The sequence below is a fragment of the Scyliorhinus torazame genome, chromosome 5, assembly GCF_047496885.1.
Source record: "Scyliorhinus torazame isolate Kashiwa2021f chromosome 5, sScyTor2.1, whole genome shotgun sequence".
Taxonomy (NCBI): Eukaryota; Metazoa; Chordata; class Chondrichthyes; order Carcharhiniformes; family Scyliorhinidae; genus Scyliorhinus; species Scyliorhinus torazame.
The window spans coordinates 67924086-68212443 of NC_092711.1; the positions used below are offsets into that span (position 1 = coordinate 67924086).

Genomic DNA, 288358 nt, shown 5'->3' on the forward strand with positions numbered 1-288358 from the left:
CTCCCTTCTCACTCACCGTACACCGAGTTGCGTCGCCCAAAAATTTCCCGTTGGGGCTCTTAAAAGAGCCCGAAGGTCCGTCGGAGCTGGAGCCGCCGAAACGTGCGGCTAGCAAGGCATCACCGCAACCGGCGTGCTGATTCATGTTGATTGACAGATCCAAGCTCAGCTCACAGCTTCCTTTTTTTTAATAAATAATATTTTATTGAAAATTTTTGGTCAACCAACACAGTACATTGTGCATCCTTTACACAACATTGTAACAATACAGATAATAATGACCTTTTTTAATTTAAACAAAAACAACAACAAATAAATAAATATTAAATAACAAAAAATAAAAACTAGCCCTAATTGGCAACTGCCTTGTCTCAGGCCACACCCCCCCCCCCCCATCCCTCCCCCCCCCCCCCCCCCCCCCCCCCCCATCCCTCCCCCCCCCCCCATCCCTCCCCCCCCCCCCCCCCCCCCCCCCCCCATCCCTCCCCCCCCCCCCCATCCCTCCCCCCCCCCCCCCCCCCCCCCCCCCCCCCCCCATCCCTCCCCCCCCCCCCCCCCCCCCCCCCCCCCCCCCCCCCCCCCATCCCTCCCCCCCCCCCCCCCCCCCCAAGTCCTGGGCCGCTGCTGCTGCCTTCTTTGTTCTCCCCCATCTATCTTTCCGCAAGATATTCGACGAACGGTTGCCACCGCCTAGTAAACCCTTGAGCCGACCCCCTTAGGACGAACTTAATCCGCTCTAACTTTATGAACCCCGCCATATCATTTATCCAGGTCTCCACCCCCGGGGCTTGGCTTCTTTCCACATTAGTAATATTCTGCGCCGGGCTACTAGGGACGCAAAGGCCAAAACATCGGCCTCTTTCGCCTCCTGCACTCCCGGCTCTTGTGCAACCCCAAATATAGCCAACCCCCAGCTTGGTTCGACCCGGACTCCTACTACTTTCGAAAGCACCTTTGTCACCCCCATCCAAAACCTCTGTAGTGCCGGGCATGACCAAAACATATGGGTATGATTCGCTGGGCTTCTCGAGCACCTCGCACACCTATCCTCCACCCCAAAAAATTTACTGAGCCGTGTTCCAGTCATATGTGCCCTGTGTAATACCTTAAACTGAATCAGGCTTAGCCTGGCGCACGAGGACGACGAGTTTACCCTGTTTAGGGCATCTGCCCACATCCCCTCCTCAATCTCCTCCCCTAGCTCTTCTTCCCATTTCCCTTTTAGTTCGTCCATCATAGTCTCCCCTTCGTCTCTCATTTCCCTATATATATCCGACACCTTACCGTCCCCCACCCATTTCTTTGAGATGACTCTGTCCTGCACCTCTTGTGTCGGGAGCTGCGGGAATTCCCTCACCTGTTGCCTCGCAAAAGCCCTCAATTGCATGTACCTGAATGCATTCCCTTGGGGCAACCCATATTTCTCGGTCAGCGCTCCCAGACTCGCAAACTTCCCATCCACAAATAGATCTTTCAATTGCGCTATACCTGCTCTTTGCCACATTCCATATCCCCCATCCATTCCCCCCGGGGCAAACCTATGGTTGTTTCTTATCGGGTCCCCCCCAGTGCTCCGGTCTTTCCCCTATGTCGTCTCCACTGTCCCCAAATCTTCAGTGTAGCTACCACCACCGGACTCGTGGTATAGTTCCTTGGTGAGAACGGCAATGGGGCTGTCACCATAGCCTGCAGGCTGGTCCCCCTACAGGACGCCCTCTCTAATCTCTTCCACGCCGCTCCTTCCTCCTCTCCCATCCACTTACTCACCATTGAAATATTAGCGGCCCAATAATACTCACTTAGGCTCGGTAGTGCCAGCCCCCCCTATCCCTACTACGCTGTAAGAATCCCTTCCTCACTCTCGGAGTCTTCCCGGCCCAAACAAAACCCATGATACTCTTTTCTATCCTTTTAAAAAAAGCCTTCGTGATCACCACCGGGAGGCACTGAAACACAAAGAGGAATCTCGGGAGGACCACCATCTTAACCGCCTGCACCCTCCCTGCCATTGACAGTGCTACCATATCCCATCTCTTGAAATCTTCCTCCATCTGTTCCACCAATCGCGTCAAATTTAGCCTGTGCAATGTGCCCCAATTCTTAGCTATCTGGATCCCTAGGTAACGAAAGTCTCTTGTTACCTTCCTCAACGGTAGGTCTTCTATTTCTCTACTCTGCTCCCCTGGATGCACCACAAACAGCTCACTCTTCCCCATGTTCAATTTATACCCTGAAAAATCCCCAAACTCCCCAAGTATCCGCATTATTTCTGGCATCCCCTCCGCTGGATCCGCCACATATAGTAGCAGATCATCCGCATATAAAGATACCCGGTGTTCTTCTCCTCCCCTAAGTATTCCCCTCCATCTCTTGGAACCTCTCAGCGCTATCGCCAGGGGCTCAATCGCCAGTGCAAACAGTAATGGGGACAGAGGACATCCCTGCCTTGTCCCTCTATGGAGCCGAAAATATGCCGATCCCCGTCCATTCGTGACCACACTCGCCACTGGGGCCCTATACAACAGCTGCACCCATCTAACATACCCCTCTCCGAACCCAAATCTCCTCAACACCTCCCACAGATAATCCCACTCCACTCTATCAAATGCTTTCTCGGCATCCATTGCCACTACTATCTCCGTTTCACCCTCTGGTGGGGCCATCATCATTACCCCTAACAACCTCCGTATGTTCGTGTTCAGCTGTCTCCCCTTCACAAATCCAGTTTGGTCCTCATGAACCACCCCCGGGACACATTCCTCTATTCTCATTGCCATTACCTTGGCCAGGACCTTGGCATCTACATTGAGGAGGGAGATTGGTCTGTAGGACCCGCATTGTAGCGGATCCTTTTCCTTCTTTAAAAGAAGCGATATCGTTGCTTCTGACATAGTCGGGGGCAGTTGTCCCCTTTCCTTTGCCTCGTTAAAGGTCCTCGTCAGTAGCGGGGCGAGCAAGTCCGAATATTTTCTGTAAAATTCAACTGGGAATCCGTCCGGTCCAGGGGCCTTTCCCGTCTGCATGTTCCTAATTCCTTTCACCACTTCTTCTACCGTGATCTGTGCTCCCAATCCCATCCTTTCCTGCTCTTCCACCTTGGGAATTTCCAGCCGATCCAAAAACTCCCTGCGCCTTCCTCCATTGTGCCTCTGCAGTGCCTGTAGTCAGCAAGTCAAATTCCACATGCAGCCTTTGCCTTTCCCTATACAGTCCCTCCTCCAGTGCTTCCGCATACTGTCTGTCCACCCTCAAAAGTTCTTGCAGCAACCGCTCCCGTTCCTTACTCTCCTGCTTCCCTTTATGTGTCCTTATTGATATCAGCTCCCCCCTAACCACCGCCTTCAACGCCTCCCAGACCACTCCCACCTGAACCTCCCCATTGTCATTGAGTTCCAAGTACTTTTCAATGCATCCCCTCACCCTTAAGCACACCCGCTCATCCGCCATTAGTCCCATGTCCATTCTCCAGGGTGGACGCCCTCTTGTTTCCTCCCCTATCTCCAAGTCTACCCAGTGTGGGGCATGATCCGAAATGGCGAGAGCCGTATATTCCGTTCCCCTCACCCTCGGGATCAATGCCCTACCCAACACAAAAAAGTCTATGCGTGAATAGACTTTATGGACATAGGAGAAAAACGAGAACTCCTTACTCCTAGGTCTACTGAATCTCCACGGGTCCACCCCTCCCATCTGCTCCATAAAATCCTTAAGCACCTTGGCTGCTGCCGGCCTCCTACCAGTCCTGGACTTCGACCTATCCAGCCTTGGTTCCAACACCGTGTTAAAGTCTCCCCCATTATCAGCTTTCCGGTCTCTAGGTCTGGGATGCGTCCTAGCATTCGCCTCATAAAATTGGCATCGTCCCAATTCGGGGCATACACGTTTACCAACACCACCATCTCTCCCTGTAATTTGCCACTCACCATCACGTATCTGCCCCCGTTATCCGCCACTATAGTCTTTGCCTCGAACATTACCCGCTTCCCCACTAATATAGCCACCCCCCTGTTTTTCGCATCCAGCCCCGAATGGAACACCTGCCCTACCCATCCTTTGCGCAACCTAACCTGATCTATCAGTTTCAGGTGCGTTTCCTGTAACATGACCACATCTGCTTTAAGTTTCTTAAGGTGTGCGAGTACTCGTGCCCTCTTTATCGGCCCGTTAAGCCCCCTCACGTTCCACGTGATCAGCCGAGTTGGGGGGCTTCCCACCACCCCCCCCTTGCCGGTTAGCCATCATCTTTTTCCAGCTTCTCGCCCAGTTCCCACGCAGCTGTATTTCTCCCAGACGGTGCCCCCCCGCCCATCCTTTCCCGTACCCACTCCCCCCTTTCCCCAGCAGCAGCAACCCAGTAATTCCCCCCTCCCCCCCCCCCCCCGCTAGACCCCCCGCTAGCGTAATTACTCCCCCCATGTTGCTCCCAGAAGTCAGCAAACTCTGGCTGACCTCGGCTTCCCCCCGTGATCACGGCTCGCCCCGTGCGGCGCCCCCTCCTTCCTGCTTCTCTATTCCCGCCATAATTATCATAGCGCGGGAACCAAGCCCGCGCCTCTCCCTCGGCCCCGCCTCCCATGGCCAACGCCCCATCTCCTCTCCCTCCCCACCTCCCCCCATCACCACCTGTGGGAGAAAGAAAAGGTACCATACCGCAGGATTAATCATACAATCCCTCTTCGCCCCCCCCCCACTCGTCCCACCACTTTGTCCAAACGTTCATTTTCGTAGTCCAATCATTCCAATTTTTCTTCTACAATAAAAGTCCACGCTTCATCCGCCGTCTCAAAGTAGTGGTGCCTCCCTTGATATGTGACCCACAGTCTTGCCGGTTGCAGCATTCCAAATTTTATCTTTTTTTTGTGAAGTACCGCTTTGGCCCGATTAAAGCTCGCCCTCCTTCTCGCCACCTCCGCACTCCAATCTTGATAGACGCGGATCACCGCGTTCTCCCATTTACTACACCGAGTTTTCTTCGCCCATCTAAGGACCATTTTTCTATCCTTAAAACGGAGAAATCTCACCACTATGGCTCTGGGAGCTTCTCCTGCTCTCGATCCTCGCACCATAACTCGGTATGCTCCCTCCACCTCCAACGGACCCGTCGGGGCCTCCACTCCCATTAACGAGTGCAGCATCGTGCTCACATATGCCCCGACGTCCGCCCCCTCCACACCTTCAGGAAGGCCAAGAATCCTCAAGTTGTTCCTCCTTGCGTTGTTTTCCAGTGCCTCCAACCTCTCCACAGATCGTTTCTGGTGTGCCTCCTGCATCTCCGACTTCACCACCAGGCCCTGTATATCGTTTTCATTCTCTGCTGCTTTCGCCTTCACGACCCGAAGCTCCTGCTCCTGGGTCTTTTGTTCCTCTTTCAGCCCTTCAATCGCCTTTAATATCGGGGCCAACAACTCTTTCTTCATTTCCTTTTTTATCTCCTCCACGCAGCGTTTCAAAAACTCTTGTTGTTCAGGGCCCCATATGAAACTGCCACCTTCCGACGCCATCTTGGTTTTTAGCTCACTGCTTCCTGACCAGGACACAGAGATTAGAATGGGAGCAAGGGTAGGCCATTCGGCCCACCGAGTCTGCTCCACTATTCAATGCGATCCTTGGTCACTCTACTTCAGCACATTTTCCCACATGATCCCCATATCTCTTAATATCTTCAATATCTAGAAACATATCAATATTTGTCTTGAACATACCTGATGACTGAGGCTCCACATTTCTCTGAGGTAGAGAATTCCAAAGCTTCACCACATCCTCGAATGAAGAAATCCCTCCTCATCTCAGCTTCCTCTCTATTTTCCTACCTGTTCCCCATAACCCTTAACTCCATTGTCAATAAAATATCGGTCAAACTTGTGCTTCAATATATTCAATGACCCCCAGATACAACTGGTCCCTGTGGAAGAGAAATCCAAAGACTCACAACCCTTTGAGGAAGAGATGACTGGAAATCCATAACGTAGCTACAGTCTTTTATTACAAGACGAGAAATAATAATACATTTACTTTATTACAGAACGGTAAATAATATATCTAATCTGTACCACGTAACAACACTAGACATTTCTCTGTCCATTATTAATTTAATTGCCCTGAAATGTCAGCCATCTCCTGGGGAACCCACCCCTTTAATTGTGAACATTAGGAAAGAGACAAGCCGTTTTTGAAATAAATTTAGAGCAACCAATTGTTTTTTTTGTAATTAAGGTGCAATTTAGCGTGGCCAATCCACCTACCTTGCACATCTTTGGGTGGCGGAGGTGACACCCACGCAGACACGGGAGAATGTGCAAACTCCACATGGACAGTGACCTGGGGCCGGGATCGAACCCGGGTCCTTAGCGCCACGAGGCAGCAGTGCTAACCACTGTGCCATAGAACATAGAACATAGAAAATACAGCACAGAACAGGCCCTTCGGCCCACGATGTTGTGCCGAACCTTTGTCCTAGATTAATCATAGATTATCATTGAATTTACAGTGCAGAAGGAGGCCATTCGGCCCTTTGAGTCTGCACCAGCTCTCGGAAAGAGCACCCTACCCAAACTCAACACCTCCACCCAACACTAAGGGCAATTTTGGACATTAAGGGCAATTTATCATTGGCCAATTCACCTAACCCGCACATCTTTGGACTGTGGGAGGAAACCGGAGCACCCGGAGGAAACCCACGCAGACACGGGGAGGACGTGCAGACTCCGCACAGACAATGACCCTTTTAGTCAGTCAAATAAATGCATAAACCTGTTAAGGAGATCGGTGGGAGTAGTTGGAAACACTTTGTGGAGCCGCGAATCATGTAATTTTTTTTCCCCCAATAAAGGGGCAATTTAGCGTGGTTCCAGGCTGGGCTCAAATCATCAATGAGAACTCTGATCTCTGGCACGGAAGGAAACCCTGGCAGGTGGGCGGGGAGAATTCACAAACACCCACTGGAGGCCCCAAACCCCCAATAAGACCCATTGGTTTTATTGTCAGTCTGCAGACAGGAGCTGGAGAACTGAACCCAGGCAGAGGGAGCGAGAAAACTGGGAGCGGAGGAAAGAAATGGTGCAGATGGTGAGATGGGTTTGGATTTCAGCCCAGGGAGGAGGTAGAGTGTGTGGGACAGGGATTTACAGCTTTGGGGGAACAAGAGAGGGAAAAATGTTCCAGAAAAACGAGAATTGTCTGTTCTAAATTTCTATCCTCGACTGACAGTGATGACTTTTGTTTGTTTTAATTACAAAAAAAATAAATTTAAAGTACTCAATTCTTTTTTTCCAATTAAAGAGTAATTTTAGCGTGGCCAATTCACCTACCCGGCACATCTTTTTGGATCGTGGGGGCCAGATCCACGCAGACACGGGGAGAAGGTGCAAATTACATTTGGACAGTGACCCGGGGCCGGGATCAAACCCGAGTCCTCGGCTAACGACTGAGCCACCATACCTGCCCCTAGTGAAGACTTTTGTAAACTCCTTTTACAGGATATTACAAGGGGAGGATTTACAGACGGAAAATCAAATCAAATTTCACATCAAGATTTCACAGAGTCACTCTATTCAGGACCTGAATATCAGTGGCCTGTGAATGTGGAAGAAGAAATGTTTGTCTGTTCTCTCTGTCGGAAAAGATTTTGAAGATCAGTGTGACTGAAAAACCCTGATACACACACAGTCGACTCGAGTGAGAGTGTTCCAGTGAACTGACTGTGGAAAGAGCTTTAACCAGTTACACAGTCTGAAAAAACATCACCCAATTCAGAGCGGGGACAGACTGTACACATGCTCTCTGTGGGGACAAGACATAAACTGATCGTCAACGTGGAGGGACAAGGAAATGAAATGAAAATCGCTTATTGTCACAAGTAGGCTTCAATGAAGTTACTGTGAAAAGCCCCTAGTCGCCACATTGCGGCGCCTGTTCGGGGAGACTGTTACGGGAATTGAACCGTGCTGCTGGCCTGCCTTGGTCTGCTTTCAAAGCCAGCGATTTAGCCCTGTGCTAAACAGTCCCAGGACACCTACAGCATGCTGTAACTGTGGAATTGAGGGGACTGTGGGAAGGGATTCAAGTCCCTATGTGAGCTGGGAACTCATCGCCGCAGTCACACCAGCGACAGACCATTCACCTGTTCTGAGTGTGGGAAGGGACTCACTCAGTTATCCAAATGAGGATGTGGGAGCTGAGCTGGCGAGGAAGCGAGCGGCCTTTAATCAGGTGCAGGATGTTCTGTGTAAGAAAGGAGTTTGATTCGGGGGGTATGCCCGGCAAAGCTGCGGCACACATATGAGTCCAAAGACTTCCATTTCGAGACTATGGAGGAGGTGAATATTGTAAAGCATGGACTGGGGTCCAGATATCTGTATTGGACAAGATCTATGTTTCCTGTGGGGTGGGATGGGTGTTGTGAATTTTTAGAAAATCTGTTTTCTGTGTGGAGATGAAGGAAGCGCAAGGTAGAGATATGGGGGAGTCAGCTGGTGAATAGGAGTGAGATGGGGGAGTGGGGGGGTGAAGCTGCAGCCGGTGAACCAGTTTTGGCTGGTTCAACAAGCTTAGCTTCTGGGCTGGAGCCTGGGGGATGGGTTTGGATCTTGGGTTTGGTTTCAATTTGTGTGTCTCGGTGGGGCGTTGGTGGGAAATGGGGGGGAGACGTGTTAGCTCGCTGATGATGATTATGGAACTGTATTTGTTTCACTCCGAGGGTGTGTGTGTGGCGGCCATCTTGGGTGGACCCTATGCCTGTACTTTTTCAAGATTTGCTGGATAGTCCCTCACAGTGGAAATGGCTGTTCCGTGATGGAGAGTGAGGGGGGGCAGGGGTGGGGGGGGGGGGGGGGGGTCGGACCCCTGATTCGGGGCTGGTAACCTGGAACATAAGGGGATTGGGTGGGCCAGTGAAGGTCGAGGGCTTTCGCTCATCTGAAGATCCTAAATGCTGGTGTGGTGTTTTTGCTGGAGATTCACTTGCGGATTAGAGATCAGGCCAGACTGCGGAGGGGTGAGCCAAGTGTTTCACTCAGGCTTTGACAGAAGGGCTCGATGTGCTGCAATTCTAATCAATAAGCAGGTCCTTCTTTCGGTCGCTCGGATCATTGCGGACACTAATGGGAAATACGTGGTGGTCAGTGGGTCATTGGCGGGTAGATTAGTGGAGCTGGTGAATGTCTATGCCCCTAACTGGGACGATGTGGCACATGTAGAAAAATTGTTAGGATCCATCCCAGACCTGGATACACATCAATTGATTCTTGGAGAAAACTTCAATTATGTACTGGATCCTAAAATGGACTGGTCTAAGCTGATTCAACCACGACAAAAAGAAAAATAGAGTGAAATCTGGACAGACTACCCGGCAATGACCCAGGCACCGGAAACGACAACAGCAAACCCGGCAACAGATAAAGAAATTTGTTCCCATCTGCAGATGATAAATCTGATTTAAGATTGTGAGCAAGATCTACAGGGGAGATATAAGGAAGAAATTTTACACAGTGAGTGGTAATGATCTGAACTCAATGCTTACACACAAATCTTGATAATCTCCAGATCCTGATAGAACATACAGTGCAGGAGGAGGCCATTTGGCCCATCGAGTCTGCACCGACCCACTTAAGCCCTTATTTCCACCCTATCCCCGTAACCCAATAACCCCTCCTAATCTTTCTGGTCACTGAGGGCAATTTATCATGGCCAATCCACCTAACCTGCACGTCTTTGGACTGTGGGAGGAAACCTGAGCACCAGGAGGAAACGCAAGCAGACACGGGTAGAACGTGCAGACTCCGCATAGACAGTGGCCCAACGGGGAATTGAACCTGGGACCCTGGCGCTGTGAAGCCACAATGCTATCCACTTGTTCTACAGTGCTGCCTGATAACCCGACTGGAGCTGTCAGAATCTGATGTGAGGATTGGTTGTGAGTTTCCTGCCTGCGAAACCCTTTCTAAACTCCTGTGAAAGAAGTTTATAAAGGCATCACTGTCAGTCCAGAAATAAAATTCAGGAAAGATAACCATTTCTCCTGGTTTAAATTTGCTGTGTGTAAATCCTCCCCTACTAATCCCCTGTAAAAGGAGTTTCCAAAATTAATCACTGTCAGACCAGAATAGAAATCAACGACATTCTCCCCTCCTGCTCCCTGGTCGAGGATGACCACTCACACCCCCGCTGCACATTGACCCTCATCGACATCAGCAGTCCCCTGATTTGAGGGTGATGTTGACTCAGGATTGCAAGTTTCTGCCCTGGGTCTTCATGTGACTGAACAGAGCCGCAGATCTTTGTACACATGGGGCAGGGCGTCCAATGAGACAGTGAAATCTGGAAAGCAGGTTTTCTTCCTTTTCTTTCCATCTCTGCCACCGCTTTGCATCATCTATAAGACATTGGGACTCTAAGAGTAATCCAGTTTGATGGACAAGTTGTCTCCATTCTGAACAATGGGGAACAAGCTCCTCCCACTGATTGAAACATCGCCCCGACAAAGATGACAAACGCGCATGCGCGCTGATGCACATCCAATAAAGATGGCGGCCGGTATTCCGAGCCAAACATGAGGAGCTGCAGCTCCGCTCGGTACAAACTGGGTCCCGTAAACTTTTCCGAGGTTTGCGATTGCAACAACTTTACACAACATGTCTGCCCACTGCCAAGATCTCTCGCTCCTTCCATATTGTTGAACGCCTCTTACCAATTTCGGATGTGAAGACACAGCCCTTCTCGATTGCCATTACCCACACTGCGCATGCTTGAAACACAGTGGACCCGCCCCTCATTCACTCCGATTGGTGGGAGGACCAGCCGCCTTCATTCGGTCATCCAGGCCCGCCCCCTCTCCCCATTGGTCCAGAGCTGCCGCCAATCAATCCCCGGGAATTGTAGTTTGGAGCATGCGCGGTACAACTGCTGTAGTTGGACACCTGTGCGCAGGCGCAGGGATGGAGTTTGGAGCATGCGCAGTTCCAGTGTTGTCCTCGAGGAGAGAGTCCTTTGTCCTGGAGAAGCGGAGTCAGCGTCAGGCGGTGAGAGGGAGGATTTGGAAATACTTTGTGGATCCGCAAACCCTTCACAATTGGTAGCTCCCTAGTTTGCAGCTGCGTGGCTTCTCCCCCCAGGTTAACGGGCACCATCCTGCTTCAGACACTGGAGGATGGTTCACAGCAGAGGATGGGGGAGGGGGACAAGAAATAAGAGCTTACACTTTGCACTCAAATCAATGAGGACTCTTATCTCTGGCAAGGAAGGAAACCCTGGCAGGTGGGTGGGGAGGATTCACAAACACCCGCTGGAGGCCCCAAATCCTCAATAAGACCCATTGGTTTTATTGTCAGTCTGCAGATAGGAGCTGGAGAACCCAGGCAGAGGAGAGGGAGGGAGAAAACTGGGAGTGGAGGAAAGAAATGGTGCAGATGGTGAGATGGGTTTGGATTTCAGCCCAGGGAGGAGGGAGACTGTGTGGGACGGGGATTTACAGCTTTGGGGGAACAAGAGAGGAAAAAATGTTCCAGAGAAACGAGAATTGTCTCTTCAAAATTTCTACCCTATGCTGGACTGACAGTGATGACTTTTGTAAATTCCTTTTATAGATTGAGCGAGGAAACTAAAACGAAACAATCTCTGAAAGAGATTCCATCAGGACCTGAATATCATCAGCTTTTCAATGTGGAATGAGAGAATTGTTCTATCTGAAAAAAATATTTAAAACATCAATGTGGCAGGAAAAGCATTGAGACGCGCACACACGTGAGTGAGAGTGTTCCAGTGAACATATTGTGAAAAGAGCTTTAACCAGTTACACAGCCTGACAAAACATCACACCATTCACAGTGAGGAGAAACCATACACGTGTTGTGTGTGTGGATGGGACAACTGATCATCCAACCTGGACAGACACAAGGACACCTGCACCATGGAGAAACCGTGGAAATGTCGGGACTGTGGGACGGGATTCAAATGCCCATCCACGCTAGAAGCTCACCGACGCAGTCACACTGGGGAGAGACCATTCACCTGCTCTGTGTGTTGCAAAGGATTCACGGAGTTATCCAGTCTCCAGTCACACCAGCTCATTCACACTCAGGAGAAGCCATTCAGCTGCACTTTCTGTGGGAAGAGCTTCAGGCAAGGAAGGCACCCTCATTACACACCGCCGGGTTCACACAGGGGAGAGGCCGTTCACCTGCTCCTTGTGTGGGAAGGGATTCACAAAATCATCCAACTTGCTAACGCACAAGCAAATTCACACTGGGGAGAGGCCGTTCGCCTGCTGTGTGTGTAAGAAGGGATTCAGTCGACTTCCGGGTGCGGCGATGACCAGCTGAGTCGCACGTTTCGGCAGCTCCCGGTGTAACGGACTTTTGGACTCTTAATAAGAGCCCCAACGGCAATTTTAACGGCTAAAAGTACTGTGCGGTGAACCAGAACGGAATCCCCCCTGGATACAGATGAAAAAGGAGAGGAAGGTGGCCGGATTGCGGTGGATCCTTTAGAGCAGCGGCAAGGAAGGCAAGCAAAAACCAAGATGGCGTCGGAAGGTGGCAGTTTAATATGGGGCCCTGAACAACACGAGTTTTTGAAACGCTGCGTGGAAGAACTCAAAAAGGAAATGAAGAAGGAGCTGTTGGCCCCGATATTACAGGCGATCGAAGGGCTAAAGGAGGAGCAAAAGACCCAGGAGCGGGAGCTTCGGGTCGTGAAGGCAAAGGCTGCCGAGAATGAGGACGACATACAGGGCCTGGTGGTGAAGACGGAGATGCACGAGGCACACCATAAACGATGTGTGGAAAGGCTGGAGGCGCTGGAGAACAACGCGAGGAGGAACAACCTAAGGATTCTTGGCCTTCCTGAAGGTGCGGAGGGAGCGGACGTCGGGGCATATGTGAGCACGATGCTGCACTCGTTAATGGGAGTGGAGGCCCCGGCGGGTCCGCTGGAGGTGGAGGGAGCATACCGAGTGATGGCGCGAGGACCGAGAGCAGGAGAAATTCCTAGAGCCATAGTTGTGAGATTCCTCCGTTTTAAGGACAGAGAGATGGTCCTTAGATGGGCAAAGAAAACTCTGAGCAGTAAGTGGGAGAACGCGGTGATCCGCGTATACCAAGACTGGAGTGCGGAGGTGGCGAGAAGGAGGGCGAGCTTTAATCGGGCCAAGGCGGTGCTTCACAAAAAGAAGATAAAATTCGGAATGCTGCAACCAGCAAGACTGTGGGTCACATATCAAGTGAGGCACCACTACTTTGAGACGGCGGATGAGGCGTGGACTTTTATCGTGGAAGAAAAATTGGAATGAGCGGGTTATTAAAAAAAGAACGTTTGAAACAAAGTGGTGGGGCGAGTATGAGGGGCGAAGAAGGGGGGAAAGAGGAGTTTTATGTTATTAATCCTGCGATGTGGTAACTTTTCTCTCTTCCACAGGAGGTGGTGGGGGGAGGAAAGGAGGTGGAAGAGATGGGGCGTTGGCCATTGGGGGCGGGGCCAAGGGGGAAGCGCTGGCTCGGTTCCCGCGCTATGATAATCATGGCGGGAATAGGGAAGCAGGAAGGAGGGGGCGTCGCACGGTGCGAGCCGAGGTCACGGGGGGAAGCCGAGGTCGGCCAGAGTTTGCTGACTTCTGGGAGCAACATGGGTGGTGTAACTACGCGAGTGGGGGATCTAGCGGGGGGGGGGGTGGGAGGGGGGAATTATTGGGCTGCTGCTGCTGGGGAGAGCTGGTATGGGGTGGGATGGGCGGGGGGGCACCGCCTGGGGGGGACACAGCTGCGTGGGAACCGGGTGAGGAGCTGGAAAAAGGAGATGGCTAATCGACAGGGGGGGGTAAAAAGCCCCCCAACCCGGCTGATCACGTGGAACGTGAGAGGGCTGAACGGGCCGATAAAGAGGGCACGGGTACTCGCACACCTTAAGAAACTTAAGGCAGACGTGGTTATGTTACAGGAAACGCACTTGAAACTGATAGACCAGGTTAGACTACGCAAAGGTTGGGTGGGGCAGGTGTTCCATTCGGGGTGAGATGCGAAAAACAGGGGGGTGGCTATATTAGTGGGGAAGCGGGTAATGTTTGAGGCAAAGACTATAGTGGCGGATAGCGGGGGCAGATACGTGATGGTGAGTGGCAAACTACAGGGGGAGACGGTGGTTTTGGTAAACGTATATGCCCCGAACTGGGATGATGCCAATTTTATGAGGCGTATGCTAGGACGCATCCCGGACCTAGAGGTGGGAAAGTTGGTAATGGGGGGAGATTTCAATACGGTGTTGGAACCAGGGCTGGACAGGTCGAGGTCCAGGACTGGAAGGAGGCCGGCAGCAGCCAAGGTGCTTAAAGATTTTATGGAGCAGATGGGAGGAGTAGACCCGTGGAGATTTAGCAGACCGAGGAGTAAGGAGTTTTCGTTTTTCTCCTATGTCCACAAAGTCTATTCGCGAATAGACTTTTTTGTTTTGGGAAGGGCGTTGATCCCGAAGGTGAGGGGAACGGAGTATACGGCTATAGCCATTTCGGATCACGCTCCACATTGGGTGGACTTAGAGATAGGGGAGGAAACAGAACAGAAGGGCGCCCACCCTGGAGAATGGACATGGGACTAATGGCAGATGAGGGGGGGTGTCTAAGGGTGAGGGGGTGCATTGAAAAGTACTTGGAACTCAATGACAATGGGGAGGTCCACGTGGGAGTGGTCTGGGAGGCGCTGAAGGCAGTGGTTAGAGGGGAGCTGATATCAATAAGGGCACATAAAGGAAATCAGGAGAGAAGGGAACGGGAGCGGTTGCTGCAAGAACTTCTGAGGGTGGACAGGCAATATGCGGAGGCACCGGAGGAGGGACTGTACAGGGAAAGGCAAAGGCTACACGTAGAATTTGACTTGCTGACAACGGGTTCTGCAGAGGCAAAGTGGAGGAAGGCACAGGGTGTACAGTACGAATATGGGGAGAAGGCGAGCAGGTTGCTGGCCCACTAATTGAGGAAAAGGGGAGCAGCGAGGGAAATAGGGGGAGTGAGGGATGAGGAAGGAGAGATGGAGCGGGGAGCGGAGAGAGTGAATGGCATGTTCAAGGCATTTTATAAAAAATTATACGAAGCTCAACCCCCGGATGGGAGGGAGAGAATGATGGGCTTTCTGGACCGGCTGGAATTTCCCAAGGTGGAGGAGCAGGAAAGGGTGGGACTGGGAGCACAGATTGAAATAGAGGAAGTAGTGAAAGGAATTAGGAGCATGCAGGCGGGGAAGGCTCCGGGACCGGATGGATTCCCAGTTGAATTTTACACGAAATATGTGGACTTGCTCGCCCCGCTACTGATGAGGACCTTTAATGAGGCAAAGGAAAGGGGACAGCTGCCCCCGACTATGTCTGAGGCAACGATATCGCTTCTCCTAAAGAAGGAAAAGGACCCGCTGCAATGCGGGTCCTATAGACCTATTTCCCTCCTAAATGTAGACGCTAAGATTCTGGCCAAGGTAATGGCAATGAGGATAGAGGATTGTGTCCCGAGGGTGGTCCACAAGGACCAAACTGGGTTTGTGAAGGGGAGACAGCTGAATACGAATATACGGAGGCTGCTAGGGGTAATGATGATGCCCCCACCAGAGGGGGAAGCGGAGATAGTGGTGATGATGGATGCTGAGAAAGCATTTGATAGAGTGGAGTGGGATTATTTGTGGGAGGTGCTGAGGAGATTTGGTTTTGGAGATGAGTATGTTGGATGGGTGCAGCTGTTGTATAGGGCCCCAGTGGCGAATGTGGTCACGAATGGACGGGGATCTGCATACTTTCTGCTCCATAGAGGGACAAGGCAGGGATGCCCTCTGTCCCCATTACTGTTTGCACTGGCGATTGAGCCCCTGGCAATAGCATTGAGGGGTTCCAAGAAGTGGAGGGGAGTACTTGGAGGAGGAGAAGAACACCGGGTATCTCTGTATGCGGATGATTTGTTATATGTAGCGGACCCGGCGGAGGGGATGCCAGAGATAATGCGGACACTTCGGGAGTTTGGAGAATTCTCAGGATATAAACTGAACATGGGGAAAAGTGAGTTGTTTGTGGTGCATCCAGGGGAGCAGAGCAGAGAAATAGAGGACTTTCCGCTGAGGAAGGTAACAAGAGACTTTCGTTACTTGGGGATCCAGATAGCCAAGAATTGGGGTACATTGCATAGGTTAAATTTAACGCGATTGGTGGAACAAATGGAGGAGGACTTCAAGAGATGGGACATGGTATCCCTGTCACTGGCAGGGAGGGTGCAGGCAGTTAAAATGGTAGTCCTCCCGAGATTCCTCTTTGTGTTTCAGTGCCTCCCGGTGGTGATCACGAAGGCTTTTTTCAAAAGGATCGAAAAGAGTATCATGAGTTTTGTGTGGGCCGGGAAGACCCCGAGAGTGAGGAAGGGATTCTTACAGCGTAGTAGGGATAGGGGGGGGGCTGGCACTACCGAGCCTAAGTGAGTACTACTGGGCCGCCAATATCTCAATGGTGAGTAAGTGGATGGGGGAAGAGGAGGGAGCGGCGTGGAAGAGATGGAGATGGCGTCCTGTAGGGGGACTAGCCTACAAGCTATGGTGACGGCCCCATTGCCGTTCTCACCGAAGAAATACACCACAAGCCCGGTGGTGGTGGCGACTTTGAAAATTTGGGGACAGTGGAGACGGCATCGGGGAAAGACGGGAGCCTTGGTGGGGTCCCTGATAAGAAACAACCATAGGTTTGCCCCGGGGAGAATGGATGGGGGATTTGGAATATGGCAAAGAGCAGGAGTAACGCAACTGAAAGATCTGTTTGTGGATGGGAAGTTCGCAAGTCTGGGAGCGCTGACCGAGAAATATGGGTTGCCCCAAGGGAATGCATTCCGGTATATGCAACTGAGGGCTTTTGCGAGGCAGCAGGTGAGGGAATTCCCGCAGCTCCCGACGCATGAGGTGCAGGACAGAGTAATCTCAAAGACATGGGTGGGGGACGGTAAGGTGTCAGATATATATAGGGAAATGAGGGACGAGGGGGAGATTATGGTAGATGAGCTGAAAGGGAAATGGGAAGAAGAGCTGGGGGAGGAGATTGAGGAGGGGCTGTGGGCTGATGCCCTAAGTAGGGTAAACTCATCGTCCTCGTGTGCCAGGCTAAGCCTGATTCAATTTAAGGTGTTACACAGGGCGCATATGACTGGAGCATGGCTCAGTAAATTTTTTGGGGTAGAGGATAGGTGTGCGAGATGCTCGAGAAGCCCAGCGAATCACACCCACATGTTCTGGTCATGTCCGGCACTACAGGGGTTCAGGGTGGGGGTGACAAAGGTGCTTTCGAAAGTAGTGGGGGTCCAGGTCGAACCAAGCTGGGGGTTGGCTATATTTGGGGTTGCACAAGAGCCGGGAGTGCAGGAGGCAAGAGAGGCTGATGTTTTGGCCTTTGCGTCCCTAGTAGCCCGGCGCAGGATACTGTTGATGTGGAAGGAAGCCAAGCCCCCGGGGGTGGAGACCTGGATAAATGACATGGCAGGGTTTATAAAGCTGGAACGGATTAAGTTCGTCCTAAGGGGATCGGCTCAAGGGTTCACCAGGCGGTGGCAACCGTTCGTCGAATACCTCACAGAAAGATAGAGGGAATGGAAAAGAAGGCGGCAGCAGCAGCAGCCCAGGGGGGTGGGGGAGGAACCAAAAGGAGTCTCAGGGTTATTAATATATATGTATAATATGTATAGGTCGTTACTATAAATAATTGTATATTGGATTGTTAAACCATATTTTTGGAGAGTGTTTATCTGAGACAAGGCAGTTGCCATTTAGTTTTAGTTTTCGTTTTTGTTATATATTATTTATTCTTTGTTTATAAAACAGGTCATTGTTATTTATACTGTTATATTATTGTGTAAAGGATACACAATGTACTGTGATGGTTGACCAAAAATTTTCAATAAAATATTCTTAAAAAAAAAAAGGGATTCAGTCGGCCATCCCACCTGCTGATACACCAGCGGGTTCACACTGGGGAGAAACCATTCACCTGCTCCGCGTGTGGAAAAGGATTTACTGATTCATCCTGCCTCCTGTCACACCAACGAACTCACACGGAGGAGACCATTCAGCTGCACATACTGTGGAAAGAGGTTCAGGAGTTCATCACACCAACGTGTTCATACCGGAGAGAGGCCGTTCTCCTGTCCTGAGTGTGGGAAGGGATTCACAAAGTCATCTAACCAGCTGACACACCAGCGAATTCACACTGGAGAGAGACCATTCACCTGCTCCGAGTGTGGGAAGAGTTTCATTAATTCGTCCAACCTTTTGGCGCACCAACGAATTCACAAGTGTTTGCAGAGATTGGATTCTTCTCTTAATCACATCCAGCACTGAAACATGCCCATTCTGACAGTTCATGTTTGTTTCTGCTGTTTTGATGCTCCCAGTAACTGGGCTGGTTGTGTTCCTGGGGCTGCAGTTCCGCTGTCTGACCTTCCCTATAATTCAGGAACATTCATCAGAAATGAGTTTAGATGAACTTTTACTTCATTTGTAAAATTGATCTTTGATACATTTGTACTCCAATATCTGGAAGATTATACTGATGACCATCTCCAATTAGAAAGTGCTGATTGATCATTGCTGACAATTCTTACTGGTTTGTACATTACACACAGCGACACCTCCATTATCCAGCAGGAAGAAGGAGAATAGGAACTGGTGGAGAATCGAGAGTCTCCAAATGTTACCCCTGCCGCCTGGTACAGAAACCCCCGAGGACAGGAATGGAGACACGTTCAATTCAAGTACTGGACTGTAAGAAATCACCATCTAATAATCTTATAAAATTTTCAGAACGTTATTGAATATTATTGAAATAGCTCTCTCTCTCTCTCACTCTCCAGAAGAGCTTGTCATTTGAGGAGTGGTTGAGGACTCTGGCTGTGTACTCATTGAAGTTTAGAAGGATGAAGCGGGCTCCTATTGAAACTTACAGGATACTGAGAGGCCGCGGTAGAGTGGAGGGGGAGAGGATGTTTCCTCTAGTAGGAAAACCTAGAACCCGAGGGCACAGCCTCAGACTGAAGGGATGATCCTTAGAGATGAGGAAGACTTCCTTCAGCCAGAGGGTGGTGAATCTGTGGAACTCTTTGTCACAAAAGGCTGTGGAGGCCAAATCCCTTAGTCTCTTTAAGACAGAGATTGCTAGTTTCATGGTTAATAAGGGGATCAGGGGTTATGGGGAGAAGGCAGGAGAATGGGGCAGACTCGACAGGCCAAATGGCCTAATTCTGCTCCGATGTCTTATGGTCTTATGAAGACAGATTCCATAGTAGCTTGCTGGCCGACAAACACAGGATAGGTCTGTATTCTAAGGACATGTCTCTCGCACAGGCCCTGAAAAAGTCATTTCTAACCTGAATACAATTGGATCTCATGACTCATAGTAAACCAACTATCTGTGGTTTGACTGTAAAGAATCAAACTGGCTTTCGCAAGGAAAAATACCACTTTGCCAGGAAGATGAGCTTCAGCCCAACACCAACACATTGGCTTCTGCCAGTTAAAAATTCAGAGGAGACGGCCGCCACCAGCTACAGAGACCAGCTCTCACTCTGCAGCATCTGTCCGTCTGTCCTCTGGGACTGGTAAACCATTCTCACTCCCTGAGCTTCAACTCTCTTTCTGAAAGGGCTCCAGCCATGAGTCTGTAGCATGTTGAGCATTTATAACATTATGACGATGCCCTGGAATGAGTTGCTTCACCATTCCCACAAAGGCAGCCATCAGCAATTAATATTAGTCTACTCTAACTCCCCCACCACCGTCATCTACGATCCTCACCCTGACCCCATGAAGGGTGAGCTCCAGGTTTTCCCAGGCTTTGCAGCAGAGTGTGAACCAGTCACCTCTGATGATCCTGAGCTCCAGGTTTTCCCAAGCTTTGCAGCAGAGTGTGAACCAGTCACCGCTGATGATCCTGAGCTCCAGGTTTTCCCAGGCTTTGCAGCAGAGTGTGGACCAATCACCTCTGATGATCCTGAGTTCCAGGTTTTCCCAGGCTTTGCAGCAGAGTGTGGACCAATCACCTCTGATGATCCTGAGGTCCAAGTTTTACCAGGCTTTGCAGCAGAGTGTGGACCAGTCACCTCTGATGATCCTGAGGTCCCGGCAGTTCTCGAGTCTGTGCCGGGTGTATTCACAATCCATAAACATGGTTATGGAGACATGTCCAAACTCAAAGATATAAGCGGACCGACACAGTGTCCCATGAAACAGTACCCTCTCCCTGCTGAGAGTACGACAGACACTCAAAACACCGTCCGGTCATTGTTAAAGAATGGTGTTGTACATAAACAGCAAAAATTCAAAAATAAATTGGTTTGAGGAAGAAGTTTGGAAACAATTGTTATTTAATCTAAAATGTTGCCAGCTTCTGTACTAATAAAAATTAAACAGTAAAATTACAACTGAGAAAAGGATTATGTTTGATTCCCAAAGGATAAGCTTTGTCCGGCAGAAATCCTGTTTGAATTTGGAATCATTTTGAAATGATAAAACATCAGGAGCTTTTACAATGGGTTAAAGTGAAAAATAAACAAACAAAATATATTAATGCCTGGAATCAATGGGAATGTTGGATCTCTGATCTCAAGGTTTTCTGAGCATATTGTTGTGGACAGGAATGTTTATCCAGAGCTCATCAATGAGAGAGGATGCTAATTAATGAGATGTCTCAGATTGAGAAGAAGTGAGGGAGGATAGGGGAAGAGACAGGAAATCACAGCAGCAAATGAACGTAATTCAATGTAACATCTCAATCCGGTATTAATGTACGTTCTAGTGAAAGGAAAGTGTGAATGAGATGAATAAATTGACAGCATTCTTTTGAAGAAGTTTGTATCTTTGTCAATGATCATTTTTAAAAGGAAACTACATTTGTTATATTACAATCCCAGACCAGACCCCAGCAGTCGCTAGTGTACTGGACCAAAACCCCAATATTTTAGTTTATTTTGTAAGGCTGTGCAAAAAGAATACTTTGCACCAGGAGTGATTGCACAAAGAAATAGGAATTTGGTGTTTTAAAACAAAACTTTATTATTAACACAACATTAAACACTTTAACATCACACCCGAAAATAGCTTCCAATGACCCCGTAAACAACATTACTCAACACAATAAATACCCTTAATTACTATCTCTATTCCCAAGTAAATAACAAGAAAGGAAAACCCTACAGCTCTCAATCCACCCCACATCCCAATGGCACAGAGTAATATTAGTTTTCCAGAACAGATTTGACTCCTGTTAGAACCCCTGCAGACTCTCTTATATAATCCCCACAGTACAGAAAGAGGCCATTCAGCCCAATGAGTCTGCACCAACCCTCTGAAAGAGCACCCTACCTAGCCACACTTGCCCGCCCTATCCCTGTAACCCCACCTGGCCTGAACATCTCTGGACACCAAGGGACAATTTTTGCGTGGCCATTCCACTGAACCTGCATATCTTTGGACTGTGGGAGGAAACTGTAGCACCCGGTGGAAGCCCACACAGACACGGGGAGAAAGTGAAAACTCCACACGGACAGTCACCCAAGGTCAGAATTGAACCCGGGTCCCTGGCGCTGTGAGACAGCTGTGCTAGCCACCTTGTCAGCCTGGCTGGATGTCTTCTGGCAGGAATTCATCAAAAAGCTGTTTCAAATGGTTTGTTTTCCCTTGTCCTCATACAATTCTGCTCTGCATTAAATACTATTACTCTCCTTTAACTATCTTACAGTGAGAGCAAAATACCTTTCTTGTGGTCCAAATGGTAGCCAGATCCGACCTGAACTCAAAATGCTTTCGCAAAATGTCTGAATACCGTAGCTCCACCCAGCAATGACATCATATCCCAAGCTAAAAACAAATTAACTCCCCAAGCTGAAAACACATTAACTCCCCAGGGATTCCCCCTCGTCAAACAGCATTGCATTACCCCAGGCTGAAAACACATTAACTCCCCAGGGCTTCTCCCGAGTCAAACAACATTGCATTACCCCAGACTGAAAACACATTCCACTGGTTAATTTCACCTCCGGCTCCTAAAACTTTCTGGTCTTGCAAAACAAGATTCTTTTTATAAACATGACTACAGCAGTCAGACACACTGTAACCCTAGCTGTTAACCCTTAAATTGCCAAATACTGAAAATCTAATATATCTAAAATCCTGCATTTGTTACAGTGAGCCTGGCCACTGCCCAAGAGACTGGGACCATTCAGAGGGAGATAGAATATAGGAATTAGGAGCAGAGGCAGGCAATTCAGCACTTTGAGCCTGCTCCACCATTCAGTCAATCATGGCTGATTTCTTCCTGGTTTCAAATCCACCTGTCGACATGTTCCTCATATCCCTCTAACCGTTAAGATAAACAAAGATCTCGAGACAGACACCACCTTGAACTTTTGAGAAGATCACCTGAAAGTCTATGAATGGGTTGTAATCATAGGGAACGTGTGCATGATAATGGGATACCAGTGTGAGTGGACAGATTTCTTTATTAGGCGTGGATTAACTAACATGCGGATGTGCATAGTGAGTCTGGGCTGAAGAACAGGTCTCAAGACTTGCTCAGCGAATTGGACACTAGAACATCTCTAATGGTTCCTTCTCTTCCCCAGTGATGAGAAACAATATCTCCAAGCACCCCGTCAAGCACCTTCCCTGTAATCGAGGTCACACTGATGAACCTATCATTCCCTGGCTCTGATTTGGAAAACGGGAACGACGTGAGCTATATTCCAATCTCGGAACAATCCCTGACTCTATTGAGCTTTTGACGATATGGGCAACGCTCACAGAGTCAGACAAGGGAGAACTAGAGAGAGTTTTAACCTGTGGGCTAGTGGAAGGGAGGAAAGCAGCAGAGGCAGCTGATCAGATTGTCAGTAAGAGTGAGACAAAGATGCTCCATGAGCTCCTCACACTTGTTGTTGGAGGTCAGGGTGGAGGAGACTGGGGAGAGGGAGAGACCTTTAAGGAATGACCGTAGTGTGCATTCAACACAAGTCCAATTTATTTCACATTTATATAGAATATTAACTCGGCTGAAGTTTGTTAACACAGAACATACAGTGCAGAAGGAGGCCATTCGGCCCATTGAGTCTGCACCGACCCACTTAAACCCTCACTTCCACCCTATCCCTGTCACCCAATAATCCCTCCTAACCTTTTTTGGTCACTGAGGGCAATTTATCATGGCCAATCTACCTAACCTGTACTTCTTTGGGCTGTGGGAGGAAACCGGAGCATCTGGAGGAAACCCATGCAGACATTGGGAGAAAGTGCAAACTCCACACAGTGACCCAGCAGGGAATCTAACCTGGGACCCAGGTGCTGTGAAGCCACAGTGCTAATCACTTGTGCTACTGTGCTTCCATCAGCAGATATTACCGTGCTGCCATCAGCAGATATTACCGTGCTAACATCAGCAGATATTACCGTGCTGCCATCAGCAGATATTACCGTGCTGCCATCAGCAGATATTACCGTGCTAACATCAGCAGAAACAGAGCACAATGAACATGGTTCATTTCTGGATGTAACTGACAGCAAAATCCAATTACTGTCGTCATTTGTGAATTCGCTGGTGTGCCCGCAGGTTGGATGAATGACTGAATCCCTTCCCACAATCGGAGCAGGTGAACGGTCTCTCTCCCGTGTGAGTGCGCTGGTGTACGGTGAGATGAGCTGATTCTCTGAACCTAGTCCCACAGTGAGAGCACCTGAACGGTCTCTCGTCAGTGTGAACACGGTGATGGGACATCAGATTGGTGGAACTTCTGAAGCACTTCCCACAGTCTGAGCATTTAAAAGGTCTTTCCTCAGTGTGCGCATGTTGATGGCGTATCAGTTCACTGGAACTTTTGTAGCATTTCTCACAGTCCTGGCATTTAAAAGGTTTCTCCTCACTGTGAGTGCGCTGGTGTGCAGTGAGGGTAGACGATGTCTTGAACCTATTCCCACAGTGAGGGCAACTGAATGGTCTCTCGTCAGTGTGAACACGTTGATGGCGCATCAGTTCCGCAGAACTTTTGTAGCATTTCCCACAGTCTGGACATTTAAATGGTCTCTCAGTGGTGTGAGCTTGCTGGTGTCTCAGCAGGATGGATGACTGATTGAATCCCTTCCCACACTGGGTGCAGATGAAAGGTCTCTCATTAGTGTGAACTCGCTGGTGTCTCAGCACACTAGAAGAGTGAGAGAACCACTTCCCACAGTGGGAGCAGGTGAATGGCCTCTCCCCAGTGTGAGTGCGCTGGTGTACAGCAAGGTCACTCGATTGCCTGAACGCTGTCCCACAGTGAGAACACTTGAACGGTCTCTCATCAGTGTGAGTGCGCTGATGTTTGGTGAGGGCGAAAGATGTCTTGAACCCACTCTCACAGTGAGAGCACCTGAACGGTCTCTCGTCAGTGTGGACACGTTGATGGGACATCAGTTCCCCAGAACTTTTATAGCACTTGCCGCAATCTGGACATTTAAAGGGTCTGTCGTCGGTGTGAACCCGCTGGTGTGCCAGCAGGTTAGATGACCTTGAGAATCCCTTCCCACACTCTGAGCAGGTGAATGGCTTCTTCCCAGAGTAAACTCGCTGGTGTCTCAGCAGGTTGGATGAGTGAGGGATTCTGTTCCCAGACTCAGAGCAGGTGAATGGCCTCTCCGCAGTGTGAACTCGCTGGTGTCTCAGCATGTTGGATGACTGAGTGAATCCTTTCCCACAGTCGGAGCAGGTGAATGGTTTCTTCCCCGTGTGAATGTGGCAATGCTTTTCAAGATGAGAGGGAGATTGGAATCCCTTCCTACACACTCCACATTTCCACAGTTTCTTCCCAGTGTGACTGCGCTTGTGTATCAACAGGTCAGATGATTGTCTGAATCCTCGTCCACACACGGAACACGTGTACAGTTCTTCTCCACTGGGAATGATTCCTTTATCTCCCATGTTCAAAATCCAATAATATTCCGGTCCCTATAAAATGGGCAACTGTCTAACCCTGATGTGATGTTTGGGTTCAGTTTCCCAACTGCAAATCTCCTCTTCTAATATCCTGTGGAATTGATATAAAACAGAAAAAGGGAGTGAGAGAACCCACAAAAACACAAGGGCAGGTTGTAAAATTGAGCTGAATGAATCTGGTCATTTGTGGGGCTGACACTGGGAAAAAGTGACCATGAAAACTGGATTATCATAAAAAACCCAACTGGTTCACTAATGTCTTTCAGGGAAGAAAATCTGCCACACAGTTTTGGCCCACACAGGATTCTGGCCAATATGTGGGAGAAGAGGACAAGAGAGAGAAGGGGCAGTGTGTAAGAACCAATGGGCAAAAGAGAGGGATTTTATTTAGCTCTTGAGAGAATTTTGACAAACCCTCAATCTAACCACCCAGAGGATCAGGGTATCAGGTGTATGTGGAAACCATCACCTCTAGTTTTTCTCCAACTCACACACCATCCTGATTCTGTGATATCCAGTACTGGATGAGCAGACATTTCCTCCAAATAAATATTGGGAAGTCCAAAGCCATTGTCATCAGACCCATCTACAAAGTCCATACCCTCACCAATGACTCCATTTCGCTCCCTGGTAACTGAGTCTGAACCAGACTGTTCAGTCATGGCAAAATATTTCAACCCAAACTGAGCTACCAGCCACATATCTACATTATCACTATTTTCATCTCCGTAACATCGCTCAACTCTATCTGAATCTCAGCTCATTTGCTGCTGAGATTGTCACCCATTCTTCTGATACCTCGGGACTGAACTCTCCTCATGACTCATAGTCGTCTCCCACTACGGCTGTCAGTCAAGCAGAGAAATTCACAATATTTCCTCTGGCTGTCTGGTCCAGGATGACTGCTCATACTCCCTGTTGCACATTTCCCGTAGTCATCAGCAGTCTCTCGATTTGAGGATGATGTCTACTCAGGGTCTGTGTTTTTGCCATGGGTCTTCATGTGACTGCACAGACCTGCATTTTTTTGGACACATGGGACAGGACATCCGAAGAGGGAGTGGGAGTCACAGAGCAGGATTTGCTTCATGCTAAATTGACCCTTAGTACCCAAAGGTAACGTGGGCCTTGGTAGAGTGGTCTTTCAGATAGTCGGTGCAGACTCGATGGGCCGAATAGCCTCCTTCTGCACTGTAGGGACTCTATGATGTGATTACAATGATCTCACTTTCGCGCGATATGATTACCTCCCCATTCATTGAAAACATTGCCCCGTACAAAGATGGTGACTGCACATGCGTCCTCCTGCAGATTGCCCCGATTAAAGATGGCGGTCTTTAAAACGGGCAGGTGAGGACCAGCTCGGTTCAAATGGGAGACTGGGAAGACTTTTTCCGAAGTTTCTGCTTGCACAACATGTATACAAAAATACTCCACACACCTGGCAGATCAATCGGTGACTGCTTTCCGCAATTTTCTGTTTACCGGTCGCGGACCGAAGAAAAAACCGTCAACATTACCACATCACCATAACCAGAACTGCACCTGCGTCACTCACAGCCCGGCTCCGCCCCCTCATTCAATCCGATTGGTTGGAGGACCAGCCTCTCCCGCTCGGTCCTCCAGACCCGCCCCCTCTTTCTATTGGCCCAAAGCTTTATCAACCACACCCCTGGCATTGTAATGTGGAGCATGCGCAGTGAGGCGCATGTCCAGGGACAGACTCTTCTTTGTCTCATCTTCAGGCGGATAAGCGGAGGCAGCGTTAGGGGCAGTGGGTGGGAGGGGAGGCTTCACAAACACCCAGTGGAGGCCTCAACACCCCCATTAACAAACTGGCGGCACCGCCTCAACACCCAACACAACGGCAGCTGCCGCTTTCTCCCGGTGCCAGGCCCCAGTGGACAAATGTGGCTTCAGGAAGGAAATGCAGCAATGGATTTGTTCAGGAGAAATTATCTTTAACTCACTTTACTGATCCTGGAGCAGGAGGAGAGAATGGGGGCAATTTCTATCCTGCACTCACACTGATGTAACGTAGATGGTCGAATTTAAATTCAGCGAATAATCTGAAATTCAAAACTCCATTCCGTATTAATGACCTTGAAACCATTGTGGTGAGTTTGTGGGAAAGGGGAAACTGTGGGACTGGGATTTGCAGCTTTGGGAAATGAGAGAAACAATTACTCCCCAGGGACGAGAATTATCTGTTCTGAATTTCTGACATGTGTAAACTGATTTTACAGGGTTACAAGGAATGGATTGACAGACTGGAAGCTCAAATCAATCATCACATCAAGATCTGACAATCACTCAATTGATCAGGATCTGAATGTCATCAACTTTTGAATGTGGAAGGATAAATGTTTGTTCTGTCTGTGGGAAAATATTTCAACCATCAGTGTGACTGGAAAAGCACAAAGACACACACACCCGAGTGAGAGTGTTCCAGTGAACTGACTGTGGAAAGAGCTTTAACCAGTTACTCAGCCTGAAAAACATCACACCCTGACAGTGAGGATAAACTGTACACGTGTCCTGTGTGGAAGAAGCTTCAACTGATCGTCCAAAATGGAGAGACACGAGGACGCCAGCACCATTGAGAAACTGGAAATGTGGGGTTTGTGGGAAGGGATTCAGTTACCCTTCTGAACTGGAAACTCATCACCGCAGTCACACTGGGGAGAGACCATTCACCTGTTCCGAGTGTGGAAAGGGATTCACTCGACTAACACATCTAACTGCACACCAACTTGTTCACTCTGACATGAGACCTTTCAAATGTTCCGATTGTGAGAAGAGCTTTAAAAACAAATTTAATCTTCTGACACACCAGCGAGTTCACACTGGGGAGAGGCCGTTCACTTGCTCCGAGTGTGGGAAGGAATTTGCTCAGTTATCCAGCCTTCTGATACACCAGAGAATGCACACTGGAGAGAAACCATTCACCTGTCCTGAGTGTGGGGTGACATTCGCTCAGTTATGCAAACTGTTGGATCATTAGCGGGTTCACACTGGGGAGAGACCATTCACCTGCTGTGTGTGTGGCAAGGGATTCGCTCAGTCATCCACCCTGCTGAGATTTCACTTTCTCAACACTGACACTTTAGATCAAATCCCAATTGTTCTCTTCTCTTGTAGCTGGTGTGTGGAGAAGATCATGTTCACTGTAGATCTGTCAGCACAGAAATTGCACTGTGCGTCTGGATACACTCAGTCTGCACGTCGATGAATCTTTTAAACATGACTTTAGTGAAGGTCTTCTCAGCATTGTTAAGGAGTGAGATGGCCCTGCAGATGTTGCAGTCTCCACTGTCACTGCTGTTTTTGAAAATGTGATGATTTTTGCGTCACACATTTTCTATGAAATGGATTCTACCTCCCAAGGGACGGCTGTGGTAAGGAAGGTGTGATATTCTATGGAACTTTCTGTGTGTGAGCAGTTCAGCTGGAATTCCAACTTTGCCGGGTGCCTTTCTGCTTGCTCCGTAACTAAGGGCCTTTTCCAGCTCAAGTGATGAGGGTTCCTTGTCCAACTCAACCAGGACAGGAAGCTGCAAGAGAGTCAAACAGAGACTGGGAGGTGTCCGTCTCACAGGAGTACAGCTCACAGTCATGTTCAACCCAACGGGACATCTGTTTACTTCTGGCAGTGAGAACTTCACCATCTGCTGATTTCAGGTGGGCAACCTTGGTGAAAGCAGAAACAAGTGATGTCTTGATCCCATCAAACACAGTAGATTTCAGAGGCAATTCACATTTTGTGATGTAGACTGATCCAGCGATTATTTCACACATTCTCCCTGTCTTTTACAGAACTAACTTGGCTACTTTCACGAGATGGTGTTCTAGCTCAGGCATTTTCGTGACCCGCGGGTGGGGGAGTCACGGAGCCGTCCGTCGCGGCACTCCCGATTGTGCAAATTTGTGGGCAACAGCCGCAGCAGCCGGCTTTCAACAATGCCAGCTGCGAGCGGCCTTCAGAAAGGCCACGACCATATAAAAAAAGAGACCACACTGCCCATGCGTCACTGCCCATGCGTCCCCGCTCATCGGTACGCAAGCGGAGAAGTTTGCTCACGCGCACCGATAAGCAGGCACACATATGCAGTGCGCCTGCATTTTTAAAAATATGGTCACGGCCTTTTTGAAGGCCGCTCACAGCCAACATTGTTAAAAGCCGGCTGCTGCGGCTTTTGCCCATGCATTTGTGCAATCGGAGTCACAGAAGATTTAAAAAAAAAAATTCTATGTAATCTTCCTGCCTGAAGGGAGGTAGAGAGCAGGTCACGCCCCCCGAATGCCGACCTCATGTGCTTTGGGCCCGGTTGAGAGTCCTCCATTTTGTCAGCAGCAAACAGGGTAAGAGAAAATGGTGGGTCGCGAAGGTCGGCCGGCGTGGGTCCCTAAGGTTGGCCGGTTGGTAAAAATGGGTCCCTGGAAAAAAAGTTTGAAAAACACTGTTCTGGCTGTTAGGTTTAAGTTGTACATCAGGTCAGCGTTACTTTTTGCTTCAATGACAGGTCATCTCTGTTAAGTGGCTCTCAAACCAGTCTGTATTGAAAGTCAGAGAGATCTAGGTGTACAGGTCCACAGGACACTGAAAGGGGCAACACGGGTGGAGAAGGTAGTCAAGAAGGCATACGGCATGCTTGCCTTCATTGGCCGGGGCATTGAGTATAAAAATTGGCAAGTCATGTTGCAGCTGTATAGAACCTTAGTTAGGCCACACTTGGGAGTATAGTGTTCAATTCTGGTCACCACACTACCAGAAGGATGTGGAGACTTTAGAGAGGGTGCAGAAGAGATTTACCAGAATGTTGCCTGGTATGGAGGGCGTTAGCTATGAGGAGCGGTTGAATAAACTTGGTTTGTTCTCACTGGAACGACGGGGGTTGAGGGGCGACCTGATAGAGGTTTACAAAATTATGAGGGGCACAGACAGAGTGGATAGTCAGAGGCTTTTCCCCAGGGTAGAGGGGTCAATTACTAGGGGGCATAGGTTTAAGGTGCGAGGAGCAAGGTTTAGAGTAGATGTACGAGGCAAGTTTTTTTACACAGAGGGTAGGGGATGCCTGGAACTCGCTACCGGAGGAGGTGGTGGAAGCAGCGACGATAGTGACATTTAAGGGCATCTTGACAAATACATGAATAGGATGGGAATAGAGGGATACGGACCCAGGAAGTGTAGAAGATTGTAGTTTAGTCGGGCAGCATGGTCGGCACAGGCTTGGAGGGCCAAAGGGCCTGTTCCTGTGCTGTACTTTTCTTTGTTCTTTGTTCCACCATTACCAAATGTTGCTGCTGCTGTGTCAGAAATGATTCAACTCCGTGACTTCCAAACTTCATCAATAACAATGTTGCTGTTCAGTGATTATGTACATTTCTACAGTGCCTGTAAAATATTTAACTGTTTTGTTTTGTTTCCTTCACAATTTAATTTCCTAATGGACATAACACTGAAGAAGTCAGTAAGAATTGTCAGGAAAGATTAACCTGCTGATTGGAGATGTTGATCAGTGGAACCGTTCAGACACGGATTTGCATCAAAGATCAATTTAGGATTGAAGTACAAGTTCATAATTTTACTGTAAAAGGTGCTCCTGTTGAGAGTTCTTGAATTAAGGAGAAAAATCACAGGCGCTGCTTTTAAAAAGGGGCATTTTTAAAATCAGTGACATCTCCAGAATATTAAACTGCAGCCAGTTGAAGAGATTGTTAACATCAGCAGAATCAAACCAGATATTGTCAGACTATCAATCCTGGATGTGATGAGCAGCAGCAAAACAGCAGATTCCAGTCCCTGCACTCACTTGTGAACTCGCTGGTGTCTCAGCAGGCGTTGGGACTGAGTGAATCTCCTCTCACACACAGAACAGATGGCCTTTCCCCAGTGTGAATGCGTCAATGGATTTCCAGCCGGGATGAAGAACTGAATCCTTTACCCCAGTCCTCACATTTCCACGGTTTCTCCATGGCGCCTGTTTCCTCGTATCTCTCCAGTTTGGACAATCAGTTGAAGCTTTGTACACACACACAGCACGAGTACGCTTCTTTCCCTTTGCAAATCGTGCGATGATTTTAACAGGCGGTTTAACTGTTTAAAGCTCTTTGTACAGTCAGTGTACTGGAACACTCACTCCAGTGTGTGTCTTGATGCTTTTCCAGTCACAGATGTTATAAATGGTGTCGCACTGACAGAACACACAAACATGTCTCCTTCGGAATTCAATTTCTGATATTGAGGCCGTGGTGACTCAGTGACTTTGTCAGACCATGCAGTTCGAGCTTCCTGTTTGTAAATCCACCAAATCTATTACCCTGGAAAAGGAGTTTACAAAACTTTGGAGAAATATTGAACATATAATTCTATTTTCCATGAAAGATATTTTCTTCATTTGTACCTGTAAAGCAGTAAATCCTAATCCCATGCACTCTCTCACCTCCCTTGCTGGATGCAAATCCCAGTGATTAACAGTCCCATATTTTACTGAATGTATTTGTGTCCACTGTCCCAGGCTGCATGCTGCCTGGATGTTGTCTGTCATATAAATTGGACCTTTCTCAATGCACAGACCCATGTTCCTTACTGTTTCTGTGTTCCAACAGCTCTGGCAGACACTTACCCCAGGCGGCCTGGTCCCAGCTCTGGCAGAACGCCAGCCTTTCAGTGCAGGCTGTGCCATAATTTTCACCATGAGAGTTGGTCAGCCCGGCAAACCCTGCACACCACCTTCACAATTCTTTTCCTTACAGCTCACCCCCTCCCTCCCCTCTGGCTGGGTTCAGTTCTCAAACCCCTCTGTGCAAAGTGAGAATAAAATCATTTTTCCTCCTGGTCACTGGGACCCTGAAGCCCCGCCCACTCTATGTCCCTTTACCAAGATGGCTGCACTTGAAGCCACCAATCCCCCGGACCTGGAAATCCAGGGGCGGCAGGTTCTTATTGGAGGTTTGGGGCCTCCAGCGGGTGTTTGTGAATCCTACCTGCCCACCTGCAAGGGTTCCCTTCCTTGCCAGAGATCAGAGTCCTCATTGATTTGAGTGCAAAGTGTAAGCTCTTATTTCTTGCCCCCCTTCCTCCATCCTCTGATGTGAACCATCCTCCAGTGTCTAAAGCAGGATGGTGCCCGTTAACCTGGGCCTGTTCCCGGGAGGGAGGGAGAAGCCCCGCAGCTGCAAACCAGGGAGCTGACAATGATTGTGAAGAGTATGCGGATCCACAAAGTGTTTCCAAATCCTCCCACCCACCGCCTGACGCTGACTCCGCTTCTCCGGGACAAACAAGTGGCGAAATCCATGTCCAGCAGCCGCACTGCGCGTGCTCCGGATCACAATGCCCGGGGGTGATTGAGGGCGACTCCAGACCAATAGAACAGGGGGCGGGACTGGAGGACCGAGCGCGAGCGGCTGATCCTCCAGCCAATCAGAGTGAATGTGGGGCGGGGCTGATCTGGATCTCCCTCATTGGCTGAGACTCTGCATCTTTTGAGTTCTTCCCATTGGCCACGTGGGCGCGGGTTCCAAAATCTCATTTCCTGCCTGAGATGTGTTGACCAATGGGAAGGATTGGAGGACCGGATGGACTCTGGTCCTCCAGCCAATCACACTGCGGGCTTTGTGTGAATGAAGTTTGAGTTTCACATAGACTTAAACTGACTTGCTGGCAGCATTTTGTGCTTGGGACCCGGGTTCAATTCAATGTGGAGTTTGCACATTCTCCCTGTGTCTGCGTGGGTTCCCTCCGTTGTGTTCCAGTTTTCACCCACCATCCAAAGATGTACAGGTTAGGTGGATTGGCTATGCTAAATTGCCCCTTAGTGTCCAAAAAAAGGTTGGGTGGAGTTACTGGGATAGGGTGGAGGCATGGACTTAAGTAGGGTGCTCTTTCCGAGGGTGGTGCAGGCTTGATGGGCCGAATTGCATCCTTCTGCACTGTAAATTCCATGATTGTGTTGGACTTTCGCTCTCTGTCTGATCCGATGGGTCTGTCTGGGGGTATTTCCCTGGTACAGTCTATGTGTTTGGGTATTTTAGGGAACAGGTAGAACTTCCTTGTTTGTACCTGTTGTTTTTGGTTAATGTTTCTGGAGTCTTTGAGTTCTTCCGGTCCATCTCCAATTCTACTTCCTGTCTCAGGTATATGGGTCTATGTCGCTTGGTGTTGTGATTTGTATTCTCTGTCTGTCTCCAGCAGGTATTGTTGTCTCTCGATAATGACTGTGCTGCTACCCTTGTCTTCTGGTCTTATGAACATATCCGTGTTGGATCCAAGCTCCCGGATTGTCTGCCTTTCTCTCCGGGTAAGATTCTGTTTGTCTCTTGTATTTCACTGTGACAGGGCACAGACCTGATTGAAGTGATTCAAACATGGGAATTCTGGGAAAGATGGACAAGGATTTGGGAGATGACAAAATGTTGAAAGGTTTGAAGAAGAGAGGGAGGTTGAAGTTGGGGCAGTAATTTGTAAGGATGGCAGGGTCAAGGGTTTGTTTTATTGAGGGGGTGATGATGGCAGATTTGAAGGACAGAGGGACAGTACCTGAAGAGTGAGAAATGTTGACAACATCCATGGACACAGGGTAGTTGGCTGATCAGTAGCTCAGTGGGAATAGGGTCGATGGAGCAGGAGCTGGGTCTCATGGACAAGATGAGCTCTGAGAGGGCATGAGAGGAGATGAGAGAGAAACTAGAGAAAGATGTGGGTTCAGGGCTCGGGAAAGGATGAAATTTAGAGACAGTTTGGTCCGGTGGGCTCGTGGAAGGGAGGGAAGCAGCAGAGGCAGCTGATCGGATTTACTCAATCTCAGTCACAAAGAAGCTCCAAAAGCTCCTCACACTTCTTGTTGGAGGAGAGGATGGAAGAGACGGGGGAGAGCGAGAGTACTTCAAAAGGAATAACTTGTGTCAGAGATACTAAAAAGTTTCAACACTGCGTATTTAACGCAAATCTAATTTATTTGACTTTTAGCCAGAATATTAGCCCCTGTAAATGGGCTGGAGTTTGTTATCAGGAGAAAGAGACCCAAATGAACATGGTTCAGTCCTGAATGTGAGGAACAGCAAAATCCAATCACTGTGGTTACTTGTGGCCTTGTTGGTGTCTCTGCAGGTGGGATGAAGTGGTGAATCCGTTCACACACTCGGAGCAGGTGAATGGCCTCTCCCGTGTGAATTCGCTGGTGACTCAGCAGGTTGGATAATTGAGTGAATCTCTTCCCACAATCAGAGCAGGTGAACGGCCTCTCCCCAGTGTGAATTCGCTGATGTACAGTGAGGTGAGAGGATTGTCTGAACCCAGTCCCGCAGTGAGAGCACCTGAACGGTCTTTCATCAGTGTGAACTGGGTGGTGTCTCTGCAAGTCAGATGACTGAGTGAATCTCTTCCCACACTTGGAGCAGGCGAATGGTCTCTCCCCAGCGTGAATTCGCTGATGTACAGTGAGGTGAGATGATTGTCTGAACCGAGTCCCGCAGTGAGAGCACCTAAACAGTCTCTCATCAGTGTGAATACGTTGATGGCGCATCAGTTCTCCAGAACTTTTATAGCACTTCCCGCAGTCTGGACATTGAAATGGTCTCTCATCAGTGTGAACTCGCTGGTGACTCAGCAAGTGGCCTGAAATAGTAAATCCCTTCCCACACTCGGAGCAGGTGAATGGTCTCTCCCCAGTGTGACTGCATCGATGAGTTTCCAGCTTGGATGGGGAAATTAATTCTTTCCCACAGTCCCCACATTTCCACGGTTTCTCCTCAGTGTAACTGCATTTGTGTCTTGTGAGGCCTGATGATTGACTGAATCCTCGTCCACACACACAACACATGTACGGTTTCTCCCAACTGTGAACGATGCTTTTTCCTTCCATGTTCAAAGTACGATGATATTCAGGATATGATAAAGTGAGGACTCTGTCAGATCCTGATGTGATGCTTGGTTTGTGTTTCTGGACTTTAAGCCTCCCCTTCGAACACCCTGTGAAACTGATTTAAAACAGAAAATAGGGAGTGAGAGAGAACTCACAAAAACACACAGTCAGGTTGTGAAATTGAGCTGAATGAATCTGGTCATTTGTGGGGCCGGCACTGGGAAAAAGTGACCATAAAAACCGCTGGATTGTTATAAAATCCCAACTGGCCCCTTTGGGAGGAGAGAGAAAGAGGTGAAGAGGGATTTTGTATATCTACAAGACATATTAAGAGAGTAATTGGCAAAGCAAATTCGGTCTTGAGCTTCATGAACAGTAATATTGATACCAAAACTATGCTTCCGGTGGCACAGTGATTAGCACTACTGCCTCACAGCTCCAGGGACCCGGGTTCAATTACGGCCTTGGTGATGGTCTGTGTGGAGTTTGCACTTTCTCCCAGTGTCTGCGTGGGTTTCCACCCAGTGCTCAGGTTTCCTCCAACAGTCTAAAGAAGGACAACTTCAGTGGATTGGCCTTGATAAATTGCCCCTTAGTGTCCAGGGATGTACAGGTTAGGTGGGGCTACCGGGTTACAGGGAGAGGGTAGGTGTGTGGGCCTAGGCAGGGTGTCCTTTCGATTGGATTGGATTTGTTTGTCACGTGTACCGAGGTACAGTGAAAAGTATTTTTCTGCGAGCAGCTCAACAGATCATTAGGTACATGGGAAGAAAAGGGAATAAAAGAAAATACATAATAGGGCAACACAACATATACAATGTAACTACATAAGCACTGGCATCGGATGAAGCATACAGGGTGTAGTGTTAATGATGTCAGTCCATAAGAGGGTCATTTAGGAGTCGGGTGACAGTGGGGAAGAAGCTGTTTTTGAGTCTGTTCGCTCGTGTTCTCAGACTTCTGTATCTCCTGCTCGATGGAAGAAGTTGGAAGAGTGAGTAAGCCGGGTGGGAGGGGTCTTTGATTATGCTGCCCGCTTTCCCCAGGCAGCGGGAGGTGTAGATGGAGTCAATGGATGGGAGGCAGGTTTGTGTGATGGACTGGGTGGTGTTCACGACTCTCTGAAGTTTCTTGCGGTCCTGGGCCGAGCAGTTGCCATACCAGGTTGTGATGCAGCCAGATAGGATGCTTTCTATGGTGCATCTGTAAAAGTTGGTAAGGGTTAATGTGGACATGCCGAATTTCCTTAGTTTCCTGAGGAAATATAGGCGCTGTTGTGCTTTCTTGGTGGTCGTCGACGTGGAAGTGGTAGCACGACCTTTCAGAGAATAGGTGCAGACTTGATGGGCTGAATGGCCTCCTTCTGCTCTGCAGGAATTCTATGGTTCTAATTCTATTCTATGAATCTTTATAAAGCTCTGGTCACCACTCTTCAGGAAGAATGTGAAGGTTCTTGGAGAAGGTGCAGAGGAGATTTCCCAGAATGGTTCCAGCAAAGGAGGTTGAGGGAAGATTTGATTCAGGGACACAGGATTATGCCGGGTTTCCATCGGGTGGACAAAGAAACTCTATTTCCATTCACTGATCGTACAAGCAGTCGGGACACAGATTTAAAGGTTTGGGTAAAGCCTGGATTGAATTATAGAAGATCCTGAGGGGTCTTGACAGGGTGGATGTGGAGAAGAGTTTTCCTCTTGTGGGAGAATCTAGAACGAGGGCATCACTGTTGCAAAATAAGGAGTCACCCATTTAAGATGGAGATGAGGATTTTTATTCTCGAGAGTTGGAAAACTTTGGAACGCCTGCAGGAAAAGACAGTGGAAGCAGAGTCCTTGAATATTTTTGAGGCAGAGCTGGATAGATTCTTGATGAGCAAGGGGGTGAAAGGTCATCAGGCGTAGGCAGGAATGTGGAGTTGAGGTTAGAATGAGATGAGCCGCAATTGTATTGAATGCTGAGCAGGTTCGAGGGGCCGAGTGGCCTGTTCCTAGTTTGTATGTAAAAGGTACAGGAGATAGAACATAGAAAAATACAGCACAGAACAGGTCCTTCGGCCCACGATGTTGTGCCGAACCTTTGTCCTAGATTAATCATAGATTATCATAGAATTTACAGTGCAGAAGGAGGCCATTCGGCCCAGAGTCTGCACCAGCTCTTGGAAAGAGCACCCTACCCAAGGTCAACACCTCCACCCAACACAAAGGGCAATTTTGGACACTAAGGGCAATTTATCATGGCCAATCCACCTAACCTGCACATCTTTGGACTGTGGGAGGAAACCGGAGCACCCGGAGGAAACCCACGCAGACACGGGGAGGATGTGCAGACTCCGCACAGACAGTGACCCAAGCCGGAATCGAACCTGGGACCCTGGAGCTGTGAAGCAATTGTGCTATCCACAATGCTACCGTGCTGCCCTTAAGAACAAATAAATCTACACTATATCATTTTACCGTAATCCATGTACCTATCCAACAGCTGCTTGAAGGTCCCTAATGTTTCCGACTCAACTACTTCCACAGGCAGTGCATTCCATGCCCCCACTACTCTCTGGGTAAAGAACCTACCTCTGACATTCCCCCCTATATCTTCCACCATTCACCTCAAATTTATGTCCCCTTGTAATGGTTTGTTCCACCCGGGGAAAAAGTCTCTGACTGTCTCCTCTATCTGTTCCCCTGATCATCTTATAAACCTCTATCAAGTCGTCCCTCAACCTTCTCCGTTCTAATGAGAAAAGGCCTAGCACCCTCAACCTTTCCTCGTAAGATCTACTCTCCATTCCAGGCAACATCCTGGTAAATCTCCTTTGCACCTTTTCCAAAGCTTCCACATCCTTCCTAAAATGAGGCGACCAGAACTGTACACAGTACTCCAAATGTGGCCTTACCAAAGTTTTGCACAGCTGCATCATCACCTCACGGCTCTTAAATTCAATCCCTCTGTTAATGAACGCGAGCACACCATAGGCCTTCTTCACAGCTCCAGGTTTGGTCTAACCAGGGTTTGTGAATCTCGGGGCTTTTCCAGTCACACAGACCTGAAATCTTCCCTCACAGACAGAACAGACAAACCTTTTATCTTCGACACCCAGATGCTGCTGAAATTTAGTTTCCAATGAACTGAGTGACTCGGTCAGATCGCGATGTGACATTTGGTTTGCGTTTCCCGTCTGTTCAACCTCCACTTCCAGTATCCTGTAAATTTACAGAAACCTCACTGTCAGTTGAGGAGGCCAAATCACTGTCCTTATTTTTTTTAATTTTAAAATAAATTCAGAGTACCCAATTCAATTTTTCCAATTAAGGTGCAATTTAGCATGGCCAATCCACCTACCCTGCACATCTTTGGGTTGTGGGGGCGAAACCCACACAAACATGGGGAGAACCCCACACGGACAGTGACCTCGAGCCGGGATTGAACCTGGGACCATGGCGCCGTGAGGCAGCAACGCTAACCACTACTCCACCGTGCTCCTCAAATCACTGTGTTTTTAAGACCGAGATAGATAGGTTCTTGATTAATAACATGATCCGGTGTATGGGGAGAAGACATATCAGCCATGATTGAATAGTAAAACAGACTCGATGGGCCGAATGGCCTAATTCTGCTCCTATGTCTTTATGGTCTTACAAGTCAAAGGCTGGTTGAAGTCCATGTAAACTACATCTATACTCGTCACCTGCTCACAAAATTCAATCAAATTTGTTAGGCATGACCTCCCTCTAACAAAGCCATGCTGGCTATTTCTGATCAAATCTTGCCTGGAGAGGCAAGTAGATTCTCTCCTTCAGAATTCTCTCCAATATTTTCCCTGCCACTGATGTGAGACTCACTGGTCTGCAGTTCCCTGGCTTATCTCTACAGCCTTTCTTAAACAGTAGGAGCACATTAGCTGATCTCCATTCCTCTGGCAATTCCCCCGTAGCCAGAGAGGAATTAAAAATTTGGGTCAGAGCCCCTGCAATATCCTCCCTCGCCTCCCACAGCAGTCTAGGGCACAACTCATCCGGTCCAGTTTTAAACCTGCCAGCACCTCCAATACCATGTCACTCCCTATGTCAATTTGCTCAGGATCTTCAGTCTCTCTGCCCGAGTTCCATATCTACCTCCTCATTCTCTTGGGTGAATGTAGAAGCCAGGTATTTCTAATACAACTAGTATAGGTAAAAGATATCTGTTTTAGCATAAATATTTAGCCCCAGTTTTAAATACCCATTTAAAAATGAGAATTTCAGCACTCATAACCTCAGGTCATCTCAAAACATACAGCTTCAATAGATACATGAAACAGCATAATTCCATCATAGATTAAAACAGCACAGTTGCAAGACAGTTTGACATTATGCTTGTGCTGCTGTCAAGGACAAGGGCTGAATTCCATGGCAACGAGGTGACAAGAGGCCAGTAACTAAAGCTCTATTGTTCTCTTTTCAGGCCATTAGTGATTACAGCGTGAACCACATTCCATAGCTTATAAGGCCGAAACATTTTAATAGACAAAACATTGAATCAAATATCACATTCCATAACATACAGACATGAAACAATTAAAAGCTAATGTTGCACATTGAAGATGGACGGCTTGCCGTCAAATCAAATGTGTTTGAGTCTAACCCAAACCAATTAGGATTATGTTGGGGTGTGATTAGATGACTTTGGACAGATATGAAAGGGTATAACTGAAAGATTTCCCCCCCGCCATGTTTAGTCTGTCAGTCTGTTAGTCGGTCTGTGTCAGTCTGTCTGTCTGTCAGTCTGTCTGTTTAGCCAGCCTGTCTGTTTAGTCAGCCTGTCTGTTTAGTCAGCCTGTCTGTTTCGTCAGCCTGTCTGTTTCGTCAGTCTGTCTGTTTCGTCAGTCTGTCTGTTTCGTCAGTCTGTCTGTTTCGTCAGTCTGTCTGTTTCGTCAGTCTGTCTGTTTCGTCAGTCTGTCTGTTTCGTCAGTCTGTCTGTTTCGTCAGTCTGTCTGTTTCGTCAGTCTGTCTGTTTCGTCAGTCTGTCTGTTTCGTCAGTCTGTCTGTTTCGTCAGTCTGTCTGTTTCGTCAGTCTGTCTGTTTCGTCAGTCTGTCTGTTTCGTCAGTCTGTCTGTTTCGTCAGTCTGTCTGTTTCGTCAGTCTGTCTGTTTCGTCAGTCTGTCTGTTTCGTCAGTCTGTCTTTGTAGTGATGTAGTGTTTTTGACTTTGAGTTTGAGTTTAGCTGAAGATTAGCTCTCTCTCTCTCTTCATATTTCATTTTCAGACTTTGACCTTTTAAAAGTTACTTTCGAGCTGTCTGCCTAAGCAAAAGGATAATGTCTGTAATTCTCTGAAAGCTTCAAATTGTCTACGAATTGCCTTTTTAATGACTTTCAAATTGTAATCAATAGAAGAAAAATAAAATAATTCCTTTTGGCACCTTAGACGTTTTAACTGCAAATTTCTGCTGAGTTCCAGTAATCGCAAAGTGCTACTGGTAACCGAATAGCAGAAATAATATAAATTCCTTCAACTTTACAGAGTCAAATAATAGTAGGAATCTAACAACTTGGCGCAGTCCAATAATATTAAAAGATTCCTTCAGTGAAGACAGATGTAAAGTGTTCATTCAACACCCGACCAATATCCTCTGGCTCCAATCACAGATTTCCCCCTTGATCTCAAATGGAAACACTATTCTTGATCTGATGAATGATCATGCTGACCTGAAACATTAACTCTGTTTCTCTCCACAGATGCTGTTCGAAATCCTGCAGATTTCCAGCATTTGCATTCTTGTTTAAAATCACAGCAGTCCAGGTGGTGTCTAACCCGGATTTTATATATCTCAGTGCTTCTCCAGTCACACAGATTCCGGAAATCTTTACCAACAAACAGGCCAGAAGAAATAGGAACAGGAGTCACTCATCCTGCCCTTTGAGCTGCTCCACCATTTAGTGAGATCACAGCTGGGCAGCACAGTAGCACAATGGTTAGCACTGTGGCTTCACAGCGCCAGCGTCTCAGGCTCCATTCCCTGCTGCGTCACTGTCTGTGCAGAGTCTGCACGTTCTCCCCATGTCTGCGTGGGTTTTCTCTGGGTGCTCCGGTTTCCTCCCACAGTCCAAAGCCTTGCAGTTTAGGTGGATTGGCCATTCTAAATTGCCCTTAGTGTCCAAAAAGGTTAGGAGGGGTTATTGGGCTAGGGGGATAGGGTGGAAGTGAGGGCTTAAGTGGGTCAGTGCAGACGCGATGGGCCGAATGGCCTCCTTCTGCTCTGTATGTTCTATGATCTAACACTCACTAAGTCCACTTTCCTACCTTATCTGTGTTACCCTTAATTCCCCTACTGATTAAAAACATATCAATCTCAGCCTTGCAACTGATCAAGGACTCGGCCTCCACATTTCCTGGGGTAAAATAAATTCTTTCCTCATTTGGCAGTCCCTCCATACCCAGAAGCATCCCAGTAAGCCTCCTCTGTACTGCCTCCAATGATAACATATCTTTTGTTAAATAACAGGAGCAAGACTGTACACAATGTTCTAAATGTGGCCTCACTGGTAGCTTGTAGTTACAGCAACACCTCTTCACTTTTATACTTCAGCCCCCTTGAAATAAAACATGCAGAACTAGGCTCAAACTATGGCCTCTCCTTCTAGAATGTCCAACAAGGCAAAACATCCGCTCTACGTCTGCCCCATCAATCCCCTTTAGCATCTTATGTACCTCAGTTACATCTCCTCTCATTCTTCTAAACACCAGTGAGTACTGGCCTAAACTGCTCAAATCTCTCTCCACTTGACCGCCTCTGAACCGCCACAAATACATTTATGTCATTGTCCAAGGGACCAAAACTGTAGTATTCCAGATGTGGTCTCACCAACGCGCGACACAGTTACAACAGCACTGCCCTACTTTATACTCTATTCCATGACTGGGGCTGTTTCGCACAGGGCTAAATCGCTGGCTTTGAAAGCAGACCAAGGCAGGCCAGCAGCACGGTTCAATTCCCGGAACAGCCTCCCCGAACAGGCGCTGGAATGTGGCGACTCGGGACTTTTTACAGTAACTTCATTTGAAGCCTACTTGTGACAATAAGCGATTTTCATTTCATTAGCAATCAAAGCCAAAATTCCATTTGCCTTCCTTATTACCTGCTGCACCTGCAGACTGTCTGTGGTTCGTGCACAAGGGCACCCAGATCCCGCTGTACAAAAGCATTATGAAGTTTCTCTCCATTTAGATAAGAAGTTGCCTTTTTATTCCTCTGACCAAAATGAATAACCTCCCACTTATGCACGTTAAATTCCATCTGCCACATTTTGGCCCACTCACCTAATCATTTGTATATTTCTTATTTCCTCATTGCAACTTGCTTTCCCACCCATTTCAGTGTTAGCTGCAAATTTGGCTCTCGTACATTCGATCTGTCCCATAGTCATTAACTTGGATTGTAAATAGTTGGGGCCTGAGGACCGAACCCTGTGGCACACCACTAGTTACAGCCTGCCAACCAGAAAAAGACAGATCAGCATAATCCAAGTCCCCTCACACCTGCTATTCTCTCTTCCAACCTCTTCCATCGCGCAGAAGATATAAAAGTCTGAGAACACGCACGAACAGATTCAAAAACAGCTTCTTCCATGTTGTTACCAGACTCCTGAACCACCCAGTTATGGACTGAACTGATCTCTCCACATATCTTCTGTACTGAAGATGTAGTACTACCCTCCAGATGCTTCATCCAATGTCTATGCATTTACATTGTGTATTTATCGTTATGTCCTATGTCTTTCATGTATGGAACTGTACACAGAACAATTCTTTTCACTATACCGGAGTACGTGTCAATAAATCTAATATGATATAATGCCCTTTCTGCTGTCTGTTGTTTAGCCAATCCTCAATCCAAACTAATATATTACCTCTCAACACCGTGGGATCTTACCTTGTTTATTATCTTTTATATGACATCTTATCAAATGTATTCTGGAAGTCCAAATACATCTACAGGACCTCCATTATCCACTTGGCTTGTTACATCTTCCAAGAACTCACAACAAATTTGTCAAACACGATTTACCCTTCACAAAACCACTGATGGATTGCGGTTTGACTTTCCAAATGTCCAGTTACTACTTCCTCAATAATGGATTCCAACAGTTTCCCAACAACAGGCTTTAAACTAACTAGTTTCCTACTTTCTGCCGTTTTGAACAAGAGGGGTTACATTAGACTTTTCCTCTAATGCAGTGACATTGTCACTGGGTCAGTGTCTCCCCCCTGGTCTCTGTGAGGTTGTTTGTGGAGAGAAGCCGGAAGCGGCGGATACTGAGAGTGGAGAATGTTCATTGTTTCACATTCAGCTCTGGGGCCCCACCAGGCCAATGGGAGGAGAGGGGGCGGGACCGAGCAGGAGCGGCTGGTCCTCCAACCAATCGGAGCGAATGAGGAGGCGGGACTGGTCTGAGTGAAGCATGCGCAGTGTCATTAATGGCGACGTGAAGAAGGTTCTTTCTCGGATTCGCAATCAGTAAAGGTGGGAATGGCGGGACGGAGGGATCAGCCGGGTCGTTAGACACGGTTCGAAAACATGTTATAGAAACAGGAAACCAGAAAAAAAAAACCTACCGGTACCCGGTGACCTGAGCGGTGGCTGCAGCTTTGTCACAGACAGAACCAAGCGGCCGCCATCTTGTTTGCGTATTCCCAGAAATCCGCATGCGCACAAGCCTTTTTAATTGGTTACTCGCAGCAGTCAAATGATAAAAGGCCAGTAATGGTAGAGAGGTTAAAATATGGAATGCTATAGTGGCTGGAATTAAATGAGTGCAGAGATCTCAAAGGGGTGTGGAGGAGATTACAGAGATCAGGATGACCACAACTAGAGGAAAAGAAGAATGGGAAATTTCAACTTTCGGTGCTTCTTAAAAGGAATCGTTTGTAGATCAGTGAGCACAGGGGATGGATAAACAAGACTTGTTGTGAGTAAGCACATGGGTAGCAGAGTTTTGGATGGGATGGAGGGGTTGTTGGAGGCCGGCTGGGAGTGTGTTAGAATAATTTGGCCGAGAGATACCAAAGGAATGAATGATAATTTCTGCAGCAGATAAGAATACACTAAGGCGGAGTCAGGCTGTGTTACTGAGGTGGAAATAGGTGATCTTGGTGGTGATGTGGATATGTGTTTGGAACCTCATCAGGTGTCACATATTTCACCAGCGTTGTGAACAGACTGCTTCAGCCGTACACATTTGACAGGGATGGAGTTGGTGGCAAGGGAGTGGAGTTTGTCGAGGGGATGAAGAGAATGGGTTTAGTCTTCTCAATATTTAAATAGTGGAAATTTCTGCTCCTCCAGTACTGGATGTCAGACAAGTTCGGATGGTGTGTGTCTTGGAGTGAAACTTGCAGGTGATGGTTTTCTCATACATCTGCTGTCCTGGTCCATCCAGGTGGTGCAGGTTAAGGGTTTAGGAGATTTTGTCAAATTGTGATTCAGTCGTTGGTTGAGAAAATGTCTCTCCATTGCTCCTGTCACTCCCACTCCCTTCTCTCTCTCTCTCTCTCATCATTTCTGTCTCTCCCTCTCTGTCTCTCCACCACGACTCACTCTCTTTTTCTCTCCCTTTCTGTCTTTCTTGTCACATGGAATTCCCTCGCCCAGAGGATTGTGGATGATCCACCATTGAATATATTTAAGGTTAAGATGGTGAGATTTTTGGTCTCTCAGGAAGTCAAGGAGATGGGGAGCTGGCGGGAAAGGGGAAGGAAGACCAAGATCAGCCACAATCGTGTTCAATGGCAGAACAGGTTTGACGGGCCGAATGGTCTACTGCTGCTCCTGTTTCTTGTATTCTTGCAGAGGCCCAAGTCTTGTGTGGGCTCAGACTGGGTGGCAGGTTGCCTTCCCTGAAATACATTAGTGAACCAGTTGGGTTTTATAACAATCCAGCAGTTTTCATGGTCACTTTTTCCCAGTGCCGGCCCCACAAATGACCAGATTCATGCAGCTCAATTTCACAACCTGCCTTTGTGTTTTTGTGGGTTGTCTCTCACTTCCATATTTCTGTTTTAAATCAATTTGACAGAGTGTTACAAGGGGAAGATTTGCATTCAGGAAACTCAAGCCAACCATCACATCAGGATCTGAGAATCGCTCAATTTGTTGTAACGTGAATATCGGTGAATTTTGAACATGGAAGGCAAAAGCTCCGTTAACAGTGAGGAGAAACCATGGGAATGTGAGGAGGGATTCAGATCCACATCTCAACTGGAAATTCATCATCCAAGACACTCTGTGGAGAGGCCATTCACTTGCTCTGATTGTGGGAAGAGATTCTCTCGATCAACCAGCCTGCTGCAACACCAGCGAGTGCACACCGGGGAGAAACCATTCAACTGCTCCCTCTGTGGGAAGGGATTCACTCAGTCGTCCAACCTGCTGAGACACCAGCTAGTTCACACTGGGAAGAGACCATTCATCTGCTCAGAGTGTGGGAAGGGATTCAGTCGGTCATCTGACTTGATGACGCACCAGCGGGTTCACATGGACGAGAGACCATTTAAATGTCCAGACTGTGGGAAGTGCTATAAAAGTTCCCGGGACCTGATACTCCATCAACGTGCTCACACCAACGAGCGACCGTTCAGATGCTCTCACTGTGGGACTGGGTTCAAGCAGTCATCTCAACTCCGTGAACACCAACGCACTCACACTGGGGAGAGACCTTTCACCTGCTCCGCGTGCGGCAGTGGGTTCAGTAGGTCATCAAACCTGCGGACACACCAGCGCACTCACACTGGGGAGAGACCTTACACCTGCTCTGAGTGTGGGAAGGGATTCACTCAGTTATCCACTCTGCTGAATCACCAGAGTGTTCACAATGAGAAGAGACCATTTAAATGCCCAGACTGCAGGAAGTGCTACAAAAGTTCCCGGGAACTGCTCCACCATCAACGTGTTCACACTGATGAGAAACCTTTTAAATGCCAAGACTGTGAGAAGTGCTTTAAAAGTTCCGGGGAACTGATGCGTCATCAACGTATTCACACTGACGAGAAACCTTTCAGGTGCTCTTACTGCGGAACTGGGTTCAAGACATCATCTGACCTCACTGTACACCAGCGAACTCACACTGGGGAAAGACCATTCACCTGCTCCCAGTGTAGGAAGACATTCACTCAGTCATCCAGCCTGCTGGCACATCAGCGAGTTCACACTAGGGAGAGGCCATACACCTGCCCCAAGTGTATGAAGAGATTCACACAGTCATCAAACCTGATGAGACACCAGCGAATTCACAAGTAATTACAGTGAGTGGACAATCTGATCAGCTGCTCTGCTGCTTCCCTCCCTTCCACTAGCTCCACTGGGCCAAACTGTCTCTAAAAATCCCCCTTGTCTGAGTGTGAACTCGGATCTATCTCCGGTTTCTCTCCGATCTCCTGTCATGTCCTGTTCAATCTCATCTTGATTACGAGACCTGCCTTCTGCTCCCTTGACCCAATTCTCACTAAACCGCTGACCATCCAACTTCCCCACATTAACTGATATCGTTAACAGTTCTCTCTCTCTTCTGGCTTTGGCCCTCTCACTTTTAAATACACTATCTTCACCTTTCCTGAGAAAACAACCTTTGACCCTAACTTCCTGCAAAGTACCACCCCATCTCCAAACTCCCTTTCCTCTCCAACATGGTGTCCCCCAAGGATCTATCCTTGGCCCCTCCTATTTCCCATCGACATGATGGCACTAGAATCCATAGAATCCCTAAAGTGCAGAAGGAGGCCATTCGGCCGCTCAGGATTGCACTATACGCCTGAAAGAGCGCGCTAGCTAGGCCCATAACCTCACCCTATCCCCATAACACCACCTAACCTGCACATCTTTGGACTGTGGCAGCACCCGGAGGAAACCCACACAGATTTGGGGAGAATGCGCAAACTCCATACTGACAGTCATCCAAGGCCAGATTCAAACCTGGTCCCTGGTGCTGTGAGGCAGCAATGCTATCCACTGTCCCACCGTCCAAAAGTACCATGTTAGTTTTCACATGGACACTGACAACACCAAGCCCTACCTCACCACCACCCCTCTCCATTCCTCCACTGATACTAAATTATCAAACTGTTTATCCCACATCCACTGGATGAGCAGAAATTTCCTCCAATTAAAATTTGGGAAGATCAAAGCCGTTATCTCCAGTCACCATTTGAAATTACGTTCCCGAACTCCCGGGCCCATCCCTCTCCCTGGGAACTGTCTGAGGCTGAACCAATCCGACGAGTTTCTGATTACATATCTACACCATCGGAAACACCACGGAATTCCACCTCTGTAACGTTACCTGTCTCCAGCCTGCCCCAGCTTGTCTGCTGCTGGAATCCTCATTCAAACCCACGTCAACTTGAGGTTTGACTATTCCAATGCATTCCTGACCAGCCTCTCTCATTGATCCTGCTTCCCAGCACCTGGAAAGCTGAAATCATCCAAAACTCTTGCTGCTCATATGCTTTCCCACCCCAAATCTATTTCATTTTTATTAATTTTTCCACTTAAGGGGCTATTTAGCATGGCCAATCCACCTATCCCGCACATCTTTTTTGTTGTTGGGGTGAGACCCACACAGACACGGGGCGAATGTGCAAACTCCAATGTACAGTGACCCGGGATCAAACCCGTCCCCAGCACTGTGAGGCAGCAGTGCTAATAACTGCGCCACCATGCTGCCCTTTTCTCACCCCAAGTTGAGGGGAGAATATGGTGTAGTGGTCATGTCATCTGGACTAGTTATACAGAGGCTCAGGCGAATGATCTGGGGGCACGGGTTCAAATCTCAGCATGTTGACAGGATGTGGGAGTGGGTAGAACATATTCCAGAGCTTTGTGTCGAGGCAACTGAAGGGGCAGGGCCACCAATGGTGCACAATTGAAATGGGGGGCAAGAGGGGCCACAATTAGAGGAGGGGGGGGGTTGTGTAAATAGATGGCTGTCTGCAAGTTGAGACATTGGTCTGCAGAATTTTGAATGACCTCAATTTTATAGATGGGAGAATGTGGCAGAGCCTTCAGGAGTACATTAGAATTGTCAACTCTGGAGGTAATCCACAGTATGTACTATGTTTTCATGTATGGAACGATCTGTCTGGACTGTACACAGAACAATACTTTTCACTGTACCTCGGTACCCGTGACAATAAATCCAAATCCAAGAATCATAACAGAATGCAGCAACCTGCACACAGGGGAACTTGGACAGCCAGCACGGGGATCAACCCTGTAACCCTGGCATTATTAGCACCACACTCTAATCATTCTCGATTCACTGAATCGTCGACCCTGCAGAATGGCCACCATCAGTGTTAGAAATCTTTCTATATTCCCAATTGCCATTTCATTTTGCCTTGCATCCCTTTCACCATTTAATCTCTCCTGCATTTCATAGACCTCTCAGAGCCTACTTGTGACAATAATAATAATTATTATTATTACACAATCGAGTTCAGGTCAGATTCCTGACTCAGGAGCATTAAAAGGCCCCTGGATAGAAAGAACCACTGGCTTATGCACAATAATAATAATAATCTTTATTATTGTCACAAGTAGCCTTACACTACACTGCAATGAAGTAACTGTGGCACCTGTTCGGGTACATGGAGGAAGAATTCAGAATATCCAAATTATCTAAAGGAAAGGTTCACTTAGGTAGGTGTATAATTTGATTCTTAATTTTATTGATTCCCGTCCCAGCGTACCCATTCGCCACATGATATCAAAACAATTCACTGTTCACTGGTTTTAACATTCAATGGCAGTGTTTATACCCAGTATCCCCCGCGGTGGGGAATGTCCTCCATTCACACCACAGGAGAGTAGTGCGCAAACGCAGTACCGCCCGGTGTCTGGAGCATGTGCAGTGATAGCGATGGCAAGTCTCTTGTCTGTCATATCGCCAAATTGGTGAAGATGTGGAATGCGGAGGGAGCAATGGAGCTGGTGGGTGGACGTGGAGGGTTTCTAAACACCTGGTGAATGCCTCAAACCCCGAATATGAACCTGCGGGTCCCTCATTTGCAGCTTCGGGCTTTATCCCCCCAAAAGCCCAAGGTTAACTGTTGATTTAACGGGGAGAGAGCATTTGCGCCGGGTTTTGGAGATGTAAAATATGGTGGGCGGGGCTTCAGCACATGTTCCCACCCGGGTCCTAGCGCCTGACAAAAACATCAATTTAATTATTTTCTCACTCGTGTTTCCATAGCGAGCAATTCCTGGAACTGGTCACTAGTCTGATACCAAGGGTTTATAACTTGAGAGGCTCACACGCAACATGTGGCTGACCAGGACTCTCTCCCACTCTTGCCGTCAGACATTGGTGTGCTGAGAAGCATTTGCAGGTTGACACACTCAACCTGTTTGACCGGGTTATGAACATACTTTCCTTGGCCATCATGTCCTGGGGTAGAACTCAAATCCGGAGATTCCAGCTCAGAGGCAACCACACTGCTCCACAAGACCCCCCCCCCCCCCCCCACCTTGCCAGGCTATTTAATAATAATGATCTTTGTTGTCACAAGTAGGCTTACATTAACATTGTAATGAAGTTACTGTGAAAAGCCCCCAATCACCACACTCCGGCACCTGTTCGGGGACACAGAGGGAGAATTCAGAATGTTCAAATTACCTAACAGCACATCTTTTGGGACCAAAATTAACCAAATATTGAGGAGCAGTCCCTTCAGGTAACTATACAGGGGCTGCAACCTTTGAACAAATACTTGGCCCATGGACTCATCAAGGCTAAAAACATCACTTGCAGCCTAATGAACGGTCGCACAGTTGTTAGCACTGTTGCTTCACAAGGTCCTGGGTTCAATTTCCGGCTTGGATCACTGTCTATGCGGAGTCTGCACGTTCTCCCCATGTATGCGTCGGTTTCTTCGGGTACTAATGTTTCCTCCCATAAGTCCCAAAAGACGTGCTTGTTAGGTGAATTGGATGGGAATAGAGGGATACGGACCCAGGAAGTGTAGAAGATTTTAGTTTAGATGGGTAGCATGGTGGGCACGGGCTTGGAGGGCCGAAGGGCCTGTTCCTGTGCTGTACTTTTCTTTGTTCTTTGTTCTATTCTGAAGTCTCCCTCTGTGACCCGAACAGGCGCCGGAATGTGGCGACTAGGGGCTTTTCATAGTAACTTCATTGCATTGTTAATATACGCCTACTTGTGACAGTAAAGATTATTTTTTAAAAATAAAATTTCCCTACTAGAGCTGATGAATGGTGGCCATTGTTCCCACAATCCCCCGCGGCCCAGAAACCGCTCGATCCAACTGACTCATTGCGCAGGTGCTGAGTGCGCATGCTCCAGGCCCAGCCAGCCGCGGGGCATTCTGGATGGCTCCTCTGTTCCGAGTCGGAGAGGACCGGGAAGCGGTGGTGCAGATGGGCTGCAGTAAACTGGTTAGGATATGGAATCCAGGGGGAGTGATGGAGCCAGCTCTGGACGGAGAGAGTTTCTCAACTCCTCAGTGAACGCCGTAAACCCAAAATAAGACGCTGCCGGAGCGAGTTTGTGGCTCCGGTTCCTGAGCCTGGGATCAGGGCCAGGTGAACGGCCGCCATGATGGCTCTGAGAAAGGAAGAGCGCATGCGATGGTCTCTGGGTGACGTAGGAGAGAATGGGCAGAACCTTCAGGGTCTCTTTTCCAACTGGGTCCTAGTGCCCGGAAAAATTCAGTATAGTTTAAAGTTGTTAATTGGAACTGCCTCACAGCGACTGAGACCCGGATTTGAATCCGAACTTGGGTGGCTGTCGTTGTGAAGTTTGCACATTCTCCCCGTTTCTGCCTGGGTTTCTTCCGGTGCTCTGCTGTCCTCCCACAACCCAAAGATCTGCAGGTTAGGTGGGGTTATGGGGATAGGGTGGGGGAGTGGGCTTAGGCAGGATGTTCTTTTGGAAGGTCAGCTTTGCTGCACAGAGGGGTCTGGGCCAGTCGGAGCGGAAGAAGATCTGCTCCTGATCTGTTTAAAACACCAATTTGTAGATCCAGATTGGAGCCCTATGGGGGGAGAATGTAGAGCTTCCTCTGGCTGCTCGCCTCTCTTCCGTGGTCTTGTCCATGTTCAGGTGGCCCTGGAACGGAAACATGAGGTGTCCTCCAGTACACTTGACACCTTCCACAATGGTTGGTACCTCAGGGTGCAGAGTGCTTCTGAGACACTGAAAACAACATTCTGGTTTAGTTAAAAAGTTTTCCTTGTTTTTGTTGTGATTTTGCCTTCTTTTACTTTGATTGGGCAACATATTTGGGGAAATAAGAGAGAGAAGAATATTCCATTGAAATTAGAATTATTTGTTCTGAATTTCTATCTTGGGCAGACAGTGATACTGACACAGTGAACTCCTTTTACAGGGGATTGGAAGGAGAGGATGTCACACATTCACGATGAGTTGAAGATCACCAGCCGTTGATGTAGGAAAGGATCTGAAACATCAGTGTGACTGGAAAAGCACCGAGACCCACACCGACACACACCCGAGTGAGAGGAACTATTACACAACCTGAAAAACCATCACATCATTCACAGCGGGGAGACACTGTACAATTATTCTTTGTGTCAACGAGGCTTTAACTGATTATCCAATCCAGTGACACCATGGTGAAACCGTGGAAATGTGGGGACTGTGGGAAGGGTTTCAGCTCCCCATCTGCAGTGGAAACTCATAAACACAGTCACACTGGAGATAAGTTGTTCACTTGCTCCAACTGTGGAAAGGAATTCACTCAGTCATCCAGCCTAATGACACACCAGCGAGTTCACACTGGAAAGAAACCATACGATTGCTCTCAGTGTGGGAAGAGCTTCCGGTGTTCATCCCACCTCACTGAACATCTACGGGTTCACACTGGGGAGAGACCATTCCACTGCTCTGAGTGCGGGCAGAGATTCACTTGTTCTTCCCACCTCATTCTACACAAGCGTGTCCACACTGGTGAGAGGCCATATGTCTGCTCTGTGTGTGGGAAAGGATTTATTAGATCATCACATCTTCTTAGACACCAGCGTGTTCACACTGAAGAGAAGGCATTCACCTGCACTGAGTGTGGGAAGAGTTTCACTAATTTACCTAATTTTCAGAATCACCAGCGAATTCACAATGGACAGAAACCCTTTACCTGTGCTGAGTGTGGGAAGGGATTCGCTGCAAAATCGCAGCTTAGGACACATACACTTGTTCACACTGATGAGAGACCATTTCAATGTTCTGACTGTGAGAAGAGCTTTAAAAGCAGAAGGGAGTTGATGAACCACCAGCGAATCCATTCGGGGGAGAAGCCGTTCACTTGCCCCGTGTGTGGCAGAGGATTCACTCAGCCATCCGCTCGTCTGAGTCACCAGAGAGTTCACATGTGATTACAGGGATTGGATTCCTACACCCAGGAATGAACCATGTTCATTCTGACAGTTCAGATTTATTTCCATTGATGTTAAACTCCAGCCCAGTTAATGGGATTATCAGAATGGACATGAATTGCATTAAACACAGTGTGGGAGTCCTTGATTTCTCTAAGATAAGAGAAGACTGATTGATGTCCTGTTACCGACTGTTCCATTGTTGGGTCTTTTCTCCTTTGTTAATGGAACACTTGGATTTATGTAGCACCGCTCAAAACTTCCAGGATGTCCCAAAGTGCTTTACAGACACTGAGGTTCTTTTGAAGTATAGTCACTGTTGTAATGTGGGAAATGCAGCAGCCAGATTGTGTACAACAGGCTCCTACAATCACAAATAAGAATGCTGGAAATACTCAGCAGGTCAGGCAGCATCTGTGAAGCAAGAAAGTGAGTTCAAAACAGAACTATGATTATGACCAGATTATCTGTTCAGTGCTCATCACCGAGGGCTTTATATTGAGCAGTTCACCCGAGAGAACTTCCTTCGAAATATCATCAAGGGAACTTTTACATCTAGCTGCAAGAGCAGATGGGGTTATAGTGGAAGGTTTCCTCTGAAAGACAGTGCAGTATTCCCTCAGTACAGTGCTGTATTCCCTCTGTACAGTGCTGTATTCCCTCAGTACTGTGCTGTATTCCCTCAGTACAGTGCTGTATTCCCTCAGTACAGTGCTGTATTCCCTCAGTACTGTGCTGTATTCCCTCAGTACAGCATCGGAATACCAGCCGGATTTTATGGTCAGGTTTCTGGAGCTGAAATTGAACCCACATCATCCTGACTCAGATGGGAACATAACCACTGAACAATAACACCTCATCGTTAACTCGAGATTATTTCCACTCTCTCATCCTTGGTTGCTCTCCTGAACACATTAATCCATTGGGCTCTCGGACAAATCCAAGTGGATTCAACAGGTTTCCAGGGTTTGTGCTGATGCTACAGCAAGAGATCGAGAAGGTTTTTATTTCTGAATTCAAGAACTGGCATCAAATATCACAACATGGTGACAATTTGAACTCAAGGCTTTGCCTTTCAGAGACTTTGTCCTTAACCATTCAGGCCATTTGCTACTTTCTGAGAGAAAGAGCTTGAGATGGGAGAGATGGAACTTGCCTCCAAACCAATTGCCAAGACTCCTGATTCTGATGTAAAAATACCATTTAAAACCAGCAAGTCAGAGTAATTGTTGCCAAAATTGATAAAGTAAAATTGTAGCTTTGCTATTTCAAACTTCTAAATGGAAATTTACCTGAAGCTGAGTGGGATTATCAAATATTCAGAACAAAACCTGATGACAAACAGTCTGGGTGGTTCCCGGGAATCGGAAAAGAAGGTTTCCTTTTGGGAAATAAATTGAAGATTAAGAAAACCCGCCAGCCCCACAATACTGGAAATTGAATTTGAACTAATTTTGAAAATAAAAACATTTAAACTGTTGATACCTGGAATCAAATTGGAAAGTCTGATTCCTGTTTTAAAGGTAGTAGGAGTACTGGACAGTAATGTTTCTCTCAGCCTCATGAATGAGATATCTAATGGGATATGTAAAATTGTATAAGAGGAAGTGATTGAGCACAGAATAAAGTTAAGGAAAATTAACTCCACTAAATGGGAATTGGAATACCTCACTGTGGGTGTAGTTCAGTGGAATATATCAATGTGGGATTGATGTATATTTTAATGAAAGGAAAGTGTAGATGAGACTAATAAATTGATGGCTCTCTTGGAGATGTTTGCATCGTTGTGGATAAACGTTCAAAGAGAATTGCATTTGATAAACTGGCCACTGCCGAGACATTGAAGCATTCAGGGGGAGATGAGCAAAGATATTTACAGACACATATAAGTGGGAGTAGGCAGTAAGTTTCAGTAGAAATGATTCATTTTCAGGTGAGGTACATTTTATGTTTACTGAAGTAAGCTAATAAGATCAAGGAAGCCATTTTGAAACTAACATTTAAATGAAAAGGGCATTTTGTATTCAGCAATTGATCTATTGTATTAGTCAATGATGTGTATTAATTATTCACTAGTCAGAAACAAATTATTAATTAAGTAGTGTGCCTCAGTTGATTTTAATTGAAGATTTAATAATCTGGAAGTGGTTGTGTTAAAAGACTTGGTTGTACCTAAAACTGTAAGCCTGTTTTAAATTCTATATGACAGCTTCTGTGAGAAGGAATGTATGATCTGATATGATGGTTAGCAACAAGTCTTCATACCCTTGGTAACCTTATTTGTAACTGGAAGGTCACACAATGATGGGAGGGATACATTAAACATTCCCATTGTATCCTGATCTGCGACATTTACCAAAATGGTTAAAAAAACAATCAAACCGATTCAGGTATGAAATTGACCAACCATTGAGTTCTAATCAGTTTATTCAAACTGAGGTAAGAGCGACTGAGGGATTTAATACCCGAGGAGAAGGTCTGTTGCCAGCCAAGTACTGGAATCCCCAAAGCAAGATTCCCATCAAGAGCTGTTGTCAAAGAAGGGGTACAAGAGGGATTATGTTTTTACAGCCTGATCAACCAAGAGAAATGGTAAAAGTCTGTTTTGTATCGATCAGTTTACCCTTTTCCTTCTGTATCGCTATGTATCTTTATTTTAAATAAATTAATTTCAATTTTCCATCTGAAATTCCTGTCCTTCCTAATCGTTCAGTCTTGTTCAAACTAAAACAATCGAGTGAACTATTTACAAACACTGGTGGATTGGTTGATTGCAATTAGACTTACATAATTCTATATTTTAATATGAGATCACCTGAAAGTCTATGAATTGTCTGCATTGGATGGAGCCCTTGTAGCCTCATGTGAGGATATTGGTGTGAGTGTGCAGCTGTGATTTGTCAAATGTAAAATAACTTATTCAGAAATGCTTTGTGAAATTCACTGAAGAATGAATCCCAGACATGCTCAAACTGTGTCTGAGGCCAAACTAGTTTCAGCTGATGCTTCATCAATGACCGTACTCCCATGATAAGGTCAGAAGTGGGGATGCTCGCTAATGACTGCACAATGTTCACCATTTGCGACTCCTCAGTTACTGAAGCGTCCATGGCCAAATGCAGCGAGATAATATCTAGGTTTATACAGACAAGTGGTAAGTTGCATTTGTGCCACACAAGTGCCAGACTATGATCATCTCCAACAAGAGAGGATCTAACAATTGCCCCTTGACATTCAATAGCATTACCATCATTGAATCCCTCGCTGTCAACATCCTGGGGGTTACCATTGACCAGAAACCAAACTGGACTAGCCATAAATGGTGTCTACAAGAGCAGATCAAAGGCAAGAATCCTGCGGCGAGTAACTCACCTCCTGACTCCCTAAAACCTGTGCACTATCTAAAAGACACAAATCAGGAATGTAATGGAATACTCCCCACTTGTCTGGATGGGTGCAGATCCAACAACACTCAAGAAGGACAAAGTAACCCACTTGATTGGCAACCTATCCACAAACATTCACTCCCTTTACCACATATGAAAAATGGCAGGTGTGTGTACTTTCTACAAGATGCACTGCAGTAACTCACCAAGGCTCCCTAGGCAGCACCTTCTAAACTCAGGATCACCACCATCTAGAAGCAGAATGGCAGCAGATACCTGGGAACACTGCCACCTCCAGGTTCCCCTCCAAATCACTAACCATTAGTGATTAGTTAGACCAGAAGGGCTTGCGGTTCATAAGGAGGAGGTGTTAACAATTCTGGAAAGGGTGAAAATAGATAGGTCCCCTGGGCCGGATGGGATTTATCCTAGGATTCTCTGGGAAGCTAGGGAGGAGATTGCTGAGCCTTTGGCTTTGATCTTTAAGTCATCTTTGTCAACAGGAATAGTGCCAGAAGACTGGAGGATAGCAAATGTCCCCTTGTTCAAGAAGGGGAGTAGAGACAAACCCCGGTAACTATAGACCAGTGAGCCTTACTTCTGTTGTGGGCAAAATCTTGGAAAGGTTTATAAGACATAGGATGTATAATCATCTGGAAAGGAATAATTTGATTAGACATAGTCTCAGAGCTTATAAAAAGCTGGATTAGCCAAAATTCACTGTGAGAAATGTTGGGGAATGCAGGATTTAGTGAGAGGAAGGAACTGAAGGAGATCAATATTAGTAGAAAAATAGTGTTGGGGAAAATGATGGGATTGAAGGCTGATAAATCCCCAGGGCCTAATAATCTGCATCGCCAAGTAATTAAGGAGGTGGCTCTAGAAATAGTGGATGTATTGGTGGTCATCTTCCAGGATTCTATAGTCTCTGGAACAGTTCCTGCGGATTGGAGGGTGGCTGATGTAACTCCACTATTTAAAAAGAGAGCTAGAGAGAAAACGGAATTATAGACCAGTAAGCCTGACATCGGTAGTGGGGAAAATTCTAGAATCCATTATCAAGATTTTATAGCTCAGCGCTTAGAAAGCAGTGTCAGGATCGGACAGAGTCAGCATGGATTTATGAAGGGAAAATCATGCTTGACAAATCTACTGGAATTTTGAGGATGTAACTGGTGGAGTTGACGAGGGAGAGCCAGTGGATGTGGTGCATTTGGACTTTCAGGTGGCTTTTGGCAAAGTCCTCCTTAGGAAATTAGCTTTTATAATTGAAGCACATGGAATTAGGAGTAGTGTATTGGTATGGATAGAAAACTGGTTGGCAGACAGGAAACAGAATGGGAATTAACAGGTCTTTTTCAAATTGGTAGGCAGTGACTACCACAGGGATTGCTGATCAAACCCCAGCTATTTACAATATCTATAAATGATTTAGATGAGGGAACAAAATGTAATATCTGCAAAATTACAGATGACATCAAGTTGTGTGGGAGGGTGAGCTGTGAGGAGGGTGCAGAGATCCTTCAGTGTGATTTGGACAAGTTGAGTGAGTGGGCAAATGAATGGCAGATGTAATTATACAGGGCCTTGGTGAGGCAACAACTGGAATATTGTGTGCAGTTTTGGTCTCCTTATCTTTATTCTTCCTCGAGGGGGAGTGCAGCGAAGGTTTACCAGACCAAATCCCGGGATGGCAGGACTGATGTATGAGGAGAGATTGAATCAATTAAGATTTTATTCTCTGAAGTTAGAAGAATGAGAGGGGATCGCATAGAAACCTATAAAATTCTAACAGGATTGGACAGGGTAGTTGCAGGAAGGATGTTCCGATGGTGGGTGTGTCCACAACCAGGGGTCACAGTCTGAGGATATGAGGGTAGCCCATTTAGGACAGAGATGAGGAGAAATATCTTCATCCAGAGAGTGGTGAGCCTGTGGAATTCGTTGGCACAGAAAGTAGTTGAGGCCAATTATGTAGAATGTATGTTTATGTAGAATGTATGTTTTCAAGAAGCAGTTAGAAACAGCACTAAGGGCGAAGGGGATCAAAGAATATTGGGGGGAGGCAGGATCAAGCGATTGAGTTGGATGATCAGCCATGATCATAATGAATGGTGGAGCAGGCTCAAAAGGGCCGAATGGCCTCCTCCTGCTATTTTCTGTGTGAGAAGTCAATACGGATGTTTTCTATTCATAATAATAGTGAGATCTGCAAGAAAGTTGTTGTATAATCTAAAATAGTTTAAAAATAATTAATATTATTGAAATCTTATGAAGAAATATCTCACTGCAGCTTGCTGGTGAAAAACATAGGACATGCTTGTTACTTTAAAATCACTCGTTAGCTGGGCAGCACGGTGGCATAGTGGTTAGCACTGCTGCCTCACGGCGCCGAGGTCCCAGGTTCGATCCCGGCTCTGGGTCACTGTCCGTGTGCAGTTTGCACATTCTCCCCGTGTTTGCGTGGGTTTCACCCCCACAACCCAAAGATGTGTCAGGTAGGTGGATTGGCCACGCTAAATTGCCCCTTAATTGGAAAAAATGAATTGGGCACTCTAAATTTATTTAAAAGATAAAAATAAATAAAATCATTTGTCAGCTTGCTCTAACCCCATTCCCCCACTCCACTTTGTGGGTAATCTGAGAATCCCAAATTCGAAATTAAGAGTCCCAGCTTGCCATACCCTCCATACTGTCTCTCCGAGCTTTTGCATCCAGGGATTGTTTTGCTAACCTGCCTGTGTATCTGCAACTGGCAGTGTTTGATGATAGAGGATAACTGGGGATTTGCTCTGTATCTAACCCTGTGCCGTACCTGGCCTGGGAGTGTTTTTTAAAATAAATTTAGAATACCCAATCCATTTCTGGCGTGCCTTAATTCCACTAGTCAGAGACTGTGACTGCCAGGCCATTACGGCCACTGAACATTCGAACTTCCTTATGCAGGATGCTTTTGTTACGGGGATTGGGTCGGACCTCATATGCCAGCGACCTTTAGAGGGGGCCACCTCGATCTCGCAGAGACAAAGAAACTAGCGCTATCCATGACGGTCACCTCGCACAATATTCATACCTACACCCCCAGCCGCGCGGCCCACCCCTCCTACACATCGTGGACCCCACAGACGGCTGCCCCAGTGGGGGCCTTACCCAGCCAATACGCCTGCGCTGCGTGCCAGCCAGCCAACTCCAGGGGTCCCTGATGTTACCTTTGCGGCCAACAAAAACACCCCCGCCAACCCTGCCCGGCCCGTGCTGCCCTTTGTAAGGCCTGCGGTAAGAAGGGGCACTTCGCCGCAGTGTGCCAGGCCCACGCAGTCGCCGCTATCGCCCCGACCCCCCCTCATTTATGCACAATGGGCACCGCCATCTACACCTCCCTGGACCACGCGCGGCCAGTGGGCGCCGCCATCTTCTCCTCCTCAGACCACGTGCGGCCAGTGGGCGCCGCCATCATCCCCTCCGTGGAACACGTGTGGCCCATGGGCGCCACCATATTTTTCAACCCCCGCCACGTGCGGCCAGTGGGTGCCACCATTTTGTCCACCCCAAGATCTCCAGGCGCCGCTATCTTGTCTTCCCCACGGCACATGGACACCACCATCGTTCCAGGACCCGGGCACCCCATCGTCCGACACCAGCCACGACCAGCCACGACTCGCCTCGGTCACCATCGACCAGTCTCGCCCGCACAACCTGGCCACCGCATTGACCAGTGTTAAGATCGATGGGCACGTGACCTCTTGCCGACTGGACTCCGTGAGCACTGAAAGCTTCATCCACCCAGATACGCTAAGGAGCTGCTCCCTCGCGGTACACCCCACCAATCAAAGAAACTCCCTTGCCTCTGGGTCCCACTCCGTGGCGATCCGTGGGTACTGTATAGTCACGCTCACGGTCCAGGATGTAGAACTCAGCGGCTTCCGCCTCTGCGTCCTCCCCAATCTCTGCGCTGCCCTGCTACTCAGCCTGGACTTCCAATGTAACCTCCAGAGCCTAACCTTGAAATTCGGCGGGCCACCTTCCCTTTTCGCAAATCTAACCCCGGATTGCAAACCCGTCGCCACCAGGAGCAGATGGTACAGCACCCAGGACAGGACCTTCATCAGGTCAGAGGTCCAGCCGCTGCTTCGGGAAGGCATCATCGAGGCCAGCAACAGCCCCTGGAGAGCCCAAGTGGTAGTGGTTAAAACTGGGGAGAAACACAGAATGGACGTCGACTACAGACAGACCATTAACAGGTACATGCAGCTCGACGCGTACCCCCTCCCACGCATATCTGATATGGTCAATCAGATTGCACAGTACCGGGTCTTCTCAACTGTAGACCTCAAATCCGCCTACCACCAGCTCACCATCCGTAAGGCGGACTGTCCATTCACTGCCTTCGAGGCAGATGGTCACCTCTATCACTTCCTCAGGGTTCCCTTCGACGTCACCAACGGGGTCTCGGTCTTCCAAAGGGAGATGGACCGAATGGTCGGCCGGTACGGATTGCGGGCCACCTTCCCGTACCTAGACAATGTCACCATCTGCGGCCACGATCAGCAGGACCACGAAGCCAACCTTGCAAAATTCCTCCACACCGCCACTCTCCTAAACCTCACCTATAACAAGGAGAAGTGCGTGTTCAGCACAAACCGCTTAACCATCCTCGGCTATGTGGACCAGAACGGTGTTCTGGGGCCTGATCCCAACCGCATGCGCCCCCTCATGGAGCTCCCCCTCCTCCACTGCCCCAAGGCCCTCAAACACTGCCTGGGGTTCTTTTCATACTACGCCCAGTGGGTCCCAAACAATGCGGACAAAGCCCGCCCACTCATCCAGTCCACCCATTTACCCCTGACAGCCGAGGCTCTACATTCCTTCGACCGTATCAGAGCCGATATCACCAAGGCCGCGATGGACGCAGTAGATGAGACGCTGCCCTTTCAAGTGGAGAGCGACGCATGCGACATCGCCCTAGCGGCCACCCTCAAACAGGCAGGCAGGCGGGTGGCATTCTTTTCCCGCACCCTTCATGCCTCCTCAATTCGGCACTCCTCCGTCGGAAAAGAGGCCCAAGCTATCGTTGAAGCTGTGCGGCATTGGAGGCATTTCCTGGCCGGCAGGAGATTCACGCTCCTCGCTGACCAACGGTCGGTAGCCTTCATGTTTAATAACACACAGCGGGGCAAGATCAAAAATGATAAAATCTTGAGGTGGAGGATCGAGGTCTCCACATACAACTTCGAGATTATGTATCGCCCCGGCAAGCTCAACAAGCCCCCAGATGCCCTATCCCGAGGTACATGTGCCAGCGCACAGGTAGACTGACTCCGGACCCTGCACGACAGCCTTTGTCACCCAGGAGTCACACGGTTGTACCATTTCATAAAGGCCCGCAATCTGCCCTACTCCGTCGAGGAAGTGCAGACAAATACCAGGGACTGCCAGATCTGTGCAGAGTGCAAACCGCACTTCCACCAGCCGGACTGCGCACGCCTGGTGAAGGCCTCCCGCCTCTTTGAACACTTCAGCATGGATTTCAAAGGGCCCCTCCCCTCCACCGACCGTAACACGTATTTCCTCAGTGTGGTCGATGAGTACTCCAGATTCCCCTTCGCCATCCCATGCCCCGACATGACATCTGTCACCGTCATCAAAGCCCTCAACACAATCTTCGCTCTGTTCGGTTTCCCCGCCTACATCCACAGTGACAGGGGGTCCTCATTCATGAGTGATGAGCTGCGTCAGGACTTGCTCAGCATAGGTATCGCCTCCAGCAGGACGACCAGCTATAACCCCCGGGGAAATGGGCAGGTAGAGAGGGAGAACGGGACGGTCTGGAGGGCCGTCCAACTGGCCCTATGGTCCAGGAATCTCCCGGACTCCCGCTGGCAGGAGGTCCTCCCCGATGCACTGCATTCCATTCGGTCACTACTATGCACCGCCACTAACGACACACCCCATGAACGTCTCTTTGCCTTCCCAAGGAAGTCTACATCTGGGGTGTCACTCCCGACTTGGCTCGCAGCTCCAGGACCCGTACTCCTCCGACTCCACAAGCCGGACCCTTTGGCAGAAAGGGTGCAGTTGCTCCCTTCGTGAACCCCCAGTATGCCTACGTAGCATACCCCAACGGCTGCCAGGATACTGTCTTCCTCAGGGACCTAGCACCAGCAGGTTCCACACACACACACACACACACACACACCTCTGACCTGGCTCCACCCCACCATCTCCCAGCGCTCCCAGAAGCAACCACTCCAGGACAATCCGTCCTTCCCCTGCCCACGCCCGAGGATGAAGAGGATTTTGGCATGCTCCCAGAGTCACCGAGGACCAGACCGACATCAGAATTATCGCCGCCACCACTGTGTCACTCCAAGCGGTACATCAAGGCCACGGACCGACTAAATCTATAACTGGTTCGGGACTGCCTAACCACTGGACTTCAACATTTATTTTGCAATGCTGTACATTAAACTCAAACTTTCTGTATATAGTTCTCCAGCACCCCCGCCGGACTCAATTTTTACAGGGGGTGAATGTGGTAAATCACTGTTGTACATATATTAGGATATGTCTGGTAAGACCCTGTACTACAGGTACAGCGGTAGTCCCTGCCTGCTGGCTCCGCCCAGTAGGCGGAGTATAAATATGTATGTCCTCCATACAGCAGCCATTTTGCCAGCTGCTGTGGGAGGCCACACATCTTAGAGTAATAAAGCCTCATTTGTATTCAACTCTCAACTTTGTCCAATTGATCGTGCATCCATAGTTTAGGGAGAATGAGAAACTCAAGCAGGTGCTTCAGTGCAGACAGGTCACCGTGGAAATGTTGATAAGACATTCCTTCACTGCAGACAGGTCATCGTGGAAACGCTGATAAGACATTCCATTCCACAGAATCGACTCATTGGAAACTCTAATCGGATCGGGGAGACGACAGAGTTTGTCTGTTATTAACCTCAACATAAACTTAAACCAGAGTGAATAATGGAACAGATTAAATTCTAATCTGTGATGTTTATAGCTACAGTAATGGAATTATCAGAATAATAGAATCAACAGGCAGGGTAGTTTAGGGAAAATGAAGAAATTACAGAAGAAACGTAATTGTTGGGAACCGGAGAATGTGTCCTTGTAAATCACAGATGAGAGAAATTCCTGCTGTCTTTTCCTCACTTGCTGCATGAACTGTGTCCCATACTGGGCCCCAAACCTCAGGAAATATATATTGCATTTGGCAACAGTCCAGTTCAGATTGACCATGAAGAAGTTAGGCTGGTGATCTGAGTGAATCCCTTCCCACACACGGAGAACATTAACGGTAACTTCTCAGTGTGAACAGGCCGATTAATTTCCAGGTCTGATTAAATCTATTCCACAATCCCCAGATTTCCAAAGCTTCTCCCCAGCGTGACTACATACCGTTCGAAAGGTCAGATCATCGGCTAAAACACCATCTACATTCAGAACAGATGAACTGTTTCTCCCAACATTAAACTGGGCTTTTTGCTTCCATGGTTAAAGGCTGATAATGTTCATGACCATGGAGGGATTTGACAACCTGAATACAAATTTTATAATGGAGGCTTTGCTTAATCAGAGCTTGAGTAGGTCAATGAGCACAGTGGTGATGGTGAACAGGACTTTGAATGATCTCATATTTCCGTGTGCGGGTGCGGTGAATGAGAGAGGCTGGACAGGAATGTATTGGAATCAAGTCTGAAGGTAAAAAAGGGAGGACACAATCTCAGACTCAAGGAACAATCCTTTAAAACAGAGATGAGGAGGAATTTGTTCAGCCAGAGGGTGGTGAATCTGTGAACTCTTTGCTGCAGAAGGCTGTGGAGCCAAATCACTGAGTATCTTTAAGACCGAGATAGATAGGTTCTTGATTAATAAGGGGACCAGGGGTTATGGGGAGAAGGCAGGAGAATGGGGATGAGAAAATATCAGCCATGATTGAATGGCGGAGCAGACTTGATGGGCCGAGTGGCCTAATTCTGCTTCTATGTCTTATGGTCTTATGGTAACAGGGGCACGGATGAGCGTTTCAGCAGCAGATGAGCTGGGGAGTGGTGGACACAGGCGACATTGGTATCAGTGATGGTGTGGAAATGTGTTCAGAAACTCATCTTGGGGTCAGATCTAACACGGAGATTGTGCAGAGTGTGGTTCAGCCTCAGACAGTTCCCAGGGAGAGGGATGGACTCAGGAGTTAGGGAACGGAATTTCTAATGGTGACTGAAGACAATGGCTTTGGTCTTTCCAATTTTTAATTGGAGGAAATTTCTGCCCATCCGGTGGATGTGAGATAAGCAGTTTGATAATTTAGTAACAGAGGAAGAATGGAGAGGGATGGTGGTGAGGTAGAGCTGGGTGTTGTCAGTGACATGTGAAAACTAGCACGGTGTTTTTGGATGATGTCACCTCGTGGCAGCTTGTAGATGGGAAATAGGAGGGGCCGAGGACAGATCCTTGGGGAACACAGAGTACAGGGACTTGGAGAGGAAAGGGAGGTTTTGATGTGGTAGTTTGCAATGATGGTGGGGTAAAATATTGTTTTAGGAAGGGTGCGTTTAAAGATGAGCGACAGGACCAAGAGACAGAACTATGAACAAAATCACACAACATGGAGATCTTGAATGGTCAGCAGTGTTGTGAGAATGTGGTTAAATAATAATAATCAAACAATCTTTGTCACAAGTAGGCTTACATTAACACTGCAATGAAGTTACTGTGTAAATCCCGTAGTCGCCACACTCCGGCGCCTGTTCGGGTGCACAGAGGGAGAATTCAGAATGTTCAATTCACCCAATAAACACGGCTTTCGGGAATTGTGGGAGGAAACTGGAGCACCTGGAAGAAACCCACGCAGACATGGGGAGAACGTGCAGACTTGACACAGACAGTGACCCAAGGCGGGAATCGAACCCAGGACCCTGGCGCAGGTGGCAGGTCTAATGGACAACATGAGCTCTGAGGAAGATGGAGGGTAGGAGAGAAACTGGGGAAAGAGGAGTTCAGAGCTCAGACCAGGTGGAATTTTAGAGACAGGTTGGCCCAGTGGTAGAGAGGAAAGCAGCAGAGGCAGCTGATCAGATTGTCTCAATCTCAGTGAGAAAGACGTTTATGAACTCCACACACTTGAGGTGAGGATGGAGGCGACAGGGGAGAGGGAGAGACCTTGAAACAGAACAAACTTGTGATGGGATGTTAAAAGATTCAACAAACTTGTGTTAAATAATTGACTTTTATCCAGAATATTATCCCTTATAACTGGGTTAGCGTTTATAAATATGAGTCAAACCCGAGTCCAATGAACATGGTTCAGTCCTGGATGTGATTAACAGCAAAATCCAATCACATCAGTTACTTGTGAACCCGCTGGTGTCTCAGCAGGTTGCCTGAATGAATGAATCCCTTTCCACACTGGGAGCAGGTGAATGGTCTCTCCCCAGTGTGAATCCGCTGGTGTAGAGTGAGTTGAGATGATCGTCTGAACCCAGTCCCACAGTCGGAGCACCTGAATGGTTTCTCGTCAGTGTGAACATGTTGATGGGATACCAGTTCCCCGGAACTTTTAAAGCACTTCTCACAGTCTAGGCATTTAAACGGTCTCTCGTCAGTGTGAACTCTTTGATGGGACACCTGGAGCGAAATTCTCCATCCCGCCCCGCCACATTTCTGCCCCGACCCGCCGGCGGGATGCTCCGTTACACCAGCCGGTCAATGGGGTTTCCCATTGTGGGGCAGCCCCACGCCGTCGGGAAGCCCCCGGGCGCCGGCAAAACGGAGACTCCCGCCGGCGGAGAATGACGACCCAGATCCCGAGAACTTATAAAGCACTTCCCACATTTTCTGCATTTAAAAGGTCTCTCATCATTGTGAATCTGCGGGTGTGTCAGCAGTTGGGATGAAGAGTGAATCCACACCCACACGCAGGGCAGGTGAAAGGCCTTTCCCCAGTGTGAACTCGCTGGTGCATCAACAAGCTGTATGACTGAGTGAATCCACGCCCACACTCGGGGCAGGTGAAAGGCTTCTCCCCAGTGCGAATGTGTCGATGGGTTGCCAGGTCAGATGGGTAATTGAACGCCTTGCCACAATCCCCACATTTCCATGATTTCTCCCTGCTGTGACTGCGCTTGTGTTTTGACAGGCCAGATGATCGGCTGAAGCTCCGTCCACATACAGAACACGTGTACGGTTTCTCCCCACTGTGAACTTCCTTTTCCTTCCATGTTCAAAATCTGATGATATTCAGGTTCCAATCAGTTACACGACTGTCAGATTTTGATGTGGTGTTTGGTTGGACAATTGCACATCCTTCCCTGCTGATACCCTGTGAAATTGAGTTAAAACAGTAAAAAGGGAGTGAGAGAGATCCCACAAAACACAAAGGCAGGTTGTGAAATTGAGCTAAATGAATCTGGTAACTTGTGGGGTCGGCACTGGGAAAAAGTGACCACGAAAACTGTTGAACCTTTTGTGAAAAGTGAACCAGTTTGTTAATGGCCTTCAGGGAAGGGAACCTGCCCCCCGGCCTGAGCCCACACAAGGCTCGGGCCTCTGCAAGAACACAAGAAATAGGAGCAGAAGTAGAGCATTCGGCCCATCGAACCTGCTCTGCCATTGAACACGATTGTGGCTGACCTCCATCTTCAATTCCACTTGCCCGTGAGCTCTCTGCGTCCTTTGACTTCCTGAGAGACCAAAAATCTCACCATCTCAGCCTTCAATATGTTCAGTGATGGTCACAGTAACTTCATTGCAATGTTAATGTAAGCCTACTTGTGACAATAATGATTATTATTATCCACAACCCTCTGGGCTAGAGAATTTTATGTGAGAAACAGAGATGAGAGAGAGAAAGAGAGTGAGTAGTGGGGGAGAGAGAGAATCAAAAAGATTGATGGAAAGGGAGAGAGAGTGAGAATGGAGTGAGGGTAACAGGAAGCAATGGACCAACAACTGAATCACAATTTGACAAAATCTCCTGAACCCTTAATCCCCACCACCTGGATGGACAGGACAGCAGATGTACGTGAACATCACCACCTGCAAGTTCCTTTCCAAGAAATGAAAATGAAATGAAAATTGTTTATTGTCACAAGTAGGCTTCAAATGAAGTTACTGTGAAAAGCCCCTAGTCGCCACATTCCGGCGCCTGTATGGGGAGGCTGGAACAGGAATTGGACACACTGTCCGATCTTGTCTGACATCCAGTGCTGGATGAGCAGAACTTTCCTCCATTTAAATATTGACAAGACTGAACCCATTCCCTTTCATCCGCTCTACAAACTCCATTCCCTCGTCACCAATTTCATCCCTATCAAATGTCTGAGGCTGAAGCAGACTGTTCACAACCCTGGTGAAATATTTCACCCCTAGATGAGCTCTTGACCACAGATCCACACCATCACCAAGATTGCCGATTTCCACCTCAGGAACACAGCTCGACTCCACCTTCGTCTCTGTTCATCTGCTGCAGAAACCATCATCCATTCTTCTGTTACCTCTCAACCAGATTATTCCAATGTTCTCGCAGCCAGACTCCAACATTAAACAACCCCCTCCAAAGCTCTGCTACCCAAGTGCTTACTCACACCAGCCCCTGTGCCCACAATTCTACAAATGCTTCCTTTTTAAAAGGCACAAAAAGTTTAAATTTCTCATTGCTTTACTCCATGGTAATGATCACCCTGATCTCTGTAATCTCCTCCACACACACCCCTTTCAGATTTCTGCACTCATTTAATTCCAGCATTCCTGATTTTAATCTGTCCACCATTACTGAGTTGCCAAGGCCTCAATTTCTGGAATTTCCTCCTTAAAACTCTCCGACTCTCTTTCCTCCTTTAAGATTGTCCTTAAAATCTAATATCTCGTCATGTGGCTCAGTGTCAATTGTTATTTTGTCACGTTTCTCTGAAAGTCGAAAAAGTTTTATTCTGTTCAAGTCATAATATAAATTCGAATTATTGTAACAGTCCTCGGCATATATTCTGCCCCCTAAATAGGAATTTGTAACTGAGTGAAATAGTTGGATGGACATTCTGTCATGAAGACACATTTCAAAAACGTTGCCCCCAACAATGATGGCGACTGAGCCTGCGCTCTGATGCTTGTGCCCCAATAAAGACGGTGGGTGCGCGTGCGCAGTGAGCTGCCAGTGATCCAAATAAGGATGCCGAGGGCGCATGTGCACTGCTGCGAGGAACCCAATTTGAGACGGCGCATGCGCACCGCTGCCAGTACCAAATAAAGAACAAGAACAAAGAACAAAGAAATGTACAGCATAGGAACAGGCCCTTCGGTCCTCCAAGCCCGTGCCGACCATGCTGCCCGACTAAACTACAATCTTCTACACTTCCTGGGTCCGTATCCCTCTATTCCCATCCTATTCATGTATTTGTCAAGATGCCCTTTAAATGTCACTATCGTCCCTGCTTCCAGCACCTCCTCCGGTAGCGAGTTCCAGGCACCCACTACCCTCTGTGTAAAAAACTTGCCTCGTACATCTAATCTAAACCTTGCCCCTCTCACCTTAAACCTATGCCCCCTAGTAATTGACCCCTCTACCCCGGGGAAAAGCCTCTGACTATCCACTCTGTCTATGCCCCTCATAATTTTGTATACCTCTATCAGGTCTCCCCTCAACCTTCTTCGTTCCAGTGAGAACAAACCGAGTTTATTCAAGCGCTCCTCATAGCTAATGCCCTCCATACCAGGCAACATTCTGGTAAATCTCTTCTGCACCCTCTCTAAAGCCTCCACATCCTTCTGGTAGTGTGGCGACCAGAATTGAACACTATACTCCAAGTGTGCACTATACTCCAAAGATGGCGGCCGCATAGTCCTGTCTGTGAGAAAGCTCCAGGCCCCGCTCAGATCCACAGGTACCGGTGGATTATTTTTCCGGATTTTTGCTTTATTTAACATGTTTACGAAGCGTGCCTAACGACCCGCATGATCCAGCTCTCCCTCCGTCCCGCTATTCCCACGTTCACGAGTTGTGCATCTGAGAAAGAACCTTTTCTGCTTCGCCATTAATCACACTGCGCATGCTTCACTCGGCCCAGTCCTGCCCAGATTCACTCCGATTGGCTGGAGGACCAGTCACTCCCGCCCGGTCCCCCGAACCCGCCCACTCTTCTCCTAATGATGTGGAGATGCCGGCGTTGGACTGGGGTGAGCACAGTAAGAAGTCTGATAACACCAAGTTAAAGTCCAACAGGTTTGTTTCGATGTCACTAGCTTTCGGAGTGCTGCTCCTTCCTCACTGATGGTCACAGTAACTTCATTGCAATGTTAATGTAAGCCTACTTGTGACAATAATGGTTATTATTATCCACAACCCTCTGGGCTAGAGAATTTTATGTGAGAAACAGAGTGAGAGAGAGAAAGAGAGTGAGTAGTGGGGGAGAGAGAGAGAATCAAAAAGATTGATGGAAAGGGAGAGAGAGTGAGAATGGAGTGAGGGTAACAGGAAGCAAGGTGAGGAAGGAGCAGCGCTCCGAAAGCTAGTGACATCGAAACAAACCTGTTGGACTTTAACCTGGTGTTGTAAGACTTCGTACTCTTCTCCTATTGGTCGTGCGATGCCGTCAACCATTGTGAGGTGTCAGGTGAGAGGTCAGTGTTGGGGGGCGGGGTTTACAAACCCCAGTGGGGCCCTGGAGCCGAATGTGAAACAATGAACATTCCCCACTCTCACTATCTGCCGCTTCCGGCTTCTCTCCACAAACAACCTCGGGGGGGGGGGGGGGGGGGGGGGACACTGACCCAGTGATAATGTCACTGCATTAGTCACCTAGTGAGACAGGAAAATGTTCTGGGGACATGGGCTCCAATCCATTAAATTAATAAAATCTGGAATTTAAAGTTGGTCTCAGTGATGGTGACTGAGGCTCCACTGAGAAAATCTCCAATGTCACTGGATTAGGTCAAAAAGGCAGAAAGTAGGAAATTAGTTAGTTTAAAGCCTGTTGTTGGGAAACTGTTGGAATCCATGATTGAGAAAGTAGCAACCGGACATTTGGAAAGTCAAACTGCAATCCATCAGAGTCAGCATGGTTTTGTGAAGGGTAAATCGTGTTTGACTCATTTCTTAGGAGTTCTTGGAAGATGTAACAAGCCAAGTGGATAATGGGGTCCTGTAGATGTATTTGGACTCCCAGAATACATTTGATTAGGTGTCACACAAAAGGTAATAATCAAGGTAAAATCCCACGGGGTTGAGAGATAATATATTAGTTTGGATAGAGGATTGGCTAACCAGCAGAGAGTGGGGATTAGATTTATTGACACACGTACTGAAGAAAAATGTTTTTACCCAGAGGGTGGTGACGGTCTGGAATGCCCCGAACAGGCGCCGGAATGTGGCATCTAGGGGCTTTTCACAGTAACTTCATTGAAGCCGACTTGTGACAAGCGATTTTCATTCATATTCATTTCATGCACTGCCGAGGAGGGTGGTAGAGACGGTTGTCTCACATCCTATAAAAAAGTACCTGGATGAAGACAGGCACATCATAACATTGAAGGCTATGAGCCAAGTGCTGATAAATGGGATTAGGTAGGTGGGTCAGGTTTATCATGTGTCGATGCAAACTCGATGGACCGAAGGGCCTCTTCTGCACTGTTGCTGATGAAAGTTTGGTGGCATCGTAGACAGCATACATGATAGCATTAAATTGCAAGAAGATATTGACGAACTAGGTGAATGGGCAAGATTGTGGCAATGTAAACAAGTGTGAGGTTATCTGTTTTGAACCAAAAAAGGATATAACTGAGTACTTTCTAAATGGAAAGAGGTTAAGTACAGTGGGTGTCCAAAGAGATGTGGGGTTCATAGAATCTACAGCACGGAGACAGGCCCTTCGGCCCAAACTGGTCCATGCCAACCAAAAAGCTCATCTAAGTGAACCCCATTTGCCTGTGTTTGGCCCATATCCCTCTGAACCTTTCCTATCCATGTATCTCTCCAAATACCTTTTCAATGTTGTCACTGTCCCTGCCTCAACCACTTCCTCCGACAGTTCATACGTACCTTCCTCTGTGTAAAACCGTTGCTCCTTAGGTTCCCATTAATTATTTTCCCTCTGAACTTAAACCTATGCCCTCTAGTTCTCGATTTCCCAACCCTGAGAAAAAGACTGAGTGCATTCACCCTATCCATGCCTCTCATGATCTTATACACCTTGATAAGATCACTCCTCAGTCTCTTACACTCCAAAGAAAAATATCCTGGCCTGTCCAATCTCTCCCTGTAACTCAGTCCCTTGAGTCCGGGCAACATCCTTGTAAATCTCTTCTGCACTCTCTCCAGTTTAATAACATCTTTCCTATGGCAAAGCAGCCAAAACTGAACACAATACTCCAGGTGTGACTTCACCAACGTCCTGTACAACTGCAATATAACTTCCCAACTTGAATACACAATGCCCTGACTGATGAAGGACAGCATGCCAAAAGCCTTCTTCAGAGAATTTACAGTGCAGAAGGAGGCTATTCGGCCCATCGAGCCTGCACCAGCCCTTACAAAGAGCACCCTAGTCAAGCCTACTTATCTACCCTACTCCCGTAACCCAGTAACCCCCACTCAACCTTTTTTTGGACACTAAGGACAATTTAGCATGGCCAGTCCACCTAACCCGCACATCTTTAGACTGTGGGAGGAAACCAGAGAACACACGCAGACACGGGGAGAACATGCATACTCCGCACAGACAGTGCCCCAGCTGGGAATCGTACCTGGGTCCCTGGAACTGTGAAGCAACTGTGCTAACCACTATGCTGCCGTGCTGCCCTATCTACCTGTGACTCCACCTTTAGAGAACCGTGCACCTGAACTCCAAGATCCCTCTGTTCCATGATACACCCCAAGACCCTACCATTCACTGTGAAAATCCTACCTTGATTTGACTTTCCGAAATGCAACTCCTCGCACATATCTGTACTGAACTCCATTTCTTGGCCCACTTCCCCAGCTGATCGAGAGCCTGCTGCAATTTTTGATAACCTTTCTCAATGTCGACAATACCACCTATTTTAGTGTCATCTGCAACCTTACTGATCATGCCTTGTACATTCTCATCCAAATCGTTGATATAGATACAAACAGCAATCTCCTAGTTACTGATCTCCTCGTTACTCCCCGACTTAATTAATTACTCCAGTTTCTCACATTTAGTACAGATTCCCAACCACCAATCAGCTTTATTCAGAGTTAAGTTATTTATACTTACTGTTCCGAAGCTGCTCCTCCCCGGATTCGGGCCAAATCCGCTCCCTGCTGTCTAGGCCATAAATCCCCACGGTAAGTTATTTATATTTACTGTTCCAAAGCTCCTCCTCCCTGGATTCGCACCAACTCCGCTCCCTGCATTGGTGAGATTCATACCTGGGTGCCGGAAAATCGTTAGGACAGTAACTGTCCTGTAAGGGAATGAGTCATTTTGCTTCCCAATTGGCCGAGGAAGGCAGTGTGTCACAAGGATGGATGTGTTGACCGATTAATGGCTGGAGGATGGGGGCAGGTCATGTGATCAAACCTCCAGGAATATATTTAATCAAAGTTGGCGAGGAGAGAATGTTGTGAATTTCTATCCTAAACTGACAGTGAGGTTTCTGTAAATTTCCAAGATAATGGAAGTGGAGGTTTAACAGACGGGAAACGCAAACCAAACGTCACATCGCGATCTGACAGAATCACTCGATTCACCAGAACCTGAATTTCAGCAGCATCTGGGTGTGGAAGGTAAAAGGTTTGTCTGTTCTGTCTGTGAGGGAAGAGTTAAGGTCTCAGTGTGACTGGAAAAGCCCCGAGATTCACAAACCCTGGTTAGACCAAACCTGGAGAACTGTGTTCAGTTCTGGGCAACAAACCTGAGGAAGGATAGAATGGCCTCGGAGGGAGTGTAGCTCAGATTTATCTGAGTGATATCTGAACCCCTCCGGGGTTAAATTACAAAACTAGCCTGCACAAAAGAGTCAGAGGCATGATGGCGCAGAGAATGGCAATCGGCCCATTGAGTCCATGCTAGCTCTCTGGGGCAATCCAGTCAGTGCCATTCTCCTGCTCTATCCCTGTATCCTCGCAGGTTTATTTCCCTCCAATTTCCTTTTGAAATCAAATCATTCATTGTGTCTATTTTCAAACTCCCTCATAGGCAGCAAGTTTCAGGTCATTGCCGCTCGCTGTGTAAAAACATACATCTCATATCACCTCATATCTCCTGTACCTTTTACATACAAACTCGGAACAGGCCACTCGGCCCCTCGAGCCTGCTCAGCATTCAATAAGATTGTGGCTGAACTCATTCTAACCCCAACTCCACCTTCCTGCCTACCCCGATGACCTTTCACCTCCTTACTCATCAAGAATCTATCCAGCTCTGCCTTAAAAATATTCAAGTCGGGCAGCACGGTGGCGCAGTGGGTTAGCACTGCGCCCTCACGGCGCCGAGGTCCCAGCTTCGATCCCGGCTCTGGGTCACTGTCCATGTGGGGTTTGCACATTCTCCCCGTGTTTGTGTGGGTTTCAGCCCCACAACCTAAAAATGTGCAAGCTAGGTGGATTGGCCATGCTAAACTGCCCCTTAATTGGAAAAAATGTATTGGGTACTCTAAATTTTAAAAAAATATTCAAGGTCTCTGCATCCGCTGCCTTTTAAGGGCGTGAGTTCCAAAGTCTTACAACCCTCAAGAGAATAAAAAATCCTCATCTCCATCTGAAATGGGTGACCCCTTATTTTGCAACAGTAACCCCCTTGTTCCAGATCCTCCCACGAGAGGAAACATCCTCTCCACATCCACCCTGTCAAGACCGCTCAGGATCTTGTACAGTTCAATCCAGGCTTTACCCAAAACTTTCAATCTGTGTCCCGACTGCTTGTACGATCAGTGAATGGAAACAGAGTTTCTTTGTCCACCTGATGGAAATCTGGCATGATCTTGTGTCCCTGAATCAAATCTCCCCTCAAACCCCATTGCTGGGCAATCTCCTCTGCACCTTCTCCAAGAACCTTCACATCCTTCCTGAAGGGTGGTAACCAGAGCTTTATAAAGATTCATGGAATAGAATTAGAATCATAGAATTCCTACAGTGCAGAGGGAGGCCATTTGGCCCAACGGGTCTGCACTGGCCCTTGGAAAAAGCACCCTACTTAAGCTTAAGCCCATGCCTCCACCCTGTCCCTGTAAACCAGTGCCCCTAACTCACCGTTGGACACTAAGGGCAATTTATCATGGCCAATCCACCTCACCTGCACATCTTCGCACTGTGGGAGGAAACCGGAGCACCCAGAGGAAACCCACGCAGACACGGGGAGAATGTGCAAACTCCACACACAGTCACCTGTGACGGGAATTGAACCTGGGACCCTGAGGCAGTAGTGCTAACCACTGTGCCACCAGAAGTATAGTTTCAGTATCATATTTCTATTTATGAAACTCAAGGTCAAAAATCCTTTGCCAACTACTCTCTTAATATGTCTTGCAGATATACACAATCCAGCAGTTTTCATGGTCACTTTTTCCCAGAGCCGGCACCACAAATGACCAGATTCATTCAGCTCAATTTCACAACCTGCCTTTGTGTTTTTGTGGGTTCTCTCTCACTCCCTATTTTCTGTTTTTATTCAGTTTCACAGGGTGTTCGAAATGGAGGATTCAAATTCCGGAAACTCAAACCAAGCATCACATCAGGATCTGACAGAGTCCTCAATTTATCATATCCTGAAGATTGGCGGATTTTGAACATGGAAGGAAAAATAGTCCACAGTGGGGAGAAACCGTACATGTGTTGTGTGTGTGGACGAGGATTCACTCGATCATCGGACCTCACAAGCCACAAATGGAGTCACACGGAGGAGAAACCGTGGAAATGTGCGGACTGTGGGAAAGGATTCACTTCCCCATCCAAGCTGGAAATTCATCGACGCAGTCACACTGGGGAGAGACCATTCACCTGCTCCAAATGTGGGAAGGGATTCACTCACTCATCCAACCTGCAGATACACCAGCGAGTTCACACTGGGGAGAGACCATTCACCTGCTCCAAGTGTGGGAAGGGATTCACTCAGTCATCCCACCTGCTGAGACACCAGCGTGTTCACACTGGAGAGAGACCATTCCAATGTCCAGACTGCGGAAAGCGCTATAAAGGTTCTTGGGAACTGATGTTCCATCAACGTGTTCACACTGACGAGAAACCGTTCAGGTGCTCTGACTGCGGGACTGCGTTCAGACAATCATCTCACCTCACTGAACATCAGCGAGTTCACACTGGGGAGAGACCATTCGCCTGCTCCAAGTGTGGGAAGGGATTCACTCGATCATCCAACCTGCAGACACACCAGCGGGTTCACACTGGGCAGAGACCATTCATCTGCTCAGGTGGGAAGGGATTCACCACTTCATCCCACCTGCTGAGACACCAACGAGGCCACAAGTAACGACTGCGACTGGGTTTTGCTGTTTGTCACATTCAGGACTGAACCATGTTCATTTGGGTCTCTTTCTGCTGATAACAATTCCAGCCCATTTACAGCGGCTAATATTCTGGCTAAAAGTAAAATAAATTAGATTTGTGTGAAATATGCAATGTGCTGAAACTTTTTCATATCTCTGGCACAAGTTAGTTCCTTTTGAAGTACTCTCGCTCTCCCCTGTCTCTTCCATCCTCACCTCCAACAAGAAGTGTGAGGAGCTTGCTGAGCTTCTTTGTGACTGACATTGAGTAAATCCGATCAGCTGCCTCTGCTGATTCCCTCCCTTCCTTGAGCCCACCAGACCAAATTGTCTCTAAATTTCATCCTTTCCCGAGCCGTGAACCCACATCTTTCTCTAGTTTCTCTCCCCTCTCCCCTCATGCCCTCTCAGAGCTCATCTTGTCCATGAGACCCAGCTCCTGCTCCATCGACCCTATTACCACTAAGCTACTGATCAGCCAACTACCCTGTGTCCATGAATATTGTCAACATTTCTCTTTCTCTTCAGGTACTGTCCCTCTGTCCTTCAAATCAGCCATCATCACTATCTCCTCAATAAAACAAACCCTTGACCCTGCCATCCTTACAAATTAGTGCCCCACCTTCAACCGCCCTCTCCTCTTTAAATTCTTTGAACATGTTGTCACCTCCCAAATCCTTGCTCATCTTTACCAGAACTCCCATGTTTGAATCCCTTCAATCAGGTCTCTGCCCAGTCAGAGTAGTGAAATACAAGACCCAAACAGACTCTTACCCAGAGTGAAAGACAGACAATCCGGGAGCTTGGATCCAACACGGACATATTCATAAGACCAGAAGACAAGGGTAGGAGCATAGTCATTATTAAGAGACAACAATACCTGCTGGAGACAGACAGACAACTGAACAACACAAATCACAACACCAAGCTACCTGGACCCCTATACCCGAGACAGGAAGGAGAATTGGAGACAGACTGGAAGAACTCAGACTCCAGATACATTAATCAAAAACAGATGGAATATCTGAGGGGACAACAGGTCGAACCAAGGAAGTTTGACCTGTTCCCTAAAATACACAAACACATAATCTTTATTATTGTCACAAGTAGGCTTACATTAACACTGCAATGAAGTTACTGTGAAAAGCCCCTAGTCGCCACACTCCGGTGCCTGTTTGGGTACACAGAGGGATAATTCAGAATGTCCAAATTACCTAACAGCACGTCTTTCGGGACTTATGGAAGGAAACCGGAGCACCCGGAGGAAACCACGCAGACACGGGGAGAACGTGCAGAATCAGCACAGACAGTGACCCAAGCCAGGAATCGAACCTGGGACCCTGGTGCTGTGAAGCAACAGTGCTAACCACTGAGCTACCCTCCAGTTGCTGGGTAGATGCCGGTGTTCTAGCTTTATTAGAACAGCTTTGCTAGGAATATGGCACAAGTCTTCAAAACTAATGCCGGAAAAATGTCTTTGCAGTATTCACTGCCTTCAGCCATTTCTTGATATCACGTGTTGTGAATGAAATTGGCTGAAGACTGGCATCTGTGATGTTGGAGATCTCTGGAGGAGATCAAGCTGGATCATCCACCCGGCACTTTTGGCTGAAGATTACTGCGAATGCTTCAGCCTTGTCTTTTGCATAAATGTGCTGAGCTCCTCCATCATTGAGGATGGGGATATTTGTGGATCCTCCTCCTTCAGTGAGTTGTTTAATTTTTTTATTTTTTTTAAATAATATTTTATTGAAAATTTTTGGTCAACCAACACAGTACACTGTGCATCCTTTACACAACATTATAACAATACAGATAATAATGACCTTTTTTATTTAAACAAGAACAAAAGAAAACAACAACAAATAAATAAATATTAAATAACAAAAATAAAAATAAAAACTAGCCCTAATTGGCAACTGCCTTGTCTCAGGCCACACACACCCCCCCCCCCCCACCCCCCCCCCCCCCCACCCCCACCCCCAAGTCCTGGGCTGCTGCTGCTGCCTTCTTTTTTCCCCCATCTATCTTTCCGCAAGATATTCGACGAACGGTTGCCACCGCCTGGTAAACCCTTGAGCCGACCCCCTTAGGACGAACTTAATCCGCTCTAACTTTATGAACCCCGCCATATCATTTATCCAGGTCTCCACCCCCGGGGGCTTGGCTTCTTTCCACATTAGCAATATCCTGCGCCGGGCTACTAGGGACGCAAAGGCCAAAACATCGGCCTCTCTCGCCTCCTGCACTCCCGGCTCTTGTGCAACCCCAAATATAGCCAACCCCCAGCTTGGTTCGACCCGGACTCCTACTACTTTCGAAAGCACCTTTGTCACCCCCATCCAAAACCCCTGTAGTGCCAGGCATGACCAAAACATATGGGTATGATTCGCTGGGCTTCTCGAGCACCTCGCACACCTATCCTCCACCCCCAAAAATTTACTGAGCCGTGTTCCAGTCATATGTGCCCTGTGTAATACCTTAAACTGAATCAGGCTTAGCCTGGCGCAAGAGGACGACGAGTTTACCCTGTTTAGGGCATCTGCCCACAGCCCCTCCTCGATCTCCTCCCCTAGCTCTTCTTCCCATTTCCCTTTTAGTTCGTCCACCATAGTCTCCCCTTCATCCCTCATTTCCCTATATATATCCGACACCTTACCGTCCCCCACCCATTTCTTCGAGATGACTCTGTCCTGCACCTCTTGCGTCGGGAGCTGCGGGAATTCCCTCACCTGTTGCCTCGCAAAAGCCCTCAATTGCATGTACCTGAATGCATTCCCTTGGGGCAACCCATATTTCTCAGTCAGCGCTCCCAGACTCGCGAACTTCCCATCCACAAATAGATCTTTCAATTGCGTTATACCTGCTCTTTGCCACATTCCATATCCCCCATCCATTCCCCCCGGGGCAAACCTATGGTTGTTTCTTATCGGGGACCCCCCCCAATGCTCCGGTCTTTCCCCTATGTCGTCTCCACTGTCCCCAAATCTTCAGTGTAGCTACCACCACCGGACTCGTGGTATAGTTCCTTGGTGAGAACGGCAATGGGGCTGTCACCATAGCCTGCAGGCTGGTCCCCCTACAGGACGCCCTCTCTAATCTCTTCCACGCCGCTCCTTCCTCCTCTCCCATCCACTTACTCACCATTGAAATATTAGCGGCCCAATAATACTCACTTAGGCTCGGTAGTGCCAGCCCCCCCCCTATCCCTACTACGCTGTAAGAATCCCTTCCTCACTCTCGGAGTCTTCCCGGCCCAAACAAAACCCATGATACTCTTTTCTATCCTTTTGAAAAAAGCCTTCGTGATCACCACCGGGAGGCACTGAAACACAAAGAGGAATCTCGGGAGGACCACCATCTTAACCGCCTGCACCCTCCCTGCCATTGACAATGCTACCATATCCCATCTCTTGAAATCTTCCTCCATCTGTTCCACCAACCGCGTCAAATTTAGCCTGTGCAATGTGCCCCAATTCTTAGCTATCTGGATCCCCAGGTAACGAAAGTCTCTTGTTACCTTCCTCAACGGTAGGTCTTCTATTTCTCTACTCTGCTCCCCTGGATGCACCACAAACAGCTCACTCTTCCCCATGTTCAATTTATACCCTGAAAAATCCCCAAACTCCCCAAGTATCCGCATTATTTCTGGCATCCCCTCCGCTGGATCCGCCACATATAGTAGCAGATCATCCGCATATAAAGATACCCGGTGTTCTTCTCCTCCCCTAAGTATTCCCCTCCATCTCTTGGAACCTCTCAGCGCTATCGCCAGGGGCTCAATCGCCAGTGCAAACAGTAATGGGGACAGAGGACATCCCTGCCTTGTCCCTCTATGGAGCCGAAAATATGCCGATCCCCGTCCATTCGTGACCACACTCGCCACTGGGGCCCTATACAACAGCTGCACCCATCTAACATACCCCTCTCCAAACCCAAATCTCCTCAACACCTCCCACAGATAATCCCATTCCACTCTATCAAATGCTTTCTCGGCATCCCTCGCCACTACTATCTCCGTTTCACCCTCTGGTGGGGCCATCATCATTACCCCTAACAGCCTCCGTATATTCGTGTTCAGCTGTCTCCCCTTCACAAACCCAGTTTGGTCCTCATGAACCACCCCCGGGACACATTCCTCTATTCTCATTGCCATTACCTTGGCCAGGACCTTGGCATCCACATTGAGGAGGGAAATTGGTCTGTAGGACCCGCATTGTAGCGGATCCTTTTCCTTCTTTAAGAGAAGCGATATCGTTGCTTCTGACATAGTCGGGGGCAGTTGTCCCCTTTCCTTTGCCTCGTTAAAGGTCCTCGTCAGTAGCGGGGCGAGCAAGTCCAAATATTTTCTGTAAAATTCAACTGGGAATCCGTCCGGTCCCGGGGCCTTTCCCGTCTGCATGTTCCTAATTCCTTTCACCACTTCTTCTACCGTGATCTGTGCTCCCAGTCCCACCCTTTCCTGCTCTTCCACCTTGGGAATTTCCAGCCGATCCAAAAAATCCATCATTCTCTCCCTCCCATCCGGGGGTTGAGCTTCATACAATTTTTTATAAAATGTCTTGAACACTTCGTTCACTCTCTCCGCTCCCCGCTCCGTCTCTCCTTCCTCGTCCCTCACCCCCCCTATTTCCCTCGCTGCTCCCCTTTTCCTCAATTGGTGTGCCAGCAATCTGCTCGCCTTCTCTCCATATTCATACTGTACACCCTGCGCCTTCCTCCATTGTGCCTCTGCAGTGCCTGTAGTCAGCAAGTCAAATTCCACATGCAGCCTTTGCCTTTCCCTGTACAGTCCCTCCTCCGGTGCTTCCGCATATTGTCTATCCACCCTCAAAAGTTCTTGCAGCAACCGCTCCCGTTCCTTACTCTCCTGCTTCCCTTTATGTGTCCTTATTGATATCAGCTCCCCCCTAACCACCGCCTTCAACGCCTCCCAGACCACTCCCACCTGAACCTCCCCATTGTCATTGAGTTCCAAGTACTTTTCAATGCATCCCCTCACCCTTAGGCACACCCCCTCATCCGCCATTAGTCCCATGTCCATTCTCCAGGGTGGGCGCCCTCTTGTTTCCTCCCCTATCTCCAAGTCTACCCAGTGTGGGGCATGATCCGAAATGGCTATAGCCGTATATTCCGTTCCCCTCACCCTCGGGATCAATGCCCTACCCAACACAAAAAAGTCTATGCGTGAATAGACTTTATGGACATAGGAGAAAAACGAGAACTCCTTACTCCTAGGTCTACTGAATCTCCACGGGTCCACCCCTCCCATCTGCTCCATAAAATCCTTAAGCACCTTGGCTGCTGCCGGCCTCCTACCAGTCCTGGACTTCGACCTATCCAGCCTTGGTTCCAACACCGTGTTAAAGTCTCCCCCCATTATCAGCTTTCCGGTCTCTAGGTCTGGGATGCGTCCTAGCATTCGCCTCATAAAGTTGGCATCGTCCCAGTTCGGGGCATACACGTTTACCAAAACCACCATCTCTCCCTGTAATTTGCCACTCACCATCACGTATCTGCCCCCGTTATCCGCCACTATAGTCTTCGCCTCGAACATTACCCGCTTCCCCACTAATATAGCCACCCCCCTGTTTTTCGCATCCAGCCCCGAATGGAACACCTGCCCCACCCATCCTTTGCGCAACCTAACCTGGTCTATCAGTTTCAGGTGCGTTTCCTGTAGCATAACCACATCTGCTTTAAGTTTCTTAAGGTGTGCGAGTACTCGTGCCCTCTTTATCGGTCCGTTAAGCCCCCTCACGTTCCACGTGATCAGCCGAGTTGAGGGGCTTCCCACCCACCCCCCCTTGCCGGTTAGCCATCATCTTTTTCCAGCTTCTCACCCAGTTCCCACGCAGCTGTATCTCTCCCAGACGGTGCCCCCCCGCCCATCCTTTCCCGTACCCACTCCCCCCTTTCCCCAGCAGCAGCAACCCAGTAATTCCCCCCTCCCCCCCTCCTGCTAGACCCCCCGCTAGCGTAATTACTCCCCCCATGTTGCTCCCAGAAGTCAGCAAACTCTGGCTGACCTCGGCTTCCCCCCGTGATCACGGCTCGCACCGTGCGACGCCCCCTCCTTCCTGCTTCTCTATTCCCACCATAATTATCATAGCGCGGGAACCAAGCCCGCGCCTCTCCCTCGGCCCCGCCTCCCATGGCCAACACCCCATCTCCTCTCCCTCCCCACCTCCCCCCATCACTACCTGTGGGAGAAAGAAAAGTTACCATACCGCAGGATTAAAACATAAAACCCCTCTTCGCCCCCCCCCATTCGCCCCACCACTTTGTCCAAACGTTCATTTTCATAATCCAATCATTCCAATTTTTCTTCTACAATAAAAGTCCACGCTTCATCCGCCGTTTCAAAGTAGTGGTGCCTCCCTTGATATGTGACCCACAGTCTTGCCGGTTGCAGCATTCCAAATTTTATCTTCTTTTTGTGAAGTACCGCTTTGGCCCGATTAAAGCTCGCCCTCCTTCTCGCCACCTCCGCACTCCAATCTTGATAAACGCGGATCACCGCGTTCTCCCATTTACTACACCGAGTTTTCTTCGCCCATCTAAGGACCATTTCTCTATCCTTAAAACGGAGGAATCTCACCACTATGGCTCTGGGAGTTTCTCCTGCTCTCGATCCTCGCACCATAACTCGGTATGCTCCCTCCACCTCCAACGGACCCGTCGGGGCCTCCGCTCCCATTAACGAGTGCAGCATCGTGCTCACATATGCCCCGACGTCCGCCCCCTCCACACCTTCAGGAAGGCCAAGAATCCTCAAGTTGTTCCTCATTGCGTTGTTTTCCAGTGCCTCCAACCTCTCCACAGATCGTTTCTGGTGTGCCTCCTGTATCTCCGACTTCACCACCAGGCCCTGTATATCGTTCTCATTCTCTGCTGCTTTCGCCTTCACGACCCGAAGCTCCTGCTCCTGGGTCTTTTGTTCCTCTTTCAGCCCTTCAATCGCCTGTAATATCGGGGCCAACAACTCTTTCTTCATTTCCTTTTTTATCTCCTCCACGCAGCGTTTCAAGAACTCTTGTTGTTCAGGGCCCCATATGAAACTGCCACCTTCCGACGCCATCTTGGTTTCTGCTTGCCTTCCTTGCCGTTGTTCCAAAGGATCCGCTGCAATCCGGCCACTTTCCTCTCCTTTTTCCATCCGTGTCCAGGGGGAACACCCTTCTGGTTTACCGCATGGTGTTTTTAGCCGTTAAAATTGCCGTTGGGGCTCCTATCAAGAGCCCAAAAGTCCGTTCCACCGGGAGCTGCCGAAACGTGCGACTCAGCTGGTCATCGCCGCACCCGGAAGTCCCGTGAGTTGTTTAATTGCACCACAATTCACGATTGGATGTGGCAGGACTGTAGATCTTCGATCTGAAACGTTGGAAGACCTTCTCCATTCACCTTTTGCCCTGATGAAGGAGCTGCACTCCGAGAGCTAGTGACTCCAAACAAAACTGTTGGACTTTAACCTGGTGTTGTAAAACTTCTTATTGTGCCCACTCCAGTCCAACGTCGGCACCTCCACATCTGATATATCAGATAGATATTGTTCTGACAGTGCCGCCTGGTGTGTGTAATTAATTGGATTGAATGTCCAAAGAGCCAGCACAGGGATGAAGAGCCGCATGATTTACACCTATAATGGAATGAACAGTCAATGTAAGGAAATAGAGAGAAAAGAGAGGGAAAGCAATGATTCCGGGACAGAACCCAGTCCAAATAGAATCAGGGGAGGTGAAAGGGAGGTCGGAAACGTTTAAAAATCTCTCCTTATTCCCATAAATGAAATATAAGAGAGGACTGGGACGGAACGGTGGTGCAGTAGTTAGCACTGGTTCCGAGAACCTGTGTTCAATCCCGGCCCCGGGTCACATCCGTGTCTGCATGGGTTTCACCCCCACATCCCAAGAAAATGTGTATGGTCGGTGGATTGGACACGTTAAATTGCCCCTTAATTAGAAAAATTCAAAAATATATATAGAAGCAAGCACCTACTCACAAAAATTTGTCTGAATTTTTTGAAAAGCAATTCATCTCAATTGAGTAACAAATTTATTTTCTCTGCAGTTTCACCGTTCAGTGGCGGTGCAATTACCCAGCATTTCCTGTGTATGTGCAAGTGCCCTATTCACACCACAGGAGCCAACCGCGCAGGCGCAATGCTGGGCTATATGTAGAGCATGCGCAGTGTCATTTTGCTTGAGGCCTTGTGTGTGCGGGAGATGCTTTACTGAACGGGTGAGAGTCGGTGGGCCGGAGGGGGGAATGGAGCTGGAGTGGGGGTGGGGAGGGAGCGGAGGCTTCATAAAAACCCAGTGCAGGTCTCACAACCTCAATAAGAACCTGGAGGCCCCGGGTTTGGAACACCGAGGCTTTTCCCCATGAACAGGCCCAGGTGACTGGCACCACCTTGGATCAGTGGGGAGTGAAGCGCATGCGCCGTTATGTGACGCAATAGTGTGGGCGGGGCCTCGGTCCCGGTGACCAGGGGAGTGTCTCCTTTGGGACCTTTCTGTTCTCAGAGCTGGATTCATGTGGACGCAGAGGCGACACTGGTTCAGGTGGTGATGGACATCCTGGTGCATCCTCAGCCACCAAGAGTAATTATGCAACATGTCGAGGATTTGAAAGAGAGAAACATGCTTTAATTTGATCCATTTTTTTTTCTCTAAGCCATCCAGGTTTCGCCCAATTGACACTGAGCCACTCAGGGAGATATCAGGGCAGATGGCCAAAAGCTTGTTTCCAAGGTAGGTTTTAAGGAGGGTCTTAATATAAGAAAGTGAAGGAGTGAGCAGGAGAGGTTTAAGGAAGAATTTCCAGAGCTTGGCTATCAGGCAACTGAAAGAACAGCCACCAGTCATAGAGTGATTAATATTGCAAATGCTCATGACCATAAGATGTAAGATGCAGAGCAGAAGTCGGCCATTCGGCTCATCGAGTCTGCCCTGCCATTCCATGAAATCGTGGCTGATCTGATATCCTGAACTCCACTTTCCTGTCTTATCCCCTTAACCTTGATTCCCTTCCTGATTAACAATTGTCTATCTCAGTATGAGTCCTGAATTAGATGAAAGTAAATATCTCGGTGGCTGGATGAGATGACAAGAGATAGGGAGATACAACCCTGGAGGAAAAGGTGCTTCTTAAACGAGAGATTTTATAAGTCAGTGGGCACAGGGAAGGTGGGTGACCACGTCTTTGTGTGAGTAAGCAGAGTTTTGGATGAACTCAATATTACAGGGAGGTTGAATGTGAGCGCTCATCCCAGGGTGCATTAGGATAGTTGGGTCCAGAGGAAATAAAAGAATAGATGAGAGTTTCAGAAGCAAATGAGCTAAGAAAAGGCTGGAGGCTGGCAATGTTACTGAGCTGAAAATATGCAGTCTTGATTCTTTTTAAATGAATACAAGAGATTTGGGCATTGCTGGCTAGGAAATTCATTGCCCATCCCTAATTGCCTTTGAGAAGGTGGTAGTGAGCTACTTTCTTGAATCGCTGCAGTCCATGTTGGGTAGGTACACCCAGAGTGCTGTTAAAGAGGGAATTCAATGATTTTTACCCAAAGAACTTGAAGGAACAGTGATATATTTCCAAGTCAGAATCTGTCAAAGTTCTGGTTGAGAAATACCCAATCTCTCTGCTTCATTGCCTGCCTCTCTCCCTCCCTTCTCTCTCCCCTCTCTCTTTTCTCTTAGGGGGGACCTATACCGTTGGGATGGTCTCCACCTGAACCGAGCTGGGACCAGTGTTCTGGCGAAAAGAGTAAATAGGGTGGTCAATAGGACTTTAAACTAAAGATTGGGGGGGGAAGGGAAAGTCAGGGAACCAAGAGGTGAAGTAATCAGTGGGAAGCGTAGCTGCTTAGGAATGCAAAAAAGCACGAAAAGACAGAACTCAGGAGAGGTTACAATAGTCCCCATCCCACAAAATATGACACACTGTATGGAAAGGCTCAGTAAACCAAGGTCCACCACACTAAGAAAACAAAAAGGGACGGTCAATATAAAGGTGCTATATTTAAATGCGCGCAGTGTACGGAACAAGGTAGATGAGCTTGTGGCCCAGATTGTGACTGGCAGGTATGATGTGGTAGGCATCACAGAGACATGGTTGCAGGGGGTTCAGGACTGGCATTTAAACATCCAGGGATTCACAACCTATCGAAAAGACAGAGAGGTGGGCAGAGGGGGTCGGGTTGCCTTGTTAATTAGGAATGAAATTAAATCAATAGCACTAAACGACATAGGGTCGGATGATGTGGAGTCTGTGTGGGTAGAGTTGAGGAACCATAATGGGAGTTATGTACAGGCCTCCTAACAGTGGTCAGGACCAGGGGCACAAGATGCACCACGAAATAGAAAGTGCATGTCAGAAAGGCAAGGTGACAGTGATCATGGGGGACTTTAATATGCAGGTGGACTTGGTAAATAATACTGCCAGTGGACCCAAGGAAAGGGAATTCATTGAATGTTTACAGGAGGGCTTTTTGGAACAGCTTGTGATGGAGCCCACGAGGGAACAGGCCATTCTGGACTTAGTGTTATGTAATGAGCCAGACTTGATTAAAGGTCTTAAAGTGAGGGAGCACTTAGGAGGCAGTGATCATAATATGGTCGAATTCAATCTTCAATTTGAAAGAAAGGTAGAATCAGATGTAAAGGTGTTTCAGTTAAATAAAGGAAACTACAGGGGCATGAGGGAGGAACTGACGAAAATTGACTGGGAGCAGAGCCTAGTGGGAAAGACAGTAGAACAGCAATGGCAGGAGTTTCTGGGAGTAATTGAGGACACAGTACAGAGGTTCATCCCAAAGAAAAGAAAGGTTATCAGAGGGGGGATTAGGCAGCCATGGCTGACAAAGGAAGTTAGGGAATGCATCAAAGCAAAAGAGAAAGCCTATAATGTGGCAAATAGTGGGAAGTCAGAAGATTGGGAAGGCTACAAAAACAAACAGGATAACAAAGAGAGAGATAAGGAAAGAGAGGATCAAATTTGAAGGTAGGCTAGCCAGTAACATTAGGAATGATGGTAAAAGTTTCTCTAAATACATTAAAAACAAACGGGAGGCAAAAGTTGACATTGGGCCGCTCCAAAATGACGCTGGTAATTTTGTGATGGGAGACAAGGAAATAGCCGAGGAACTGAATAAGTACTTTAGGAGACAGAGTTGAATATGGTAGCCATCACAAAGGAGAAAGTTGTAGAGAAACGAAGAGGTCTAAAAATTGATAAATCTCCGGGCCCAGATGGGCTACATCCTACAGTTCTAAAGGAGATAGCTGAAGAAATAGTGGAGGCGTTGGTGATGATGTTTCAAAAGTCACTGGAGTCAGGGAAAGTACCAGAGGATTGGAAAATCGCTGTTGTAACCCCCCTGTTCAAGAAGGGAACAAGGAAAAAGATGGAAAATTATAGGCCAATTAGCCTAACCTCGGTTGTTGGCAAGATTCTAGAATCCATTGTTAAGGATGAGATTTCTAAATTCTTGGAAGTGCAGGGTCGGATTAGGACAAGTCAGCATGGATTTCGTAAGGGGAGGTCGTGCCTGTCAAACCTGTTAGAGTTCTTTGAAGAGATAATAAATAGGTTAGACCAAGGAGAGCCAATGGATGTTATCTATCTAGACTTCCAAAAGGCCTTTGATAAGGTGCCTCACGGGAGATTGCTGAGTAAAATAAGGGCCCATGGTATTCGAGGCAAGGTACTAACATGGATTGACGATTGGCTGTCAGGCAGAAGGCAGAGAGTTGGGATAAAAGGTTCTTTTTCGGAATGGCAACCGGTGACGAGTGGTGTCCCGCAGGGTTCAGTGTTGGGGCCACAGCTGTTCTCTTTATATATTAACGATCTAGATGACGGGACTGAGGGCATTCTGGCTAGGTTTGCCGATGATACAAAGATAGGTGGAGGGGCAGGTAGTATGGAGGAGGTGGGGAGGCTTCAGAAAGATTTAGACAGTTTAGGAGAGTAGTCCAAGAAATGGCTGATGAAATTCAACGTGGGTAAGTGCGAGGTCTTGCACTTTGGAAAAAAGAATAGAGGCGTGGACTATTTTCTAAACGGTGACAAAATTCATAATGCTGAAGTGCAAAGGGACTTGGGAGTCCTAGTCCAGGATTCTCTAAAGGTAAACTTGCAGGTTGAGTCTGTAATTAAGAAAGCAAATGCAACTTCCGGGTGCGGCTATGCAGAGCTAGGTCGCATATTCGGCAGCTCCTGCTTGGAACGGACTTTTGGGCTCTTTTACAGGGCCCCCACGGCATTTGTTTGACATTTCCCGGTGTGGGAAGAAGGCGGCAATATTCCCCCGACAGTGTCCCCCAGGAAGGGTATGTCTCTTGGTTGCCAGACACACGCAGAAACAGTGAAAGATTTGGCTGCAACTACAGGATAAACAGGGCCTCTTCCAGCATGCAGGCGGGGGAAGGGCAAGCTTAAAGCTGCAAGCTGACCTGAGGGCCTGTATCAAAGGTGAATTCTAGCAGCAGAGGGAACAACTGTGAAAAGACCTCATCAAGGCCACTGAAGGGACTTCCGGTTGCGGTGATGCCTAGCTAGCCGCACGCTTCGGCGGCTCCAGCTCCGACGGACCTTCGGGCTCTTTTAAGAGCCTCAACGGGGAATTTTTCGACGACGCAACCCGGTGTGGGGCGTGTGAGAAGGGAGTCCCCCCCAAACGAAGGAGGAAAAAACCGGCGGCGGCGGCTGCAGCGCGAGGAATCGTCGACCAAAGGGTCAGAAAGAGTGAAGTACAAGATGGCGGCGGAGAAAGCGCAGGCGACATGGGGGCCTGAGCATGAAATTGTGAGACGGTGCGTGGAGCTGCTGAAGAGGGAGGTGCTGACCCCGTTGCTACAGGCAATTGAGGGGCTCAAGGAGACATTAAAGACCCAGGAGACAGAGCTCCGTGTGGTGGAGCAGAAGGTGACAGATATTGAGGACGAGATCCTGGGCCTGGCGGTTAAGACACAGACGCACGAGGCACTTCATAAAAAGTGTACTGAAAGGATCGAAGCCCTAGAAAATGGAGCGCGAAGGAAGAACCTTCGGATACTGGGTCTCCCTGAGGGTGTGGAAGGAGTGGACTGTGGAGCGTACGCAAGTACGATGCTGAGCTCACTGATGGGTGCTGAGGCCCCTACGGGCCCCTTGGAGGTGGAGTGGGCAAATCGGATTCCGGCGAGAAGACCAAAAGCGGGAGAACCACCCAGGGCGATAATCGTGCGATTTTACCGCCTTAAGGATAGAGAAGAGGTCCTGAGATGGGCTAAAAAGGTGCGGAGTAGCAGATGGGAGAATGCAGTGGTACGGGTATACCAGGATTGGAGTGCGGAGGTGGCGAGAAGGAGGGCGAGCTTCAACCGAGCCAAAGAGGTGTTGCATAAAAGGAAGGTGAAGTTCGGGATGCTGCAGCCGGCAAGACTATGGGTCACGTATCAGGAGAGACACCATTATTTCGAGACGGCGGAGGAAGCATGGACCTTCATCAAAGAAGAGAAATTGGATCGGAACTGAGGGACTGATGCTGCAGGAAATGTTATTGTTAATGTTACGGTGGAAGTTAATTGAGAAGTAAACAGGGAAGGGGGGAGACATTGGGGAAATGTGGGCGCCGGTGAGGGGGGAAAGACGGGACATAGTTGGAGAATGGGGAAGGGGAGAGGGAGGGGAAAGGGAGCTGCGCCATAAGAGGCGGGTCAGGTAAAGGGATGTTCCCGCACCAGAAAGAATAAGGCGGGAAGACAGGCGCAAGGCGGATGGGAGTTCCCCACATGGGGGGGGTCGAGGAGTGAGCAGGAGTAGCCGGGGTCAGTTGAAGTCAGCTGACTTACGGAAGTAATATGGGGGGAGCAATCAAGCTAGAAAGAGATCTAGCGGGGAGGGGAGGAGGGAGGGAGAAGGGGGGGGGGGGGACAACTGGGTTGCTGCTGCGGAAATCCAAAAGGAAATGGCTAAAGAGTGGGTGGGCGGGGATGGTGTGCGACGCTGGGGGAGCGAGCGGGAGCGTGGAGGCGGGATATGGGACTGGCCTAGAGAAGGTAATGGCTAGTCGACACGGGAGGGGGGCAGGTAGCCCCCTAGTGAGGCTGATCACGTGGAACGTGAGAGGCCTGAACGGACCGATACAAAGGGCCCGAGTGCTCGCGCATTTGAAAGGACTAAGGGCAGACGTGGTTATGCTCCAAGAGACGCACCTAAAGGTGGCGGACCAAGTTAGGCTAAGGAAAGGATGGGTGGGACAGGTGTTCCACTCAGGACTGGACGCAAAGAATAGAGGGGTGGCCATTTTGGTGGGGAAACAGGTCGCATTTGAAGCAAAGAACATCGTAGCAGATAGCGGAGGTAGATATGTAATGGTGAGTGGCAGGCTGGAGGGAATGGAGGTCGTGTTGGTTAACGTGTATGCCCCAAACTGGGACGATGCGGGATTTATGAGACGGATGCTGGGGCGTATACCGGACCTGGAGGTAGGAAACTTGATTTTAGGAGGGGACTTTAATACGGTGCTGGACCCGGGGCTAGATAGATCCAGCTCAAGGACCGGAAGAAGGCCGGCAGCGGCCAAGGTACTTAAGGGGTTTATGGACCAAATGGGGGGAGTGGATCCATGGCGATTTCTTAGACCTAGGGCTAGGGAGTATTCCTTCTTCTCCCATGTCCATAAAGTGTACTCCCGGATAGATTTTTTTGTTTTGGGAAGGTCGTTGATCTCTAGGGTGGAAGAAGCTGAGTACTCAGCCATAGCGGTTTCGGATCATGCCCCACATTGGGTGGACCTGGAATTAGGAGAGGAAAGGGAGCAGAGAACACTCTGGCGATTAGATGTGGGACTGATGGCGGATGGGGGAGTGTGTGCAAGAGTGCGGGGGTGTATTGAGAGATACCTGGAGGTCAATGACGACGGCGAGGTCCCTGTGGGAGTGGTATGGGAAGCACTAAAAGCGGTGGTCAGAGGAGAGCTGATCTCCATTGGGGCCCACAAAAGGAAAACAGAGGCCAAGGAAAGGGAAAGATTACTGGGGGAGATTTTAAGGGTGGATAGGGAATTTGCAGAGACCCCGGAGGAGGAATTGTACAGGGAGAGGAGACGACTCCAGACGGAATTTGACCTTCTGACCACCAGAAAGGCGGAGGTACTGTGGAGGAAGGCACAGGGGAGGAGGTATGAATATGGGGAAAAGGCGAGTCGCCTGTTGGCTCATCAATTGCGAAAGAGGGCAGCAGCGAGGGAAATAGGAGGAATTAGAGACGAAAGGGGAGACACGGTGCGAAGGGCAGGAAAGATAAATGAGGTGTTCAAGACCTTCTATGAGGAACTGTATAGGTCTCAACCCCCAGAGGGAGAGGAGGGGATGCGGCAGTTCCTGGACCAATTGAGGTTCCCGAAAGTGGAGGAGCGGGGGGTGGTAGGCCTGGGGGCACCGATTGGGGTGGACGAGGTTATTAAGGGACTGGGAAGCATGCAAGCAGGGAAGGCCCCAGGACCAGACGGGTTCCCGGTGGAGTATTACAGAAAATATGTGGACTTGTTGGCCCCGTTGATGGTGAGGACGTTCAATGAGGCCAGGAAAGGGGGGACTCTACCCCCGACGATGTCGGAGGCGACGATATCGTTAATTTTGAAGAGGGATAAAGATCCGTTGCAGTGCGGGTCCTATAGACCCATTTCATTGTTGAACGTGGACGCCAAATTGTTGGCAAAGGTACTGGCATCGAGGATAGAGGACTGTGTCCCGGGGGTGGTGCACGAAGACCAGACAGGGTTCGTAAAAGGGAGACAACTGAATGTTAACGTGCGACGACTATTAGGGGTGATAATGATGCCCCCAGTGGAGGGGGAGGCAGAGATAGTGGCGGCAATGGACGCAGAGAAGGCATTTGATAGGGTGGAGTGGGAGTATTTATGGGAAGTGTTAAGGAGGTTTGGGTTTGGGAACGGGTTTATTAGCTGGGTTAGACTTCTTTATGGGGCTCCAACGGCAAGCGTAGTTACAGGTCGACATAGATCGGAGTATTTCCGACTATATAGGGGAACAAGACAGGGATGCCCGCTGTCTCCATTGTTGTTCGCGTTGGCAATTGAACCTCTGGCCATGGCGTTGAGAGACTCCAGGAAATGGAGAGGGGTGATTAGAGGGGGAGAAGAACACCGAGTCTCGTTATATGCGGATGACCTATTGTTATACGTGTCGGACCCAGCGGGGGGAATGATAGAGGTTATGCGAATTTTGAGGGGGTTCGGGGATTTCTCAGGGTATAGGCTAAACATGGGGAAGAGTGAATTATTTGTGATACATCCAGGGGACCAGAGTAGAGAGATAGAAGGCTTGCCTCTAAGGAAAGTGGAAAGAAACTTCCGATACCTGGGGATTCAGATCGCTAGGAGCTGGGGAACCTTGCACAGACTTAATCTGACACGGTTGGTAGAACAAATGGAGGAGGACTTCAAGAGGTGGGACATGCAGCCTCTATCGCTGGCGGGCAGGGTGCAAGCAATTAAGATGATGGTCCTCCCGAGGTTCTTATTTGTATTTCAATGTCTCCCTATACTAATCACTAAGACCTTTTTTAATAAAATAGACAGGAGCATCACGAGCTTCGTGTGGGCAGGGAAAGTTCCGAGAGTAAGGAGGGGGTTCCTTCAGCGTAGTAGGGACAGAGGAGGATTGGCACTACCGAACTTGGGCGATTACTATTGGGCTGCCAATGTGGCAATGATACGTAAATGGATGATGGAGGGTGAGGGAGCGGCGTGGGAAAGACTGGAGAGAAAGTCCTGTAAAGGGACGAGTTTAGAGGCGCTGGTGACGGCGCCGCTACCGATCTCACCTAAAAAGTTTACCACGAACCCGGTGGTGGCGGCAACATTGAATATCTGGGGACAGTGGAGGCGACAGAGAGGGGTGCGGGGAGCCCTGGTGGGGTCCCCAATCAGGAACAACCATAGGTTCGCCCCAGGAAGAATGGATGGAGGATTTCAGAGCTGGTTCCAGTTGGGAATTAGGAGGGTGGGAGATTTATTTATAGATGGGACTTTTGCGAGCTTGGGAGCATTGGAGGAAAAGTATAAGTTGCCCCGGGGAAATTTCTTGAGATATATGCAGGTGAGGGCATTTACTAGACAACAGGTGAGGGAATTTCCATTGCTCCCGACACAGGGGATACAGGACAGGGTGCTTTCAGGGGTGTGGGTCGGTGAGGGCAAGGTGTCAGAGATTTACCGAGAGATGAGGGAAGAGGGGGAGGAGTCGGTGGGCGAACTAAAAGGAAAGTGGGAAGAAGAACTAGGGGAGGAGATAGAGGAGGGTATGTGGGCTGATGCCCTAAGCAGGGTAAATTCCTCTTCCTCATGCGCCAGGCTTAGCCTGATTCAATTTAAGGTGCTACATAGAGCACACATAACGGGAGCAAGATTGAGCAGGTTCTTTGGAGTGGAGGACAAATGTGGGAGGTGTGGCGGGAGCCCGGCAAACCACGCACATATGTTTTGGGCATGCCCGGCACTGGAAGGGTATTGGAAGGGAGTGACGGGAGTGATTTCGCGGGTGGTGAGGGCCCGGGTCAAACCAGGCTGGGGGTTAGCTCTATTTGGAGTTGCGGAAGAGTCGGGAGTGCAGGAGGCGAAAGAGGCCGACGTTGTGGCCTTTGCGTCCCTAGTAGCCCGGCGCAGGATCCTACTCATGTGGAAGGAGGCGAAACCCCCCGGACTGGAGGCCTGGGTAAATGATATGGCGGGGTTCATTAAACTGGAGCAGATAAAGTTTGCCCTGAGAGGATCGGCTCAAGGGTTCACCAGGCGGTGGCAGCCATTTCTCGACTACCTAGGGGAACGTTAGAGGGAAGACAGATGACCAGCAGCAGCAACCCAGGGGGAGGGGGGGGGGGGGGAGGGGGGGTTTAGTTTAGGTCAAAGATAAAGGGGTTTTGTTACTTGTGTATTGTTTAAAATTTCTGTATTGTTGTTGCGTTTGCTTTGTAAGAGGGGAAAAATTGTTGTTTGGGAAAAAATTTTCAATAAAACATTTATAAAAAAAAAAAAAAAAGAAAGCAAATGCAATGTTGTCATTCATCTCAAGAGGCTTGGAATATAAAAGCAGGGATGTACTTCTGAAGCTTTATAAAGCATTTGTTCGGCCCCATTTAGAATACTGTGAGCCATTTTGGGCCCCACACCTCAGGAAGGACATACTGGCACTGGAGCGGGTCCAGCGGAGATTCACACAGATGATCCCAGGAATGGTAGGCCTAACATACGATGAACGTCTGAGGATCCTGGGATTATATTCATTGGAGTTTAGGAGGTTGAGGGGAGATCTAATAGAAACTTACAAGATAATGAATGGCTTAGATAGGGTGGATGTAGGGAAGTTGTTTCCATTAGCAGGGGAGACTAGGACCCAGGGGCACAGCCTTAGAATAAAAGGCAGTCACTTTAGAACAGAGATGAGGAGAAATTTCTTCAGCCAGAGAGTGGTGGGTCTGTGGAATTCATTGCCACAGAGGGCGGTGGAGGCCGGGACGTTGAATGTCTTTAAGACAGAAGTTGATAAATTCTTGATTTCTCGAGGAATTAAGGGCTATGCAGAGAGAGTGGGTAAATGGAGTTGAAATCAGACATGATTGAATGGTGGAGTGGACTCGATGGGCCGAATGGCCTTACTTCCACTCCAATGTCTTATGGTCTTACTCCCCTCTTTCCTCTTCACATCGAGGCCACAGCCTTCCGTAGGCCTAGGAATGCTGGGTGGTTCCTTTTCCTGAAGGAGATTAATGAACCAGTTGGGTTTTTATGACAATCCAGCAGTTCTCATGGTCATTTTTCCCAGTGCCGGCCCCACAAATGACCAGATTCATTCAGCTCAATTTCACAACCTGCCTTTGTGTATTTGTGGGTTCTCTCTCACTCTCTTTTGTCTGTTTTAAATCAATTTCACAGGGTATTAGAGCGAATTTGCAGTTGGGAAACTCAAACTGAACATTACATCAGATCTGACAGAATCCCCAATTTAACCTGAACATCATTGGATTTTGAACATGGAAGGAAAAAGCACCGTTCACAGTGGGGAGAAACCATACATGTGTTGTGTGTGTGGACAAGACTTCAACCAGTCATCTTACCTCTCACAACATAAATGCAGTCACAACGGGGAGACACCGTGGAAATGTGGGGACTGTGGGAAGGGATTCAATTACCAGTCGAAGCTTGAAACTCATCAACGCATTCACACTGGGGAGAGGCCATTCACCTGCTCCGTGTGTGGGAAAGGATTCACTCAGTCATCCACTCTACTGACACACCAACGAGTTCACACTGGGGAGAGGCCGTTCACCTGCTCACAGTGTGGGAAGGGTTTCATTAATTCAACCAATCTGCTGACACACCAGCGAATTCACACTGGGGAGAGGGCATTCACTTGCTCCAAATGTGGGAAGGGATTCACTCGGTCATCCGACCTACTGACACACCAGAGAGTTCACACTGGGGAGAGGCCATTCACCTGCTCCGAGTGTGGGAAGGGATTCACTCTGTCGTCTGATCTGCTGACACACCAGCGAATTCACACGGGGGAGAGACCATTCACCTGCTCCATGTGTGGAAAGGGATTCACTCGGTCATCCCATCTGCAGAGACACAAGCAAGTTCACACTGATGAGAGACCTTTTAAATGCCCGGATTGTGGGCAGTGCTTTAAATGTTCCTGGGACTTGGTGTCCCATCAACGTGCTCACACTGATGAGAGGCCGTTCACGTGCGCTGACTGTGGGACTGGGTTCAGGCGATCATCTGACCTCATTACACACCAGCGGGTTCACACTGGGGAGAGGCCGTTCACCTGCTCCAAGTGTGGGAAAACATTCACCCAGTCATCCAACCTGCTGAGACACCAGCGAGCTCACAGTGTGAAGAGACCATTCACCTTATCTGTGTTTGGGAAGGGATTAATTCAGACAGCCACCCTTCTAACACAACAGCGAGGTCTCCCTGAGGAGATACCGTTCACCTGACCCGAATGACAGGATGGATTCACTTAGTCATCGTTTCTGCTGAAACAACAGTGGGTTCCCAGTGTGAAGAGATGTTTTAAATCATGTATAATCAAGGTGTTCCCAGTGATGAGAGACTGTTCAGGTCTCCCTTTAAGACTGGGTTTTGGAAATTAAAGTTAAATGGAAAATAAATCAGCTCTGTATTAACTACCAAAATATCTCTAACACAAGTCTTTTTTTTGAAGCAGTCTCCCTGTCTCCTCCATCCTCACCTTCAACACCAAGTGTGAGGAGCTCATGGAGTTTCTTTGTCACTAAGTCTGAGACAATCTGATCAGTTATCTCTGTCCCTTCCCTCCTTCCACTAGCTCACTGGGCCAAACTGTCTCTAAAGTTTCCCCTTTCCTGAGCCCTCCCTGAACCCACATTTTTCTCTTGTTTCACTCCCATCTCCCCTCATGCCCTATCAGGATTCATCTTATCCATTAGACCCATTCCTGTTCCAATGGCCCTATTCCCATTAAAGTACTGACAATCCAAACTCCCCAAGTTCACTGACTTTGTTCACAGTTCTCTCTCTTCAGGGACTGAACCTCTTTCCTTCAAATCTGCCATCATCACCTCTCCTCAATGAAAACAACTTTTCACCCCACTGTCCTTGCAAACAACCGCTCCATCTCTATGCACCATTTCCGCTCCAGATTCTGTCTTAACTCCAAAATCCATACCCATCTTTCCCGAACTCAATGTTTGAATCCCTCCAATAAGATTTCTGTCTCCCATAGAAGCCAGACTCTTGTGCAGGCACAGACCGGGTGGCAGATTCCCTTCCCTGGAGGTAATTAGTGACCAGTGGGTTTTTATAACAATCCAGCAGTTTTCATGGTCACTTTTTCCCAGTACTGGCCCCACAAATGACCAGATTCATTCAGCTCAATTTCACAACCTGCTTTTGTGTTTTGGTGGGCTCTCTTTAAATGTCCCTTGTTTGTACAAATAGTTTTACTGGGTTTTAGAAGGATTTACACTCGGGGAAAGTCAAACCAAACATCACATGAAAATCTGCCAGAGTTGCCCTGTTCATCAGGACCCGGATATCATCGACCTTTACGCATGGCAGCAAAAAACCCTGTTAATACCAGGGAAAATGTGGGACTGTGGAAAGGGATTCAGATCCCCGTCTGAGCTGGAAACACATTGATGCAGCCACACTGGGACAGGCCGTTCACCTGATTCCTGTGTGGAACAGATTCACTCTCTCATCCCACCTGCTGACACACCAGCAAGTTCACACCGTCAAGAGAGAGTTTAAATGCTCCGACTGTGAGAAGAGCTTTAAAACCCACTGAGGGAGCACCAGCGCATTCACACCGGGTACGCACCATTCAGCTGCTCACAGTGTGGGGAGAGGTTCAGGACATCACCCCACCTACTGACACACCAACGAATTCACACTGACGAGAGACCTTTTAAATGTCCAGACTGGGAAATGCTTCAAAGGTTCTGTAGATCTGCAATACCATCGACGTGTTCACAGTGATGAGAGACCGTTCAGGTGCTCTCACTGCAGGACTGGGTTCAGACGATCATCTCATCTCACTGCACACCAGCGCGCTCACACTGGGGAGAGGCCGTTCACCTGCTCCAAGTGTGGCAAGGGATTCATAAGAACATAAGAACTAGGAGCAGGAGTAGGCCATCTGGCCCCTCGAGCCTGCTCCACCATTCAATGAGATCATGGCTGATCTTTTGTGGACTCAGCTCCACTTTCCGGCCCGAACACCATAACCCTTAATCCCTTTATTCTTCAAAAAACTATCTTTAACTCAGTCATTCAATCTGCTGATACACCGACAAATTCACACGGCGGGGAAACTGTTCACTTGCTGTGGGTGTCGAAATGGATTCATTCACTGGTCCCACCTGGAGACACCAGCGAGTTCACAAATGATTTTGCAGGAATTGCTGCTGTTAATCACATCCTAGACTGAATCATGTTTATTCTGACATTTGGGGTTGATCTCTAATGTCAGTTAGACTGAGCAGGGACCCCATCACATCACATCATGTGTGGATAAAGCATTATGTCTGCAAACCCTATTAAATGCAAATTAGTCAGAGACTGCGCTGAACCGAAGATGAGCAGTAAACAGATCAGTCCAGTCCTGCAGCTCTCCATTGACAGGAGCAGAATCTGTTCTGTAACTCGAGATTGCGGCTGTGTGAGCTCTGAGTATTTATAATCACAAGTAGGCTCGAGCTATTTGGTAGATGGGCTGTTCAAAGCTATTAGCTTCTCAGATATTGAAGGAATTACTCTGAAAGTAAACTCACCGATTTCTCAGACTCTGGTCCATTAGTGCTGATATACAGTGAATCACTGGATGTTACTTGTTCTGTGAAATATCTCTCTCGATTGTTGCTGAACTGTTGGATAACTGATTACATTCAGACATGTCTGGAAAGGACTATGTGCCCAGGTTTAACTGTAATTTGTAACGAATAGACCATAAGACATAGAAGCAGAATTAGGCCATTCGGCCCATCGAGTCTGCTGCCATTCAATCATGGGTGACATGTTTCTCATCCCCATTCTCCTACTTTTGCCCCATAATCTCGGACCCTTTATTAATCAAGAACCTATCTATATCTGTCTTAAAGACACTCAGTGATTTGGCCTCCACAGCTTTCTGCGGCAAAGAGTTCCACAGATTCACCACCCTCTGAAGAAATATCTCCTCATCTGTGCTTTAAAGGATTGTCCCTTTAGTCTGAGATTGTGCCCTCTGGTTCTAGTTTTCCCTACTTGTGGTAACATCCTCTCCATGTCCACTCTATCTTGGCCTCGCAGTATCCTGTAAGTCTCAATAAGATCCCCGCTCTTCCTTCTAAACTCCAAAGAGTACAGACCCAGAGTCCTCAAACTTGGAGGAGTGGATATCGGGATTTGTGAACTAACATGCAACATCCAGATGTAATGACTTTATTCAACATACTGCACTTGATATAACCTTAGTTAAAATACATATCAGCGCATTTTTGTTCTCATCAGGTCTTACTGTACATAGATCTTTTTTAATAATTCTGTGTATAACACTTTGAATACCTAAGCTCTATCCAGACTAAATGCGATGATAGAAATGTCAATTTCTTGAATGGTTCCTTATGTTAAATCCACTTCAAAAGATAAAACATATCTGCCTGCAGAAGTTCTCAAAGTCAAACTCATCAGTGGCATCACTAGTTGTTTTATAAATGTACATTACGTTGCGTTTAATATTCTTGAGCTTCAGATATATCCTACACTGAGTTATAAAAATATATTCTTGTCTCAAATCCAGAATTGAGAACTGGCATTCCAATTCTAACTATTGCATTGTCCACCCATTGATGTTAGTTGTATTTTGGTGATCCCACACTATAACTAATTCCTTTTGCAAGAACATGTGCTACAAAAAAGTGTTGTTTTCAAGCCCATAATGCAATATGAATTAATGTATGTTAAATACAAAATGGTTATAGTGTGCGAATGCTCAGACTAACAACATTCAATTTTATAAGGCAGCAGCATTATTTAAAAGATCAATTTACTAATGGTAGACTATTGACGCCAGTTAGAAAAACCTATATGGCACTGTGATCTGGGATGTACTTCTGAGGCTGTGGTCAGACCCCATTTGGAGTATTGTGAGCAGTTTTGGGCCCCATATCTAAGGAAGATGTGCTAGCCTTGGAAAGGGTCCAGAGGTTCACAAGAATGATCCCTGGACTGAAGAACTTGTCGTATGAGGAACGTTTGAAGACTCTGGGTCTGTACTCGTTGGAGTTTAGAAGGATGAGTGGGGATCTTATGGAAACGTACAAGATACTGCGAGGCCTGGATAGAGTGGAAGTGGAGAGGATGTTTCCATTGTAGGAAAAACTAGAACCAGAGGACACCATCTCAGATTAAAGGAACGATCCTTTAAAACAGAGATGAGGAGGAATTTTTTCAGCCAGAGGGTGGTGAATCTGCGGAACTCTTTGCCGCAGAAGACTGTGGAGGCCAAATCACTGAGTGTCTTTAAGACAGAGATAGATAGGTTCTTGATTAATAAGGGGATCAGGGGTTATGGAGAGAAGGCAGGAGAATGGGGATGAGAAAAATATCAGCCACGATTGAATGGCGGAGCGGACTCGATGGGCCAAGTGGCCTAATTCTGCTCCTATGTCTTAAGGTGAACATACAAGGACTCCTAAAGTCCACTCAGAATTAGATGCTGAACTGAAATGATAATATTAACGATGATCAAAAACTTGGTTTAAGTGCCAGGCAATGACCATCTCCTACTAGACAGAACCTAACCATCTCCACTCAATAATGGCCAAGTCAACTCAATTTCTCCTCATGGGACAATCCCCTCACTCCAGGAACCAGTCCAGTGAACCGATCCTTAACAACCCCTCAGAAAGTATGTCCTTCCCTGGGTAAGGAGACAAAACCTGTGCACAGTACTCCAGCTGAGGCCTCAGCACTGCCATGTTTAACTGTAGTGGACTCTTATACTCCAATGCCTTTTTAACGAAGCTAACACACTGGGTCTGAGCGTGTTGCAGTCTATGAGATCTTGCTGTGCACGAATTAGCTGCTGTATTTCCTACATTACAACATTAACTGCACTTCAAGGGAATTAAATTGGCTGTAAAATGCCAGGACATCTTGAGTTCATGAAAGGCTCGACAAAAATACAAATCTTTCTTTGACAAAGGAGATATGACCCAGAAGTGGAACAGTTGAGAACGGGATTTCAATTAGTCTCTTTTTACCTTGGAGGAAACAAATACTCGACACAGTGTGAGTTTGACACCAAACTGATTTACTTCACATTTAATATTAATATCTAGAATATTAAACTCCAGCCCCATTATAGGGGTCACTAACGTCAACAGAAATCAGCTCCAAGAGTCCAAGAGTGGTGTCAGGGAACCTGATACTGGATGGATTCCAGGTTTGAACCCTGCAACTGAACGGCATCATTCTCGTGACACCAGGTTAAATGTAAATTGTCAATGATTCAGCAAAAGCTGAGCTCACCTCCAACACCAAATGCAGGCAGCAGCCATTTTGGGGACTGCTGTTTTGCCGAGGGAAGCAGGCAGCTCATGAAAGGACCAGGTGAATAAAGAGCGCACTATGCGACCATAGACATCAAATCTAGGTGCAGCACTCAGATCTGTGCTAGTTTATCCCTCAAATCTCACAGAAAATCACATGAAAACAAACCATGTTTTGACCCACGGTGACTGACAGCAGTGCACTAACATGCACCACACTGTCTAACTTCATGCAAAAAACAGATTGACAATCCCATTTTGTTCCAGACAGGCTCCATAAGAAGTTCATCGATGAGCTTAAATTGCTATTTATTGGAATGAGCAGGTTTCTCGTTCCCTCCTCTCTTCCAGCCTTTTGAAAATTACAAACGGTCTCAGAGGCTGCAGATCCTGTGTCACTGACCAGGAAAGTAATTTTCACATCACATCAGCGCCCGTTCCCACCTCCGCTGGTAACTAAAAACCAACCCAACTATCAGAATGAACATGGTTCAGTTCTGGACGACATAAACAGCAGCAGCAACAATCCAACCCCTGTAGTCATAAGTGAAACTGCTGGTGTCTATGCAGGTTGGATGAAAAAGTGAATGCCTTCCCACACACAGAGCAGATGAAAGGTGTCTTCACAGTGTGAACCCGCTGGTGCCTGAGAAGGTTAGATGCCTGACTGAATCCTTTCCCACACACGGAGCAGATAAATGGTCTCTCCCCTGTATGAATGTGTTGGTGTTTCAACAGATTTGTTGAGCTTTTAAAGCTCTTTTCACAGTCAGAACATTTAAACAGTCTCTGATCACTGTGAACAAGTTGGTGTGTCAGCAGAACTGGTGACTGAGAGAATCCTTTCCCACAAATAGAGCAGGTGAATGGTCTCTCCCCAGTGTGAACCCGTTGGTGGGTCCCAAGGTTGGATGAACTGATGAAGCCCTTCCCGCACACGGAGCAGGTGAAAGGCCTCTCGCCAGTGTGAATGCGCTGGTGTATCAGAAGGTTTGATAATTGAGTAACCCCCTTCCCACATTCAGAGCAGGTGAATGGCCTCTCTCCGGTGTGAATTCGCCGATGAATTTCCAGCAGGGATGGAGAAATGAATCCCTTCCCACAATCGCCACATTTCCATGGTTTCTCCTTGGTGACGGTGTTCTTGGGTCTCTCCAGGTTGGATGATCAATTGCAGCCTCGTCCACACACAGAACACGTGTACAGTTTCTCCCCACTGTGAATGGTTCTTTCAGAATGTGTAACTGGTTAAAACTCTTTCTATAGTTAGTTCACTGGAACACTTTCACTCGAGAATGTGTGTGTTTCAAAATTGTTCCAGACACACTGATGTTTTAAATCTTTATCCACAGACCGAACAGACAAACTCTCATTCCACATTCAAAGGTGGATAATATTCAGGTCCTGATGACTCGAGTGACTGTCAGATCTTGATGTAATGTTTGATTCAAGTGAACCATCCGCAAGTCTAACCCCCTGTAAAATGAGTTTACAAAATCATTACTTTAAATGCAGAATAGAAATTCTGAACAGACAATTCTAGTTTCTCTGAAACATTTTTCATCTCTTATTCCCCCAAATCTGTAAATCCCCGTCCCACACACTCTCCCTCATCCCTGGGCTGAAATCCAAATAAAGTTGGATAATTCTTTCAGGATCCTTTAAGAAATTCTACAACTCAAGCTCATGTTTTACAAGGAGGATCGAGAGTCCCTTTGGCTGTGTTGCCTTCCCGGTGCCAGGGTTCGGGACATCTACATGGGCACATAGGATTAAGGAGCAGTAGTAGGCAATTCAGCTATTCGAGCCTGCTCCTCCATTCAATAAGATCATGGCTGATCTCTTCTTGGCTTCAAATCCAGCTCCCTTTCTGTTCTCCATATCCTTTTAACCATTTTTTAAAAATCAGAAATGTACCTATCTCCCTGTAGAAGCCAGGTATTTCAAATACAACTAGTATAGGTAAAAGATAGCTGTTTTAGTACTCATTTTTAAAAATGAGAATTTTAGCACACATAAATTCAGGACTTCAATATGATACATGAAACAGCATAAAATTCCATTATAAGATTATAGCAGCACAGTTGCAAGACAAATCGACACTGCTTGTGCTAATTGTCAAGGCCAAGGACTGAGTTCCATGGCAACTAGGTGGCAAGAGTCCAATGCAGTTTGTAAGAGCATTGAATCATATATATATTCTCGATATGAAGTCTCAATTGTTACATTAGCCAAGCCAGCTAAAAGATTAGCAAAATATCACATTCCATAACATGTAGACATGAAACAATTAAAAAGCTGATGTTGCACATTGAAGATGGACGGCTTGCCATCAAATCAAATGTGTTTGAGTCTAACCCAAACCAATTAGGATTATATTGGGGTGTGATTAGATGACTTAAGACTGATAAAAAAGTGTATAACTGAAAAGTTTCCCCCCGCCATTTTAGTTTTGTCTTTGGGGGTTCTGTCAGTCTAACAGTCTGTGTCAGTGATGTTAGTCCACTTTTGACTTTGAGTTTGAGTTTAGCTGAAGATTAGCTTTCTCTCTCTCTCTTCATGTTTCATTGCCAGACTTTGACCTTTTAAAAGTTACTTTCGAGCTGTCTGCCTAAGCAAAGAAAGATAATGTCTGTAATTCTCTGAAAGCTTCGAATTGTCTACGAATTGCCTTTTATTTTTTTTTTATTTTTTTTTTATAAATGTTTTATTGAAAATTTTTTCCCAAACAACAATTTTTCCCCTCTTACAAAGCAAACGCAACAATAACAATACAGAAATTTTAAACAATACACAAGTACCAAAACCCCTTTATCTTTGACCTAAACTAAACCCCCCCTCCCCCCCCCCCCCTCCCCCTGGGTTGCTGCTGCTGGTCATCTGTCTTCCCTCTAACGTTCCCCTAGGTAGTCGAGAAATGGCTGCCACCGCCTGGTGAACCCTTGAGCCGATCCTCTCAGGGCAAACTTTATCTGCTCCAGTTTAATGAACCCCGCCATATCATTTACCCAGGCCTCCAGTCCGGGGGGTTTCGCCTCCTTCCACATGAGTAGGATCCTGCGCCGGGCTACTAGGGACGCAAAGGCCACAACGTCGGCCTCTTTCGCCTCCTGCACTCCCGACTCTTCCGCAACTCCAAATAGAGCTAACCCCCAGCCTGGTTTGACCCGGGCCTTCACCACCCGCGAAATCACTCCCGTCACTCCCTTCCAATACCCTTCCAGTGCCGGGCATGCCCAAAACATATGTGCGTGGTTTGCCGGGCTCCCGCCACACCTCCCACATTTGTCCTCCACTCCAAAGAACCTGCTCAATCTTGCTCCCGTTATGTGTGCTCGATGTAGCACCTTAAATTGAATCAGGCTAAGCCTGGCGCATGAGGAAGAGGAATTTACCCTGCTTAGGGCATCAGCCCACATACCCTCCTCTATCTCCTCCCCTAGTTCTTCTTCCCACTTTCCTTTTAGTTCGCCCACCGACTCCTCCCCCTCTTCCCTCATCTCTCGGTAAATCTCTGACACCTTGCCCTCTCCGACCCACACCCCTGAAAGCACCCTGTCCTGTATCCCCTGTGTCGGGAGCAATGGAAATTCCCTCACCTGTTGTCTAGTAAATGCCCTCACCTGCATATATCTCAAGAAATTTCCCCGGGGCAACTTATACTTTTCCTCCAATGCTCCCAAGCTCGCAAAAGTCCCATCTATAAATAAATCTCCCACCCTCCTAATTCCCAACTGGAACCAGCTCTGAAATCCTCCATCCATTCTTCCTGGGGCGAACCTATGGTTGTTCCTGATTGGGGACCCCACCAGGGCTCCCCGCACCCCTCTCTGTCGCCTCCACTGTCCCCAGATATTCAATGTTGCCGCCACCACCGGGTTCGTGGTAAACGTTTTAGGTGAGATCGGTAGCGGCGAATTGCCTTTTAAATGACTTTCAAATTGTAATCAAGCGACTACAAATAAAACAATTCTTTTTTGGCACCTGAGAAGTTTATACTACAAATGTCTGCTGAGTTCCAGTATTCGCAAAGTGCTACTGATAACCGAATAGCAGAGATGATATAAATTCCTTCAACTATACACAGTCGAATAATACAAGGAATCGAACAACTTGACATAGTCTACAAATATTACAAATATTACAACTTGTCGTATTGCGCCAGGACTTGATTCATCAACTAAGCTTCCCCCAAACTTGGCGTAGTTCGACAGGTTAAGATCCCATAAATTAAAATTGAAACCATTTAATGACTCAGACTCCACCGCACTGCAAATTCACCACCCACTGCGAGAAGTATTTCCTCCTCATCTCAGTTTTAAATTTACCGCCTCTCAACCTATATCTGTGACCTCTCGTTCTAGATTGCCCCACATGGGGGAACATTTGGCCTACGTTTATCAATCCCTCTTAATATTTTCCATAACTTTATCAAATCCCCGCTCTCCCATGCACGTTTTGAATGTTTTCCATCATCTATCCCACACTCTTGATTGTTCGCCATTGCTGATCCTAATAAGCACACTTTTCTTCTTATCTGTATCTCTATCTCCTTCGTCAGATATTCCTTTACTCTGATTGAACTCTTCTTTATCGGCAGCCCATTGCTCAGTTACAGTTTCCCCTGCCACCTTTTGACTCCAATTTACCAGGGTCAGGTCCATTCTTACACCACTAATGTTGGTTTTCCCCAGTTAATTATAGCTTCTACAATCAAAGGCTGAAGATATTCAGGTCCTGATGAATGAGTGACTTGACTCAACTGAGTGATGTTTGGTTTGAGTTTCCCATCTGTCAATATGCTGCATCTAAAAATATGTAAAATAATTTTAACAAAATCCATCATTGTCAGTCCAGGAGAGAAATTGAGAAAAAACAAACATTTCACCTAGTTTGAGTTTGCTGTGTATAAATCCTCCCCTTCCAATCCCGATAAAAGATATTTCCAAAATCCATCATGGTCAGTCCAGGATAGAAATTCATAACATTCTCTCCTCCTGCTTACATGTGTGATCAATGTAAGAAATTGGTATATATATTGTATTTTATATCTGGTGCAGTAAGGTTTTTAAAAGCCTGGGTTTTTACTTGTTGCAGTAATATTATTAAATGACCTTGGTTAAGGTCCAGACTGTGTGTCTGCTAAAGCTGCAATTAAGAAGTTGTGAAGTCATTATTCATTCTAACCATTTACGTGTTTTCATAGAGATGCCTAATGTAACATTGTTATGATTTCTAGAGATTCCCTGGAGTGCCGATAATATATTGGGGTGTGTTTTTTGTCCATGCTAGACAAGGTCATGGAACATAGTCGGATACAGATAATGCAATTAATGGGAGGAGCCAGGTGTGTCTGTAGTTATGCAGTTTCAGAACAGTTGCAGTCTGCTCGGAATTTTAAGTTGAACAGCAGTTTTGCCAGATGCTGTAAAGATGAGCAGGAGCTTCTGACAAGACAGAAGTATTTGATATTGGTGTTGCTTACTTGGAGTTAGTGAAGGTGTAAGGCTTAAGTTTAGGTTTTTCCTTCTGTTTTAAGAACTTTTATTTAAATTTGGAGTACCCAATTATTTTTTTCTACTCGCTCTGATACCGACCCTCTCCCCACCACCCACTTCCTAATCATGACTATATTCGTCGTCCAATAATTACTAAAGTTCGGCAGCGCCAGCCCACCCCCGCTCCAGCATCCCCTTTTTTACTCGCAGGGTCTTACCCGCCCATACAAAGCCTGTGATCACCTTATTGACCAGTTTAAAGAAGGACCGCGGAATAAAGATGGGGAGACACTGAAACACAAACTGGAATCTCGGAAGACCGTCATTTTTTAAGGGGCAATTTAGTGCGGCCAATTCACATACCCTGCACATCTGTGGGTTGTGGGGGTGAGACCCATGCAGAATGTACAAACTTCACACGTACAGGGGCCAGGATCAAACCCGGGTCCTCAGCGCCGTAAGGCAGCAGTGCTAACCACTGTGCCAATGTGCCGCCTGTAAGAACTGTTTAACTGATAATTGGAAAGCTATTTTCTTTCATGTTAAGTGTGGTTAGTTCTGTGTTTAAATTAAAGTTTGTTATAACATAAAATATACTGTCATGATATCCACATCAGCATATCATGGTGCAATCACACACACACTGATGGACAGGTAGTTGGACCAACCAGCACACACATAACATCGCAGCCAATCACCAGTGAGAGCACACGCACTATAAAACAGGGAACACCACAGTTCCCGCTCATTCTACCAGGAGATAGCACAGAGCTCACAGCGTGCCACTCAGACATAGACCATGTGCTGAGTGCCTCACTAAGATATTGATAGGGCTGGGTCCACAGGTTAGCTGGTGAAGCACATACCCAAACCAGCAGTTAGTAGTTGTCATTGTTTAAGACAATAAAACAGAGTTGTACCATCTACAGCCGTGTTGGATCATTTGTGGATCGGAACACCCAACACGACATGATACCAGTAGTGGAAGCTAACCAGCGACTGTGAGACCTACCTGCACCCTTTCAGAAATCCGCCATCCTGCTCCATGGAAAACATCAGCCCGCTGCAGCCGCTCCGAATCGCTGGAAATCTTGGCGTCAACTGGAAGCTGTTTAAACAGCGCTTCCAGCTCTTCCTAGAAGCCATAGACAGGGAGAATGCATCGGACACCAGGAAGATCGTCCTCCTCCTCTCCATGGCGGGGCAACACGCCATCCACATCTACAACTCCCTGGCATTCGCAGAAGGCGAGGACAAGACAAAATATAAGACGGTACTTCTGAAGTTCGAGGAACACTTCAGCGTGGAAGTCAATGAGAGCTCCGAGAGGTACCTCTTCCAGCAGCAGCCTTTCCAATCTTACTTGACACACCTCCGTATCCTCGCGCAGTCCTGCAGCTATGAGGCCACCTCCGACTCCATGATACGGGATCAGATAGTTTTTGGGGTCATCTCGGACACCCTACGCCAGCAGCGCCTTAAAATAAAGCGCCTCACCCTAGCGACTGCCATCGAGACCTGTGACCGCCATGAGATCGCGACCAGCCGGTACTCCCAAATCCAGGCGGCCGAAACGGCCCGGCACCGGTCCTACGAGGTGGAGCAGGTCCAGTCGATCGAGTTCCACCCGGCCCGCGGCCCCGACGAGGGCAGCCATTTCGCACGCTTTCCGAGGCCTCCCGCGCTTGTATGTGCCAAAAGAGGGGACATGACGCAGAGGGACGTGATGTGCAGGTGCTCTCTATGCAGGACCGCACCGTGCATGCGCAGTGACGCAATGAACGCCATGATGTCACAACGTGCGGCAACTGTGGCTCCGCCCACTTAAAGTGGCAATGTCTGGCCAAAGCGCGACAATGCCTCTGCTGTGGCAGGATGGGCCACTACGCTGCCTGCTGTCGAGCAGCTCAACCTGCCAACTCCCAACAATTCCGCCAGCCTTGCAGGGACGTGCGGATGATTCAGCCCCCCTACACTGAGTCATATCCTGATAGTATGCAGACCAGCGATACCGAAGACAGGGGGCCCTTCCGCGTTGCGGTAATCCACAAGAACCGGATGTCCCCAAGTCGGAACCACCAGCCGCTGCCAGTGCACAGCATTGATCCGGGCAATGAGTGGTGTGCCACCCTAACAGTCAACCGATCACACATCACATTTCACCTGGACACTGGTGCCTCCGCTAAACTCCCCGCGTGGTCAGCCTTCCAGACCCTGAAGGTCAAACCACCGATTCTGCCATTCCACTGTCAGCTGGTTGACTACAATGGAAACGTCATCCCGGCCACGGGGTCCTGCCAGCTCGAGGTTACACACAACTCACACAAAGCCACATTATCATTTGAAATCGTTGGATCCTCGAAGGACTCTGCATCAGGCACACAGGCGTGCAAGATCCTGCACCTTGTTCAGCGGGTACACACTCTGTCTCCAGAAGGCACATCTGATTTCCCGGATGCAGACTTTAGGGCGCAGCTCCACCCACTCCTCGCGCACAACCATGAGGTTTTCGAGGGCATGGGCACACTGCCCTACACGTACAGAATACGGCTCAAACCGCACGCCACCCCGGTCATTCACACACTTCGGAGGTGCCCAGCACCACTCAAGGACCGCCTCAAGCAGCAGCTGTAGGACCTGCAGGACCAAGGAGTGCTTTCCCGGGTCACGGAGCCAACGCCATGGGTCAGCTCCATGGTGTGCGTCAAGAAGCCCTCCGGCGAGCTCCGGATCTGTATCGAACCAAAAGATTTGAATAACAACATTATGAGGGAACACTACCCCATACCCAAACGAGAAGAAATCACGAGTGAAATGGCTCGGGCAAAAATATTCACCAAACTTGATGCCTCAAAGGGTTTTTGGCAGATTCAATTGGATCAGTCCAGCAGGAAGCTGTGCACTTTCAACACTCCATTTGGCAGATACTGCTACAATAGGATGCCGTAACGGCATCATCTCGGCCTCCGAGGTGTTCCACCGCATTATGGAACAGATGATGGAGGGCATCGAAGGGGTTCGCGTCTACGTAGACAACGTTATCATCTGGTCCACCACACCACAGGAGCACATCAGCCGTCTCCAGCGTGTCTTTGCACGGATACGAGATCAGGGCCTGCGCCTCAACCGAGCCAAGTGCTCTTTTGGCCAGACTGAGCTAAAATTTTTGGGGGACCACATCTCCCGGTCGGGTGTGCAGCCAGATGCCGACAAAGTGGCAGCCATCGCAGCAGCCGTCAGACAAGAAGGCAGTGCTGCGCTTTCTCGGGATGGTCAACTTCCTGGGGAAGTTCATTCCTAACCTTGCTTTGCACACGACTGCTCTTCGCCACCTGGTCAAAAAGACAACGGAATTCCAGTGGCTGCCCGCACACCAGAATGAATGGGAGGAGCTCAAGGTCCAGCTCACCACCGCCCCCGGTACTGGCGTTTTTCGATACCACACGGGAAACAAAGATCTCAACTGACGCCAGCCAGTCTGGCATTGGGGCGGTACTCCTGCAACGGGATACTACACCATGGGCCCCGGTCGCCTATGCGTTGCGGGCCATGACCCCCACAGAACAGCGCCATGCGCAGATTGAGAAGGAGTGCCTAGGCCTGTTGACTGGCATCAACAAATTTCACGATTATGTATATGGTCTTCCGCATTTCACTGTGGAGACCGACCATCGCCCCCTGGTCGGCATCATTCAGAGGGACCTCAATGATATGACCTCTCACCTCCAGCGCATTCTGCTCAAGCTCTGGGGGTACGACATCCAACTTGTATACACCACTGGGAAGGATCTCATCATCGCAGATGCTCTGTCCAGGGCGGTTAACACACCACCCGACTCGGAGGGGTTCGTTTGTCAGGTCGACGCACAAGTAGCCTTCACATCGGCCAATCTGCCGGCCACTGACACACGTCTGGCCCACATGCGCCGTGAGACTGTGGCTGACCCCCTTCTACAGCGTGTAATTCGCCACATGACGGAAGGGTGGCTCAAGGGGCAGTGCCCACAATTTTACAATGTCCGGGACGACTTGGCCGTTATTGATGGTGTCCTCTTGAAGTTGGACCCGATCATGATCCCACACAGCATGCACCGGCTTGTCCTCGAACAACTGCCGAAGGCCATCTCGGAGTTGAAAAGTGCAGGCGGAGGGCCCGAAAGGCTGTGTACTGGCCGGGCATCAGCGACGACATCGCCAACATGGTGCTCAACTGCCCCACATGCCAAAGGTTTCAGCCGGCGCAACCCCCTGAGACACTTCAGCCCCATGAGTTGGTCACGTCTCCCTGGGCGAAGGTGGGCTCGGCAGGGACTACATTATTCTGATTGACGACTTCTCAAGTTATCCGGAGGTCATACGCATGCACGACATGACATCATCAGCTGTCATCCGGGCATGCAAAGAAAACTTTGCTCGCCATGGAATTCCCCTCACCGTCATGTCTGACAACGGGCCTTGCTTTGCGAGCCAAGAATGGTCTTCCTTTGCCACTTCATACAACTTCACACACGTGACGTCCAGTCCCTTGCATCCTCAGTCGAATGGCAAGGCGGAAAAGGGCGTCCACATTGTGAAGCAGCTCCTCTGCAAGGCTGCTGATGCCGGATCTGACTTCTGTTTAGCCCTGCTGGCCTATCGCTTGGCCCCATTGTCCACGGGCCTCTCGCCAGACCAGCTGTTGATGGGTCGCACCCTCAGGACCACTGTGCCATCCATTCATGTTCCTGACCCCGAACATGCTCCAGTACTGCGAAGGACGCAACAACAGCGTGCTCAGCAGAAGGTGGCACATGCCGCTCGGGCGACTGATCTTCCTGCCCTGGCGCCTGGAGACAACGTACGCATACACCTACCGGAGGGTGGCTGGTCGACAACCGCTGAGGTTCTCCACCACGTGGCTTCCCGCTCCTTCCTGGTTCGCATGCCTGATGGCTCCATTCGCCGCCGTAATCGGTGGGCCCTTCGTCTGGTTCCGCGCTCGCTACGAGATCATGCACCGGTGCCACGCCCTCCTGTTGTCCCTGATGTCGACTTTGTGGAGCTTCCTGCCACTCTGCCTCTTCCTCTTTCGCCTGTGGCCAGGCCCATTCCTCAGCCGGTGGATCCTGACCCACCCTTGAGGCTGTCAAACCAAATTTGTCGCCCACCTGAGAGACTTGACTTATGAGCCTGTTAGCACATTGGACTCACTGAATTGTTTTACAGTACTGTTAATGCGTTTCTTTTCTTGTCGTTCATTGTTCAAGAAGTTTTCTCTCGTCGTTTGCTGATTGCATTTGTTCTGTTATTGGTACAACCTCGTTGCTTTGTTGCACCTGACACCTTCCTCTGTATACAGTTTAGCCTCATGTACATGTTGTAAATATTGCACACACATACTCAGATGCACTCAGTACACATTTCTATTTATTAGCATGTAGGCACATGTCCTTGTGAAAGGGGGGAATGTCATGATATCCACATCAGCATATCATGGTGCAATCACACACACACTGATGGACAGGTAGTTGGACCAACCAGCACACACATAACATCGCAGCCAATCACCAGTGAGAGCACACGCACTATAAAACAGGGAACACCACAGTTCCCGCTCATTCTACCAGGAGATAGCTCAGAGCACAGAACTCACAGCGTGCCACTCAGACATAGACCATGTGCTGAGTGCCTCACTAAGATATTGATAGGGCTGGGTCCACAGGTTAGCTGGTGAAGCTCATACCCAAACCAGCAGTTAGTAGTTGTCGTTGTTTAAGACAATAAAACAGAGTTGTACCATCTACAGCCGTGTTGGATCATTTATGCATCGGAACACCCAACACGACAGATACTAACTGGGCAGTCATCACTCCTGGGGTAAAGTATCCTTTCCTCGCAGTTTTACAAATTGTAAGAGTATTTGGGTTTCTTGTCTGGTGCCCTGACAAATGTTGGGCATTGGTCCAGGATTCTGACACAGGTATGACCGCGCATGCGCCGTGTTACACACTGCCCCCTATAAAATGGCGGCCGCTAACTCGGTCCCGTCTCCATGGGGAGGCCCCGGGCCGCAGTTACCACCGCCTCATTACTGCATCCACGGCATCAGAAGCTTCTTATTTCCGGTTTCAGGCCTCTTCTGGACGTTTATGAAGCCTCGCCTCCCAGTCTGCCGCCTCTCTTCCTCTCCACTCACCGGCTCCATTTACTCTCCCGCACTCGACATTTTTCAGCACCTTCCAACAGCACGAGGAACAGAGCGTACTGCGCATGCTCCCGTTAGAAACCGCATTGCGCATGTTCCCGTAACACAATGTAGCGCCTGCGCGGGATGCTCGTGCATTGAGGAGAGAGCACGTTCTACTGCCCAGTGAATGCTGGGACACCTGCAATTAATTGTGGGACAATTTAGTAGAATCAAAAATTATGTTTCCTTGGAGCTAGGGGGTCAAGATATGAAATTATTAAGTCAATTAACATGACAATGTAAGTGCAGTCGCCATAGTTCTGCTCTGGTGTAATTAACAACAGAATAAACACTGACAGATCTGAACTCACAGGAGTGTATGTAGGTGTTGCAAACAATGTTTTTTCTTCCCATACACAGAACAATTAAACCCCATCTTGTCAGTAAAATGTAGCAATTAAGAAGGTGAACGATCTTCTCATGGTGCGATTTTACCCATGAGTTTCCAACTCACATTGGGATCTCAGACCCTTGTTACAGGCAGGAGGGTAATTCGTTTAAATGGTCTTGATTTATCCTCTCACTACCCATCTGTAAACTTGATGTGGAGATGCCGGCGTTGGACTGGGGTGAGCACAGTACGAAGTCTTACAACACCAGGTTAAAGTCCAACAGGTTTGTTTCGATGTCACTAGCTTTCGGAGCGCTGCTCCTTCCTCAGGTGAATGAAGAGGTCTGTTCCAGAAACACATATATAGACAAATTCAAAGATGCCAAACAATGCTTGGAATGCGAGCATTAGCAGGTGATTAAATCTTTACAGATCCAGAGATGGGGTAACCCCAGGTTAAAGAGGTGTGAATTGTATCAAGCCAGGACAGTTGGTAGGATTTCGCAGGCCAGATGGTGGGGGATGAATGTAATGTGACATGAATCCCAGGTCCCGGTTGAGGCCGCACTCATGTGTGCAGAACTTGGCTATAAGTTTCTGCTCGGCGATTCTGCGTTGTCGCGGGTCCTGAAGGCCGCCTTGGAGAACGCTTACCCGGAGATCAGAGGCTGAATGCCCTTGACTGCTGAAGTGTTCCCCGACTGGAAGGGAACATTCCTGCCTGGTGATTGTTGCGCGATGTCCGTTCATTCGTTGTCGCAGCGTCTGCATGGTCTCGCCAATGTACCACGCTTCGGGACATCCTTTCCTGCAGCGTATGAGGTAGACAACGTTGGCCGAGTCGCATGAGTATGTACCGCGTACCTGGTGGGTGGTGTTCTCACGTGTAATAGTGGTATCCATGTCGATGATCTGGCACGTCTTGCAGAGATTGCCATGACAGGGTTGTGTGGTGTCGTGGTCGCTGTTCTGAAGACTGGGTAGTTTGCTGCAAACAATGGTTCGTTTGAGGTTGCATCTGTAAACTGTAAGACGATTTTGATTTTTGATTCCCCTCTTTATAAGTAGTGGTATATTTTCCCTAACACTTAATTTTGGAGTGTTCCAATTCTCTATGAATAACGTAGAGCAGAGAAGGCTGAGGTGGGACCTGTTGAGATGTACAAAAGTATGAAGGACATAGATACGATAGAGAGAAAGAAGTTTTTCCACTGAGTGGAGGAGATACAGATTTAAGGAAATCGGCAGGAGGTTTAGAGGGTATTTGAGGAAAAGATTTTCATGCCGAGGGTGGTGAGAATCTGGAACATGCTGCCTGAAAGGTTGGTAGGAGTGGGAACATTCACAACTTTAAGAATCATTTAGATGATGACTTGGAAAATGGGATTAGAATAGATAGGTGCTTGATGGCTGCTGCAGAAATGATGGGCCGAAGGGCCTCTTTCTGTGCTGCAAAACTCTATGACTATGACTCTAACTCACACAGCAAAAACAAGATAAAATAAAATTAAATGGTTATTTTATTTCAGACACACAAAATACAGGAAAGGGGTTTCGCAATATCTGTCCCTTTTGCTCTCATGCAATAAAAGAGAGATAAAGGGAAAAAAGAGCAAGATCACAATAAAAACATGTTTTTACGTAGGTTCTCAGTCCAGATTAAAAATTTGATGTCATATTTCTTCAGAGGGTAGTTGGCTGACTGAGCCGCCTTTCCAGAAGTGAAGACTTCCATGATGGGAGAAGATACATAGAGTTAAATTAATCTTGAATCTGCAAGTTCGAATGTTCCAGTAGTTCACAGTGTAGATGAGGGGCAGGCTATTACCAACTTGGGCATGGGCTCATTCTGCTGCTACACGTACGATGGAAAATAGTAGATAGAAACAAGTGGCTGCCTGGAATCTTGGTTCTTGTTGGAGTTCAAATTGTTGGTGAATTGGACATTTTTAATTCTCGCTCAATGTACCCGAACAGGCAACGTAGTGTGGTGACTCGGGGCTTTTCACACTAACTTCATTGCAGTGTGAATCTAAGCCTACCTGTGACTCTAATAAAGATTATTGTTATTATTAAGACTGACAAAAGATCCAAAAGCTGTATAATTAAAGGAATTCAGACAGCTCAATCCTCGGTCATGTGACAGGTTGTTTCTCATTGAATGATTCGGCGAATAAGGCCCCTGATTGAAGCTATTGTGCTTTGGAGAAGGTAGTGATCGGACCATAAACCCCAGATTGGTGAATAGCAGTCACAAATATCTGACTGTCATAGCTGGCTGAGGCAGGCATCTGGTTTGTTGAACCGTTATGTTGACTTGGCTGGAACATTTATACGATGCCAACAGTGTTACATTCCAGGAGGTGTGAGCTGTTAGCCTTTGTTTGATTTTAAGCAGTTCAGAAATTTCCATAAGTCAGCAATTTTATCAGACCAGCAATTGTCAATCTTGAAAACTAGAGAAAATTAATAATTTTACAAAGTAGCTGATGGGAATATATACTGTCTTTGTCCTTTCTACTGACCAGGAAACTCTTCTGATAAGTTCTATACGATCAAACATCCACAGTTAGAGAAAAAAAAGTGTTGTTAATCTGAAATGAGAACAGAAAACTCTGGAATTTCACCAGATCTGGTAGTGTCTGTGGCATGAGAAACATTGTGTCTGTGCAGAACCCAACGTAGTTCAGGATTCAGGACTATGACTTTCCATCAGACCTGCACTGCATCAGTGCACAGACCGTCGTACTTAACTCTGTTGCTCAATTGAAAGATGCTCCCAAATGTCCTTAGTATTTCTGGCATTTTCTACTTTTATCTCTGGTTATCCCTGAGTCAGGACTCGTTGGTCCGACAAATCAAACTACAGGCCTATTGCAAGATTTGCAACACTTTTTTAAATTAATCTTTATTGTCACAAGTAGGCTTACATTAACACTGCAATTAAGTTACTGTGAAAATCCCCTAGTCACCACATTCCGGCGCCTGTTCGGGTACACAGAGGGAGAATTCAGAATGACAAAATTACCTAACAGCACGCAAAAGAGAAAATGCTGGAAAATCTCAGCAGGTCTGGCATCATCTATAAGGAGAGAAAATAGCTAATGTTTCAAGTCCGATAACTCTTTGTCAAAGCGAACAGACAAAGAGATAGTGGGAAATATTTATACTGTGGAGTAAGAATGAAAAATGAGTCATAGGCACAGAAACCCAGGGAAACCGGGTGCTAATGGCCACAGAAACCAAGGGGAAAGAGTGCTAATGGAAAGGATTTACGAAATCATCCACACTGCTGACACGCCAGCGCACTCACACAGGAGAGAGTCCATTCACCTGCTCCAATTGTGGAAAGGGATTCACTCAGTCGTCCAACCTGTTGACACATCGGCGCAGTCACACTGGGGAGACCATTCACCTGCTCTGTGTGTGGAAAGGGATTCACTCAGTCATCCGATCTGCTGACACATCGGCGCAGTCACACTGGGGAGAGACTATTCACCTGATCCGTGTGTGGGAAGGGTTTCATTTTTTCAGCCAACCTGATGACACACCAGCAGGTTCACACTGATGACAAACGTTTCAAATGTCCAGACTGTGGGAAGTGTTTTAAAACTTCCCAGGAACTTATGTACCATCAACGTATTCACACCGAGGAGAGACCATTCAGGTGCTCACACTGTGGGACAGGCTTTAGACGATTCTCGCATCTCACTGCACACCAGCGTACGCACAGTGGAGAGAAACCATTCACCTATTCAGAGTGTGGAGAGGGATTCACGCAGTCATCCACCCTGCAGAGACACCAGCGACTTCACACTGTGGAGAGGCTGTTCATCTGCTCTCAGTGCGGAGAGGGAATCATTAAGTTTGCCAACCTACTGACCACCCACAAGTTCACAATTAACTCCAGAGGTTGTGTGGGTTTCCTCCGGGTGCTCCAGTTTTGTTCCACCGTCCAAAGATGTGCAGGTCAGGTGGATTGACCACGCTAAATTGTCCCTTTATAATATAATAATGTTTATTGTCACAAGCAGGCATACATTAACACTGCAATGAAGTTACTGTGAAAAGCCCCTAGTCGCCACATCAAATAGCTGTAGTGTGTGGAACTTTAAGAAATGGGTGTTTATCAAATAGCTGCAGTGATATCAGAGTGTGGATGGAGCTGGGCTGTCTGTCGTCACTGCAGCTATTTGATAAACACCCAGTTCTTAAAGGTAGATCCACTACAGCTATTTGATAAACACCCAGTTCTTAAAGGTACTCTCACATGACAATTCTGAATTCTCCCTCTGTGTACCTGAACAGGCTCCGGAATGTGCTGACCAGGGACTTTTCACAGGAACTTCATTGCATTGTTAATGTAAGACTACTTGTGACAATAAAAATTAGGATTATAAAAACAAATATTCCGGCAAATTTCCAACCCGCCCGCGATGATTCTCACGGCCGGAAATATGACGCCAACAAATGGGATGAAGCCAAATCTTTAAAAGTCCAAGTCTTTATTTCAAATTGTTGCCGTGCTGTCAGGGGAAAGGGTTAACTTCTCTGCTTGTTTACAAAAGGGAAGAGGAAACATTCACCAAAGGTTCCCACAGCTTGTGAGCTCCGAAACATAACTTCAAGGCTGAAGTTTATCTTCAGTGAATGAAACATTTTGGTGCCTTTTCCAATTGTACCAGTAAATTGTGATTCACACTGAAAGGTTTACTTTCACTCAGTAATTAGAACATTTCACTTTCTCAGCACTGACACTTTAGATCAAATCCCAATTGTTCTCGTCTCTTGTAGCTGGTGAGTGGAGAAGATCATGTTCACTGTAGATCTGTCAGCACAGAAACCGCACTGTGCTTCTGGATACACTCAGTCTGCAAGTAGATGAATCTTTTAAACATGACCCAAGTGATGGTCTTCCCCTGACTCGAAGGAGTGAGATGTCCCTGTAGTTGGTGCTGTCTCCTCTGTCACTGCTGTTTTTATTGCATCACACATGTTCCGTGGACCAGTCTCACAGCCCAAAAGGGGCGGGCAGGAAGGTGTGACAGTCGATGGGGCTTTCTGTGTGTGAGCCGTTCAGCTGGAATTCCATCCTTGCCGGGCACCTTTCTGCTTGCTCAGCAATCAATGGCCTTTTCCAGCTCAAATGATGAGAGTTCTTTGTCCAACTCAACCATGACAGGAAGCTGCAGGAGAGTCAAACAGAGACTGGGAGATGCCCTTCTCATAGGGGTACAGCTCACTGTTGTGTTCAACCCAGCTCCTCCTCACTCTCTCACCATGACTGACACTGAGCATGCTCAGAGCACACACCCACACTGCCCCTGCGCACTGGCCTCGTACACTCACTGATCGGGGACTTTCTGCAGCGCGGGGGATTCTGGGTAATGCAGCTGCCATAGAGCAATTAGTAAACAGGAAGATTCTTTTTCCCAGTTAGTAAAACAGAAGATCCACAGTTAGGCAAGATGCTGGGCATGAAGCACAATGAGAGGTTTGGATATTTTATTTAATACCGAAGCACATTATTCTGATATCACTGAGACATGGGCAGTAAGCAGGCTGATCTACAGTATGTACAGTATTTACAACACCTGGGACACGGTAAATCATCTCATCAAACCAGTGATAGGTTTGTTTACTGTTCATAATTGTGACTGGGTCACACTCACGATTCATGCAAAATGCAAGTCCCCAGGTTCAGTGACCCACTCCTTCCAGACCTGTTTTCACGCCAAGGGTCTTGACATCTGCCTTAGTTTTTATCCAGCCATGTATGTTCAGCTCACACTGCCCAACAACCAGCCTCTCCTGCACTGGGCCACAGGGTTTCCATCACCAAAAATCTGTCCTGGTCCACGCACATCGACGCCACCACCAAGAAAGCACAACAGTGCCTATACTTCTTCAGGAAACTAAGGAAATTTGGCATGTCCACACTGACAACTTTTACAGATGCACCATAGAAAGCATCCTATCGGGCTGCATCACAGCCTGGTATGGCAACTGCTCGGCCCAAGACCACAAGAAACTTCAGAGAGTACTGAACACAGCCCAGTCCATCACACAAACCTCCCTCCCATCCATTCACTCTGTCCACACCTCCCGCTACCTTGGGAAAGCGGGCAGCATAATCAAAGACTCCTCCCACCCAGCTTACTCACTCTTCCAACTTCTTCCATTGGGCAGGAGATATAAAAGTCTGAGAACACGCACAAACAGATTCAAAACAGCTTCTTCCCCGCTATTACCAGACTCCTAAACAACCCTCTTATGGACTGACCTGATTAATACTACACTCCTGTATGCTGCACTCTATGCCTTTATCTATATATTTACATTGTGTACCTTGTGTTGCCCTATTATGTATTTTCTTTTAGTTTACTTTCTTTTCATGTACAAAATGATCTGTTTGAGCTGCTCGCAGAATAATACTTTTCACTGTACTTCGGTGCACGTGACAATAAAATCCAATCCAATCCATATCGAGGGAGCAATCTGCCTCTCTTGCATTGGTGCACTGCATGTCCCTCATAACACAGTGGCATAGAAAGATGACAGCACAAAACAAAGGCACTCAACAAATTGTATCTGTGCCAACTTTCTGCAACAGTCACAATCCCCTGTCATTGGCCCTGAACTCTGCAGATATTTTTCTCCTCAAAGGATATGAACAGATGAGAAAGGAGCTGGAGTTGGCTATTCAGCCCAGTCTGCTCCACCATTTAATAAGGTCATGGCTGATCTGACAGTCACAGATAGTTGTCCAATTATTTTCAAAGCATCAATTGAATCTGCCTCCACCACATTTTCGAGCAGTGCATTCATGATCCCACATGCAGCACAGCACATCATAAATCATAGGAACAGAATTAGGCCACTCGGCCAATCAAATCTGCTCCACCATTCAATCATGGCTGATATTTTTCTCATCTCCATTCCCCTGCCTTCTCCCCATAACCGCTGATCCACTTATTAATCAAGAACCTATCTATCTCTATCTTAAAGACACTCAGTGATTTGGCCTCCACGGCATTCTGTGGCAAAGAGTTCCCCAGATTCACCACCCTCTGGCTGAAGAAATTCCTCCTCATCTGTTTTAATTCTTCATCATCACCTGAGGAAGGAACTGTGCCCCTAAAGCTGGTGAGTCGAAACAAACCTGTTGGACTTTAACTTGGTGTTGTAAGACTTCTTACTCTGTTCTGAAGGATCGCCCTTTAGTCTGGGATTGTGTCCACTGCTTCTACTTTTTCCAACAAGTGGAAACATCTTCTCCATGTCCACTCTACCCAGGCCTCGCAGTATCTTGTAAGTTTTAATAAGATCCCCCCATATCCTTCTAAACTCCCAACGAGTACAGACCCAGTGTCCTCAACCGTTCCTCATACGACAAGCTGTTCATTCCAGGGATTATTCTTGTAAACCTCCTCTGGACGCTTTCCAAGGCCAACACATCCTTCCTTAGATACGGGGCCCAAAACTGCTCATAATACTCCAAATGGGGTCTGATCAGAGCCTTATACAGCCTCAGAATTACATCCCTGGTCTTGTATTCTAGCCCTCTCGACATGAATACATTGCATTTGCCTTCCTAACTGCCGACTGAACCTGCACGTTAACCTGAAGAGAATCTTGAACAAGGACGCCTAAGTCCCTTCGTGCTTGTGATTTCCTCAGCATTTCCCCATTTAGAAAATAGTCTATGCCTCCTTTGAAAGTCCATAACCTCACACTTTTCCACTTTGTATTCCATCTGCCACTTCTTTGCGCACTCTCCAAGCCTTGCTCAGCATTGCTTCTTTTTCTGATCACTTTAAATGAATGCCCTGTTTCTAATCTTGCCCTAAATGTGACTTGCTGGATCAAACGTCTATTGCAGATCCTTAGTTGTAATGTGGTCAAGTGCCTTTCCATTTGAGAACTGTTCAATAAAGTTATTAGAATTATTTGTAGCTAGGGCAGCACGTGGAGCAGTGGTTAGCACTGGGACTGCAGCACTGAGGACCCGGGTTTGAATCCCGGCCTTGGGTCACTGTCCGTGTGGAGTTTGCACATTCTCCACGTGTCTGCATGGGTTTCACCCCCACAACCCAAAGATGTGCAGGTTAGGTGGATTGGCCAGGCTAAATTGCCCTTAATTGGGAAAAAAAATAAGAATAATTGGGTACTCTGAATTTTATTTTTTTTAAAAGGATTATTTGCAGCTTCCCCAACAATCAGTTTTTTCCATTATCCTGAAGTGACCTTATTTTTATCGGGAGTTAACTGAAGTGCGTTCCTCACCTCTCATTATCTAAATTTCCAGTCACCATTTTTCTGTCCACCTGACCCAGTCCATGGCTTTCTCTCTCATTGTCTAAAACACATCAGCAACTTTTGTGTAATCCTGGTGCATACATTTAAGTCTAAATCATTGATATATACCGGAAACTGTGGAGCCCCACTGGAAAAAGACGTCCAGGCATCATTCAGTCCTGGATGTGACTAACAGCAGCAACAACAGCTGAATCCACACCCTGCTGTTGCCTGTGAACTTGCTGATGTCTGTTCAGGCTGTTTGACTGAGTGAATCTCCTCCCACGCACGGAGCAGTTGAACAACCTCTCCCAAGTACCGGTCCCACATGTGGGTGACACAGTAGCACAGTGGTTAGCACTGTTGTTTCACAGCTCCAGCAACCCAGGTTTTGATTCACAGGTTGGGTCACAGTCTGCGTGGAGTCTGCGTTTTGTCGTAGTGGCTGCTTGGGTTTCCTCAGGGTGCTCCCGTTTCCCCCCACAGTCCAAAAATGTGCAGGTTAGATGGATTGGCCATGCTAAATTGTCCTAAGTGTCCAAAAGGGTGACGTGGGGTTATGGGTTAGGTTGGAGTTATCGGCTTATTTAAGGTGCTCTTTGCAAGGGCCGGTGCACTCGATGGGCCGAATGCCCTCCTTCTGCACTGTAAATTCTATGATTCTGTTTCAGTGTCAACTCGCTGGTGTTTCAGTAGATTTTGTTTACTTTTAAATCTCTTTTCACAATCAGAACATTTGAAAGGTTTCTGATCAATGTGAACAAGTTGGTGTAAAGTCAGGTAGGATGCCCGAGTGAATTTCTTCTCACACACGGGGCAAGTGTGTGGTCTCTCCCCAGTGTGAACTCGCTGGTGTCTCAGAAGCTGGGATGAACATGTGAATCCCTTCCCACACACGGAGCAGGTGAACGGCTTCTCCCCAGCGTGAGTATGTTGACGTGACAGTAAATTCTTTTTACTTTTAAAGCTCTTCTCACAGTCAGCACATTTAAAAGGTCTCTGATCAGTGTGAACAAATTGGTGTATTAGAAGGTCGGATGAACATGTGAATCTCTTCTCACACACGGAACAGGTGAATGGCCTCTCCCCAGTGTGAGTGCGTTGATGTGACAGTAAATTCTTTTTACTTTTAAAGTTCTTCTCACAGTCAGCACATTTAAAAGGTCTCTGATCAGTATGAACAAGTTGGTGTCTCACGAGTAGTGTTGACTGAGTGAATCCCGTCCCACACAAGGAGCATGTGAATGGCCTCTCCCCAGTGTGAGTGCGTTGATGTATCAGTAAATTCTTTCTGCTTTTATACTCTTCTCACAGTCAGCACATTTAAACGGTCTCTGGTCAGCGTGAACCTGATGGTGAGCCCGGAGGTTTGACAAATCATTAAATCCCTTCCCACATTCCAGACAGGTGAATGGCCTCTCCCCAGTGTGAGTGCGTTGGTGTAACAGTAAATTATTTCTGCTTTTAAAGCTCTTCTCACAGTCAGCACATTTAAAAGGTCTTTGATCAGTATGAACAAGTTGGTGTGTCAGGAGGTGGGATGACAGAGTGAATCCCTTCGCACACACGGAGCAGGTGAATGGTCTCTCCCCAGTGTGAATACGTCGATGAGTTTGCATTTCAGACAGGTAATTGAATCCCATCCCACAGTCACCACATTTTCATGGTTTCTCCATGGTTATTAACAAGTTATCAGGTGTAGGTGGGATGCAGATTTGAGGTCATTGTCAGATGAGCTATGATGTTATTAAATGGTGGAACGGGCTCATGGGGCTGAATGTCCAATTGCTGCTTCTTGATTCTTTTGGTGCGAATGTCCTTATGTCTCTCCAACTTGAATCATCTGTTGAAGCCTGAGTACGGTGTCTCCCTGATGTAAATGCTGCAATTTAATTTCGTGCTGTGTGATTGGTTAAAGCTCAGTTCCAGATAACTGTGGAAAATTACTTAGATGTCGGTGTCTCGGTGCTTTTCCAATCACAGTGATTTTTGAATGGTTTTTCCCAAAGACAAAACAGACAAACATTTCTCCTTCCACGTTGAAAGGCCGGTCCTGATGAATCAAGTAACTCTGTCAGATCTTGACATAATGTTTGCATCTGCAAATATTCTGTAAAAGGAGATTACATTGAATTACTGTGAATATATAAGACACAAACAGGCCATTCTGTCACAGATTCTGCTGCTGTCCATACTCGGCACACATCTTCGACTGTCACACCTATCAAGTCTCAGCCTTTCAGCTGACTTTCGATTCCGTTTTCTCTCATGTGCTTGCCCCATTTCCTTTTGAAAACATCTCAGCACTTTCCTCAACTCCTTTCCATGGTAATGAGTTGCACATTCTGAACCTGTGATAAATAAATTTGTCCAAATTGCCCCCTTGGATTTATTTGTAACTATCTTGTATTTATGACTTGTTGTTTATTGATGGTCATTGATGGACTCTCACATCGCCCCTCTCAAAACTAATGATAATTTTAAAGATTTCTATCAGGCCACTGCTTAATTTGTTGTTTTCGATAGAAAAAAGGCCCCTCTCCATTTAATCTTTCCTGAGATTGACTCATGTTACAAAAGTCATCACTGTCAATGCAGGATAGAAATCACAAAGAGACAAACCTTTCTGTTGGATTGAGTTTATGATGTGTAACTTCTCCAATTCTAACCCCCTGTAAAAGGAGTTTACAATAGCCATCACTGTCAGTCCAGGATAGAAATTCTGAACAGGCAATTCTAGTTTCTCTGGAACATTTTTTTCTCTCTTGTTCCCCCAAAGCTGTAAATCCCCGTCCCACACACTCTCCCTCCTCCCTGGGCTGAAATCCAAACCCACCTCACCATTTCTTTCCTCCACTGCCAGTTTTCTCCCTCCCTCTCCTCTGCTTGGGTTCAGTTCTCCAGCTCCTGTCTGCAGACTGACAATAAAATCAATGGGTCTTATTGGAGGTTTGGGGCCTCCAGCGGGTGTTTGTGAATCCTCCCCGCCCACCTGCCAGGGTTTCCTTCCTTCCCAGAGATCAGAGTCCTCGTTGATTTGAGTGCAAAGTGTAAGCTCTTATTTCTTGTCCCCCTCCCCCATCCTCTGATGTGAACCATCCTCCAGTGTCTGAAGCAGGATGGTGCCCGTTAACCTGGGCCTGTTCCCGGGAGGGAGAAGCCCCGCAGCTGCAAACCAGGGAGCTGACAATGATTGTGAAGGGTTTGCTCCAGCCTCCAATGCCCAGGGATTGATTGACGGCGGGTTCGGACCAATAGGAAGAGAAGGTGGAACTGGAAGACCGAACAAGAGCGGCTGGTCCTCCAGCCAATCAGACTGAATGGGAGGCGGAGCAAAGCCGCGACTCTCGCTACCTCCGCCTGCGCGCAGCCGCACACTTCGTCCACTCGGGCCTGTCTCGGGGAAAACCCCGAGCAGCTTTCGCCGGTTGATTTGTATTCGGGGCTTCGGGCTACACGGAGTGTTTATGAAGCCTCCCGACCCATCCCGCCGGCTCCATCCCTCCCTCAGGACTCACCCGACCGAATTTGACCGGCTGAGGATTTCCACCCGACCGCCTGAATCACGAGTTGTCATCGGTGCTGCGCATGCTCCAGCACACGTGGGAGACCGGGCTCAGCCCCGCCCCTCATTCACTCCGACTGGTCGGAGGAACCGCTGCTCCCACCGGTCCTTCAGGCCCACCCCTCTCTTCCTATTGGACGTCAATCGTCCCTGGGCCTTGTGAGCCGGAGCATGCGCAGTGCCGATGCTGGACGCGGCCGGGAGGTTTGACCGATATCCGGTGGAGGCTGCAAACCCCAATCGGGGCGAAATTCTCCCCCAACGGCGGGATGTCCCGCCAACCGGCGCATCCCGATTCCCGCCCCCGCCCAATCTCCGGTACCGGAGACTTCGGCGGGGGCGGGATTCACGGCGGCCAACGGCCATTCTCCGACCCGGCGGGGGGTCGGAGAATGACGCCCAAGAAGTTTCCGGGCCCGGGTTTGCATCGAGCGGGGGGACAGCTGCGGCCTGCTCCCGGTGACAGGCCTGAGTTAACGGCCGCCGTCTTTATAGAGGCTGCAAACCCGCAGGGGGCAAAACATCAGAGATAGAGTTTGTTGTGAAACCAATGGGATGTAAAACAGGAGGTCAGGGTTACAGTCAACAACAACAACTTCTATTTATATAACACCTTTAACATCATAAATCCCAGTCTACTTCACAGGAACATTATAAAACAAAGTGAGACACCCAGACACAAAAGGAGATATTAGGGCAGGTGACCAAAAACTTGGTCAAAGAGGTGAGTTTCAAAGAGAATCTTAAAGGAGGTAAGTGAGGTGGAGACGGGGATGTTTAGGGAGGGAATTCAGTGTTTGGGGCTGAGGGAACTGAAAACCATGGCGGAGTAATTAGAATCGGGGGTGTACAAGAGTCCAGGATCAGAGCTGTGCAGATATCTCAGGGGGTTGTGGAGCTGGAGGAGATGACAGACACAGGGAGAGATGAGGCCATGGAGGGATTTGAAAACAAGGGTGAGAATTGACTGGGAGTGAATGCATGTCTCGGAGCACAGGGATCATTGGGGAAAGGAACTTGCTGTGAATTAAGACACGGGTAGCAGACTTTTGGATGGCTTTAAGTTTACAGAGGTAGAATGTGGGGGAGCAGCCAGGTGTGTAATGGAATTGTCGAATCGGGAGGTGACGATGGTAAATTGCCTTTGTATCTAAAAAGGTTAGGGGTGTGTTATGGGGATAGATGGAGGTGTGGGCTTAGCTAGGGTGCTCCTTCCAAGGGCTGGTGCAGACTCGATGGGCCAAATGGCCTCCTTCTGCACTGTAAATTCTATGAGGTCAGAAGCTCATATTGGATCAAGTATGAAACGAAGTTTACAAAGAGACTGGCTAAGTCTCAGACTGTTGCCAGGGAGAGGGATGGAGTTGGTATGCCAGGAATGGAGATTGGAGCAGGGACCGAACAGTGGATTCAGTCTTCTCCATATTTGATTGAAGTTATTTAGTCAGCAGGAAGAGAACCAGAATGGACCCCGAGTCTGATATCCGGTATAACTTAGTTCGAGAGGGAGAGGAAGAACAAAGGAAACCCTGGAAGATTTGGAGAAACTACCTTCACGATTGCTCATCAAATCTCCACACAGTCAGTTCTGGACACAAGGTTCACCTCTGTTATTCTAATTGGTCAGTCAGGGTCATTCAGATTAATGTCTGTCACAAGTAATGAATGAAGTGACTTATAAAGCATATTCTTACCTCTAATTATATAACTTTGGTAAAAGGATACAGAAATAATGATCGAATACTTTATTTGGATTTCAGCCCAGGGAGGAGGGAGAGTGTGTGGGACGGAGATTTACAGCTTTGGGGACAGAAGAGAGAAAGGAAAAATCCGCAGAAACTGGAATTAACTGTTCTGAATTTCTATCTTGTACTGATAGTGTGGCCTTTGTAAACTCCTTTTACAGGGCATTAGGAGAGGATTTTCAGACAGGAAACACAAACCAAATATCACATTAAGATCTGACAGTGTTCTGTGTGAGGACCAAGCTTCACTTGATTGTCTAAAGAGGAAACGGACAAAGACACTGACTCCACGGAGATACCGTTAAAACCGTGGCGTATGATTTTCGCTTAGGGGGTTTCCATAATGCGAGAGGTTCCGGGCTCATATCCCGGACAAGCCCTGCAAAGCGCTTGACTGGGGAGGTGATGGTGTAGTGGCATTGTCACTGGATGAGTAATCCTGAGACCCAGCACAATTCTCTGAGAATGCAGGTTCAAACCCCACCACGGCAGATGCTTCATCGTGGCTTGTATTTGAACTTGAATCCAATAAATCAGGGGCAGCATGGTAGCAGATGTTAGCACAGTTGCTTCACAGCTTCACTGTCCCAGGTTTGTTTCCCGCTTGGGTCACTGTCTGTGCGAGTCTGCACATTCTCCTCGTGTCTGCGTGGGTTTACTCCGGGTGCTCTGGTTTTCCCCCAGTCCGAGGATGTGCAGGTTTGGTGGAGTGGCCATGCTAAATTGCTCTTAGTATCCAAAAGGGTTAAGTGGGGTTACTGGGCTATGGGGAGAGGGTGGAGGTGTGGGCTTGAGAAGGGTGCTCTTTCCAAGGGCCAGTGCAGACTCGATTGCCGAATGGCCTGTTCTACACTGTAAATTATATGATTGTGGAAGTTGGATGTTAAACAGTTTAGTGAGAATTGGGTCATAGGAGCAAAGGGTAAGTCTCACAGAGAAGATGAGCGCTGAGAGAGCATGATGGGAGACAGCAGGAAAAGAGGAGAAAGATGTGAGTTCAGAATTTGGACAAGAAAGGTCTTCGAGGCAGTTTTACTGAGTGGTTTCGTGGAAGAGGAGCAGCAGAATCAGCTGATCGGATTGTTTCAATGGGTGGGGTTTGCCAGTCCTTCCTGCTGGCTGGATCTTCAAGTCCAACAGATCTCTCAGTCTGCTGTTCCGGTTCACTGGTTGTCTCATTGGGTTCGCTGTAGGTCCTTGGGGTCTGTGAAATAACTCCCGGAGCCTCATTTGCCTTCAACACGTTATCGATGAAGACGAACATCTTGCCAAGGTCATCAACACTGCTTGCCTCCAAACAACCCCGCAACCTCAAACAGACCATTGATTGCAGCAAATTACCCAGAATTCAGGAGAACAGCAATCATGACACCACACAACCCTGCCATGGCAACCTCTGCAAGACGTGCCAGATCATCAACATGGGTACCACCATTACATGTGAGAACATGTGTAATGGTGCGACTCGGCCAAGGTTATCTACTTCATACGCTGCAGCAAAGGATGTCCCGAGGCGTGGTACATTGGTGAGAGCATGCAGACGCTGCGACAACGGACAAACGGAGATCGCGCAACAATTGCCAGGCAGGAATGTTCCCTTCCAGTCGGGGAACACTTCAGCAGTCAAGGACATTCAACCTCTGATCTTCGGGTAAGCGTTCGGCCTTCAGGACGCGCGACAACGCAGAATGGCAAAGCAGAAACTGATAGCCAGGTTCCGCACATGAGTATGGCCTCAACTGGGACCCTGGATTCATGTTACATTACATGTGCTTGCGAAATTCGACCAACTGTCCTGGCTTGAGACAATTCACACCTCTTAACCTGTGATTATCCCTCTCTCCAGCCGCACCGTATGGACCTGTAAAGACTTAATTACCTGCAAAGACTCACATTCAAAGTACCATTTTGCATCATTGAATTTTTCTACATACGTGTTTGTGGAACCCACATCTTCATTCACCTGAGGATGGAGCTGCACTCCGAAAGCGAGTGATTCTGAACAAACCTGTTGGTCTTTAACCTGGTGTTGTAAGACTTCTTGCTGTCCCCATCCCAGACCAATGCCAGCATCTCCACATCATAAATGAGAAGCATTAAACGCTGCTGCCAGTTTTGAACCAGGCATCTTTTGCGCATTAGGTGAATGTGATAACCTCCATGCTACAGAAACAGCTGGAAGACCAGTACCAATGGACCTGTGCAACGTTCAACTGCACAGTCTTGTGGCAGCTTTCAATGGTTTGGCTGGGAGGCCAGGTTACTTACTACATGAAGCCAGCTGTTCCTTTAAAACAGATGTCTCAACTTGTAAGACCATAAGATATAGAACTTATATTGAACTTTAGCATTTGTTCAGGAAATATCTAAAGGAATAATGCTCTCTGTTCAATCATTAATGCATCATTCTTATCTTCCTACAGAAGATTTCCACCAATTTTACTCAATATTTGTTTCATTATTCAATATTGAACATCAGTATATTTACTTAAGAACGTAAGAACATACGAACTAGAAGCAGGAGTAGGCCATCTGGCCCCTCGAGCCTGCTCCACCATTCAATGAGATCATGGCTGATCTTTTGTGGACTCAGCTCCACTTTCCGGCCCGAACACCATAACCCTTAATCCCTTTATTCTTCAATAAACTATCTATCTTTATCTTAAAAACATTTAATGAAGGAGCCTCTACTGCTTCATTGGGCAAGGAATTCCATAGAGTCACAACCCTTTGGGTGAAGAAGTTCCTCCTAAACTTAGTCCTAAATCTACTTCCCCTTATTTTGAGGCTATGCCCCCTAGTTCTGCTTTCACCCGCCAGTGGAAACAACCTGCCTGCATCTATCCTATCTATTCCCTTCATAATCTTATATGTTTCTCTAAGATCCCCCCCCCCTCATCCTTCTAAATTCCGAGTACAGTCCCAGTCTACTCAACCTCTCCTCGTAATCCAACCCCTTCAGCTCTGGGATTAACCTAGTGAATCTCCTCTGCACACCCTCCAGTGCTAGTACGTCCTTTCTCAAGTAAGGAGACCAAAACTGAACACAATACTCCAGGTGTGGCCTCACTAACACCTTATACAATTGCAGCAGAACCTCCCTCGTCTTAAACGCCATCCCTCTAGCAATGAAGGACAAATTTTGCCTTCTTAATCACCTGTTGCACCTGTAAACTAACTTTTTGCGACTCATGCACTAGCACACCCAGGTCTCTCTGCACAGCAGCATGTTTTAATATTTTATCATTTAAATAAAAATCCTTTTTGCTGTTATTCGTACCAAAATGGATAACCTCACATTTGTCAACATTGTATTCCATCTGCCAGACCCTAGCCCATTCACTTAGCCTATCCAAATCCCTCTGCAGACTTCCAGTATCCTCTGCACTTTTTGCTTTACCACTTATCTTAGTGTCGTCTGCAAACTTGGACACATTGCCCTTGGTCCCCAAGTCCAAATCATCTATGTAAATTGTGAACAGTTGTGGGCCCAACACTGACCCCTGAGGGACACCACTAGCTACTGATTGCCAACCAGAGAAACACCCATTAATCCCCACTCTTTGCGTTCTATTAATTAACCAATCCTCTATCCATGCTACTACTTTCCCCTTAATGCCATGCATCTTTATCTTATGCAGCAACCTTTTGTGTGGCACCTTGTCAAAGGCTTTCTGGAAATCCAGATATACCACATCCATTGGCTCCCCATTATCTACCGCACTGTTAATGTCCTCAAAAAATTCCACTAAATTAGTTAGGCACGACCTGCCCTTTATGAACCCATGCTGCGTCTGCCCAATGGGACAGTTTCCATCCAGATGCCTTGCTATTTCTTCCTTGATGATAGAATCCAGCATCTTCCCCACTACCGAAGTTAAGCTCACTGGCCTATAATTACCCGCTTACTGCCTACCTCCTTTTTTAAACAGTGGTGTCACGTTTGCTAATTTCCAATCCGCCGGGACCACCCCAGAGTCTAGTGAATTTTGGTACATTATCACGAGTGCATTTGCAATTTCTCTAGCCATCTCTTTTAGCACTCTGGGATGCATTCCATCAGGTCCAGGAGACTTGTCTACCTTTAGCCCCATTAGCTTGCCCATCACCACCTCCTTGGTGATAACAATCCTCTCAAGGTCCTCACCTGTCATAGACTCATTAACATCAGTCACTGGCATGTTATTTGTGTCTTCCACTGTGAAGACCGACCCAAAAAACCTGTTCAGTTCCTCAGCCATTTCCTCATCTCCCATTATTAAATCTCCCTTCTCATCCTCTAAAGGACCAATATTTACCTTAGCCACTCTTTTTTGTTTTATATATTTGTAGAAACTTTTACTATCTGTTTACTATTTGTTATATGACTTCATTTTGAATTGAATAGATCTCGAGTCTTCATCCTAAATAACTCTGAAATATACACCATTGAATTGCAAACATGACTGACCAAGAAAAGAAAGTGTTTCACTGGGTAACAGAAATTCCATGAATCTTTGTTCAGTTTGACCAGTCAGCTTTTAAACAAAGTCAAATATAGTTAAATGGAAGTGAATTGAGAATTATGTGTTGCTTATATTTGACCCCTGTGTTTTGGTGTGAAACATTCTGCAGCCTAAATACCGTTCATGTATAAGAGAGGAGGGGTGACAGCAAATCCGCACTGATCCTGGATTTCCTCATCTCCTTGCGTGGCTTTTCCTGTTTCTCCATCATTAAGGCCGAATCTTTCAAAAATGTGGTTCAGTTAAATCTCTAACATTTCCTCTAATTCAGTTACAGTATCGTTTGTGTCTGTCTATATAAGCTGTCTAGCTACGTTTCGGAGGGTGATTAAAATCTTAATCTACGTCTACAAAGCCATTAAATTCTTTTGTGAACTGAGCAAACTGCCAAGATCCGCACTTTGTTTTTTCATGTATGGAACAATCTGTCTGGACTGTTCGCAGAACAATACTTTTTACTGTACCTCGGGACACGTGACAATAAATCAAATCCAATCAAAGAGACAGTTTCTTACTCGTCTTCAAATTGAAAAGAGTCTTCGTAAAAATTATTCATTCATGGGAGGTGGGCGTCACTGGCTGGGCCAGCATTTATTGCTCATTCCAATTGCCCTTGAACTGTGTGTCTTGTGAGACTATTTCAGAGGGCACTTACAAATCAACTACAACATTGCTGTGGATCTGGAGTCACATGTAGGCCAGGCCATGTAAGGAGAGCAGATTTCTTGAAGGACATTAGTGACCCAGACGGGTTTTTACAACAATCAAGAGTGTTATCATCAGACATTTAATTCAAGACTTTTATTCAATTTCAGCATCTGTCAAAGGCAGATTCGATCCCAGGTCCCCAGAGCATTAACCTGGGTCTCTGGATTAGTCGCCCAGTAACAATACCATTACTCCAATGCCTAGCCCACATATTTTTGGCAGAATATGGTGTCTCGTGTTGTGTTCTGTGATCTTGTCTTGCAATGATTCTACAGAACTGCTGGTGAATTAACCAGAACAATGATTTATTAATGTACACGTGGTAAGGATGCTAAGTTATCACAGAATTACATTAAACACTCTTGGAACTACCCTTATGTGCGACTGGCCTCCTGTATGCCTGACAACCTTCTGCTGGTAGCAGAATGTCACCTGACTGATGCCTGACGCCAACTACTGGTGGGAGGTCACACTGCTGAGTACATGTAATATATACAGGCTTATCACCACATCTCGTAACTTCTTGGAATTATCGAGAAATTAATTTTTTCAAACAAATTCTGATCGCTCTGCAGTTTCTGGAAACATTTTGGTTGATCGTGTTATTTTTAAAAATAAAGATCTAGTCTTTGCAATATAATTACCTAATACACCAATTCACTAATCATAATCAATGTTCACTGCTGAATAAACTTCAATTTAATTATTGTTTTTTGCAATGAAATCAATACATAGTTAATATAGAAAAGGTACAGAAGGTGAAATGGCTGCAGAAAGGCACATGTTAGAGGTATAAAAGGGCTTCCTTGACCTTATTACTAAGGCCAGTGAATACACTTTGAAAATAACAATTTACGGGCAGCAAGGTGGCGCAACGGTTAGCACTGCTGCCTCACGCGCCGAGGTCCTGGGTTCGATCCCCACTCTGGGTCACTGCCGTGTGGAGTTTGCATTCTTCCAGTGGTTTTGTTGGCCTCATCCCCACAACCCAAAGATGTGCATGTGTGGATTGGTCACGCTAAATTGTTCCTTAATTGGGAAAGCTTAATTGGGTACTCTAAATGGTTTATTTATTTTATAATGAAAATAACAATTTTAAAACCAAATGTGATTACACATGTGTACTTACAGCTTCCTACATTACAACAGTGAATATGTTTCAAAAGTACTCCATTGGCTTTAAAATACTTTAGAAGGTCCAGTGGCAGTGAGAGGTTTTATAGAAATGTACATTTGTTCTAATTGTCTGCAAACTAAGATATATTACACTCGGTGTCCTAACCAATTTATTGAGAAAGGTTGAGTCTTAATGTTGTGTAACAACCATGTCATTGACACCATTTTGAATACTCTGTGAAATTCCAGACACACCATATGTACAATTATTTGTTGTAAAACACAGCGAGCTGTTGTGATTTGGAATGCACGGTCCCTAAATGGTGCCAGAATCTCATTGGACTGTAACTTCCAAAAGGAAATTTGATGCATTCTGAAAAAGAAAACAAATTAGTTGAACTCTGGGATTAAATGGGTCGCTGTACAAAGAGCTGGCACGGGGAAAATGGGCCAAATAGACTCCCCTGTGCTCCAGCAGCCTTGTGTACATGTAAAGCGAGTGGTAACAACCTGGAACCTACTGCCTATGAGGGTAGGAGATGCAGAGATGACGGAGGGATTGCAATAGGAAATTGGACAGGCGCTGAGAGAAATAAACCCACAGGGATTAGGGGATAGAACGGGGCAATGGACAGACTGGCTTCCTCCACAGGGAGCCGACACGGTCCCAAAGGGCTGAATGGCCCCATTCCCCACCCTCCAGATGCTGTGATCTCAGGAGAGAAATTCAGCTGCTCCAGTCTCCAACTAACTGGAGTCCCTCATCCCTGGTGCCATTCTTGTAAATGTCCTCTACACCGTCTCTAAGAACTTCACATCTTTCCTAAAGTGTGGAGCCCATATATAGGGTTCCATTCCAGAGGGAGAGAATTGAAAAGTACGGAGGAAATGTTCAACTTGTTTAAAACGATGGTTCGCATACACTGGGAGCTCTGTCAACATTAATGATCTCCATTTCGAAAAAGGAAGTAGAGGCACTGGATAAGGTGCAACGAAGATTCATGATATACATGAGTCCCTCAACTCATAAGAGCATTTAACACTAAGGAAAGGCAGGGACTGCTTTTTTCTGGAAAAGAGCAGACTGATGGGTGACCTGATGGAAGTCTTTCAGATTATGAAGGGATTCAATAATCCAATAGGAATTTCAATAGAAACCTCTTTACCCAGAGAGTGGTGAGAATGTGGAACGCACGACCACAGCGAGTGGTTGAGGTGAACAGCATGAATCCACTGAACGTAAAGCTAGACACATACACGAGGGAGAAAGGAATAGAAGGAGATGCTGATTGGGGGTGGGGGGTGGGGAGATATGGAGGAGTGGGTGGAGGATCATGTGGAGCATAAATACTGACCCAGACCATGGCTAACCTGAGCCGGTATGGGAATTTAACCTGCGCTGTTGTGTTACCGAGCACAAACCAGCCACCCAGCCAACTGAGCTAACCGATCCGTATGTAAATCTTTAATAATTCCTTAAACATTAGTGATTGCCTGTCTCCCGCCACACTATTTAATGTAGTTTCCCAGTGCACTTCAGACAACTTGCCCCTCGTACCCTAATAATTTGTGGGCAGCACGGTAGCATAGTGGTTAGCACAATTGCTCCACAGCTCCAGGATCGATTCGTGGCTTGGGTCACTGTGTGTGCAGAGTCTGCACGTTCTCCCCGTGTGTGTGTGGGTTTTCCTCCGGGTGCTCCGGTTTCCTCCCACAGTCCAAAGATGTGCAGGTTAGGTGGATTAAGGGCCATGTTAAATTGCCCTTAGTGTCCAAAACTGCCCTTAGTGTTGAGTGGGGTTACTGGGTTATGGGGATAGGGTGGGTCTGTGGCTTGGGTAGAATGCTCTTTCAAAAGAGCCAGTACAGACTTGATGGACCAAATGGCCTCCTTCTGCACTGTAAATTCTATGATAATTCCATGAATTTTCATCTGTGAGAAGCACCAAGATAAATGAAACAAAAGAACCATGTAACCACCACAGCCCATCTTCATGGCAATGTGGCATGATTTTGGGGGTTTCCAAACAGAAATGGTAATGAAACATCTTCTAACCTCCAAACACCCTTTCACTCTTTGATCCTTGTGAAATGTGAAACCAGATATTCGCAAGAAGGCTTAGCGAGAATCAGGCCATTGGAGACGAAGCCGTGAGACTGGCCAGTCCAGCAGAAAGAAACCCTCTGACCAACCCCATTGACCAACAGAATGAACAAAATGCAGTCCTGGATGCAATTGAGAACAGAAACAATAACAGCAGAATCCAATTCCTGCAATCAGTTGTGAACTTGTTGGTGTCTCAGGAAGTGTGATGAATTACAAACTCCCTTCGCACATTGAGAGCAGGTGAACGGCCTCGCACCAGTATGAACTCCCTGGTGTGACTGCAAATGGCATAACCAATTGAATCGCGCAAATAGAGGTAAACATCTGTGTGTTATGGGGCTGACACCCACGCAGACACTTGGAGAACGTGACTCCACACGGACAGTGACCTGGGGCCAGGATTGAACACTGGTCCCCAGCTCTGTGAGACCGCAGTGCTACCCACTGCGTCACCTAACAATATAGATGAGGGAACAGAATGGAATATCGCCAAATTTGCAGATGACACAAGTTGATTGGGAGGGTGAGCTGCGAGGAGGTTGCACAGATCCATCAGCGTAATTTGGACAAGTTGAGTGAGTGGGCAAACAAATGGCAGATACAGTATAATTTGGAGAAATGCGAGGTTATCCAGTTTGGTAGCAAAAAGGAGAAGGCAGACTTAGCTGAATGGTCATAAATTAGGAGAGGGCAATGTGCAACGAGACCTAGGTGTCCTCGTACACCAGTCGCTAAAGGTAAGCATGCAGCTACAGCAGGCGGTAAAGGAGGCAAATGATATGCTAACCTTCATTGTGAGCGGATCCGAGTACAGAAGCGGGGATATCCTACTGCAATTATACAGGGTCTTGGTGAGAATATTGTGTGCAGTTTTGGTCTCTGAACCTGAGGAAGGATGTTCTTGCTCAAGGGGGAGTGCAGCGCAGGTTTTCCAAGCTGATTCCTTGCATGGTGGGACTGACGTATGAGAGACTGAATCAGTTGGGATTGTATTCGCTGACGTTCAGAAGAATGGGGGATCTCATTGAAACCTATAATATTCTAACAGGACTTGACAGGGTAGATGCAGGAAAGATTTTCCTGATGGTGGGAGTGTACAGAACCAGAGGTCGCAGTCTGAGGATACGGGCTAGACCATTTAGGACAAAGATTTTTTTTTAAATTTAGAGTACCCAATTAATTTTTTCCAATTAAGGGGCAATTTAGCGTGGCCAATCCACCTAACCTGCACATCCTTTTGGGTTGTGGGGACGAAACCCATGCAAACACGGGAAGAATGTGCAAACTCCACACGGACAATGACCCAGAGCCGGAACCGAACCTGGGACCTCGGCGCCGTGAGGCAACAGGGATAGCCCACTGAGCCACCGTGCTGCAGCAATTGAGGACAGAGATTTGGAGAAATTTCTTCACCAAGAGAGTGGTGAGCCTGCGGAATTTGTTACCACAGGAAATAGTTGAGGCCAATACATTGTATGTTTTCAAGAAGCAGTTAGATATAGCACTGAGAGCGAAGGGGATCCAAGGATATGGAGAGGAAAGCGGGATTGGGCTATTGAGTTGGATGATAAGCCATGATCATAACGAATGGCAGAGCAGGCGCGAAGGGCAAAATTTCTATGGAATCCCTTCCCACACTAAGAGCAGGTGACTGGCCTCTCCCCGGTGTGTATTCGCTGGTGTGTCTGCAGGTTGGATAACTGTGTGAATCCATTCCCACAGAGGGAGCAGGTGAATGGCTTCTCCCCAGGGTGAACTCGCTGGTGTTTCCGCAGGATGGATAAATCACTGAATCTCTCCCCACTCAGAGCAGCTGAATGACGTTTCCTCAGTGTACTCGCTGATGGTTCCGCAGGCTGGATAGCCAAGTGAATCCCTTCCCACACTGAGAGCAGGTGAACGGCCTTTCCCCAGTGTGAACTCGCTGATGGCTCCGCAGGTTGGATAACCAAGTGAATCCCTTCCCACACTGAGAGCAGGTGAATGGCTTTTCCCCAGTGTGCACTCGCTGGTGTGTCTGCAGACTGGATAACCGAGTGAATCCATTCCCACAGACGGAGCAGGTGAATTGCCTCTCCCCAGTGTGAATTTGCTGGTGTGTCTGCAGGCTGGATAACTGTGTGAATCCATTCCCACAGACGGAGCAGGTGAATTGCCTCTCCCCAGTGTGAACTCGCTGATGTCTCCGTAGGGTAGATGAATCAACAAATCCCTTCCCACACTGGGAGCAGGTGAATGGTCTCTCCCCAGTGTGAACTCGCTGATGTTTCTGCAGGGTAGATAAATCAATAAATCCCTTCCCACATTGAGGGCAGGTGAATGGTCTCTCCCCAGTGTGAACTCGCTCGTGTTTCCGCAGGGTGGATAAATCAATAAACCCCTTTCCACACTGAGAGCAGGTGAACGGCCTCTCCCCAGTGTGATTGCGTCGATGAATCTCCAGCTCAGATGGGACTCTGAATCCCTTCCCACAGTCCCCACATTTCCATGGTTTCTCCATGTTTTGGGTCTCCTCGTGTCTCTCCAGATTGGACAATCAGTGGAAGCCTTGTCGACACACAGAACATGTGCACTGTCTCTCCTCACTGTGAATGGTGTGATGATTTTACAGGTTGTGTATCTGGTTGAAGCTCTTTCCACAGTCAGTTCACTGGAACACTCTCACTCGGGCGTGTGTTGTGTGGGTCTCGGTGCTTTTCCTGTCACATTCACGTTTAAAATCTTTCGAAGCCAACAGATTGGACAAACATTTCTCCTTCTCGCCGATGATATTCAGAGCCCAATGATATTCAGATCAGAAGGAATCGAGTGAGTTTGTCACATCGAGACGTGATGTTTGAGATTTCTGTCTGTAATTCCTCCTCTTCCAATATCCTTCAAAAAGAATTTACAAAAGTCATCATTGTTAGTACAGGATAGAAATTCACCGTAACTTCACTGCAATGTAAGCCTACTTGTGACAATCAAGATTATTATTATTAAAATTCAGAACAGACAATTCTAGTTCCTATGGAACATCATTTTCTCTCGTTCTCCAAAATCTCCATCCCACACAATCTCCCTCCATTCTCACTCTGCTGAATCTAATATTCACCCTCCCAATTCTCCTGAAGGTGCTGATTCATGTTGATTGACAGATCCAAGCTCAGTTCACTGCTTCCTGACTGGGACACAGAGATTAAAATAGGAGCAAGAGTAGGCCAATTGGCTCACCGAGGCTGCTCAACCATTCAATGAGATCCTTGGCCGATCTACCTCAGCACCATTTTCCCCACACAATCCCCATATCCCTCGATATCTTCAATATCTAGAAGCCTATCAATATTTGTCTTGAACATACCTGATGACTGAGGCTCCACATTCCTCTGGGGTACAGAATTCCAAAGCTTCACCACATCCTCGAGTGAAGAGATCCCCCCTCATCTCAGCTTTCTCTCTATTTCCTACTTGTTCGCCATAACCCTGAACTCCATTATCAATAAAATATCTGTCAACCTTGTGCTTCAATACATTCAATGACCCCCAGATACAACTGGTCCCTGTGGAAGAGAAATCCAAAGACTAACAACCATCTGAGGGAAGAGATGACTGGAAATCTATAACGTAGCTACAGTCTGATATTACAAGACAAGAAATAATAATATATTTACTTTATTACAAAACGGTAAATAATATATCTAATCTGTACAATGTAACAACACTAGCCATATCTATGTCCATTATTAATTGAATTGCCCTGAAATGTCAGCCATCTCCTGGGGAACCCACCCCATTAATTGTGAACATTAGGAAAGAGACAATTTTTCGGAAATAAATTTTGAGTAACCAATTAATTTTTTCCAATTAAGGTGCAATTTAGCGTGGCCAATCCACCTACCCTGCACACCTTTGTGTTGTGGAGGTGTTACGCACGCAGACACGGGGAGAATGTCCACACGGACATTGACCGGGCCGGGATCGAACACGGGTCCTTGGCACCGTGAGGCAGCTAACCATGGTGCGACCAGAGACCATTCTTTTAGGGAAGGAAGGAAACCCTGGCAGGTGGGCTGGAAGATTCACAAACACCCGCTGGAGGCCCCAAACCCCCCAGTAAGACCCATTGATTTTATTGTCAGTCTGCAGACAGGAGCTGGAGAACTGAACCCAGGCAGAGGAGAGGGAGGGAGAAAACTGGGAGTGGAGGAAAGAAATGGTGCAGATGGTGAGATGGGTTTGGATTTCAGCCCAGGGAGGATGGAGTGTGTGTGGGACGGGGATTTACAGCTTTGGGGGAACAAGAGAGGGAAAATTGTTCCAGAGAAACTAGAATTGTGTGTTCAGAATTTCTATCCTAGACTGTCGGTAATGGGGATTTTGTAAAATTTGTTTTTAAAATTTTGGCTTTTGTTTATTTATTTATTTATTTTAAAATGTTTTTATTCTCCATTTTCACATTTTCCTTCAAAGTTTACACCCCACCCACAGACAGTAAACGGTAACAAATACAAAATCAATCCCCTTAATAATAACAACGATCCCATCCACCACCCCAAACAATGGCCCACCTGTCAATATATGCATCCAATAAAACAAATCCTCCCACGGTGGAAACAAAAAACAAAGGAGAAAAAGGAGTCCGGGACCGCCCATGGTCACCATTAACCTATAGAGTCCACTCCCCCCCATCCAACCTCTGAAAGAGTACCGTACATGATACCAAAGAGTTGTAAACACCTCCCCTCCCCCCTCTCCAACTCCTCCCATCCACTGCCTCCTGTAAAACTCCTCCCCCCAACCTCGGTTCCTTCCCCCCAACTTTCCACCCCGGCTAGACCACTCGGACCCTGTTCTGCCAGGCTCCGATGGCCGCAGCTCCTCCCCCGTTCACTGACCGGCTTAAACCGGCCAGCGTGGAGGCCCCCACCCGGGTCCATTTCCCCCTTGCCCGGCCCGAGGAAAGCCCAGAAATCCCCTTTTAGCACACAAACCCCGCATACACACCCACTCCCCAAAGAACCTCATTTCGAGTGAAAGTCCCATGCAGTGAAACAAAAAAGAAGAAAATACAGTCGTAAGGTTACATTTGCACATGACCATTTCTCAATTTCTCAGTTCTGCCAGTCCTTCTGCCTTCACAAATTCCTCCGCTGCCAAAATAAAAGTCCTTGAGTTTGTAAGTCACCCTCAGCTTCACTGGATATACAATGCCGCACTGCACCTTGCTAATGTACAGTGCCCTCTTCACCCGGTTGAAGGCAGCCCGCCTCCTCGTCAGCTCCACCGTAAAGTCCTGGTATACAAGTATATCAGCTCCAGCTCACTGCACCACCCGCTTCTGCCTGGTCCAGCACAGGACCTTCTCCTTCACACTGTACCTACAGAAGCACAGAGTCACTGCCCTTGGCGGCTCACTCGCCTTTGGTACAGGACTCCACGACTGATGAGCCTGATCCAGTTCATATTGGGAGGGTCCTCCCCCTCCCCCAATAGTTTCGCCAGCATCGTGGCAAAATACTCAGTCGGCCTCGGTCCTTCAACTCATTCGGGCAGCCCCACGATCCTCAAATTCTGTCGCCTGGATCTACATAGAACATAGAATACAGCGCAGTAGAGGCCCTTCGGCCCACGATGTTGCACCGAAACAAAAGCCATCTAACCTACACTATACCATTATCATCCATATGTTTATCCAATAAACTTTTAAATGCCCTCAATGTAGGCGAGTTCACTACTGTAGCAGGTAGGGCATTCCACGGCCTCACTACTCTTTGCGTAAAGAACCTACCCCTGACCTCTGTCCTATATCTATACCCCTCAGTTTAAGGCTATGTCCCCTCGTGCTAGCCATTTCCATCCGCGGGAGAAGGCTCTCACTGTCCACCCTATCTAACCCTCTGATCATTTTGTATGCCTCTATTAAGTCTCCTCTTAACCTTCTTCTCTCTAACGAAAACAACCTCAAGTCCATCAGCCTTTCCTCATAAGATTTTCCCTCCATACCAGGCAACATCCTGGTAAATCTCCTCTGCACCCGTTCCAAAGCCTCCACGTCCTTCCTATAATGCGGTGACCAGAACTGTACGCAATACTCCAAATGCGGCCGTACCAGAGTTCTGTACAGCTGCAACATGACCTCCTGACTCCGGAACTCAATCCCTCTACCAATAAAGGCCAACACTCCATAGGCCTTCTTCACCTCCTATCAACCTGGGTGGCAACTTTCAGGGATCTATGTACATGGACACCTAGATCCCTCTGCTCATCCACACTTTCAAGAACTTTTCCATTAGCCAAATATTCCACATTCCTGTTTTTCCTTCCAAAGTGAATCACCTCACACTTCTCTACATTAAACTCCATTTGCCACCTCTCAGCCCAGCACTGCAGCTTATCTATATCCCTCTGTAACCTGCTACTTCCTTCCACACTATCGACAACACCACCGACTTTAGTATCGTCTGCAAATTTACTCACCCACCCTTCTGCGCCTTCCTCTAGGTCATTGATAAAAATGACAAACAGCAACGGCCCCAGAACAGATCCTTGTGGTACTCCACTTGTGACAGAACTCCATTCTGAACATTTCCCATCAACCACCACCCTCTGTCTTCTTTCAGCTAGCCAATTTCTGATCCACATCTCTAAATCACCCTCAATCCCCAGCCTCCGTATTTTCTGCAATAGCCTACCATGGGGAACCTTATCAAACGCTTTGCAGAAATCCATATACACCACATCAACTGCTCTACCCTCGTCTACCTGTTCAGTCACCTTCTCAAAGAACTCGATAAGGTTTGTGAGGCATGACCTACCCTTCACAAAGCCATGCTGACTATCCCTGATCATATTATTCCTATCTAGATGATTATAAATCTTGTCTCTTATAATCCCCTCCAAGACTTTACCCACTACAGACGTGAGGCTCACCGGTCTATAGTTGCCGGGGTTGTCTCTGCTCCCCTTTTTGAACAAAGGGACCACATTTGCTATCCTCCAGTCCTCTGGCACTATTCCTGTATCCAATGATGACATAAAAATCAAAGCCAATGGTCCAGCAATCTCTTCCCTGGCCTCCCAGAGAATCCTAGGATAAATCCCATCAGGTCCCGGGGACTTATCTATTTTCAGCCTGTCCAGAATTGCCAACACCTCTTCCCTACATACCTCAATGCCATCTAATCTATTTACCTGGAGCTCAGCATTCTCCTCCACAACATTATCTTTTTCCTGAGTGAATACTGACGAAAAATATTCATTTAGTATCTCGCCTATCTCTTCAGACTCTACACACAACTTCCCATCCCTGTCCTTGACTGGTCCTACTCTGTCCCTAGTCATTCGCTTATTCCTGACATACCTATAGAAAGCTTTTGGGTTTTCCTTGATCCTTCCTGCCAAATACTTCTCATGTCCCCTCCTTGCTCGTCTTAGCTCTCTCTTTAGATCCTTCCTCGCTACCTTGTAACTATCCATCGCCCCAACTGAAACTTCACACCTCATCTTCACATAGGCCTCCTTCTTCCTCTTAACAAGAGATTCCACTTCTTTGGTAAACCACGGTTCCCTCGCTCGGCACCTTCCTCCCTGCCTGACCGGTACATACTTATCAAGAACACGCAGTAGCTGATCCTTGAACAAGCTCCACTTATCCAGTGTGTCCAACACTTGCAGCCTACTTCTCCACCTTATCCCCCCCAAGTCACGTCTAATGGCATCATAATTTCCCTTCCCCCAGCTATAACTCTTGCCCTGCGGTGTATACTTATCCCTTTCCATCCTTAACGTAAACGTCACCGAATTGTGGTCACTGTCCCCAAAGTGCTCACCTACCTCCAAATCCAACACCTGGCCTGGTTCATTACCCAAAACCAAATCCAATGTGGCCTCGCCTCTTGTTGGCCTGTCAACAAACTGTGTCAGGAAACCCTCCTGCACACACTGTACAAAAAACGACCCATCTAATGTACTCGAACTATATCTTTTCCAGTCAATATTTGGAAAGTTAAAGTCTCCCATAATAACTACCCAATTACTTTCGCTCTTATCCAGGATCATCCTCGCCATCCTTTCCTCTACATCCCTAGAACTATTTGGAGGCCTAGAGAAAACTCCCAACAGGGTGACCTCTCCTTTCCTGTTTCTAACCTCAGCCCATACTACCTCGGAAGATGAGTCCCCATCTAGCATCCTCTCCGCCACCGTAATACTGCTCTTGACTAGCAGCGTCACACCTCCCCCTCTTTTGCCTCCTTCTCTGAGCTTACTAAAACACCTAAACCCCGGAACCTGCAACATCCATTCCTGTCCCTGCTCTATCCATGTCTCCGAAATGGCCACAACATCGAAGTCCCAGGTACCAACCCATGCTGCCAGTTCCCCTACCTTATTTCGTATACTCCTGGCATTGAAGTAGACACACTTCAAACCACCTACCTGAACACTGGCCCCCTCCTGCGACGTCAAATCTGAGCTCCTGACCTCTATACTCTCATTCTCCCTTACCCTAAAACTACAATCCAGGTTCCCATGCCCCTGCTGCATTAGTTTAAACCCCCCCAAAGAGCACTAACAAATCTCCCCCCCAGGATATTTGTGCCCCGCAGGTTCAGATGTAGACCATCCTGTCTGTAGAGGTCCCACCTTCCCCAGAAAGAGCCCCAGTTATCCAGAAATCTGAATCCCTCCCGCCTGCACCATCCCTGTAGCCACGTGTTTAATTGCTCTCTCTCCCTATTCCTCATCTCACTATCACGTGGCACGGGCAACAACCCAGAGATAACAACTCTGTTTGTTCTAGTTCTGAGCTTCCATCCTAGCTCCCTGAAAGCCTGCCTGACATCCTTATCCCCTTTCCTACCTATGTCGTTAGTGCCAATGTGGACCACGACTTGGGGCTGCTCCCCCTCCCCCTTAAGGACCCGGAAAACACGATCCGAGAAATCACGTACCCTTGCACCTGGGAGGCAACATACCAAACGTGAGTCTCTCACGCTCCCACAAAATCTCCTATCTGTGCCCCTGACTATAGAGTCCCCAATTACTAATGCTCTGCTCCTCTCCCCCCTTCCCTTCTGAGCAACAGGGACAGACTCTGTGCCAGAGGCCCGCTGTTTTTTCCCCGTCCCTCTTACAGTTACCCATCTATCTCCAATCTTTGGTGTAACTAATTCCCTGAAGCTGCTATCTATGACCCCCTCTGCCTCCCGAATGATCCGAAGTTCTTCCAACTCCAGCTCCAGTTCCCTAACTCAGTCTTGGAGGAGCTGGAGATGGCAGCACTTCCTGCAGGTAAAATCAGCAGGGACACTAACGGCATCCCTCACCTCAAACATCCTGCAGGAGGAACATTGCACTCCCTTCCCTGCCATTCCTCTAACTTTCTACCAAGATCTGGCTAACAACTAAATTAATTTTTTTTTATATATAAAAAAAATAAAATTATTAATAACAATAATAAAATATGGTACTTACCTCACACCAAAGGGTTTTATTGTTACGTTAGAGGAGGAGGGCGGGTGGGAGACACTACACGTGTAGTGTCTCGGGTTTCCTCTCCACCAGAATTTATTGGTGAGGATCTTCCCAGAAGTCCGCAGGTCGACTTCCTGTTCCCACCTTAAACACTAGAATTTTAAAAAAAATTTAAAGGAGAAACTTACCTCCCAGAAATCACTTCCGCACTGCCCCCGCTGAAATGGACTAGCCTGCTCCGCTCCTGCTGAAATCTACTTGGCCTGCAAGGTAAGTAAGTTGTTAATCTGTACTCACCTCACCACAGACAGCGACCTTTTAAATGGTCCCCTCTGCCTCGCAGCCCCCGCGCTTTTTCAAAATTCCCGCGCTGATTCTAAGGTCCCAGCTCTCACTCCCGAACTCAACAGCTGACCTGCAAGGTAAGCAAGTTAATCTGTATCTGTTTTCCAGGTCTTCCATTTTTCCTCGCAGATCCTCGTTAATCTCCATCACCTTCCGCATCTCCTTCCCCATCGAGCTAAGTTCATCATCGTGCTGCAATAATGTCTCCTCCACTTCCTTCAGCGCCTCACCCTGCTCCCGCACCTCCGCCACTGCGCTCGCCACCACCGTCCTCACCGGGGTAATCGCCTCCTCCACCAGCACACTCAAAACCTCCCTCATCTCCTTCCTCATTGTCTCCATGTGTTGTGTAAACTGCCTTGCGAATTCCGCAGCCATCACATTAGTCATTTCTTCAGCTGTATACAATGCGGCCTCCCCTGGTGCTCCAGCATCCATTTTCCTTGGTGACCCCACAGTGACCTTTTTTACGGCCGTTTTTTTGCTCACCCTCGACATTTTCCTTCACTGTGCCTCCTCCCTGCTTTTGCCGCCTCCATGGCCCCTGGGACCGTGCTTAAAGTCCCGAAAATGCCGTTCCAGAATGGGAGCCCTCCAATGTGCGGCTGCCTCCTGCCCGCCATCACCGGAAGTCTGGCTTTTGTTTATTTTTGATTTTAAATTTTTTAAAATTACCCAATTGTTTTTCTCCTAATTGAGGCGTAATTTTAGCGTGGCCAATTCACCGACTCTGCACATCTTTTTGGATTGTGGGGGTGAATCCCACACAGACACGGGGAGAATGCACAAACTCCATACGGACAGTGACCCAGGGCCAGGATATAACCCGGGTCATCGGCTAACAACTGAGCCACCCTGCCTGTCCCCAGTGATTTCTTTTATAAACTTCTCTATCAGGATATTACAAGGGGAGAATTTACAAATGGAAACTCCAATCAAACTTCACATCAAGATTTAACAGAGTCACCTCATTCATCAGGACCTGAATATCATTAGCCTGTGAATGTGGAAGAAGAAATGTTTGTCTGTTCCGTCTGAAGGAAAAGATTTTCTTTTTAAAAAATAAATTGAGAGTACCCAATTATTTTTTTTCCAATTAAGGGGCCATTTTAGCGTGGCACATCCACCTATCCTGAGCATCTTTGGGTTGTGGAGGAGACCCACGCACACACGGGAAGAATTGGCAAACTCCACACAGACAGTGACCCGGGGCCGGCATCGATACCAGATCCTCAGCGCCATAGGCAACAGTGCTAATCACTGCACCACCCTGCCACCCCTAGGGTTGCGAGTTTCTGATGTGTCTCCGTGTGACTGAACAGAGCCGCACATGGGGTCAGATAGCCATTGAGTTAGTGGGATCCATGGAGCAAAATTTGCTTGTTTCTTTACTTCTCTGTTGCTACTCTGATCAGCAATTAGATAAATGGGTCTGTGCAAACCGGGGTAATGGGAGGTCAAGTAACCAAGACAAAGGGTAATGCAGTTTGCTGGCCAGGTTGTCTCCATTCTGAGCAGTGTGGAATATCTCCCAATAATTGAAAATATTGCCCCCAACAAACATGGCGGCCGCACATGCGCTCTACTGCTCACTGGCTCGAGTAAAGATGGCGGTCGTTATTCTGAACCGATCACTGGACCCTCTCAGTCCCGCTCCGTGAAACAGGGAAACTAGGAAGTAGTTTTTCCGGGTATGGGCTTGCACGACATGTTTAAAAAAACTTTTTACACCCACCAGCCAGACCTATCGCTCCCGCGTTGCACAATATTCCTCTTATCCTTTGTTGATCCGAGATATAAGCTCGCCATCGCCATTACCCGCACTGCGCATGCTTCAGTCGAAGTCCCACCCACCTTCACTCACTCCGATTGGTTGGAGGACCATCCACTCCCGCTCGGTCCTCTAACCCCGCCCCTCCTCCTATTGGGCCGGAGCTGCCGTCAATCACTCCCCGGGCATTGTGATGTGGGGCATGCGCAGTGAGACTCATGTCCAGGGACAGACGCTAGTTTGTCTCATCTTCAGGCGGGAAGGAGGCAGCGGTCGGGGCAGTGGGTGGGAGGGGAGGCTTCACAAACACCCAGTGGAGGCCTCAACACCCCCATTAACAAACTGGCGGCACCGCCTCAACACCCAACACAACGGCAGCTGCCGCTTTCTCCCGGTGCCGGGCCCCAGTGGACAAATGTGGCTTCCGGAAGGAAATGCAGCAATGGATTTGTTCAGGAGAAATTATCTTTAACTCACTTTACTGATCCTGGAGCAGGAACAGGGAATGTGGGGAATTTCTATCCTGCAATCACACTGACGGATTTTGAAAACTCCTTTTACAGTGGGTTTAAAGGGGAGGATTCACAGAGGGGAAAGTCAAACGAAACATCACTAACAGCAGATCCGATTCATCAGGACCTGGATATTATCGGCCTTTGAGTTTAAGCATTGAGTTGTTACCACTGTGCAAAAAAAATTCTTCTCCACATTCCCTTATATCTCTTCGCACAATCTCCAATCCATGTCCCATAAACCTTTTGTGGGAACAGCTTTTTGAAAATCTATCTCATCTAATCTATTAGAAACTTGTGTACACCTCAATCAAATCTCCCCACAATGTACTTCATCAGAAGAGAACAACCCTAGTTTCTCCAACCTAACATTGCAACTATAATCCCTCATTCCTGGAATCATTCTGGTAAACTCCTCTCCACCCTCTCCAGGACCCTCCCATCCTGCATACTGTGTGGTTAACACTGGTTTGCATAGATCCAGATGTTCTGTCTTCCTGTCCATGATGTCATCAAGCACCAACAACTGCGCAGTGACATCACCCCCACGCCCCGGTACTTCCTCAACTGGGAGATTTTTCTCTGACTCCAGAGCTTCTGATATCTTTCCAGCTGCGGGCTCCAGCAGGAGAGTTTAAAATTTGAAACAGTGAAATTGTTCTTATGGTGAGCATTTTCGTCCATTCCTCTACAATTTAGAGTCTTTGGTGTTGTGCCCTGGTCTCTGTCAGAGGTTTCATGGTTCTGGGGCTGGTGTGACCTTTAACAAGAATCTGAATCCATGTTCATCAGTTGCTCAGATTCACCTCTGCCCTCCCTGACCAGCTCTCTGTCATTGTCTAACTCCACTATCTCTAATAACTCTGTCTCTAATAATGAGTGTATTTTAGCTGTGTTCAGTATTTTCCTGTTACTTTTCCCAACTGTGTCTAAGTTTGGTGTCCACCGCTGTCTGTCCCTTGACCATATGCTGCTGATTTACCAGCTTTATCCCCACTATCTTTCACAGTTAATAATTGTTTTCCCTGTGCTAATATCCATTTCTATTCCACTTATGAGTTTATATTGACCATCACATTTTGCACCGCTTTTATTCCCTGTAATTCATTCTGTACATTCTGAATTGTTAACTCTTTCTCCACAGTTATTGCTTGGCCTGTGTAATATTTCTAGAATGTCCTCGTTTTATTTCAGATTTCAAGCAGCTGCAGTATTTTGTTTTTATTAAAGTCAGGACCGTGTGTGACTTTATGGGGAACTTTGAGCAGTTGTATGTGATGGTGTTCACATACAGCTGCTACCCGGGTGTTTCGAGGTATGGAGGTTGAGTGTTTGGGCATTAACATTTTGGTTGAGTTTTAGATACATGAAATCCCTCTCCTTCATCCCTCTGCACCCACAGTGTCCAGAGCTTTTGGCCCAGACCAGTTGGCAGGTTCCTTTTCCCTGAAGGACATTAATAGTAATAATCTTTATTGTCATAAGTAGGCTTACATTAACACTACAATGAACCTACTGTGAAAAGCCCCAAGTCGCCACATTCCAGCATCTGTTCGGGTACACAGAGGGAGAATTCAGAATGTCCAAAGTACCTAACAGCACAACCTTCGGGACATTGGGGGAACCAGTTGGGTTTTATGACAATCCAGCAGTTTTCATGCTTAGTTTTTCCCAGAGCCGGCCCCACAAATGACCAGATTCATTCAGCTCAATTCACAACCTGCCTTTATGTTCTTGTGGGTTCTCTCTCACTCACTTTTTTTTTTGTCTAAACACAATTTCACAGGTTATCAGAAGAGGAACTCTCCAGTCTTGAAACCCAAACCAAACATCACATCAGGATGTGACAGAGGCGCCTAATATATCATTGTATTTTGGACATGGAAGGAAAAAGCACCGTTCACAGTGAGCAGAAACTGTTTCTGTGTTATGTGTGTGGAAGAGAAGTCAGCCGACTATCTGACCTGTCGAGACATAAATACTGTCACACCAGGAAGAATCTACAGATATTTGGGGGCTGTGTGGAAGGATTCAGTTACCTGTCAGAGCTGGAGGTTCATCAGGGCAGTCACATTGGACACTTCACCTGCTTTAAGTGTGGGAAGGGATTCACTACCTCATCCCACCTACTGACCCACCAGTGAGTTCACACTGGGAAGAGACCGTTCAGCTGCTCCAAATGTGGGAGGGGATTTGCTCACTCGTCCAACCTGCTGACACACTGATGTGAGATGTTTTAAACGTGCAGATTGTGGAAAGTGCTTTAAAAGTTCCCAGGAACTGATGTCCCATCAACATGTTCACACTGACGAGAGACCGTTCAGGTGCTTGCCTTATGGGACTGGATTCAGGCAATCATCTGACCTGATTAAACACCAGCAAGTTCACACTGGGGAGAGGCTGTTCACTTGCTCCGAGTGTGAGAAGGGGTTTACTTGTTTATCCCACCTGCTGACACACCAACAAGTTCACACTGGAGAAAGATATTCACCTGCTCCAAGTGTGGGAAGGGATTTTGTCACACATTCAATCTAACAAGACACCAACAGGTTCACACTGACGAGAGACCTTTACAATGTTCAGACTGTAGGAAGTTCTATAAAAGTTCCCAAGACCTGATGCACTCATCAATGTGTTCACACTGATGAGAGACCGTTCAGATGCTTGAACTGTGGGACTGGATTCAGGTGATCATCTGATCTCACAGCACATCAGCACAGTCACACTGGAGAGAGACTATCCATCTGCTCCGAGTGTGGGAAAGAACAAAGAACAATACAGCACAGGAACAGGCCCTTCGGCCCTCCAAGCCTGCGCCGATCACATGTCCTATCTAGACCAACCACCTGTATTCTTCTATACCCCGTCTGTTCATGTGCCTATCCAGATGTCTTAAAAGCCCCAGATGTTCGGGGCAGCACGGTAGCATTGTGGATATCACAATTGCTTCACAGCTCCAGGGTCCCAGGTTCGATTCCCGGCTTGGGCCACTGTCTGTGCGGAGTCTGCACATTCTCGCCGTGTGTGCATGGGTTTCCTCCCACAGTCCAAAGATGTGCGGGTTAGGTGGATTGGCCATGCTAAATTGCCCATAGTGTCCAAAATTGCCCTTAGTGTTGGGTGGGTTTACTGGGTTATGGGGGTAAGGTGGAGGCGTGGACCTTGGGTAGGGTGCTCTTTCCAAGAGCCAGTGCAGACCTGATGGGCTGAATGGCCTCCTTCTGCACTGTAAATTCTATGAAAAGTTGCTAACGTATCTGCCTCAACCATCTCACTTGGCAGCGCATTCCAGGCCACCACCACCCTTTGTGTAAAAAACTTCCCCCGCACATCTCCGCTGAACCCACCCCCTCTCATCTTGAACTTATGCCCCCTTGTAATTTTCAATTCCGCCATGGGAAAAAGTGTGCAATTGTTTAAACAATAAAATTGTTTAATTTTATAAACTTTTATCAGGTCGCCCCTCAGCCTCCGTCTCTCTAGGGAGAACAATCCCAGTTTATTCAATCTCTCTCATAGCTCGTACCCTCCACACCAGGCAACATCCCAGTAAACCTTTTCTGAACTCTCTCCAAAGCCTCCACGTCCTTCTGGTAGTGCGGTGACCAGAATTGGACACAGTATTCCAAATGTGGCCCACACAATGTTCTATGTAACTGGATCATAATTTTTGAGCTTTTATATTCGATACCTGGTCCTATGAAGGCAAGCATGCCATATGCTTTCTTCACCACCATTTCCATCTGTGCTGCCACTTTTAAGGATCTGTGGGCCTGCACACCCAGATCTCTCTGTGTCTCTATGCTCCTGATGGTTCTGCAATTTATGTTACAGCTTCCACCTGAATTGGATCTCCCAAAACGCATCACCTCACATTTTATCGTAGAATTTACAGTGCAGAAGGAGGCAATTCGGCCAATAGAGTCTGCATCGGCTCTTGGAAAGAGCACCCTACCCAAGGTCAACACCTGCACCCAACACTAAGGGCAATTTTGGACACTAAGGGCAATTTATCATGGCCAATCCACCTAACCTGCACATCTTTGGACTGTGGGAGGAAACTGGAGCACCCGGAGGAAACCCACGCATACACTGGGAGGATGTGCAGACTCTGCACAGACAGTGATCTAAGCCGGAATCGAACCTGGGACCCTGGAGCTGTGAAGCAGTTGTGCTTTCCAATTTGTCCGAGTTAAATTCCACTTGCCATTTCTCCACCCAATTTTGCTGCCTACCTATATCCTGTTGTATTCTATGACAATTTTCATCACTATCTGCAATCTTCGTATCATCCGCAAACTTGCTAATCAGACCTGCTACATTTTCTTCCAAATCATTTATATACATTACAAACAGCAGAGGTCCCTGTACTGATCCCTGTGGAACACCATGAGTTACAGCTCCATTCACTACTTCATCCGATCTGCAGACACACCAGTGCATCCACACTGTGCTGTGGGAACTGTGGCAAAGACCGCTCAAAGTCACACACCGTCCTGACTTCAATAAAATCAAAATACTGCAGCTTCTGGAAATCTGAAATAAACTGAGAACATTCTGAAAATATTCCACAGACAAAGCAGTAACTGTGGAGAAAGAGTTAACATTTCCGGATGTACAGAATGAATTACAGGGAATAAAAGCTCAGAAGTGGAATATAAATGGATATTAGCACAGGGAAAACAATTGCTGACTGTGAAAGATACTGTGGGGATGAAGCTGGTAAATCAGTGGCACATGGTCAGGGGACAGAAAGCGGTGGACAACTCATTTAGACCCAGTTGGGAAAAGTAACAGTAAAATACTGAACACAGCTAAATTACACTCATTATTAGAGACCAAGGAAGTTGGACAATGACAGAGAGCTGATGAGGGAGGGCAGAGGTGAATCTGAGCAATTGATGAACATGGATTCAGATACACAGTAAAGGAGTCACACCAGCCCCAGAGCTATGAAAACTCACAGAGAACAGGGCACAGCACTAAACGTTCTAAATTGTAGAGGAATGGACAAAAATACTCACCATTAGAACAATGTCACTGTTTTCAGTTTTAAACTCGTGCTGGAGCCTGCAGCTGGAAAGATATCAGAAGCTCTGGAGTCAGAGAAAAATCTCCCAGTTGAGGAAGTACCGGGGCGTGGGGGTGATGTCACTGCGCAGTTGTTGGTGCTTGATGACATCATGGACAGGAAGACAGAACATCTGGATCTATGCAAACCAGTGTTAACCACACAGTATGCAGGATGGGAGGGTCCTGGAGAGGGTGCAGAGGAGATTTACCAGAATGATTCCAGGAATGAGGGATTATAGTTGCAATGTTGGAGAAACTAGAGTTCTCTTCGGTTGAAGTACATTGAGGGGAGATTTGATTGAGGTGTACGCGTTTCTAATAGATTAGATGAGATAGATAAAGAAAAGCTGTTCCCACAAAAGGTTTATGGGACATGGATTTGAGATTTTGCGAAGAGATACAAGGGAATGTGAGGAAGAACTTTTCTTTTTACACAGTGGTGACAACTCAATGCTTAAACTCAAAGGTCGATAATATCCAGGTCCTGATAAATCGGATCTGCTCTTAATGATGTTTCGTTTGACTTTCCCCTCTGTGAATCCTCCCCTTTTAACCCACTGTAAAAGGAGTTTTCAAAATCCGTCAGTGTGGGTGCAGGATAGAAATTCCCCACATTCCCTGTTCCTGCTCCAGGATCAGTAAAGTGAGTTAAAGATAATTTCTCCTGAACAAATCCATTGCTGCATTTCCTTCCTGAAGCCACATTTGTCCACTGGGGCCCGGCACCGGGAGAAAGCGGCAGCTGCCGTTATGTTGGGTGTTGAGGCGGTGCCGCCAGTTTGTTATTGGGGGTGTTGAGGCCTCCACTGGGTGTTTGTGAAGCCTCCCCTCCCACCCACTGCCCCAAACGCTGCCTCCGCTTATCCGCCTCCTTCCCCCTGAAGATGAGACAAACAAACGTCTGTCCCTGGAGATGATCCGCACTGCGCATGCTCCAGATTACAATGCCTGGTAGTGATTGACGGCAGCTCCGGACCAATAGAAAGATTGGAGGACCGAGCGGCTCTGGATGGTCCTCCAACCATTCGGAGTGAGTGAGGATGGGTGGGACCTCGACTGAAGCATGCGCAGTGCGGGCAATGGCGACGGAGGACGCTTTTATCTCGGATCCACAAAGGGTAAGAGGAATATTGTGGAACGCGGGAACGCTGGATCTGGCTGGTGGGTGGAAACATTTTCTAAACATGTTGTGCAAGCCCATACCCGGAAAAAATACTGCATTACCCTTTGTCCTGGGGACTTGACCTCCCATTACCCCGGTTTGCACAGACCCAGATATCTAATTGCTGATCAGAGGAGCAACAGAGAAGTAAAGAAACAAACAAATTCTGCTCTCTAGATCCCACTAACTCAATGGATATCAACCCATGTGCGGCTCTGTTCAGTCACACGGAGACCCATGTCAGAAACACAACCCTAGGGGCGGCACAGTGGCGTAGTGTTTAGCACTATTGCCTGTGATGCTGAGGATCTGGTATCTATGCCGGCCCTGGGTCACTGTGTGGAGTTTGCACATTCTCCCCGTGTCTGTGGGTCTCACCTCCACAACCCAAAGATGTTCAGGGTAGGTGGATTAGTCACGCTAAATTGCCCCTGAATGGGAAAAACAAAATTGGGTACTCTAAATAATTTTTTTCAAAAGAAAATCTTTTCCTTCACACAGAACAGACAAACATTTCTTCTTCCACATTCACAAGCCAATGGTATTCAGGTCCTGATGAATGGAGTGAGTCTGTTAAATCTTAATGTGAAGTTTGATTTGAGTTTCCATCTGTAAATCCTCCCCTTGTAATATCCTGTAAAAGAAGTTTATAAAAGTCATCACTAGGGGCAGGCAGGATGGCTCAGTGGTCAGCCAAGGATCTGGGTTTGATCCTGGCCCCGGGTCACTGTCCATATGGAGTTTGCACATTCTCCCCATGTCTGTTTGGGACTCGCCCTGCATTCCAAAAAGATGTGCAGGGTCGGTGAATTGGCCTCGCTAAAATTACGCCTCAATTGGGAGAAAGAAAATTGGGTAAACCTAAATTTTTTAAATTAAAAATAAACAAAAGCCATCATTGTCAATCCAGGGTAGAAATTCTGAACAGACAATCCTAGTTTCTCCGGAACATTTTTCCCCCTCCCACACACTCTCCCTCCTCCCTGGGCTGAAATCCAAACCCATCTCACCATCTGCACCATTTCTTTCCTCCACTTCCAGTTTTCTCCCTCCCTCTCCTCTGCCTGGGTTCAGTTCTCCAGCTCCTGTCTGCAGACTGACAATAAAATCAATGGGTCTTATTGGGGGTTTGGGGCCTCCAGCGGGTGTTTGTGAATCCTCGCCGCCCACCTGCCAGGGTTTCCTTCCTTGCCAGAGATCAGAGTCCTTATTGATGATTTGAGCCATTGCTGGAACTACACTAATTGGGAAAAAAATATTTTCATGCAGGTTAGGGGCTCCACAAAGTGTTTCCAACTCCTCCTACCCATCTCCTTAACAGGTTGACACATTTATTTGTCTGACTCAAAGAATGGTCTCTGATCGCACCATGGTTAGCACTGCTGCCTCACGGCGCCTAGGACCCGTGTTCGATCCCGGCCCTGGATCACTGTCCATGTGGAGTTTGCACATTCTCCCCGTGTCTGCGTGTGTCTCAACTCCACAACCCAAAGATGTTCAGGGTAGGTGGATTGGTCATGCTAAATTGCATTTTAATTGGAAAAAAATAATTGGTCACTTGAAATTTATTTTAATAAAGGATGGTCTCTTTCCTAATGTTCACAATTAAAGGGGTGGGTTCCCCAGGAGATGGCTGACATTTCAGGGGACAGTAAATTAATAATGGACATAAATATGGCTAGTGTTGTTATATGTTACAGATTAGATATATTATTTATCGTTCTGTAATAAAGTACATAATTTTTTTTTCTCGCCTTGTAATAGAAGACTGCAGCTACGTTATAGATTTCCAGTCATCTCTTCCCTCAGAGGGTTGTTAGTCTTTGGATTTCTCTTCCACAGGGACCAGTTGTATCTGGGGGTCATTGAATATATTGAAGCACAAGTTTGACAGATATTTTATTGACAATGGAGTTAAGGGTAATGGAGAACAGGTAGAAAATAGAGAGAAAGCTGAGATGAGGAGGGATTTCGTCACTCGAGGATGTGGTGAAGCTTTGGAATTCTCTACCCCAGAGGAATGTGGAGCCTCTGCCATCAAGTATGTTCAAGACAAATATTGATAGGTTTCTAGATATTGAAGAGATAGAGGGATATGAATTGTGTGGGAAATGGTGTTGAGGTAGATCGGCCAAGGTTGAATGGTTGAGCAGACTCGGTGGGCCGAATGGCCTACTCTTGCTCCTATTCTAATCTCTGTGTCCTGGTCAGGAAGCAGTGAGCTGAGCTTGGATCTGTCAATCAACATGAATCAGCACCTTCAGGAGAATTGGGAGGGTGAGTATTAGATACAGCAGAGTGAGAATGGAGGGAGAGTGTGTGGGGTGGAGATTTACAGACTTTGGCGAACAAGATGTTAGGAATGGACTTTGCAATTCAATACTAATTTGATGTCAATTATCCAATAGAAGTCACTGATACATAAAGGGGTTACAGGTGCACTATTTGTTCCTGGAGATTTGTGTGTGAAGTTTATTCTGCAGCAACGGGCATCACGGTAGCACAGTGGTTAGCACTGTGGCTTCACAGTGCCAGGGTCCCAGGTTCGATTCGCCACTGGGTCACTATCTGTGCGGAGTCTGCACATTCTCCCCGTGTCTGCGTGGGTTTCCTCCGGGTGCTCCGGTTTCGTCCCACAGTCCAAACATGCAGGTCAGGTGGATTGGCCAAGCTAAATTGCCCTTTATGTCCAAAAGGATTGGGTGGGGTTATGGGGATAGGGTGGGAGTGTGGGCTTAGGTGGGGTGCTCTTTCCAAAAGGGCCGGCGCAGACTCAATGGGCTGAATGGGCTCCTTCTGCACTGTAAATTCTATGTTCTATAATTGTTGTAAAAACCCATCTGGTTCACTAATGTCCTTTAGGAAATCTGCTCTCCTTACGTGGCTTGGCCTACACGTGATTCCAGATCCACAGCAATGTTGTGGTTTATTTGTAAGTGCCCTCTGAAAGAGCCTCGCAAGACATGCGGTTCAAGGGCAATTGGAATGAGCAGTAAATGCTGGACCAGTCAGTGACACCCACTTCCCATGAATGAATAAGGTTGGGCAGCACGGTGGCACAGTGGCTTAGCCCTAATGCCTCACGTGCCGAGTTCCCAGGTTCGATCCAGGCTCTGGGTCACTGTCTTTGTGGAGTTTGCACATTCTCCCCGTGCTTGTGTGGGTTTCGCCCCCACAATGCAAAGATGTGCAGGGTAGGTGGATTGGCTACACTAAATTGCCCCTTAATTGGAAAAAATGAATTGGGGACTCTAAATTTATTCATTTTAAAAAATAAATGAATGAATAGGTTTAAGAAGGCTCACTGTTCAATTTGAAGACTAGTACAAAACTGTCTCTTTGGTTTGATTTATTGTCACGAGTACCAAGAAACAGTGAAAAGTATTGTTCTGCATACAGTCCAGATAGATTGTTCCATACATGAAAAAACAAAGTGCGGATCTTGGCAGTTTGCTCAGTTTACAAAATAATTGAATGGCTTTGTAGACGTAGATTAATATTTTAATCACTACAAAACATATCTACTTGTAATGTATGCTCATATTGTCATGTGAGAGTACCTTTAAGAAATGGATGTTTAAGCAATGTACCTTTAAGAAAACAGTGATGTCAGAGAGTGGGTGGAGTTGAGCTCAGTTCAGCCACTCTGAAGTTTCAATTTGAAAAAGAGCTTGGGTGTGTGTCTATGTTTTGCAGTGAGCTGGATCTGCTGTGATCTCTGCCATGAAAGACTATCTCTGGATCATTTGGGTGATTTAAACTCATAATAGTAAAGCCTTTAACCTGATGTGTTTCTGTTTTAAGGTATTAAGTCTCATGGATGTTGAAAGGGATAACTGAAGGATTATTTAGTGTAATATTTTTGGGGTTATCTTTGAAGTATGGGATGTTAAGAGATCCAATGTTTATTTAAGAGGTTAAGTTGAGTTCATGGAATAAACATTTGTTTTGTGTTAAAAACTACGTGTCCATAATTGTAATATCACACCTGGAGAACAGGCCGTGTGCTCGGAAAAGCAACAAACACATTAAAGGGGGAGGTTGGTTGAACTCCATGATACATTTTGGGGTTCTGAAAACACCTCACCCATAACAATAGACAGACACAAACGATACTGTAACTGAATTAGAGGAAATGGCAGGGATTTAACAACCACATTTTTGAAAGATGCGACCTTAATGATGGAGAAACAGGAAAAGCCAGTCGGGTAGATGAGGAAATCCAGGCTCAGTGCGGATTTGCTGTCACCCCTCCTTTCTTATACATGAACGGTATTTAGGCTGCAGAACGTTTCACACCAAAACACAGAGGGGTCAAATATAAGCAACACATAATTTGGAATTATCTTCCATATAACGATATTTGACTTTATTCAAAAGCTGTCTGCGATGAATCTCAACAAAGTAAGAAGTCTTACAACATCAGGTTAAAGTCCAACAGGTTTGTTAAGAATCACTAGCTTTCAGAGCACTGCTCCTTCCTCCTTTAACCTGGTGTTGTAAGACTTCTTACTGTGCTCACCCCAGTCCAATGCCGGCATCTCCATATCCGAACTTATGACTGTACACAGAATACTTTTCACTGTATTTCAGGACATGTGACAATAAAACAAATACAATACAAACAAGTCTTGTTTACCCATCCCCTGTGTTCACTTTCCTTTTAAGAAGTACCAAAAGTTGAAATTTCCCATTCTTCGTTTCCTATAGTTGTGATCATCCTGATCTCTGTAGTCTCCTCACACACCCTTCAAGATCTCTGCACTAATTTAATTCTGCCACTACAGCATTCCTGATTTATTCGGTCCACCATTACTGGCCTTTTGTCATTTGACTGGGCCACAAGCTCTGGAATTTCCTCCTTCAAACTCTCCGACTCTCTCACTCACTTTCCTCCATCATGAAATGAAAAATGAAAATCGCTTATTGTCACAAGTAGGCTTCAAATGAAGTTACTGTGAAAAGCCCCTAGTCGCCACATTCCGGCGCCTGTTCGGGGAGGCTGGTACGGGAAGATTCTCCTTAAGATTCTCCTTTAAAGCTAATATCTCCCCATGTTGCTCAGTGTCAATTGTTATTTTATAACGTTTCTCTGAGATGTGTTAAATTGCTTGATTTTGTCAAGGCACAATAAATACGAATTATTGTCACTGCCCTGGACATGTATCATTGTTCTGCCTCATAAATGAGAATTTGTAACTCAGAGTGAAACAGTGTGTCATGGTGAAACATTCCAAAAATATTGCCCTCAACAATGATGGCGACTGAGCATGCGCTCCGCTGCTGCCCTCAATAAAGATGGTGGCTTGCGGTTCGCTACTCCTGCCCCCAATAGAGATGTTGGATGCGCGCGCGCGCATTCATACTAGTGCTCCAAGAACGTTGACGATTGCGCATGCGCAGCCCCGCTAGTGCGCGCTAGAGAGATGGCCGCTATTTAGTCTCGTCTGTGAGAAAGCTGCAGGCCCCGCTCAGGTCCCCCCCGATACCGGTTGGTTATTTTTCAGGATTTTCGGCTTATATAACATGTTTAAGAAGTGTGTCCAACGACGCGCCTAATTGAGCTCTCCCTCGGTCCGGCCATTCCCACCTTTACGGATTATGGATCCGAGAAAGAACGCCGCCATTAATCGCACTGCGCATGCTTCACTCGGCCCAGTCTCGCCTCCTCGTTCACTCCGATTGGCTGGAGGACCAGACAATTCTGACCGGCCTTTCGAATCCACCCCTTCACCCTATTGGTCAGGAGCTGCCGTCAATCATTGCCCTGGCATTGTGAGGTGTTGGGAGGCGGGGTTTACAAATCCTCAGTGCTGCCCGAGAGCCGAATGTGAAACAATGAATGAAAATCGCTTATTGTCACAAGTAGGCTTCAAATGAAGTTACTGTGAAAAGCCCCTAGTCGCCACATTCCGGCGCCTGTTCGGGGAGGCTGGTACGGGAATTGAACCGTGCTGCTGGCCTGCCTTGGTCTGCTTTAAAAGCCAGCGATTTAGCCCAGTGTGCTAAACCAGCCCCTATGGACTTTCTCCACTCTCACTATCCGCCGCTTCCGGCTCCTCTCCGCAAACAACCTCATCGAGATCAGGGGGGGAGACACTGACCCAGTGACAATGTCACTGCATTAGTGAAAAAGTCTAATGTAACCCCTCCTGTTCAAAAAGTAGGAAACTAGTTAGTTGATGCCTGTTGTTGGGAGACTGTTGGAATCCATTATTGAGGAAGTAGTAATTGGACTTTTGGAAAGCCAAACCGCAATCCATCAGAGTCAGTGTGGTTTTGTAAAGGGTACATCGTGTTTGACTCATTTGTTGGAGTTCTTGGAAGATGTAACAAGCCAGGCGGAGAATGGGGGTACTGTAGATGTGTTTGGACTTCCAGAATACATTTGATGAGATGGAATTTAACATGCATAAGTGTGAGGTTATCCATTTTGGTCAGAGGAATAAAAAGGCAATTTATTATCTAAATGGAGAGAAACTTTAGAGGACATTGGTTGGGTGTTGAATAACTATTTCACATCTGTCTCCAGCCAAGAGAATGAGGAGGTAGACATGGAACTCAGGGAGAGAGACTGAGAGGTTCTTGAACGAATCGACAGAGGGAGTGACAAGGCATTGGAAGTGTTGGCAGGCTTAAAAGTGGACAAATCTCCAGGTCTGGATGAATTGTGTCCCAGGATGCTGTGGGAGGTGAGATTGCAGGGGCCCTGACCCAAATTTTTAATTGCTCTTTGGCGACGAGGTAGGTGCTAGAGGACTGCAGATCAGCTAATATGATCCCACTATTTAAGAAAGGTTGTAGAGATAAGCCAGGGAACTAAGTACCAGTGAGTCTCGCGTCAGTGGTAGGGAACCTATCGGAGAAAATTCAGGAGAGAATCTATCTCCACTTGGAGAGGCAAGGTTTGATCAGGAATAGTCAGCATGGCTTTGTCAGCGGGAGGTCATGCCTGACAAATTTTGATTGATTGATTGGCACCAGGTATGTCCATGGTGGTAGTGATGTAGTTTACATAGATTTCAGCGGACTTCCGGTTGCAGCGATGCACTGCTAAGCCGCACGTTTCAGCAGCTCCCGTTCTAACGGACTTTTGGGCTCTTTTCGGGAGCCCCAACGGAAATTTTTTCAGACCAAACCCAGTGTGGGGTGACGAAGGAAGGTGTCCCCCCGGGTGTGTATGGAAAGGACCAGTGGCAGTGGCCAGATTGCGAAGGATCCTCTGGAGCAGCGGCCGAGAAGAGTAGGAAGAAGCAAGATGGCGGCGGATGGAGCCCAGACGACATGGGGCACGGACCAGCAGGAATTCCTCCGACGGTGTGTGGAGGAACTAAAGAAGGAGGTGCAGGCACCGATGTTATTGGCAATCGATGGGCTAAAAGAAACACAAAAGGCCCAGGCGATAGAGCTCCGTGGGGTGAAGGCAAAGGCAGCCGAAAACGAGGATGAGCTACAGGGCCTTGTGGTAAAAATGGAGACGCATGAGGCGCTACATAAGAGGTGTATCGAAAGGCTCGAAGTCCTGGAGAACAGCTCGAGGAGGAAGAACCTCCGGATTCTAGGTCTCCCCGAAGGAATGGAGGGAGCTGACGTTGTGGCTTATGTGAGCACGATGCTCCATACACTAATGGGAGCTGAGGCCCCCTCGGGCCCCCTGGAGGTGGAAGGGGCTCACCGGGTCCTTGTGAGAAGACCAAAGGCTGGAGAACTACCAAGGCCGATAGTGGTGAGATTTCACCACTTCACGGACAGGAGTAGCAGGTGGGCGAATGCGGTGAGACGAGTGTATCAGGACTGGAGCGCGGAGGTGGCGAGAAGGAGGGCGAGCTTTAATAGGGCCAAGGCGGTGCTTCAGTGGAAGAAAATAAAATTTGGGATGCTGCAGCCGGCGCGATTGTGGGTCACGCACCAGGGCAAGCACTACTACTTTGAAACGTCGGATGAGGCATGGACCTTCATCCAAGAAGAGAAACTGGACTAGAACTGAGGGACTGAGGTTGGGGGGGAGACAACGAGGTTGATGTACAGAAGTGTAAATTGGTGAATAGGAGGTTTATAGTATCGAGACGATAGACGGGCAATTTTTCTCCTCTTGATGGGGGGAACACTGAGAAATGTGGGCGCCGGTGGAAAAAGGGACTGAGAGGGGGGATGGGGAATGGGGGCGCTGCGCCATGGGGGGCGGGGCCGATCCAGGAAAGCGCAGGGTTTTTCCCACGCTATGGAGATGATGGCGGGAAGATAGGCGCAGGAAGGAAGAGAGTTCCACGCACGGGGGTCAAGGAGAGAACGGGGGAAGCCGGGGTCAGTTAGAGTTAGCTGACTTTCGGAAGCATCATGGGGGGAGAAAGATGGGGATTTAAAGGGGCGGGGTGGATCAACTGGGTTGCTGCTGCTGAGAGCGAAGGGGAGCTGGCAAGAGAAGAGGTGGTCGGGACGGGAAGGCGCCGCCTGGGGGACGGGTGGGTGCACGGGACCCGGACGGGGGGCTGGCCTAGAACAGGGGATGGCTAGTCGGGGGGGGGGGGGGCATCCGGCTGATCACGTGGAATGTGAGAGGCCTAAATGGGCCGATTAAGAGGGCCCGAGTGTTCGCGCACTTAAAAAGAATGAAGGCAGATGTGGTCATGCTTCAGGAGACGCATCTGAAGGTGGCGGATCAGGTTAGGTTAAGGAAAGGATGAGTGGGACAGGTGTTCCACTCCGGGTTGGATGCAAAAAATAGGGGGGTGGCGATATTGGTGGGGAAACTGGTGTCGTTTGAGGCTAGGAATATAGTGGTGGATAACGGGGGTAGATACGTGATGGTGAGTGGTAGATTGCAGGGAAAGGAGGTCGTGCTGGTAAATGTATATGTCCCGAACTGGGATGACGTGAGATTTATGAAGCGGATGCTGGGACGTATCCCGGACCTGGAGGTGGGAAGCCTGGTAATGGGGGGGGATTTCAATACTGTGCTGGAATCAGGGCTAGACCGGTCTAGATCCAGTACCGGAAGAAGGCCGGCAGCGGCCAAGGTGCTTAGGGGGTTCATGGAGCAAATGGGGGGAGTGGATCCGTGGAGATTTGCTAGGCCACTGGCCAAAGAGTTCTCCTTTTTCTCCCATGTCCACAAGGTATACTCCCGAATAGATTTCTTTGTTTTGAGCAGGGCACTGATCTCGAAGGTGGCAGGAACGGAGTACTCGGCCATAGCCGTATCAGACCATGCCCCGCACTGGGTGGAGCTGGAATTAGGGGAGGAGAGGGAGCAGTGCCCACTCTGGCGACTGGATGTGGGATTATTGGCGGATGAGGCGGTCTGTGGAAGGGTGCGGGGATGTATTGAGAGGTACCTGGAGGCCAATGATGATGGTGAGATCCAGGTGGGGGTAGTATGGGAAGCACTGAAGGCGGTGGTTAGGGGAGAGTTGATCTCCATTAGGGCTTACAAGGAGAAACAAGAGGGCAAAGAAAGGGAGAGATTAGTGGGGGAGATTTTGAGGGTGGATAAAAGATATGCGGAGGCCCCGGACGAAGGACTATATAGAGAGAGGCGAAGACTTCAGACGGTGTTTGAACTGCTGACCACAGGAAAGGCAGAGGCACCGTGGAGGAAGGCACGGAATGAGATACGAGTATGGGGAAAAGGCGAGCCGGCTGCTGGCCCACCAACTTCGCAAGAGGATAGCGTCGAGGGAAATTGGGGGAGTTAGGGATGAAACGGGAACTACGGAGCGGAGAGCAGGGAAGGTAAATGAGGTGTTTAAGACCTTTTATGAGAGGCTATATAAGTCCCAACCCCCGGAGGGAAAAGAGGGAATGCAACAGTTTCTAGACCAACTAAGGTTCCCGAGGGTGGAGGAGCAGGAGGTGGCAGGTCTGGGGGTGCCAATTGAGGTGGATGAGGTGACTAAAGGGCTGGGGAACATGCAGGCAGGGAAGGCCCCGGGACCAGACGGGTTCCCGGTGGAATTTTACAGGAAATATGCGGACTTGTTGGCCCCGCTGCGGGCGAGAACCTTTAACGAGGCCAGAGAAGGGGGGACTCTACCCCCGACAATGTCGGAGGTGACGATATCACTAATCCTGAAGCGGGATAAAGATCCGCTGCAATGCGGGTCATCTAGGCCTATCTCACTCCTGAATGTAGACGCCAAGCTGCTGGCAAAAGTGCTGGCGACGAGGATCGAGGATTGTGTCCCGGGGGTGGTGCATGAAGACCAGACAGAGTTTGTAAAGGGGAGACAACTGAATGTCTACGTGCGACGGCTGTTGGGGGTGATAATGATGCCCCCAGCGGAGGGGGAGGCAGAGATAATGGTGGCGATGGATGCTGAGAAGGCATTCGATAGGGTAGAGTGCGAGTATCTATGGGAGGTGTTGAGGAGGTTTGGGTTCGGGGAGGGGTTTGTCAGTTGGGTCAGACTCCTATATGGGGCCCCAGTGGCAAGTGTAGTCACAAACCGGCAAAGATCGGAGTATTTTCGGTTACATAGGGGAACAAGGCAGAGGTGCCCCCTGTCCCCATTACTGTTCGCGTTGGCAATTGAACCACTGGCCATAGCGTCGGGCAGGCGGCGGCCGCGGAGGGACGGCGGGGAGGCACAGGTGGGCGGCTGGGGGCCCAGGAAGCGGAGGCGGTGGCGCTGGCGGACGATCCAGAGCAGGCGGCAGTCGCAGGCCAGCGGGTTGAGGCCGAGGCCCAGGCTCTGGAGGGAGGCCAGCGAGCGGAAGGCAGCAGCCGGCAAGCTGGCCAACTGATTGGCCGTGACGTCCAGCAGCCGGAAGTAGACGAGGCCGCGGAAGGCGGCGTCATGGATGACGCGCAGACGGCCGCCTACCAATCGCAGCTCCTCCAGGCGGGTCACATGCTGCTGCAGCGCTCCGCGGATGGCACCGATGGGATTGTGGGAGAGGTTGAGGAAGCGCAGGTAGGCCTGAGCCCTCAGGCTGGCAGAGGGGACAGCGCTGAGGTTGCAACGGGTGACCAAGAGCCAGACCAAATTGAGGCCCAGGAGGCAATCGGGGCCTAGTTGAGCCAGCGAGGCCCAGGAGTCGATTTCCAGCAGACGGAGGCGGGAGAGGTCCTGGAAGGGGCGGCCGGGCAGGGCGGCGGCCTTGGGGAAGGCCAGCAGGCGGAGGGCGGTCAGGTTGAGGAGGGGGGGAGAGGGCAGGACCGGGTGGCCAGGTCAGCGCGGCACCGCGGACGGTGAGTTGGTTGAGGCCGGCCCAGGCCAGCTCGGAGGAGCCCAGGCTGAGGGTGCGCAGGGCGGCCAAGCCGCGGAAGGTGTGGTCGCCGAGCAGCAGCAGCGGGTTGCCAGCCAGCTCCAGGCTGCGCAGGGCGGCCAGGCCGCGGAGGGTTCCGGGCTCCAGGTAGCGCAGGAGGTTGTGGCCGAGGCCCAGGCGCTGCAGCCGCTCCAGGCCGCCCAGGGCGCCGGCCTCCAGCTCCCGCAGCCGGTTGTGGCCCAATTCCAGCTCCTCCAGCCGGCGGCTCAGGCCCCGTCCCGGGCCCCAGTCCAGCCACTCCAGCCGGTTGTCGCTCAGGTCCAGCGCCCGCGTGCCAGCCGGGATCCCCCGCGGCAGCGACTCCAGCCCCCGGGACGAGCAGCTCACCGTCCGGTTCGGGCTCCAGCAGAGGCAGTCGGAGTGGCAGCCGAGCCCCGGGCCCAGAGGGAGGAGCAGGGGGAGGAGAGGAGGTCTCACCGCCAGCAACAGCGTCCTGCCCCACGGCCTGTAAAACAAACACAACAGGGGGTTAGTGAGGTGAGCTGGACCCCCAGACACGCACCCACACACAGGACACCTCCCCCACACACAGGACACCTCCCACACACACAGGACACCTCCCCCACACACAGGACACCTCCCCCACACACAGGACACCTCCCCCACACACAGGACACCTCCCCCACACACAGGACACCTCTCCCACACACAGGACACCTCTCCCACACACAGGACACCTCTCCCACACACAGGACACCTCCCCCAGACACCCTCCCCCAGACACACACCCACACACAGGACACCTCCCTATACACAGGACACCTCCCCATACACAGGACACCTCCCCACACACAGGACACCTCCCCAGACACACACCCACACACAGGACACTTCCCCCACACACAGGACACTTCCCCCACACACAGGACACCTCCCCACACACAGGACTCCTCCCCCAGACACGCACCCACACACAGGACACCTCCTCCAGACACACACCCCACACAGGACATTGCCCCCAGACACACACCCACACACTGGACACCCCCGCAGACACACACCCACACACAGGACACCTCCCCCTCACACAGGACACCCCACCCCACACACACACACACAGGACACCTCCCCCCAGACACACACCCACAGGACATCTCTTCCCCCCCTCCCTGCCCCCACACACAGGACAGGACCCTCCACACACACAGATACAGGATGCTCCTCCTCCCCTCAGATACACAGGCCTGTGGACACAGGAACCCCTTTCCCCAGACACCCTCAGGAACCCCCTCACACACAGGATCCCCGGTGTCCCAAACACCACCAACACCTCGCCTTTGGACCACTTATTCAACAGTCTCTCCATCCCAGGTTGTCTTCCCCACCCCCTCTCCAAAGATGTGCAGGATGGGTGGGAGTGGGCCTAGATTCGGGTTCTCTTTCACAGGGTCGGTGCAGAACCAATAGGCTGAATGGCCTCTCTCTGCACTGTAGGGATTCTGCGGATCGACTCTTTTCCCCCAGACCCCATCATGCTGGGGGGGCGGGGGGGATCTCAGTAACTTCCTCTCGTAGAAGGATGTGTGAGTAAATTTGCAGATGACACTAAAGTCGGTGGAGTTGTGGACAGTGCGGAAGGATGTTACAAGTTACAGAGGGACATAGATATGCTGCAGCGCTGGGCTGAGAGGTGGCAAATGCAGTTTAATGCAGAAAAGTGTAAGGTGATTCATTTTAGAAGGAATAACAGGAAGACAGAGTACTGGGCTAATGGTAAGATTCTTGGCAGTGTGGATGAGCAGTGAGATCTCGGTGTCCATGTACATAGATCCCTGAAAGTTGCCACCCAGGTTGAGAGGGTTGTTAAGAAGGCGTACGGTGTGTTAGCTTTTATTGGTCGAGGGATTGAGTTTCGGAGCCATGAGGTCATGTTGCAGCTGTACAAATCTCTGGTGCGGCCGCATTTGGAGTATTGCGTGCAGTTCTGGTCGCCGCATTATAGGAAGGATGTGGAAGCATTGGAAAGGGTGTAGAGGAGATTTACCAGGATGTTGCCTGGTATGGAGGGAAGATCTTACGAGGGAAGGCTGAGGGACTGAGGTTGTTTTCGTTAGAGAGAAGAAGGTTAAGAGGTGACTTAATTGAGGCATATAAGATGATCAGAGGATTGGATAGGGTGGACAGTGAGAGCCTTTTTCCTCGGATGGTGATGTCTAGCACGAGGGGACATAGCTTTAAATTGAGGGGAGATAGATATAGGACAGATGTCTGAGGTAGGTTCTTTACGCAGAGAGTAGTAAGGGCGTGGAATGCCCTGCCTGCAACAGTAGTGGACTCGCCAACACTAAGGGCATTCAAATGGTCATTGGATAGACATATGGACGATAAGGGAATAGTGTAGATGGGCTTTAGAGTGGTTTCACAGGTTGGCGCAACATCGAGGGCCAAAGAGCCTGTACTGCGCTGTAATGTTCTATATTCCCCGAGGCCTCTAGGACCCCCCTCCTCCTCTGAAATGGATCCTCTCCGGAATCCTCCCCCTCCCCCCCCCCCCCCCCCCCCCACAGCCGTCCCCATCACACAGCCTTGTCCACCTTCCCAGTCAGATCCTCTCCACTACCCTCCACAACCCCCCCCCTCCACATCATCATCCCCTCTTGTTGCTTCACCTCGCTCCCACAAACGCCTTTGTGTCCTTCCCAAATTTCTATGCAAGGTCGGGCTTTGGGGTACAGAGAGAGATGGGAGGGGTTAAATATATTTGACTGAAAATCGTGATTACCTCATTAGCTTCATATTTATGGCGAAGAGCTTGAGGGTCTTTTTCGGTCCTGTTTCTGCTGACAGTCCGGGAGCAGCTTTCACTATACAAGGAGCTACTGTCGGTTGTCAGCTTGTTTTAATGCTGCTGGGATCTGGTTACAGGTTACACACCAGCTGTAGCCTGTGGCTCAGGTTCCGGACGAGGGGCTTGATCGGGTTTCAACATAAACATTGTTCCTCCTGAATATTTAAACATTTGACATGGATAACACAGGTGCAGAAAGAGAAAACACCGGTTCAAAGTGTGAAAAGCTGGAGTGTGACCCACATTGATCTACACAGAGCAACGTGTTAGACAGGGAGTAAAGCTCCATCCTTCTACACTGTCCCCATCAAACACTCCCAGGACAGGTACAGCACGGGGTTAGATACAGAGTAAAGCTCCCTCTACACTGTCCCCATCAAACACTCCCAGGACAGGTACAGCACGGGGTTAGATACAGAGTAAAGCTCCCTCTACATGACGAATGTGATATAAAATAGTTACTTTAGAGATATTAGTTAATGTAATGTAGAGGTAGGCCAGTCTAATTCTGGTGAGTTCACAGAAAAAGGATTTCAGACCGCATGGCAAAGCAGGAAGAGGTGTGTCCACCAAAGGAGGAGAAAAGGATGCTGGGTAATAGGGGCCAGAGGAAGGGATTGGAAGTGAGCCAATCAGAATATATCAACAGGGATATAGGATGACCTTTGGGCATCGTGTATGTGAAACTTGATGCCAATTGAATGTATCAGTACAGACTCCATTTGTTCTACATCCTCACTTGATTCCAGAAGTCTACGAAGCAGGATGTGCTTCGTGCTCCTGAGAATTGAGGAAAGCTTGCAAGCTAAATAAAAAAACTAATGCTGTACCTGCAAATCCATCTCGACTTTTATTGAGGCCAGACTGACGGGTAAAGAAACTTGGGATTTGACATACACTCTCCCCATCAAACACTGCCAGGACAGGTACAGCACGGGGTTAGATACAGAGTAAAGCTCCCTCTAAACTGTCCCCATCAAACACCCCCAGTACAGGTACAGCACAGGGTTAGATACAGAGTAAAGCTCCCTCTGCACTGTCCCCATCAAACACTCCCAGGACAGGTACAGCACGGGGTTAGATACAGAGTAAAGCTCCCTCTACACTCTCCCCATCAAACACTGCCAGGACAGGTACAGCACGGGGTTAGATACAGAGTAAAGCTCCCTCTACACTCTCCCCATCAAACACTCCCAGGACAGGTACAGCACGGGGTTAGATACAGAGTAAAGCTCCCTCTACACTCTCCCCATCAAACACTGCCAGGACAGGTACAGCACGGGGTTAGATACAGAGTAAAGCTCCCTCTACACTCTCCCCATCAAACACTGCCAGGACAGGTACAGCACGGGGTTAGATACAGAGTAAAGCTCCCTCCCTCCACACTGTCCCCATCAAACACTCCCAGGACAGGTACAGCACGGGGTTAGATACAGAGTAAAGCTCCCTCTACACTGTCCCCAGCAAACACTCCCAGGACAGGTACAGCACGGGGTTAGATACAGAATAAAGCTCCCTCCCTCCACACTGTCCCCATCAAACACTCCCAGGACAGGTACAGCACGGGGTTAGATACAGAGTAAAGCTCCCTCCACACTGTCCCCATCAAACACTCCCAGGACAGGTACAGCACGGGGTTAGATACAGAATAAAGCTCCCTCCCTCCACACTGTCCCCATCAAACACTCCCAGGACAGGTACAGCACGGGGTTAGATACAGAGTAAAGCTCCCTCTACACTGTCCCCAGCAAACACTCCCAGGACAGGTACAGCACGGGGTTAGATACAGAGTAAATCTCCCTCTACACTGTCCCCATCAAACACTCCCAGGACGGGTACAGCACGGGGTTAGATACAGAGTAAAGCCCCCTCTACACTCTCCCCATCAAACACTCCCAGGACAGGTACAGCACAGGGTTAGATACAGAGTAAAGCTCCCTCCCTCCACACTGTCCCCATCAAACACTCCCAGGACAGGTACAGCACGGGGTTAGATACAGAGTAAAGCCCCCTCTACACTCTCCCCATCAAACACTCCCAGGACAGGTACAGCACGGGGTTAGATACAGAGTAAAGCCCCCTCTACACTGTCCTCAACACTCCCAGGACAGGTACATAGGAAAGGGGCAGGCCATTCAGCCCATTGAGCATGCTCTGCTCTACAATATCATGGCTGATCAACCACTTCCATGGAAAAATAATTCCAAGTGAAAATGGTTCTCTGAAAATTAACTCGGTTCACTGGTTAATGATTTTCCGCACACAGAGCCACTGGTTAATGATTTGCCGCACACACAGCCACTGGTTAATGATTTGCCGCACACAGAGCCACTGGTTAATGATTTGCCGCACACACAGCCACTGGTTAATGATTTCCCACACCCAGAGCCACTGGTTAATGATTTCCCACACACACAGCCACTGGTTAATGATTTGCCGCACACAGAGCCACTGGTTAATGATTTCCCACACACACAGCCACTGGCTAATGATTTGCCGCACACACAGCCAATGGTTAATGATTTGCCGCACACACAGCCACTGGTTAATGATTTCCCACACACACAGCCACTGGCTAATGATTTGCCGCACACACAGCCAATGGTTAATGATTTGCCGCACACACAGCCACTGGTTAATGATTTGCCACACACACAGCCACTGGCTAATGATTTCCCACACACAGCCACTGGTTAATGATTTCCCACACACACAGCCACTGGTTAATGATTTCCCACACACACAGCCACTGGTTAATGATTTGCCGCACACACAGAGCCACTGGTTAATGATTTGCCGCACACACAGAGCCACTGGTTAATGATTTGCCGCACACACAGCCACTGGTTAATGATTTCCCACACACACAGCCACTGGTTAATGATTTGCCGCACACACAGAGCCACTGGTTAATGATTTCCCACACACACAGCCACTGGCTAATGATTTGCCGCACACACAGCCAATGGTTAATGATTTGCCGCACACACAGCCACTGGTTAATGATTTGCCACACACACAGCCACTGGCTAATGATTTGCCGCACACACAGCCACTGGCTAATGATTTGCCGCACACACAGCCACTGGTTAATGATTTCCCACACACACAGCCACTGGTTAATGATTTGCCGCACACAGAGCCACTGGTTAATGATTTCCCACACACACAGCCACTGGCTAATGATTTGCCGCACACACAGCCAATGGTTAATGATTTGCCGCACACACAGCCACTGGTTAATGATTTGCCACACACACAGCCACTGGCTAATGATTTGCCGCACACACAGCCACTGGCTAATGATTTGCCGCACACACAGCCACTGGTTAATGATTTGCCGCACACACAGCCAATGGTTAATGATTTGCCGCACACAGAGCCACTGGTTAATGATTTGCCGCACACACAGCCACTGGCTAATGATTTGCCGCACACACAGCCACTGGTTATTGATTTGCCGCACACACAGCCAATGGCTAATGATTTGCCGCACACACAGCCACTGGTTAATGATTTGCCGCACACGCAGCCACTGGTTAATGATTTCCCACACACACAGCCACTGGTTAATGATTTGCCGCACACACAGAGCCACTGGTTAATGATTTCCCACACACACAGCCACTGGCTAATGATTTGCCGCACACACAGCCAATGGTTAATGATTTGCCGCACACACAGCCACTGGTTAATGATTTGCCACACACACTGCCACTGGCTAATGATTTGCCGCACACACAGCCACTGGCTAATGATTTGCCGCACACACAGCCACTGGTTAATGATTTGCCGCACACTCAGCCAATGGTTAATGATTTGCCGCACACACAGCCAATGGTTAATGATTTCCCACACACAGAGCCACTGGCTAATGATTTGCCGCGCACACAGCCACTGGTTAATGATTTGCCGCACACAGAGCCACTGGTTAATGATTTGCCGCACACACAGCCACTGGCTAATGATTTGCCGCACACCGAACCACTGGTTAATGATTTGCCGCACACACAGCCACTGGTTAATGATTTGCCGCACACAGAGCCACTGGTTAATGATTTCCCGCACAGAGCCACTGGTTAATGATTTCCCGCACACAGAGCCACTGGTTAATGATTTGCCGCACACAGAGCCACTGGTTAATGATTTGCCGCACACACAGCCACTGGTTAATGATTTGCCGCACACAGAGCCACTGGTTAATGATTTCCCGCACAGAGCCACTGGTTAATGATTTCCCGCACACACAGCCACTGGTTAATGATTTCCCGCACACAGAGCCACTGGTTAATGATTTCCCGCACAGAGCCACTGGTTAATGATTTCCCACTCCGATTTCCGGCTGAGATTGGTGTTATTGAGTGGAGACGAGCTTAATATACCTCCCCACGGGCCGATTTGAAAGGCAGGCCGGCTTTGGGGGCTTCCTTGATGTGTGGTTTGCGGCGAGGTCCCCATCGGTTCTGGTCCCCGAGGGAAAGGCAGATGGCTGGTCCCAAGGGTGCTCCTTTCCCGGGGACACGGTTCAGATTCACTCCCTTACTCTCTGGTGGGCGCCTTAGTTTCCTGTGGAATATATGAAGAACATCAAAAGCTCATCATTTAAGTATTTCACTGAGCACCAGAACTATGTAAGGAATGACTAGGCCTGTATTATTGCAGAGCTGTTAAGAAAGTCAGTAAAAGACAATCTGTTGCTGGGAGTTTGATTCTCTGGTGTCTGAAACCACAAGATTCAATGTTTAGAGGCAACAAGATGAACAAGGAAACACATCAAGGCCCAAAACTCCAGCTGGATATTCACAGGAGAAAGTCTGTTATCAAACACCTTGAATGGACAGAACAGAGAAAGATCCCAACTGTAAGAAACTCTCGAATCATTTGTAAATATCTTTCAAATGCTGACAGGTTGCAGCTGTCAGTTTCCATCACATTGAAGGTTAGAGAATGGGTATTCTCGAACTAAAAAACATGAGTTAGATCACAGCTAGAGCACTGAGTACAGTTCTGGTCACCACATTCCAGTACAATCACATTCTTCCTGGAGAGAGTACGGAAGAGGTTTTTCTGGATGTTTCCAGAATTAGGGAATTTTAACAAGAGGAACGATTGGATCGATTGTTTTCTGTGGAACAGAGGAGGCTGAGTGGACATTTAATTGAGGTGTGTAACATTATGAGGGTCCCAGATATAGTGGATCAGACGGCAGAAGGACCTATTACATTAACAGACAGGTCAGTAACCCGGGGGCAGAGATTTAAGTATCTCTTGGAAGGATTAGAGGGGAATTGAGGATTTTCTTCACCCGGGGTGGTGGGGATCTGGAACTCTGTCTGAAAGGGAGGTAGAGACAGAAACCCTCATCGTATTAAAGACACCCCGATGTGGAGTTTGTGTGATCTGCAGGTTACAGACCAAGAGGTGGAAAGTGGGATTAGACTGGATAAGGAATTTTCAGCCAACACAGACACAATGGGCTGAATGGCCTCCTCTGTGCTGTAAATGTCTAGGATTCTGTGATGACAAGTGGTCCTCGAGTTTTTATCCAGGACAGACCTCAGCGCAGTCAGTTCCGCCAAGTGTTGATGTGATGGATCAAGAGGTGTCAGGTGCCAGGAGCAGTGATTCAAATGGAAATATCAGTAAATCCTTATATAGTTTATTTGTATGTGGTTCCATTTTAATAACTTCTCCTGAATGTGACCCTCACCCAGGTTTCATAGATTATCATAGAATTTACAGTGCAGAAGGAGGCCATTCGGTCCATCGAGTCTGCACCGGCTCTTGGCTTACAAACATGCATTTCAGGCTCTGAGCCTGCCTGAGTCTTGGCTTGTCCATTTTACCCGCTAGGCTGTGCGAGTTTTCCTGTAACTAGTTGGAAGTGGCCATCCCAGATGGCTACTAATCCCAGCTGGGCTCCCACATTAAACCTCCCTATGAACCTGAGATCATAAACATTATTGCTAAATCACACCAAGTTTCATTCATCCATCACACCTGTGGTCACAGCCCTTGAAAGGCTCCCAGTTAAGAAGCAGATACATTTAAAAATACTTGTTTTCAAATTTCTCAGTCCCTTCTCTATCTCTCTGTAATCTCCTTCATGCTCTTGTCTCTCTCTCTCTCTCGCTCTGTAATCTTGCCGGCTCGTTGGTCTCGGGGTAAGATTCTCGCTTCGGGGTCTGTGATACATGAAAATGTGAGAGGTCGCGCGTTCAAATCCCGTACAACCCCTTTGATGTTATGAGGCTGTTTAGCACAGGGCTAAATCGCTGGCTTTGAAGGCAGAACCAGGCAGGCCAGCAGCACGGTTCAATTCCCGTAACAGACTCCCCAAACAGGCGCCGGAATGTGGCGACTAGGGGCTTTTCACAGTAACTTCATTGAAGTCTACTTGTGACAATAAGTGATTTTCATTTCATTTCCTCCATGCTCTTATCTCTCCCAATCTGCTCCAGCCTCATAACCACCAAGGTCTCTGTACTCCTCTCCTTCTGGCTTCCTGGGCATTCCAGATTTTAATCACTCCATGTTTGGCATCCATGCCTCGAGCTAAGGTCACAAACTCTGGAACTTCCTCCCCAAACCTCGTGACCTCTCTATCTTCCTGTCCTCTTTTCAGCTACTCGCTAAATCCTACCTCTGACCATCTGCCCTGCCCTCTTATCTCCTTGCATGACTGTTTCAAATATTGCTTTTTAACCCACCTATGGAGCACCTCAAAATGGTCCATTACATGAAGGGCGCTATATAAATACGCAGTGTTATTGATTTTAACATGTATCACTGTTCATTCATCATCACTGGGTGAATAACCTGTAACTCCAGCATTGTGGGAGCACCTTCACCACACAGACTGCAGCGGTTCAAGAAGGTCAAACATCATCTTCTCCACAGGTAACTGGGGATGGGGAATATTTGCTGCTGGTCTTGTTGGTGAAAGGACAGGGGAGTGGGAGGAGCTGATTTGCTCTGGCAGAGAGAGCCAGCACAGAGAGCATGGGCTGAATGGCCTCAGTCTGTCTTGTAACCATTCAATGATTCACTGATAAAGAAGCAATGCTGGAGACCAGGGAACAACCTCTGGAACCAATGGCCAACCTGATACAAAGCAGCTCTTCATTGATCCGAGAGCTGCGGCCCCGCTCGGTGTAAACGGGAGGAGGGGGGGGAATCCGCTGTTTATTCCCGGGGTTTCCAGAGCCTCTCCGTCCACCCTCCCCCTTTACCCATAGTGGACCTGTCTGCCTATCACCCGCACTGCGCATGCTTCACTCACAGTGCAGCCCTACCCCTCACTCACTACCATTGGCTGGAAGACCAGCTGTTCCCGTCTGGTCTTCCAGACCCATCCCCTCTATTCCTATTGGTCCGGAGCTGCCGCCAATCACTCCCCGAGCATTGTGACGGTTCGGGCTGTGACCGGCGCATCCGCAGTTCAGGTTGTCACTGATGGTGCGTGGGGCGGGAAAGAAACAATCAAGCAACTTTCAGGACTGGAGCCGGTGGGTGGCCGGGGAGCAATAGAAGCTGCGGAGTGAGCCGGGAGGCTTCATAAATACCCCGTGGAGGCTTCAACTCCCGAGGAAAATGTTAACGGTCCCGTCTTAAACTGCACCAAACAGAGTGAGAGCTGAGCGGTGACAGGCCCGGAATACCGGCCGCCATCTTTATAGAGGACAAGGAGCCGCAGGGCGCATGCGCTGCGAGCCTGGACCGGATGCCAACTCTCCCGGATTGACTGACTGGAGTCTCCAGCATTTCATTTTAATCATTTGTGGGAGTCACTGGCTGGGCCAACATTTATTGCCCATCCCTAATTTCCCTCAAACCGAGTGGCTTGCTCGGCCATCTCGGAGGACATTTAAAGAATCAACCACATAGCTGTGGTTTGGAATCGTGTCGGCCAGACCAGGTAAGGATGGCAGATTTTCTTTTCTGTTCATTCACGGGATGTGGGTGTCGCTGGCTGGGCCAGCATTCACTGACCATCCCTAATCGCCCTTGAACTGAGGGCATCTCAAAGAGCATTTTAAGAGTCAGCCAGCTGACTGTAGATCTGGAGTCACATGTAGGCCAGACCAGGTAAGGATAGAAGATTTCCTTCACTGAAGGACATGAGTGAACCAGATGGGTCTTTTCAACAATCGACAGTGGTTTCATGGTTATCAGTATACTTTCAATGAATTCAAATGTTACCTTCTGTCTTGGTGAGATTGATGCCCGGGTCTCTGTATATTCATGAGGGCAGTAAAAAAGATTTTTGAGTCACTGAAAAAATTATGCGCCCCCTCGTGCCTGCACCTTACACACAAACTAGGAGTCGGCCCCTCGAGCCTACACACAATCTAGGAGTCGGCCCCTCGTGCCTGCACCTTACACACAATCTAGGAGTCGGCCCCTCGTGCCTGCACCTTACACACAAACTAGGAGTCGGCCCCTCGAGCCTGCTCCTTACACACAAACTAGGAGTCGGCCCCTCGAGCCTGCTCCTTACACACAATCTAGGAGTCGGCCCCTCGTGCCTGCACCTTACACACAAACTAGGAGTCGGCCCCTCGAGCCTGCACCTTACATACCAACTGGGAGTCGCCGCCTGGGGTCTGCTCCAGTATTCAATAAGTTTAGGGCTGATCTAATTTTTAAAAAAAAATGTAGAGTACCCAATTCTTTTCTTTTCCCAATTAAAATGCAATTTTACTGGCTAATCTACCTACCCGGCACATCTTTGGGTTGTGAGGGTGAGACCCACGCAGGCATGGGGGAATGTGCAAACTCTGCTGGACAGTGACTCAGGGCTGGGATCAGACCCGGGTCCTCGGTGCCATGAGTCAGCAGTGCTAACCACTGCGCCACCGTGCTGCCCCATTGGCTGATCTCATTTTAACCTCAACTCCACATTCCGGCCAACACCGATAACCTTTCACCCCCTTGCTTATCAAGAATCTATCCAGCTCTGCCTTAAAAATATCCAAGGACACTGCTTCCACTGCCTTTTAAAGATGTGTTCCAAAGTCATAGAATCTCTACAGTGCAGACTGACCCCATTCAGCCCATCGAGTCCACATCGACCCTCCGAAAAAGCTCCCCACCCCACCCTCATAATCCCTCCCAACTTGCACATTGTTGGAGACTAAGGCCCATTTAAGCATGGCCAATCCACCGAACTTGCAGACCTTTGAATTGTGGGAGGAAATCGGATCACCCGGAGGAAACCCACACAGACACAGGGCAGCACGGTAGCATTGTGGATAGCACAATTGCTTCACAGTGCCAGGGTCCCAGGTTCGATTCCGGCTTGGGTCACTGTCTGCGCGGAGTCTGCACATCCTCCCCGTGTGTGCGTGGGTTTCCTCCGGGTGCTCCGGTTTCCTCCCACAGTCCAAAGATGTGCAGGTTAGGTGGATTGGCCATGATAAATTGCCCTTAGTGTCCAAAATTGCCCTTAGTGTTGGGTGGGGTTACTGGGTTATGGGGATAGGGTGGAGGTGTTGATCTTGGGTAGGGTGCTCTTTCCAAGAGCTGGTGCAGACTCAATGGGCCGAATGGCCTCCTGCACTGTAAATTCTATGAATGTGTAAACTCCACACAGTCACCCAGGGTTGGAATTGAACCCAGGACCAAAGAGAAAATGCAGGAAAATCTCAGCAGGTCTGGCAGCATCAGTGGGGAGAGAAAGGAGATCACATTTTGACCCTTTGTCAAAGCTAAAAATCATAGCAAGTGGGAGATATGATATTTATACTGTAGGTGAGGGAATGAAAGATGAGACATAGACTGGGTCCCTGGTGCTGTGAGGCAGCAGTGCTAACCACTGTGCCACTCCCTGTCCTATCCTCAAGAGAAAAAATATCCTTATCCCCAGCTGAAATGGGTGACCCTTTATTTTGCAACAGCGACCCCCTTGTTCCAAATTCTCCCACAAGAGGAAACACCCTCTCCACATCCACCCTGTCAAAACCCCTCAGCATCTTATATAGTTCAATCCAGGTTTTACCCTAAACTTTAAATCTGTGTCCCGACTGCTTGTACGATCAGTGAATAGAAACAGAGTATATTTGTCCACCCGATGGAAACCTGACATAATCTTGTGCGTGAATCAAATCAGCCCTCAACCTCCTTTGCTGGAACCATTCTGGTAAATCTCCTCTGCACCTTCTCCAAGAATTTTCACATCCTTCCTGAAGAGTGGTGACCAGAGCTTTATAAAGATTTATAGAATAGAATTAGAACCATAGAATTCCCACAGTGCAGAAGGGGGTCATTCGGCCCACAAGTCTGCTGTGGGAGACTGTGGGAGGAAACCTGAGCACCGGGTGGAAACCCATGCAGACACTGGGAGAAAGTGCAAGCTCCACACACACAGTTGCCAAGGCTGGAATTGAACCCGGGTCCCTGGCACTGTGAGGCAGCAGTGCTAATCACTGTGTCACCGGAAGCCTGGCTTCCCTGTTTCGGAATCAATATTACTGTTTATGAAGCTCAATATCGAATTTGCTTTGCCATTTATTCTCTTCAATATGTCTTGTAGATATACAAAATCCCTCTTCACCTCTTTCTCTTTCCTCCCAAAGGGGCCAGTTGGGTTTTTGTGACAATCCAGCAGTTTTCATGGTCACTTTTTCCCAGTGCCGGCCCCACAAATGACCAGATTCATTCAGTTCAATTTCACAACCTGCCTTTGTGTTTTGTGGGTTCTGTCTCACTCCCTATTTTCTGTTTTCAATCAGTTTCACAGGGTGTTCGAAGGGGAGGATTCAAAGTCCGGAAATTCAAACCAAGCATCACATCAGGACCTGACAGTCCTCAATTTATCATATCCTGAATATCATCGTACTTTGAACATGGAAGAAAAAAGCATCGTTCACAGTGCGGAGAAACCGTACACGTGTTGTGTGTGTGGACGAAGATTCAGTCAATCGTCAGGCCTCACAAGCCACAAATGCAGTCAGACTGAGGAGAAACCGTGGCAATGTGCAGACTGTGGGAAAGGATTCCCTTCCCCATCCCAGCTGGAAACTCATCGACGCAGTCACACTGGGGAGAGACCATTCACCTGCTCCAAGTGTGGGAAGGGATTCATTCAGTCATCCCACCTGCAGACACACCAGAGAGTTCACACTGGGGTGAGGTCATTCACCTGCTCTAAGTGTGGGAAGGGATTCACTCGGTTATCCACCCTGCTGAGTCACCAGCGAGTTCACACCGATGAGAGACCGTTCCAATGCCCAGATTGCGGGAAGTGCTATAAAAGTTCTGGGGAACTGATGCGCCATCAACGTGTTCACACTGACAAGAGACTGTTTAGATGCTCTCACTGCGGGACTGAGTTCAGACGATCATCTCACCTCACTGTCCATCAGCAAACTCACACTGGGGAGAGGGCATTCACCTGCTCCAAGTGTGGGAAGGGATTCACTCGGTCATCCGACCTGCTGAGTCACCAGCGAATTCACACGGATGAGAGACCGTTTCAATGTCCAGACTGTGGGAAGTGCTATAAAAGTTCTGGGGAACTGATGCGCCATCAACGTGTTCACACTGACGAGAGACCGTTCAGGTGCTCTCACTGCGGGACTGGGTTCAGAGACTCATTTTACCTCAATGTACATCAGCGAGTTCACACTGGGGAGAGGCCATTCACCTGCACCCAGTGTGGGAAGGGATTCACTCGTGCATCTACTCTGTCCATACACCAGCGAGTTCACACCGATGAGAGACCGTTCCAATGTCCAGACTGCGGGAAATGCTATAAAAGTTCTGGGGAACTGATGCGCCATCAACGTGTTCACACTGACAAGAGACCGTTCGCCTGCTCCAAGTGGGGGAAGGGATTCACCGCTTCATCCCTCCTGCTGAGACACCAACGAGGCCACAAGTGACGACTGCAATTGAATTTTGCTGTTCCTCACATTCAGGACTGAACCATGTTCATTTGGGTTTCTTTCTGCTGATCACAAACTCCAGCCCATTTACAGGGGCTAAGATTCTGGCTAAAAGTCAAATAAATTAGATTTGCATGAAATACGCAGTGTGTTGAAACTATTTAATATCTCATCCACAAGTTAGTTCCTTTTGAAGTACTCTCGCTTTTCCCTGTCTCTTCCATCCTCACCTCCAACAAGAAGTGTGAGGAGCTTGTGGAGCTTCTTTGTGACTGAGATTGAGTAAATCCGATCAGCTGCCTCTGCTGCTTCCCTCCCACGAGCCCACCGGACCAAAGTGTCTCTAAATTTCATCCTTTCCCAAGCCCTGAACCCACATCTTTCTCTAGTTTCTCTCCCATCTCCCCTCATGCCCTCTCAGAGCTCATCTTGTCCATGAGACCCAACTTCAGCTCCATTGATGCGATTCATACTGAGCTACCGATCAGCCAACTGCCCTGTGTCCATGGATATTGTCAACATTTCTCTCTCTTCAGGTACTGTCCCTCTGTCCTTCAAATCTGCCATCATCACCCCCTCCTCAATAAAACAAACCCTTGACCCGGCCATCCTTATAAATTACTGCCCCATCTTCAACCTCCGTCTCCTCTCCAAACTCTTTGAACATGTTGTCACCTCCCAAATCCTTGCCCATCTTTCCCAGAACTCCCATGTTTGAATCCCTTCAATCAGGTCTCTGCCTTGTTACAGTAGTGAAATACAAGAGACAAACAGAATCTCACCAAGAGAGAAGACTGACAATCCGGGAGCTTGGCTGCAAGGGTAGCACAGTGGGTAACCCTGTTGATTCACAGCACCAGGGACCCGGGTTCGATTCCCGACTTGGGTCACTGTCTGTGTGGAGTCTGCAAGTTCTCCCCGTATCTGCGCAAATTTCCTCCGGGTGCTCTGCTTTCCTCCCACATCCAAAAATGTGCAGGTTAGGTGGACTGATTATGCTAAATTGCCCTTTGTGTCCAAAAAGGTTAGGTGGGGTTACTGGGTTACGGGATAGGATGGAGGTGTGGGCTTAAGTAGGATGCTCTTTCCAAGGGCTGGTACAGACTCGATAGGCCGAATGGCCTCCTGCACTGTAAATTCTCTGATTCTATGATGTGAGATTGGCCTTTCTGAGCTCCAGCCAGGTGATGTTAAACACTCAGGCTGGAAAGACAAAAATCTACAACGTGTTTAAAACAGCTGATTTATTTCACCAATATCGAGAATGTTAAACTCCAGTCCCTTAGAGGTTATTACCATCAGAAACAAACTCCAACTATCAGAGTAAAAACCTGAAAGTTCTGGTCCAGGGAGAGGCCATTTGGCCCATTGTGTGAGTGCTGGCTGAAGTGGAGCTATTCAGCTTAATCCCATTTTGCAGATCTCAGTCGATTGCCCTGTATCCCTCAATTGGATATCCAAGACTTTTATTTTAAAGTGATCCGGATTTCTGCTTCTATGACCCTATAAGACAGCGAATTCTAGACTCCCACCACTGAAATGATGACCTCCTAGAAGGCTTAGCTTTTGGACTTCCGGTTGCGGCTATGCGGAGCTAAGTCGCACGTTCGGCAGCTCCCGACAGAAACTGACTTTTGCACTCTTTTTAGGGCCCCCAGCGGCATTTGTTCGACGGTTCCCAGTGTGGGAAGGTGATAGTAACATTTCCCCGGCACTGTGTGGATTGGACCAGGAGTGGAGCGGTGAAAAAAGTAGTTTTGGAGTAGCGAAAAGTGCGAGGGAGGAAATTCAAAATGGCGGGGGGTGGAGACCAGGCAGCGTGGTCGCAGGAACAGCAGGAGTTTCTCCAGCGCTGCTTCACGGAATTGAAGGCAGAGCTGTTGGAGCCGATGAAGATTTCGATAGACAAGCTGCTCGAGACCCAGAAGGCCCAAGGGTCGGCGATCCGGGAGGTGCAGCAAAAGGCTCGGAGAACGAGGACGAGATCTTGGGCCTGATGGTGAAGGTGGAGGCGCACGAGGCGATGCATAAGAAATGGCAGGAGAAGTTCGAGGACATGGAGAACCGGTCGAGGAGGAAGAACCTGTGGATTCTGGGTCTCCCGGAGGGAGTGGAGGGGTCGGATGTTGGAGCATACGTGGTCACAATGCTGAACACGTTGATGGGTGCGTGGGCCTTCCCGGGGCCCCTGGAGCTGGAGGCGGCCCACCGAGTCCTGGCCAGGAGGCCCAAGCCCAACTAGCCACCGCGGGGGGTGCTGGTGCGGTTCCACCGCTTCGTGGACAGGGAGTGCGTCCTAATGTGGGCAAAGAAGGAGCGGAGCAGCAGGTGGGAGAATGCAGAGGTCCGGATATACCAGGACTGGAGCGAGGAGGTGGTCAAGAAGAGGGCCGGGTACAATCGGGCTAAGGTGGCTCTGCATCGGAAGGGGGTGAAATTTGGAATGTTGCAGCCGGTGCGACTGTGGGTCACTTTCAAGGACCGCCACCACTACTTTGAGACGCCGGAGGAGGCGTGGACCTTTATCCAGGCCGAAAAGTTGGACTCGGATTGAGGGTCGGTTGCGAGGGGATGTTGGGAGGGGATTGATGTGAGTGTTGTGTTTTGGGGGGATGTTTTGTTCTGTTTGGTCCTGTTTTTTTTTTTTGGTGCTGGGTGGGGTAGGGTGAAATGGTTTGTAGTGGGGGTTTGGTGAGAGTGTGGACGTCGGTGGTTGGAAGAGGGGGCCCCATTGGGCGGGAGGCGAGAGGGTAGGCCCAAGGTGGGGGAGCTGGGATCAGGCTGCGAAAAGGAGCTGCGCCAGAGGTGGCGGGGCCGGCTTGGTGGAAAGCGCGGGCTTTTTCCCGCGCTAGGGAAGGAAGGGGGCGGGGTGGGAGTGGGGGAGGGGTGGTGCTGGAGAGGAGCGCCCGCTGATGGACAGGAGGGGGGGGGAGATTCTCACACAGGGGGGTCGATGGAGTGACGGAGCGGCTGGAGTCAGCAGGTGTCAGCTGACTTACGGGAGTGCTATGGGGGAGCAACGTAGCTCAGGGGGGATCTAGCTTGGGGAGTGGGGGGGGGGGAGAAACTGGGTTGCTGCTGCATTGGCCAAAGGGGAACTGGAGACTGAAGAGCGAGTCGGGGCAGGGGTCTGCCGCTGGGGGGAACGGAGAGTGCGGGAGGCGCGGGCACGTGGCTGGCCTAGAAAGCGAGATGGCTAATCGGTAGGGGGGGGGTGCAGCCCCCTGATCCGGCTGATAACTTGGAATGTGAGAGGCCTGAATGGCCATTCAAGAGGGCCCGTGTGTTCGCGCACCTGAAGCGACTGAAGGCAGATGTGGTCATGCTCCAGGAGTCGCATTTGAGGGTGGCAGACCAGGTTAGGCTGAGAAAGGGGCGGGTAGGACAGGTTTTCCATTTGGGGTTGGATGCAAAGAATCTAGGGGTGGTGATATTGGTGGGGAAGCGGGTGTCGTTTGAGGCGCCGAGCATCGTGGCAGACAATGGAGGTAGGTACGTGATGGTGAGTGGTAAGTTCCAGGGGGTGCGGGTGGTCTTGGTGAATGTGTATGTCCCGAATTGGGACGATGCCGGATTTATGCGGCACATGTTGGGCCGGATTCCGGACCTGGAGGCAGGGAGCTTGATAATGGGGGGGGGGGGGGGGGATTTTAATACAGTATTGGATCCAGCATTGGACCGCTCTAGGTCCAGGACGGGTAAGAGGCCGGCGGCGGCCAAGGTGTTGAGGGGGTTTATGGACCAGATGGGAGGAGTGGACCCATGGAGGTTTGTTAGGCCTGGGGCCAGGGAATTCTCTTTCTTTTCCCACGTCCATAAAGCCTACTCCTGGATTGACTACTTCGTTTTGAGCAGGGCGCTGATCCTGAGGGTGGAGGACATGGAGTATTCGGCCATAGCCACCTCAGACCATGCCCCGCACTGGGTGGAGCTCGAGCTAGGGGAGGAGAGGGACCAGCGCCCGCTGTGGCGCCTGGAGGTGGGTTTGCTGGCGGATGAGGAGATGAGCGGGCGGATCTGGGGGTGCATTGAAAGATACCTAGAGGTTAACAATATTGGTGAGTTGCAGGTAGGGGTGGTCTGGGAGGTGCTGAAGGCGGTGATTAGGGGAGAGCTAATCTCCACTCGGGCCCACAAGGAGGGGAAGGAGATGAGGGAGAGGTTGGTGGGGGAGATTTTAAGGGTAGATGGGAGGTATGCAGAGGTCCCCGAGGAGGGACTACTCCAGCAGCGACGAAGCCTCCAGGCCGAGTTCGACCTGTTGACTACCAAGAAGGCGGAGGTGCAGTGGAGGAAGGCGCAAGGGGCGGTGTATGAATACGGGGAGAAGGCTAGCCGGATGTTGGCACACCAGCTTCGGAAGCGGGTGGCAGCGAGGGAGATTGGGGGAGTTAGGGATAAAGGGGGGAACACGATGCGGAGTGCGGTGGGAATAAATGGGGTATTTAGAGACTTTAATGAGGGGCTGTATAGGTCTGAGCCCCCGACGGAGGAGGGGGGGATGCGTCGTTTTCTGGACCGGCTGAGGTTCCCGAGGGTAGAGGGGGGGCAGGTGGCGGGGCTTGGGGCAGCGGTGGGGTTGGAGGAGCTGACTAGGGCTGGGGAGTATGCAGGCGGGGAAGGCACCGGGGCCAGATGGGTTCCCGGTGAAATTTTACAGGAAGTATATGGACCTGTTGGGCCCACTACTAGTGAGGACTTTAAATGAGGTGGGGGGGGGGGTCGGGGTCCTACCCCCGAAGATGTCCAGGGCGCTGATCTTGAAGCGGGACAGGGACCCTTTACAGTGTGGGTCGTATAGGCCAATCTCGCTCCTCAACGTGGATGCGAAGGTGTTGGCTACCAGATTTGAGGACTGTGTCCCGGAGGTGATCCAGGAGGACCAGACGGGTTTCGTGAAGGGAAGGCAGCTAAACACCAATTGAGCCTTTGGCGATAGCTCTGAGGGAGTCCAGGAACTGGAGGGGGCTGGTGTGGAGGGAAGGGGGAGGGGGGTGGGGGGGGGGGGGGGCGGGGAACACCGGGTATCCCTGTATGCAGACCTGTTACTGTATGTGGAGGACCTGGTGGGGGTGATGCCGGAGGTGATGCGGATCCTCAGGGAGTTTGGGGACTTTTCCAGGTATAAGCTCAACATGGGGAAGAGTGAGCTATTCGTGATATACCCAGGGGACCAGGGAAGGGGGATAGACGAGCTTCCACTGAAGAGGGCGGAAAGGAGTTTTCGGTACCTAGGGATCCAGGTGGCTAGGAGCTGGGAGGTCCTACACAAGCTCAACTTGACGAGGCTGGTGGGGCACATGGAGGAGGAGTTTGAAAGGTGGGATATGCTGCCACTCTCTCTGGCGGGTAGGGTACAGTCGGTGAAGATGACGGTGCTCCCGTGGTTCCTTTTTATATTCCAGTGCCTCCCCATCCTGATCCCTAAGGCCATTTTTAAGCGGGTCAGCAGGAGCATCATGGGATTCGTGGGCGAAAAAGACCCCGCGGGTGAGAAGGATGTTTCTGGAACGGAGCAGGGACAGAGGAGGACTAGCGTTTCCTAATCTGTGTGGGTACTACTGGGCTGCCAATGTGGCGATGATTCGCAAGTGGGTAATGGAGGGGGAGGGGGCGGCGTGGAAGAGGCTGGAGATGGCGTCCTGTGTGGGCACGAGCCTGAGAGCGCTGGTGACGGCACCGCTGCCGCTCCCGCCGACAAGGTACACCACGAGCCTACTGGTGGCGGCGACCCTCAAAATTTGGGGGCAGTGGAGACGCCACAGGGGGGAGGCAGAGGCTTTGGTGTGGTCCCCGATCCGAGAGAACCATCGGTTTGTCCCGGGGAGGATGGATGGAGTGTTGCTGAGCTGGCACAGGCAGGTATTAGAAGGATGGGGGACCTGTTTATAGATGGGATGTTTGCGAGCCATGGGGCGTTGGAGGAAAAATTCGGGCTCCCCCCTGGAAATGCCTTCAGGTACATGCAGGTAAGGGCGTTTGTAAGACGGCCGATGAGGGAATTCCCACTGCTGCCAGCACGTAGGATCCAGGATAGGGTGCTCTCGGGGCGGGGCGGGGGGGGGGGGGTTGGAGAAGGCAAGGTCTCGGCGATCTACCAGGAGATGCAGGAGGAGGAGGAGGCCTCGGTGGAGGAGCTGAAAGGTAAATGGGAGGAGTAGCTGGGGGAGGAGATAGACGAGGGTACGTGGGCAGACGCCCTGGGTAGGGTAAATTCTTCCTCTTGCGCCAGGCTTAGCCTGATACAATTTAAGGTTCTGCACAGGGCGCACATGACTGGGGCAAGGCTGAGTCAGTTTTGTTGAGTAGAGGACTGGTGTGTGAGGTGTTCGGGGAGCCCAGCAAATCACGCCCACATGTTCTGGGCGTGCCCAGCGCTGGATGGGTTCTGGAGGGGCGAGGACGGTGTCTAAGGTGGTGAATACCCAGGTTAAGCCGAGTTGGGGGGCTCTCACTATTTGGGGTATCGGACTCTTGAGGGTTCTACCATTCACTGTATATTCCCTACCTGCATTAGACCTTCCAAAATGCATTACCTCACATTTGTCCGGATTAAGCTCCATCTGCCATCTCTCTGCCGAAGTCTCCAACCGATCTATATCCTGCAGAATCCTCTGACAATCCACATCGCTATCCACAATTCCACCAACTTTGTGTCGTCTGCAAACTTACTATTCAAACCAATTACGTTGTCCTCCAAAATCATTTGTGTATACTGCAAACAACACAGGTCCCAGCACTGATCCCTACGGAACACCACTAGTCATAGCCATCCATTCAGAAAAGCACCCTTCTACTGCTACCCTCTGTCTTCTATGACCGAGCCAGTGCCACACCGATCTTATCAGTTCACCTCTGATCTTGTGTGACTTCACCTTCTGTACCAGTCTGCCAAGGGGCTTACTACCTTCATCAATCATCTCCGTCACTTCCTCGAAAAACCCGATCAAGTTAGTGAGACACGACCTCCCCTTCACAAACCGTGCTGCCTATCACTAATACGTCCACATGCTTCGAAATGGGAGCAAATCCTGTCTCGGAAGAATCGTCATAACATTCAAGGCTAGGGGCCAAGTGCTGGCAAATGGAATCAGGTCGGTCAGGTGTTTTGCTTGTGTCGGTGCAGACTCAATGGGCAGAAGGGCCTCTTCACTGTTGCTGATGATGCAAAGTTAGATGGCATGGACAGCCTAGATGATGGCATAAAATTGCAAGGAGATATTGAGACTAGGTGATGGGCAAAATTGTGGCAAATGGAATTCAATGTAATCAAGTGTGAGGTTATCTGTTTTGAATCAAAAAAGAATAGAACAGAGTACTTTCTAAATGGAAAGAGGTTAAGTACAGTGGATGGCAAAGAGTCTGGGGGATTTAGTTGCATAGATCCCTAAACTGCCAGGAACAAGTGCAGAAAATAATCAAAAAGGCGAATGGAATGCTGGCATTTACATAGAATCAGAGAATATACAGAGCAGAAGGAGGCCATTCGGACCATCAAATCTGCACCGGCCCTTGGAAAGAGCACCGTACTTAAGCACACACCTCCTATCTGCACCTAACCTTTTGGATACTCAGGGGCAATTTAGCATGACCAATCCACCTAACCTGCCCATCTCTGGACAGTGGAAGGAAACCGGAGCACCCAGAGGAAACCCACGCAGACACGGGGAGGAAGTAAACCCTCGACACAAGACAGTCACCTGAGGCTGGAATTGAACCTAGGACCCTGGAGCTGTGAGATAGCAGTGCTAACCACTCTGCTACCATGCTGCCCCATCTGGAGGATTGGCGTATAAAGACTCAGAGGTTATGCTGCAGCTGTACAAGACCCCACTTGGAGTACTGAGAGCAGGTCTGGGCACCACACCTTAGGAAGGATATTTTGGCCCTGGAGTGAGTGCAACACAGGTTTACTAAGATGATACCGTACAATACCTGGACAGGGGTTAAGTTACGAGGAGAGATTACAATTAGGCCTGTTTTCGCTAGAATTTAGATGTTTAATGTGTGATTTGATTGAAGTATTTAAGATATTAATAGGAAAAGACAGGGTCGATGAAGATAAACTATTTCCACTGGTTGGAGAGTCTAAAACTGGGGATCATTGTCTAAAAATCAGGGCTAGACCGTTCAGAAGAGACGTTGGGAAGAACTTCTTCACACACAGGGTGGGAGAGGTTTGGAACTCTCTCCCACAAACAGCAGGTGAAGCAGGATCGGTTGTTAAGTTTAAATCTGAGGTAGAGTTTTGTTAAGCAGATATTCAGGGATATGGAGTTAGGTCACAGATCAGCCTTGATCTCACTAAATGGCAGGACAGACTCGAGGGGCTGAATGGCCTACTCCTGTCCCAATGTGTATTTTTGTGATTCTGAAATTCAGACAACACCATGACGGAAAGAATCCGGATTGGAACCTGAGTTAGTCCGAGCTGCAAACCATCCCTCCAGATCCTTGCCCTTTGTGGTTTTAATGAAGGCCAAGGCATTAGTTGGATTATTGAAAGACTTGACGGAGTTGTTGGATACCATTTTTCGGGTCTCAGGATAAAGCATAACGTAATTCACTCCCCACGGCCTTGAGCTATCTTTGAACTTCATCGAAGTCTCGACGCTTCGTTTGTGTTGCTGCCGAAAAGTCCTTGAAGAAGTAAATCCTCACTCCTTCCTGGGGCCAGGTGCCACCTCGCCGTTCCCTCTCCAGGACATTCTCTCAAGTTGAGGAAGTGAATGATTACAGGCCTGGGATGAAAACTATCCCTCAGCCTCAAAGACCGATGCACCCTTTCTAATTTGGAACGGCCAGGCTTCACATCCAGCATGAGAAATGGTGGCAGTCGATCCTCGAAGAACCTAACGGGAGCCTTATCCTCCACACTAAATGGACAGAAAATAACAATTTATGGGCAGCACTGTAGCACAGTGGTTGGCACAGTTGCTTCAAAGCTCCAGTGTCCCAGGTTCGATTCCCAGCTTGGGTCACTGTGCGGAGTCTGCACGTTCTCCCCGTGTCTGTGTGGGTTTCCTCCGGGTGCTCTGGTTTCCTCCCACAGTCCAAAGATGTGCAGGTTAGGTGGATTGGCCATGATAAATTGCCCTTAGTGCCCAAATAAAAGGTTAGGTGGGGTTACTGGGTTACGGGGATGGGGTGGAGGTATGGGCTTGGGTGGGGTGCTGTTTCCAAGGCACAGACTCGATGGGCCGAGTGGCCTCTTTCTGCACTGTAAATTCTATGTTGACCATCGGACAGGCCGATGACTCGGATGTTCTTTCTCCGACCCTCGGTTCTCCAAGTCCTCCAGGACCTCCGCCAGCCACTCGGCTGGAGGATTGAATTCTTGCCTCCGTCGAGGAGACATCTTGCTGAATGTTCAGGATTCTCTCCTCCGGATCATCGAGCCTCTTCATGGCATTTTGCAGCTGGTCCTCATGAGGACACAGATATTGAGTCAGCACACTCAGCCTCTGGTCAGTAATACGGATAATGTCGGCAGTTATCATTTTCGCCGCCTCCCAGAGAGCGCGGGGTCGAGAGACCTCCTGAGGGTCAGGCCGCCATGTTGAAAAGGCTGCTCCATTCCCGCTGAATCCACCTGCGCTGTTTTATTAATGATCTAACCAAACCGAACCCTGAAGTCTTCCAGGGACACGATTACAAATAATGAATTCAAGGATTAGGTAGCTGAGTGCCAGGCAATCAGGATAAGTGTCAGATTATAAATTAGTGGCACCAGAACCTGCGGAAAAGCAGCTACTCCCGCACCCGTAGCACATGCCTGACACCCCGGCACACACAGATTTCTGATTGAGGGTGTCGAGCGTGGGGAACAGGCAGGTAAATGGAGAGACAGCTGAGATGAGAAGGGATTTCTTTATTCGAGGACGTGGTGAAGCTTTGGAATTCTCTCCTCCCGAGGATTCTGGAGATTCAGTCATCAAGTATTTTCAAGACACAGACTGATCGGTTTCTAGATATTGAAGATGTCGAGGGACATGGGGATAGTGTCGGAAAACGGTGCTGAGGTAGATTAGCCAATGATCCCATTGAATGGTTCAGGTTCGATGGCCCGAATGGCCGACTGCAGCTCATATTTGTTATGATCTCCTGGACAGGAAGCTGTGAGCATGGATCTGTCAATCAACCTGAATCAGCACCTTCAGGAGAATTGTGAGGGTGAATATTAGATACAGCAGAGTGAGAATGGAGGGAGTGTGTGGGATGGAGATTTACAGCTTTTGGAAAACGAGAGAGGAAATAATGTTCCATAGGAACTAAAATTGTCTGTTCTGAGTTTCTATCTTGTACTAACAGTGATCAATTTTATGAATTGTTTTTCCAGGATATTAGATGAGGAGGAATTACAGACAGAAATCTCAAAAGTCACGTCTCAAGCTGACAGTCACTCGATTCCCTGGAACCTGAATATCATCAGCCTTTGAATCTAGAAGGAGAAATGTTTACCCAAACTGTCAGCTAGAGATTTCATACATCAGTGTGACTGGAAAAGCACGAAGACCCATACAATACACACCCGAGTGAGAGAGTTCCAGTGAACTGACTGTGGAAAGATCTTTAACCAGTTACACTGCCTGAAAAAATATCACAACATTCACAGTGAGGAGAGACAGTGCACGTGTTCTGTGTGTGATCAAGGCTTCAATGAACCTGGTGACACAAGGTGACCCGCACTATGGAGAAACCATGGAAATGTGGGGACGGGGAAGGGATTAAAAGCTCCATCTGTGCTGGACATTCATCAACGCAGTCACACTGGAGAGAAGCCATTCACCTGCTCTGACTGTGGGAAGGGGTTCAGTGATTCATCCAACCTGCTGATGCACCAGCGAGTTCACACCGGGGTGAGGCCATACACCTGCTGTGATTGTGGGAAGGGATTCAGTCGATCATCCAACCTGCAGTCACAGCAGCGAGTTCACACTGGTGAGAGGCCATTCACCTGCTCTGAATGTGGGAAGACGTTCACTCTGTTATCCCATTTGCAGACACACCAGAGTTCACACGGGGAGAAGCCATTCACCTGCTCCCAGTGTGACAAAGGATTTACTAATTCATCCAATCTACAGAAACACCAACGGGTTCACACCAGGGAGAGACCATTCACCTGTTCTGTTTGTGGGAAGGGATTCACACAGCCAGCCAACCTGAAGACACATCAACGAGTTCACAAGCGATTATTGGGGGCGGATTCTGCTGTTAATCACATCCACGACTGACATTCTGACAGTTGAAGTGGGAGGGTTTCTTTCTGCTGGACTGGCTGGTCTCCCAACTTTGCTTCTAGTGGGCTAATGCTGAGCCCAGGAGAGCACATTTCCACTGAAATGATCCACGAACTGATGAAGGACATTTATTTCATCCTGAATAGTGGTGTATTTTCCTACCAGTTAAGGTGGATCTAACAAATACATTTGTCTCTGTTGCATTGAGTCTACAGCACAGGGCCAGGCCGGTCGGATCAATTGGTCTAAGTCAGTATTTCTGCCCCACATGAGTCTCCACCCACCCCTCTATATTTCCCCCCATCAGTATCTCCTAATCGTTCTCCCTCATGTATGTATCTAGCTTTACGTTCAATGTATTCATGCTGTTCACCTCAAGAACTCGCTGTGGTAGTGAGTTCCCTGCTTTTTAATTTTATCCCTCTGGATTGGAACCCTGTATATGGGCCCCGCTCTTTAGGAAAGATGTGAAGTTCTCGAGAGGGTGCATAGGAGATTTAAGAGAGTGGTCCCAGGGATGAGGGACTTCAGTGAGTTGGAAAGACTGAAGCAGCGGAAATTGTTATTTTGAGGTCAGGAGATCAGAGAAGGCCCTTCAGCCTATTGATTCCCTTTTGACTCCCTGGAGCAAACTAGTCAGTCCCATTACCCCAATCTATCCCTGTGGCCCTGCAAGTTTATTCCCTGAATGCCCATTCAGTTTCTGTTTGAAATTTTCCATTGTCTTCATTCCCACCCCCCTCACAGGCAGTGAGTTCCAGGTCATTACCACTCGCTACATCAAAATATTCTCCCTCACATTCCCCCTGCATCTCTTACCCAAAACCTAAAATCTGTGTCCCCCTCATCCTTGTCCCTTCAGCTAATTGGAACAGCTTTTCTTTATCCATCTTATCTAAACCTGTTCTAATCTTGTCCACCTCTATCAATCCTCCATTCAACCTCCTTGATGAATCTGTGTCTGTTCGGAACCCTGGATATCCGTTATCCCTTCTCAGTTCCCAAATAGCAAAGGTCAAGTCTGTGCTTTTTGGCAAAGTCCCCTGGAACTTTATTTTGTCAGCTGTAGTGCCCACTGGTAACTTTATTTTCAATACAACATTTAGAGAGTTCTGACTAGCCCTTTCTCAAGCTAGTCAGATTGATTGTCTTTAGTGAATACAATAGTTGATTTTTAAAATACAGGTCGTGGTAATTCTTCAAATCATAATGCACAGGATAAAATGACAGTGATTTAAACAAAAGAAAGATGGCAATTTTGCAAAAGCAGCAAGGAATTAGGTTTTAGAAAAAGATAGATTGATTCCGGAATGAGTTTTTCCATCCCGGGTAAGTTATTCTGAAAGAGATTATTATCTTAAGGTCTTGCCTTCTTTTCACCCCTGATTGGCTTTAAATAATTTATAATTCAGTCAAACTGTCTGCCTTCAATTTTAAGAGATATATGTATTTAAATATATTGGGTGCCAATTTCTCATTCCATCCCCTGCCAATTTTCCAACTTATCCACACCTGCATCTAGATATTATTGGAGAAACACCGTTTTCGCTCAGAAATGATCAGTCCGAGGCTGACTGATGCTACAGGGACGGAACTACCAGTTCTTTACTGTATAACAATGGGGCCTTTTAGCTAGTTGACGTCACTGTTCTTACAACCTTAAACAAGTCTCAAGCAACTTGCAAAATGTAAAACCTGAGAAAGAAATTAGAGACTGTTATCTGGATTAACCCTTAGTGGGTTCCCAGCTATTTGTTGCACTGAGGTAATGCCTAATATGATTATAGTTAATTTCTTCTCAATGAGTTCTCATATAAACCTCTTATATCTGACAAGAAGTCAATTTCTATAACTCCTTTACTCCCAAGGTGAACAACCCCAGCCCGACAGCGACCATGAAGGACAAACAGAATATGTTAATGTCTGAAATCAATTGGAAATGTTTAATGTCTCTTTTAAAGATATTGTGAATATATTGTCCTGGACAATAAATGAATTGGAATACTGTCCCTCGGGTACGTCCGAATGGAATATATCAATCTGGTATCCACCTATGTTCTAGTGAAAGTCTGGAATGTGTAGATGGGATGAATAAGTTGATCACTTTCTCTTGGAAATATTTACATCCTTGCCCATGAACTTTGTTTTAGAGAAGTCCAGCCACGACATCAAATATCAGCACTTTCACAGGGGGAGATCAGAAAGACAGACTCACTTTAGTCTTTTCATCAGCACATCTGAGAGTTAAGAATGTGTGACATGATTTTAGGATACCATAGATAGAATTTACAGTGCAGAAGGAGGCCATTCGGACCATCGAGTCTGCACCGGCTCATGGAAAGAGCATCATACCCAAGGTCCACACCTCCACCCTATCCCCATAACCCAGTAGCCCCACCCAACATTAAGGGCAATTTTGGACCGGTGTGAGTGTGCAGATGTGATTTGTTACATGTGAAAAATAGCAAGTGTAAATTCATGGTGAAACGGGCTGAAGACCGATCGCAAACACACACACAGCTACTTGAGACACAGCAGGAGATGAAATGGTGAATGTGTCCAAGGGATTGAGACAATATTGTGACATCATCAAGGCATTGACATACTCCAGAGAGAAACAGACTTTAAAACAACCAATGGAGATGGTGTTTCTACCCAGAATGCAATGGTAATGCTGCTACACTTTGATACTACTGCTCAGACATTAGACTGTGTCAGCTCTTATTGACACTGAATAAAATCTAACCACTGCCACCAATAAGGACTATCACTGAATCATTTCAGAGTTTGGGAAAGTGGGGGTGCTAAGGGTCAATACAAATTAGGAGTTGACCATTCGGCCCCTCGATCCTGCTCCACCACTCAATGAAATCAGGGCTAATCTGATTGTGGTCTCAACTCCACTTTCCTTCCTCCACCCTTTCACTCCCTTGTCAATCAAGAATCGATCAAATTCAGCCTTAAAGCAGATTCAATGGCCCTGCCTCCACCACTCACTGGGGAAGAAAGATTAACAGACCCACAGCCATCAGGGGAAAAACAATCCTGATCGATATTTTAAATGGGAGACCCCTTATTTGTAAATGGTATCCCCTCGTTCTAGCCTCTGCCACAAGGGGAAACATCCTCTCAGCATTCTCTCTATCAATTCCACTCAGCGTCTCTTAACATCATCTCTCATTCTTCTAAATTGCAATGGATACAGGGCCAACCTGTCAAACCTTTCCTCAGAGGATAACCCCCTCAATCCAGGAATCTGGAGAGTCAACCTTCTCTCTACTGCTTCTAATGCACTTATCTCATTTCTGAAATAAGGAGACCCATTCTGTACACAGTGCTCGAAATATGGTTTCACTAAAGACCTTGTACAACTGCAGCAAAACATCCCTATTTTATATTCCATTTCCTTTGCAATAAACAATAATATTCCATTGACCTTCCTAATCACTTGCTGTACATGCAGACTAACTTGGGATCAGGCACCCCCGATCCCTCTGTACCTCAGAGTTTTGCAATCTCTCCATTTAAATAATATTGTTTTATTTTATACTTTCTGACAAAGTGGACAATTCATATTTTCCAAAGTTATACTCCAACTGTCAGTTTTTTTACCCACTCACTTAACCTGTTCGTAGTTCTTTGCAGAGTCCTTAAATCCACTTCACAAATTACTTTCCTACCGGTCTTTGAGGCATCAGAAAATTTAGCCACCAGACAATCAATCCCGTCATCCAGCACATTCATACAGATTGTAAATGGTTGAGAGCCCAGCACTGATCCTGGTGACATTCCACTTGTCACATCATACCCACCCACAAATGACCCATTTATACCTACTTGCTGCTTCCTGTTCGCTAACCAATCCTCTATCCATGCTGATATGTTGCCCCCAAACCACGAGCTCTTATTTTGTGTAATAACCTTTGATGTGGCACCTTGGGAAATACCTTCTGGAAATCCAGATAAAGCACATCTACAGGTTCCCCTTTATTGACATCCCTTGTTACTTCCTCAGAGAACCTTGATAAATTAGTCAGTAACAACTGACTTCCTGAACTCCATTTTCAAACACTGTCAAAGAAAATTCAAATTTCCTCTACCCCTCTGGCTCCTTTGCCAACTACCTTAGAGGGACTCACTTTCTGTTAAAGAGCCTGTCAACCCCTCTCACCCACTTACCCGAAAGTGAACAAATTTAATCAGGAAAAGTCCAACCAATTCAAATATTTTCCTGTTCAAAGTTTATTGATGAAACAGAACGTGGTTAAAAAAAAACTAACAGAAAATTACTTGAGGATCAAAGAAAACACAAGTAACAGGATGTTCACAATGTTCTGGTCCCAAATGGTCCTCTTTGGCTCCTCTGTACCGTGTTCCTGTGACTCCTGCTTTGGACACTTGGGCACTGAATCCTGGGGGTCACATCACCGTCAGCCCCGGTGACCCTCGCCCTTGAACCCTGATTGGTTGGAGGTGTAGTTCCCAGTCAGTCCTCCAACACCTTCCGGTCTCTATTAGCGACACCCATGGCAGTTTCCCAACTGGGACACAGGCCCTGTTATTCTCAGCTAAATTCAGCCCTCAGCTCCATCACCTGGCTGTCATTGACACGAGCAATAGAGACAGAAAGGTGCCCGAGGCTCAAATAGGAAATCAAAACTTGTGGATTAGGATCTCCATAAAGGTCAGCAACTTCATATAAAAAATCAAATTCCCAGTCCACAAATTGAAGGACCACACGACGGGACTTCAAGTTTTATGACTTTTAGTACAACAAACAAACTAGAAGCTACTTTAACTCGAAAACCTACACATTAAACTATAAAACAGAACTTTGCCCTTTTGCACAATCTAAAATCACACTCCACAAATATAGTTACTCTGTCCTGGAAGTCAAAACTTAATTGTCTCAGAATCTGTCCAAAGTGATGATTCATTCCCGAGGATTTACTTCAGTTCTTCAACCAAGACACTGAGAAACAAAGGGAGAATAGAATAGAATGTTAATTGGCAAAATACATAAAAATGGACTGTTAAACCTTCTGTGGCTACGTAAAAAGGAAATGTTTGGCTCAGACAAAAGGTTTGTCCGTTACCGATAGAGTCAAGAGAATGTAGAATGTGAAATAGAGATCTCGACAGCCACCTCGTTCAACACTCTGGGATGTAGATCAGCAGCTTTTGGGGATTTATTCACTTTAAAGCCCATTAATTTCTCCAGTACTACATTTTCACCAATACTAATCTCTGCCAGTCCCTTAGTTCTCTGGTGTTTTGGGGACAATTTCTGTATCTTCCTCTGTGAAGACAGACACACATTTCTCTGCCATTTCCTCATTCCCCATTATGAACTCTCCTGACTCTGCCTGGAATGGACCCACATTGGTCTTTGCTAATCTTTTCCTTTTCACATTCCTGTAGAAGCTTTTCCAGTCGGTTTTTATGTTTCTCGCCAGTTTGCTCTCATCAGTTTCTTGGTCCTCCTTTGCTGAATTCTAATGGATCTCATGGAATCTTTAACTTTTCTTGGTAACCAAGGTTACATCACTTTTCCTGTTGGATTTTTGTTCCATAAAGGAATCTATATTTGTTGTATACATGTGAAATAAAAGTCACAAAATCACAGAGCACCATAGGCTGCTCTCCCTTTGACAGAGAGAGAGCTGACTGGAGGTGATTTAACTGGAGGGTCAGCACACCTCAGGCGAGGGGCCTGGTTGCGAAGGCGAGGCCTTCATGAATAAACTCAGCCAGTATGGGAGTTGAATCCTCACTGTTGGCCTTGCTCTGCATCACAAACCAGCCGTGCAGCCAACTGAGCTAACCAGCCCCTGATAAATATGTAATAATTCCTTAAATATTAGGCATTCCCTGTACCAATCAGTTTCTCAGTCCACCTCTGACAACTTGCCCCTCATACCGTGTTGTTTTCCTCTGTGAGGAACACCCAGATAAATTAAACAAAAGAACCTTGTAACCACCAGGGCCCATCTCCACGGTAACGTGGCATGCTTTAGGGGGTTTGAAATAGAAATGGAAACTAAATATCTTCACACTTCCAAACACCCTTTCACTCTGTGATCCTTGTACAATTCGAAGCCAGGTATTAGCAACAAGGCTCAAAGAGTATCAGCCCATTGGAGGCAAAGTTGTGAGATCGGCCTGTCCAACAGAAAGAAACCCTCTGACCATCCCCACTGACCACCTGTCAGAATGAACAAAATGCAGTCCTGGATGTTGGGCAGAAACAATAACAGCAGAATCCAACCCCTGTAATCGATTGTGAAATTGTTGGTGTCACAGCAGGTGTGGTGAAACATGCAATCCCGTCTCACAGTGAGAGGTGGACGGCCTCTCCCCAGTGTGAACTCGCTGGTGTGTCCGCAGGTTGGATAATTGAGTAAATCCCTTCCCACACCGAGAGCAGGTGAATGGCTTCTCCCCAGTGTGAACGCGCTGGTGTGTCTGTAGTTTGGATACTCGAGTAAATCCTTTCCCACACTGAGAGCAGGTGAATGGCTTCTCCCCAGTGTGAATTCGCTGGTGTCTCCGCAGGTTGGATGAATCACTGAATCCATTCCCACACTGAGAGCAGGTGAACGGCCTCTCCCCAGTGTGAACTCGCAGGTGTGTCTGTAGTTTGGATACTCGAGTAAATCCTTTCCCACACTGAGAGCAGGTGAATGGCCTTTCCCCAGTGTGAACTCGCTGGTGTGTCCGCAGGTTCGATGAATCACTGAATTCCTTCCCACACTGAGAGCAGGTGAATGGCCTCTCCCCGGTGTGAACTCGCTGGTGTGTCTGCAGGTTGGATACCTCAGTAAATCCCTTCCCACAGAGAGAGCAGATGAATGGCCTCTCCCCAGTGTGAACTCGCTGGTGTGACTGCAGGGTGGATAATTGAGTAAATCCCTTCCCACACTGAGGGCAGGTGAACGGTCTCTCCCCAGTGTGAACTCGCTGGTGTGTCTGCAGGTTGGATAATTGAGTAAATCCTTTCCCACACTGAGAGCAGGTGAACGGTCTCTCCCCAGTGTGAACTCGCTGGTGTTTCCGCAGGTCGGATAACTGAGTGAATCCTTTCCCACACTGAGAGCAGGTGAACGGCCTCTCTCCAGTGTGACTACGTTGATGAGTTTCCATCTTTGACGGGGCTTTGAATCCCTTTCCACAGTACCCACATTTCCACGGTTTCTCCATGTTTTGGGTCTCTTCGTGTCTCTCTAGGCGGGACAATCAGTTGAAGCCTCGTCCAGAGACACAACACGTGTACGGTCTCTCCCCACTCTGAATGTTCTTATGTTTCTCAGGCTGCGTAACTGGTTGAAGCTTTTTCCACAGTCAGTTCACTGGAACTCTCTCACTCGGGTGGGTGTTGTGTGGGTCTCGGTGCTTTTCCAGTCACATTGATGTTTGAAATCTTTAGCTGACAGTTCGGGCAAACATTTCACCTTCTAGATTCAAAGGCCGATGATATTCAGGTTAAAAGGAATCGAGTGACTGTCAGATCGAGACATAACATTTGAGATTTCTGTCTGTAATTCCTCCTCGTCTAATATCCTGTAAAAACAATTTACAAAATTCTTCAGTGTCAGTACAGGATAGAAACTCAGAACAGACAATTCTATTTTCTATGTCACATTTTTTCCTCTCTCTTATTCCCCCAAAGCTGTAAATCACCATCCCACACACTCTCCCTCCATTCTCACTCTGCTGTATCTAATATTCACCCTCCCTATTCTCCTGAAGGTGCTGATTCAGGCTGATTGATAGATCCAAGCTCACAGCTTCCTGTCCAGGAGATCACAACAAATATGAGCTGCAGTATGCCATTCGGCCCATCGAGCCTGAACCATTCAATGGGATCATTGGCTGATCTACCACAACACCGTTTTCCCACATTATCCCTCATTTCACAGTGGTTAGCACTATTGCTTCACAGAACCAGGTTCCCAGGTTCGATACCCGGCTTGGGTCACTGTATGTGCGGAGTCTGCACGTTCTCCCCGTGTGTGCGTGGGTTTCCTCCGGGTGCTCCGGTTTCCTCCCACAGTCCAAAGATGTGCAGGTTAGGTGGATTGGCCATGCTAAATTGCCCTTAGTGTCCAAAAAGATTAGGTGGGGTTACTGGGTTACGGGGATCGGGTGGAGGATTGAGTTTAAGTAGGGTGCTCTTTCCAAGGGCGGTGCAGACTCGACGGGCCAAATGGACTCCTTCTGCACTGTAAATCCTCTGGGGTACAGAATTTCAAAGCTTCACCGCATCCTCGAGAAAATAAATCCCTCCTCATCTCAGCTTTCTCTTCATTTACCTGCCAGTTCCCCATAACCCTCGGCACGTTCATCGATCAGAAATCTGTCTGTGCCGGGGTGTTGGGCATGTGGTGCGGGAGTAGCTGCTTTTCCGCAGGTTCTGGTGCCACTCACCTATAATCTGATCTTTGAATTAATATTGTTATCATGTCCCTGGAAGACGTCAGGGTTCAGTTTAGTAGGATTCTGCCAAATAAAGTGAAGAAATCTGTTGACAAAACAGCGCAGGTGGATTCAGCGGGGGTGGAGCCACCTTTTCAACATGGCGGCCTGACCCTCAGTAGGTCTCTCGACCCCATGCTCTCTGGGGCTCTCATGGAAGCGGCGAAAATGATGACTGCCGGCATTATCCGTGTTACTGACCAGAGGTGGAGTGTGCTGACTCAATATCTGTGAGCTCATGGGGACCAGCTGCAAAACACCAAGAGGCTCGATGATCTAGGCAGCACGGTGGCGCAGTGGATATCACTGCTGCCTCACGGCGCCGAGGTCCCAGGTTCTATCCCAGCTCTGGGTCACTGTCCGCGAGGAGTTTGCACATTCTCCCCATGTTTGCGTGGGTTTCGCACCCACTATCCAAAGATGTGGAGGGGCAGTGGATTGGCAACGCTAAATTGCCCCTTAATTGGAAAAAATGAATTGGGTACTCTAAATTTATTTTTAAAAAAGAAAAAAAAGACTCGATGAACCGGAGGAGAGAATCCTGAACGTTCAGCAAGATGCCTCCGTCGAAATTCAATCCTTTGAAAACCAACCGAGTGGCCTTCGGAGGTCATGGATGACTTGGAGAACCGAGGGTCGGAGAAAGAACATCCGAGTCGTCGGCCTGTCAGAAGGTGTGGAGGGTAAGGCTCCCGTTAGGTTATTCGAGGACTGGCTGCCATGCTGGGTGCCACGGTAGCACAGTGGTTAGCACAGTTGCTTCACAGCATCAGGGACCCCGGTTCAATTCCCGGTTTGGGTCACTGTCTGTGCAGTCTGCACAGTCTTCCTCTGACGATGTGGGTTTCCTCCGGGCGCTCCGGTTGCCTCCCACAAAGTCCCAAAAGACGTGTTTGTGGGAGGAATTGGACATTCTGAATTGTACCCAGACAGGCGCCGGAATGTAGCGGCTAGGGTATTTTCACAATAAGTTCATTGCAGTGTTAATGTAAGCCTACTTGTGACAATAATAAAGATTATGAATGGGCCAAGGGTCCTCTTTCTGTGCTGTAAAACTCTCTGACTCTAAAGATAGAGGTGGGAGAGGGAGGGAATGACTTTATAGAGAAACTGCCAAAGCCCCAACATTCACCAGCTGAGGACACACCTTAGCTCCCTTTCCAATCTGAAAGCAGCCTGAGCTGGATTTACATTCCCCTTAATTGATCATTGCTGGGTGATAATCCTGTACTTCCTCACCTCACACCACTGTGACAGCACCTTCACTACACAGACTGCAGCAACTGCCCAAACATCACCTTCCCAGTTATTCCTGAAGGCACCGCCTTCCCAACCTGGCCGCTTGCCTGAGGTGCGGTGATCCTCAGGTCACATCACCGCCGGTCAGCTCTCTCCCGGGACCAGGCCCTGGTTCACAGCCGCCATCTTGGTTCACCGAGGCAGCAGAGCGCATGCGCTGGCCTCGGTGATGCAGAAGCTGTGGGCGGGACCTGAAGGTTTCTGTTCCCAGCCGGGTCCTAATGCCCGCTCGTAAGATACCGTGCAACAGGTTTTTAAAATGTTTCACTCAATCTCAGGCTGCAGCTGATGTTTGTGGCCTGGAGGTGTCTCTGGATTACGTAGACATTCAGTGTGAGAGGCTGCAGCCTCTGTATAGCTACCTGAAGGGGGTTATACAGCGTTTGATTACATTTCGTGGTCCTTTCCATTCCATTATCAGGATGTTTGTGTGATATTTCCTTACCCTCAGTGTGATTTTTCTTTATTTAAAATACATTTCAGCAGCAGGCTTACTGGTAATTTTTAAAGGAATAGAGGTTATTTATTATCACACTATTTCCCTGGATGTTTGAACATCTCAGTCTCTCGTCTCTTTCACACTCACTGACACATACACAGAAATTAGGTACAGATCAAGGTGAAGTTGTAATGATGAAAATGGAATGTAGACTGCAATCTTTATATCGCTGCAGGCCTGTTGTCTTCTTGTTGAGCTGGTCCTTTAGTTGGAGTGAAGCGTTTTTAGAAACAAATAATTCTCATGAGGCTCTGAAGCTTATTGTAGATGAATAGCCAGGAGGTTGGTTCTCAGCTGGACTTGGAAGCTGGAATAAGTACAGTACTGTGGCTGCACTGGAAAACATTCAGCTCTGCTGATCCAGCTGGTTCCTGGTGCTTCAGATGCTTCTCACACACACATTTGATTTGTTCAGGGTTTATTATACTGCATCCCTGACAATTAACTAGAGGGTTACAAGTCTGAGACCCAGAACACCGCGATACAATAGCAGATAACGATGATCACTCACTCACTCTGTTCCAATTCAAGCTCATTCTCCGGTGTTCAATACGGCACTTGGAGACCAACAGTCCAGAGATTTTATATTCCTCAAATGCTGGTTCATCCTGACACAACGAGACATTTAAACTTCACAGGTGGCTGCAAAGTTTCCTTATTCAGGTCCGTGTTTAACTAAATATTGGTCACAGAATCGGATATTGCCCACAGTTTAATGTTCATAATAACCTGTTAAGTTGCAGCCATCTTGACAGAGTTTGTGGATCTTACAGTCTATAGTATCCTTCTGCCGAACGTGACATCTTGAATCTACTCTTGGGTCTGGTTAAAACAGTTCATTGTAGCTGGGTGGGATGGGCGGCATGGTAGCAAAGTGGATAGCACTGTTGCTTCACAGCTCCAGGGTCCCAGGTTTCATTCCCAGCTTGGGTCACTGTCTGTGCGGAGTCTGCACATTCTCCCTGTGGATTTTCTCCAGGCGCTCCGGTTTCCTCCCACAAGTCCAGAAAGACGTGCTGTTAGGTGAATTGGACATTCCGAATTCTCCCTCTGTGTACCCAAACAGGCGTCGGAATGTGCCGACTTGGGGCTTTTCACAGTAACTGGCGGTGTTAATGGGTGGGTGGGTGGTCACTCTGGCTGCCGACTTCTATTCCGTGGTCTTGTCTATTCCCAGTGGCCCTGCAGAGGGAGCATGCGGTACCCGCCGGAATGCTTGTCACCTTCCACAACCAGTGGATACCTCAGTGGACAGAGTGTTTCAGAGACACTGGGAACAATATACTGGTTCAGTTAGGAAGGTTCCCGACACTTTTGTTGGAACTTGCTGATTTTGGTCTTTTAATTTGACTGGACCACATGCTTGGGGAAAGCAAGAGAGGAAAGAAGGTTCAATAGAAACTAGAATGATCTGTTGTGAATTTCTATCCTATTCTTACAGTGATCATTTTTGTAAACTTCTTTTTTGGACATTAGGACGGGAGGATTGGCAGCTGGGCAACTCGAACCAAATACTACTCAAGATCTTGACAGTCACTCAATTCATTAGGATCTAAATATCACAAACTGTCAATGTGCTTGTCTGTTCTGACTGTGGGAAGTGATTTCAAACATCAGTGTGACTGGAAACGCCCCGAGACACACACACACCTGAGTGAGAGTGTTCCAGTGAACTGACTGTGGAAAGAGCTTTAACCAGTTACACAACCTGAAAAATTATCTTGTTTCCTCTTGTGGGAGAGTTTAAGACCAGTGGGCATAATCTCAGAGTAAGGGATCTCAAATTTAGGACAGAGATGAGGAGACATATCTTCTCTCAGAGGGTAGAGAATCTGTGGAATTCTTTAGCTGGGCAATCAAACTGTTGTCTAATTGTCCCGGCAGTTACCAGGCTCCTGTGAGCTCCTCCAGCTGTTATTTTAATGCCGACTTCAACAAACTATTTTAAGTAGGGTTCTTTTCAATTAATTCATTGTGACTGTCACACAAACACATTTTCAGTCTAGAAACTTAAACCAGCTGCTTTACATTCAATCAGGAACATCACAGTTTTACACCAATCTCTGATTTGACAGCACGTTTCCAGCATTCACCATCGTTCTTCCTGACTCCAAACACAGTTGTAAAGGTGCTTCTGTTCCGTGTCTAGGAGCTCTGAACCATGGAAGAGAACAGCTGGAATACATTTCTCTCACACCTCAGGATTAACCCACACGGGGACTTTGCTGACAGTGAAGAGAGATGAGAAAGACCCAATTGTTTTTTGTCCCTCTCAGTGTGACCCTGAAGGACTGTGTCCAGGCTGAAGTTCTGTTCCTGCCGTGTGATCCTCCTCCAGATTGTCCTTTCTGAGCTCCAGCCAGGTGCTGTTAAACACTCAGGTGGGAAAGACAAAAATCTGTAATGTTTCCAACCAAGCCTATTTATTTCACATTTATTCAGAATATTAAACATCATCAGCAGATTAAGACTGTCAAGAGTGAACCTGATTCAGTCCTGGACATAATTAACAGCATCAATAAGGGTAGAATCCAAACCTTGTAGTCGCTTGTGAACTGGTTGGTGTGTTAGCAGGTGAGATGTCTGAGTAAATCCCTTTCCACAGACATTACAGGTGAACGGCCTCTCCCCAGTGTGAACTCGATTATGTTTCAGAAGATAAGATAAATGAGAAAATTCCTTCCCACACACAGAGCAGGTGAATGGCCTCTCCCCAGTGTGAACTCGCTGGTGATTCACAAGGTTGGATGAACGAGTGAATCCCTTCCCACACACTGAGCAAGTGAACAGCCTCTCCTCACTGTGAACCTGCTGATGTGTCAGAAGGTTTTATGAACGTGTGAATCCCTTCCCACATTCAGAACAGGTCAACAGTCTATCCCCTGTATGAAGTTGCTGGTGTATCAGAAGGTTGGATGAATTAATGAATCCTTTCCCACAGTCAGAGCAGGTGAATGGCCTCTCCGATGTGTGAATTCTCTGGTCGTTCAGTAGGGCACTTGGACGGCTGAATCCATTCCCTCAGAGCAGGTGAACGGTCACTCCCCAGTGTGAGCATATTGGTGTGTTAGTGAATCCTTTTTGTTTTTAAAGCTCTTCTCACTGTCAGGACAGTTTAAAAGTTTGTGATCAGAGTGAACAAGTTGATGTGTCTACAGGTAGGATGACTGAATGAATCCTTTCCCACACAGGGCGCAGGAGAACGGTTTCTCCCCAGTGTGAATACGTTGATGTGTCAGCAGATCCTTTTTACATTTAAAACTCTTCTCACAGTCAGGACATGTAAACGGTCTTTTATCAGTGTGAACAAGTTGGTGAGTCACAATGTGGGATGACCGATTGAATCCCTTCCCACACACAGGGCAGGTGAATGACCTTTCCTCAGTGTTAACTCGCTGGTGTGTCATAAGGTTGTATGAATGGGTGAATCCCTTCCCACAAATGGAGCAGGTGAACGGTCTATCCCCAGTGTGACTGTGACGATGAACTTCCAGTTGTGATGGGTAACTGAATCCCTTCCCACAGTTCGCACATTTCCACAGTTTCTCCGTGGTGAGGGGTCTTTATGTCTCTCCCGGTTGAAGCTTTGTCCACACACAAACAGCCGTTTAATTTTTCCCTGCAGTGAATGATGTGATACTTTTTTTGAGCCTGTGTAACTGGTTAAAGCTCTCCCCACAGTCAGTTCACTGGAACACTCTCACTCGGGGATGGGATGTAAATCTCGGTGCTTTTGCAGTCGCACCGCTGAAACTGAACAGACAAATATTTCTCCTTCCAAATTCAAAGACTGATTATATTCAGATCCTGATGAATCAAGTGACAGTCAGATTTCGATGTGATGTTTGGTTTGAGTTTTCTGTCGGCCAATCCTCCAATTCCAATATCCTATAAAAGGAGTTCACAAAAGTCATCACTCAGTCCAGGATAGAAATTCTGAACAGGCAATTCGAGTTTCTCTGGAACATTTTTTCCTCTCTTGTTCCTCCAAAGCTGTCAATCCCCGTCCCACACACTCTCCCTCCTCCCTGGGCTGAAATGCAAACCCATCTCACCATCTGCACCATTTCTTTCCTCCACTCCCAGTTTTCTCCCTCCCTCTCCTCTGCCTGGGTTCAGTTCTCCAGCTCCTGTCTGCAGACTGACAATAAAACCAATGGGTCTTATTGGGGGGTTTGGGTTCTCCCCATTGTCCCCGCTCGCGGCGGCTCTCATTCAGCCTCTGGGAGCCGCACTCACACTCACTGCGGCTGCGCTCAGCCCGGAGCAGCACCGCGCATGCTCCACACAAGTGGGGGGAAAGGGAGGGGAGACATCCGGGGACGGGACATTCTGACGCCTGCGCGTTCTGGCTCCTGTGACGAAGATAGGGCACATTCATACGCGCCCGGCATTCCGGGTAGCCTTATCCGCCATTATTCCATTACGTTCCTCAGGCTGATAAATTGTTTCCGGCACTTTTGATACAGATCAGGTGTCTGTACGGAATGGGGCGGCCGCAGCGGTGTTTTGCTCTCTGATCGGTCCCTGTCATCTGTTTAGGGAGTGATATGCCGCAGGGCGCCTGCGCGGCCGTATCTTTCTCAGGTGCAGCAGGGCGTCCAGGACCCGGAAGCCGGAAGAGAGAACCTTGTGAATTTCTCTCCTGGACTGAGAGTGAAATTCCTTTGGAAACTCCTTTAGAAGGAGGAGGATTTGCGAACGGGAACTTCAACCCAAACATCACATCATCATCTGACAGAGTTACTCGATTCAACAGGACCTGAATATCATTGGAAGGTTAAATGGTTTGTCTGTTCTGTCCGTCGATAAAGATTTCAGATATCAGAGTGACTGGGAAAATTTAAAGGACCATTCCGGGTTAAATTTGAGACTAATTACACCGATCACATTGGGGAAGTTAAATAATTTGCTGTTGTACTCTTATGTATGTAGGTAAATTTTCAAATTACCACATTAGCATACTTGGCAGCTAAAGTGGGCAAACTGCTGACCTTGTTAGTAGTGAGAGTTACTCTCCCGGATTTCATTAAAGTTTGTTGTTCCTGTTGCATTTCATTCAGCTCATCGTGGCAGCAAAGTAGGTATTCAGCCTAATCTCAATTTCCAGATTATGGTCTGTAGCTTTTTAAATTACATCAATTCAGATGTCTATCTAATTACTTTTTAAATGTTATGAGGGTGTCTGCCATCATTTCAGGCAGCATGTCACAGATCCTCACCACCCTCTAAACCTCCTAGGCCTTCCCTAAATCTCTGCCCCCTTTTATATGTATCCCTCAACCAAAGGGAATAGGACCTTCCTATCCAATCTATTTAGATCCCTCAGAATTTAAAAAAAATGTAAATTTATATATTTTTCCAATCAAGGGGCAATTTAATTTGGCCAAGCCACCTACCCTGCACATATTTGGGTTGTGGGGGTGAAACCCACACAGACAATGATAGAATGTGCAAACTCCTTACAGACTGTGACCCGGGGCCAGGATCGACCCTGGGTCCCCAGCACGCAGGCACACAACCACTGTGCCACCATGATCCCCCAGAATTTTATACATTTGGAATAATCTTTATTATTGTCACAAGTAGGCTGACATTAACACTGCAATGAAATTACTGTGAAAATCCCTGAGTAGTAACACTCTGGCACCTATTCGGGCTGAGAGAGAGAGTATTCAGAATGTCCAATTCACCTAATAAGCACGTCTTTCGGGACTTGTGGGAGGAAACCCATACAGACACTGGAGAACGTGCAGACTCTGCACAGACAGTGTCCCAAGTGGGAATTGAATCCCGGTACCTTGGTGCTGTGAAACAACAGTGCTAACCACTGTGCTACCGTGCCACCCATAAAACAGTTCAGCTCAATGTTCTCAGATTAAAGAAGCTGAAGCGCCCAACGTGGGTCTTGAACCCACGGCCCTGGGATTAAGACTCCCATGCTCTACCGACTGAGCTAGCCAGGCTGCTTTTCAACATTTCATTTTGGTCTCTCCTCAGGCTTGTCTGTGCCAAAGAAAACAGTCTCAGTTTATCCAAACTTTCCCCAGAGCAAACATTGTCAATTTCTGGCTGATGTTGTTAAATCCCCTCTGTACTCTCTCTGGTGCAATCTTCCTGTGCACAGGAATCTAGCTCTGGCCATACTAGTCCAGTCCTGCCATTTATCATGTAATCCCTTGCCTTGTTTTCCCTCCAGCGTTCTTCCTCATTCCTCAAGTGTTCAATCATTTTTGTGTCACAGGTAAACTTCTTCCACGTATTTCTACATTTACTTTCAAATCAATTTAACCAGGAGTGAAGGGCCCAGTACTGATTCCTTTGAAACCGGCACTGGAAACAGCCCTTTGATTTTCTCTATTCTTTATGGGATGTGAATGTCACGGGCAAATCAACTTGGTTGCCCATTCCTAATTGCCCTTAAACTGAGTGGCTTGCTGGGCAATTCAGAATTAACCACATTTCAGTGAGTTGGCCAGATCAGGTAATGCCGGTGCAGACTCGATGGGCCGAATGGTCTCCTTCTGCACTGTCGATTCTATGATTAATTCCGACCTTGGGTCACTGTCTGTGTGGAGTTTGTACATTCTTTATGTGTAGATTTCCTCCGGGTGCTCTGGTTTCCTCCCACAGTCCAAAGATGTGCAGGTTAGATGGATTGACCATGCTAAATTGCCCTTAGTGTCCGAATGATTTGGGTGGGGTTACTGGGTTACAGGGATAGGGTGGAGGTGTGGGCTTAAGTAGGGTGCTCTTACCAAGGGCCGATGCAGACTCGATGGGCCGAATGGCCTCCTTCTGCACTGTAAATTCTATGATTCATTGGACATCCTGTCCCATGTGTCCAAAGCTCTGCGGCTCTGTTCAGCCACATGAAATCCCAGAATAAAAATTCACAACCCTGAGTAGATGTCACCCTCAAATTGAGGGACTGCTGATGACAAGAGGGTCAGTGTGCAGCGGGGGGCATGAGCGGTCATCCTGGACCGGGGAGCAGGAGGAGAAAATGTTGTGAATTTCTATCCTGGACTAACTGTGATTAATTTTGGAAACTCCTTTTACAGGGGATTAGTAGGGGAGGATTTATACACAGCATTCTCAAACCAGGAGAAATGTTTATCTTTCCTGAATTTTATTTCTGGACTGACAGTGATGCCTTTGTAAACTTCTTTCACAGGGGCTTAGAAAGGGATTCGCAGACAGGAAACTCACAACCAATCCTCATATCAAATTCTGACAGCACCATTTGAGTTATCAGGACCTGGAGATTATCGACCATTGTGTGGAAGCATTGAGTTCCATATCATTATCACTCACTGTGTAAAATGTCTACCTCCTATCTCCCCTGTAGATCTTGTTCACAATCTTAAATCTGTGTCCCATAATCCTTTTACAATCTACTGATGGGAATAGTTTAAAAAAATCTTTTGCTGGGTTTGCTGTTGGCGTTTCTGGTGCCTGGGTCGATGCCGGGTGGTCCGTCTGGTTTCATTCCTTTTTCATGTTTTTGCTGTGGTTGAATCAGCTTGGACCAGTCCATTTAGGATCCAGAACACAATTGAAGTCTCCTCCAAGAATCAATTGATCTGTATCCAGGTCTGGGATGGATTCCAACAATTTTTTTTACAAATGTTTCTATGAGATCCCCTCATTTAAAAAAAAGATATAGAAGCAGAATTAGGCCATTCAGCCCATCGAGTTTTCGATTTGCTCTACCATTCAATCATGGCTGATATGTTTCTCATCCCCATTCATCCTGTATTGTAGCTCTCTTGAAATGAATGCGAACATTGCATTTGTCTTTCTAACTGCCAACTTTCCTTTATTTGTTCTTAGGATGTGGGTGTCGCTGGCTGAGCCCATCCCTAATTGCCCTTGAACTGAGTGGCTTGCTGGGCCATCTCAGAGGGGGCAGTTTGGGAGGATGTGAGGCTGAAGTGATTAAATGACAAAGGGGATAATGGTGCAAGACAAAACTGGGTGACAATGAGATAAGTAAATAAACTAATAGGACAAGAGAAGAAATAAAAGACAGGTCCAGGTGAGGTATAAATGGCAACAGCAGAACCGTTACCAGCACCAACTGTCTAAAAATATCGGAGTGATGATTATAATCTGAAATTACTGAAATGAATGTTGTGTCTGGAAGGTCAGAAATTGCCTGATCAAGGATGAGAGTCTGTTCCTCGAGTTTCCTTTGAGCTTTATTGGAGCAGTGCAGGAGGCCGAGGACAGAGTGGGAGTGGGGCGGGGAATTAAAATATTAAATGATCAGAAGCTCAGGATTATGCTTGCAGACTGAATGGTGATGTTCCACATTCATCAATACAGATTTAATCTCCTCAGTGAAAACAGCGCGAGGGGGGAGAGAGCCGGGACATTGAAAACAGCGTGAGAAGAGAGAGAGCCGGGACATTGAAAACAGCGCGAGAAGAGAGAGAGCCGGGACATTGAAAACAGCGCGAGAAGAGAGAGAGCCGGGAGATTGAAAAAGTGCGGGAGATTTTAAAAGCGCGGGAGGAGAGAGAGCCGGGACATTGAAAACAGCGCAAGAGGAGAGAGAACCGGGAGATTTAAAAAGCGCTGGAGATTTAAAAAGCTCGGGAGCTGCGAGTCAGAGCAGAGATTTAAAAAGATCGTGGCCTAGTTTCGGGAGCTGTTCGGAGGAGGAGGAGCAGTCTCTGCCAGGGAGAGAACCTAAGAACATCTAAGACACTCTGAAGGTAAGAAGGTAGGTAAGGGATTTTTACTCATTTTTACTTTTATACCTTTTTCAAATTGTGTGTGTCGGGGGGAAACTGAAGTGACATCATAGAAAAGCTGTGACCTGAGTGGCTGGTTGGGAATCTACACTAAATTAAAAAAATTAAGCATTGGTAACTAATTAAACATAATTACTTAATTATAATTTAGAGGGGTATCTAAGCCAGAGATCGGAGAGTACTATATTTAGCTTTCACATTTATATTAGAAATCTAGTGCTAGGAAACAGATAGTTAAAAGTAACTTTAAAAAAAAAATTTTTAAACTTTTAATTTTAATTAATTGACACAATGTCAGTTAGAGGGGTGCAGTGCTCTGACTGTGAGATGTGGGAGGTCCGTGAGGCTTCCAGCGTCCCGGATGGCTTCATCTGCAGGAAGTGCACCCAACTGGAGCTCCTCACAGACCGCATGGTTCGGTTGGAGCAGCAATTGGATGCACTTAGGAGCATGCAGGTGGCGGAAAGCGTCATAGATCGCAGTTATATAAATGTGGTCACAGTTATATAAATGTGGTCACACCCAAGGTGCAGGCAGAGAAATGGGTGACCACCAGAAAGGGCAGGCAGTCAGTGCAGGAATCCCCTGTGGTTGTCCCCCTCTCGAACAGGTATACCCCTTTGGATACTGTCGGGGGGGATAGCCTATCAGGGGAAAACAGCAGCAGCCAGAGCAGTGGCACCACGGCTGGCTCTGATGTTCAGAAGGGAGGGTCAAAGCGCAGAAGAGCAATAGTCATAGGGGACTCTATAGTAAGGGGCACAGATAGGCGCTTCTCTGGATGTGAAAGAGACTCCAGGATGGTATGTTGCCTACCTGGTGCCAGGGTCCAGGATGTCTCCGAACGGGTAGAGGGCATCCTGAAGGGGGAGGGCAAACAGGCAGAGGTCGTTGTACATATTGGTGCTAACGACATAGGCAGGAAGGGGCATGAGGTCCTGCAGCAGGAGTTCAGGGAGCTAGGCAGAAAGTTAAAAGACAGGACCTCGAGGGTTGTAATCTCGGGATTACTCCCTGTGCTACGTGCCAGTGAGGCTAGAAATAGGAAGATAGAGCAGCTAAACACATGGCTAAACAGCTGGTGTAGGAGGGAGGGTTTCCGTTATCTGGACCACTGGGAGCTCTTCCGGGGCAGGTGTGACCTAAAAAAAAAGGACGGGTTGCATCTAAACTGGAGAGGCATAAATATCCTGGCAGCGAGGTTTGCTAGTGTCACACGGGAGGGTTTAAACTAGTATGGCAGGGGGGTGGGCATGGGAGCAATAGGTCAGAAGGTGAGAGCATTGAGGGAGAACTAGGGAATAGGGACAGTGGGGCTCTGAGGCAGAGCAGACGGGGAGAAGTTGCTGAACACAACGGGTCTGGTGGCCTGAAGTGCATATGTTTTAATGCAAGAAGTATTACGGGTAAGGCAGATGAACTTAGAGCTTGGATTAGTACTTGGAACTATGATGATGTTGCCATTACAGAGACCTGGTTGAGGGAAGGGCAGGATTGGCAGCTAAAAGTTCCAGGATTTAGATGTTTCAGGCGGGATAGAGGGGGATGTAAAAGGGGTGGCGGAGTTGCGCTACTGGTTCGGGAGAATATCACAGCTGTACTGCGGGTGGACACCTCAGAGGGCAGTGAGGCTATATGGGTAGAGATCAGGAATAAGAAGGGTGCAGTCACAATGTTGGGGGTTTACTACAGGCCTCCCAACAGCCAGCGGGAGATAGAGGAGCAGATTGGTAGACAGATTTTGGAAAAGAGTAAAAACAACAGTGTTGTGGTGATGGGAGACTTCAACTTCCCCAATATTGACTGGGACTCACTTAGTGCCAGGGGCTTAGACGGGGCGGAGTTTGTAAGGAGCATCCAGGAGGGCTTCTTAAAACAATATGTAGACAGTCCAACTAGGGAAGGGGCAGTACTGGACCTGGTATTGGGGAATGGGCCCGGCCAGGTGGTAGAAGTTTCAGTAGGGGAGCATTTCAGGAACAGTGACCACAATTCAGTAAGTTTTAAAGCGCTGGTGGACAAGGATGAGAGTGGTCCTAGGATGAATGTGCTAAATTGGGGGAAGGCTAATTATAACAATATTAGGCGGGAACTGAAGAACCTAGATTGGGGGTGGATGTTTGAGGGCAAATCAACATCTGACATGTGGGAGGCTTTCAAGTGTCAGTTGAAAGGAATTCAGGACCGGCATGTTCCTGTGAGGAAGAAGGATAAATACGGCAATTTTTGGGAACCTTGGATAACGAGAGATATTGTAGGCCTCGTCAAAAAGAAAAAGGAGGCATTTGTCAGGGCTAAAAGGCTGGGAACAGATGAAGCCTGTGTGGAATATAAGGAAAGTAGGAAGGAACTTAAGCAAGGAGTCAGGAGGGCTAGAAGGGGTCACAAAAAGTCATTGGCAAATAGGGTTAAGGAAAATCCCAAGTCTTTTTACACGTACATAAAAAGCAAGAGGGTAGCCAGGGAAAGGGTTGGCCCACTGAAGGATAGGCAAGGGAATCTATGTGTGGAGCCAGAGGAAATGGGCGAGGTACTAAATGAATACTTTGCATCAGTATTCACCAAAGAGAAGAAATTGGTAGATGTTGAGTCTGGAGAAGGGTGTGTAGATAGCCTGGGTCACATTGAGATCCAAAAAGACGAGGTGTTGGGCGTCTTAAAAAATATTAAGGTAGATAAGTCCCCAGGGCCTGGTGGGATCTACCCCAGAATACTGAAGGAGGCTGGAGAGGAAATTGCTGAGGCCTTGACAGAAATCTTTGGATCCTCACTGTCTTCAGGTGATGTCCCAGAGGACTGGAGAATAGCCAATGTTGTTCCTCTGTTTAAGAAGGGTAGCAAGGATAATCCAGGGAACTACAGGCCGGTGAGCCTTACTTCAGTGGTAGGGAAATTACTGGAGAGAATTCTTCGAGACAGGATCTACTCCCATTTGGAAGCAAATGGACGGATGAGTGAGAGGCAGCATGGTTTTGTGAAGGGAAGGTCGTGTCTCACTAACTTGATAGAGTTTTTCGAGGAGGTCACAAAGATGATTGATGCAGGTAGAGCAGTGGATGTTGTCTATATGGACTTCAGTAAGGCCTTTGACAAGGTCCCTCATGGTAGACTAGTACAAAAGGTGAAGTCACACGGGAGCAGGGGTGAGCTGGCAAGGTGGATACAGAACTGGCTAGGTCATAGAAGGCAGAGAGTAGCAATGGAAGGATGCTTTTCTAATTGGAGGGCTGTGACCAATGGTGTTCCACAGGGATCAGTGCTGGGACCTTTGCTGTTTGTAGTATATATAAATGATATGGAGGAAAATGTAACTGGTCTGATTAGTAAGTTTGCAGACGACACAAAGGTTGGTGGAATTGTGGATAGTGATGAGGACTGCCAGAGGATGCAGCAGGATTTAGATTGTTTGGAGACTTGGGCGGAGAGATGGCAGATGGAGTTTAATCTGGACAAATGTGAGGTAATGCATTTTGGAAGGTCTAATGCAGGTAGGGAATATACAGTGAATGGGAGAACCCTCAAGAGTATTGAAAGTCAAAGAGATCTAGGAGTACAGGTCCACAGGTCACTGAAAGGGGCAACACAGGTGGAGAAGGTAGTCAAGAAGGCATACGGCATGCTTGCCTTCATTGGCCAGGGCATTGAGTATAAGAATTGGCAAGTCATGTTGCAGCTGTATAGAACCTTAGCTAGGCCGCACTTGGAGTATAGTGTTCAATTCTGGTCGCCACACTACCAGAAGGATGTGGAGGCTTTAGAGAGGGTGGAGAAGAGATTTACCAGAATGTTGCCTGGTATGGAGGGCATTAGCTATGAGGAGCGGTTGAATAAACTCGGTTTGTTCTCACTGGAACGAAGGAGGTTGAGGGGAGACCTGATAGAGGTCTATAAAATTATGAGGGGCATAGACAGAGTGGATAGTCAGCAGCTTTTCCCCAGGGTAGAGGGGTCAATTACTGGGGGGCATAGGTTTAAGGTGAGAGGGTCAAGGTTTAGAGTAGATGTACGAAGCAAGTTTTTTACACAGTGGGTAGTGGGTGCCTGGAATTCGCTACCGGAGGAGGTGGTGGAAGCAGGGACGATAGTGACATTTAAGGGGCATCTTGACAAATACATGAATAGAGGGATACGGACCCAGGAAGTGTAGAAGATTGTAGTTTATTCGGGCAGCATGGTCGGCACGGGCTTGGAGGGCCGAAGGGCCTGTTCCTGTGCTGTACATTTCTTTGTTCTTTGTTAGTGTAGTGGAGAGCAAATCGTGAGCAGTGAATACACAATACTGGATAGCAAGAAGTACAAGTAAATCACTGTCACCTGGAAAGTGTGTTTGAAATCCTGGATTATGGGAAGGATGGCGATGAACTGGTGGTTGTTGCATCTGTTGTTTCTGCATGGAATGATTTACAGTGATGTTCGTAATAACACAAGAAATGGGAGCGGGTGGAGACCATATGGCTCATCGAGCCTCTGCATTTCTTGCTGGCTGTAACCTGCCCAATCAGGCATCATTCTGGTACACTTTCCCGTATCTTCCCCAGTCCTTCTAGATCCATTTTATGATATGGATACATTAGCTCAACAATCCTGTGAACTAATTTAGTCTGGCCCAGTGTCACTGAGCTGAAATCCAGTCTTTCTCTGACACATTATTCTTAATGCCTTAACTGATGGGTTAAGAGTGAAAAAGTCAACTGTTTAGCAGTAAGGGGAAGAGGCAAGTTTGTCGATGCTCCAGTGTTACAGACTCACTGGATCTGCTTCTTTCCCATCTTATATTCAGCTAATGGTAAAATGATTAAAATACTGCAACATACAGGCATTTGGGGGCAATTGTGAGTTTGCTGCTCAGATTAGTTAAAGTCTCTATATTGTAAAATGGATCTGGAAGGATTGGAGAAGATGCAGGAAAAGATATTTAAATTATGCCTGAACTGGCAGATTGTACCCAGCAAGAAAGATTGGACAGGGTGTAAACCTTTTCTCTGGAAAAGGGAATGAAGGATGACCTGATCCTTTAAGATTATAAAAAGGTTTGACATGATCGACAAGTGGAAGATGTTTCCATTGGAAGAGAATAAATATGAATTCGTCATTAGTTAATCTAATGTGCAGTTCAGGAGCAGTTCAGAGGGAGCCCACTCACACACTTCACGTGTGCAAAGGGATTTCCTCAGTTTTCCCACTGGTTAACACTCCAACTTTAAAAGCTCAAACTACTTGATCCAATTTCATCACATTGTTATTGGTGAGGGGCAGTTTAACAGTTCGGTTTATGGGGACAAAAATCACTTGTTCACCCAAACCTGTTGAGACCCCAATGAGTTCACATCTCACTGTCGTCACTGTTGTCAATCACACCCAGGACAGAACTGTGATGGAGGGCCCGTACGATTTAGGTGCTGTATTAATTGATTTCATACATTTGTTACCTTGGCCCAATGTTGCTAATCGTAATCAGTTCGCAAAGCATAATTTATACCAAAAATACCCATTTCAATGGCGGGTATATTACCCAACATGCGTTGCAGCTGAGAATCTGCTCCATCCACATGACAGAAGCTCCTCGCACATGCGCAGAGTCCGGCTGTGACTGGCGCATGCGCAGTTCGGGCTGTGACTGGCGCATGCACGGTTCAGGTTGTCGCTGACGGTGCGAGGAGCAGTAGAAGCTGCGGAGTGAGCCGGGAGGCTTCATAAATACCCCGTGGAGGCTTCAACTCCCGAGGAAAATGTTAATGGTCCCGTCTTAAACAGCACCGAACAGAGTGAGAGCTGAGCGGTGACAGGCCCGGGTTACCGGCCGCCATCTTTACAGAGGACAAGGAGCCGCAGGGCGCATGCGCTGCGAGCCTGGACCGGATGCCAACTCTCCCGGATTGACTGACTGGAGTCTCCAGGATTGTTTTAATCATTTGTGGGAGTCACTGGCTGGGCCAACATTTATTGCACATCCCTAATTTCCCGAGAACTGAGTGGCTTGCTCGGAGAGTATTTAAAGATTCAACCACATTGCTGTGGCTTGGAATTGTGTCGGTCAGACCAGTAAGGATGGAAATTTTCTCTTCTGTTCATTCACGGGATGTGGGTGTCGCTGGCTGGGCCAGCATTCACTGCCCAGCACTAATTGCCCTTTAACTGAGGGCATGTCAGAGAGCTTTTTAAAAGTCAACCATCTGACTGTGGATCTGGAGCCACATGTAGGTCAGACCAGGTAAGGATAGAAGATTTTCTTCACTGAAGGACATGAGTGAACCAAATGGGTCTTTGCAACAATCGGCAATGGTTTCAGGGTGATCAGTAGACTTTCAATGAATTCAAATTTTACCTTCTACCTTGATGAGATTCATACCTAGGAAATCATTAAGACAGTATAAAAGATTTCTTGAGTCCTTTTGCTTCCCAATTGGCCGAGGAAGGCACAAGAATGGATGTGTTGACCGATTAATGGCTGGAGGTTGGGGCCAGGTCATGTGATCAAACCTCCAGGAATACATTTAATCAAAGTTGATGAGCAGAGAATGTTATGAATTTCTATCCTAAACTGACAGGTTTCTGTAAATTTACAGGATACCGGACGGGAAACGCGAACCAAACGTCACATCGCGATCTGACAGAGTCACTCGATTCATCAGAACCTGAATTTCAGCAGCATCTGGGTGTGGAAGGTATAAGGTTTGTCTGTTCTGTCTGTGAGGGAAGATTTCAGGTCTCAGAGTGACTGGAAAAGCCCCGAGATTCACAAACCCTGGTCAGACCAAACCTGGAGAACTGTGGGCAACAAAGTTCTGGGCAACAAACCTGAGGAAGGATAGAATGGCCTCGGAGGGAGTGTAGCACAGATTTAGCTGAGTGATATCTGAACCCCCCGGGGTTAAATTACAAGGCGAGATTACACAAAAAAGTCAGAGTCATTATGAGACAGAGCAGGGCATTTGGTCCATTGAGTCCATGATAGCTCGGTAGCACAGTGGTTAGCACTATTGCTTCACAGCGCCTGGGACCCCGGCTTGGGTCACTGTCTGTGCGGAGTCTGCACGTTCACCGCGGGTTTCCTCCGGGTTCTCCAGTTTCCACCCACAAGTCCCGAAAGACATGCTTGTTCGGTGAATTGGTTGGTTTAGCTCACTGGGCTAAATCGCTGGCTTTTAAAGCAGACCAAGGCAGGCCAGCAGCACGGTTCAATTCCCGTACCACCCTCCCCGAACAGGCGCCGGAATGTGGCGACTAGGGGCTTTTCACAGTAACTTCATTGAAGCCTACTCGTGACAATAAGCGATTTTCATTTTTCAATTGGACATTCTGAATTCTCGCTCCGTGTACCCGAAGAGTTGCCAGAGTGTGGCGACTAGGGAATTTCTCTCCGTAATTTCATTGCAGTGTTAATGTAAGCCTACTTGTGACACTAATAAAGACTATTATTATTATCTGGAGCAATCCAGTCAGAGTCATTCTCCTGCTCTGTCTCTGTATCCTCACAGCTTTATTTCTCTCAGGTTTCTATCCAATTTTTAAAAAATCATTTATTGTGTTTATTTCCAAACTCCGTCACAGGCAGCAAGTTCAAGATCATTGCCACTGGCTGTGTGAAAACATTCTTCCTCAGACCTCCTGGACCATTTACATGCATAGATACGGAGCGACATGGAAAATAGGAGCAGGAGGCCATTCGGCCCATCGAGTCTGCTCCACCATTCATTACAATCAGAGCTGATTAGGCTCAATAGCCTAATCCCGCTTCACCCCGCATATCCTTTGATCCCCTTCACCCTAAGTGCTGAATCTAACTACTTCTTGAAAACATGCAATGTTTTGGTCTTAATTACTTCCTGTGGTGACAAATTCCACAGGCTCACCACTCTCTGGTGAAGACATTTCTCCTCATCTCTGTCCTAAATGGTCTACCCCGTACCCTCAGACTGCGACCCCTATTTCTGGAATCACCCACTATCGGGAACACCCTTCCTGAATCTACTCTGTCTCATCCTGCAGAATGTTATAGATTTCTTTTTTTAAATATAAATTTAGAGTACCCAATTCATTTTTTCCAATTAAGGGGCAATTTAACAATTCACCTAGCCTGCAAATCTTTGGGTTGTGGGGGTGAAACCCACGCAAACACTGGGAGAATGTGCAAACTCCACACGGACAGTGACCCAGAGCCGGGATCGAACCTGGAACCTCGGCACCGTGAGGCAGCAGTGCGAACCACTGCGCCACCGTGCTGCCCCGTTTTTTTTAATAAATATAAACTTAGAGAGCCCAATTAAATGTTTTACCAACTAGGGGGCAATTTTAGCACGGCCAATCTACCTACCCTGCACATCTTTGGGTTATGGGGGTGAGACCCACGCAGACACAGGGAGAATGCGCAAACTCCACACGGACAGTGACCCGGGGCCAAGATCGAACCTGGGTGCTCGGTGATGTTGGGCAGAAGTGCGAACCACTGTGCCACCACGTCAACCACATTTTATAGGTTTCTATGAGATCCCCCTCATTGTTCTGAACTCCACCAAATACAATCCTGACCGATTCAATCTCTCATACGTCAGACCCTCCCATCCCAGGAATCAGACTTTGCACTTCCTCTTGAGCTAGATCATCTTTCCTCGGATAAGGGGACTGATACTGCACACAATATTCCAGGTGTGGCCTCACCAAGGCCCTGTATAATTGCAGCAAGAAATCCCTACTCCTCTACTTGAATCCTCTTGCTATGAAGACCAACAAACCATTTGCCTTCTTTACCGCCTGCTGTACCTGCATGCTTCCATACAAACTAGGAACAGGCCATTCGGCCCCTCGAGCCTGCTCCTTACACACTAATTAGGTGTCGGCCCCTCGAGCCTGCTCCTTACACACAAACTGGGAGTCGGCCCCTCGAGCCTGCTCCTTACACACAAACTGGGAGTCGGCCCCTTGAGCCTGCTCCTTCCACACTAACTGGGAGTCGGCCCCTCGAGCCTGCTCCTTACACACAAACTGGGAGTCGGCCCCTCGAGCCTGCTCCTTACACACAAACTGGGAGTCGGCCCCTCGAGCCTGCTCCTTACACACAAACTGGGAGTCGGCCCCTTGAGCCTGCTCCTTCCACACTAACTGGGAGTCGGCCCCTCGAGCCTGCTCCTTACACACAAACTGGGAGTCGACCCCTCGAACCTGCTCCATCATACAAAAATTTTAACCTCAACTCCACATTCCTGACGACCCCGATAACCTTTCACCCCCTTGCTTATCGAGAATCTATCCATCTCTGTCTTAACAATATTCAAGGACACTACTTCCACTTCATTTTAAGAACGGAAGTTCCAAAGTCATAGAATCTGGGGTGCAGAAGGACCCCATTCGGCCCATCTAGTCTGCATCAACCCTCCAAAAATGCACCCCACCCAGGCCCACCCCATCCTCGTAACCCCACCAACGTCCACATAGTTGGAGACAAAAGGGGGCAATTTGGCATGGCCAATCCATCTAACCCATACATCGATAATAATAATCTTATAATAGTCTTTATTGTCACAAGTAGGCTTACATTAACACTGCAATGAAATTACTGTGAAAAGCGCCTTTAAACTGGGAGGAAACCGGAGCACCCGGAGGAAACACACGCAGACCATGGAGAGAACGTGTAAACTCTACAGTCACCCAGGGTCGGAATTGAACTCGGGACCATGGTGCTGTGAGACAACAGTGCTAACCACTGTGACACCCCATCTTGCAACCCTCAACAGAAAAAAAATCCTTATCTCTATCTGAAATGGGCGACTCCTTATTTTGCAACAGTGACCCCCTCGTTCTAGATTCTTCCACAAGAGGAAACATCCTCTCCACATCCACCCTGTCAAGACCCCTCAGGATCTTATATACTTCAATCCAGGATTTACCCAAAACTTTAAATCTGTGTCCCGACTGCTTGTACGATCAGTGAATGAAAACAGAGTTTCTTTGCCCACCTGATGGAAACCTGGCATAATCTTGTGTCCCTGTATCAAATCTCCCCTCAACCTCCTTTGCTGGAACCATTCTGGTAAATCCCCTCTGCACCTTCTCCAAGAACCTTCACATCCTTCCTGAAGAGTGGTGACCAGAGCTTTATAAACATTTGTAGAACTCTTAGACTGCAGAATCATAGAAAAGTATAATTTACAATGCAGAAGGAGGCCATTCGGCCCATCGCGTCTGCACCGGCCCTTGGAAGGATCACCCTACTTAAGTTTAAGCCCACACCTCTACCCTGTGCCCGTAACCCCAACTCCAACTAACCTTTCAACACGAAGAAGAAATGTAGCAAGGCAAATCCACACAATCTGTACATCTTTGGACTGTGGGAGGAAACTGGGGGCACCCGGAGGAAACCCACACAGACACGGGGGTAAAATGCAAACTTCACACAGTCACCGAAGACTGGAATTGAGACACTGGAGCTGTGAGGTAGCAGTGCTAACCACTGTTCCACTGTGCCACCCCATAACCCCATCTAACCTACACATCCCTGGACACTAAGGGGCAACTTATCAAGGCCAATCCACCTAACTTTCCCTTCTTTAGACTGTTGGAGGAAACCTGAGCACTGGGTGGAAACCCACGCAGACACTGGGAGAAAGTGCAAACTCCACACAGTCGCCAAGGCCGGAATTGAACCCGGGTTGCGCTGTGAGGCAGCAGTGCTAATCACTGTGCCACCAGAAGTATAGTTTCTGTATCAATATTATTGTTTATGAAGCTCAAGATCGAATTTGCTTTGCCAACTACTCTCTTAATATGTCTTGTAGATATACAAAATCCTCCAAAAGAGGCCAGTTGGGTTTTTATGACAATCCATCAGTTTTCATGGTCACTTTTTCTTAGTGTCGGCCCCACAAATGACCAGATTCATTCAGCTCAATTTCACAACCTGTTTTTGTGGGTTCTCTCTCACTCCCTATTTTCTGTTTTAAATCAGTTTCACAGGGTGTTCGAAGGGGAGGCTTCAAAGTCCGGAAACTCTAACCAAGCATCACATCAGGATCTGACAGAGACCTCAATTTATCACATCCTGAATATCAGTGGATTGTGAACATGGAAGGAAAAGGCATCGTTCACAGTGGGGAGAAACCGTACACGTGTTGTGTGTGTGGACGAGGATTCAGTCAATCATCAGGCCTCACAAGCCACAAATGCAGTCACACTGAGGAGAAACCGTGGAAATGTGCGGACTGTGGGAAAGGATTCACTGTCCCATCCAAGCTGGAAATCCATCGGCGCAGTCACACTGGGGAGAGACCATTCACCTGCTCCAAGTGTGGGAAGGGATTCACTCGGTTATCTACTCTGTCCACACACCAGCGAATTCACACTGGGGAGAGATCATTCACCTGCTCCAAGTGTGGGAAGGGATTCAGTGAGTCGTTCGCTCTGTCCACACACCAGCGAGTTCACACTGGGGAGAGACCATTCACCTGTTCAGAGTGTGGGAAGGGATTCACTCAGTCATACATTCTGTCCGGACACCAGCGAGTTCACACTGGGGAGAGACCATTCACCTGTTCAGAGTGTGGGAAGGGATTTACTCGCTCATCCACTCTGTCCGCACACCAGCGAGTTCACACTGGGGAGAGACCATTCACCTGCTCAGAGTGTGGGAAGGGATTCACTCAGTCATCCACTCTGTCCACACACCAGCGAATTCACACTGGGGAGAGACCATTCACCTGCTCCAAGTGTGGGAAGGGATTCACTCGGTCATCCAACCTGCTGAGACACCAGCGAGTTCACACTGATGAGAGACCGTTTCAATGTCTAGACTGTGGGAAGTGCTATAAAAGTTCTGGGGCTCTGCTGAGCCATCAACGTGTTCACACTGACGAGAGACCGTTCAGGTGCTGTCACTGCGGGAATGGGTTCAGACAATCATCTGACCTCACTGCACATCAGCGAACTCACACTGGGGAGAGACCATTCACCTGCTCTGAGTGTGGGAAGGGATTCACTCGATCATCCAACCTGCTGAGACACCAACGAGGCCACAAGTAACGACAGTGATTGGATTTTACTGTTACTCACATTCAGGACTGAACCATATTCATTTGGGTCTCTTTCTGCTGATAACAAACTCCATCCCATTTACAGGGGCTAATATTCTGGCTAACAGTCAAATAAATTAGATTTGTGTTAAATACGCAGTGTGTTGAAACGTTTTAATATCTCTGACACAAGTTAGTTCCTTTTGATGTTCTCTCGCTCTCCCCTGTCTCTTCCATCCTCACCTCCAACAAGACGTGTGAGGAGCTTGTGGAGCTTCTTTGTGACTGAGATTGAGTAAATCCGATCAGCTGCCTCTGCTGCTTCCCTCCCTTCCACGAGCCCACCGGACCAAACTGTCTCTAAATTTCGTCCTTTCCCGAGCCCTGAACACACATCTTTCTCTAGTTTCTCTCCCATCTACCCTCATGCCCTCTCAGAGCTCATCTTGTCCATGAGACCCAGCTCCTGCTCCATCAACTCTATTCCCATTGAGCTACTGATCAGCCAACTATCCTGTGTCCATGGATATTGTCAACATTTCTCTCTCTTCAGATACTGCCCCTCTGTCCTTCAAGTCTGCCATTATCACCCCTCCTCCATAAAACAAACCCTTGACCCTGCCATCCTTACAAATTACTGCTCCATCTTCAGCCTCCCTCTCCTCTCCAAACTCTTTGAACATGTTGTCCCTCCCAAATCCTTGCCTATCTTTCCCAGAACTCCCATGTTTGAATCCCTTCAAGCAGGTCTCTGCCCTGTCACAGTGAAATACAAGAGACAAACAGAATCTTACCCGGAGAGAAGACAGACAATCCAGGAGCTTGGATCCAACATGGATATGTCCATAAGACCAGAATTGGAGACAGATTGGAAGAACTCAAAGATTCCAGACACATTAACCAACAACAGATGGAATATCTGAGGTACAACAGGCAGAACCAAGGAAGTTCTACCTGCTCCCTAAAATACACAAACACCAAACGCATGGACAGTACCAGGGAAACACCACCAGACAGACCCATAGGATCAGCCTGATAAAATCCTACAGAATTGCTGAAACATCAACACACTGGTCCTAGTAGTTTTTAAATAAATTTAGAGAACCCAATTCATTTTTTCCAATTAAGGGGCAATTGAGTGTGACCAATCCACCTACCCTGCACATCTTTAGGTTGTGGGGGCGAAACCCACTCAATCATGAGGAGAATGTGCAAACTCCACATGGACAGTGACCCAGGGCCGGGAACGAACCTGGGACCTCGGCGCCGCAATGCTAATCACCATGCTACTGTGCTGCCCCTGGTCCTGGTAGTTGATGGTATAGTGGTTCAATAAATATAATTTGTGGATTAAAAATGTGTGTAATATGGAGTAAAAACTGGAAATAATATTTATTATTGTCAATGATTTGTGCAGGTTTACCTGACCTCTGTCCTTTTGAACCCCACACCTAGAATTATAAAACCTTGGATCCCATGTGTTTTTTAAACACTTTATCAACTTGTCCTCCCACATTTAAAAGTTTGTGTATCTGAAACTCCTTTCAGGGTTTTGGAGACATTCACAGAGCATGGCTGAAATACATTGACATCCAATGTCTGATATAATGTGTGTTATGGGAGTGAGAAGTTTAGTCTGAGTTAGAAACTCAAGCAGGCGTTTCACTGCAGACAGGTCACCGTGGAAACGCTGATAAGACATTCCTTCACTGCAGACAGGTCACCGTGGAAACGCTGATAAGACATTCCATTCCACAGAATCGACGCATTGGAAACTCTAATCAGATCGGGGGGAGGACAGCGTTTGTCTGTTATTAACCTCAACATAAACTTAAACCAGAGTGAATCATGGAACAGATTTTTAAAATTTTAAAATAAATTTAGAGTACCCAATTCATTTTTTCCAATTAAGGGGCAATTTAGCATGGCCAATCCACCTACCCTGCACATCTTTGGGTTGTGGGGGCGAAACCCACGCAAACACGGGGCAGCACGGTAGCATTGTGGATAGCACAATTGCTTCACAGCTCCAGGGTCCCAGGTTTGATTCCGGCTTGGTTCACTGTCTGTGCGGAGTCTGCACATCCACCCAGTGTGTGCGTGGGTTTCCTCTGGGTGCTGCGGTTTCCTCCCACAGTCCAAAGATGTGCAGGTTAGGTGGATTGGCCATGATAAATTGCCCTTGGTGTCCAAAATTGCGCTTAGTGTTGGGTGGGGTTACTGGGTTATGGGGATAGGGTGGAGATGTTGACCTTGGGTAGGGTGCTCTTTCCAAGAGCCACTGCAGACTCGATGGGCCAAATGGCCTCCTTCTGCACTGTAAATTCTATGATAATGTGCAAACTCCACACGGACAGTGACCCAGAGCCGGGATCGAACCTGGGACCTCGGCGCCATGAGGCTGTAGTGCACCTGCACATTAATCTAAAGAGAATCCTGAACAAGGTCTCCCAAGTCCCTTTGTGCTTGTGATTTTGTCAGCGTTTTCCCATTTAGAAAATAGTCTATGCCTCCATTTCTCCTTCCAAAGTGCATAACCTCAGACTTTTCTACATTGTATTTCATCTGCCACTTCTTTGCCCACTCTCCTAGCCTTGCTCAGCATTGCTTCTTTTTCTCATCACTTTAAATGAATGCCCTCTGTTTATAATCTTGCCCTAAATATGAATTGCTAGATCAAACGTCTATTGCAGATCTTAGTATTAATGTGGTCAAGTGCCTTTCCATTTGAGAACTGTTCAATAAAGTTATTAGAATTACTTGTAGCTAGGACAGCACGTGGAGCAGTGGTTAGCACTGGGACTACAGTACTGAGGACCCAGGTTTGAATCCCGGCCCTGGGTCACTGTCCGTGTAGAGTTTGCACATTTTCCACGTGTCTGCATGGGCTTCACCCCCACAACCCAAAGATGTGCAGGTTAGGTGGATTGGCCAGGCTAAATTGCCCCTTAATTGGAAAAACAAAATAATAATTGGGTACTCTGAATTTTTTTCTTTTTTTAAAGGATTATTTGAAGCTTCCCCAACAATCAGTTTTTTCCATTATCCTGAAGTGACCTTATTTTTATGGGAGTTAACTGAAGTGGGTTCCTAACCCCTCATTATCTAAATTTCCATTTACCACTTTTCTGTCCACCTGACCCAGTCCATGGCTTTCTCCCTCATTGTCTAAAACACATCAGCAACTTTTGTGTAATCCTGGTGCATACATTTCAGTCTAAATCATTGATATATACCGGAAACTGTGGAGCCCCACTGGAAACAGACGTCCAGGCATCATTCAGTCCTGGATGTGACTAACAGCAGCAACAACAGCTGAATCCAAACCCTGCTGTTGCCTGTGAACTTGCTGATGTTTGACTGAGTGAATCTCCTCCCACACACGGAGCAGTTAAACAGCCTCTCCCCAGTACCGCTCCCACGTGTGGGCGAAATGGCAGCACAGTGGTTAGCACTGTTGCTTCACAGCTCCAGGGTCACTGGTTTGATTCCCGGCTTGGGTCACTGTCTGTGCGGAGTCTGCGCGTTGTCCCAGTGTCTGCGTGGGTTTGCTCCGGGTGCTCCGGTTTCCTCCCCACAGTCCAAAGATGTGCAGGTTAGATGGATTGGCCATGCTAAATTGCCCTTCGTGTCGAAAAAGGTGAGGTGGGGTATGGGTTAGGTTGGAGGCATGCGCTTAAGTAAGGTGCCCTTTGCAAGGGCCGGTGCAATCGATGGGCCAAATGCCCTCCTTCTGCACTGTAAATGCTATGATTCTGTTTCCGTGTGAACTCGCTGGTGTTTCTGCAGATTTGTTTTATTTTTAAATCTCTTTTCACAATCAGAACATTTAAAAGGTTTCTGGTCAGTGTGAACAAGTTGGTGTGAAGTCAGGTGGGATGACTGAGTGAATTTCTTTTCACATATGGGGCAAGTGTACGGTCTCTGTCCAGTGTGAACTCGCTTGTGTATCAGAAGCTGAGATGAACAAATGAATCCCTTCCCACACACGGAGCAGGTGAATGGCCTCTCCCCAGTGTGAGTGCGTTGGTGTAACAGCAAACAGCTTTTACTTTTAAAGCTCTTCTCACAGTCAGAACATTTAAAAGATCTCTGATCAGTATGAACAAGTTGGTGTCTCAGGAGGAGTGATGACTGAGTGAATCCCTTCCCACACTCTGAGCTAGTGAATGGCCTTTCCCCAGTGTGAGTGCGTTGATGTATCAGTAAATACTTTCTACTTTTAAAGCTCTTCTCACAGTCAGCACATTTAAATGGTCTCTGGTCAGAGTGAATCTGATGGTGAGTCCAGAGGTTTGACAAATCATTAAAACACTTCCCACATTCCAGACAGGTGAACGGCCTCTCCCCAGTGTGAGTGCATTCATGTAACAGTAAATCCTTTCTGCTTTTAAAGCTCTTTTCACAGTCAGCACATTTAAAAGGTCTCTGATCAGTGTGAACAAGTTGATGTTTCAGGAGGTGGGATGACCAAATAAATCCCTTCCCACACACGGAGCAGGTGAATGGCCTCTCCCCAGTGTGAATATGTTGATGAGTTTCCAATTCAGATGGGTAATTGAATCCCATCCCACAGTCCCCACATTTCCACGGTTTCTCCATGGTTATCGACAAGTTATCAGGTGTAGGTGGGATGCAGATTTTGGTCATGATCAGATCAGCCGTGATGTTATTAAATGGTGGAACAGGCTCACGGGGCTGAATGTCCTATTGCTGCTTCTTGATTCCTCTGGTCCGAATGTCCTTATGTCTCTCCAACTTGGATCATCAATTAAAGCCTGAGTACGGTGCCTCCCTGATGTAAATGCTGAAATTTAATTTCATGCTGTGTGATTGGTTAAAGCTCAGTCCCAGCTAACTGTGGAAAAGTACTTTGATGTCTGTGTCTCGCTGCTTTTCCAATCACAGTGATTTTTGACATTTTTTCCCAAAGACAAAACAGACAAACATTTCTCCTTCCACATTGAAAAGCCGGTCTTGATGAATCAAGTGACTCTGTCAGATCTCAACATGATGTTTGCATCTGAAAATATTCTGTAAAAGGAGATTACATTGAAATACTGTGAATATATAAGACACAAACAGGCCATTCATCACAGATTCTGCTGCTGTCAATACTCGTCACACATCTCCGACTGTCCCACCTATCAAATCTCAGCCTTTCAGCTGATTTTCGATTCCATTTTCAATCATGTGTTTGTCCCATTTCCTTTTGAAAACATCTCAGCACTTTCCTCAACTCCTTTCCATGGTATTGAGTTGCACATTCTGAATTTGTGATAAATTCTTTTGTCTCTATTGTTCCCTTGGATTTATTCATAACTATCTTGTATTTATGACTTGTTGTTTATTGATGGTCACTCTCTCACATCGCCCCTCTTCATTTAATCTTTCGGAGAACTGTAATCTCTCATGTTACAAAAGTCATCACTGTCAATGCAGTATAGAATTTGCAAAGAGACAAACCTTTCTGTTTGGTTCAGTTTGTTGTTTGCAAATTCTCCAATTCTAACCCCCTGTAAAAGGAGTTTACAAAAGCCATCACTGTCAGTCCAGGATAGAAATTCTGAACAGACAATTCTAGTTTCTCTGGAACATTTTTTCATAGATTTCATAGAATTTACAGTGCAGAAGGAGGCATTTCGGCCCATCGAGTCTGCACCGGCCCCTGGAAAGAGCACCCCACCCAAGGCCAACACCTCCACCCTATCCCCACAACCCAGCAACCCCACCCAACTCTAAGGGCAATTTTGGACACTAAGGGCAATTTATCATGGCCAATCCACCTAACCTGCACATCCCTGGGCTGTGGGAGGAAACCGGAGCACCCGGAGGAAACCCACGCACACACGGGGAAGATGTGCAGACTCTGCACAGACAGTGACCCAAGCCGGAATTGTTTTAAATGAATTTCAGAGTTAGAAGGGGAGGATTTGCAGTCAGGAAACTCAGATCAAACATCATACCAGGATCAGACAAAGTCACCCAATTCATCGTAACCTGAATATTGGTGAATTTTGAACATGGAAGGAAAAAGCTCCGTTAACAGTGAGGAGAAACCGTGGGAATGTGAGGAGGGATTCAGATCCACATCTCAACTGAAAATTCACCATCCCAGACACTCTGGGGAGAGGTCATTCACTTGCTCTGATTGTGGGAAGAGATTCTCTCGATCATCCAGCCTGCTGCAACACCACCGAGTGCACACCGGGGAGAAACCATTCAACTGCTCCGTGTGTGGGAAAGGATTCGCTCAGTCCTGCAACCTGCTGAGACACCAGCGGGTTCACACTGGGAAGAGACCATTCACCTGCTCAGAGTGTGGGAAGAGATTCGCTCGGTCATCTGACTTGAAGATGCACCAGCAAGTTCACACGGATGAGAGACCTTTTAAATGCCCAGACTGTGGGAAGTGCTTTAAATGTTCCCGGGCCCTGATACTCCATCAACATGTTCACACCAACGAGTGACCGTTCAGGTGCTCTCACTGTGGGACTGGGTTCAAGCAGTCATCTTAACTCAGTGAACACCAGCGCACTCACACTGGGGAGAGACCTTTCACTTGCTCTGAGTGTGGGAAGGGATTCACTCAGTTATCCACTCTGCTGAATCACCAGAGTGCTCACAATGGGAAGATACCATTTAAATGCCAAGACTGCAGGAAGTGCTACAAAAGTGCCCGGGAACTGCTCCCCCATCAACGTGTTCACACAGGTGAGAGACCTTTTCAATGCCGAGACTGTGAGAAATGCTTTAAAAGATCCGGGGAACTGATGCGTCATCAACTTATTCACACTGATGAGAAACTGTTCAGGTGCACTTACTGCAGGACTGGGTTCAAGACATCATCTGACCTCCATGTACACCAGTGAACTCACACTGGGGAGAGGCCGTTCACCTGCTCCCAGTGTGGGAAGACATTCACTCAGTCCATAAGACCATGAGACCATAAGACAGAGGAGCGGAAGTAAGGCCATTCGGCCCATCGAGTCCACTCCGCCATTCAATCATGGCTGATTTCAACTCCATTTACCCGGTCTCTCTCCATAGCCCTTAATTCCTCGAGAAATCAAGAATTTATCAACTTCTGTCTTAAAGACACTCAACGTCCCGGCCTCCACCGCCCTCTGTGGCAATGAATTCCACAGACCCACCACTCTCTGGCTGAAGAAATTTCTCCTCATCTCTGTTCTAAAGTGACTCCCTTTTATTCTAAGGCTGTGCCCCCGGGTCCTAGTCTCCCCTGCTAATGGAAACAACTTCCCTACATCCACCCTATCTAAGCCATTCATTATCTTGTAAGTTTCTATTAGATCTCCCCTCAACCTCCTAAACTCCAATGAATATAATCCCAGGATCCTCAGACGTTCATCGTATGTCAGGCCTACCATTCCTGGGATCATCCGTGTGAATCTCCGCTGGACACACTCCAGTGCCAGTATGTCCTTCCTGAGGTGTGGGGCCCAAAATTGCTCACAGTATTCTAAATGGGGCCTAACTAATGCTTTATAAAGCTTCAGAAGTACATCCCTGCTTTTATATTCCAAGCCTCTTGAGATGAATGACAACATTGCATTTGCTTTCTTAATTACGGACTCAACCTGCAAGTTTACCTTTAGAGAATCCTGGACTAGGACTCCCAAGTCCCTTTGCACTTCAGCATTATGAATTTTGTCACCGTTTAGAAAATAGTCCATGCCTCTATTCTTTTTTCCAAAGTGCAAGACCTCGCACTTGCCCACGTTGAATTTCATCAGCCATTTCTTGGACCACTCTCCTAAACTGTCTAAATCTTTCTGCAGCCTCCCCACCTCCTCCATACTACCTGCCCCTCCACCTATCTTTGTATCATCGGCAAACTTAGCCAGAATGCCCCCAGTCCCGTCATCTAGATCGTTAATATATAAAGAGAACAGCTGTGGCCCCAACACTGAACCCTGCGGGACACCACTCGTCACCGGTTGCCATTCTGAAAAAGAACCTTTTATCCCAACTCTCTGCCTTCTGCCTGACAGCCAATCGTCAATCCATGTTAGCACCTTGCCTCGAATACCATGGGCCCTTATTTTACTCAGCAGTCTCCCGTGAGGCACCTTATCAAAGGCCTTTTGGAAGTCAAGATAGATAACATCCATTGGCTCTCCTTGGTCTAACCTATTTGTTATCTCTTCAAAGAACTCTAACAGGTTTGTCAGGCACGACCTCCCCTTACTAAATCCATGCTGACTTGTCCTAATCTGACCCTGCACTTCCAAGAATTTAGAAATCTCATCCTTAACAATGGATTCTAGAATCTTGCCAACAACCGAGGTTAGGCTAATTGGCCTATAATTTTCCATCTTTTTCCTTGTTCCCTTCTTGAACAGGGGGGTTACAACAGCGATTTTCCAATCCTCTGGGACTTTCCCGGACTCCAGTGACTTTTGAAAGCTCATAACTAGCGCCTCCACTATTTCTTCAGCTATCTCCTTTAGAACTCTAGGATGTAGTCCATCTGGTCCCGGAGATTTATCAATTTTTAGACCTCTTAGTTTCTCTAGCACTTTCTCCTTTGTGATGGCTACCATATTCAACTCTGCCCCCTGACTCTCCGGAATTGGTGGGATATTACTCATGTCTTCTACTGTGAAGACTGACGCAAAGTACTTATTTAGTTCCTCAGCTATTTCCTTGTCTCCCATCACAAAATTACCAGCGTCATTTTGGAGCGGCCCAATGTCAACTTTTGCCTGCCCTTTGTTTTTAATGTATTTAAATAAACTTTTACTATCATTCCTAATGTTACTGGCTAGCCTACCTTCATATTTGATCCTCTCTTCCCTTATTTCTCTCTTTGTTATCCTCTGTTTGTTTTTGTAGCCTTCCCAATCTTCTGACTTCCCACTACTCTTTGCCACATTATAGGCTTTCGCTTTTGCTTTGATGCATTCCCTAACTCCCTTTGTCAGCCATGGCTGCCTAATCCCCCCTCTGATAACCTTGCTTTTCTTTGGGATGAACCTCTGCACTGTGTCCTCAATTACTCCCAGAAACTCCTGCCATTGCTGTTCTACTGTCTTTCCCCCTAGGCTCTGCTCCCAGTCGATTTTTGTCAGTTCCTCCCTCATGCCCCTGTAGTTACCTTTATTTAACTGTAACACCTTTACATCTGATTCTACCTTCTTTCTTTCAAATTGGAGATTGAATTCTACCATATTATGATCACTGCCTCCTAAGTGCTCCCTTACTTTAAGATCTTTAATCAAGTCTGGCTCATTACATAACACTAAGTCCAGAATGGCCTGTTCCCTCGTGGGCTCCATCACAAGCTGTTCCAAAAAGCCCTCCTGTAAACATTCAATGAATTCCCTTTCCTTGGGTCCACTGGCAGCATTATTTACCCAGTCCACCTGCATATTGAAGTCCCCCATGATCACTGTGACCTTGCCTTTCTGACATGCACTTTCTATTTCGTGGTGCATTTTGTGCCCCCGGTCCTGACCACTGTTAGGAGGCCTGTACATAACTCCCATTATGGTTTTTTTGCCTTTGTGGTTCCTCAACTCTACCCACACAGACTCCACATCATCTGACCCTATGTCATTTAGTGCTATTGATTTAATTTCATTCCTAATTAACAAGGCAACCGCGCCCCCTCTGCCCACCTCCCTGTCTTTTTGATAGGTTGTGAATCCCTGGATGTTTAAATGCCAGTCCTGAACCCGCTGCAACCATGTCTCTGTGATGCCTACCACATCATACCTGCCAGTCACAATCTGGGCCACAAGCTCATCTACCTTGTTCCGTACACTGCGCGCATTTAAATATAGCACCTTTAATTCTCTATTGACCGTCCCTTTTTGTTTTCTTAGTGTGGTGGACCTTGGTTTACTGAGCCTTTCCATACACTGTCATATTTTGTGGGATGGGGACTATCGTAACCTCTCCTGAGTTTTGTCTTTTCGTGCTTTTTTGTATTCCTAAGCAGCTACGCTTCCCACTGATTACTTCACCTCTTGGTTCCCTGACTTTCCCTTCCCCCCCCAATCTTTAGTTTAAAGTCCTATTGACGACCCTATTTATTCTTTTCGCCAGAACACTGGTCCCAGCTCGGTTCAGGTGGAGACCATCCCAACGGTATAGGTCCCCCCTGTCCCAAAACTGATGCCAGTGTCCCATGAAAAGGAACCCCTCTTTCCCACACCACTCTTTCAGCCACGTGTTAACTTCCCTTATTCTTGCCTCCCTATGCCAATTTGCACGTGGCTCGGGCAGTAATCCGGAGATTATGACCCTTGAGGACCTGTTTTTTAATTTGAATCCTAGCTATTTATAATCTCTAAACAGGTCCTCTTTCCTAGACTTGCCTATGTTGTTGGTACCGACATGGACCACAACAACTGGATCCTCCCCCTCCAGTATCCTTTCAAGCCGGTCAGAGATGTCCCGCACCCTAGCACCGGGCAGGCAACATACCATGCGGGACTCTTTATCCTGCTCACAAAGGATACTATCTATCCCCCTGATAATAGAATCCCCTACAACGACAACTTGCCTATTTACTCCCTCCCCTTGAATGGCCTGCTGAACCATGGTGCCTTGGTCAGCTGACTCATCCTTCCTGCAGCCCTGTTCGCCATCCACACAGGGAGCAAGTGCCTCACACCTGTTGGACAGAGTCAAGGGCTGAGGCTCCTGAGTTCCTGACTGCTGGTTCCCTTTACCTGCCTGACTTGCAGTCACACCCTGCTGTCCCTGGCCACTGGCAGGATTTAAACTACTTACTCTGACAGGTGTGACTGCCTCCTGAAACACAGTGTCCAGGTAAGTCTCCCCCTCCCGGATGTGCCTCAGTGTTTGAAGCTCAGACTCCAGCTCATCAACTCTGAGCCGGAGCTCTTTGAGCAGCCAACACTTACTGCAGATGTGGTCGCTGCAGCTCGCAATGGGATCTGCCAGCTCCCACATCAAGCAGCTCAAGCACATCACCTGACCAGCCATCACTAATTAATTAATTAGTTTAATTTAAGTTTATGAGTTTAGCTGTGTTTTTTTTTAAATTTGGGGCAGATTTGCTATCAACCACTCAGATCACAGATTCCCTCTGACGTCACTTTTGGGGAAAAAACTGGAAAACAGGAAGTTTCCGTTAGGTTTTTATACTCACAGAGACTGCTCCTCCTCCTCCGAACGGCTCCCGAAATTAGGCCCGAAGAAAGAGAGAGAACAAAACAGTCGGGAAAAAGCACCTTCTCCCACTCTTCACCGAATTACCTCACTGCACCAAATTACCAAATTCTCACTCGGTCTGTATCTCTCTCACTCAGGCTGTGTGTCCTTGACCTGCGCAATGCAGTCATCCAGCCAGCTGACACTTCAGCGAGTTCACACAAGGGAGAGGCCATTCACCTGCCCCAAGTGTGGGGAGAGATTCACACAGTCATCCAACCTGATAAGACACCAGCAAATTCACAAGTAATTACAGTGAGTGGACAATCTGATCAGATGCCTCTGCTGCTTCCCTCCCTTCCACCGGGCCAAACTGTCTCTAAAAATCCCCCTCGTCTGAGTGTGAACTCAGATCTACCTCCAGTTTCTCTCCTATCTCCTGTCATGTTCTGTTCAATCTAATCTTGTTTATGAGACCTGACCTCTGCTCCCTTGACCCTATTCTCACTAAACCACTGACATTCCAACTTCCTCACTTAACTGATATTGTTCACAGTTCTCTCTCTCTTCTGGTTTTGCCGGGGAGGGTTCCTAAACACCTGGTGAATGCCTCAAACCCTGAATATAAATCTGTGGGTCCCTCTTTTGCAGCTCTGGGCTTTATCCCCCCAAAAGCCCAAGATTAACTGCTGATTTAATGGGGAAAGAGCGTTTGCGCCGGGTTTTGGAGATGTAAAATATGGTGGGCGCGGCTTCAGCGCCTGTTCCCACCCGGGTCCTAGCGCCTGACAAAAACATCACTTTAATTCTCTTCCCACTCGTGGTTAATTAAAGCAGACTTTCATCTGTTTCCATAGCGAGTAATTCCTGGAACTGGTCACTCGTCTGTTACCAGGAATTTATAACTTGAGAGGCTCCCACAAAACACGTGGCTGACCAGGACTCTCTCCCACTCTTACCGTCAGATATTGGTGAGTTTGGAAGCATTTGCAGATTGACACACTCAACCTGTTTGACCGGGTTAGGATCAAGTCCTGGGGTAGGACTCGAATCCAGAGATTCTGGCTCAGAGGCCTCGAGCAGCTGATGAATGGTGGCCATAGCTCCCACAATCCCCGCGGCCCAGAAACCGCTCTATCCAACTGGCTCATTGCGCTGAGTGCGCATGCTCCAGAGGCAGCCTGCCGCGAGGCATTCTGGGTGGCTCTTTTCCGAGTTGGAGGGAACTGGGTGCAGATGGGCTGTAGTAAACTGGTAAGGATATGGCATCCCAGAGGGAGCGATGTAGCCGGCTCTGGACGGGAAGAGTTTATCAACTCCTGAGTGAAGGCCGCCAACCCTAAATAAGACCCTCCGGTAGCGAGTTTGTGGCTTTGGGTAATGTGCCTGGGGTCAAGCTCGGGTGAGCGGCCGCCATGTAGGTTCAACGAGGAGAAGAGCGCATGCGCAGGCATCAGGGTGACGTAAGAGAGAATGGGCAGGACTTTAGAGTCTGTTTTCCAACTGGGTCGTAGTGCCCGGAACAGAAAGCAACAAATAGTTTAAAATTATTAATTAGCGGCACTGTGGTTGGCACTGCTGCCTCACAGCGACAGAGACTCGGATTCGAATCGGAGCTTGGGTGGCTGACGTTGTGAAGTTTGCACATTCTCCCTGTGTCTGCGTGGGTTTCTTCCGGTGCTCTGCTGTTCTCCCACAACCCAAATATCTGCAGGTTCGGTGGGGTTATGGGGGTGTGGGCTTAGGCAGGATGCACTTTTAGAAGGTCAGCTTTACTGCACAGAGGGGTATGGGCTAGTCGGAGCGGAGGATCTGCTCCTGATCTGTTGAAAACACCAATTTTTAGATCCAGATGGGGGAGAATGTAGGGCTTCCTCTGGCTGCTGGCCTCTCTTCTGTGGTCTTGTCCATGTTCAGGTGGCCCTGGAGTGGGACCATGAGTTGTCCACCAGTACGCTTGATACCTTCCACAACTGTTGTTACCTCAGGGTGCAGAGTGTTTCTGAGACACTGAAAGCAACATTCTGGTTTAGTTAAAAAAACTTTCCTTTGTACTTTTTCAAAATTTAGAGTACCCAATTCTTTTTTTTCCAATTAAGGGGAAATTTAGTGCGGCCAATCCACCTACCCTGCACATCTTTTTTGGGTTGTGGGGATGAGACCCATGCAGATACAGGGAATATGTACAAACTCCACATGAACAGTGACCCGGGGCCGGGATCGAACCTGGGTCCTCAGCGCAGTGAGGCAGCATTGCTAACCACCGTGCTGTCCTAACTTTCCTTTGTTTTTGTTGGGATTTTGCTTTCTTTTACTTTGATTGGGCAACATATTTGGGGAAACAAGAGAGGAACGAATATTCCACAGAAATTAGAACTATTTGTTCTGAATTTCATAAGAACATAAGAACTAGGAGCAGGAGTAGGCCATCTGGCCCCTCGAGCCTGCTCCTCCATTTAATGAGATCATGGCTGATCTTTGTGGACTCAGCTCTACTCTCTGGCCCCTACACCATATCCCCGAATCCCTTTATTCTTTAGAAAGGTATCTATCCTTTTCTTAAAAACGTTTAAAGAAGGAGCCTCAACTGCTTCACTGGGCAAGGAATTCCAGAGATTCACAACCCTTTGGGTGAAGAAGTTCCTCCTACACTCCGTCCTAAATCTACCTCCCCTTATTTTGAGGCTATGCCCCCTAGTTCTGCTTTCCCCGACCAGTGGAAACAACCTGCCCGCATCTATCCTATCTATTCCCTTCATAATTTTATATGTCTCAATAAGATCCCCCGCATCCTTCTAAACTCCAATGAGTACAGTCCCAGTCTACTCAACCTCTCATCATAATCTAATCTCCTCAACTCTGGGATCAACCTAGTGAATCTCCTCTGCACTCCCTCCAGTGCCAATATGTCCTTTCTCAGGAAAGGAGACCAAAACTGAACACAATACTCCAGATGCGGCCTCACCAACACCCTATACAATTGCAGCATAACCTCACTAGTCTTGAACTCCATCCCTCTAGCAATGAAAGACAAAACTTGATTAGCCTTCTTGAATCACCTGTTGCACCTGCACACCAACATTTTGCGACTCGTGCACCAGCACACCCAGGTCCCTCTGCACAGCAGCATGTTTTAACATCTTACCGTTTAAATAATAATCATTCTGCTGTTATTCCTCCCAAAATGGATAGCCTCACACTTGGCAACATTGAATTCCATCTGCCAGACCCTAGCCCATTCACCTAACCTAGCCAAATCCTTCTGCAGACTTCCGGTATCCTCTGCACTTTTTGCTTTACCACTCATCTTAGTGTCGTCTGCAAACTTTGACACATTGCACTTGGTCCCAACTCCAAATCGTCTATGTAAATTGTGAACAACTGCGGGCCCAACACTGATCCTTGAGGGACCCCACTAGTTACAGGTTGCCAACCAGAGAAACACCCATTTATCCCCACACTCTGCTTTCTGTTAGTTAACCAATCTTCTACCCATGCTACCACTTTACCCTCAATGCCATGCATCTTTAGTTTATGCAGCAACCTTTTGTGTGGCACCTTGTCAAAAGCTTTCTGGAAATCCAGATATTCGTTTCTTTGGAATGAAAGTGATACTGACACTGTCAACTCCTTTTACAGGGGATTGGAAGGAGAGGATTTGACACGGTCATCAGGATCTGAATATCATCAGCTTTTGAATGTGGAAGGAGAAATGTTTGTCTGTTCTGTCTGTGGGAAAGGATCGGAGACATCATTGTGACTGACAAGCACCGAGACCCCCACAACACCCGAGTGAGAATGTTCCAGTGAACTGACTGAAAAGAACTTTAATCAGTTACACAGCCTGAAAAAACATCGCACCATTCACAGTGGGGAGAGACCTGTTTTTTTAATTTGTTCATGGGATGTGGGCATTGCTGGTTGTGGAAGCATTTATTGCCCATCCCTGAGGGCATTTAAGTCAACCACATTGCTATGGATCTGGAGTCATATGTAGGCCAGACCTGAAGGACATCAGTGAACCAGATGAGTTTTTACAACAATTGACAATGGTTTCATGGTCATCATTAGACTTTTAATTCCAGATCATTATTGAATTCAATTTTCACCATCTGCCACAGTGGGATTTGAACCTGGGTCCCTAGAGCATTACCCTGGGCCTCTAGATTATTAGTCCAGTGACAATACCCCTACGTCACTGCCTTGGTAACACAAGGACGCCAACAGCATGGGGAAACCGTGGAAATGTGGTGACTGTGGGAAGGGATTCAAATCCCCATCAGGGCTGGAAATTCATCAACGTAGTCACACCAGGGAGAGGACTTTCAACTGCTCTGACTGTGGTAAAAGCTATAAGAATGCTGGGAATCTAATTATTCATCAACGTATTCACACAAGAGAGAAGCTGTTTATCTGCTCCACCTGTGGAATGGAATTCACTTCAGCATCCAACCTAACGTCGCACCAGCGAGTTCACACTGGAGAGAAACCGTACGATTGCTCTCAGTGTGGGAAGAGCTTCCGGTCTTCATCCAACCTCACTGAGCATCTACGGGTTCACACTGGGGAAAGACCATTCCACTGCTCTGAGTGTGGGCAGAGATTCACTTGTTCTTCCCACCTCACTGATCACAAGCCTGTCCACACTGGTGAGAGGCCGTTCATCTGCTCCGTGTGTGGGAAGGGATTTATTAAATCGGCACACCTTCTCAGACACCAGCGTATTCACACTGAAGAGAGACCGTTCACCTGCACTGATTGTGGGAAGAATTTCACTAATCCATATAATCTCCGGGATCACCAGCTAATTCACACTGGGGAGAAACCTTTTACCTGCACTGAGTGTAGGAAGGGATTTGCTTTGAAATCTCAGCTTCGGAGACATAAACTTGTTCACACTGATGAGAGACCATTCCAATGTTCTGACTGTGAGAAGAGCTTTAAAAGCGGAAGTGATTTGACAAAACACCAGCGACTCCATTCCGGGGAAAAGCCGTTCACCTGCCCCGTGTGTGGCAGAGGATTCACTCGGCCATCCAATCGTCTGGCACACCAGAGGGTTCACATGTGATTACAGGGATTGGATTCCTACACCCAGGAATGAACCATGTTCATTTTGACAGTTCAGATTTATTTCCCTTGATGTTAAACCCCAGCCCAGTTAATGGGATTAACAGAATGGACATGAATTGCATTAAATGGACAGTGTTGGAATCCTGGATTTCTCTAAGATAAGAGGAGACTGATTGATATGCTCTTACCGACTGTTCCATTGTTGGATCTTTTCACCTTTGTTAATGGAAGACTTGTATTTATATAGCACCTCTCACAACTTCAGGATGTCCCAAAGTGCTTTACAGACAATGAGGTTCTTTTGAAATATAGTCACTGTTGTAATGTAGGAAATGCGGCAGCCAGATTGTGTACAACAGGCTCCAACAAACACAAATAAGATGATGGAAATACTCAGCAGGTCAGGCAGCATCTGTGAAGCAAGAAAGTGAGTTCAAAACAGAACTATGATTATGATCAGATTATCTGTTCAGTGCTCATCACCGAGGGCTTTATATTGAGCAGTTTACCCGAGAGAACTTCCTCCTTCGAAATATCATCAGCAGAACTTTAATGTCCAGCTGCAAGAGCAGATGGGGTTATATTGGAAGGTTTCCTCTGATAGACAGTGCTGTATTCCCTCAGTACAGTGCTGTATTCCCTCTGTACAGTACTGTATTCCCTCTGTACAGTGCAGTATTCCCTCAGTACAGTGCTGTATTCCCTCTGTACAGTGCTGTATTCCCTCTGTACAGTGCTGTATTCCCTCAGTACAGTGCAGTATTCTCTCAGTACAGTGCTGTATTCCCTCTGTACAGTGCTGTATTCCCTCAGTACAGTGCTGTATTCCCTCAGTACAGTGCTGTATTCCCTCAGTACAGTGCAGTATTCCCTCAGTACAGTGCTGTATTCCCTCAGTACAGTGCTGTATTCCCTCAGTACAGTGCTGTATTCCCTCAGTACAGTGCAGTATTCCCTCAGTACAGTGCAGTATTCCCTCAGTACAGTGCAGTATTCCCTCAGTACAGTGCTGTATTCCCTTAGTACAGTGCTGTATTCCCTTAGTACAGTGCTGTATTCCCTCAGTACAGTGCTGTATTCCCTCAGTACAGCATTGGAATACCAGCCGGATTTTATGGTCAGGTTTCTGGAGCTGAAGTTGAACCCACATCCTCCTGACTCAGTGATGGGAATGTAACCACTGAACAATAACACCTCATCATTAACGCGGGATTATTTTTGCTCTCACATTTTTGGTTGTTCTCCTGAACACATTAACCCATTGGGCTCTTGGACAAATCCAAGTGGATTCAACAGGTTTCCAGGGTTTGTGCTGATGCTGCAGCAAGAGATCGAGAAGGTTTTTATTTCTGAATTCAAGAACTGGCATCAAATATCACAACATGGTGACAATTTGAACTCAAGGCTTTGCCTTTCAAAGACTTTGGCCTTAACCATTTAGGCAATTTGTTACTTTCTGAGAGAAAGAGCTTGAGATGGGAGATATGCAACTTGCCGACAAATCAATTGCCAAGACTTCTGATTCTGACGTAAAAATACCATTTATAACCAGCAAGTTGGAGTAAGCTTTGCTGTAGAAGGGACTGTAGTTGGCCGATTAGTTGCCTGAATACCCTGTATTCTTTTTTAACCGGTTGCTTGACTATATTTCATGGCAATAGGCACTTGGCAAAGCATGATGGATATATTAGCCTTATTTCAGTCAAGAAGTTCTGCATGTAATAGGCAGAAGGTCAGACCATGTAAACAAGTGCACAGCTGCACATTGTTGCTGACAGCAGACAATTATTATTGTCCTTAGACTAGGAATTCAAGTTGTTTAACTCTGCTCGCTTTTCTGTCTCTGGGCTTATCAAAGGAATGCCTCGTTTTTCTAAATATTGCTTATTGTACCATATAAAGTACTGCCTTGCCTTTTGTAAAGTGGGGACAATTAGAAGGACTAATTAGAAGGCCTAATAGAGTGGTCACTCTAACTCCCTCCACAAACTTTGTGTTAAATAAAGGACCTTTGGCGAAAACTCGAAGCGCTGGTATATTTTTCCTCAACAATTGCCAAAATTGATGAAGTAAAATTATAGCTTTGCTATTTCAAACTTCGAAAGGGAAATTTACCTGAAGCTGAGGGGGATTATCAAATATTCAGAACAAAACCTGACGACAACCAGTCTGGGTGGTTCCCGGGAATCGGAAAAGAAGGTTTCCTCTGGGGAAATAAATTGAAGACTTAAACCCACCAGCCCCACAATACTGCAAATTGAATTTGAACTAATTTTGAAAATAAAAAACATCTAATCTGTTGATACCTGGAATCAAATTGAAATGTCTGATTCCTGTTTTATAGGTAGGAGTACTGGACAGTAACGTTTCTCTAAGCCTCATGAATGAGATATCTAATGGGATGTGTAAAATTGTATAAGAGGAAGTGGTTGAGCACAGGAACAAAGTTAAGGAAAAATAACCCCACTAAATGGGAATTGGAATACCTCACTGTGGGTGTAGTTCAGTGGAATATATCAATGTGGTATTGATGTATATTTTAATGAAAGGAAAGTGGAGATGAGACTAATAAATTGATGGCTCTCTTGGAGATGTTTGCATCGTTGTGGATAAACGTTCAAAGAGAATTGCATTTGATAAACTGGCCACTGCCCAAGACATTGACGCATTCAGGGGGAGATGAGCAAAGATATTTACAGACACATATAAGTGGGACTAGGCAGTTCGTTTCAGTAGAAATGATTCATTTTCAGATGAGCTACATTTTATGTTTACTGAAGTAAGCTAATAAGATCAAGGAAGCCATTGTGAAACTTAACATTTAAATGAAAAGGGCATTTTGTATTCAGCAATTGATCGGTTATATTAATCAATGATGTGTATTAATTATTCACTCATCAGAAACAAATTATTAAATAAGTAGTGTGCCTCAGTTGATTTTAATTGAAGATTTAATAATCTGGAAGTGGTTGTGTTAAAAGACTTGGTTGTACCTAAAACTGTCTAAGCCTGTTTTAAATTCTATATTACAGCTTCTGTGAGAAGGAATGTATGATCTGATATGATCGTTAGCAACGAGTCTTCATTCCCTTGGTAACCTTATTTGGAACTGGAAGGTCACACAATGATGGGAGGGATACATTAAACATTCCCATTGTATCCCGATCTGCGACATTTACCCAAATGGTTAAAACCCAATCAAACCGATTCAGGTATGAAATTGACCAACCATTGAGTTCTATCCAGTTTATTCAAACTGAGGGAGGATCTACTTAGGTATTTAATACCCGAGGAGAAGGTCTTTTGCCAGCCAAGATCTGGAATCCCCAAAGCAAGATTCCCATCAGAATTGTTGTCAAAGAAGGGGTACAAGAGGGATTATGTTTTTACAGCCTGATCAACCAAGAGAAATGGTATAAGTCTGTTTTGTGTCGATAAGTTTGCCCTTTTCCTTCTGTATCGACCAGTTTACCCTTTTCCTTCTGTATCGATCAGTTTGCCCTTTTCCTTCTGTATCGATCAGTTTGCTCTTTTCCTTCTGTGTCGATCAGTTTACCCTTTTCCTTCTGTATCGATCAGTTTGCCCTTTTCCTTCTGTGTCGATCAGTTTACCCTTTTCCTTCTGTATCGACCAGTTTACCCTTTTCCTTCTGTATCGATCAGTTTGCCCTTTTCCTTCTGTGTCGATCAGTTTACCCTTTTCCTTCTGTATCGATCAGTTTACCCTTTTCCTTCTGTGTCGATCAGTTTACCCTTTTCCTTCTGTATCGATCAGTTTGCCCTTTTCCTTCTGTGTCGATCAGTTTACCCTTTTCCTTCTGTATCGACCGGTTTACCCTTTTCCTTCTGTATCGATCAATTTGCCCTTTTCCTTCTGTGTCGATCAGTTTACCCTTTTCCTTCTGTATCGATCAGTTTACCCTTTTCCTTCTGTGTCGATCAGTTTACCCTTTTCCCTCTGTATCGATCAGTTTACCCTTTTCCTTCTGTATCGATCAGTTTACCCTTTTCCTTCTGTATCGACCAGTTTACCCTTTTCCTTCTGTGTCGATCAGTTTACCCTTTTCCTTCCGTATCGATCAGTTTACCCTTTTCCTTCTGTGTCGATCAGTTTACCCTTTTCCTTCTGTATCGATCAGTTTACCCTTTTCCTTCTGTATCGATCAGTTTACCCTTTTCCTTCTGTATCGATCAGTTTACTCTTTTCCTTCTGTGTCGATCAGTTTACCCTTTTCCTTCTGTATCGATCAGTTTACCCTTTTCCTTCTGTATCGACCAGTTTACTCTTTTCCTTCTGTGTCGATCAGTTTACTCTTTTCCTTCTGTATCGATCAGTTTACCCTTTTCCTTCTGTGTCGATCAGTTTGCCCTTTTCCTTCTGTATTGATCAGTTTACCCTTTTCCTTCTGTGTCGATCAGTTTACTCTTTTCCTTCTGTGTCGATCAGTTTACCCTTTTCCTTCTGTATCGATCAGTTTGCCCTTTTCCTTCTGTATCGATCAGTTTACCCTTTTCCTTCTGTATTGATCAGTTTACCCTTTTCCTTCTGTGTCGATCAGTTTACCCTTTTCCTTCTGTATCGATCAGTTTGCCCTTTTCCTTCTGTATCGATCAGTTTGCCCTTTTCCTTCTGTGTCGATCAGTTTACCCTTTTCCTTCTGTATCGATCAGTTTACCCTTTTCCTTCTGTGTCGATCAGTTTACCCTTTTCCCTCTGTGTCGATCAGTTTACCCTTTTCCTTCCGTATCGATCAGTTTACCCTTTTCCTTCTGTGTCGATCAGTTTACCCTTTTCCTTCTGTATCGATCAGTTTACCCTTTTCCTTCTGTATCGATCAGTTTACCCTTTTCCTTCTGTGTCGATCAGTTTACACTTTTCTTTCTGTGTCGATCAGTTTACCCTTTTCCTTCTGTATCGATCAGTTTACCCTTTTCCTTCTGTATCGATCAGTTTACTCTTTTCCTTCTGTGTCGATCAGTTTACCCTTTTCCTTCTGTATCGATCAGTTTACCCTTTTCCTTCTGTATCGACCAGTTTACTCTTTTCCTTCTGTGTCGATCAGTTTACTCTTTTCCTTCTGTATCGATCAGTTTACCCTTTTCCTTCTGTGTCGATCAGTTTGCCCTTTTCCTTCTGTATTGATCAGTTTACCCTTTTCCTTCTGTGTCGATCAGTTTACTCTTTTCCTTCTGTATCGATCAGTTTACCCTTTTCCTTCTGTATCGATCAGTTTACCCTTTTCCTTCTGTATCGATCAGTTTACCCTTTTCCTTCTGTATCGATCAGTTTACTCTTTTCCTTCTGTGTCGATCAGTTTACCCTTTTCCTTCTGTGTCGATCAGTTTACCCTTTTCCTTCTGTATCGATCAGTTTACCCTTTTCCTTCTGTATCGATCAGTTTACCCTTTTCCTTCTGTGTCGATCAGTTTACCCTTTTCCTTCTGTGTCGATCAGTTTGCCCTTTTCCTTCTGTGTCGATCAGTTTACCCTTTTCCTTCTGTATCGACCAGTTTACCCTTTTCCTTCTGTATCGATCAGTTTGCCCTTTTCCTTCTGTGTCGATCAGTTTACCCTTTTCCTTCTGTATCGATCAGTTTACCCTTTTCCTTCTGTGTCGATCAGTTTACCCTTTTCCTTCTATATCGATCAGTTTACCCTTTTCCTTCTGTATCGATCAGTTTACCCTTTTCCTTCTGTATCGATCAGTTTACCCTTTTCCTTCTGTGTCAATCAGTTTACCCTTTTCCTTCTGTGTCGATCAGTTTACCCTTTTCCTTCTGTATCGATCAGTTTGCCCTTTTCCTTCTGTATCGATCAGTTTACCCTTTTCCTTCTGTATCGATCAGTTAACCCTTTTCCTTCTGTATCGATCAGTTAACCCTTTTCCTTCTGTATCGATCAGTTTACCCTTTTCCTTCTGTGTCAATCAGTTTACCCTTTTCCTTCTGTGTCGATCAGTTTACCCTTTTCCTTCTGTATCGATCAGTTTACCCTTTTCCTTCTGTATTGATCAGTTTACCCTTTTCCTTCTGTATCGATCAGTTAACCCTTTTCCTTCTGTATCGATCAGTTTACCCTTTTCCTTCTGTGTCGATCAGTTTACCCTTTTCCTTCTGTATGTATCAGTTTACCCTTTTCCTTCTGTATCGATCAGTTTACCCTTTTCCTTCTGTATCGATCAGTTTACCCTTTTCCTTCTGTATCGCTATGTATATATATATTTTTTAAAGTATTTCAATTTACCATCTGAAATTCCTGTCCTCCCGAATTGTTCAGTCTTGTTCAAACTAAAACAATCGAGTGAACTATTTACAAACACTGGTGGATTGGTTGATTGCAATTAGACTTAAACAATTCTATGTTTTAATATGAGATCACCTGAAAGTCTCTGAATTGTCTGCATTGGATGGAGCCCTTGTAGCCTCATGTGAGGATATCGGTGTGAGTGTGCAGATGTGATTTGTCAAATATAAAACAACTAATTCAGAAATGCTTTGTGAAATTCACTGAAGAATGAATCCCAGACATGTTCAAACTGTGTCCTAGGCCAAACTAGTTTCAGCTGATGCTTCATCAATGACCGGCCTCCCATGATAAGGTCAGAAGTGGGGATGCTCGCTGATGACTGCACAATTGCGACTCCTCAGTTAAGGAAGCAGTCCATGGCCAAATGCAGCGAGATAATATCTAGGTTTATCCAGACAAGTGGTAAGTTGCATTTGTGCCACACAAATGCCAGACTATGATCATCTCCAACAAGAGAGGATCTAAACTATTGCCCCTTGACATTAAATAGCATTACCATCATTGAATCCCTCACTGTCAACATCCTAGGGGTTACCATTGACCAGAAACCAAACTGAACTAGCCATAAATATTGTGGCTACAAGAGCAGATCAAAGGCTAGGATCCTGCAGCGAGTAACTCACCTCCTGACTCCCTAAAACCTGTGCACCATCTACAAGACACATCAGGAATGTAATGGAATACTCTCCACTTGTCTGGATGGGTGCAGAACCAACAACACTCAAGAAGGACAAAGAATTGATTGGTACCCTATCCACAAACATTCACTCCCTTCACCACGTATGAAAAATGGCAGGTATGTGTACCATCTCCAAGATGCACTGCAGTAACTCACCAAGGCTCCTTAGGCAGCAGCTTCCAAACTCAGGATCACTGCCATCTAGAAGCAGAATGGCAGCAGATACCTGGGAACACCACCACCTGGAAGTTCCCCTCCAAATCACTAACCATTCCTATTTGGAAATATATATATTTGAAAATATATATTACTGGCACTGGGTCAAAATCCTGGAACTCCCTCCATAACCGCACAGTGGGTGTACCCACACCTAAGGGACTGCAGCAGATGAAGACGGCAGCTCACCACCAACTTCTCAAGGGCTTCTGGAGATGAGCAATATGCTGGCCTAGCCAATGACACACACATTCCGTAATTTTTTTAAAAAATGTGACCGTAAAAGGAGAAAACATTTTAAAATCATCAAGGCATTGACTCATACTCCAATCAGGACAGAACGGAAAACACTGGTTATGGTCAACAGGAGTAAAATTGAAGGAAAAGGGAATTGAGTTTGGACAATTGAAGGCTTGGAAGAAATAATACTGAATTAGAACGATCCACAGGATGGATACAGGCGAAGGGAGAGCTGGAGAATCTTCACATCCAAGCGCGATCTGTCACTTTAATGATTTGTACTTAGCCTTATTTGTTAGTAAATTAAAGTCGCCAGAGCCCCAGATGACCAGAGGCTGCTTTCCTCTTTGAGGGGGAGAGCTGACTGGTGGTGATTTAACCTGAGGATCACCACACCTCAGGCGAGGGGTCAGATTGCGAAGGCAATCTTCATGAATAACCTCAGCCGGTTCAGGAATTGAACCTGCGGTGTTGACTTTATTCCGCATCACAAACCAGCTGTCTAGCCAACTGAGCTCAACCGGCCCCCAGTTATATCCTAGTATTTTAGAATTAGCAGCTCTGCTGAGGATAAGGAATGTAATTGAATGACGTGCAGCGTGCTTATTCAAGTAAATACTAATGAGCTAATTTTACCAGTTTCAGTGTGTCTTCTCTGGTATGTAATCAAGAAGTTAGGGAAACTAGCTCATATCTTATTGTGGTAGACTGTGTTAGAAGTATTTTTTTTTTTTTTAAATATGTTTTATTGAAATTTTTTTCCCAAACAACAATTTTTCCCCTCTTACAAAGCAAACGCAACAATAACAATACAGAAATTTTTAACAATACACAAGTAACAAAACCCCATTATCTTTGACCTAAACTAAACTAAACCCTCCCCCCCTTCCCCCTGGGTTGCTGCTGCTGGTCATCTGTCTTCCCTTTAATGTTCCCCTAGGTAGTCGAGAAATGGCTGCCACCGCTTGGTGAACCCTTGAGCCGATCCTCTCAGGGCAAACTTTATCTGCTCCAGTTTAATGAACCCCGCCATATCATTTACCCAGGCCTCCAGTCCGGGAGGTTTCGCCTCCTTCCACATGAGTAGGATCCTGCGCCGGGCTACTAGGGACGTGTTAGGAGTATTAAGGTACCTAGTAATGCCGGAATACCATTGGTGGAGAATGTACTTGTTCCCATTGGTTAAGCTTGTATGTTAGCTCCGCCCTGCAAGGCGGGGTATAAGAGCCCATGCCGCCCCAGCAGCTTTCTTCTGTACCTGCGCTCCTGGGGGAAACATCTAGCGTCTTAAAGCCTTCAATTGTCTCCAATATAGTTTCTGAGGTTATTGATCATGCATCAATTTAATACGCTAGATTTAAAAGAATGGAGCTTCGAATTAAGCCGGAGTGTCTGTAACTCAGCCCCCACGCGGCAAACTCAGCGGCAACCTTCAAGCACTGGCTGGCGTGTTTCAACGGATATCTCGGAACGGCCGAAAACACACCCACGGGAGAACAGAAACTTCTAGTCCTGCACTCGAGGGTGAGCCCAGAAATCTGGTAAAATTAGCTCATTAGTATTTACACCCTCATCGAGGACGCGGACGATTTCGATGCAGCAATGGAGCTGCTGAAAGGACATTATATTCGCCCTGTAAACCAGGTCTACGCTCGACATCGGCTAGCGAAAGGGTGACAAATCCCTGGGGAATCACTGGAAGAATTCTACCGTGCGCTCCTGGTGTTGGGGAGAAACTGCAGCTGCCCACAAGTTTCGGCGAGCGATCACACACAACTTTTGATCCGGGATGCTTTCGTTGCAGGTATGCTGTCCTCCCAAATCCACCAGCGAGTGCAGGAGAAAGAGACACTAGGCCTCAAGGAGGCACGGGCTCTTTCCGGCTCCCTGGATGTGGCCTCCCGAAATGCCCGCGCTTACGTCCCCGACCGTGCGGCAGCCCCCTGGGCAGCGTGGAACCCTCCCGCAGCCAACCCCGAGGCATCTCCCATCCCCCACAAGCTTGTGCTGCGACACGGCCTGGCAATCCCGGAGGGCCCTGCTGCTATTTTTGCGGGCAAGCCAAGCACCCCCGACAGCGCTGTCCGGCCCATTCATCTATCTGCAAGGGATGCGGCCTAAAGGGCCACTTCGTGGCAGTATTCCAGGCCCGGGCGGTCGCTGCGGTCTCCGGAGGCGAATACGGACCGCCACCACAACTCTCTCCACGGACCCCGTGTGCCAGCGGGCGCCGCCATCTTCCCCCTCCAGGGCCACGTGTGGCCTCCGGGCGCCACTATCTTGTCCCGCGGACACCACGTGCGATGGATGGGCGCCACCATTCTGTGCACCCCCAGCCATGTGCGACCCGTGGGCGCCGCCATCTTGGATGGACTCCCAGGACCCCAGTTCGGCTGACCACACACTGCCCGAAGAGAACATCCAACTGCTGCCACGATTAGCCTCGGTGACCCTGGACCAGTCTCGGCCCCGAACATTCTTGACTGCTACGACGACGGTGCTTATCAATGGGCATGAAACGTCCTGCCTAATCGACTCTGGGAGCACGGAGAGCTTCATACACCCCGACACGGTAAGACGCTGTTCTCTCCCCGTCCACCCCATTAATCAAAAAATCTCCCTGGCCTCCGGATCTCACTCAGTAGAGATAAAGGGGTTTTGTGTAGCTAACCTCACAGTTCAAGGAAGAGAGTTCAAAAACTACCGACTCTACGTCCTTCCCCATCTCTGCGCAGCCACACTCCTAGGGTTGGATTTTCAGTGCGACCTCCAAAGTCTAACTTACAAATTCGGTGTCCCTATACCCCCCCCCCCCCCTCACTGTCCGCAGCCTCGCGACCCTCAAGGTCGATCCGCCTTCCCTGTTTGCGAACCTCACCCCGGATTGCAATCCTGTCGCCACCAGGAGCAGACAGTATAGTGCCCAGGACCGGATCTTTATTAGCTCAGAGGTCCAATGGTTACTGAAGGAAGGCATCATTGAGGCTAGCAACAGTCCCTGGAGAGCTCAAGTAGTGGTTGTAAAGACCGGGGAGAAGCATAGGATGGTCATCGACTACAGTCAGACCATCAACAGGTTTCCGCAGCTTGACGCGTACCCTCTCCACCGCATATCCGACCTGGTCAACAGGATTGCGCAATACAAGGTCTTCTCCACGATGGATCTTAAGTCCGTCTACCACCAGCTCCCCATCCGCATTAGTGACTGCAAATACACTGCCTTCGAAGCAGATGGGCGGCTCTACCACTTCTTAAGGGTTCCCTTCAGTGTCACTAACAGGGGTCTCGGTCTTCCAACGAGAGATGGACTGAATGGTTGACTGGTATGGCTTACGGGCCACATTCCCATACCACGATAATGTCACCATCTGCGGCCACAACCAGCAGGACCACGACACCAACCTCCGAAAATTCCTCCAAACCACGAAAATCCTTAACCTAACGTATAACAATCATAAATGTGTGTTCAGCACAGACCGCCTAGCCATCCTCGGCTACGTAGTGCGTAATGGAGTGAAAGGCCCCGACCCTGAATGCATGCGCCCCCTTATGTAGTTCCCCCTCCCGCACTGCTCCAAGGCCCTGAAGCGCTGCCTAGGTTTTTTTCCTACTATGCCCAGTGGGTCCTCAACTGTGCAGGCAAGGCCTGTCCACTGATCAAATCCACAGTTTTTCCCCTGTGGATAGAGGCCCGCCAGGCCTTCAGCCGCATCAAAGCAGACATTGCAAAGGCCATGATGCACGCCATCAACAAGTCCCTCCCCTTCCAAGTCGAGAGCGACGCGTCTGACGTAGCTCTGGCGGCCACCCTCAACCAAGCGGGCAGACCCCTTGGCCTTCTTCTCATGCATCCTCCAGGCCTCCGAAATCCGCCACTCCGCAGTCGAAAAGGAGGCCCAGGCCATAGTAGAAGCTGTGCGACATTGGAGGCATTACCTGGCCAGCCGGAGATTCACTCTCCTCACTGACCAACGGTCGGTTGCTTTCATGTTCGATAATGCACAGCGGGGTAAGATAAAAAACGGCAAGATCTTACGGTGGAGGATCGAACTCTCCACCTACAACTATGAGATCTTGTATCATCCCGGGAAGTTAAACGAGCCTCCTGATGCCCTATCCCGCAGCACATGTGCCAATGCACAAGTGGACCGCCTCCGAGCCCTCCACGAGGACCTCTGCCACCCGGGGGTCATTCGATTTTTCCACTTCATCGAGACCCGCAACCTGCCCTACTCCATCGAGGAGGTCAGGACAGCCACCAGGAATTGCCAAATTTGCACGGAGCGCAAGCCGCACTTCTACAGGCCAGAGGAAGCGCACCTGATAAAGGCATCCTGTCCCTTTGAACGCCTCAGTATGGATTTCAAAGGCCCCCTCCCCTCCACCGACCGCTTCCTGACGTACATCCTGAACGTGATTGACGAGTACTCCCGGTTCCCATTCGCCATCCCCTGTCCTGACATGACCGCAACCACCGTCATAAAAGCCCTCCATAGTATCTTTACACTGTTCGGTTTACCCGCCTACATACACAGTGATAGGGGGTCCTCCTTTAAGAGCGACGAACTGCGTCATTTCCTGCTCAGCAAGGGATTGCCTCGAGCAGGACGACCAGATACAACCCCCGGGGAAATTGACAGGTAGAGAGGGAGAACGGAACGGTCTGGAAGACCGTCCTATTGGTCCTGCGGCCCATGAATCTCCCAGTCTCCCGCTGGCAGGAAGTCCTCCCGGATGCCCTCCACTCCATCCGGTCACTGCTCTATACCACGACCAACCAAACACCTCATGCACGTCGCCTTGTCTTCCCCAGGAAGTCCTCCTCTGGGACCTCGCTCCCGACCTGGCTGGCAGCTCCCGGACCCGTCCTGCTCCGAAAACACGTGTGGGTGCACAAATCGGACCCATTGATCGAGAGGGTCCATCATTCCACGCTAACCCTCAGTACGCCTATGTGGCATACCCCGACGGCCAACAGGATACGGTCTCCCTACGGGACCTAGCGCCCACTGGATCCCCACACCACTGGATCCCCCGCGACTAGTCCCACCCTCCCTCCCACCAGCGCACCCCACAGCCGCCCCCTTCCCAGGTGGATCGGTTCTTCCACAGGCCCCGTCTAGGCCCTGCCCACCGGCGCACCCCACAGCCGCCCCCTTCCCAAGTCAGTCGGCCCTTCCACCAGCCACGTCAAGGGGTGATGAAGCTACCACAGAAGCCAAAACCACGTTCCCGGAGTCACAGACGCCCGAACCTCCACCGGCATCACCACCAAGGCTACAGCGATCGCAGAGGATGACCAGGGCCCCCGATCATCTAATTGCTTCCTTTTGAAATGTACATTACTGTTGTAAATAGTTAAGATGTAATGAGGCAAAACACTGTACGGAGGCATTACGTACCTTCATAACTGTAACTTCTACCACTTTTACCACGTGTAATACGAAGCCAGCACCCCCGCCGGACTCATTTTTTACAGGGGGTGAATGTGGTAGTCTGTGTTAGGAGGATTACGGTACCTAGTAATGCCGGAATACCATTGGTGGAGAATGTACTTGTTCCCATTAGTTAAGCTTGTATGTTAGCTCCGCCTTGCAAGACGGGGTATAAGAGCCCGTGCCGCCCCAGCCGCTTTCTTCTGTACCTGCGCAGCTGGGGGAAACATCTGGTGTATTAAAGCCTTCAAATGTCCCCAATCTCGTTTCTGAGGTTATTGATCGTGCATCACTTATAAAAAGCTGGATTAGCCAAAATTAATTATGAGAACTGACAGGGAGGAACTGAAGGAGATCAATATTAGTAGAGAAATTGTGTTGGGGAAATAGATGGAATTGAAGGCTGATAAATTCCCAGGGCCTGATAATCTGCAACCCAAAGTACTTAAAGAAGTGGCTCGAGAAATAGTGGATGCATTGGTGCTCATCTTCCAGGATTCTACAGACTCAGGAACAATTCTTGCAGATTGGAGGGTGGATTATGTAACTCCACTATTTAAAAAAGGGAGGGAGAGAGAAAACAGGGAATTATAGACCAGGAAGCCTGATGTAGGAAGTGGGGAAAATTGTTGAATCCATAATCAAGATTTTATAGCTGAGCGCTTAGAAAACAGTGGCAGGATTGGACAGATTCAGCATGGATTTATGAAGGGAAACTTCAATTTTGAGGATGTAACTAGTAGAATGGATTTTTAAAAAAAATTTAGTGTACTAAATTCATCTTTTCCAATGAAGGGGCAATTTAGTGTGGCCAATCCACCTCCCCTGCACATCTTTAGGTTGTGGGGGAGAAACCCACACAAACACGGGGAGAATGTGCAAACTCCACACGGACAGTGACCCAGAGCCGGGATCGAACCTGGGACCTCGGTGCCGTGAGACAGCAGTGCTAACCACTGATACATTTACATTGTATCCAACCTTGTGCAAAACCTATCATGGGAGCGTTTGATGGGCCAATGTAGAGGACCACTCCTCCACCCTATCCCCGTAACCCCACCTAACCATTGGACACTCAGGGGAAATCTTTTAGAATGGCCAATCCACCTAACCTGTGCATCTTTGGACTGTGGGAGGAAACCGGAGCACCCGGAGGAAACCCACGCAGACACGGGGAGAAAGTGCAAACTCTACACAGTCACCCAAGGCTGGAATGAACCCCCCTCCCTTTGATCTCCAGTCAGCCTCTGTACGAATGAAAAGAGCCCCAGTTTCTCTAATCTCTCCTGGAAACTAAAGCCTCTCTTCCCTGGGATCATCTCAGTGAATCTCTTCTACACCCTCTCCATGGCCTTCACATCCTTCCTGGTGTAAAATCCCCAAAACCTGATCTAATATTTGAACTGCAGTCTAACCAATGATTGTACAGATTTACATGACCTCTGTCCTTTTTGTACCCCACACCCAGAATTATAAAACCTTGGATCCCATGTGTTTTTTAGACACTTTATCAACTTGTCCTCCCACATTTAAAAGTTTGTGTATCTGAAACTCCTTTTAGGGTTTTGGAGACATTAACATAACATGGCTGAAATACATTGACATCCAATGTCTGATATAATGTGTGTTATGGGAGAGAGAAGTTTAGTCTGAGTTAGAAACTCAAGCAGGCGCTTCACTGCAGACAGATCACCATGGAAACGCTGATAAGCCATTCCTTCACTGCAGACAGGTCACCGTGGAAACGCTGATAAGACATTCCATTCCACAGAATCGACTCATTGGAAACTCTAATCAGATCGGTGGGAGGACAGAGTTTGTCTGTTATTAACCTCAACGTAAACTTAAACCAGAGTGAGCAATAGAACAGATTAGAACATAGAACATTACAGCGCAGTACAAGCCCTTCGGCCCTCGATATTGCGCTGACCTGTGAAACCACTCTAAAGCCCATCTACACTGTTCCCTTATCGTCCATATGTCTATCCAATGACCATTTGAATGCCCTTAGTGTTGGCGAGTCCACTACTGTTGCAGGCAGGGCATTCCACGCCCTTACTACTCTCTGAGTAAAGAACCTACCCCTGACATCTGTCTTATATCTATCTCCCCTCAATTTAAAGCTATGTCCCCTCGTGCTAAACATCACCATCCGAGGAAAAAGGCTCTCACTGTCCACCCTATCCAATCCTCTGATCATCTTATATGCCTCAATTAAGTCACCTCTTAACCTTCTTCTCTCTAACGAAAACAGCCTCAAGTCCCTCAGCCTTTCCTCATAAGATCTTCCCTCCATACCAGGCAACATTCTGGTAAATCTCCTCTGCACCCTTTCCAATGCTTCCACATCCTTCCTATAATGTGGCGACCAGAATTGCATGCAATACTCCAAATGCGGCCGCACCAGAGTTTTGTACAGCTGCAACATGACCCCATGGCTCCGAAACTCAATCCCTCTACCAATAAAAGCTAACACACCGTACGCCTTCTTAACAACCCTCTCAACCTGGGTGGCAACTTTCAGGGATCTATGTACATGGACACCGAGATCTCTCTGCTCATCCACATGGCCAAGAATCTTACCATTAGCCCAGTACTCTGTCTTCCTGTTATTCCTTCCAAAATGAATCACCTCACACTTTTCTGCATTAAACTGCATTTGCCACCTCTCAGCCCAGCGCTGCAGCTTATCTATGTCCCTCTGTAACTTGTAACATCCTTCCGCACTGTCCACAACTCCACCGACTTTAGTGTCATCTGCAAATTTACTCAGCCATCCTTCTACTCCCTCCTCCAGGACATTTATAAAAATGACAAACAGCAGTGGCCCCAAAACAGATCCTTGCGGTACACCACTAGTAACTGAACTCCAGTCTGAACATTTCCCATCAACCACCACCCTTTGTCTTCTTCCAGCTAGCCAATTTCTGATCCAAACTGCTAAATCACCCTGAATCCCATGCCTCCATATTTTCTGCAGTAGCCTACCGTGGGGAACCTTATCAAATGCTTTGCTGAAATCCATAAACACCACATCAACTGTTTACCCTCATCCACCTGTTTGGTCACCTTCTCAAAGAACTCAATAAGGTTTGTGAGGCACGACCTACCCTTCACAAAACCGTGTTGACTATCTCTAATCAAATTATTCCTTTCTAGATGATTATACATCCTATCTCTTATAAATCTTTCCAAGATTTTGCCCACAACAGAAGTAAGGCTCACTGGTCTATAGTTACCTGGGTTGTCTCGACTCCCCTTCTTGAACAAGGGGACAACATTTGCTAGCCTCCAGTCTTCTGGCACTATTCCTGTAGACAAAGATGACTTAAATATGAAAGCCAAAGGCTCAGCAATCTCCTCCCTAGCTTCCCAGAGAATTGTAGGATAAATCCCATCCGGCCCAGGGGACGTATCTATTTTCACACTTTCCAGAATTGCAAACACCTCCTCCTTATGAACCTCAAGCCCTTCTAGTCTAGTAGCCTGAATATCAGTATTCTCCTCGACAACATTGTCTTTTTCCTGTGTGAATACTGATGAAAAATATTCATTTAGCACCTCTCCTATCTCCTCGGACTCCAAACACAACCTCCCACTACTGTCCTTGACTGGCCCGACACTTACCCTAGTCATTCGTTTATTCCTGACATATCTATAGAAAGCTTTAGGATTATCCTTGATCCTACCTGCCAAAGTCTTCTCATGTCCCCTCCTGGCTCTTCTTAGCTCTCTCTTTAGGTCCTTCCTAGCTAACTTGTAACTGTCGAGCACCCTAACTGAACCTTCGTGTCTCATCTTTACATAAGCCTCCTTCTTCCTCTTGACAAGTGTTTCGACTGCTTTAGTAAACCACGGTTCCCTTGCTCGACCACTTCCTCCCTGCCTGACAGGTACATACTTTTTAAAAATATATATTTTTTTATTCTACATTTTCACATTTTCCTTCAAAAATTTACATTATAAATTTAGGAGTAAATGGTAACAAATACCAAATCAATCCCCTTAACAATACCAATGATCCCATCCTCCCACCACCCCAAACAACGGCCCACCTGTCAATATATGCATCCAATAAACCAAACCGTCCCACGGTGGAAACAAAAAACAAAGGAGAAAAAGGAGTCCGGGACCGCCCATGGTCACCACTGACCTATGGAGCCCACTCCCCCCCCCCCCCACACTCAACGCCATCCAGCCTCTGAAAGAGTACCGTACATGATACCCAAGAGTTGTACACCCCCCCCCCCCCCCCCAAGTCTTCAGCTCCTCCCGTCCACTGCCTCTTGTAAAACTCCTCCCGTCCACTGCCTCTTGTAAAACTCCTCCTCCCAACCTCTGTTCCTTCCCCCCAACTTTCCACCCCGGCTAAACCACTCGGACCCTGCTCTGCCAGGCTCCAATGGCCGCAACCCATCCCCCCACCTCACTCCCGTTCACTGGCCGGCTTAAACCGGCCAGCGTGGAGGCCCCCGCCCGGATCCCTTTCCCGGCCCTAGGAAAGCTCAGAGATCCCCTTTGAGCACACAAACCCCGCATATCCACCTACACCCCAAAGAGCCCTCATTTCGAGTGAAAGTCCCATCCCTTCCCTTGTCCAAATATATACAACATTGGCTCCTTTAGCCCCTACACTCGCACGCAGTGAAACAAGAAAGAAGAAAATACAGTCATGAGGTTACATCGGCACATGGCCATTTCTCAATTTGTCAGTTCTGCCACAGTCCTTCTGCCTTCGCAAACTCCTCCGCTGCTTCCGCCGTTCCAAAATAAAAGTGCCTGAGCTTATAAGTCACCCTCAGCTTCGCTGGATATACAATGCCGCACTGCACCTTGCTAATGTACAGTGCCCTCTTCACCCAGTTGAAGGCAGCCCGCCTCCTCGCCAGTTCCTCCGTTATGTCCTGGTATACACGTATACCAGCTCCAGCCCACTGCACCACCCGCTTCTGCTTGGCCCAGCTCAGGACCTTCTCCTTCACACTGCACCTACGGAAGCACAGAGTCACTGCCCTTGGCGGCTCACTCGCCTTTGGTACAGGCCTCCACGACCAATGAGCCCGATCCAGTTCATATCGGGAGGGATCCTCCCCCTCCCCCAATTGTTTTGCCAGCTTCACGGCAAAATACTCAGTCGGCTTTGGTCCTTCAACTCCTTCGGGCAGCCCCATAATCCTCAAATTCTGTCGCCTGGATCTTTTTTCCAGGTCTTCCATTTTTCCTCGCAGATCCTTGTTAATGTCCATCACCTTCCGCATCTCCGTCCCCATCGAGGCAAGTTGATCACCGTGCTGCAATGTCTCCTCCACTTCCTTCAGCGCCTCCCCTTGCTCTCGCACATCCGCCACTGCACTCGCCACCGCCATCGTCACCTGGGAAATCGCCTCCTCCACCAGCACACTCAAAACCTCCCTCATCTCCTTCCGCACTGTCTCCATGCATTTTGCAAACTGCCTTTCGAATTCCACAGCCATCACCTTAGTTATTTCTTCAGCTGTAAGCAATGTGGCCTCCCCTTGGTCCTCCAGCCTCCATTTTCTTTACTGACCCCGCGGTGACCTTTCCATTCCCCGACGGACTTTCAGCTGCTTTTTTCACGGCCGTTTTTTTGCTGGTCTTCGACATTCCCCTCCTCTGTGCTGTCTCCCGACTTTTACTGCCTTCGCTGGCCCTAGGACCGGGCGTTAACCCCCGACAATGCCGTTCCCGAACGGGAGCCCTCCAACACGCGGCTGCCTCCCGCCCGCCGTCACCGGAAGTTCGTGACAGGTCCATACTTAACAAGGACACGCAGTAGCTGTTCCTTGAACAAGCTCCACATTTCCATTGTGCCCAACCCCTGCAGTTTTCCTCTCCATCCGATGCATCCTAAGTCTTGCCTCTTCGCATCATAATTGCCTTTCCCCCAGATATAACTCTTGCCCTGCGGTATATACCTATCCCTTTCCATCACTGAAGTAAACGTAATCGAATTGTGGTCACTATCACCAAAGTGCTCACCTACCTCCAAATCGAACACCTGTCCTGGTTCATTACCCAGTACCAAATCCAATATGGCCTCGCCTCTCGTTGGCCTATCTACATACTGTGTCAGGAAACCCTCCTGCACACATTGGACAAAAACGGACCCATCTAAAGTACTCGAACAGAGTTTCCAGTCAATATTTGGAAAGTTAAAGTACCCCATAACAACTACCCTGTTGCTTTCGCTCCTATCCAGAATCACCTTTGCAATCCTTTCCTCTACATCTCTGGAACTTTTCGGAGGCCTATAGAAAACCCCTAACAGGGTGACCTCTCCTTTCCTGTTTCTAACCTCAGCCCATACTACCTCAGTAGACGAGTCCTCATCAAACGTCCTTTCTGCCACCGTAATACTGTCCTTGACTAACAATGCCACCCCTCCCCCTCTTTTACCACCTTCCCTGAGCTTACTGAAATATCTAAACCCCGGCTCCTGCGACAACCATTCCTGTCCCTGCTCTATCCGTGGCTCCGAAATGGCAACAACATTGAAGTCCCAGGTACCAACCCATGTCACAAGTTCACCCACCTTATTCCGGATGCTCCTGGCATTGAAGAAGACACACTTTAAACCACCTTCCTGCAACTTTGAAACCTGACTCATGACCTCACTGCTCTTAAATTCTGATGCATGATGTTTACAGCTACAATAATGGAACTATCAGAAATAATAGAATTAACAGGCAGGGTAGTTAATAGAGAATGAGGAAATTACTGAAGTAACATAACTGCTGGGAACCTGGAATGTTTCCTTGTAAATCACAGATTAGAGAAATTCCTGCTGTCTTTTCCGCACTTGCTGCATGAACTGTGTTCCGTACTGGGCACCAAACCTCAGGAAAGATACATTGCACTTGGTAACAGTCCTGCACAGATTGACCATGAAGAAGTGAGGCTGGTTAGCTGAGTGAATCCATTCCCACACACGGAGAACATCAACGTTCACTCCTCAGTGTGAACAGGTCGATTAATCTCCAAGTCTGACTAAATCTTATTTCACAGTCCCCAGATTTCCAAAGCTTCTCCCAGCGAGACTACATATCGTTTGAAAGGTCAGACCATCAGCTAAAACATTATCTACATTTAGAACACGTGAACTGTTTCTCCCCACATTGAACAGGGCTCTTTGCTTCCATGGTTAAAGGCTGACGATGTTCATGGCCACGGAGGAATTTGACAACATGAATGCAAATTTTATAATGGAGGCTTTGCTTAATCAGAGCCAGTGTAGGTCAGTGAGCACAGGGGTGATGGTGAACAGGACTTGGTGAACAGGACTTGGTGTGAGAAAATACACGTCCAGCAGAATTTTGGATGAGCTCATGTTTCCATGTGGGGTGAATGGGAGAGGCTGGACAGGAATGTCTTGGAATCAAGTCTAAAGGTAACAGGGGCATGGATGAGGGTTTCAGCAGCAGATGACATTATGGAGATTGAAATATCTGATATTAGTGATGGTGTGGATATGGGGTCAGAAACTCATCCTGGGGTCAAATCTGACACAGAGATTGTGCAGAGTGTGGTTCAGCCTCAGACAGTTCCCAGGGAGAGGGATGGACTCGGGAGTTAGGGAACGGAATTTCGAATGGTGACTGAAGACAATGGCTTTGGTCTTTCCAATTTTTAATTGAAGGAAATTTCTGCTCATCCAGTACTGGATGTGGGATAAGCAGTTTGATAATTTAGTAACAGTGGAGGAATGGATGGGGGTGAGGGAGAGCTGGGTGTTGTCAGTGTACATGTGAAAACTAACACGGTGCTTTGGGATGATGTCCCCTAGTGGCAGCGTGCAGAAGAGAAATAGGAGTGGCTGAGGATAGATCCTTGGGGAACACCGAGTACAAGGACTTGGAGAGGAAAGGGAGGTTTTGATGTGGTAGTTTGCACTGATGGTGGGTTAAATATTGTTTTCGGATGGGTGATGATGGTGCATTTAAAGATGAGCGACAGGACCAAGAGACAGAACTATGTACAATATCACACAACATGGAGAAGTTGAATGGTCAGTAGTTTTGTGAGAATGTGGTTAAATAATAATAATCAAACAATCTTTATTAGTGTCACAAGTAGGCTTACATTAACACTGCAATGAGGTTACTGTGAAAATCCCCTCGTGGCCACACCCCGGCATTGGGGTACACAGAGGGAGAATTCAGAATGTCCAATTCACCCAACAAGCATGTCTTTCAGGACTTGTTGGAGGAAACCAGAGCACCCGGAGGAAACCTACACAGACACGGGGAGAACGCACAGACTCTGCACAGACAGTGACCCAAGCCGGGAATCGAACCCAGGACCCTGGCGCAGGAGGCAGGTCGAATGGACAAGATGAGCTCTGAGGAAGATAGATGGTATGAGAGAAACTAGGGAAAGATGAGTTCAGAGCTCAGACCATGTGGAATTTTAGAGACAGTTTGGCCCAGTGGAAGAAGGGAAAGCAGCAGAGGCAGCTGATCTGATTGTCTCAATTTCAGTGAGTAAGAAGCTTCATGAACTCCACACACTTGAGGTGAGGATGGAGGAGACGGGGGAGAGAGAGAGACCTTCAGACGGAACTAATTTGTGATGGGATGTTAAAAGATTGAAAACACACTTGTGTTAAATAATTGACTTTTATCCAGAATATTATCCCTTATAACTGGATTAGCGTTTATAAATATGAGTCAAACCCGAGTCTAATGAACATGGTTCAGTCCTGGATGTGATTCACAGAAAAGTCCAATCACAGCAGTTACTTGTGAACCCGCTGGTGTCTCAGCCGGTTGCCTGAGTGAATGAATCCCTTTCCACACTGGGAGCAGGTGAATGGTCTCTCCCCAGTGTGAATCCGCTGGTGTAGAGTGAGTTGAGATGATCTTATGAACCCAGTCCCACAGTCGGAGCACCTGAAATGAAAAATTAAATGAAATGAAAATCGCTTATTGTCACAAGTAGGCTTCAATTAAGTTACTGTGAAAAGCCCTTAGTCGCCACATTCCGGCGCCTGTTCGAGGAGGCTGGTATGGGAATTGAACCGTGCTGCTGGCCTGCCTTGGTCTGCTTTAAAAGCCAGCTATTTAGCCCAGTGTGCTAAACCAGCCCCTAATGGTTTCTTGTCAGTGTGAACATGTTGATGGGACACCAGTTCCCCGGAACTTTTAAAGCACTTCCCACAGTCGAGGCATTTGAACGGTCTTCCATCAGTGTGAACTCTTTGATGGGACACCTGATCCCGTGAACTTTTAAAGCACATCCCGCATTTAAAAGGTCTCTCATCATTGTGAATCTGCTGGTGTTTCAGCAGTTGGGATTAATGAGTGAATCCCTTCCCACACTCGGGGCAGGTGAAAGGCCTTTCTCCAGTGTGAACTCACTGGTGCATCAACAGGCTGTATGTCTGAATGAATCCACGCCCACACTCGGGGCAGATGAAAGGTTTCTCCCCAGTGTGAATGTGTCGATGGGTTACCAGGTCAGATGGGTAATTGAACACCTTGCCACAATCCCCACATTTCCATGGTTTCTCCCTGCTGTGACTGCGCTTGTGTTTTGACAGACCAGATAATCGGCTGAAGCTTTGTCCACACACAGAACACGTGTACGGTTTCTCCCGACTGTGAACTGTGCTTTTTTTCTTCCATGTTCAAAATCTAATGATATTCAGGTTGCGATCAGTTACACGACTGTCAGATTTTGATGTGGCGCTTGGTTGGAGTTTCCCAATTGCACATCCTTCCCTGCTGATACCCTGTGAAATTGAGTTAAAACAGAAAAAAGGGAGTGAGAGAGATCCCACAAAACACAAAGACAGGTTGTGAAATTGAGCTGAATGAATCTGGTAACTTGTGGGGCCGGCACTGGGAAAAAGTGACCACGAAAACTGTTGAAACTTTTTGAACCAGTTTGTTAATGTCCTTCAGGGAAGGGAACCTGCCACCCAGCCTGAGCCCACACAAGATTCAGGCCTCTGCAAGAACACAAGAAATAGGAGCAGAAGTAGACCATTCAGCCCGTCAAACCTGCTCTGCCATTGAACACGATTGTGGCTGATCTCAGTCTTCAATTCCACTTTCCCGTGAGCTCTCTGCGTCCTTTCACTTCCTGAGAGACCAAAAATCTCACCATCTCAGCCTTATATATATTCACTGATGGTCACAGTAACTTCATTGCAGTGTTAATGTAAGCCTACTTGTGACAATAATGATTATTATTATCATCGACAACCCTCTGGGCTAGAGAACCTTGTGAGAAACAGAGTGAGAGAGAAAGAGAGTGAGTAGTAGGGGAGAGAGAATCAAAAAGATTGATGGAAAGGGAGAGAGAGTGAGAACGGAGTGAGGGTAACAGGAAGCAATGGACCAGCAACTGAATCACAATTTGACAGAATCTCCTAAACCCTTAACCTCCACCACCTGGATGGAGCAGGACAGCAGATGTATGTGAACATCACCACCTGCAAGTTGCTTTCCAAGACACACACTGTCCGATCTTGTCTGACATCCAGTGCTGGATGAGCAGAACTTTCCTCCATTTAAATATTGACAAGACTGAACCCATTCCCTTTCATCCTCACTAGAAACTCCACTCCCTTGTTACCAATTCCATCCCTGTCAAATCCCTGAAGCAGACTGTTCACAACCTGAAATGGTGAAATATTTCACCCCTAGATGAGCTCTTGACCACATATCCACACTGTCACCAAGATTGCCGATTTCCACCTCAGGAACACAGCTCAACTCCACCTTAGTCTCTGTTCATCTGCTGCAGAAACCATCATCCATTCTTCTGTTCCCTCTCAAACAAATTATTCCAACGCACTCGCAGCTGGACTCCAACATTAAACAACCCCCTCCATCCCATCCCAAACTCTGCTACCCAAGTGCTTGCTCACACCAGCCCCTGTGCCCACTGATCTACAAACGCTTCCTTTTAAAAGGCACAAAAAGTTTAAATTTCTCATTCTTTTACTCCATGGTAATGATCATCCTGATCACTGTAATCTCCTCCACACACACCCCTTTGAGATCTCTGCATTCATTTAATTCCAGCCACTTCAGCATTCCCGATTTTAATCGCACCACCGTTACCAAGGCCTCAATTTCTGGAATTCCCTCCTTAAAACTCTCCGACTCACTTTCCTCCGTTAAGATTGTCCTTAAAAGCTAATATCTCCTCTTGTGGCTCAGTGTCAATTGTTACTTTGTAACGTTTCTCTGAAAGTCTTAAGTCTTAAAAGTTTTATTCTGTTCAAGTCACAATATAAATTCGAATTATTGTCACAGCCCTGGATATATTCTGCCCCATGAATAGGAATTTGTAACTCAGAGTGAAACAATTTGATGGACATTCTGTCAGGAAGAAACGTTTCAAAAATGTTGCCCCCAACAATGATGGCGACTGAGCCTGAGCTCTGCTGCTCATGCCCCAATAAAGATGGTGGGTACGCATGCGCACTGTCGCTAGTGATCCAACTAAGGATGCCGATGGCGCATGCCCACTGTTGCAAGTAACCCACTATTGAGAAGGCGCATGCGCACGTCTGCCAGAGCCAAAGAAAGATGGCGTTTGCTTCACCTTGTCTGCGAGAAAGCTGCAGCTCCCGCTCAGATCCCCAGGTACCGGGAGGTTATTTTTCCGGATTTTCGGTTAAGATAAAACGAAGCGTGTCTAACGACCCGCCTGATCCAGCTCTCCCTCCGTCCCGCCATTCCCACCTTCACGGATTGTGGATCCGAGAAAGAACTTTTTCTTTGTCGCCATTAATCACACTGCATCTGCTTCACTCAGCCCAGTCCCGCCTCCACATTCACGCTGATTGGTTGGAGGACCAGTCACTCCCGACCGGTCCTCTGGACCCGCCCACTCTTGGCCAATTGGTCAGTGCTGCCGTCACTCACTCCGCGCATTGTGAGGTGTCAGGTGAGAGGTCGGGGGCGGGGTTTACAAACCCCAGTGCAGAATGTGAAACAAGAACATTCTCCACTCTCACTATCCGCCGCTTTCTCTCCACAAACAACCTCAGAGAGAATTCTTCGAGACAGGATCTACTCCCATTTGGAAGCAAGTTGACGTATTAGCGAGAGTCAGCCCGGTTTTGTGAAGGGGAGGTCGTGTCTCACTAACTTAATAGAGTTTTTTGAGGAGGTCACAAAGATGATTGATGCAGGTAGGGCAGTGGATGTTGCCTATATGGACGTCAGTAAGATGTTTGACAAGGTCCCTCATGGCAGACTGGTACAAAAGGTGAAGTCACACGGGATCAGGGGTGAGCTGGCAAGGTGTAGACAGAACTGGCTAGGTCATAGAAGGCAGAGAATAGCACTGGAAGGGTGCTTTTCTGATTGGAGGACTGTGACTAGTGGTGTTCCGCAGAGATCAGTGGTGGGACCTTTGCTGTTCGTAGTATATATAAATGATTTGGAGGAAAATGTAACTGGTCTAATTAGTAAGTTTGTGGACGACACAAAGGTTGGTGGAATTGCGGATAGCGATGAGGACTGAAATGAAATGAAAATCGCTTATTGTCACAAGTAGGCTTCAAATAAAGTTACTGTGAAAAGCCCCTAGTCGCCACATTCCGGCGCCAGTTCGTGGAGGCTGTTACGGGAATCGAACCGTGCTGCTGGTTTAACCGATACAGCAAGATTTAAATTGTTTGGAGACTTGGGCGGAGAGATGGCAGGTGGAGTTTAATCCGGACAAATGTGAGGTAATACATTTTGGAAGATCTAATATAGGGAATTTACAGTGAATGGTAGAAACCCTCAAGAGTATTGACAGTCAGAGAGATCTAGGTGTACAGGTCCACAGGTCACTGAAAGGCGTAACACAGGTGGAGAAGGTAGTCAAGAAGGCATACGGCATGCTTCCTTCATTGGCCGGGGCATTGAGTATAAAAATTGGCAAGTCGTGCTGCAGCTGTATAGAACTTTAGTTAGGCCACACTTGGAGTATAGTGTTCAATTCTGGTTGCCACACTCCAGAAGGATGTGGAGGCTTTAGAGAGGGTGCAGAGGAGATTTTCCAGAATGTTGTCTGGCATGGAGGGCATCAGCTATGATGAGCGGTTGAATAAACTCGGTTTGTTCTCACTGGAACGACAGAGGTTGAGGGGCGGCCTGATAGAGGTCTACAAAATTATGAGGGGTATAGACAGAGTGGATAGTCAGAGACTTTTTCGCAGGGTAGAGGGGTCAATTACTGGGGGGGCATAGGTTTAAGGTGCGAGGGGCAAGGTTAGAGGAGATGTACGAGGCAAGTCTTTTTACAGAGGGTAGTGGGTGCCTGGAACTCGCTGCCGGAGGAGGTGGAGGAAGCAGGGAGGATACTGACGTTCAAGGGGCATCTTGACAAATACATGAATAGGATAGGAATAGAGGATTATGGACACCGGAAGGTAGAAGATTTTAGTTTAGACAGGCAGCATGGTCGGCGCAGGCTTAGAGGGCCGAAGGGCCTGTTCCTGTGCTGTACTTTTCTTTGTAATAAACAAGGTAATATCTCACAGGGCTGAGAGGTAATATATTAGCTTGGATAGAGGATTGGCTAACCGACAGACAGCAGAGAGTGGGGATTAGATTATATTGGATTTAGATTAGAATTAGATTTATCCACACATGTACCGAGGTACAGTGAAAATTATTGTTCTGGGTACAGTCCAGGCAGAATGTTCCATGCACGAAAATCATAGGACATACGATAAATACAAAATGTAAATACATAGATATAGATATCGGATGAAGCATAAGGAGTGTAGAACTACTCAGTAGAGAAGACCATAAGACATAGGAGCGGAAGTAAGGCCATTCGGCCCATCGAGTCCACTCCGCCATTCAATCATGGCTGATTTCAACTCCATTTACCCGCTCTCTCTCCATAGCCCTTAATTCCTCGAGAAATCAAGAATTTATCAACTTCTGTCTTAAAGATACTCAACGTCCCGGCCTCCACCGCCCTCTGTGGCAATGAATTCCACAGACCCAACACTCACTGGCTGAAGAAATTTCTCCTCATCTCTGTTCTAAAGTGACTCCCTTTTATTCTAAGGCTGTGCCCCCGGGTCCTAGTCTCCCCTGCTAATGGAAACAACTTCCCTACATCCACCCTATCCACCCAAGCCATTCATTATCTTGTAAGTTTCTATTAGATTCCCCTCAACCTCCTAAACTCCAATGAATATAATCCCAGGATCCTCAGACGTTCACCGTATGTTAGGCCTACCATTCCTGGGATCATCCGTGTGAATCTCCGCTGGACCCGCTCCAGTGCCAGTATGTCCTTCCTGAGGTGTGGGGCCCAAAATTGCTCACAGTATTCTAAATGGGGCCTAACTAATGCTTTATAAAGCTTCAGAAGTACATCCCTGCTTTTATATTCCAAGCCTCTTGAGATGAATGACAACATTGCATTTGCTTTCTTAATTACGGACTCAACCTGCAAGTTTACCTTTAGAGAATCCTGGACTAGGACTCCCAAGTCCCTTTGCACTTCAGCATTATGAATTTTGTCACCGTTTAGAAAATAGTCCATGCCTCTATTCTTTTTTCCAAAGTGCAAGACCTCGCACTTGCCCACGTTGAATTTCATCAGCCATTTCTTGGACCACTCTCCTAAACTGTCTAAATCTTTCTGCAGCCTCCCCACCTCCTCCATACTACCTGCCCCTCCACCTATCTTTGTATCATCGGCAAACTTAGCCAGAATGCCCCCAGTCCCGTCATCTAGATCGTTAATATATAAAGAGAACAGCTGTGGCCCCAACACTGAACCCTGCGGGACACCACTCGTCACCGGTTGCCATTCCGAAAAAGAACCTTTTATCCCAACTCTCTGCCTTCTGCCTGACAGCCAATCGTCAATCCATGTTAGTACCTTGCCTCGAATACCATGGGCCCTTATTTTACTCAGCAGTCTCCCGTGAGGCACCTTATCAAAGGCCTTTTGGAAGTCAAGATAGATAACATCCATTGGCTCTCCTTGGTCTAACCTATTTGTTATCTCTTCAAAGAACTCTAACAGGTTTGTCAGGCACGACCTCCCCTTATTAAATCCATGCTGACTTGTCTTAATCTGATCCTGCACTTCCAAGAATTTAGAAATCTCATCCTTAACAATGGATTCTAGAATCTTGCCAACAACCGAGGTTAGGCTAATTGGCCTATAATTTTCCATCTTTTTCCTTGTTCCCTTCTTGAACAGGGGGGTTACAACAGCGATTTTCCAATCCTCTGGGACTTTCCTGGACTCCAGTGACTTTTGAAAGCTCATAACTAACGCCTCCACTATTTCTTCAGCTATCTCCTTTAGAACTCTAGGATGTAGTCCATCTGGGCCCGGAGATTTATCAATTTTTAGACCTCTTAGGTTCTCTAGCACTTTCTCCTTTGTGATGGCTACCATATTCAACTCTGCCCCCTGACTCTCCGGAATTGGTGGGATATTACTCATGTCTTCTACTGTGAAGACTGACGCAAAGTACTTATTTAGTTCCTCAGCTATTTCCTTGTCTCCCATCACAAAATTACCAGCGTCATTTTGGAGCGGCCCAATGTCAACTTTTGCCTCCCGTTTGTTTTTAATGTATTTAAAGAAACTTTTACTATCATTCCTAATGTTACTGGCTAGCCTACCTTCATATTTGATCCTCTTTCCTTATTTCTCTCTTTGTTATCCTTTGTTTGTTTTTGTAGCCTTCCCAATCTTCTGACTTCCCACTACTCTTTGCCACATTATAGGCTTTCTCTTTTGCTTTGATGTATTCCCTAACTTCCTTTGTCAGCCATGGCTGCCTAATCCCCCCTCTGATAACCTTTCTTTTCTTTGGGATGAACCTCTGCACTGTGTCCTCAATTACTCCCAGAAACTCCTGTCATTGCTGTTCTACTGTCTTTCCCACTAGGCTCTGCTCCCAGTCGATTTTCGTCAGTTCCTCCCTCATGCCCCTTTAGTTACCTTTATTTAACTGTAACACCTTTACATCTGATTCTACCTTCTTTCTTTCAAATTGGAGATTGAATTCTACCATATTATGATCACTGTCTCCTAAGTGCTCCCTTACTTTAAGATCTTTAATCAAGTCTGGCTCATTACATAACACTAAGTCCAGAATGGCCTGTTCCCTCGTGGGCTCCATCACAAGCTGTTCCAAAAAGCCCTCCTGTAAACATTCAATGAATTCCCTTTCCTTGGGTCCACTGGCAGCATTATTTACCCAGTCCACCTGCATATTGAAGTCCCCCATGATCACTGTGACCTTGCCTTTCTGACATGCACTTTCTATTTCGTGGTGCATTTTGTGCCCCCGGTCTTGACCACTGTTAGGAGGCCTGTACATAACTCCCATTATGTTTTTTTTGCCTTTGTGGTTCCTCAACTCTACCCACACAGACTCCACATCATCTGACCCTATGTCATTTAGTGCTATTGATTTAATTTCATTCCTAGTTAACAAGGCAACCCCGCCCCCTCTGCCCACCTCCCTGTCTTTTCGATAGGTTGTGAATCCCTGGATGTTTAAATGCCAGTCCTGAACCCCCTGCAACCACGTCTCTGTGATGCCTACCACATCATACCTGCCAGTCACAATCTGGGCCACAAGCTCATCTACCTTGTTCCGTACACTGCGCGCATTTAAATATAGCACCTTTAATTCTCTATTGACCGTCCCAAGAAGATGCTTGGAGAGATCAGTTCAGTCCATAAGAGGCTCATTCAGGAGTCTGGTAACAGCACGGAAGTAGCTGTTTTTGAATCTGTTGGTGCGTGTTCTCAGACTTTTGTAGCTTCTGCCGATGGAAGAGAGAATAACACAGGTGTGAGGGGTCTTGGAGGGCTCGTCTGTCTTTTTCTGGTTGGCAAGCTGTATCTAGTGGTGTGCCACAGGGTTCGGTCCTCGGCCCCCAACTATTTACAGTCTAAATTAATGACTATGGGACAGATAGAATGTACGATTCATGATCTGGAAGAAGGAAGTGAAGGCACTGTTGCTAAATTTGCAGATGATACAAAGATCTGTAGAGAGACAAGTAGTATTGAGGAAGCAGGGGGGGCTGCAGAAGGATTTGGACAAGCTAGGAGAGTGGGCAATGAAGTGGCAAATGAAATACAATGTGGAAAAGTGTGAGGTTATGCACTTTTGAAGGAGGAATTTAGGCATAGACTATTTTCTAAATGGGGAAATGCTTAGGAAATCAGAAGCACAAAGGTAATTGGGAGTCCTTGATCATGATTCTCTTAAGGTCAATGTACAGGTTCAGTCAGCAGTTAAGAAGGCAAATGCAATGTTAGCATTCATGTCAAGAGAGCTAGAATACAAGACCAGGAATGTGCTTCTGAGGTTGTACCTGGTCAGACCTCATTTGGAGTATTCTGAGCAGTTTTGGGCCCTGTATCTGGGAAGGATGTGCTGGCCTTGGAAAGGGTCCAGAGGAGGTCACAAGAATGATCCCTGGAATGATGAGCTTGTCGTATGAGGAACGGTTGAGGATTCTGGGTCTGTTGGAGTTTAGAAGGATGAGGGGGGACCTTATTGAAGCTTTAAGGATGCTGCGAGGCCTGGGTCGAGTGGACATTGAGAGGATGTTTCCACTTGTAGGAGAAACTAGAAGCAGAGACACCATCTCAGACTAAGGGGACGATCGTTTAAAACCGAGATGAGGAGGAATTTCTTCAGCCAGAGGGTGGTGAATCTGTGGAACCCTTTGCTGCAGAAGGCAGTGGAGGCCAAATCACTGAGTGTCTTTAAGACAGGGATAGATAGGTTCTTGATTAATAAGGGGATCAGGGGTTATGGGGAGAAGGCAGGAGAATGGGGATGAGAAAATATCAGCCATGATTGATTGGCGGAGCAGACCCGATGGGCCGAGTGGACTAATTCTGCTCCTATGTCTTACAGTCTTTTGGTCTTCCGATAGCCAAATTTACAGCTAACACTGAAATGGGTGGGAAAGCAAGCTGCAATGAGGAAATGAGAAATAGGTGAGTGGGTCAAACTGTGTCAGATGGAATTTAACCTGCATAAGTGTGAGGTTATCCATTTTGCTCAGGAATAATAAAGCAACTTATTATCTAAATTAAGAGAAAGTTCAAAATGCTTTTGTACAGAGGGATCTGGGTGCCCTTGTACACGGATCGCAGACAGTCTGCAGGTGCAGCAGGTAATAAGGAAGGCAAATGGAATGTTGGCTTTCATTGCTAATGGAATAGAGTATAAAGTAGGGCAGTGCTGTTGTAACTGTATAGGCCGTTGGTGAGACCACATTGGGAGTGATGCAGATTTTGTCCCTTGGACAATGGCATAAATGCATTAGCGGCGGTTCAGAGAAGGTTCACTCGATTGATTGTCTTGTGAAGAGAGATTTGAGCAGTTTAGGCCAATACTCACTGGTGTTTAGAAGAATGAGAGGAGATATAATTGAGGTACATTAAATGCTAAAGGGGATTAACGGGGTAGACGTAGAGCGGATGTTTCCCCTTGTTGGACATTCTAGGAGGAGAGGCCATCTTTTTAGCCTCGTCCTGCATGTTTTATTTCAAGGGGGCTGGATTCTACACACAAAGTTGTGTTGCTGCACAAAACTGTACAAGCTTCCAGTGAGGCCACATTTAGAATAATGTGTACAGTCTTGGTCCCCTTATTTCAGGAAAGATATATTATCATTGGAGGTAGTACAGAGGAGGTTCACGAGGGTGATCCTGGGTTTGGAGGGACTGCCAAATGAGGAAAGAATTTCTTCTCCCAAACTGGTGAATCTTGGAATTATTTAGCCCAGGAAATGTGGAGGCCGTGTCCGTGATCAGTTGCAAGGCTGAGATCGATCTGTTTTTAATCAGTAGGGGAATTGAGGATTACTGAGGGAAGGTAGGAAAGTGGACTTAGTGAGTGTGAGATCAGCCGTGATCTTATTAAATGGTGGAGCAGCTCAAAGGACTGAACGGCTGACTCCTGTTCCTATTTCTTCGGGTCTGTTCTGTTTGTAGGTAAAGATTTCCAGTATCTGTGTGACTGGAGAAGTACTGAGATATATAAAATCCTGGTTAGAAACCATCTGGACTGCTGTGATTTAAAAAAAAAAAAAGTTTCTTGTGATGTGATGCAGCCGGATAGGATGCTCTCTTTCGCACATCTGTAGAAGATTGTGAGAGTCGATGCGGACATCCCAAATTTCTTTAGCTTCCATAGGAAGTAGAGACGTTGTTGGGCTGTCTTCACTGTTGCATAAATGTAAGTGGACCAGGACAGACTGTTGGTAATGGTGACCCCCCAGGAACTTTAAGCTATCGACCATTCCCACTTCGGAGCCATTGATGTAGACGGGAGCGTGTGTCGTACTACACTTCCTGAAGTCGATGATCAGTTCCTTGGTTTTGCTGGCATTGAGAGAGAGGTTGTTTTCTGTCCACCAAGCAACCAAGTGATCTTTCTCCCTTCTGTAGTTTGACACGTCGTTGTTTGAGGTACGATCCATCATATTCGTATCATTCGTAACTTATAGATAGAATTGGAGTTAAAGCTTGCCACACAGTCTTGTGTGTGTGTATACGGAGTACAGTAGAGGACTGAGCACACATCTTTGTGTGGCCCCGGTGTTGAGGACTATTGTGGAGGAGATGCTGTTACCTATCCTGACAGATTGCGGTCTGTTGGTGAGGAAGACAAGGATCCAGCTGCACAGGGAAGGGTCAAGTCCAAGATTGCAGAGTTTGGTTATTAGTTTTGTTGGGCTATTGGTGTTGAAGGCGGAGCTGTAGTCTATGAACAACAGTCTGACGTAGGGTGTTGAACGAACACTTCACATTTGTCTTCACCCAAGAGTATGAGGAGGCAGATATGGAATTCAGGCAGAGACTGAAGTTCCTGAGCAAATTAACATCGGGAGTGACAAGGTATTGGAGGTGTTGGCAGGTTTAAAAGTGGACAAATCTGCACGTCCGGATGAGTTGTGCCCTAGACTGTTGTGGGAGGTGCGGGAGGAGATTGCAGGGGCTCTGACCCAAATTTTTAATTCCTCTCTGGCCACGGGGGAATTGCCAGAGGACTGGAGTTCAGCTAATGTGGCCCCACTGTTTAAGAAAGGTTGTAGAGATAAGCCAGGAAACTGCAGGCCAGTGAGTCTTGCGTCAGTGGTAGGGAAACTATGGGAGAGAATCTATCTCCACTTGCAGAGGCAGGATTTGATCAGGAATAGTCAGCATTTGTCAGAAGGAAGTCATGCTGACCAAATTTGATTGCATTTTTTGAGCAGGTGACGAGCTGTGTAGATGAAGGTAGTGCAGTTGATGCTGTTTACATGGACTTCAGCAAATCTTTGACAAGATCCCAATGGGAGACTTGGAAGACCATCAGACATAGGAGCAGAATTAGGCCGGGCAGCACGGTAGTGCAGTGAGTAGCACTGCAGCCTCACGGCGCCGAGATCCCAGATTCGATCCCGGCTCTGGGTCACTCTCCGTGTGGAGTTTGCACTTTCTCCCCGTGTTTGCGTGGGTTTCGCCCCCACAACACAAAGATGTGCAAGGTCGGGGGATTAAACACGCCCCTTAATTGGAAAAAATGAATTGGATACTATAAATTTATTTTTAAAAAGGAATTAGGCCATTCGGCCCATCGAGTCTGCTCCGCCATTCAATCATGGCAGATATGTTTCTTTTCTTCATTCTCCTGCCTTCTCCTTATTCACCGGATGCCCTTATTAATCAAGAACTATCTATCTCTGTCTTAAAGACACTCTGATTTGGACTGTTGCTCTTTTTAGCCGTAGTTTATTAGCTCTGATTACGTCACCTTTGGTCACGAGTCGCCAGGTATCTTTCTGATACCGCCACGTGGTTCAAGTTATGATTAATAAGTCAGCACACCGCTTAGTAAGATTGAAATCAACGGTCATTTATTATATACAACAAGTAATGTTTATACAATAATCCTACTATCTATATAATAAACCTATCACTACTGGCCAATACTTAACTTTAGGAAGAGCCCACCAGGTCAGGGAAACGAATGGCTTATCCAATCAGATCTGGCCCGCGGGATTCAAAAGGCTGATACAGGTTGATGGCTAGGAGTCTTTATCGGATAGCGATCGCTGGATTCAAACTTACAGTTGCTGGTTGGTGTTCTTGCGAAGGTCTCGAGCAGGCGAAGAAGGGAGAGAGAGAGAGATCTGAACTTGGCCCCTCACTTTATAGGGCCCAGGGGCTTCCCGCCTCTCGGGGCGGCCCTTGACCCTGAGAACCAAGTGATTGGACTTGTTCCCAATCACTGGGTTCGATACGTCCAATTGCGAGGCGATTCCCCGATCGGGGGCTGGTCGTTCACCTGCCTTTGTTTCGGCCACTGCAGGCGCCGACAGGTCTGGCCCGGTATTCAATTGCTAATATGTTGCAATTGTTTCCGGGGATAGCCGATTAAACTGCAGATGTCTGGGTTGATGGGCTGCTAATAGTCCTGAGTATAACTGCAGATGTCTTGGTTGATGGGCTGTTAATAGCCCTGAGTATCGATCTGGGCCGACTTCCCCAGAGCCGAATATGATATTCTGCCTGCAGCTGTCCGTTTGTGTCTTGTTACCTGCTTTTCCCATCAGCCTTTCCGGTTAGCCATTTTAAATCGGGTTTTGGCCAAATTAATCGGGAAGCAGCCATTTTACGTGGCTACAGGTTTCCCCAGCCTTCACAGCAATGAGTTCCACAGATTCACTGTCCTCTGGCTGAAGAAATTCTTCCTCATCTCAGTTTCAAAGAATCTTCCCTTCAGTCTGAAGCTGTGCCCTCTGGTTCTAGTTTTTCCCACTCGTGGAAACATCCTCTCCACGCCCACTCTCTCTCGGCCTCTCAGTATTCTGTAAGTTTCAATAAGATCTCCCTCATCCTTCGAAACTCCCAACGAGTACAGACCCAGAAAAAGAAAGCAAATGCACATGGGATACAGGGTAATTTGATGAGGTGAATTGAAAATTGGCGTAGCTGTGATCCGGGGATGATGACAGACAACTGCTTCAGTGACTGGAAGCCAGTGACCAGTGGCGTACTACAGGGATCTGTGCTGGGCCCCCTATTCATCATTTATATAAACAACATAGATGACTATGTGGGGGGGAAGGATCAGTTTTTGTGGATGACACAAAGCTTGGCCTGGTGGTTAACAGTGAGGTTGAATGTCTTGGGTTACAGGAAAATACAGACGGGATGGTCAAATGGGCAGAAAAGTGGCAGATGGAATTTAACCCTGAAAAGTCTGAGGTGACACACTTTGGAAGGAGTAATTTGTCAAGGAAGCATTCAACTAATGGCATGACACTGGGAAGTTTGACAAATAAAGGGACCTTGGCGTGTTTGTCCATAGATCTCTGAAGGTAGAAGGGCAGGTTAATAGGGTGGGGAAAAAGGCATACGGGACACTTTATCAAATTGAGGCATAGATTACAAAAGCAGGGAGGTCATGTTGGGAGTTGTATTGAACTATTATGAGGCCACAGCTGGAGTACTGTGTGCAGTTCTGGTCGCCACATTATAGGAAGGATGTGATTGCACTGGAGGGGGTGCAGAGGCAATTCACCAGGATGTTGACTGGGATGGAACATTTAGGTTATGAAGAGAGGTTGGATAGGCATGGGTTGTGTTTGTGGGAGCAAAAGGCTGAGGGGCGACTTGATCGAGGTGTACGAGGGGCATGGACAGGGTGGATAGGGAGCAGTCGTTCCCTTAGTTGAAAGATCAGTCACAAGGAGACACCAGTTCAAGGTGAGGGGCAGGAGGTTTAGGGGGGAATTAAGGAAAAATGTTTTTACCCAGAGGGTGGTGATGGTCTGGAACGCATTGCCTGGGAAGGTGGTAGAAGCAGGTTGCCTCACATCCTTTAAAAAGCACCTGGATGAAGACTGGCACGTCATAACATTCAAGGCTATGGATCAACTGCTGGCAAATGGGATTAGGTAGGTGGGTCAGGCTTTTCATGTGTCGATGCAAACTTGATGGACCGAAGGGCCTCTTCTGCCTGTTGCTGATGATACAAAGTTCGGTGGCATCGTAGACAGCCTAGATGATAGCATAAAATTGTAAGGAGATATTGACAGACGAGGTGAATGGGCAACACTGTAGCAATGTAAACAAGTGTGAGGTTATCTGCTTTGAACCAAAAAAGGATCGAACTGAGTACTTTCTAAATGGAAAGAGGTTAAGTACAGTGGGTGTCCAAAGAGACTTGGGGTTCATAGAATCTATGGTATGGAGACAGGTCCTTCGGCCCAAACTGGTCCATGCCAACCAAAAAGCCCACCTAAGCCAATCCCATTGGCCTGTATTTGGCCCAATATCCCTCTGAACCTTTCCTATCCATGTATCTGTCCAAATGCCTTTTCAATGTTGTCAATGTCACTGCCTCAACCATTTCCTCCGGCAGCTCATTCCACATACGTACCATCCTCTGTGTAAAACCGTTGCTCCTTAGGTTCCCATTAATTCTTTCCCCGCTGAACATAAACCGATGCCCTCTAGTCCTCGATTCCCCAACCTTGAGAAAAGACTGAGCGTATTCACCCTATCCATGCCTCTCATGATCTTATACACCTCGATAAGATCACCCCTCAGTCTCCTACGCTCCAAAGAAAAAGGTCCTGGCCTGTCCAATCTCTCCCTGTAACTCAGTCCCTTGAGTCCGGGCAACATCCTTGTAAATCTCTTCTTCACTCTCTCCAGTTTAATAACATCTTTCTGACAGCAAAGCAGCCAAAACTGAACACAATACTCCAGGTGCGACCTCACCAACGTCCTGGACAACTGCAACATAACTTCCCAACTTCTATACTCAATGCCCTGACTGATGAAGTTCAGCATGCCACAAGCTCTGCCCTATCTACCTGTGACTCCACCTTTAGAGAACCGTGCACCGGAATTCCAAGGTCGCTCTGGTCCACGATACTCCCTAAGGTCCTACCATTCACTGTGAAAGTCCTACCTTGATTTGACTTTCCGAAATGCAACTCCTCGCACTGATGTGTATTGAGCTCCATTTGCCATTTCTCGGCCCACTTCCTCAGCTGATCAAGATCCAGCTGCAATTTCTGATAACCTTCCTCACTGTCTACAATACCACCTATTTTAGTGTCATCTGCTAACTTACTGATCAAGCCTTGTACATTCTCATTCAAATCGTTGATATAGATAACAATCAGCAATCTCCTAGTTACTAATCTCCTAGTTACTCCCCAACTTAGTTAATTACTCTAATGTCACGTTTCAGTTTCTTCCCCCAGTCCAGATACCCAACAGGTAAGTTATTTATACTGACTGTTCCGAAGCTCTTCCTCCCCGGATTGGCACCAACCTCGCTCCCTGCAGACAAGGCCATGAATCCCCGAGGTAAGTTATTTATACTTGCCGTTCCTCCCCGGATCCGGGCCAACGCCTCTCCCTGCTGACTAGGCCGTGAATCATCATAGATTATCATAGAATTTACAGTGCAGAAGGAGGCCATTCGGCCCATCGGGTCTGCACCGGCTCTTGGAAAGAGCACCCTACCTAAGGTCAACACCGCCACCCTATCCCCATAACCCAGTAACCCCACCCAACACTAAGGGCAATTTAGCATGGCCAATCCACCTAACCTGCACATCTTTGGACTGTGAGGGGAAACCGGAGCACCCGGAGGAAACCCACGCACACACGGGGAGGATGTGCAGACTCCGCACAGACAGTGACCCAAGTCGAAATTGAACCTGGGACCCTGGAGCTGTGAAGCAATTGTGCTATCCACAATGCTACCGTGCTGCCCTGAATCCCTGAGGTAAGTTATTTATATTTACTGTTCCGAAGCTCCCTCTCCCCGAGTTCACACCAACTCCACTCCCTGCGTTGGTGAGATTCACACCTGGGTGTCTGGAAAATCGTTAGGACAGTAACTGTCCTGTAAGGTAATGAGTCATTTTGCTTCCCAATTGGCCGAGGAAGGCAGTGTGTCACAAGGATGGATGTGTTGACCGATTAATGGCTGGAGGATGGGGGCAGGTCATGTGATCAAACCTCCAGGAATACATTTAATCAAAGTTGGTGAGGAGAGAATGTTGTGAATTTCTGTCCTAACTGACAGTGAGGTTTCTGTAAATTTTAGGATACTGGAAGTAGAGGTTTAACAGACGGGAAACGCAAACCAAACGTCACATCGTGATCTGACAGAGTCACTCGGTTCATCAGACCCTGAATATCAGCAGCATCTGGGTGTGGAAGGTAAAAGGTTTGTCTGTTCTGTCTGTGAGGGAAGATTTCAAGTCTCAGTGTAACTGGAAAAGCCCCAAGATTCACAAACCCTGGTTAGACCAAACCTGGAGAACTGTGTTCAGTTCTGGGCAACAAACCTGAGGAAGGATAGAATGGCCACGGAGGGAGTGTAGCACAGATTTAGCTGAGTGATATCTGAACCCCCCCGGGGTTAAATTACAAAACTAGATTACACAAAGGATTCAGAGACATGTTGGCACAGAGAATGGCATTCGGCCCATTGAGTCCATGCTAGCTCTCTGGAGCAATCCAGTCAGTGCCATTCTCCTGATCTCTCCCTGTGTCCTCGCAGGTAATTTCCCTCAGATGTCCATCAAATTTCCTTTTGAAATCAAATCATTCATTGTGTTTATTTTCAAACTCTCTCCAAGACAGCAAGTTTCAGGCCATTGCCGCTCGCTGTGTCAAAACATACATCTCATATCACCTCATATCTCCTGTACCTTTTACATACAAACTAGGAACAGGCCACTCGGCCCCTCGAGCCTGCTCAGTATTCAATAAGATTGCGGCTGATCTCATTCTAACCTCAACTTCACATTCCTGCCTACCCCTGATAACCTTTCACCCCCTTGCTCATCAAGAATCTATCCAGCTCTGCCTCAAAAATATTCAAGGACTCTGCTTCCGCTGCCTTTTAAGGACGTGAGTTCCTAAGTTTTACAACCCTCAAGAGAATAAAAAATCCTCATCTCCATCGGAAATGGGAGACCCCTTATTTTGCAACAGTGATGTTCTCGATTCTCCCACAAGAGGAAACATCCTCTCCACATCCACCCTGTCAAGACCCCTCAGGATCTTATATTGTTCAATCCAGGTTTTACCCAAAACTTTAAATCTGTGTCCCGACTGCTTGTATGACCAGTGAATGGAAACAGAGTTTCTTTGTCCACCTGATGGAAATCTGGCATAATCCTGTGTCCCTGAATCAAATCTCCCCTCAACCTCCTTTGCTGGAACCATTCTGGTAAATCTCCTCTGCATCTTCTCCAAGAACCTTCACATTCAGATAGAGTTGCAGATAGCGAGGAGGACTGTCAGAAAATACAGCAAAATATAGATAGATTGGAGAGTTGGGAAGAGAAATGGCAGTTAGAGTTCAATCCAGGCAAATGCGAGGTGATGCATTTTGGAAGATCTAATTCAAGAGCGGACTATACGGTCAATGGAAGAGTCCTGGGGAAAATTGATGCACAGAGAGATCTGGGAGTTCAGGTCCATTGTACCCTGAAGGTGGCAATGCAGGTCGATAGAGTGGTCAAGAAGGCATACAACATGCTTGCCTTCATCGGACGCGGTATTGAGTACAAGAGTCAGCAGGTCATGTTACAGTTGTATCGGACTTTGGTTAGGCCACATTTGGAATACTGCGTGCAGTTCTGGTCGCCACATTACCAGAAGGATGTAGATGCTTTAGAGAGGGTGCAGAGGGGGTTCACCAGGATGTTGTCTGGTATGGAGGGTGCTAGCTATGAAGAAAGGTTGAGTAGATTAGGATTGTTTTCGTTGGAAAGATGGAGGTTGAGCGGGGACCTGATTGAGATCTACAAAATTATGAGAGGTATGGACAGGGTGGATAGCAACAAAATTTTTCAAGAGTGTGGGTGTCAATTACAAGGGGTCACGGTTTCAAGGTGAGAGGGGGAAAGTTTAAGGGAGATGTGCGTGGAAAGTTTTTTACGCAGAGGGTGGTGGGTGCCTGGAACGCTTTGCCAGCGGAGGTGGTAGAGGCGGTCACGATAGCATAATTTAAGATGCATCTAGACAGATATATGAACGGGCGGGGAACAGAGAAGTAGATCCTTGGAAAGAGCCGACAGGTTTAGATAAAGGATCTGGATCGGCGCAGGCTGGGAGGGCCGAAGGGCCTGTTCCTGTGCTGTAATTTTTCTTTGTTCTTTGTTCTTCCTGAAGAGTGGTGACCAGAGCTTCAGAAAGATTCACAGAATAGAATTAGAGCCATAGAATTCCTTCAGTGCAGAAGGGGGCCATTCGGCCCATCAGGTCGGCACTGATTCTCTGAAAGGGCACCCTGCCTAGGCCCACACCCCTACCCTGTCCCTGTAACGCCATAGCCCCACCTAACCTGCACATCGCTGGACACTAAGGGGCAATTTATCAAGGCCAATCCACCTAATGTTCCCTTCTTTGGACTGTGGGAGGAAACCTGAGCACCGGGTGGAAACCCACGCAGACACGGTGAGAAAGTGCAAACTCCACACACACAGTCACCAAGGTCGGAATTGAACCTGAGTCCCTGGCACTGTGAGGCAGCAGTGCTAACCACCGTGCCACCAGAAGCATAGTTTCAGTATCAATATTATTGTTTATGAAGCTGAAGATTACAGCAATCCAGCAGTTTTCATGGTCACTTTTTCCCAGTGCCGGCCCCACAAATGACCAGATTCATTCAGCTCAATTTCACAACCTGCTTTTGTGTTTTTGTGGGTTCTCTCTCACTCCCTATTTTCTGTTTTCACAGGGTGTTCGAAGGGGAGGCTCCAAAGTCCAGATATGCAAACCAAATATCACACCAGGATCTGACAGAGTTTCCAATTTATCATATCCTGAACATCATCGTACTTTGAACATGGAAGGAAAAAACATTGTTCACAGTGGGGAGAAACCGTACACGTGTTGTGTGTGTGGACGAGGATTCACTCGATCATCAGACCTCACGAGACACAAATGCAGTCACACTGAGGAGAAACCGTGGAAATGTGCGGAATGTGGGAAAGGATTCACTTCCCCATCCCATCTGGAAATTCATCGACGCAGTCACACTGGTGAGAGACCATTCACCTGCTCCAAGTGTGGGAAGGGATTCACTGAGTCATCTAATCTGTCCACACACCAGCGAGTTCACACTGGGGAGAGACCATTCACCTGCTCCAAGTGTGGGAAGGGATTCACTGAGTCATCTAATCTGTCCACACACCAGCGGGTTCACACTGGGGAGAGACCATTCACCTGCTCCAAGTGTGGGAAGGGATTCACTCAGTTATCCGTCCTGCTGAGTCACCAGCGAGTTCATACTGATGAGAGACCGTTTCAATGTCCAGACTGCGGGAAGTGCCACAAACGTTCTGGGGATCTGATGAGCCATCAACGTGTTCACACTGACGAGAAACCGTTTAGGTGCTCTCACTGCGGGACTAGGTTCAGACAATCATCTCACCTCACTGTACATAAGCGAATTCACACTGGGGAGAGGCCATTCGCCTGCTCCCAGTGTGGGAAGGAATTCACTCAGTTATCCACCCTGCAGAAACACCAGCGAGTTCACACTGATGAGAGACCGTTTCAATGTCCAGACTGCGGGAAGTGCTATAAAAGTTCTGGGGAACTGATGTGCCATCAACGTGTTCACACTGACGAGAGACCGTTTAGGTGCTCTCACTGCGGGACTGGGTTCAGACACTCATCTCAGCTCACTGTACATCAGCGAATTCACACTGGAGAGAGGCCATTCACCTGCACCAAGTGTGGGAAGGGATTCACTCAGTCATCTGACTTGCAGAAGCACCAGCGAGTTCACACTGGGGAGAGGCCATTCGCCTGCTCCATGTGTGGGAAGGGATTCACTCAGTCATCTGACTTACAGAAGCACCAGCGAGTTCACACTGGAGAGAGACCGTTCACCTGTTCAGAGTGTGGGAAGGGATTCAAAATGTCTTACAACCTACAGAAGCACCAGCGAGTTCACAGCGAGAGACCGTTCCAATGTCCAGACTGCGGGAGGTGCTATAAAAGTCCTGTGGAACTGATGCGCCATCAACGTGTTCACACTGACGAGAGACCGTTTAGATGCTCTCACTGCGGGACTGGGTTCAGACGATCATCTAACCTCACTGTACATCAGCGAATTCACACTGGGGAGAGACCGTTCACCTGCTCCGAGTGTGGGAAGGGATTCACCATTTCATACCACCTGCAGCAGCACCAACGAGGCCACAAGTAACCACAGTGAATGGGTTTTGCTGTTACTCACATTCAGGACTGAACCATGTTCATTTGGATCTCTTTCTGCTGATAACAAACTTCAGCCCATTTACAGGGGCTAATATTCTGGCTAAAAGTCAAATACATTAGATTTGAGTTAAATCCGCAGTGTGTTGAAACTTTTTAATATCTCTGACACAGGTTAGTTCCTTTTGAAGTTCTCTCACTCTCGCCTGTCTCTTCCATCCTCACCTCCATAAAGAAGTGTGAGGAGCTTGTGGAGCTTCTTTGTAACTGAGATTGAGTAAATCCGATCAGCTGCCTCTGCTGCTTCCCTCCCTTCCACGAGCCCACCGGACCAAACTGTCTCTAAATGTCATCCTTTCCCGAGCCCTGAACCCACATCTTTCTCTAGTTTCTCTCCCATCTCCTCTCATGCCCTCTCAGAGCTCATCTTGTCCATGAGACCCAGCTCCTGCTCCATCGACCCTATTCCCACTCAGCTACTGATCAGCCAACTACCGTGTATCCACGGATATTGTCAACATTTCTCTCTCTTCAGTCACTGTCCCTCTGTCCTTCAAATCTGCCATCATCACCCCCTCCTCAATAAAACAAACCCTTGACCCTGCCATCCTTACAAATTACTGCCCCATCTTCAACCTCCGTCTCCTCTCCAAACTCTTTGAACATGTTGCCACCTCCCAAATCTTTGACCATCTTTCCCAGAACTCCAATGTTTGAATCCCTTCAATCAGGTCTCTGCCCTGCCACAGTGAAAAACAAGAGACAAACAGAATCTTACCCGGAGAGAAGACAGACAATCTGGGAGCTTGGATGCAAGGGCGGCACAGTAGCACAGTGCGTAGCACTGTTGTTTCACAGCGCCAGGAACCCGGGTTCGATTCCTGCTTGGGTCACTGTCTGTGCGGAGTCTGCACGTTCTCCCCGTATCTGCGTGGGTTTCCTCCGGGTGCTCCGGTTTCCTCCCATACTCCAAAGATGTGCAGGTTAGGTGGATTGACTATGCTAAATTGCCCTTCGTGTCCAAAAGGTTAGGTGGGGTTACGGGGATAGGGTGGAGGTGTGGGCTTAAGTAGGATGCTCTTTCCAAGGGCTGGTACAGACTCAATGGGCCGAATGGCCTCCTTCTGCACTGTAAATTCTCTGATTCTATGAGGTGAGATTGTCCTTTCTGAGCTCCAGCCAGGTGATGTTAAACACTCAGGCGGGAAAGACAAAAATCTACAACGTGTTTAAAACAGCTGATTTATTTCACCAATATCTGGAATGTTAAACTCCAGTCCCTTAGAGGTTATTATCATCAGAAACAAACTCCAACTATCAGAGTAAAAACCTCAAAGTTCTGGTACAGATAGAGGCCATTTGGCCCATTGTGTGAGTGCTGGCTGAAGTGGAACTATTCGGCTTAATCCTATTTTGCAGATCTCAGTCGATTGCCCGGTCTGTTCCAGTCCTTCAATTGGATATCCAAGACATTTATTTTAAAGTGATCCGGATTTCTGCTTCTAGGACCCTATGAGACAGCGAGTTCTAGACTCCCACCACTGAAATGATGACCTCCGAGAAGCCATAGCTTTGCCAAAAGAAGTATCCATTCTAAATGGTATTGCCATTACTCAAGACAACACTATAGAAGCACAAGGAAACACCCTTGCAGACAGAGTAGCGAAGGAAGCTGCCTCCCAGTGGGATTCTTCAGCAGAACCAAGACACATCTACAAATTGGGAGTGACCGATTTATTGCAAGATCTACGTGAAATGCAACATGACTCGGCACAAGAAGAGAAATGGTCATGGTTAGACTCAGGTATCCAGTTGTATGGTGATGATATTTGGAGACAAGTTCAGACTGATAAACCAGTTGCACCACAGGCACTGATGCCATTTTGCCATTTCTGGCCCAGGACAGATGATGGCTTGATTCCAGAAAAGTTGGTGTGGCAAAGGATTCAAAATATATGCACAATTGGTATCAAACCACTGTGTAACCTGTGAAAGGAACAACTTACGACCTATAACATCAATGCCTCAGCTAAAAGCTGCCCCTGCAGTTCCATTCCAGAATATACAGGTTGATTACATCACCCTTCCTACATGTCAAAGATACACTGACGTCCTGGTAATAGTGGATAGCCTCTCTAGATGGGAAGAGGCTGCGCCAGCCAGGTAGGCTACAGCCACCCATACAGCCAAAGTCCTATGCAAAGCCGATATTCCCAGATGGGGAGTACCAGCTAGCATTGACTCAGACAATGGAACCCACTTTACAGTTGCTGTTTGCCAGGAGGTGTGCAGGTTACTGAACATCGATTGGAATCTACACTGCCCTGATCATCCAGAATCATCAGGACAAGTGGAACGCATGAACCAGACTTTAAAAGAACGATTGTCCAGATACAACCAAAAAGGCAGGAATTGGATTCAGGCCTTGGCACTTGTTTTGTGCAGTATCAGAGCAACCCCAAACTAAGCCCATTTAAGGTCATCACTGGTAGACCCATGTCCCTGCCAGGAACTGTTGACTTAAGAAAGACAGACTGTCATGTGATGAGGGATGCTTTACTTAGTTATTGTCAAAACTTAACAAATGCTGTCAGGTGTCGATGGCGTGGGGCGATCCTCCTGAGGGGGCCACGATTTGGTGCCCGTCGAATCCTCTTACATAAAACAAATTCAGCACGAACCATTAGGAGCCAAGTGGGAAAGCCCCTACCAGATATTACTCTCAACCCAGTCAGCCGTGAAACTCCAAGGAAAGAAATCAAGGATTCACGCGTCATATGTGAAGCGCGCTTACCAAAATCAGAATCTGTAAAAATGTTTGCCATAATATTGATTTTCAGTTACATGTTTGGCCCAGCAGGCCTTACCCAGGAGTTCAATGTTAACACGTTCCTTTACATGTCCTATACCTATGCCAGAGACTTTAACGTCTCTAATTGCTGGGTGTGTTCTTCTATCCCAACCAATTCCCAAGCAGGTATCCCACTGCAGCCTGTTCCTTTTACTTTTTCCCAAATGGAAGAATGGTACATTTTCCAAAATCGCGACTCTTCCCTTCCCCAATGTGGAGACACCAGAACCAAAGAAATGATAAACGATGAGGTTAAGAGATGGCGATCTGCAGGCCGCCCATTAAACACTTTCAAGGGATGGTATCAACATGTCTGTGATCGGAAACAGAAATAACCTTCCCAACTGGTCATAACCATACTGGGACAATATGTTTAATCAGCTATAATCATAGAGCATGGAATGCGGGATACAGTAAATGTGAATATTATTGGATGTGAGTGCCAGTACAGAGTGCACTCATGACACAAGAAAGGTAGTGGTCTCTGGACATTAAGGGTATCCCCATCGACTTTAAAGGGATATCTAATCACACCGATGGGACAAATTGTACAGAATATTGGTACCCACAAGTGGTTGCCCAATATTCTACCTATAATGGCACCTATTACAGTAATACTGCATACCCTTGGCTCCCGGTGAGCTGCAGAGGAGCGTGCTATTTATGATTCATTGTCCCCTTCATCTGCCATTCCCTTTCCCTATCCGATGCTATAAACGCAGACTCAAAACATGGACCTTTCATCCCACAGTTTGAGAAATATCAACCGACCACTATCATCACTAGGTCTAAACGCGAGATCACAGGAGCTGAGAAATTCTTTTCTGCTCTCATCCCTGCCTATGGCATCATCGTATTGACCAGAGAATACATTAATTTGGCCGCAGCCTTTAAGGAAATAGCCAATGACACTGCCCGAGCCCTCAGTAGCATTTCAGCCAAGATGCTAGCCATTCGAACTGTGGCTTTACAGAATCGGATGGCACTTGACTATGTGCTAGCCGAGAAAGGTGGAACCTGTGCCCTGATTGGTGCAGAGTGTTGCACCTACATCCCAGATAATTTGGAAGAAATCAACAGCTTGTCAGCACATATTCCAGAAGAAGTTAGGAAACTTTACCAACTCTCTGACACCACTCTTTGGGGATGGCTCTCTGGATGGGTGGGTAGCACAGGAATTTCCATCATTCAGGGACTTCTCTAATTTTTCATTTTTGGGCTTGTCATTTAGGTAGTGATCTTGCCGATCAGATGCATTGGCCAACGTATGGCTACCCATAATGCCCCAACAATCAAAGTGGTTCAGTTGTCCAACTGCACCACCAGCCCATGACATTGAACCAGGCTCCTACTATTGAACTGTCATTACTGCATTATTACCCAATTATAACTGCAATCATATAATCAATTTCCATTATTACTGAATTGGTATTGTACTATATAATCACTCTTTTGCATAAAATACCTCCAGAATGCTTGTAACGCTTGCAAAGCTTTGCCCGTTCCAGTGTTGATGGCTGTTCTCAAACAAGTGAACCATTAAAGACAATGCAAATGAGTTCCTCCCCGCGCTTAATTCTACCCTATCACATTTCTTCCCTAACTTCTATTCATTATTTTGATTCATCTTATTAATCTTAAGAAGAATCAAAAGGGGGGACTGATAGAAATGGGCTTTCTAGTTACCTATAGATGATAACGGTAAAATAGTTAAATGAGAACTCAGTAAGCATATGAAGCATTATTTGAGTGCAACAATAGCTGGATACCCATTAAGGGTTAATCCAGATCATACACTTTAGTTTTCATTCATTAAACCTAGATTTTAACATTTGCAAATTGCTTGAGACAAGCAAGGTCAGTGACGCCAACTAGCTAAAAGACCCCATTGTATGCTGCTGCTTTTCCAGCACGGACAGTCTCGTTTCCATGGTAATAGACAGTCTAAGGTCATAATGCCCTGAAGGCTGGTTTTTTTCTAATTAATGTTGAGATGCAGGTGTCAATAATTTGGAAAATTGACAAGCGATGGAATGGGAGAATTCCGCCAACATACTCAAATACATATATCTCTTAAATTGATGTATAGACACTTTGGTCAAATTGATGAATTATAAATTAGTTAAAGCCAATCAGCAGTAAAAAGAAGGCCAGACTTTGAGATAACAATTCTCTTAAGAATCACTTACCGGAATGGAAAAGTGCTTCTGTTGCTCTGTTCTGTTTCTCTTCTTGCTCACTCCATCTATTTATGAAACCTTTGCTGCTCGCTTTGCTAATCAAAATTACCCAGTTATTTTATCTGGCGTATTATGATTTGAATGAAAACTCAACTTCTGTATTCGCTAAAGACAATTAATCTGACTAGCTTGCTGCAGGGCTAGTTGTTGATTTTTAAATAAATTTTGTATTAAAAACAAGTGGCACAGCTGACAAATAAAGTTCAACTGGACTTTGCCAAAAAGCACAGACTTGACCTCTGTTATTTGGGAACTGAGAAGGGATAACACATATCCAGGGTTCCGAATAGACACAGAGATCCATTATGCCCCTTCCAGTCCCAATCCTCTGCTAATTACTTTAAATCTAAACCCCTTGGTTATTGACCTGTTAATGAAATAAATCTTTCTTGTCCATTCTATCCGGGCCCCTCAGAATGTTAAACACCTCAGTTAATCTCTCCTCAGCGTTCTCTGTTCCACAGAAAACAACCTCGGCCTCTCCAATCTTTCCTCATTGTTAAAATTCTCCATTTGCGTCAACATCCTGGTCAATCTCCTCTGCATCCTCTCTGGTATGAACACATCCTTCCTGTCATGTGGTGACCAGAACTGTACCCAGTAATGCAGCTGTGGTTTAACTAGTGTTTTGGACAGCTCCAGTATAACCTCCCTGATCTTATAATAAAAACAGAAAATGCTGGAAATACTCAGCAGCTCTGGCAGCATCTGTGGAGAGAGGGGTTTCAGGTCTTTCCTCCGATAGAAATTGCTGGGAATATTCCCTGCTGTAGTACTCTATGTCCCCGTGAATAACAAAGTATCTCTCTGCCTTTACAATCACTGTATCTACCTCTCCTGTCACCTTCAGGGATCTGTGGACTTGCACTCTCACGCCCCTCTGTCCCTCTACACCTCACTATCATACCATTCATATTCCTTCCCTCGTGTTTGTCTTCCCCCAAATGTATTTATTACCCCGCGCTTCTCTGGATTGACCTCAGTTTGCTACCTTTCTGGCCCGCTGATCAGTCTATTGATGTCTTCCTGCAGTCATTACAGCCTTGGTTCAAACATGCACAAAAGCGCTGAATATCAGAGGTGAGGTGAGAATGACTGCCCTTGACATCAAGGCAGCATTTGACCGAGTATGGCATCAAGGAGCCCTAGCTAATCTGGAGTCAATGGGAATCAGGGTGAAAACTCTCTGCTGGTTGGAGTCGTACCTGGCACAAAGGAAGATGGTTGTGATGGTTGGAGGCCAACCACGAGCTCCAGGACATCACTGCAGGAGTTCCTCAGGGTAGTGTGCTCGGCCCAACCATCTTCAGCTGCTTCATCAATGACCTGCCTTCATCAGAAGATCAGAAGTGGGTATGTTTGCGGATGACTGCACAATATTCAGCGCCATTTGCGACTCCTTCGATAATGAAGCAGCCCTTGCCCAAATGCAGAAAGACCTGGACAATATCCAGGCTCGGGCTGACAAGTGGCAAGTTACATTTGTGCCACACAGGTGTCAGGCACTGATGATCTCCTACAAGAGAGGATCTAACCATCGCCCCTTCAATTGTAATGACATTCAATGGCATTACAATTGCTGAATCCCCCACGATCAACATCCTGGGGGGTACCATTGATCAGAAACTGAACTGGACTAGTCACATTAATACTGCAGCTACCAGTACAGGTCAACGGCTAGGAATCCTACGGTGAGTAACTCACCTCCTGACCCCCCAAAGCTTATCATCTACAAGGCACAAGTCAAGTGTGTAATAGTATTCTCTCCACTTGCCTGGATGAGTGAAGCTCCAATAAATACTCCAGAAGCTCAACTCAATCCAGGACAAAGCAGCCCGCTTGATTCCTCCTCCTCCGACAAACATTCAATCCCTCCATCATCGATGAACAGTGGCAGCCTTGTGTACCATTGTAGAGATCTACCATACGGTTCAAGTGCAGTCTCGCATACACTTTAAAACTCGGTAGAAATTTGAATTACACTTCTCGGATGCAAGTAAGAATCTTTTATTGCCTCTACTGATTACAATTGAGAGAAACTTAAATCTGTTCTCAATAAAGCCTTGCCAGCAAAAGACGTAAAGAGAAGTAATTGATAAAACAATTTTAACGTTAAAAAATAATACAGAAATGGTTTCTTGCTTAAAGCAAAACAGCTTGCGTGAACTTCAAGAGTTGGAGTGGAAAAGTGAAAATAAGGATAGCAAGTAGTTAGATCAAAGTACAGAGTGATCCTGGGTGGAAAATGGCTGTCTGAACTCTCATGTTTAAGGAAAATGTTATCAGTCTGAGGCCATCTGTCCATATCTCGATATCGTCCTAATTGATTTGGGTGAGTTTCAAATACATTGGATTGTATAGTTAACTGACAATCTTCAATGTGCAACATAATTTTTAATTGTTTCATGTTTGAATATTTGTGTGTGCTATGGAATGTGATTTTGTGCTGTAATCAAGTCTGGTTCTTACTGGTTTTTTGCTGACTTTCATTTTATCCATACTCTGAACAATGGTGGCTTCATATTACTTATTTCGACCTTGATCTTGATTACTGGTACAGCTCATTTATTAATATGAAACTTACATTGAAATTTGTTCATTCGAACAATAGTCAGTTCATATTGTCAGTAAAAATGTTGCTTTTATCTTCAATTAGTTTGTGGATGTGACAGGCTTTGTACCTCTGTTTAAGTTCTGTGTTTTGTCATGATCTCAGGTTATGATTACTGAAATCCTTATTTTAAAATGGGTATTAAATCTGAGCTTTAATATTTACATTAAAGTGGTCTTTTACCTATCGGAAATAGCTGATTTCCTTCAACCATCTACAAGATGCACTGCAGTAACTCACCAAGATTCCTTAGGCAACACCTTCCAAATCCACAACCACTACCATCTAGAAAGACAAGAGCAGCAGAAACCAGGTACTCCACCATTTGGAGGTCCCCCTCCAAGTCACTCAGCACCCTGATATGGAAATATATCGCCATTCCTTCACTGTCGCAACATCCTGGAACTCCCTCCCTAACAGCACAGTGGGTGTACCTAACGTCAAGTACTGCAGCTGTTCAAGAAGACAACTCATCAGCACCTTCTGAAGGGCAACTAGGATCGGCAATAAATGCTGGCCTAACCAGCAATGCCCACATCCCGTAAATGAACTTTTGAAAAACTGCCTTTGAGTAGCATAGGAAACAGGAGGGTAGGAGCAGGCCTTTTGCCTGCTCGAGTCCAAAGGTGTGCAGGTAAGGTGGATTGGCCATGTTAAATTGCCTCTTGGAGAGTCCAAATGTTTTGGTAGGGTTGCGGGTATTGGGCTGGAGCTTGGGCCTCGATAGGGTGCTGTTTTGGAGGGTTGGTGCAGACTCAATGGGCTGAATGGCCTCCTTCTGCAATGTAGGGACTGTATGATTCTATGAGCCTGCTCTGCCATTCAACTAGATCATGGCTGATCTAACTCTAGGTTTTTTCCTGCACTGTCTCCACGTCACCTCGATGCTTTTAGTATCTAAACATCTGACCCTCCTCACAACACACAATTCCAGAGTTTTCGGTCAGCAGCAAACTTGGAAACATTACAACTGATCCTCAATAATAATAATCTTTATTATTGTCACAAGTAGACTTACATTAACACTGCAATGAAGTTACTGTGAAAATCCCCTAGTCGCCACATTCCGGCACCTGTTCAGGTACACAGAGGGAGAATTTAGAATATCCAAATTACCTAACAGCACGACTTTCTGGATTGTGGGAGGAAATCAGAGCACCCGGAGAAATCCCACACAAACACGGGGAGAACGTACAGACTCCGCTCAGACAGTGACCAAGGCGGGAATCAAATCTGGGGCCCTGGCGCTGTGAAGCAACAGTGTTAACCACTCCGCTACCGTGCTGCAACATCCAGATCACTGATATAGATTAATACAGCTTCCCTTTGATAAATCCACATTGACTCTGCCCAATCCTACCATTATTTTCCAATTGTGCAGTTTTCACATCCTTTCGAATAGACTGACGTCAGGCTCACAGGTCTGCAGTTCCCCATTTTCTCTCTCCTTCCTTCAATAGTGAGTGAACATTTTCCACTTTCCAACTGGAGGACTTATTCCAGAATCTATAGAATTTTGGAAGTTGATTACCAATGGATGCACCAT

At 47.5% G+C, this 288358-nt stretch overlaps 8 protein-coding genes, 6 long non-coding RNA genes and 1 other non-coding gene across 43 annotated transcripts in view; 7 read left to right on the top strand and 8 right to left on the bottom strand.

Annotated features, from left to right (window-relative positions):
• The window catches only part of LOC140418247 (uncharacterized), a 17548-nt gene extending 6725 nt beyond the window's left edge, over positions 1-10823 (bottom strand). The window contains exon 1 of the long non-coding RNA XR_011944886.1: positions 10685-10823. This is a non-coding gene — a long non-coding RNA (uncharacterized lncRNA). The remainder of the gene's footprint in view (positions 1-10684) is intronic.
• Positions 10824-18336: 7513 nt separating this feature from the next.
• Positions 18337-51432, top strand: LOC140418234 (uncharacterized). 14 transcript variants are annotated; one of them, XM_072501676.1, is made up of 4 exons: positions 18337-18755; positions 33143-33251; positions 44863-46078; positions 51185-51432. In XM_072501676.1, exons 3-4 carry the CDS (start codon positions 44970-44972, stop codon positions 51219-51221), a joined length of 1146 nt encoding a protein of 381 aa, XP_072357777.1. In that variant the 5' UTR covers positions 18337-18755; positions 33143-33251; positions 44863-44969; the 3' UTR covers positions 51222-51432. The 14 variants fall into 14 exon arrangements, 3 of the variants coding, with proteins under 3 accessions (XP_072357777.1, XP_072357778.1, XP_072357776.1); XR_011944873.1 differs by lacking the exons at positions 18337-18755; positions 44863-46078 and adding an exon at positions 28471-28629 and having other exon boundaries at positions 33146-33251; XR_011944872.1 differs by lacking the exons at positions 18337-18755; positions 44863-46078 and adding an exon at positions 28475-28629.
• LOC140418231 (uncharacterized) lies at positions 21017-44200 on the bottom strand. Of its 5 annotated transcripts, XM_072501666.1 has the most exons (4): positions 43403-44200; positions 37889-38011; positions 34444-34929; positions 21017-24562 (listed from the first exon to the last, which is right to left on the bottom strand). In XM_072501666.1, exons 1-4 carry the CDS (start codon positions 43492-43494, stop codon positions 23560-23562), a joined length of 1704 nt encoding a protein of 567 aa, XP_072357767.1. In that variant the 5' UTR covers positions 43495-44200; the 3' UTR covers positions 21017-23559. The 5 variants fall into 5 exon arrangements, with proteins under 5 accessions (XP_072357767.1, XP_072357765.1, XP_072357766.1 ...); XM_072501664.1 differs by lacking the exons at positions 34444-34929; positions 37889-38011 and having other exon boundaries at positions 21017-25039; positions 43403-43470; XM_072501665.1 differs by lacking the exons at positions 34444-34929; positions 43403-44200 and having other exon boundaries at positions 21017-25039; positions 37889-37956.
• A 16986-nt stretch (positions 51433-68418) lies between the features above and the next one.
• LOC140418241 (uncharacterized) lies at positions 68419-75169 on the top strand. Its single transcript, XM_072501693.1, has 2 exons — positions 68419-68466; positions 74216-75169. The coding sequence occupies exon 2, from the start codon at positions 74332-74334 to the stop codon at positions 75025-75027; it is 696 nt and encodes a 231-aa protein (XP_072357794.1). The 5' UTR covers positions 68419-68466; positions 74216-74331; the 3' UTR covers positions 75028-75169.
• LOC140418237 (uncharacterized) lies at positions 72228-220921 on the top strand. 8 transcript variants are annotated; one of them, XR_011944877.1, is made up of 4 exons: positions 204616-204791; positions 208351-208735; positions 215333-215431; positions 216318-219700. XR_011944877.1 is itself a non-coding variant. In XM_072501683.1 (4 exons), exon 4 carries the CDS (start codon positions 219825-219827, stop codon positions 220776-220778), a length of 954 nt encoding a protein of 317 aa, XP_072357784.1. In that variant the 5' UTR covers positions 204616-204791; positions 208336-208735; positions 215333-215431; positions 219709-219824; the 3' UTR covers positions 220779-220921. The 8 variants fall into 8 exon arrangements, 6 of the variants coding, with proteins under 6 accessions (XP_072357788.1, XP_072357784.1, XP_072357785.1 ...); XM_072501683.1 differs by lacking the exon at positions 216318-219700 and adding an exon at positions 219709-220921 and having other exon boundaries at positions 208336-208735; XM_072501684.1 differs by lacking the exon at positions 216318-219700 and adding an exon at positions 219709-220921 and having other exon boundaries at positions 215333-215438.
• Positions 82364-95254, top strand: LOC140418236 (uncharacterized). Of its 3 annotated transcripts, none has more exons than XM_072501680.1 (3): positions 82364-82705; positions 83720-83796; positions 93987-95254. In XM_072501680.1, exon 3 carries the CDS (start codon positions 94085-94087, stop codon positions 95054-95056), a length of 972 nt encoding a protein of 323 aa, XP_072357781.1. In that variant the 5' UTR covers positions 82364-82705; positions 83720-83796; positions 93987-94084; the 3' UTR covers positions 95057-95254. The 3 variants fall into 3 exon arrangements, with proteins under 3 accessions (XP_072357781.1, XP_072357782.1, XP_072357779.1); XM_072501678.1 differs by lacking the exon at positions 82364-82705 and adding an exon at positions 83071-83284; XM_072501681.1 differs by lacking the exons at positions 82364-82705; positions 83720-83796 and adding an exon at positions 83070-83284.
• Positions 116676-124404, bottom strand: LOC140418248 (uncharacterized). Its single transcript, XR_011944887.1, has 2 exons — positions 124004-124404; positions 116676-122595 (listed from the first exon to the last, which is right to left on the bottom strand). It is a non-coding gene; the product is annotated as an uncharacterized lncRNA (long non-coding RNA).
• Positions 131679-146238, bottom strand: LOC140418245 (uncharacterized). Its single transcript, XR_011944884.1, has 2 exons — positions 145765-146238; positions 131679-137105 (listed from the first exon to the last, which is right to left on the bottom strand). It is a non-coding gene; the product is annotated as an uncharacterized lncRNA (long non-coding RNA).
• Positions 163106-178631, top strand: LOC140418238 (uncharacterized). Its single transcript, XM_072501688.1, has 2 exons — positions 163106-163460; positions 177337-178631. Exons 1-2 carry the CDS (start codon positions 163344-163346, stop codon positions 178486-178488), a joined length of 1269 nt encoding a protein of 422 aa, XP_072357789.1. The 5' UTR covers positions 163106-163343; the 3' UTR covers positions 178489-178631.
• Positions 164142-171059, bottom strand: LOC140418249 (uncharacterized). Its single transcript, XR_011944888.1, has 3 exons — positions 170986-171059; positions 166538-166758; positions 164142-164260 (listed from the first exon to the last, which is right to left on the bottom strand). It is a non-coding gene; the product is annotated as an uncharacterized lncRNA (long non-coding RNA).
• LOC140418240 (uncharacterized) lies at positions 193956-199664 on the bottom strand. Of its 3 annotated transcripts, none has more exons than XM_072501690.1 (2): positions 199505-199664; positions 193956-197291 (listed from the first exon to the last, which is right to left on the bottom strand). In XM_072501690.1, exon 2 carries the CDS (start codon positions 196929-196931, stop codon positions 196029-196031), a length of 903 nt encoding a protein of 300 aa, XP_072357791.1. In that variant the 5' UTR covers positions 196932-197291; positions 199505-199664; the 3' UTR covers positions 193956-196028. The 3 variants fall into 3 exon arrangements, with proteins under 3 accessions (XP_072357791.1, XP_072357790.1, XP_072357792.1); XM_072501689.1 differs by having other exon boundaries at positions 199446-199664; XM_072501691.1 differs by having other exon boundaries at positions 199553-199657.
• Positions 205898-205970, bottom strand: trnak-cuu (transfer RNA lysine (anticodon CUU)). Its single transcript has one exon. It is a non-coding gene; the product is annotated as a tRNA-Lys (tRNA).
• A 12188-nt stretch (positions 220922-233109) lies between the features above and the next one.
• LOC140418244 (uncharacterized) lies at positions 233110-240049 on the top strand. Its single transcript, XR_011944883.1, has 2 exons — positions 233110-233170; positions 235556-240049. It is a non-coding gene; the product is annotated as an uncharacterized lncRNA (long non-coding RNA).
• A 17867-nt stretch (positions 240050-257916) lies between these two features.
• Positions 257917-261652, bottom strand: LOC140418251 (uncharacterized). Its single transcript, XR_011944889.1, has 2 exons — positions 261444-261652; positions 257917-258775 (listed from the first exon to the last, which is right to left on the bottom strand). It is a non-coding gene; the product is annotated as an uncharacterized lncRNA (long non-coding RNA).
• A 13326-nt stretch (positions 261653-274978) lies between these two features.
• Positions 274979-284426, top strand: LOC140418252 (uncharacterized). Its single transcript, XM_072501694.1, has 2 exons — positions 274979-275090; positions 277624-284426. Exon 2 carries the CDS (start codon positions 277732-277734, stop codon positions 279100-279102), a length of 1371 nt encoding a protein of 456 aa, XP_072357795.1. The 5' UTR covers positions 274979-275090; positions 277624-277731; the 3' UTR covers positions 279103-284426.
• Positions 284427-288358: the final 3932 nt, after the last annotated feature.

Coding starts and splice junctions, on each gene's coding strand:
- LOC140418231 (XM_072501666.1), bottom strand. CDS start 43,494: ATGCGGATTTCTGGGAATACGCAAACAAGATGGCGGCCGCTTGGTTCT. Junction 38,012..43,402: donor GCTCAGGTCACCGGGTACCG/GTAGGTTTTTTT, acceptor GTAAATTTACAG/GATACTGGAAGTGGAGGTTG. Junction 34,930..37,888: donor CTGGGTGTCGAAGATAAAAG/GTTTGTCTGTTC, acceptor GTTTTAAATCAG/TTTCACAGGGTGTTCGAAGG.
- LOC140418234 (XM_072501676.1), top strand. CDS start 44,970: ATGGAAGGCAAAAGCTCCGTTAACAGTGAGGAGAAACCATGGGAATGT. Junction 46,079..51,184: donor AGACACCAGCGAATTCACAA/GTAATTACAGTG, acceptor CTCCTTTTACAG/GGGATTGGAAGGAGAGGATG.
- LOC140418241 (XM_072501693.1), top strand. CDS start 74,332: ATGGAAGGAAAAATAGTCCACAGTGGGGAGAAACCGTACATGTGTTGT.
- LOC140418236 (XM_072501680.1), top strand. CDS start 94,085: ATGGAAGGAAAAAGCACCGTTCACAGTGGGGAGAAACCATACATGTGT.
- LOC140418238 (XM_072501688.1), top strand. CDS start 163,344: ATGGATGACGCGCAGACGGCCGCCTACCAATCGCAGCTCCTCCAGGCG. Junction 163,461..177,336: donor GAGAGGTTGAGGAAGCGCAG/GTAGGCCTGAGC, acceptor GTTTTCAATCAG/TTTCACAGGGTGTTCGAAGG.
- LOC140418240 (XM_072501690.1), bottom strand. CDS start 196,931: ATGGAGAAACCGTGGAAATGTGGGTACTGTGGAAAGGGATTCAAAGCC.
- LOC140418237 (XM_072501687.1), top strand. CDS start 219,825: ATGGAAGGAAAAGGCATCGTTCACAGTGGGGAGAAACCGTACACGTGT.
- LOC140418252 (XM_072501694.1), top strand. CDS start 277,732: ATGGAAGGAAAAAACATTGTTCACAGTGGGGAGAAACCGTACACGTGT.